This window comes from Gorilla gorilla, chromosome 9, assembly GCF_029281585.2.
Source record: "Gorilla gorilla gorilla isolate KB3781 chromosome 9, NHGRI_mGorGor1-v2.1_pri, whole genome shotgun sequence".
NCBI lineage: Eukaryota > Metazoa > Chordata > Mammalia > Primates > Hominidae > Gorilla > Gorilla gorilla.
In genome coordinates this window covers 15,520,257-15,724,679 of record NC_073233.2, presented here as the reverse complement: position 1 = coordinate 15,724,679, position 204,423 = coordinate 15,520,257, and the positions used below count along the sequence as shown (strand labels likewise).

General features: G+C 43.5%; 2 protein-coding genes across 9 annotated transcripts; both read left to right on the top strand.

The window, feature by feature from the left end:
* Window positions 1–28,609: 28,609 nt before the first annotated feature.
* On the top strand, window positions 28,610–63,949 carry TMEM41B (transmembrane protein 41B). The gene is made up of 8 exons (XM_063710645.1): window positions 28,610–28,979; window positions 43,638–43,755; window positions 47,943–48,071; window positions 56,073–56,166; window positions 56,800–56,904; window positions 58,014–58,152; window positions 61,022–61,244; window positions 63,567–63,949. Exons 1-7 carry the CDS (start codon window positions 28,859–28,861, stop codon window positions 61,189–61,191), a joined length of 876 nt encoding a protein of 291 aa, XP_063566715.1. The 5' UTR covers window positions 28,610–28,858; the 3' UTR covers window positions 61,192–61,244; window positions 63,567–63,949.
* An 11,530-nt stretch (window positions 63,950–75,479) lies between these two features.
* On the top strand, window positions 75,480–203,285 carry DENND5A (DENN domain containing 5A). 8 transcript variants are annotated; one of them, XM_004050666.5, is made up of 23 exons: window positions 75,485–75,911; window positions 134,550–134,621; window positions 135,400–135,509; window positions 137,868–138,525; window positions 148,502–148,689; window positions 161,094–161,411; window positions 163,111–163,326; window positions 163,820–164,054; window positions 171,399–171,549; window positions 172,227–172,320; window positions 176,231–176,362; window positions 181,288–181,440; window positions 189,677–189,761; window positions 191,355–191,439; window positions 191,910–192,038; window positions 194,972–195,093; window positions 196,310–196,455; window positions 197,012–197,130; window positions 197,831–198,012; window positions 198,624–198,706; window positions 199,264–199,387; window positions 200,000–200,134; window positions 202,252–202,331. In XM_004050666.5, the coding sequence occupies exons 1-23, from the start codon at window positions 75,803–75,805 to the stop codon at window positions 202,329–202,331; spliced, it is 3,726 nt and encodes a 1,241-aa protein (XP_004050714.2). In that variant the 5' UTR covers window positions 75,485–75,802. The 8 variants fall into 8 exon arrangements, with proteins under 8 accessions (XP_063566714.1, XP_004050714.2, XP_055211385.1 ...); XM_055355410.2 differs by lacking the exon at window positions 202,252–202,331 and adding an exon at window positions 200,534–200,651 and having other exon boundaries at window positions 200,000–200,168; XM_004050664.5 differs by having other exon boundaries at window positions 75,487–75,911; window positions 200,000–200,168; window positions 202,252–203,285.
* Window positions 203,286–204,423: the final 1,138 nt, after the last annotated feature.

Genomic DNA, 204,423 nt, shown 5'->3' with positions numbered 1-204,423 from the left:
TATTGAGTGCCTCCAGCTAAGGGGAAGGAAGGAGACAGAGGCTGCTCCCAAAAGAAGGTCTAACAAACTCTAAAGGAGGTGTGTGCGCCAGGCGTGGTGGCTCACACCTGTAATCATAGCATTTTGGGAGGTCGAGGCGGGCAGATTGCCTGAGCTCAGGAGTTCGAGACCAGCCTGGGCAACACGGTGAAACCCGGTCTCTACTAAAAAAAAAAAATACAAAAAATTAGCTGGGAGTGGTGGCACGTGCCTGTAGTCCCAGCTATTCGGGAGGTTGAGGCAGGAGAATGGCTTGAACTCGGGAGGCGGAGGTTGCAGTGAGCCGAGATCGTGCCACCGCACTCCAGCCTAGGCGACAGAGCGAGACTCTGTCTCCAAAAAATAATAATAATAATAAAAAGGAGATGTGTGCCCATATGCCCCGCAACTGCTGTAACTCTGCCACTCTTTGCACGCATGCAAATACTCATTATTGGACAGGGAAAATGAGTAATCCTAGTTGTCCTGGAGGACTTGGAGCCACTGTCTGTTGGACTTACTTCACCCATACCGGTATGTCTGTTGGGGGTGGAGTTCAAGATCAGGCAAGAGAAAAACACGTAAAGGAAGTAGTCTCCCAACTGACCTGAGTCATAGCACCCCTAGCCCCTACAAAGGACTAGATCTCAAAAGTACATGAAACCCTCCGTACCCATACTCACCTGGTAAGCCTACTTAATACCACTCTCACCGGGCTCCATGAGGTCTTGGCCCAAAACCCTACTAATTGTTGGATGTGCCTCCCCCTGCACTTCAGGCCTTACATTTCAATCCCTGTACCTGAATGATGGAACAACTTCAGCACAGAAATAAACACCACTTCCATTTTAGTAGGACCTCTTGTTTCCAATCTGGAAATAACCCATACCTCAAACCTCACCTGCATAAAATTTAGCAATACTATAGACACAACCAACTCCCAGTGCATCAGGTGGGTAACTCCTCCCACACGAATAGTCTGCCTACCCTCAGGAATATTTTTTGACTGTGGTATCTCAGCCTATCGTTGTTTGAATGGCTCTTCAGAATCTGTGTGCTTCCTCTCATTCTTAGTGCCCCCATGACCATCTACACTGAACAAAATTTATATAATCATGTTGTAACTAAGCCCTGCAACAAAAGAGTACCCATTCTTCCTTTTGTTATCGGAGCAGGAGTGCTAGGCGAACTAGGTACTGGCATTGGCGGTATCACAACCTCTACTCAGTTCTACTACAAACTATTTAAAGAACCAAATGGTGACATGGAACGGGTTGCCAACTCCCTGGTCATCTTGCAAGATCAACTTAACTCCCTAGCAGCAGTAATCCTTCAAAATCGAAGAGCTTTAGACTTGCTAACTGCCAAAAGAGGGAGAACCTGTTTATTTTTAGGGGAAGAATGCTGTTATTATGTTAATCAATCCAGAATCGTCACTGAGAAAGTTAAAGAAAGTTGAGATCAAATACAACGTAGAGCAGAGGAGCTTCAAAACACCGGATGCTGGGGTCCCCTCAGCCAATGGATGCCCTGGATTCTCCCCTTCATAGGACCTCTAGCACCTATAATATTGTACTCCTCTTTGGACCCTGTATCTTTAACCTCCTTGTTAAGTTTGTCTTTTCCAGAATCAAAGCTGTAAAGCTACCAATGATTCTTCAAATGGAGCCCCAGATGCAGTCCATGACTAAGATCTACCGTGGACCCCTGGACCGGCGTGCTAGCCCATGCTCCAATGTTAATGACATTGAAGGCACCCCTCCCAAGGAAATCTCAACTTCACAACCCCTACTACGCCCCAATTCAGCAGGAAGCAGTTACAGCGGTTGTCAGCCAACCTCCCCAACAGCACTTGGGTTTTCCTGTTGAGAGGGGGAACTAAAAGACAGGACTAGCTGGATTTCCTAGGCTGACTAAGAATACTTAAGCCTAGCTGGGAAGGTGACCACATCCACCTTTAAACACAGGGCTTGCAACTTAGCTCACACCCGACCAATCAGGTAGTAAAGACAGTTCACTAAAATGCTAATTAGGCAAAAAAAAACGGGAGGTAAAGAAATACCCAATCATCTATTACCTGAGAGCACAGAGGGAGGGACAATGATTGGGATATAAACCCAGGCATTGGAGCCGGCAACAGCTAACCTCTTTGGGTTCCCTCCCTTTGCATGGGAGCTCTGTTTTCACTCTATTAAATCTTGCAACCGAAAAAAAAAAAAAAAAAGAGGTGTGTGTTCTCTCACTGGAACACATAACCTAATAAAAATTAAATTTAAAAACCTCAGCTGGAATGCATTAAGAAACAAAGAGAACTGGGAAAGAATAAATGCAGTTGAGACGGGATGTTAAATTAGATTTTCCTATTTTCTTAGTTTTGGAGCTTAGAACAATAGGTGGCAAGTACCCCTATATAAAGAGATATGTCAGATCATTTATGCAGGACTTGCTCAAGGGGTAGCCTCCAAATTGGTTCTGAAACCTGTAGCCCATTACCCACTTTTGGCCTGAGAAAAGAAAATCAAGGGGAGGAAGTTTGAAAAGTGAAGATTTCTTTGAAGAGAACTGTCAAGAGTGCTGTGGTTTTCTTGCTCTCAAGTCAAGGGCAAGCAAGGAGTGAGGAGTGAGTGGGAAAGATTAGCGTCTCATGGTGACATGTGCTGAGTGGAAGAAACGCTCTGTGGCTACTGGCAACTAGAGCAGAATGTGGTGAGAAGATTTCTTGGGACAGTGTGACATGAGTGCCTTGAGTTGTGAGGTAGAGAGACTCATCTGTTATCTCACCCGAGAGCTAGGTGAGAGGCTTATTGGAAGACAGAAAAGACAATAGGGTAAAGGGCTAGGGAAGTGGGGGTTGCAGTGAGTTTGAAAGGTAGTAGTAAGAAAGACTAAAATCATTCCTTCCTTTGGACAAAAGATAAGAAGCCTGAATTCTTTTTTTAGCTCTACTACAAATGAGTTGTGCTAGTATGGAAAAACTACTTGAACCCTCTAGGTTTGTTTTCTCTTCTATAAAAGGAAGAATTGAGGCTGGACACAGTGGCTCATGCCTGTAATTTCAGCACTTTGGGAGGCCAGGGGAGGATTACTTGAGGTCAGGAGTTAGAGACCAGCCTGAGCAACATAGTGAGAATCCATCTCTACAAAAAAAAAAAATTATTTTAATTAGCCAGATATGGTAGTATGTCCCTGTAGTCTCAGCTACTCAGGAGGCTGAAGTGGGAGGATCACTTGTGCCCAGGAGTTGGAAGTTATGGTGAGCTTTTTGTTGTTGTTGTTCCCATCCACGCTGGAGTGTAGTGGCACGATCTCAGCTCACTGCAACCTCTGCCTCCCGGGTTCAAGCGATTCTCGTGCCTCAGGCTCATGCCACCACACCCAGCTAATCTTTATATTTTTAGAAGAGACTGGGTTTTGCCATGTTGGCCAGGCTGGTCTCGAACACCTGACCTCAGGCGATCCGCCTGACTGGGCCTCCCAAAGTGCTGGGATTACAAGCATGAGCCACCATGCCCAGCGACAATGAGCTTTGAGTGTGCCACTGTACTCCAGCCTGGACATCAGAGCAAGACCCTGTCTCTCAAAAAAAAAAAAAAAAAAACAGGGCCGGGCACAGTGGCTCACTCTTGTAATTCCAGCAATTTGGGAGGCCGAGGCGGGCGGATCACCTGAGGTCAGGAGTTCGAGACCAGCCTGACCAACATAGAGAAACATCGTCTCTACTAAAAATACAAAATTAGCCGGACGTGGTGGCACATGCCTGTAATCCCAGCAACTCGGGAGGCTGAAGCAAGAGACTTGCTTGAACCTGGGAGGCGGAGGTTGCGGTGAGCTTAGATCGTGCTATTGCACTCCAGCCTGGGCAATAAGAGCGAAACTCTGTCTCAAAAAAAAAGAGATGGCCAGGTGCAGTGGCTCATGCCTGTAATCCCAGCACTTTGGGAGGCCGAGGGGGGAGATCATGAGGTCAGGAGATTGAGACCATCCTGGCCAACATGGTGAAACCCCATCTCTACTAAAATACAAAAAATTAGCTGAGTGTGGCTAATTAGTGTGGCTAATTAGCTGTGGGGCTACAGGCACCTGCCTGTAGTCCCAGCTACGCGGGAGGCTGAAGCAGGGGAATCACTTGAACCCGGAGGCAGAGGTTGCAGTGAGCCAAGATCACGCCACTGCACTCCAGCCTGGTGACAGAGGAAGACTCCTTCTTAAAAAAAAAAAAAAATAGAAAGGAAAAATTGGACTAGACTGTCTTTAAGGTAGGGACCTTTTATGACTCTCTAGTTCTACAGGTGTATTCTGATGAGCTCCATGGTGACTCATGGACTGGGATGAATTATTATGGTATACAGATGGTCTCTGACTTATGATGGTTCAACTTAGGATTTTTGACTTTAGGAGGTACCCATACAATCATTCTGTTTTCACTTTCAGTACAGTGTTCAATCAAGTACATGAGATACTTAAGACTTCATTATAAAGTAGGCTTTGTGTTAGATGACTTTGCCCAACTATAGGCTAATGTAAGTGTTCTGAGCACATTTAAGGTAGACTAGGCTAAGCTCCGAAGTTTGGTTTAGGTTAGCTGTACTAAATGCACTTTTTTTTTTTTTTTTTTTGAGACAGAGGAGTCTTACTCTGTTGCCCAGGCTGGAGTGCAGTGGCACGATCTCGGTTCACTGCAAGCTCTGCCTCCCAGGTTCATACCATTCTCCTGCCTCAGCCTCCTGAGTAGCTGGGACTACAGGCACCCGCCACCACTCCTGGCTTATTTTTTTGTATTTTTAGTAGAGTTGGGGTGTCACCGTGTTAGCCAGGATGGTCTCGATCTCCTGACCTCGTGATCCGCCTGCCTTGGCCTCCCAAAGTGCTGGGATTACAGGCGCGAGCCACCATGCCCAGCCTAAATGCACTTTTTTTCTTTTTTTGAGACGGAGTTTTGCTTTTGTCGCCCAGGCTGGAGTGCAGTGGCACAGTCTTGGCTCACTGCAACCTCTACCTCCCGGGTTCAAGCAATTCTCCTGCCTCAGCCTCCTGAGTAGCTGGGATTACTGGCGCCTGCCACCATGCCTGGCTAATTTTTCTATTTTTTTTTTTTTTTTTTTTAAGTAAAGACAGGGTTTCACCATGTTGGCCAGGCTGGTCTTGAACTCCTGACCTTAGGTGATCCACCTGCCTCGGCCTAAATGCACTTTTGACTTACTAGATTTTCAATTTACAATGGGTTTATCAGTACATAACCCCATCATAAGTTGAGGAGCATCTATAAATACATTCCATAATATTAGGCCCTAGAAATTCAGGTCTCAAGGGGACAGTATTCTCCCTTCCCTAACCGCTCTTCTCTTAACATTATTTAAAAGATGAATTAATTTTAAAATATCCAAAAATAGAGTTATCCATAATACCACTACCTGACACATTACTAATTATATTTCAGTGGGTGCTTTTCTAGACCTTGACCATCTCTCCTTGTAGTTGCTCCAGTTGCAATCAGTAGCACACACTTTTTGTGTTCTTACAGCACACTAGTTCAGTAAACTGTGCATAACCAATGGGAGTGAAGTTTAAGGTGCTTCCAATCATTGCACAATAAACGCAGGCAAGGAATAACTTGGCCTTTAATAAAACAGTCTTTAGGGGCACAGAACTACTCTGCTGTGGCCTCTCTTACTCCTTAAGCCCCTTCCTCCTCCCCACCCTCACTTCCTGATCCCTTCAGCAACAGCAGCAACTTAAGAGGCCCAGTAAATCTAAGCCGCAGCAGCCTCTGACCTACATGACACTCACTCTGAAGCGGCTTCTGGTTTAGAAATGCCAGGTAATCCATTTAGCAGACATTGCAGCACACAGAGAAAATAGATATCAAAGGGATGTGGATATGCGCTGCTGATTCTGCTATTGTTAAGGCAGGTTTCAAGAGATGTTGACAGACAATCAGCAAGGTGATGACACTCACCCACTTACTTCCAACTCATGTGTCTCAATTCTTATGACCTCAATCCTACCGACAGGAACACACCTGAATCCAGCCCCAGCAAAGTCAAGCTTTTCGGAAGTCTTTGTACATCCTCATCTAGACATAGACAGAAATGGTTTAGACTGGGCTTTGAGGGGCAATCCCTTAAAGCTTAGTCTAATATTATGGAAGTTTAAAGAGCAGGTGAGAGGTAGAGAGCAATGGGTTAGAGAAGCGGGTAGGTAGGGATTGGAACATGGAGTCCTTGAAGATTACAGGGGATAAAAAGCCTCAGATAATTTGCAGTAAGGATGTGACACACTCAGATCTATGTTTTAGAAAGATCACTTTGGTAACAGTGTGAGGAATGATTTGAATAGGGCAAGACTGGAGGCAGAGACCAGAGGTTATTATAATAGGGTTGGCTGGGCATGATGGCTCACGCCTGTAATCCTGGCACTTTGGGAGGTGGAGGCAGGTGGATCACCTGAGGTCAGGAGTTCGCAACCACCCTGACCAACATAGTCAAACCCCGTCTCTACTAAAAATACAAAAAATTACCCGGGCAGGGTGGCAGGCGCCTGTAATCCCAGCTACTTGGGAGGCTGAGGCAAGAGAATTGCTTGAACCCAGGAGGCGGAGGTTGCAGGGAGCCGAGATTGCACCATTGCACTCCAGCCTGGGTACAAGGGAAACTATTTCAAAAAAAAAAAAAAAAATGTTAGGGTTTCTTCTTGTTTTGTTTTTTTTTGAGACGGAGTCTCACTCTGTCACCCAGGCTGGAGTGCAGTGGCACGATCTTGGCTCACCAAAACCTCCATCTCCCGGGTTCAAGTGATTCTCCTGCCTCAGCCTCCCGAGTAGCTGGGATTACAGGCACCCGCCACCATGCCTGGCCAATTTTTGTATATTTAGTAGAGACGGGGTTTCACCATTTTGGCCAGGCTGGTCTTGAACTCCTGACCTCGTGATCTACCCACCTCAGCCTCCCAAAGTGCTGGGATTACAGGCATGAGCCACCGTGCCCAGCCTGTTTATTTTGTTGTTGTTTTGTTTTGAGACAGGGTCTTGCTCTTGCTCTGTTGCCCAAGCTGGAGTGCAGTGGAATTATTGGAATGATCATAGCTCACTGCAGCCTTGAACTCATAGGCTCAAGCCACCCTGCTGCCTCAGCCTCCCGAGTAGCTGAGACCACAGGCATGCACCACCACACCTGGCTAATTTATATTTATTTATTTATTTATTTTATTGATATGGAGTCTAACTCTGACACCCAGGCTGGAGCGAAGTGGTGCAATCTCAGCTCACTGCAACCTCCGCCTCCCAGGTTCAAGCAATCCTTCTCCTCAGCCTCCCAAGTAGCTGGGACTACAGGCATGCACCACCACGCCCGGCTAATTTTTGTATTTTTGGTGGAGACAGGGTGTCACCATGTTGGCCAGGCTGCTGACCTCAGGTGATCTGCCTGCCGCAGCCTCCCAGAATACTGGGATTACAGGAATGAGCCACCGAACTCAGCCCTATTTTGTATGTTTTGTAGAGACAGGGTCTTGTTATATTGATCAGGCTGGCCTTGAACTCGTGGCCTCAAGCAGTCCTTCCTCCTCGGCCTCCCAAAGTGCTGGCATTACAGGCATGAGCCACCATACCCAGCTGTAGTTCAGTTTAAGACATTAAAATTTCTAGGAAAGCATGGAATTTCACCATTAGAAGAGGAAAAAGGACAAAATGCACTAGAAGAGGAAATCTTACCCCTTGGAGAGCTCCATAGGTAAAATAACTTTTGTGGTGTTGCCTTTTTTTTTTTTTTTGGCGTTGATCGTTTTAAAGATACAAATGTTTATATCTATTTTTCTGATTACAAAAGCATTTATACTCATAAAAACTTCAAACAATTCAGAATTATTTAACTTAGGAAGTAAAAGTCCTGCACAATCCTACCTACAAGAAGCAGAATAACTTTCTCACAGTGGGAAATTCTGTTCTTACCAAACAAAGGACTTGAAATGCCTCATTCTCAAAAGGTAATGCAATGTTTAGGTTCCCTAATGAGTAAATGATGAAAGATTATTCAGAGGAGGAAAAAGGCACAGAATAACTGGATGAAAAAGATCAAGTGCTAAAAGAGCTGACAAATTCTCAATTATATTTTCTGCTGAGATGTTTATTTGCCAGAAGCTATCTAGGGTGCTTGACTAAGTGGGTGTCTAGTGGTTAGTTCTGCAGAATAAATAAGCTCTAGAAGTTTATTATTGGTGAACTGTTCATATGTTCCAGTTTTCTTTTGAAAAGAAGAGTGTTGATACAAAAATTAGCCGGGTGTGGCAGGGCACAGTGGCTCACGCCTATAATCCCAGCACTTTGGGAGGCCGAGGCGGGCGAATCATGAGGTCAGGAGTTCAGGACCAGTCTGGCCAACATAGTGAAAACCCGTCTCTACTAAAAATACAAAAAATTAGCTGGGCGTGGTGGTGGGTGCCTGTAATCCCAGCTACTCGGGAGGCTAAGGCAGGAGAATCGCTTGAACCGGGAGGTGGAAGTTGCAGTGAGCTGAGATTGAGCCACTGCACTCCAGCCTGGGTGACAGAGTGAGACTCCATCTCAAAAAAAAAATACTAATAATAGGGCCAGGCATGGTGTCTCATGCCTGTAATCCCAGCACTTTGGGAGGCTGAGGTGGGAGGATCACGTGAGGTCAGGAGTTTGAGACCAGCCTGGCCAACATGGTGAAACCCTGTCTCTACTAAAATTACAAAAATTAGCTGGGCATGGTGGTACACACCTATAGTCCCAGCTACTTGGGAGGCTGAGGCAGGAGAATTGCTTGCACCTGGGAGGCAAAGGTTGCAGTGAGCTGAGATCGCACTACTGCACTCCAGCTTGGGTGACAGAGGAAGACTCTATCTCAAAAAAAAAAAAATAATAATAATAATAAAGGAAGAGTGTTGTTGGGAGACTGGAAAGGGTTTTTTATTCCTGGCAGACCTCTGAACAGAATGGAGAATGACAGAAAATAATTCAGTATCTGTATGCCCATTTGTACATATCAGATTGGGATAATAATACCCGTCCGCCTTCCCAGGGTGGTGGTAAGTTAATTGAAAGAGTTCTTCTTGGTCATTTGCTTTGAAAACATAGAAAAAATTTCGGCCAGGCACAGTGGCTCATGCCTGTAATCCCAGGATTTTGGGAAGCCAAGGTGGGCGGATCACTTGAGTTCAGGAGTATGAGACCAGCTTGGCCAACATGGTGATGATTGGTCAGTGGTTTAAGTCTGTTGCCAAAAGTAAAGGGATGTACTCAAAAAAAAAACAGACGTTTCATTTTGGGATCATCCATCATAATGATGTTCAATCCGTTTTACTTCAGAAAGATTTTATTTTTTTGGCTGTTTATTTTTATTTACGGTTTTATTATTTTATTATTTTTTATTAGTTTTTTTGGTTTGATTTTTGTTTTCTGTTTTTTTTTTTTTTAGATGAAGTCTTACTCTGCTGCCCAGGCTGGAGTGCAATGGTGTGATTTTGGCTCACCGCAACCTCTGCCTCCCAGGTTCAAGCGATTCTCCTGCCTCAGCCTCCCAAGTAGCTGGGAGTAGTGCCTGTCACCGCGCCTGTCTAATTTTTGCACTTTTTAGTGGAGACCAGATTTCACTGTGTTAGCCAGGCTGGTCTTGAACTCCTAACCTCAAGTGATCTGCCTGCCTTGGCCTCCCAGATTGCTGGGATTACAGGTATAAGCCACTGCACCCGGCCAGTTTTTTATTAATTTTTAAAATGAGATTGGGTCTCATGAGATTCCACCCTGGCTGGAGTGCTGTGGCTCAATTACAGCTCACTGCAGCCTTAACCTCCCGGGCTCAAGCCTCAGTCTCCCAAGTAACTGGGACTACAGGCTCGTGCCATCACGCCCAGCTAATTAAAAAAAAAATTATTATTAATATATATTTTTTGAGATAGAGTTTCGTTCTTGTTGCCCAGGCTGGAGTGCAATGGCGTAATCTGGGCTCACTGCAACCTCCGCCTGCAGGATTCAAGCAATTCTCCTGTCTCAGCCTCCCAAGTAGCTGGGATTACAGGCATGCGCCACCACACCCGGCTAATTTTGTATTTTTATTAGAGATGGGGTTTCTCCATGTTGGTCAGGCTAGTCTTAAACTCCCAACCTCAGGTGATTTGCCCGCCCTGGCCTCCCAAAGTGCTGGGATTACAGATGTGAGCCACCAAGTCTGGCCCTAAAAATTATTATTATCTGTAGAGACAAGTTCTTACTATGTTAGCCAGGCTAGTCTCAAACTCCCGGGCTCAAGCCATCCTCACACCTTGGCCTCCCAAACTGTTGGGATTACAGGCATGAGCCACTGCACCTGGCCTGCTGTTTATTTTTTATTTATTTATTTATTTATTTTTCTGAGACAGAGTCTCGCTCTGTCAACCAGGCTACAGTGTAGTGGTGCATTCTTGGCTCAGTACAACCTCCGCCTCCCAGGTTCAAGCAATTCTCCTGCCTCAGCCTCCCGAGTAGATGGGATTACTGGCGTCTGCCACTATGCCCGGTTAATTTTTTGTGTTTTAGTGCTGGGATTACAGGCATGATCAACTGTGCCCGGCTGCTGTTTGTTTTTAATTTATTTAGCAGAAACCATAAATGAGCTACCTGTTTTAATATCTTTAATTATATTTGCTCTGTCTGCCAGAATTAATAAAATTAAATCCAAAAGAAGGACAAGAGTTGCCAGGCGCAGTGGCTCACGCCTGTAATCCCAGCATCTTGGGAGGCTAAGGCAGGCGGATCACGAGGTCAGGAGTTCGAGACCAGACTGGCCAACATTGTGAAATCCTATCTCTACTAAAAGTACAAAAATTAGCTGGGAGTGGTGGCATGCGCCTGTAATCCCAGCTACTTGGGTGGCTTGAACCCGGGAGGTGGAGTTTGCAGTGAGCCGAGACTGAGCCACTGCACTCCAGCCTGGACAACAGAGCGAGACTCCTTCTGACAAAAAAAAAAAAAAAAAAAGCCAAAAGCACTGTGTTATACTACATGTTGAAGCATAGAGACATACGTGGCCTAGCTGGGCTCTGTGGCTCATGTCTGTAATCCCAGCACGTTGGGAGGCCGAGGCAGGTGGATCACAAGATCAGGAGTTTGAGACCAGCCTGGCCAACATGGTGAAACCCTGTCTCTACTAAAAATACAAGAATTAGCCGGGCATGGTGGCACATGTCTGTAGTCCCAGCTACTAAGGAGGCTGAGGCAGAAGAATTGCTTGAACCCAGGAGGTATAGGTTGCATTGAGCCAAGATCATGCCACTGCACTCCAGCCTGGGTGACAGAGCGAGACTCCATCTCAAAAAAAAAAAAAAAGTGTGCCAGTCCTGCTAAGAAGTTTTACTCTCATGAAGGTAAATTCTAGGAAATTTGATTTTGTTTTGTTGCTTTAATAAAGTTATTAACTATCAAGGAGTCCACCTAAGTCACTCTTCTATGCTTAGTATATCACTTTATTGATAATTAAATATATTCTGATGTAAAATAGAAAATAACCACTTTGGGCTGGGCACAGTGGCTCACACCTGTAATCCCTGCACTTTTGGAGGCCGAGGCTGGCAGGTCACCTGAGGTCAGGAGTTTGAGATCAGCCCAACCAACATGGAGAAACCCCGTCTCTACTAAAAATACAAAATTAGCTGGACGTGGTGGCACATGCCTGTAATCCCAGCTACTTGGGAAGCTGAGGCAGGAGAATCCCTTGAACCTGGGAGGCAGAGGTTGAGGTGAGCCGAGATCGTGCCATTGCACTCCAGCCTGGGCAACAAGAGCGAAAATCCATCTCAAAAGAAAGAAAGAAAGAAAGAAAGAAAGAAAGAAAGAAAAGAACCACTTTGCCTTGTATATTTGTGCTTCTCAACAGAAATCCTATAGTAGACTTTCTTACATTTGAGGCAAACAGCTTTTACCAATCTTTCAAAGCAATAAAAATAGTTTTCATATGATTATGTCTTTGGAAGTCTGGTGCAAAATGTGATTTCACTGAGTGATTGTGGTGTGACAGCTGTAAATTGCTACATTCCAGGTTGGTGCTTCAACATTGTATTTTCAGTGTGACTGAGTTGCTCACTTCTGGCTTTGACTGCCTTTTCCACAGAGAAGCTAGCTCTCAGACGAAGCCCCCCAAAAGGAGCGAATCAACACCCTCACAAAGAGATGTTGACAGATCACTGTCTCTTAGAGGTTCTAACTGGGCAATGTCCCATCCAGACATGCTGGACATGAGTATGAGTGTCTGTGTCTGCCGGCCTGGTCAGTAGCCAAGAGGCAGAGAGATCCCCTTGGGGTAGGAGTTCTGCCCTGAGGCCACATGCTTTGGTAGGAAGGCATTGGGCCAGTTTAATAGGGCAGGGAGCCTTATTCAAGGAAGTCAGAAGTAGTGTAGCAGGCTGCAGTATCAAATTCCTCTTGACAGTATATGATTGGGTAATTGTGTAAGTGCTCAATAAATAAATGGTAGAGTGTTCCGGCATACTTCTGGGTACTTGGAGTGCATAAATGAATGGCTAACTCAAGGAGCTCACCGTAACTTGTTTGGGGAGATAGCCTACAGCTGCCAACCCTTCTTGCTAACCATGCCACCCCAACCTCAAAACTGCTTACAACTCATTCAGTGAATTTTCATATCGTTTTTATTAAGTACTTTGATGTATGCCAGGCACTGTTCTCTGCTTAGGATATACAGAAGTAAACAAGACAGATTGTTCTAGGATTAATGTTGCACACAGAAATGTTACAGTGGCTATTTTAGGGAAGTGGAATTAGATAAAGGTATGGATAGGGACTCTTAATTTTTCCTTTTTTTTTTTTTTTTTGAGACAGTCTTGCTCTGTCATTCAGGCTGAAGTACGGTGGCGCAATCTTGGCTCACTGCAACCTCCGCCTCCTGGGTTCAAGTGATTCTCCTGCCTCAGCCTCCCAAATAGCTAGGATTATAGGCACCTGCCACCATGCCCGGCTAATTTTTGTATTTTTAGGAGAGACGAGGTTTCACCATGTTGGCCAGGCTGGTCTCGAACTCCTGACCTCATGATCCTCCCGCCTTGGCCTCCCAAAGTGCTGGGATTGCAGGTGTGAGGCACTGTGCCCAGCCAACTTTTACTTTTTGAACTTTACTATTTGATCTTTTGTTAACAATTTTTTTTTTTTTTGGCAACAAACTCATCAAAGATCTTCTGAACAATAATGTGCCAGGGATTCTCCTAAGCTTTGAAAATACAGCAGTGAAGGAAGCAGAAAAAGTCCCCTGACCTCATGGAGCTTAGATTCCAACTAGGGAGGGACCATAAAACAAATAAATCCATGCAAATATGCCATGTAATATAATGATGATTGATGATATGTTCTATGAAAAAAATAAATAGAAAATAAAGCTGTTCTTTTTAAAAGGTAATAATATTCCGTTTTGTTCAGATAATTTAGACTATTTAGATACTAGAATTATTTACTGGCCTGGGCAGATAGCATCAAGTGAAATGGGGCAGAGGGCCAAGCCTCAAAGCCTGAACCACCTGGACTCCTGTCCAGCACTCTCTCCACCCAGTACAAATGAAAGGCCAGCTGAGGCCAAGTGCAGTGGTTCACACCTGTAATCCCAGCACTTTGGGAGGCCGAGATGGGAGGATCACTTGAGCTTAAGAGTTTGAGAGCAGCCTAGGCAACATGGCAAAATCCTGTCTCTACAAAAAAAAATACAAAAAAGTTTAGCTGGGTATGGTGTTGCACGCCTGTAGTCCCAGCCACTTGGGAGGCTGAGGTGGGAGGATCGTTAGAGCCCAGGAGGCGGAGATTGCAGTGAGCCGAGATCGTGCCACTGCACTCCAGCCTGAGTGAGTGAGACCTTGTCTCAAAATAAATAAATAAAAGTCCAGCTGAGCATCCTCCACTCTTTTGAAACTTGAGTGATGTCAATCCAGGGAGGTTGGCCTGGATGATTGCCCTTGACAGGAGCCTAGGCCTTTCCCCAAACAGTTTGGGGACAGAACTCACTGCTGCCCCAGTATTGGAAGGTACAGACCCTGGCTACCCTGCAACCATAGGCGGCTTCTTCTTTCCAGCTTCACCAGCTGGTTTCCAGGGACCTGATCCCATTGGCTTTTGGTCTGCCTTGTCTGACAGCTTCCTGAATAGTAAGACTTGAAGATTAGTTCAGAATGCCTGACTCCAGCCACCACATTCTAATCTATTTTTAGGACAACATCCTCCTTCTTTGGCTCTCTGAGAAACTGCTCTTCTTTTCCTGTTTCTAAACTATTTCCATTCCCACCTTAGCCTGAGGTCTCCTCATCTGACAAAGCAAAGTTTAGGGGTTCCATTTCCTGCCCACAGCCCAGGGAGAAGATGCTGTTTTCACTAAATTCCTCTAGTCAAGGAAGAGGTAAGAAGACTTCACATTATATTAAATTATTATTACATATATATATATATATATATATATTTTTTTTTTTTTTTGAGATGGAGTCTGCTCTGTCACCCAGGCTGGAGTTCAGTGGCACGATCTCGGCTCACTGCAACCTCCACCTCCCAGTTTCAAGCAATTCTCCTGTCTCAGCCTCCTGAGTTGCTGGGATTACAGGCGCACGTCACCACATCCGACTAATTTTTTTGTATTTTTAGTAGAGATGGGGTTTCACCATATCTGTCAGGCTAGTCTCAAACTCCTGACCTCCTGATCCACCCACCTTGGCCTCCCAAAGTGCTGGGATTACAGGCGTGAGCCACTGTGCCCACATGATTTTAAATTAAAGAAGCATAGCAAAAATTGTATGCCCACATTGCAAGCATTTAAAATCTTTTTTGCTTTGATTGCTTTATTCTAATTATTAAGGTAACACAAACCAATTGCAAAAAGTTCAGAAAATACAATATAGGCAGGGCGTGGCAGCTCACGCCTGTAATCCCAGCACTTTAGGAGGCCAAGGTGGGTGGATCACCTGAGGTCAGGGGTTCGAGACCAGCCTTTCCAACCTGGTGAGCCCCATCTTTACTAAAAAGCAAAAATTAGTTGGGCGCGATGACAGGCGCCTGTAATCCCAGCTACTTGGGAGGCTGAGGCAGGAGAATTGTATGAACCCAGGAGGCGGAGGTTACAGTGAACCGAGATCACGCCATTGCACTCCAGCCTGGGCGACAAGAGCAAAACTCCATCTCAAAAAAAAAAAAAAAAAAAAGATTGGTTTGGCTATGTGGGGTCCCCTGGATTTCATATGAATTTTAGGATCAGCTTGTCAAATTCTGCAAATAATCTAGCTGGGATTTTTTTTTTTTTTTTTTTTTTTTTTTTGAGACAGAGTCTCACCCTGTTGCCCAGGCTGGAGTGCAGTGGACCGATCTTGTCTCACCACAATCTCTGCTTCCTGGGTTCAAGTGATTCGCCCGCCTCAGCCTACAAAGTAGCTGGGATTATAGGCATGCACCATGATGCCTAGCTTTTTTTTTTTTTTTTTTTGAGACAGAGTCTTGCACTGTTGCCCAGGCTGGAGTGCAGTGGCACAATCTCAGCTCACTGCAAGCTCCGCCTCCTGGGTTCATGCCATTCTCCTACCTCAGCCTCCTGAGTAGCTGGGACTACAGGCGCCCGCCACCATGCCCAACTAATTTTGTTTTGTATTTTTAGTAAGATGGGGTTTCACTGTGTTAGCCAGGATGGTCTCGATCTCCTGACCTCATGATCCGCCTGCCTCTGCCTCCCAAAGTGCTGGGATTACAGGCGTAAGCCACAGTGCCTGGCCTTTTCTTTGTATTTTTAGTAGAAACGGGGTTTCAACATATTGGCCAGCCTGGTCTTAAACTCCCGACCTCAGATGATCCACCCACCTCGGCCTCCCAAATTGCTGAGATTACAGGCGTGAGTCACTGCACCTGGCCTGGGATTTGTTTTGTTTTTGTTTTTGTTTTGAGATGAAGTCTTCCTTTGTCACCCAGTCTGGAGTGCAGTGGCACGATCTTGGCTCACTGCAACCTCCGACTGCCAGGTTCAAGTGATTCTCTTGCCTCAGACTCCTGAGTAGCTGGGATTACAGGTGTGTGCCACCACATCTGGCTAATATTTGTATTTTTAGTAGAGTTGGGGATTAGCCATGTTGACCAGGCTGGTCTGGAACTCCTGACCTCAGGTGAGATCTGCCTGCCTCAGTCTCCCAACGTGCTGGGATTACAGGCATGAGCCACGGTGCCTAGCCATACATGTATGTCTTCTTCTGAGAAGTGTCTATTCAATTCCTTTGCCCATCTTTTTCCTTTTTTTTCTATTGCTACTGCACAAATTAACCCTTGTCCATTATTTAATGGGTTTCCTTGGGTTTTGCTTGTTGATTTAAGTTTCTTATAGATTCTGAATATTACACTTTTGTCAGAAGCATAGTTTGCAAATAGTTTCTCCCATTTTGTAGCTTCTCTGTTTACTCTGTTGATAATTGATTTTTCTGTGCAGCTCTTTAGTTTAATTAGGTCCTACTTGTCAATTTTTGTTTTTGTTGCAATTGCTTTTGGAGTCGACATCATGGAGTCTTTGCCTGGGCCCACAACCAGAATGGTATTTCCTAGGTTTTCTTCTGAGTTTTTAGTTTTGGGGTTTTACATTTCAGTCTTTAATCTATCTTGAGTTTATTTTTGTATATGGTGTAAGGAGGGGGTATACTTTCAACTTCTGTCTGTGTCTAGCTAGTTATATCAGTGCCATTTATGGAATAGGGAGTCCTTTCCCCATTGCTTGTTACTGTTGGCTTTGTTGAAGATCAGATGGTTGTACGTGTGTGGCTTTATTTTTGGGTTTTCTAATCTATTCCATTGGTCTATGGTACCAGTATCATGCTGTTTTGGTTACTGTAACCTTGTAGTTTGGTTTGAAGTTGTTTTGGCTTTGGATTGTTTTGGCTATTTGGGCTCTTTTTTGGTTACAAATGAATTTTAGAATGTCTTTTTTTTTTTTTTTTTTTTTTTGAGATGGAGTCTCACTGTGTTGCCCCAGGCTGGAGTGTGTAGTGGCATAATCTCGGCTCACTGCAACCTCCACCTCCTGGGTTCAAGCAGTTCTCCTGCCTTAGCCTCTCCAGTAGCTGGGATTATAGGCACCCACTACCACACCTGGCTAATTGTTTTGTATTTTTAGTAGATATGGGGTTTCACCATGTTGGCCAGGCTGGTTTCGAACTGTTGACCTCAAGCGATCTGCCCACTTCGGCCTCCCAAATTGCTGGGATTACAGGCATGAGCCACCGTGCCTGGCTGTATATTTCTAATTCTGTGAAAATTAGAATTTTTGAACTCTTGACCTTAAGTGATCGGCCGGCTTCAGCCTCCTTTGGGAGGCAGGTGGATCACTTAAGGTCAGGAGTTCAAGACCAGTCTGGCCAACCTGGCAAAACCTTGTCTCTACTACAAATACAAAAATTAGCCGGGCACGGTGGCAGGTGCCTGTAATCCTAGCTACTTGGGAGGCTGAGGCAGGAGAAACTCTTGAGCCTGAGAGGCAGAGGTTGCAGTGAGCTAAGGTTGGGCCACTGCACTCCAGCCTGGACGACAGAGTGAGATTATGTCCCTCGCCACCGAAAAAAAAAAAAAAAAAAGAAAGAAAAAGAAAAATGTAATTAGTAGTTTGATAGAGATAGCATTGAATCTGTATTGAATCTGTAAATTGCTTGGACAGTTTGGCCATTTTAACAATATTGATTCTTCCTATCCATGATCATGAGCATGGAAGATTTTTCAATTGTATTATTTCTAATTTCTTTCAGCAGTGTTTTGTAATTCTCATTGTAGAGATCTTTCACCTCCCTCCCTGGTTAGCTGTATTCCTAGGTATTTTATTCTTTTTTTTTTTCGAGATGGGAGTCTCGCTCTGTCACCAGGCTGGAGTGCAGTGTCAAGATCTTGGCTCACTGCAACCTCCACCTCCTGAGTTTAAGCAATTCTTCTGCCTCAGCCTCCAGAGTAGTGTGCACCACCATGCCCGGCTAATTTTTGTGTTTTCTTTTTTGAGACGGAGTCTCACTCTGTTGCCCAGGCTAGAGTGCAGTGATGCAATCTCGGCTCACTGCAACCTCCACCTCCTGGGTTCAAGCGATTCTCCTACCTCAGCCTCCCGAGTAGCTGGGACTACAGGCACCCACTACCACACCTGGCTAATTTTTTTGTATTTTCAGTAGAGACAGGGTTTCTCCACGTTGGCCAGGCTAGTCCTGAACTCCGTACCTCAGGTGATCCACCTGCCTCAGCCTCCCAAAGTGCTGGGATTACAGGCGTGAGCCACTGCACCCGGCCAATTTTTGTATTTTTAGTAGAGACGTGGTTTCACCATGTTGGCCAAGCTGGTCTCGAACTCCTGACCTCAGGTGATCTGCCCGCCTCAGGCTCCCAAAGGGCTGGGATTACAGGCATGAGCCACCATGCCCGGCCAATTTTTGTGTTTTTAGTAGAGACATGGTTTCACCATGTTGGCCAGGATGGTCTCGATCTCTTGACCTCGTGATCTGCCTGCCTCGGCCTCCTAAAATGCTGGGATTACAGGCGTGAGCCACCGTGCCCGGCCTAATTTTTGTGTTATTAGTAGAGACAGGGTTTCACCATGTTGGCCAGGCTGGTCTCAAACTCCTGAGCACAGATGATCCACCCGCCTTGGCCTCCCAAAGTGCTGGGATTACAGGCATGAGCCACCAGGCCTGGCCATGTCAGTGTTTTCAACATCAGACTTTGTTTTAATCTCTGCTGAGCAACAGACTCATATATTTAATGTTGTAGTGTTTATAGGCATTTGGAAAGCTTTCATGTATTTCAAAGGCCTTCATTGTACAAAAACATGTTGAGAAAGGCACTGTCCTGAATCACCAAAGGGCGCTTATAGTTTGGTGGCAGATAAGAAGTCATTAAAATATAATTAGATAATTACAAAAATAGTGGCAATCCAGGAGAGAATGTACCTATCAGGACAAGAGTTGTGGCAATCCAGGAGAGAATGTACCTATCAGGACAAGAGTTGACCTCAAGTCAACTCTTCAAAGATAAGCAGTAGTTGATCTTAGGGAAACACTAAGCAGAAAACATTAAAGGCAGGCTGGGTACGGTGGCTCACACCTGTAATCCCAGCACTTTGGGAGGCTGAGGTGGGCAGATCACGAGGTTAGAAGATCGAGACCATCCTGGCTAACACGGTGAAACCCCGTCTCTACTAAAAGTACAAAAAATTAGCTGGGCGTGGTGGCAGGCACCTGTAGTCCCAGCTACTCAGGAGGCTGAGGGAGGAGAATGGTGTGAACCTGGGAGGCAGAGCTTGCAGTGCGCTGAGATCGCACCACTGCACTCCAGCCTGGGTGACAGTGCAAGACTCCGTCTCAAAAAAAAAAAAAGACATTAAAGGCAAAGAGTTAACTCCTGCAAGGACACAGAAACACAAATGAGTATGACATGTTCAGGGTACTTACTACATGTGGTTCAAAATTGTTTCATCCATTCATTCATTTGTTCATTCATGTTGGATTCAAAGTCAGCTGGATCATTTGAGGTTATGTCAGATCATGAAGGGCTTCAAGATTATTATTATTATTATTATTATTATTATTTTCTTTTTTGAGACAGAGTCTTGCTGTTGCCTAGGCTGGAGTGCAGTGGCATGATCTCGGCTGACTGCAACCTTCTCCTCCTGGGCTCAAGCAATTCTCCCGCCTCAGCCTCCTGAGTAGCTGGGATTACAGGTATGTGCCATCACAACCAGCTAATTTTTGTATTTTTGTAGAGATGGCGTTTCACCATGTTGGCCAGTCTGGTCTTGAAGTCCTGACTTCAGGCAATCCACCCGCCTTGGCCTCCCAAAGTGCTGGGATTACAGGTGTGAGCCACTGCACCCGGCCCAAGATTATTTCTTGGAGACCGCTCTAGCAACAATATGGAAAACTGATTAGAGGTGAATAAGAAGAGAAATCATGATATCTAAATAAAGAAAGAGTAAGGAGGCTGGGCACTGTGGCTCACACCTGTAATTCCAACACTTTGGGAGGCTGAGGCGGGTGGATCACCTGAGGTCAGGAGTTTGAGATCAGCCTGGCCAACTGGTGAAACCCCGTCTCTACTAAAAATACAAAAAATTAGCCGGGCGTGGTGGCTGGCGCCTGTAATCCCAGCTACTTGGGAGGCTGAGGCAGGCAGGAGAATTGCTTGAACCTGGGAGGTAGAGGTTGCAGTGAGCCGAGATCATGCCACTGCACTCCAGCCTGGGGGACAGAGTGAGACACTGTAAATAAACAAACAAACAAACAAATAAATAAAGAGTAAGGAGTTGGAGACCTGCCTGGACCTGGCATTTGAATGGATGGGGGTGTGAATATGTCGACCTAAAAGGAAGAGGCTGAGGCACAAAATATAAAGAGTTTACTTGAGCCCAAGTGAGGACAGCTGCCCAGAAGACTCAGACGCAAGTAACCTTGGAGATGAGCTCCATCCAGGCTTTGTTACAAGTAGGGTTTTGTTTAAGGTAAAAGAGGGGGACAGGGAGCAGTCTGATGCAAAATTGTTTGTCAGGAATTCTCATTGGTTTACACACATAACATTGATTAGTGATTGACTATACATTGTTAAACTACAGTGTGTGGATTATTTGTGTCCAGTGCATCATTTTTAGGTTACTTTATAGCTACTTGTGGCAATTGCAGGCAGTTTCAGGAGAAGAATACATAGCTCACAAGGGAGGAGTAGGACATGATTGGGGTCTCATTTGAATGTCTTTCTGGGCCTGATAGTTTAAAGGACTTGCATTTCTCAGATAAAAGTTTTTCTTTTCTCAAAGGACAAGAAGGAATTCATCATTCATTTCACAAGTTGAATTTAACAAATGTTAAATGAGAATTCTTAGATTTGCCTGAGCAAAAGGGGAGCTCGTGGTGTCATCTGCAACGTCTGTGAATACAGGGAGTGGATAAAGTTTGAGAGGTAAGATATTCATTTCAGATTTGGATATTCTGAATTTGAGATGTTCGTGGTACACCCTGGTGTAAATGTGTATTAAGTTCTATGTATATCATTCTGGCATTTAAGATAAACATTTGTCATCTGTGTATAATAAGTGGTTGTTGAAGTCATGACCTAGATGTTGCCTAGAAAGAGTCATAGGTGAGGCCGGGCGTGGTGGCTCATGCCTGTAATCCCAGTGCTTTGGGAGGCTGAGGCAGGTGGATCATGAGGTCAGGAGTTCGAGACCAGCCTGGCCAACATAGTGAAACCCCATCGCTACTAAAAATACAGAAATTAGCCAGGCGTGGTGGCACGGGTCTGTAGTCCCAGCTACTTGGGAGGCTGAGACGGGAGAATTGCTTGAAACCAGGAAGCAGTGGTTGCAGTGAGCCAAGATGGTGCCAACATACTCCAGCCTGGGCCACAGAGTGAGACTCTGCCTCAAAAATAATAATAATAAAATAACCAAAAGCAGTGGACATGGTGACGGACGCCTGTAGTCCCAGCTACTCTGGGAGGCTGAGGTGGGAGAATTGCTTGAACCCGGAAGTTCAAGTGAGCTGAGATCGCCCCACTGCACTCCAGCCTAGGCGACAGAGTGAGACTCTGTCTCAAAAAAAAAAAAAAAAGAAAGAAAGAGTCATAGGCTCTTTTTTTTTCTTTTCTTTTTCTTTTTTCTTTTTCTTTTTTTTTTTTTTGAGACGGAGTTTAGCTCTTATTTCCCAAGCTGGAGTGCAATGGTGCGATCTGGGCTCACCGCAATCTCCGCCTCCCAGGTTCAAGCGATTCTCCTGCCTCAGCCTCCTGAGTAACTGGGATTACAGTCGTGCACCACCACACCCAGCTAATTTTTGTATTTTTAGTAGAGACAGGGCTTCACCATGTTGACCAGGCTGGTCTCGAACTCCTGACCTCAAGCAATCCACCCGCTTCGGCCTCCCAAAGTGCTGGGATTACAGGCGTGAGCCACTGAGCCTTGCCATGAGAGTCACTGACTCTTATCGCATGGCAGAGTGGATACCCTGGGGGAAATATTGGCCTTTAAGCAGTAGGGAAAAGAAGAGTTTCCTTCAAGTGTTTAGAGAACTATCATGGAAACCATGAAGGATGGAACAGTTAATGGATTAAGCAATGCAGAGGAGAAATAACTAGAAACTAACTGAAGGCAACAAAAATAAGTTCACTGGTTACCATAATAAGAGAAGTTTTAGCTGAGAAAAGGTGGCAGGAGTCAGGAAGTAAGAATAGAAGGTATCTGAGAGGCCAGGTGTGGTATTGGCTCATCCCTGTAATCCCAGCTACTTGGGAGGCTGAGGCGGAAAAATTGCTGAGTCCAGGAGCTCAAGACCATCACAACAAAATTTAACAACTTTTCCTTTAATCCAACTCCTCTTCCTGTGGTCTCTTACCGCCATTATTCCTAGTGAGACAGGAATAATACAGGGTGGTGGCAGAAGAATAGAAAATGTTGGCTGGGCTGGGCGCAGTGGCTCACGCCTGTAATCCCAGCACTTTGGGAGGCCAAGGCGGGCAGATCACTTGAGGTCAGGAGTTCGAGACCAACCTGGCCAACATGGTGAAACCTCATCTCTACTAAAAACACAAAAATTAGCCAGGTGTGGTGGCATTCACCTATTGTCCCAGCTACTTGGGAGGTTGAGGCAGGAGAATCGCTTGAGCCTGGGAGGTAGAGGGTGCAGTGAGCTGAGATCACACCACTGTACTCCAGCCTGGGCAACAAAGCAAGACTCTGTCAAGAAAAAAAAAAAAAACCCACAACAAAAACAATAAAACATAAGCACACACCCACCAACCCCCTGACGGTTCCAGGAACAAATTTGGTATAAAAATGGGTGGCACCACATTTCTGAAAAATCCAGGAATTTTTCCAGGAATCTTCATGAATATCCCACCCTTTGGTTAAAGAAACCCAGAAAGGTAGAAATCCCAAACTCTATTGGGCGACTACTCTTTGAGTACACCTGCGCTCCCCTTTCTTCAGTGTGTACTTTTCACCTTGCAATAAGTCTCCGTACTTTCACTATTTTCTGACTCATCCTTGAATTCCTTCCTGCAATGATATCTAAAGCCTACACACTGGCCGGGGTTGTGGTCCCACTGGTATCACATTCAACCTCCTAAACCAGAAACTCTCCAAACACCTAGTGCCTCCCCTCTCACTAACATCTTTGTCTAAGGATATTAAGTGACACTAAATCCTCTAGATTCTACTTCTTTAACATTTTTTAATATACCAGGAGGATAAATCCCAATATTACAATTATCTATGGATGGTGGTATTGTTACAGAAGGTAGCTAATCCATGAGAGGGCAGGAGAGGGCCTCTCCACTTCACCAGGAATGTCAGGCGACCATCAGTTGTTGGTCAGGTGGCCATTAAACTGCCTTTCTAAAACAATAATTGGTCGCAGCTGGCACCAGGGAAAGGCAGTCTCCCAACAGATAGAAAAAACCCTGAAGCTGATGATTGGCAACTTCTCGGTAACATCTCCGGCTCAAGTATGCACACTAACAAGCAAAATGGCAGAATTTAACTTGTGTATGACCTTCCTCTAGGAACACTGGACTGGTAAAGGAAAAACTGCCTCATGTGAGCATGTGTGCTATGGGGAAAAGAGAGATCAGATTGTTACTGTGTCTGCGTAGAAAGAAGTAGACATAAGAGACTCTATTTTGTTCTGTACTATGAAAAATTCTTCTGCCTTGAGATGCTGTTAATCTGTAACCCTACCCCCAACCCTGTGCTCCCTAAGACATGTGCTGTGTCAACTCAGGGTTAAGTGGATTAAGGGCTGTGCAGGGTGTGCTTTGTTAAACAAATGCTTGAAGGCAGCATGCTTGTTAAGAGTCATCACCACTCCCTAATCTCAAGTACCCAGAGACACAATACACTGCGGAAGGCTGCGGGGACCTCTGCCTAGGAAAGCCAGATATTGTCCAAGGTTTCTCCCCATGTGATAGTCTGAAATATGGCCTCATGGGAAGGGAAAGACCTGATCGTCCCCCAGCCCGACACCCGTAAAGGGTCTGTGCTGAGAAGGATTAGTAAAAGAGGAAGGAACGCCTCTTTGCAGTTGAGATAAGAGGAAGGCTTCTGTCTCCTGCTGGTCCCTGGGCAATGGAATGTCTCGGTGTAAAGCCGATTGTATATTCCATCTACTGAGATAGGGGAAAACCACCTTAGAGCTGGAGGCGGGACATGCTGGCAGCAATACTGCTCCTTAAGGCATTGAAGTGTTTATGTATATGCACATCAAAAGCACAGCACTTTTTTCTTTAGCTTGTTTATGATGCAGAGACATTTGTTCACGTGTTTACCTTCTGACCTTCTCTCCACTATTATCCTATTATCCTGCCACGCCCGATAATGATCAATAAATACTAAGGGAACTCAGAGGCTGGTGCCGGCGTGGATCCTCCACATGCTGAACATCAGTCCCCTGGGCCCCTTTTTCTTTCTCTATACTTGGTCTCTGTGTCTCTTTTCCAAGTCTCTCGTTCCACCTAATGAGAAATGCCCACAGGTGTGGAGGGGCAACGCACCCCTTCATGTGCAACTTCAGTAAAGACATTGTGCATGTAGCCCCTCCCAAGTGCTGGCAGGCCACTGCACACGTGGACAGCCCATCCCGAGGGAAGAATCAGGGGAGAAATAACCCTGGGCCAATGTATAAGACCCCAAGTAAAGGTCAAACCGTGCACTTGATCTCTTAAGTCACCTGTTGGTCCTCTTCCAAGTGTACTTTGCTTCTTTTCATTCCTTCTCTAAAGCTTTTTAATAAACTTTCACTCCTCTAAGACTTGCCTTGGTTTCTCACTCTGCCTTATGCCCTTCGGTCGAATTCTTCTGAGGAAGCAAGAATTGAGGTTGCTACAGACCCGTACGGATTTGCTGCTGCTAACATATTAGACATGATTTTAATGTTTTTGTTTTTTCGAGGCGGGGTCTGGCTCTGTCACCCAGGCTACAGTGCGATGGCATGATCTTGGCTCACTGCAACCTCCACCTCCTGGGCTCAAGCCATTCTCCCACCTCAGCCTCCTGAGTAGCTGGGATTACAGGCACCTGCCACCATGCCCGGCTTTTTTTGTATTGCTTGTAGAGACAGGGTTTCACCATGTTGCTTAGGCTGGTCTCAAACTCCTGAGCCCAATCAATCCGCCCTCCTCAGCCTCCAAAAGTGCTGGGATTACAGACATGACCCACCCTGCCTGGCCTTAATGTTTTTCTGTCTGATAATTTGCTTTTTCAATATTTGTCTGGAGGCTGGGCATGGTGGCTCACGGCTGTAATCCCAGCACTGGGAGGCCGAGGCGGGCAGATCACCTGAGGTCGGGAGTTTGAGACCAGCCTGATCAACATGGAGAAACCCTGTCTCTACTAAAAATACAAAATTAGCCGGGCGTGGTAGCACATGTCTGTAATCCCAGCTACTTGGGAGGCTGAGGCAGGAAAATCGCTTGAACTGGGAGGCGGAGGTTTCCGCGAGCCAAGATCATGCCATTGCACTCCAGCGTGGCAATAAGAGTGAAACTCCATCTCAAAAAAAAAAAAATTTTTGTCTGGAATGACTATGTATATATTCATGTAATTAAAGTAATAAAAGTTTAGAGATAGTCCTTCTCATACATAATCTTATATCTGATATCTTCTTTTTGTCTCCAGTACACTATGCTAGGTCAGGCCAGGATTATTGCAGTAATCTCCTAACTTCTCTTTCTGCTATTGATTTGGCATACTTCCATAAGGCGGTCAGAATAAGCTTTGAAAATTCAAATCTTTTTTTTGAGACGGAGTTTCACACTTGTTGCCCTGGCTGGAGTGCAATGGCACGATCTCAGCTCACTGGAACCTCTGCCTTCCTGGTTCAAGCGATTCTCCTGCCTCAGCCTCCCGGGTAGCTGGGATTACAGGCGCCCGCCGCCACGCCCAGCTATTTTTTTTTTTTTTTTTTTGAGACGGAGTCCTGCTCTGTCACCCAGGCTGGAGTGCAGTGTCGCGATCTCGGCTCAATGCAAGCTCTGCCTCCTGGGTTCACACCATTCTCCTGCCTCGGCCTCCTGAGTAGCTGGGACTACAGGCGCCTGCCACCACGCCCGGCTAATTCTTTGTATTTTTAGTAGAAACGGGGTTTCATCGTATTAGCCAGGATGGTCTTGATCTCCTGACCTCGTGATCCGCCCACCTTGGCCTCCCAAAGTGTTGGGATTACAGGCGTGAGCCACCACACCCGGCCACACCCAGCTAATTTTTTGTACTTTTAGTAGAGACGGGGTTTCAAACTGGTCTTGAACTCCTGACCTCAGGTGATCCAAGCATCTCAGCCTCCCAAAGTGCTGGGATTACAGGGATGAGCCAATGTGCCCGGCCAAAAATACAAATCTTACTAAGTCCCTCTCTGGTTAAATATCTTTGAGGATTAAGTTCAAACTTTTAGCAGTTTGTGATAAGGTCCTGGTCTCATATCTTTCGTAGCATTTCTTTCCATTCTCCCACCCTTTGCTTGAAGCTCTTTTTCTAATATAAGCAGTAGCTTCTAGCCTTTGCAAAAGCTATTTTCTCTGCTTTCAACTTTGTTAATTCCTATTCATCCTCTAAAAATCAGTTTTAATCCTGCTTCCTGGGAGACTTTACAGCCCCACCGTAATTTAGATATTCCTCTCTTCTGCTATTGCAATCTGCTCACCCCTCAGTCACTCTTATCACACTGCACTGAGGTTGTTCATCTTTTCCTAATTTTTTGGAATTTCTTGGAATTTCCTAAGTTTTGGAGTTGGCTTTCCCACTGCACACTCCGGTGTCTTAAGCACATTTAATTTTTTCTTCTGTGTGTTGATAATTCATATTCTTTGCCCATTTTTCTGTTGAGTTGTGCTTTCCTTACTGATTTGTAGTAATTCTTATGTGTCAAATACTTCTCAGTGTTTGTTTTTAGTTTTTGTTGTACTTCAATTTTTAATGTTTGCATAGTAAAATATATAAAATGTTTTCTTTTCTTTTTTTTTTTTTTGACTCGAACTCCCGACCTCAAGGTGATCCACCCACCTTGGTCTCCCAAAGTGCTGAAATTACAGGTGTAAGCCATGGCACCTGGCTCATAAATATAATTTCCTAAGATTGAAAATTTATTCGGCTGGGCACCATCTCAAAAAAAAAATTATTCAACAAATTCATTGAATGGCCACTTAGGTATTGGCACTCTGTCAGCTACCGGGGATACAATGGTGATCAAAAAGACAAAGCCCAGCTGTGAGCCATAGCATGGAGCCTGTAGTCCCAGCTACTCAGAGGGCTGATGCTTCAGGATCCCTTGAGTCCAGAAGTTCAAATCCAGCCTGGACAATATAGTGAGATTCCCATCACTTAAAAAAACAAAAAACAAAAAGACAAAGCCCCTGCCTTAAAGCTTATATTCTAAAGGTGGAGGCAGACAATAAACAAGTAAACAAATAGTTCACAGAATTGCTTTTAATGACTATGAAGGAAATAAAATGGGAGCCAGAAGTAGGCAAAGGATGTGTACATAAAACAGTTCAATTGAATGGGTTTCCCATAATTTACTTAACCATTTTTATTTAGTGTTGGATTATTATATTGCTTTTAGTTTTTCACTGTTATACTAATACAGAGGAATTATTTATGTTTATTTTCATGGAATAATTTCCCACAAATGTAATTACTGAATAGAAACAATCAGGATTTTTTTTTTTTTTTTGGGACGGAGTCTTGCTTTGTGGTCTATGCTGGAGTACAGCGGTGCAATTTCTCACCGCAACCTCAGCCTCCGGGGTTCAAGCGATTCTCCTGACTCAGGCTCTCGAGTAGCTGGGATTACAAGCCACCACGTCCAGCTAATTTTTGTATTTTTAGCAGAGACGGGGTCTCATCTCACCATTTTGGCCAGTCTGGCCTCACACTCCTGGTCTCAAATGATCCGCCCGCCTTGGCCTCCCGAAGTGTTGGGATTACAGGCTTGAGCCACCGCGACCGGCTTCCAAGTTGCTTTCAAGAGGTAACCACGGTGTGTAAGCTGTATGTGCTCTGAGGGGTAGAAGCAGAAAAAGTACCTGTGGAAAAGGCATGTTTCCGCTTAGCTTAGGGATAAGCTAAATGTAGAGCTGACTTGGGTTTAGTAGTAAGGGGCAGCAGCTAATGCAAAACCGTTAGCTTTGGGAACAGGACAACCTGGATTCTAAGCCCATTTTTGCCATCCTGTGATCTTCACAGGTTGTACGTAGCCCTCTCTGAGCCTTAGTTTCCTGAAATTCAGGTAAGTTTTGCTCAACCTTTGTATTTCCCACCATCTTTTAGATCAAGCACTCTCTGGCGCCTCCAAATTGAAGACAGCAGCTGCGGAACTGATGTAGTAGGCTGAATCAGCCTCAGCCGCAAAATGCCGACTAATCACAGGCACTTCCGGCGGCCTGGACAAAAGGTTTGAAGTCCCTGGGACCGCACTTCCGGGTAATTAAGGCTACGCTTTAGACGCCAGGGCCTGCGAGTCGCAGCCGGGTGACTCGGGTGCCGCGACTGCGCATGCTCCCGCCCCGGCGCCCGGCGGCCACCTCTTTCCCGCGGGCGAGGCGGGGCGGGGCGCTGAAGGGGGCGGTCCAGGACCCTGACTTGTCTCGCGGTTACTGGGCCGGCGCGAGCACGCGAGGCTCGGGGGCGGCACGGGGCGGGATTTAGCGTGTGGTGGGTGCTGCGGGTGTTTGCCAGTAGTTGCAGTACTCGCTGGGCTGAGGTCGTCTCGGGTGAGGAGGTCGCGCCGGAAGTGGCTCTGGCCGTGGCGCTTCGGCGTAGTAAGGAGCCTGCAACAGTTTTGTTGTTTAGGGGGCGCGGCACGGCACCGCTCCCTTCACCTTGCAGCAGCCATGGCGAAAGGCAGAGTCGCCGAACGATCGCAGTTGGGCGCTCACCACACGACCCCCGTGGGGGACGGGGCAGTGGGGACGCGGGGTCCCGCGGCGCCTGGCAGCAGAGACCACCAGAAGGGTGAGTGGGCCCGGGGAGCAGAGCTGGGGGTGGCCCGAGGCTTCTGTGTGTCGGGAGGGGAAAAGGACCCCCGCTATTCTCGGAGAGTTGCGGGGAAAGAGGGGGGCCTGCTGGCGCCGCGGCGGGAGCAGAGACCGTGGGGGAGTTGGGCTTGGGCGCTCGCGCAGCACAAGGCCGGACGCCTAGTAGGTGCGTTGTAAATGCTGTTTGAGTAGAATTCATTTAAAAGAAGGGATGACACTGGCTTGTTGACGCTCAGGTAGATTGTAAGGTTGATGATAACGACGCTAGGCAGAGCTGGAAGGAGCTGTACTGTAGCATTCGTTGCGTTGTTTTTACAGATGAAGAAACTGAGGCCCACGGTGGGTATATGACTTATAAAGTCATAAAGCCAGATCAATGAAGTAGTAGTTAGGAGCAAGGACTTAATACTTCCAGGTGGCAGTACACCTGGGTTTGAGTCCCTGCCCTACTGTTTACTTGTAACCTTGGACTTGGTAACTTTCAAAAAAAGCTCAGTGTCTGAACTGTGAAATGGGGATAATAATAATATCTACTTAACAGGTGGTGCGTGGGTTAAACGAAATAATTCACGTAAAAGATTTAGAGCAATGCTTGGATATGAAGTGGCTAAATAAATATTAGCAATTACTTAGTTACAGCTAAGGTCACTCATTCTAAAGTTTATTTCCCCACTACATCATCCTGACATTTCTCACGGCTTTATTTTTGGTTTTTGTTTTCTCTTTATTCCTACTGCCTCTATAATTGCAGAATCTCACGGCTTTAAATATTGTTTTAAGGAAAAAACTGTACGTAGAAACTAAATACTTTGATTCCGTGTTGGCCTGGAATTGTTCTTTAAATGATTTTAAAGCTCATAAACTTAAAGTGATCCTAAGAAGTTTGTCTGTAGCTCACATAGGTGTGTTCCACCACTAGTGATGGCTAGGAGAACTTCTAAGAGTATGTAGTAGAAAATGTTAATGTATTTTCAAATAATTTAAAATGTCTCCAACAGTCTAATTTGGCTCTGTCAGCCTTATGTTTTTGGGTATTTTTCCAGCTTATATACACTGAATCCAGGTAACTTCATGTAATTTCAAAAACTGAGAAATGAATCGTTGTTAATGTATAAATCAGCTCTGAATAAAAGAAAGATTGTTTTGAAGACTCTACTACTGAGGGTGACAATATTCCAAGGTCTGGGTTTCCTGAAAAAGTGTTCCAGATAGGGCATCCCTAAAAATTGACGTCTCATTTGAGGTAGCAGCCAGTTGTATTATTCATGATTTTTACCTAAAGCTATTCGAAAAATAAAACCTTGAAACTTCCAAAGTGCTCTTACTTTTTAATCGTATTTTATCATTACAACAAAACATTCAACACAATTATTCTTTTTTTTTTTTTGAGACGGAGTCTCGCTCTGTCACCCAGGCTGGAGTGCAGTGGCGCAATCTCGGCTCACTGCAAGCTCCGCCTCCTGGGTTCACGCCATTCTCCTGCCTCAGCCTCCCGAGTAGCTGGGGCTACAGGCGCCCACCACCACGCCGGGCTAATTTTTGTATTTTTAGTAGAGATGGGGTTTCACCTTGTTAGCCAGGATGGTCTCGATCTCCTGACCTGTTGATCCGCCCGCCTCGGCCTCCCAAAGTGCAGGGATTACAGGCGTGAGCCACCACGCCTGGCCTACAATTATTCTTATGATGCTGTCCCATGACATCTATAGATCACAAATCTATAGGAAGACAGGGAAGAGATGTGAAGGCGTGCCTTCACTTCATGGTGAAGTAAGGCCTGTTTTTAGTGACTTGAGACAAGGCCTCGCTGTGTCACCTATGCTGGAGTGCAGTGGCATGATCATAGCTTGCTGCAGCCTCAGCTACCTGGGCTCATGTGATCTTCCCACCTCAGCCCCCTCAAGTAGCTGACTACAGGTGTGTGCCACCATGTCCAGCTAATTATTTATTTTTTGTAGAGAAGGGGCCAGGGTGTCTTGAGGTCCTTGGCTCAAGCGTCTTCCTGCCTTGGCCTCCCCAAATGCTGGAATTACAGGCATGAGCCATTGTGCTTTGCCAGATAAGTAAGGTTTGGATAAGTAAAGAGAAGGGAAGGGTATTCCAGGCTAGGAGAAAGAGAGTAGTAGGGTTGAAGGTTAGTGTGAAACTTTTATGTGTGTAGGTAAGGAGATTAATTTGTCAGGAGCAGAGGGTTTCTGTTGGGTGGTGGTAGGTGATGAGGTTGGCCTGTTCAGGATGTGTCAGAATGTTCCTGTAAATTCCATGATACTTGGAAATGAATTTGTATTCTATTAAGTGACACATATATAACTTTTGACAAATAAGTAGTTGTCATCATCTGTATGTTTGAACTGTTTTACATGCTATCTGCAATGTTTGTCACATTTAGTGGATTCCTTGCCATTACTCTGGCCTCTAGTCTCAGAGCTAAGCCTAGGAGACTGTGGACCACTTTGACTACTTGAGTAAGGCAGAGGTAACACGGAAAGTCTAATTTTTGCATGATGAAGATGAGAGAGCAGACAGGAGGTGAAACTAGTTAAGAAGCTCTTGAGAATGCATCAAGCCCAGGCAGCAGTGGAAAGGCTGGAGGACACACCTAAACATGTGGAATCCCAGTGCCAGGCAGCCAGGGCCAAATCCATATCCACCCAACATTGGGTGCCCTGGAGGTTCCAATCCTGCCCACTCACCACCTATCAACCCACCCTTTCCCCCAGGCCTCTGTCCTCCTCCCCCAGGAGCTCCGCAAGGCAATTCAGCTTTCCCCCCAGGTTGGCCCCCTCATCCTGTGCCACAGCCAGGGTATCCAGGATGCCAATCCTCGGGTGCCTACCCTCCTCCATACCCACCGTCTGCTCCTGGAATGCCTCCTGTGAATCCCTTGGCTCCTGGCATGGTCGGACCAGCAGTGATAGTGGGCAAGAAGATACAGAAGAAAATGAAGAAAGCTCATAAAAAGATGCACAAGCATAGCAAGCATTCCTCCTCCTCTTCCAGCAGTGATTCTGACTGAATACAGGCCCTGGGTCCTTCCCTCAAGTCTCACCAGTTCTGCTCTCCTATCAAGCTTCAGATGCCATGTTGTACTGGGGGAAATTAGCCCTTGTGCTCCCCACACCCTACCCCCGCCTGAGCTTCACCCTGCTGTTGAGCCCTGAGTGGCTAGGGAAAATGGGAAGAGAATTGCCATGGCCTGGCCATCTTGTTGTTGCTTGGATAGATCATATAGCTAATGAGTTTAGCAGGGGAGCTGTTTTTTGAAGATGATGAACTAAATGTTGAAGACAAGTTTGAGATCTGTCAAATGTGATTTTTTACTTCTGCTTATAATACTCGTGATTGGGGAGGATTGTGGAAATTTAATTATGATGAAAAACCTTTATCTTTTTTTAATGTTGGCATACTTGGGGAATTTAGTGGAAAATACATTCCCCAGCAGGCCTTTTGTTGGTTGCACTAACTGCAAGGTTGCTGGGAAGTAGAGTCTGTTTGGTCGACGAGCTTTGACTGCCATTTTGGAACCTTACCTCTCCTCCTTAGCCCAGTATGCTATCTCAGGTCCTATTCTTGTTCTCCAGCTCTCGGTCCAACTAAAGTTATTTCTCCTGGTTAAAAAAAAAAAAAAAGGCTCTTAACCTAATCGGTTTGAAGGTGACTGGACTAGAGTACATAACTTTTTTGGTGGTGTTTGCCCCGACCTATGTATTTACTAGCAAGTTCTCCATTTTAACTTAAGAGAGCTGGACTATGTTTTTCAATATATAAGTCATGACCCTTGTGAGGGGTGTGAAATCAATTTGATGGATAATCAATAATAAGCATTTTTTAAAAAAATGGGATAGAAGAGAAAATATCAGTGCTTTGGGATTAAATGCTGGTTTTTTTTTTTAATCTTTCCTTGAGTTATATAGATTTTGTGTATAACGGGTCATGTACATTACTTAGGCTGACATGGTGGCTCATGCCTGTAATCCCAGCACTTTGGGAGGCCGAGGCGGGCGGAACATGAGGTCAGGAGTTCAAGACCAGCCTGACTAACATGAAGAAGCCCTGTCTCTACTAAAAATACAAAAATTAGCTGGGCATGGTGGCGCACACCTGTAATCCCAGCTACTTGGGAGGCTGAGGCAGGAGAATCACCTGAACCCAGGAGGTGGAGGTTGCAGTGAACCAAGATAGCGCCACTGCACTCCAGTCTGGGTGATAGAGTGAGACTCCATCTCAAAAAAAAAAAAAATAATAATACATTACTTGGAATACAATCAAAAAAGATTGAAAAACACTGTCTCAAAGTTGATTTTATTGCTTCTAGAAGACAATATTGTTTTTGTTTTTTGTTTTTTTTGTTCTTTTGTTTTTTTTTTTGAGATGGAGTCTTGCTCTGTCACTCAGGCTGGAGTGCAGTGGTGCGATCTCGGCTCACTTGCAACCTCCCCCTCCCCGGTTCATGCCGTTCTCCTGCCTCAGCCTCCCAAGTAGCTGGGACTACAGGCACCCGCCACCACGCCTGGCTAATTTTTTGTATTTTTAGTAGAGGTGGGGTTTCACCATGTTAGCCAGGATGGTCTCGATCTCCTGACCTTGTGATCTTCCTGCATCGGCCTCCCAAAGTGCTGGGATTACAGGTGTAAGCCACTGCACCCGGCTGACAATATTGTTCTGACTTGGATAATCCAGATCCCTGGTCTAGATCCTGCCTTGCTATTTGTTCAACAAATACTCCTCAAGTGTCTACTATGAGCAAAGTACTGGCTTACAGAAAGAAGGAAGCTCTGATTACTGTAAATGAAATCTAAGACTAGACTTGGCAGTTGAATATCAACCAAAGCATTAGTATGATTTGTTGATGTCAGTCTCAACCCAGGTATTATGTATCAGGATTTTTTTGGTCTACGACAGAAAACCCACTGGAGCCCTTGCTTAAAGGGAGCTTATTGGTTCATGTAAGTAAATCAAGTGATGAGTAGGATTTGGTGGCATCAGGCTGGAGCCAGTTGCTCAGCATCTTCAGGATCAGATTTTTCTTTCTTTCTTTTTTTTTTTTTTTTGAGATGGAGTTTCACTCTTTTTGCCCAGGCTGGAGTGCAATGGTGCGATCTTGGCTCACCACAACCTCCACCTCCCAGATTCAAGCGATTCTCCTGCCTCAGCCTCCCCAGTAGCCGGGATTACAGGCACACGTCACCACGCCCAGCTAATTTTGTATTTTTAGTAGAGACGGGTTATCTCCCTGTTGGCCAGGCTGGTCTTGAACTCCTGACCTCCAGTAATTCACCCGCCTCCGCCTCCCAAAGTGCTGGGATTATAGGTGTTAGCCACCATGCCTGGCCAGGATCAGATTTTTCATATCTTGATTTGCTTATGTCAGCTTAACCTTAAGTTTGGTTCCCCTTGAAGCTTCAGGTAAGCTAAATGCTTACATGTTAATTTTGAGAATCTTTGTCCTAGTATTACGGATGAAGTCTTGCTATTCACTGATTAGATTGCCTCAGATCAGATGCTTTTCCCTGAACCTATCATTATTGTCAGTAGGTCATCAGAGTAACCTGATTGGCTCAGCCTGATTCATATTCTACATGTAGAAGAAAGAGTAGGAATAGAGCTAAATCAGTTTTCCCAATGACATGGATTTCTGTGATGGATCACTCAGTGATTTTTCTGTATTTGTGCTAAACCATCATGATGTAGGAAGGAAGAAAGTGAATTTGTAGTGCTGATTTTTGGTTAAATGGCTATAAGGAAAGAATAAGGATTTCAGTCAAAGGTGCTAGTTCAGATGATACTTCTTGGAGTCCAGGCTGGCATGGAAGGAAGAGAATGAAGAGTCCAACAGAAGGGAGAAAATGGAAGAAGTAAGCTCATGGAAGAAAAAGGCAAGGAATGGAATATTTTATTTAGCAAGTTCTCCATCTTAATGATTTATTGATTTTAAATGTCCAAGGTTGGCCAGGTGCGGTGTCTTGCTCTGTTGCTCAGGCTGGAGTGCAGTGGCATGATCTCAGCTCACTGCAACCCCTATCTCCCAGGTTCAAGTGATTCTCATGCTTCAGCCTCCTGAGTAGCTGGGATTACAGGCGCATACCACCACGCCCAACTAATTTTTGTATTTTTAGTAGAGGGTTTTACCATGTTGGCCAGTGTGGTCTGTAACTCCTGACTTCAAGTGATGTGTCCACCTCGGCCTCCCAAAGTGCTGGGATTACATGTGTGAGCCACTGTGTCTGGCCTCTGTTGTGTTTTTAAAAAATGATTTTAAGGCTGGGCGCGGTGGCTCACGCCTGTAATCCCAGCACTTTGGGAGGCCGAGGTGGGCGGATCACGAGGTCAGGAGATCCAGACCACGGTGAAACCCCGTCTCTACTAAAAATACAAAAAATTAGCCGGGAGAGGTGGCAGGTGGTGCCTGTAGTCCCAGCTACTTGGGAGGCTGAGGCAGGAGAATGGCGTGAACCTGGGAGGCGGAGCTTGCAGTGAGCCGAGATTGCGCCACTGCACTCCAGCCTGGGTGACAGAGCAAGACTCGAAATAAAATTAAAAAAATGATTTTATTGGCTGGGCACAGTGGCTCATGCCTGTAATCCTAGCACTTTGGGAGGCTGAGGCAGGCAGATCACCTGAGGTCGGGAGTCTGAGACCAGCCTGACCGACATGGAGAAACCCCATCTTTACTAAAAATACAAAATTACCCGGACGTGGTGGCGCATACCTGTAATCCCAGCTACTTGGGAGGCTAAGGCAGGAGAATTGCTTGAACCTGGGCGACGGAGGTTGTGGTAAGCCAAGATCAAGCCATTGCACTCCAGCTTGGGCAACAAGAGAAACTCCACCTCAAAAAAAAAAAAAGATTTTATTTTATGATACTTCAGCTGTTTAAATTTATACTTGATGTTAATACCATTTTCAATTAATTTTTTTAGTAGTTTAAGACTGTTGAAATAAAGTTTATTTCTGACAATATTACAGTGGATTCTTGTGACCTTAAGAGACTTGTTGGCCTGTAAGCTTATGTCCTTAGGATAAATGGATTTTTTTTTCCTTCGTTCGTGGTGGGATCAAGTATATCTAGAAAACACTGAATATTGAAAACTAATGGACTAGATGACCAGTGTGAGTCATTCCTAAGATCTCGTAGACATAGGAATATTTTGCTTTGTAAAAGTAGTAAGAGAATTAAGGAGCTACTGGAGGGACATTAAGGTTAAATTATTTTTCAGGATGGATTTATGCATATTGGAAGTTAAAGGAAAGGTACTTGTAAGAGGGAAAAATTGAAGATGTTGAGTATATGGAGAAAGAATTCAGAGAGCAAGATATAGAAGGAAGTGTGTTGACATTTAATGATAAGATGAAGGGAAAGGAGCAAGGGAAGAAAATTTTGTGAACAAATCTTGAGGGAGAGATTGGGGTGCTCATTAAAGTAGGAGGCAGTATCATTGGTTGCAATTAAAGGAAGGTAAAATCAAAGGCTTAAAGTGACTTGAAATAGCTCTTTTGGGGAGTGCTATAAAAGAATTACTGTTTGCCAGTGATATCCCTAATTGAAGTTAGAAAAACATGTTGAATGTCTTGTAGGCCAAGAGTGTGATTCTGGCTTTCTTTTTTTTTTGAGACGGAGTCTCGCTCTGTCGCCCAGGCTAGAGTGCGGTGGTGCCATCTCAGCTCACTGCAAGCTCCCCCTCCCGGGTTCGTGCCGATCTCCTGCCTCAGCATCCTGAGTAGCTGGGACTACAGGCACCCGCCACTGTGCCCAGCTAATTTTTTTTGTATTTTTTTAGTAGAGACGGGGTTAAACCGTGTTAGCCAGGATGGTCTCGATCTCCTGACCTCATGATCCGACCACCTCGACCTCCCAAACTGCTGGGATTACAGGCGTGAGCCGCCATGCCCGGCCAATTCTGGCTTTCTATAACAGTACCTTTGGCCTGGGAGGAGGTTGGAAAAGCACATAATAGGGTAATTCAGACTGGGAATTAGTATGATGGAAGCTTTGGAGGTTACTAAATACAGAGTACTGGCTGGGCGTGGTGGCTCCCGCCTGTAATCCTAGCACTTTGGGAGGTTGAGGTGGGCGGATTACCTGAGGTCAGGGGTTCGAGACCAGCGTGGCCAACATGGTGAAACCCCGTCTCTACTAAAAATACAAAAATTAGCTGGGGGTGGTGGTCCATGCCTGTAATCCCAGTTGCTTGGGAGGCTGAGGCAGGAGAATGGCTTGAACCCAGGAGGTGGAGGTTGCAGTGAGCCAAGATCACACCACTGCACTCCAGCCTGGGTGATAGAGCAGGACTCCGTCTCAAAAAAAAAAAAAAAGAAAAGAAAAATGCTGGTGTAAGTAGCTGTAAATGCTAAAAGGCACATGTGTGTAATGTGGCCATAAGGCACATTATAAATATGTATACTATAAATTTAGATGTAGACCTATAAAAACAAGATTTGGTAGACTCCGTCTACCAAAAAGAAAAAAAATTAGTAATGGTTTTGAAGGTTTTAAAAGATGCTCATAATATTAAATTATTTTTGTTAGTTTTTCTTATACTCTGGACCTGATTCTAGCAGGAAAGTAAGTTAAAACTGGGCTGGGGCAAGTTAATTGGATTTAAAAGTAGCATACTTTTAGATGGATTTAAAAGTAGCATACCTTTAAGAAGTGTATAATGTGAAGTGTGCCTCCAAAACAGTTTAATATCTGTAATTCATCTATAATTAATATCTGTTGCCCAGGCTGGAGTGCAATGGTGCAACTTTGGCTCACCACAACCTCCACCTCCCAGGTTCCAGCAATTCTTGTGCCTTAGCCTCCCCAGTAGCTGGGACTACAGGGGCGTGCCACCACGCCTGACTAATTTTTTATATTTTTAGTAGAGACAGGGTTTCACCATGTTGGCTAGGCTGGTCTCGAACTCTTGACCTCAGGCGATCTGCCCACCGTGGCCTTCCAAAGTGCTGCGATTACAGGAGTGAGCCATGACACCTGGCCTATAATTATAAATTATCGTAATGGACATCCTGAAAAAAATATACACTACTTGTGTGTATAATGTGTCTTTGCTTTGATGTCAACCTATAGAAAACTCAATACTTATATATATATATTACCCTCATTCCTTACCTACTTTATTGAATAGCTTTTTATTGAATAAAAATATATAGAAAAATAACTATTTTAGCCTTGTGAAAACGGTTTGTGTTTAAATAGGTTTTCTAGCCCGGTTCTATGGCTCATACCAGTAATCCCAGCACTTTGGGAGGCTGAGGCAAGAGGACTGCTTGAAGCCAGGAGTTCAAGACCAGCCTGGGCAAAATAGTGAGACCTGGTCTCTAAATACAAAACCAAAAAATTGCTGGGCGTGGTGGCTCACGCCTGTAATTCCAGCACTTTGGTAGGCCAAGGGGGGCAGATCACGAGGTTAAGAGATCAAGACAATCCTGGCCAACATGGTGAAACCCCGTCTCTACTAAAAATACAAAAATTATCTGGGCATGGTGGCGTGCGCCTGTAGTCCCAGCTACTTGGGAGATTGAGGCAGGAAAATTGCTTGAACCCAGGAGGCGGAGGTTTTAGTGAGCCAGGATCACGCCACTGCACTCCAGGCTGGTGACAGAGTGAGACTCCATCTCAAAAAAAAAAAAAATTAATTAATTAATTAACCAGACATGGTCACAAACACCTGTGGTCCCAGCTAGTCAGGAGGCTGAGGCAGGAGGATTGAAGCTGAAGGCATTCAACTCCCAGGAGTTGAAGGCTGCAGTGAGCTATGATTTCATCACTGCACTCTAGCCTGGGCAACAGAGTGAGACACCGTCTCATAAAAGTAAATAAATAACAAATAAATAAATGGGGTTTATATTTATAAACCAAAACAATGTTTTTTATTCATTTGGATTTAGTACACCCTGATGTTTTTGCTACTTTTTGCTGATTATGCTTTCTTTTTTTAGAGAATATAACTTATGAGTGAATATAACTTATTAGGAGGCCTCAAGATACGTATTGAATTAGATAATAACCAGAGCATAAATGTAATGACAGTTAGGCATTTGTTATTACAAGATTCTGCGGAGACCTTTTCGTGTTTGACCTACCTGAGATGTTTAAAGTGTGTTTTTAATTCTCTGTGTTCCAAAAAAGCGTACATATCAATCAATACGTCTGTGGGTTAATGAACTAGAGTATTAAGAGACAGGCGTGCTTGGTTTATTGTTCCATCAGAAGGTACCTTTTGTACTATATTATGATCCTCTTCCTTCCTGCAATAAATTTCATAAGTAAGAGTTGAACAAATCTCCTTTTTGAGATTAAGATGAAATATAACAAAGTTAGAATAATAGGGACTGATTGGAGGCCGGGCGCGGTGGCTCACGCCTGTAATCCTAACGCTTTGGGAGGCCAAAATGGGCGGATCACCTGACGTCAGGAGTTCGAGACCAGCCTGGCCAACAATGTGAAACTCCGTTTCTACGAAAAATACAAAAATTAGTCGGTCCTCGTGGCGCGTGCCTGTAATCCCAGCTACTCCAGAGGCTGAGATGGGAGAATGGCTTGAACCTGGGAGGCAGAGGTTGCAGTGAGCTGAGATCCTGTCACTGCACTCCAGGCTGGGTGACAGAGGCTGGGCCACAGAGCAAGACTCCGTCTCAAAAAAAAAAAAAAAAAAAGAAAAAAGAAAAAGAATAATAGGGACTAGTTGGGAAGTTAGATTGTTTAGATTACTGAAAGTAGGAAAAGATAATTTAGTTTTTCACATAACTAAAACTTTATAGAAAACTAGCTAAAATTAATGAATAGGTAAGAATAATTTATATTTAGTATTATCAAAGCACTAACCTAAGCAATTCTTATTTCAACAGAAATTACAGGTAAATTATAAATAGATATTAAAATGCCTTGCAGACTGGGCACTTTCGCTCACGCCTATAATCCCTGCACTTTGGTAGGCCGAGGTGGGCAGATCACCTGAGGTCAGGAGTTCAAGACCAGCCTGGCTAACATGGTGAAACCCCCATCTCTACTAAAAATATAAAAATTAGCTGGGTGTGCTAGCACACGTCTGTAGTCCCGGCTACTTGGGAGGCTGAGGCAAGACAATCACTTGGACCAGCCTGGCCGATATGGTGAAACCCTGTCTCTACTAAAAATACAAAAAAAATTAGCCAGTGTGGTGGCACATGCCTGTAATCCCAGCTACTTGGGAGGCTGAGGCAGGAGAATTGCTTGAACCTGGGAGGTGGAGGTTGCAGTGAGCCAAGATCGTGCCACTGTAGTCCAGCCTGGGCAACAGAGCGAGACTCCTTCTCAGACAACAACAACAAAATGCTTTGGAAATACACTTCACATTATTTGGTTCCTTTTAGAGACAGGGTCTCACTGTGTTGCCCAGGCCGGAATCAAAGTTCTGTGCTTAAGTGATCCTCCTGACTGAGCTTCTTGAGTAGTTGGGACTATAGGTGTACACCACCACCACTCTGGCTCAGGAATTTTTTTAAAAAAATAGTATACCCTTCTTCTTTGGGCCTCTTACTAGTAAAAGTGGGCCAGATTTTAGCTTTTCAAACTTTAATGTGCATGAAGATCACGAGTATCATTAAAATGCAGATTTTTGCTTCAGTGGGAATCTGAATTTCCAGCAAGCTTCCTGATAATGCTGATTCATGTAGTCTACCAAACATTCTTTGAATAGCAAGGAGCTAGTTGGTTTCTATTTCTCTATGTGTTCAACATAGAATTTAGTAATATCTAGTCAGGGCTCAGTGTTACATGCCTGTAGTGCCAGCTACTTGAGGGGCTGAAGTGGGAGGATTGCTGGAGCCCAGGAGTTCAAGTCCAGCCTGGGCAACATAGGGAGACCCTGTCTCTTGTGGGGGTAAAAAAATCAGCAAAATCTTACTAATGCCAATTGTTGTAGTGAGACAAGGGATAAAAATGAAGCTCATCTTTTATTTAGTCAAGACTTTTTGGTTGAAAGAAATAGACATCAGTTTAAACTAGGAAAAAAGGAAGATTGTTAAAACAAGAGAAAAATAATGCTGGGCGCTGTGGCTCACGCCTGTAATCCCAGCACTTTGGGAGGCCGAGGCGGGTGGATCACAAGGTCAGGAGATAAGACCATCCTAGCTAACATGGTGAAACCCCATCTCTACTAAAAATACAAAAAAAAAATTAGCCGGGCATCTTGGCGGGTGTCTGTAGTTCTAGCTACTGGGGAGGCTGAGGCAGGAGAATGGTGTGAACCCGGGAGGTGGAGGTTGCAGTGAGCCGAGATTGTGCCACTGCACTCCAGCCTGGGTGACTAAGCAGGACTCCGTCTCAAAAAAAAAAAAAAAAAAAAAACGAGAATAATAATATAAGAGAGAATCTCAACTGGCATTTATGAGCAAGAAATAGAGCTAGGCATTGGGGAAGTGGAACGTTAGAAATCAGCAAGTAGCTTAGCTATATTTCCCAATTCTGCTTCTCTGGGTTTCTGTTCCAACCTTTCCTGTTTTCTGATACATGTCTTCGGCGTACCACTTTGGCTTACTGTGTTCTCCACCGTTTAACCTTTTAGCTCCAAGTCCCACTATCGCTTGACAACCAGTATCTCTTTTAGTTCAAATTATGAAGAGAAAATCTGGTCAGCCAGTAATGATTTGTTACTACTTGGGTGAGGTGTCCAACCCTGGGCCAGACAGTCTTCTGGGTTTGGGAGGGTAGAATGTTAGAATAGGGGCTACTGAGATTGGCCCCCTTATGGGACAGGGGAAGGATATTAATTCAAGGGAAGGGAGATGGGGCAGAGCAGCAATGACAGCTGTCTAATACACATTTGTAAACTTTTATGAAGAAGGATTTGCTAAAGAGAGTATAGGCAGTTCAGTACTTTTAGGATACTTCATAAACGCGTGTTTGAAAGCCACCTGTGCAATAGTTGAATCCATTCTAAGGGAACTAAAAATAATAAATCTGAATTATAGTATACATTTTTTTTAGGCTGGGGTGCAGTGGTGCAATCTTGGCTCACTGCAAGCTCCGCCTCCCAGGTTCATGCCATTCTCCTGCCTCAGCCTCCCAAGTAGCTGGGACTACAAGTGCCCACCACCACGCCCAGCTAATTTTTTGTATTTTTAGCAGAGATGGGGGTTCACCGTGTTAGCCAGGATGGTCTCGATCTCCTGACCTTGTGATCTGGCTGCCTCGGCCTCCCAAAGTGCTGGGATTACAGGCGCGGGCCATCATGCCGGGCCATACAGTATACATATTTTTAAATACTCTTGAGTATTATCAGTGTATACAAGGGATAATGGTAAAATAAAAATTGAGTCACACACTCCTACCTCTTCCCCAGTGAGTGCAATGTAAAGTTGTCCTGGCCTTCGCGCTATTGCCCAGTTCCTGGCAAAACAGTCCCGTACTTTCTTCTGCTTACTGCTTCTGGAATCTCATTCCATACTTTTATTGTTAATATAATTTTTTTTTTTTTTTTTTTTTTTTTGAGACAGAATCTTGCTCTGTCGCCCAGGCTGGAGTGCAGTGGTGCGATCTCAGCACACTGCAAGCTCCGCCTCCCGGGTTCACACAATTCTCCTGCCTCAGCCTCCCGAGTAGCTGGGACTACAGGCGCCTGCCACCATGCCCAGCTAATTTTTTGTATTTTTAGTAGAGACGGGGTTTCACCATGTTAGCCAGGATGGTCTCGATCTCCTGACCTCGTGATCTGCCCGCTTCGGCTTCCCAAAGTGCTGGGATTACAGGCGTGAGCCACTGTGCCTGGCCTCGTTCATATAATTATTTAAGCTAAGACTGAGATTACCTTTTGAGGGACTATAAATATTCTCCGATTGTTGGAGTTGCAGAGGTACCCGAAACATTTGAGATTCAAGTTTATATTCCGATGCATTTGGTAGAAAGTATAATATTTCACCAGTTGCATTTGTGAATATTTATGTTCTTAAAACAGGTGAAGTAATTGCCAAATTACCTCATTTTTCCAAAGGGGCCATTTTGTCTATGCTGTTGGCTCCCAGTATAGAAATATGAAATTGACAGTATGATAAAATTTAGAGCATTTAGAACAATGTTCTTTTTTTCCCCTTTGGCTTATCAGTAAGCCAATGCTACAGAGTCTGGTGTTCTGCTTTTTCATACTTCTAAAATGGATATATCCCCCCAAAGTAATATATCCAGTTATTAAACTTCAAGTACTGTACAGTGCTTAAATTTAATTATTGTTTTTATTTTTTTAGACAAAGTTTTGCTCTTGTTGCCCAGGCTGGAGTGCAATGGCTCTATCTCCACTCACCGCAACCTCTACCTCCCAAATTTAAGTGATTCTCCTGCCTCAGCCTCCCGAATAGCTGGGATTACAGGCATGCACCACCATGCCCAGCTAATTTTGTATTTTTAGTAGAGACGGAGTTTCTCCATGTTGGTGAGGTTGGTCTCGAACTCCCAACCTCAAGTGATCTACCTGCCTCGGCTTCCCAAAGTGCTGGGATTACAGGCGTGAGCCACTGTGCCCGGCCCAGTGCTTAAATTTAATGTCACATCGTTTTAGGCAAAAGCACGCACCATTTTCTGGAAGGAAAGCATGTACAGAAATGACTTGCTGGCATGTCTTCCTTTATATTTATCTTAATTATACCTTCTTTTTTCTTCCAGAAAAATCCTGGGCAGAAGCTGGATCAGCAAGAATGTCACTCCTTATATTGGTGTCCATTTTCTTATCTGCAGCTTTTGTTATGTTTTTGGTATATAAAAATTTTCCTCAGCTTAGTGAGTAAGTATACTGAGAGATAAACTGAAAATGTATAGATATTTATAAGATGAAAGTGGATTAAGGCCAAGTGCAGTAGCTGATGCCTGTAATCTCAACACTTTGGGAGGCCAAGGTGGGTGGATTGGTTGAGTCCAGGAGTGCGAGACCAGCCTGGGCAACACGGCAAAACCCATGTGGAAATACATACATCTATATGTGTGTGTGTATATATATATATTTATATACACACACACGTGTGTGTGTGTGTGTGTGTGTGTGTGTGTGTGTGTGTATATATGCTTTCTTTTTTCTTTTTTTTTTTTGAGACAGAGTCTTGCCCTGTCACCCAGGCTGGAATGCAGTTGCGTGATCTCAGCTCACTGTATAAGCCCTGCCTCCCAGGTTCAAGCAGTTCTCCCGCCTCAGCCTCTCGAGTAGCTGGGATTATCGGGGTGGGCCACCACACCCAGCTAATTTTTGTATTTTTAGTAGAGACAGGGTTTCACCATGTTGGCCAGGCTGGTCTTGAACTCCTGACCTCAGGTGATCCACCTGCCTCGGCCTCCCAAAGTGCTGGGATTATAGGCTTGAGCCACCGTGCCCAGCCTGGAAATATATTTTAGAAGGGCAAAATATCCCAGAGCTATTAAACCCTAGTAATACCACCCTGGTATAATCATAGATTATATGAAGGACTACTAAGATGTAGTTAGACTTTCAACCAGGGCCAGCCTGATGTGGTAATGGAGAACTGTGAAATGTGATTTCAAAGTGTCAGGAAGGTCATGTTTTCTCCAAATTGCCTTCCTTCACAATTCTTTTTTTTTTTTTTCTTCATTTGAGGTAGTTTCACTCTATCACCCAGGCTGGAGTAAGTGGTGTTGATTTTGGCTTACTGTGATCTCTGCCTCCTCTCCTGAGTTGAAGGATTTTTGTGCCTCAGTCCTCTGAGTAGTTGGGATTATAGGTGTGTGCCACCACGGCTGGCTAATTTTTGTATTTTTAGTAGAGATGGGGTTTTAAACATGTTGGCCAGGCTGGTCCCAAACTCCTGGCTTCAAGTGATCTGCCCACCTTGGCCTCCCAGAGTACTAGGATTACAGGCGTGAGCCACTGTGCCCAGCCCACAATGTTTTTTTTTTCTTTTTTGAGACTGAGTTTTGAGATGGTTGCCCAGGCTGGAGTGCAATGGTGCCATCTCAGCCCACTGCAACCTCCACCTCCTGGGTTCAAGCGATTCTCCTGCCTCAGTCTCGCGAGTAGCCGGAATTACAGGTGTGTGCCACCACACCCGGCTAATTTTTGTATTTTTAGTAGAGATGCGGTTTTGCCATGTTGGCCAAGCTGGTCTTGAACTCCTGGCCTCATGTGATCTGCCCACCTTGACCTCCCAAAATGCTGGGATTACAGGCATGAGCCACTGTGCCCAGCCTAGAGTCTTTTTAGTTTTATAAATTTCATAAGTAGGAACCTTTAGTTTACTGGGTATCTTACTGGACTTGAGAAAGAGGGGCTCACACCTCTTTTTTTTTTTTTTGCAGGCAGGGTCTTGCTCTGTTACCCAGGCTGAAGTGTAGTGGCACAATTATGGCTCACTGCAGCCTCAACCTCCTGGGCTGAAATGATCCCCTACCTCAGTTTCCCGAGTAGGTAGGAGTACAGGCATGCACCACTATGCTCTGCTAGTTCTTTAATTTTTTGTAGAGACAGGGTGGGTGCTGAGATTACAGGTGTGAGCCACTGTTCCCAGCCACAGGTCAGTTAAATTTTTTTTATCATGTAGACAAATGAGGACTCATGCCTTTAGTCCTAGCACTTTGGGAGGATCACTTGAATCCAGGAGTTTGAGAACAGCCTGGGTCACATAGCGAGACCCCATCTGTATAAAAAACTTTATTTATTTATTTTTTTGAGACAGAGTCTCACTCTGTCGCCCAGGCTGGAGTGCCGTGGTGCAATCTCGGCTTACTGCAGCCCACACCTCCCAGTTCAAGCGATTCTCCTGCCTCAGCCTCCCAAGTAGTTGGGACTGTAGATGTGTGCCACCATGCCCAGCTAATTTTTGTATTTTTAGTAGAGATGGGGTTTCACTGTGCTGCCCAGGCTGGTCTTGAACTCCTGACCTCGTGATCCACCCACCTCGGCCTGCCAAAGTGCTGGGATTATAGGCCTAGGCCACCGCGCCCAGCCTATACAAAATTTTGAAATTAGCAGAGCGGCCTGGCGCGGTGGCTCATGCCTGTAACCCCAGTACTTTGGGAGGCCAAGGTGGGCGGATCACGTGAGGTCAGGAGTTTGAGACCGGACTTGCTAACATGGAGAAACCCCATCTCTACTAAAAATAAAAATAGCTGGGCGTGGTGGCGGGCGCCCGTAGTCCCAGCTACTTGGGAGGCCGAGGCAGGAGAATGGCGTGAACCCGGGAGGCGGAGCTTGCAGTGGGCCGAGATCACGCCACTGCACTCCAACCTGGGAGACAGAGCAGGACTCTATCTAAAAAAAACAACAACTAGCAGAGCATAGCGGCACGTGCCTGCAGTCCCAGCTACTCAGTAGGCTGAGGTGGGAGGATCACTTGAACCTAGGAGATGGAGGTAATACTGAGCTATGATCGTGCCATTGCACTCCATCCAGCCTGGGTGACAGAGCATGGGAGCCTGCCTAAAGAACAAACAAAAAAAAAGAAATGATCATAATATGCATGAAACACAAAGGTGATTATTCGAGGCTTTCCTAAGCAAAAAATCATTCAGTTCCAAACAAAGTGCCAAATATAGAGTAAAAGTAATGGAAAACTTGCAGTTTTTTGTGGACTTTGATCTGTGGTATTCAAGAAAATGTTTGAACTGTGAATTTGTTACATTTTTACTTAATTTTCATTGTAAATTATTATTTAGTTTATCATCAGGATTACCCAAAATGATGTTAAATGTTTTTAATTTACTAACATCAGTGGTTCTTTTTTTCTTTTTTTTTTTTTTTTTTTTTTTGAGACGGAGTCTCTGTTGCCCAGGCTGGAGGCTCACTGCAGCCTCCGCCTCCCGGGTTTAAGTGATTGTCCTGCCCCAGCCTCCTGAGTAGCTGGGATTACAGGCGTGCACCACCATGCCCAGCTAATTTTTGTATTTTTAGTAGAGACGGGGTTTCAACATGTTTGCCAGGCTGGTCTCGAACTCCTCACGTCAGGTGATCCACCCGCCTCAGCTTCCCAAAGTGCTGGGATTACAGGCGTGAGCCACCACGTGCCTGGCCAGTGGTTCATTTCTTATATTCAAGTTAAAATTTGTTTCGATGTTGGAACAAATGCCTTTAACCCTTGGTTTGCGTCATCCAGAACCTTCATATATAAATTACCTGTCTCTGATTCTGCTGAGACATTAAAAAGAAAAAATTGCCTGTCTCATGAAATTATATTAAAGCATTAAAAAATAATTTATAGCCGGGCATGGTGGCTCACTCATGTAATCCCAGCACGTTGGGAGGCCAAGGCGGGTGGATCACCTGAGGTCAGGAATTTGAGACCAGCCTGGCCAACATGGTGAAACCCCGTCTCTACTAAAAATACAAAAATTAGCCAGGCATGGTGGGACGTGCCTGTAATCCCAGCTACTTGGGAGACTGAGGCAGGAAACTCACCTGAACCCAGGAGGTGGAGGTTGCACTGAGCCGAGATCGTGCCAATGCACTCCAGCCTGGGCAACAGAGTGAGACTCTGTGTCAAAAATAATAATAAAAATAAAATGAAATTAATAATAATTTATAGGCCAGGTGCGGTTGCTCACTCCTGTAATCCCAGCACTTTGGGAGGCCGAGGCAGGAGGATCATTTGAGCACAGGAGTTTGAGACCAGCCTGGCAACATGGTGAAACTCCCTCTCTACTAAAAATACAAAAGTTAGCTGGGCATGGTGGTGCACGCCTGTGATCCCAGCTTCTCAGAAGGCTGAGGCAGGAGAATCATTTGTACCTGGGAGGCAGAGATTGCTGTGAACTGAGATTCCACCACTGCACTGCAGCCTGGGCAACAGAGCAAGACTCTATGTCTCAAAACAAAAGAAAAATTATAAACTTTTAAACTTAAAAATTGCTAATTTAGACTTAATAGATCAAGGCATGAAATCATTTTGGATAAAACTTCATGTTGTGAACTTGACTTTGATATTATCTTGGCAAAATTCTGTTCTAAAATTTTTCACTTTATTTCTTTAGAGAAGAAAGAGTGAATATGAAGGTTCCCAGAGATATGGATGATGCCAAGGCTCTAGGAAAAGTTTTATCCAAATACAAGGACACCTTTTATGTTCAAGTACTTGTAGCTTATTTTGCTACATATATTTTGTATCCTTTTAACTGAAAAAATGTTTTCTAATTTTGTTCAAGAAAAAGTGTAAAAGGTCTGCTCTTCATTTATACATAACTATTTTCCTTTTAAAATTTGTTATTGCAGTGTAACAATATTAAATAATTGAAAATTTAAAATGGAAAAAAATTATCACTTTAATCCTATTTGCTGAACTAATTGTTTTTATGTCTGAATATTTATTAGAAGTTCTTTTGTATTCTGCTTTTTTCACTTATCAAACATTTTCGTTTATTGCATGTTATTAAGATGTTTATTTTATGGGTTTGATTTATAATTGTATTCGTTAACTGATGATACTAGTTTATATAATTATTTTGAATTACTAGTCACCATAGTATTTTTATAATTGTTCTGTTAGGTTTGGAGATATAATTTATTGTTAATTTTTATAGGTATGTATTATGAATCTCCTTTGTTCATGTTTTTTCTTGCATTGTTTCTTTTGTAAAAATTCTTAAGATACTTATTCAAAGGAATGAATGTTTTTTACAATTTTTGATATATATTTTATAGAAATATATTACATTTTAACTAGTCAGGAAAATAGCTTTATTTCAAACTGCTTAGCTATGGGTGCTTAATTTTGCATATTGTGGAGTTTAATTTTCATTTGATTTGTTAATACCTTTTATTCTTATCCAAACTGTTTTCCAGATCTTCTCAGTTAATGAAAGACGTAATTTACTTCTTGATGTTGTAAAAGTAATCATCCTTTTTAAACCAACTTTTTTTGTTGTTTGTTTTTGAGTTGGAGTTTCGCTCTTGTCACACAGGCTGGGCACAATCTCTGGTCACTGCAACCTCCACCTCCTAGGTTCAAGAGATTCTCCAGTCTCAGCCTCCCAAGCAGCTGGGATTACAGGCGCCTGCCGCCATACTTGGTTAGTTTTTGTATTTTCTTTTTTTTTTTTTTTTTTTTTTGAGACGGAGTCTCGCTCTGTCACCCAGGCTGGAGTGCAGTGGCGCGATCTCGGCTCACTGCAAGCTCCGCCTCCTGGGTTCACGCCATTCTCCTGCCTCAGCCTCCCGAGTAGCTGGGACTACAGGCGCCCGCCACAACGCCCGGCTAATTTTTAGTATTTTTAGTAGAGACGGGGTTTCACCGTGTTAGCCAGGATGGTCTCGATCTCCTGACCTCGTGATCCTCCCGCCTCGGCCTCCCAAAGTGCTGGGATTACAGGCGTGAGCCACCGCGCCCGGCCGGTTTTTGTATTTTCAGTAGAGACGGAGTTTCACCATGTTGGCCAGGGTCGTCTGGAACCCCTGACCTCAGGTGATCTGCCCATCTCAGCCTCCCAAAGTGCTGGGATTACAGGTGAGAGCCACTGCGCCTGGCTTTTTTTTTTTGAGACAGGTTCTCCCCCTGTCACCCAGGCTGGAGTGCAGTGGCATGATCATGGCTCACTGCAGCCTCAGCCTCCTGGGCTCAAGTGATCCTCCCACCTCAGCCTCCCGAGTAGCTGGAACCACAGGCACACCCAGTTACATTTGGGATTTTTTTGTAGATGCCAGGTTTTGCTGTGTTGTCTGGGCTGGTGTTGAACTCCTGAGCTCCTCAGCCTCCCAAAGTGCTGGGATTTCAGTCGCGAGCCGCCACGCCTGACAACACTGGGATATTATATAGCTATTTAAAAAGAATCAGAAGTAGCCAGGTATGGTGGCTCATGCCTGTAACACCAGCACTTTGGGAGCCCGAGGTGGGTGAATCACGTGAGGTCAGGAGTTCAGACCAGCCTGGCCAACATAGTGAAACGCCATCTCTACTAAAAATACAAAAATTAGCTGGGCGTGGTGATTGCACGCCTATAATCCCAACTACTCAGGAGGCTGAGGCAGGAGGATCACCTGAACCCAGGAGGTGGAGGTTGCAGTGAGCCAAGATCGTGCTACTGCACTCCAGCCTTGGCGACAGCAAGATTCCATCCCCAAAAAATAAAAATAACAAAAATAAAAAGAATCAGAAGTAATCATATGTTGTTGAGGTATTAACTCACAATATACAGATAAGTGAAAGAACAAAGGGCAAAATAGTAGACAAATATGCTGTGTTTTATCTAAGAAGGGGATAATATGAGTACACTCATATACATAAGTATCTTGTTATATTTTTCTTAAAAAACTAATTGGCCGGGTGTAGTGGCTCATTCCTGTAATCCCAGCACTTTGGGAGGCTTCAGCAGGAGGATTGTGTGAGGCCAGTGGTTCGAGACTGGCTTGGGCAATGTAGCTAGACCCAGTTTCTACGAGAAATACAAAAATTAGCTGGATGTCTTGGTACATGCCTGTAGTCCTAGCTACTTGGGAGGCTGAGGTGGGAAGATCACCTGAGCCCAGGGAAGTTGAGGCTACAGCGAAACATTTAGCCTCTGCACTCCAGCCTAGGTGACAGTGAGACTGTATCTCAAATAAATAAACCAGTAAAAATGTTTACCTGTAGGGAGAGAGATAAAATGGTAGGACTGAAACTTTTCTTAGCGTAGGTTTGACTTTAGAACCAAGTAAATGTTTTACATAATTACAAAATCAAAATGAAAAAAGAATAGCAGGAATCTTAAGAATCAAAAACAACCTCACACTCATTAGGATGGCTATTATGAAAATAACAAGTGTTGGCAAGGATGTGGAGAAATTGGAACTCTTGAGCACTGTTAGTGGGAATGCAAAATGATGCAGCTACTATGGAAAATAGTATGGCAGTTCCTCAAAAATTAAGAATAGTATTATCAGGGCCGGGTGTGGTGGCTCACACCTATAATCCCAGCACTTTGGGAGACCGAGGCAGGCTGATCACCTGAGGTTGGGAGTTCAAGACCAGCCTGACCAACATGAAGAAATCCTGTCTCTTCATGTATTTTTTTGTAGCGATGGGATTTCATCATGTTGCCCAGGCTGGTCTCGAACTGGAACTCCTGGGCTCAAGTGATCCTCCCACCTCAGCCTCCCAAGGTGCTGGGATTACAGGTGTGAGTCACCAGGCCTAGCCAAAAATCTTAAAACTGTTTTTAGTAATCATATTGTTAGTAATAATAATGTTGTAAAATATTTAAATATGTGGAAACGTTTTAGATTATTAATACTAATGCATAGTATATATTTTATACATTTACTTTATGTTTCATAGTATATAAAGCACAAATAGGCAACTATGTTGGTGTTATCAAGAACCAAGATTTTTCAGTGTAAGAGAAATCTAAACAAAGTTAAGCTCAAGTCACATTCCCATTTAAAAGGAAGCATAGTTTTGACTACTAGTATAAGATAAAGGATAGAACATAAACTACCCTAAGTATCCAATAGGCAAAATTCAATAAATGGTAAATTCTACAAATGATCTGGTTTCTTCAGTAAATTGAAAGAAAGAAAAAATAAAGACCCTATGCTTAAGTGATCCTTTGAGCAAATACTTTGTGTGGACTTTTAGATTCTGATCAGACTAGTCTTTAGGACAATAAGGAATTATAGTTAATTTCTTGAAGTCTGACAATGGTATCATATTTATGTTAAAAAGAAAAGGAGGCCAGGCACAGTGGCTAACACCTATAATTCCAGTACTTTGGGAGGCTGTGGCAGGTGGATCACGAGGTCTGGAGTTCAAGACCAACCTGACCAAGATGGTGAAACCCTGTCTCTACTAAAAATACAAAAATTAGCCAGTTGTGGTGGCAGGCGTCTGTGATTCCAACTACTCGGGAGGCTGAGGCAGAGAATTGCTTGAACCCGGGATGCGGAGATTGCAGTGAGCTGAGATCACGCCACTGCCCTCCAGCCTGGACGACAGAGCGAGACTCCTACCGCAAAAACGAAAGGAAAAAAAAAGGAATTGGCCGGGCGTGGAGGCCACACCTGTAATCCCAGCACTTTGGGAGGTCAAGGGGGGTGGATCACGAGATCAGGAGATGGAGACTATCCTGGCCAACATGGTGAAACCTGTCTGTACTAAAAATAAAAAAAATTAGCTGGGCGCGATGGCACACGCTTGTAATCCAAGCTACTCGGGAGGCTGAGGCAGGAGAATCGCTTGAACCTGGGAGGCAGGGGTTGCAGTGAGCCGGGATCATGCCACTGCACTCCAGCCTGGCGACAGAGCGAGACTCAGTCTCAAAAAAAAAAAAAAGAATTTATTTTTATTATTATTATTTTTTTTTTGAGATGGGAGTCTCACTCTGTTTCCCAGGTTGGAGTGTAGCGACGCTATCTCGGCCCACTGCAACCTCCGCTGCCTGAGTTCAAGCAATTCTCCTGCTTCAGCTTGCCAAGTAGCTGAGATTACAGGCAGCTGCCACTGTGCCCAGCTAATTTTTTGTATTCTTTGAACTCCTGACCTCATGATCCACCTGCCTCAGCCTCCCAACGTGCTGGGATTACAGGTATAAGCCACCACACCTGGTAGAAAAGGAATTATTTTAATGATATTAAAATATTCGGACATTGAAAAATGTGGGTTTTTTATTTTTATTTATTTTATTGATTTATTTATTTTTTGAGACAGAGTCTTGCTCTTGTTGCCCAGGCTGGAGTGCAGTGGCGCGATCTGGGCTCGCTGCAACCTCTGCCTCCTGTGCTCAAGTGATTCTCCTGTCTCAGCCTCCCGAGTAGCTGGGACAACAGGCACGTGCCACCATGCCTGGCTAATTTTTTTTTTTTTTTTTTGAGACGGAGTCTTGCTCCGTCGGCCAGGCTGGAGTGCAGTGGCGTGATCTTGGCTCACTGCAAGCGCTGCCTTCCGGGTTCACACCATTTTCCTGCCTCAGCCTCCCAAGTAGCTGGGACTACAGATGCCCGCCACCATGCCCGGCTAATTTTTTTGTATTTTTTTAGTGGAGATGGGGTTTCACCGTGTTAGCCAGGATGGTCTTGATCTCCTGACCTCATGATCCGCCCGCCTCGGCCTCCCAAAGTGCTGGGATTACAGGCATGAGCCACCGTGCCCGGCCTAATTTTTGTATTTTTAGGAGAGATGGCCTTTTACCATATTGGTCAGTCTGGTCTCAAACTCCTGACGTCAGGTGATTCACCCGCCTCGGCCTCCCAAAGTGCTGGGATTACAGGCGTAAGCCACTGCACCTGGCCTATTTTTATTTATTTTATTTATTTATTTATTTTTGAGATGGAGTCTCACTCTGTTACCCAGGCTGGAGTGCAATGGCACAATCTCGGCTTACCACAACCTCCGCCTCCCGGGTTCAAGCGATTCTCCTGCCTCAACCTCCCAAGTAGCTGGGACTACAGGCGCACACCACCACGCCCAGCTGATTTTTGTATTTTTAGTAGAGACGTGGTTTCACTATGCTGGGCAGGCTCATCTCGAACTCCTGACCTCATGATCCACCTGCCTTGGCCTCCCAAAGTGTTGGGATTTACAGGTATGAGCCACTGCACCCAGCCTTATTTTTATTTTTATTTTTTTTGAGACAGAGTCTCACTCTATTTCCCAGGCCAGAGGTCAGTGGCATGATCTCGGCTCACTACAACGTCTGCCCTGTGGGTTCAAGAGATTCTCGTTTCCCAGCCTCCTGAGTACCTGGCATTACAGGCATGAGCCACTGTGCCTGGCCAGTTTTTGTATTTTTATTAAAGACAGGTTTTCTTCATGTTGGCCAGGCTGTTCTTCAACTCCTAGTCTCAAGTGATCCACCCTCAGATGCCTAAAGTATTGGGATTACAGGCGGGAGCCACTGTGCCCAGCCTGAAATATGTTAATATAGGGCATCATAACACTAGTTTCTCTACTTTGTTTTTTTCCCCCAATTTCAGCTGTAATTTTAGGTTTCCTTTTCAGAGAAGTAGGAATTGCACCAAATTTTGGGAAAGGAAAAAATACAGTTGCGTTAAACAATAACAACAAAAACAACAAAACACTTCCTGGGAACTTGTCCTCATTTATTTCTGCTCCTCTCAATTTCCTCAAGGGAAAATTTCCATTTATCTCCTTTCATCCTTTGGAGTCTTGCTTTCTTTTCTTTCTTTCCTTTTTTATTATTATACTTTAAGTTCTGGGGTACATGTGCACAGCGTGCAGGTTTGTTACATATGTATATGTGTGCCACGTTGGTTTGCTGCACCCATCAACTCGTCATTTACATTGAGTATTTCTACATTTATATATGTGTGAAACTATTCATAATATGATGTTTTGTTTTGTTTTGTTTTTGAGATGGAGTCTCGCTCTGTTGCCAGGCTGGCGTGCAGTGGCGAGATCTCGGCTCACTGCAATCTCCTGCCTCCTGGGTTCAAGCGATTCCCCTGCCTCGGCTTCCCAAGTAGCTGGGACTACAGGCGCCCACCACCATGCCCGGCTAGTTTTTTCTATTTTAGTAGACACAGGGTTTCACCATGTTGGCCAGGATGGTCTCGATCTCCTGACTTTGTGATCCGCCTGCCTCGGACTCCCTAAGTGCTGGGATTACAGGCATGAGCCACCCCACCCGGCCCATATAGTACAATCTTAACCCAAAAAGTGTGTGTGTGTGTGTGTTTTGTTTTTGATGGAGACATGTAGGAGACAGGTGGAAAATTTGAGGCTGATGAACCAAAGAGAATTTTGAGTTTTTAGTACTATATGTGGTTGATACATGAAGCCATGGAAATTGCCAAATTTATCAAAGAAAAGGGATTGTGTGGCTAACAGAATGTTAGAGAAATTTCAGAGTTGAGGGCAAAGAGAAAAATATAGAGAAGAAATTACCTGTAATGTAGAAGAAAAAGTACAGTTCACTGAAGCCATGTTTCATGCAGGATGAAGTCTAATCCTATGCAGGGATCACTGAAAGGTGACTATTGAGAAAAAGTTGTTATTGGCTGTGAGGAAGTTTCAATAGCATAGTGGAATAGTAAAGCAGGTCACAGGGAACGAGGAGAGAATCTCCTCTGAGGAAGTGAAGATGAGCAGTAGCTGGATAGGATACCCTGGTTGAGGTTGTTTTTTAAGTTATAGACAACTGAGTAGTTTTGTAGAGGAGGCATCCTGTGAAAGAGAACAGAGTTGAAGGTGAAAAAACCCAGGAGGAAGGAGGAGGAGATTGAAATGAGAACATGAGTAAAATGGGAACTAGAGAAAAAGGAATAGTTAATGAGTGAAGATAGATGGAGAGATGTTGAGGGAATTCACTTTGACTTGTGAGTAAATCATATTAGAGGGGAAAAAGGTTCAGATCCAAACTGGGAACGACAGGAAAGTAAAAAAAAAAAAATTCTATTTTAAAAACAAGATTTGTGGCCCGGGTGTAGTCGCTCATATCTGAAACCTCAACACTTTGGGAGTCCAATGTGGGAGGATCGTTTGAGCCCAGGAGTTCAAGACTAGCCTGGGCAACTCAGCCAGACCTCATCTCTACAAATAATAAAAATTGGTGTGGTGACACACGTCCGTGATCCCAGCTACTTGCGAGGCTGAAGTGGGAGAATTGCTTGAGCTTGGGCGTTTGAGGCTGCAGTGAGCCATGAGTGCGCCACTGCATTCCAGCCTGGGTGACAAAGCAAGACCCCTTCTCAAATAAGATTTGTGACTTTTACTATATTTTGTAATTTCTATTCTTATTTTTCTTATTTTCTTTTATTCTCTTGTAGTTCCTATTCCTTTAAAATGAGTAGTGAATTTAGGTAAACCTTCATAGTTAAATTAGAAATAATTGTATGTACATGATTTCCCTGAAAACATTTGGGAGTAAAATAAAATGTATTAGAGAAGCACTAAAAGATTACGGAAGACCTTTTCTTTTTTCTTTTGTTCCTCCCCCAAAGTGCCCGGTTCCTCTCTATCTAGAACATATGGATTTTTGTCTTGGAAACCTTTTAGTAGCACACAGTTACTAGTATTTATGATACTGTTTAGTAAATGGTCAACTTAGAGGCTAGACCTTTGGATATAATCTCATTATATGATAATTTTTGTATTTATACTTTTTTCCTGAAATGTTACATTTGTCTTTTAAAATTCTACTTAATTATGTTCTAATCCTTAACTTAAAAGTTACCAGCTTGCAAACATTTGCTATTCCAGGCTCTATATTTCTCAGTATACTCTCAGGGTTTCTTTATCCCTTTCCACTAGCCTTATTTCTTGTTTGTTTGGTAAGTATGAAAAAATAAAATTGGGAGACTGAAAAAAGAAACAATAGAGTGATGAGGATGATGATGATACTTTAATCCTACTAGTCTATGTAAGCATAAACTCATTAATTGAAGAGGAGTTAATGTTAAAGTCCCTCCACAAGGAGGTGTTATAATTTGTTTTTCCCCCAGAACAGACCAATTATAGACTTAGTTGCATTTATAAGCTATGTTTTAGCTTTTCTTTCCTATTGGATTTTGTAACTGCGACAGTCCAAGGAGTGTTGGTGAGCACAATGAGTTAAGTCCCAGAGCCAGAGGTGGTGTTTTCAAGCTTAGGAACTGGGGGGTCGGGGTGGGGGTGGGGGTGGAAATTGGCTCCTGAAATTTTATTCTTAGGCTAAAGCCTAGCATTAATTATTTGGATATAGTCACTAGGTGTAATCACAAGTGCCAGTTTGTTTTAGCTGACCTCATTTGAGGTACATTTTGGTCTGAGAAAGTACTAGATCATCTCTGCACAAGAGATGTCATGCAGAGTACCCTCCCCACCTCTGAAAGAAGTAAATTAATTGAGCTTTTTACTCAGATGAATAAATCAGTGTGAGTAAGACGGAAAAATACAAAATGCTTATGGCTTCTTTTGTTTTCCAGTGTTCTGGACTTGGTGCCTCTTTCTGTTATATGCTTTCCTATTTAGTTGGGAGACCAGTTGTATACAAATACCTAACAGAGAAAGCAGTAAAATGGTCACAGCAGGTAAACATGTATTTTTAAATTATTTGATGTAACTCTTTGTTAATCGGAAGGTCTGTGTTTAGTCCCTACATGAATTAACTACATGTATTAACCCAACATAAATTAATTCCTAAGTTAACTCAAGTAATAAGAATTATCTTCTGACCAAATAAAAATGGGTGGTAGGCAAACGTGAATGTTATTAATTTCAAATACAAATGTTTCAGACCTGTGATGGTAATTTTTAATTCTTCATCTTAGTAAATTTAATCAGCAGAGAAGTCAGTGTGAATATAAAGGCATCCACATAATTAGATACCTATCTGTTTTATGTTAATGCAGTATTGTGTGCATCTGTTATGGAAACACTTGTATCAGCCAACTCCCAGTGCATTTTTTTCTTTTCTTTTTTTGAGACGGAGTCTTACTCTGTCACCCAGGCTGGAGTGCAGTGGCATGACCTCGGCTCACTGCAACCTCTACCTCCTCGGTTCAAGCATTTCTCCTGCCTCCCTCAGCCTCCCAAGTAGCTGGGATTATAGGTACATGCCACCACGCCTGGCTAATTTTTTGTATTTTTAGTAGAGACAGGGTTTTACCATGTTGGCCAGGCTGGTCTCGAACTCCAGACCTCAGATGACCCACCTGCCTCAGCCTCCCAAAGTGCTGGGATTACAGGCATGAGTCACCACTGGCGTTTTTTGATCATTTCTTTTCTTTTTTGAGTCAGAGTTTCGCTCTTGTTGCCCAAGCTGAAGTGCAATGGCGTGATCTTGGCTCACTGCAACCTCTGCCTCCCGGGTTCAAGCGATTCTCCTGCCTCAGCCTCCCAAGTAGCTAGGATTTCAGGCGCATGCCACCACGCCCGGCTAATTGTTTGTATTTTTAGTAGAAACGGGTTTCACCATGTTAGCCAGGCTGTTCTCGAACTCCTGACCTCAGGTGATCCGCCCGCCTCAGCCTCCCAAAGTGCTGGGATTACAGGCATGAACCACCGCGCCAGCCTGATCATTTCTATTGGGTATACTCTGAAGTATCAGGAATGAGAATTTGAAATAAGGTGTTTATATTAAGCAACTTATTTTGAAGTTGTCCTCATCTGATGCTAATTCTTTTCTTTCTTATGACAGGTTGAACGTCATAGAGAACATCTCATTAACTACATTATATTTTTGAGAATAACACCATTTCTGCCTAATTGGTTTATTAATATCACATCTCCTGTGATAAACGTGCCGTTGAAAGTTTTTTTTATTGGTACTTTTCTAGGTAAGCCCTCTGGTTCTTGCTGTGTATGAGCTCACTGTGTACATATCTAACAGTGTCCAGCTGGGCTAGATTACATGCATGCTCTCTGCAGATTATGCCAGCACCATCTAGAATTCTTGGGCACAAAGCCTGGCTGTATAAATAGATGCTCAGAAGTGTTTGTTGAATTGTGTTGATTTAGGTTATATTTTTGTGTCGCCTCTTTAAAGAAGAACACTTTCTACTGTATATCGTTTTAATGATACAGGGTTAAGCAGGACCTGTAACTTCCAGTCCCTCTAAGTGGAGAGGAAAAAAAATCAAATTGCCTTTTTTGAGCAATTTTCTCCTATGTCCCTTCCCCTTCCTCTTCCCCGAGTCTCGATCTGTCGCCCAGGCTGGAGTACAGTGGCATGATCTCGGCTCACTGCAATCTCCGCCTCCCGGGTTCAAGCGATTCTCCTGCCTCAGCCTCCCAAGGAGCTGGTACTACAGGCACACGCCACCACGTCTGGCTAATTTTTGTATTATTAGTAGAAATGGGGTTTTACCATGTTGGCCAGGCTGGTCTCGAATTCCTGACCTCATGGTCCGCCTACCTCAGCCTCCCAAAGTGCTGGGATTATAGGCGTGAGCCACCGCACCCAGCCCTTTTTTTTTTTTTTTTTTTGTAAATGTTGCTTTGGCAAAATAGCTCCTTTGTTTTCTAATCAAATATTAAAATGTTGAACTTGAATTTTCAGTAGAGAATTGATCCTATTTTTCCTTTTACTGAAACCAGCATTTATTGTGGATGTTATCAAAAGTATGGAAAAAGCAAGGATCAACAAACTTTCTTGCTTTTAAGGAAATAATACTTGATTTTGAAATTAATCAGTGGACATGAAAATTACTTACATATTTTGTGAATTCTCATGATTCTTTGTAGGAGTGTTTTGCTCTTCTTTCCAGTTCGAGTTGAATTGTTTAGAAGTCAAAAATATGAGCAGATTTCTTACATATTGAATACCTATTAAAGCTTAAGTTAATACTTGTGAGAATATGTCTTTTTGAAAAGAATAACCAAAATCAATTATTTATTGCTACTTTAAAAAAAAAAATTAGCCGGGCGCGGTGGTTCACGCCTATAATCCCAGCACTTTGGTAGGCCAAGGCGGGTGGATCACAAGGTCAAGAGTTCGAGACCAGCCTGGCCAATATGGTAAAACCCTGTCTCTACTAAAAATACAAAAATTAGCTGAATGTGGTGGCAGGTGCCTGTAGTCTCAGCTACTCAGGAGGCTGAGGCAGGAGAATCACTTGAACCCAGGAGGCAGAGGTTGCAGTGAACCGAGATCGTGCCACTGCACTCCAGCCTGGGTGACAGCAAGACACTGTCTCAAAAAAAAAAAAAAAAGAAAGAAGGAAAGAATGAAAAGAAAAGAAAAAAAAATGGACAAACTTACATCAGCATGGGGAACTTTTAATTTTGTTAAATGTCATATCCATGGAATCTAAAGAGAGAATTTTTGTTTCTATCTCCATTTTATAGGTGAAAGCCAGAGATTTAGTTAATTTCAGCTTTGGCCAAAGTAATTTATTTCCCTTTGTTTTGATTTTTAGTGAAATGTCATCATTCTCTATGTACTTTTGTATACACTGCTCTCTTTACTCACACTTTGAGTATCTTGACCTTGAAATTGCTAGAACAGAGCACGTTTCTTTCTTTTTTTTTTTCTTTTTGAGACAGATTCTCTCTCTGTCGCCCAGGCTGGAGTGCAGTGGCGTGATCTCAGCTCATTGCAACCTCCACCTCCTAGGTTCAAGTGATTCTTCTGCCTCAGCCTCCCAAGTAGCTGGGATTACAGGTGTGCGCCAACACACCTAGCTAATTTTTGTATTTTTAGTAGAGATGGAGTTTCACCATGTTGGCCAGGCTGGTCTCAAACTCCTGACCTCAGGTGATCTTGCCTGCCTTGGCTTCCCAAGGTGCTGGGATTACACGTATGAGCCACTGCGCCGGGCCTGTTTTTTTTTCTTTTAAGGTTTTTGATAGTCTGGGTGTGGTGGCTCACACTTGTAATCCCAGCACTTTGGGAGGCTGAGGCGTGTGAATTGCCTGAGCCTGGGAGTTACAGAGACCAGCCTGGGCAATATGGCAAAACCCCCTCTCTTGACAAAAAATTCAGAACTTTTGCCTGGGTGTGGTGGTACACGCCTGTAGTCCCAGCTGCTCAGAAAGCTGAGGTGGGACAATCACCTGAGCCTCGAGAGACTGAGGCTGCAATGAGTGATGATTGCACCACTGCACTCAAGCCTGTGCGATAGAGTCAAACTCTCGGGGGGAGAAAACAAAAGCATTTTTGATAAATGTAAAACTATTCTCTGGGCCCTTTTCTTGGGTTTTTAAAATTCATTATTCTGGCCAGGTGCAGGGGCTCATGCCTGTAATCCCAGCACTTTGGGAGGCTGAGGTGGGCGGATCATCTGAGGTCGGGAGTTTGAGACCATTCTGATCAACATGGAGAAACCCCATCTCTACTGAAAATACAAAATTAGCCGGGTGTGGTGGCACATGCCTGTAATCCCAGCTACTCAGGAGGCTGAGGCAGGAGAATTGTTTGAACCCGGGAGGCGGAGGTTGCAGTGAGCCAAGATTGCGCCATCGTGTTCCAGCGGGGGCAACAAGAGCGAAACTCCGTCTCAAAAAAAAAAAATCATTATCCTTAAGAGGTGATTAGGAAAGATTGAATTCTTTATATGGAAATAAACTTGAGCTTTAAATTCTTAAATTTTTTTCCAAAATGGAAATAGCTGTGTTGTTTTAAGAAACTTTATGCACACAGAACATTTTAATTTTTTAAAAACAATTGTGGTGGTTTTTACTGTATCTTTTTATATTTTATTTCAGGTGTCGCACCTCCTTCTTTTGTAGCCATTAAGGCAGGAACAACACTGTATCAACTTACAACAGCAGGAGAAGCTGTTTCCTGGAACTCAATATTTATTCTGATGATCTTGGCTGTTCTTTCTATTCTGCCAGCCATCTTCCAAAAAAAACTAAAGCAGAAATTTGAGTAAAAATAATCATCTGATTTTTAGTTTTGCTGTCATCACCATCTCAGGATTAACAGGTGCATCCATTTATGTTTTAAAATCACCTCTTCAGTAATTAAACAAGGAATTTGTAAAATAAAATTTGCTATCAGATAGTTAAAGTAATACATTTAAGTGACAAGGGGAGAAGAAAGTAAAAAATGGAAATTGGTATACTGTGAAAAGTGCTATCAATAGTTAAGGTAGACATCTTAGACATCTTATAAATTATTATACCAAGGGTAGCTGTAGATAATAGTAGTGTGGTAGGAAATTGTTGATCCAGCTAATTCGTTCAATTTAATTGAATATTTTTTATCTTTAATAACTAAAATAGATATTTTTAAATTCTAGATTTTTTAAAGTAGTGTTGCAGGTTTTGTTAATGTTAGGCTTTTTTCAGAGCATAAACTGGAAAACTTAAAAAGAGATTTACACTTTCTTCCTCTTTTCTTTTTTTTTTTTTTTTGTTTTGAGACGGAGTCTAGCTCTGCCGCCCAGGCTGGAGTGCAGTCGCGCAATCTCCGCTCACTGCAAGCTCCACCTCCTGGGTTCACGCCATTCTCCTGTCTCAGCCTCCCGAGTAGCTGGGACTACAGGCGCCTGCCACCATGCCCGGCTAATTTTTTTGTATTTTTAGTAGAGACAGGGTTTCACCGTGTTAGCCAGGATGGTCTCGATCTCCTGACCTCGTGATCTGCCCGCCTTGGCCTCCCAAAGTGCTGGGATTACAGGCGTGAGCCACCGCGCCTGGCCCATTTTCTTCCTCTTTTGAGGTAATGGATTTGTTTGGAGATGGCATGTTAGTAGACGACTGAATATGGAAAGGATATCAAGTTATCTATTTTGTTAATTTTATTTTTGTTTTTTATCATCTAGATTTTTACCATGGATTAGTCTGAAATTTAAAGTTCTGGCCAGTCTGTTTTCTTTTATCTTGTAGTTTTTACAGTATTTCCACTGTGCATATGCAAAATGGGTATTACATAACTGTATCATATTTGGTATTGATAATTTTTTTTTTTTTTTGAGACGGAGTCTTGCTGTTGCCCAGGCTGGAGTGGAGTGCGTGGTGTCATCTCGGCACACTGCAAACTCCGCCTCCTGGGTTCAAGCGATTCTCCTGGCCCAGCCTCCTGAGTAGCTGGGATTACAGGTGTGTGCCACCATGCCCAGCTAATTTTTGTGTTTTTAGTAGAGACGGGGTTTCACCATGTTGGCCGGGCTGGTCTTGAACTCCTGACCTCAGGCTATATGCCCACTTCCACCTCCCAAAGTGCTGGGATTATAGGCATGAGCCACTGTGCCCAGCCTGGTATTGATAATTTATATTCAGATAATTTGTTATGGCTCTTTAATATCCCACAAGGGGCTCTAAGAAGGAAACACTCAAGAGTATGTAGTTTTTAGACATTAAGTTAATTATTTTAAACAGTGACAGCAAAACACAAGTGATTAATATAGTTTATTTGTTCCAATGACTAAATTTTACCTCATTTATTAATCTGGTCATTAAGGAATATATTTAATAATATTATGTAATTATTCTTTTTATGCATGATACACCTAGAAAAATGCCTTTTGTTTCTATTGATGGCTTTGTTGTTTGGAGCTACTTTTGATTACTTATTGCAGTTTCCCAATTTAGTCTTTACTTTATCTAACTCACAAAGTAAAATTAACTGATCACATGGCAACTACTATATTTAAATAGTTCTGGAAAAATGAAAGTGCTTTTTGCTGCTTGGTAAATGGGTAATGCCCTTGATTCCTTGACTGTAGGACATAGTTGATCTAAAGTACTCTGTCAGTTTTACCTTCACCCATGACTGTCATTATGTTGAAAAGTACTTTAGCTGTGAGAAATCCTTGTATGTTTTTATTATGAGAGGTATAATCATCCTCAAAGCCTGTTTTTATTACATGATGTGGACTGATTATTTTTTCTATCACAGTATTAACAGATGGATTTTATTGTAAATACAAAGAAAATATATTGATTATTGTAGTATTCTTATGTCACCTGGCCTTTTGCGTGAGATTATTTATTATTTCTAGCAAGGCTTTCTTCCTTTCTTATTGCCCAGAGACTGACTGATACATCTTTTGTTATTTTTACACATAAATTAAACATAGCCTTTTTGGACAAATTCACTAAATATTAATGTATAAAATGTAATTGAGTAAATTTTTATCAGAATTTTAAAAATAAAAGAGCTTAGACTCAGTAGAACTCAGTAGAAGCTTCACTATTTACTCCAGCGTGTGTAAATTGTACTTACTCTATTCTCAGAGTATATTTACTGTCCTTACCATTGATTCTTTCCCTTTGCTATTTTTTTTTTTTTTGTTAATGGTAGCTGCGACTTTAGGTGGGGTATATTTTCTTCTCCTAAGAGAATAGACAGTTTTTCCAGATTCATCATCATTGACTGTCAAGAAAGGACCCTTCAGCAGGCTGTACCCTCAGTGCAGTTGATGGCCTGTCTTCACAGATTCACAGACTTGGCCTGATGCCACATGTAAATTCAAGCTTTGGCTTGTGGTAACAACCACAAGAAGACAAGCATCTGTGGTGCAGAGGCAAGCAGGCTAACTAGAAGTTGACAAGCTAAGAAAGTGAAACTTCTTTCTTAGTTAACGGTCTTTCTCTGGAGCTCTGTTATTTTGAGTATATTTCCATGACACTTAGTAAATGCAAGCTAAAATGTAATAATAATAAATTGTATTGGAGAAACCTAAATGTCACATTTGGGATTTATTTCATGGAAGTACTTACATTAAAAAACTCTGGCCGAGCAAGGTGGCTCACGCCTGTAATCCCAGCACTTTGGAAGGTCGAAGCAGGTGGATCACCTGCAGTCAGGAGTTCCAAGACCAGCCTGGCCATCACAGTGAAACCCCATCTCTACTAAACATATGAAAAATTAGCCAGGTGTGGTGGCACACGCCTATAGTCCTAGCTACTTGGGAGGCTGAGGCAGGAGAATCACTTGAACCCAGAAGGTGGAGGTTGCCATGAGATGAAATTGTGCCACTGCATTCCAGCCTGGGCGACAGAGCCAGACTCTGTCTTAAAAAACTAAAAACAAACTCTTTGTTGAATAAAAGTATATTCTTAAATTTCAATGTACATTTTCACCACTAAGAACAATGAAATGGCCGGGCACGGTAGCTCACACCTGTAATCCTAGCACTTCCAGAGGCCAAGGTGGGTGGATCACCTGAGGTCAGGAGTTCGAGACCAGCCTGGCCAACATGGCAAAACCCTGTGTCTACTAAAAATACAAAAATTAGCTGGGTGTGGTGTCATGCACATGTAATCCCAGCTACTCGGGAGGCCGAGGCAGGAGAATTGCTTAAACCCCGGAAGCAAAGGTTGTAGTGAGCGAAGATCCCCCCACTGCACTCCAGCCTGGGCGACAGAGCAAGATTCCCTCTCAAAAAAAAAAAAAAAAGGCCGGGCATGGTGGCTCACTCCTGTAATCCCAGCACTTTGGGAGGCCTAGGTGGGCGGATAACAATGTCAGGAGTTCGAGACCAGCCTGACCAACATGGTGAAACCCCCGTCTCTACTAAAAATACAAAAATTAGCTGGTCGTGGTGGCGAGCACCTGTAATCCCAGTTATTCAGGAGGCTGAGGCAGGGGAATCGCTTGAACCTAGGAGATGGAGGTTACAGTGAACCGAGATCATGCCACTGCACTCCAGCCTGGGTGACAGAGCGAGACTCCATCTCAAAAAAAAAAAAAAAATTAGCTGGGCGTGGTGGCGGGCGCCTGTAATCCCAGCTACCCAGTAGGCTGAGGCACAAGAGTTACTTGAACCTGGGAGGCGGAGGTTACAGTGAGCCGAGATCGTACCATTGCACTCCAGCCTGGGCGACAAGAACAAAACTCTGTCTAAATAAGTAAATAAATTAAATAAATAAATAAATAAATAAATGACTCTGTCTCAAAAATATAACACAGGCAAGCTCGCGTTCCTTCACCAGCTTAATAAGGTGACCTTTCCCTCTCTGAGGCTCGAACTCAGGACCTTCAGATTTTGAGACTGACGCGCTACCTACTGCACTAAGGCAGCTAAAAGATGCTTTGCTTCCTATAATATACAGTTCTATAGGTTTTGGAAAACATAATCGTGTAATCACCATGCAATCAAAATACAGAACAATTATTTTATTCCCCAAAGCTTTTAAGAGCTCAGCTCAGCTATTTAGATGGCTAAATATATCTTCCTTTTGGGATCTGGTCCAAGTGCCGTTCACTTCCCTTCATTATATCATCCAGCCTTTCCTAGGAAGCTCTTGGCTCTCAAACTGATGGGAATAAGGAGGCCACTGTGTTCACAGTGTAAGGGAGAAGGGTGGGTGCAGCACAGATAAAGTCATCCACCCATACTCTCAAAATACTCTCAACCTAGGGGGACCCAGGGAGAAGGGGGAAGAGGCTGAAGGGAGCACTGGAGTCACTCCTGGGCTTGTAGGAGAGCCAAAGGGACTCTTTTGCTTCCTTGGTCCAGCTACCCTACCCTGTCTCAGCCTTCACACACACACTCTTCTCTCTCTTTCTTTCTTTCTTTCTTTCTTTCTTTCTTTCTTTCTTTCTTTCTTTCTTTCTCTCTCCCTTTCTTTCTCTCTCTTTCCTTTCTTTCTCCTTCCTTCCTTCCTCTCTTTCTTTCCTTTCTTTCTTTTTTTTTTTTTTTTGACGGACTTTTTCTCTTGTCTCCCAGGCTGGAGTGCAGTGGCATGATCTTGGCTCACTGCAACCTCCGCATCCCGGGTTTGAGCAATTCTCCTGCCTCAGCCTCCCGAGTAGCTGGAACTACAGGCACATGCCACCACACCCGGCTAATTTTGGTATTTTTAGTAGAGACGGGGTTTCACCATGTTGCCCAGACTGGTCTCGAACTCCTAACCTCTGGCGATCCACCTGCCTCGGCCTCCCCAAGTGCTGGAATTACAGTCATGAGCCACCACGCATGGCCCACACACTCATATAAAGTACACACATACAATTATTTACACATGCAAACACATACATCTAATATATGTAAGCACATAATATACATACATGATTACCACTATGCACAAATGCTTACTCACATAGAAGTAAGCTCAAACAGGCTGGGTGTGGTGGCTCATGCCTGTAATCTCAGCAGTTTGGGAGGCTGAGTAGGTGGATTGCCTGAGCTAAGGAGTTCCAGACCAGCTTGGGCAACATAGCAAGACCCTATTCTCTAATAAAATACAAAAATTACCCGGGTGTGGTGGCACACGCCTGTAATCCTAGCTACTCTGGAGGCTGAGGTAAGAGAACCGCTTGAACCCAGGAGGCGGAGGTTGCAGTGAGCCGAGATAGCGCCACTGCAATTCAGCCTGGGCGACAAACAGAGACTACATCTCAAAAAAAAAAAAAAAAAGCTCAAACAGAAATACACAAGCTCACACATCTGGGAAAGTTGCATCTTCCATCACTTGGGGAAGTCATCAGTCATTTGCTCCTCCTGTTGCTTCAACTTCATACTTCCTCACCATGGGGTATCAGAGTTATCCTGAGGCTGACTATTCTTTGTGGCTTCTTTGTTGCTGTGGGTTATGATAGATGAAGGGTAATGTCTAATTTTCAGCTGATTTAGTAAGCTTGTGTTTGAGAGACATGAGGATCCTGATGCTGGTTCCGGGCAAGGTGTTGGAGGCTAGTGGGACACAGGGTATGGGGAAGTGAGGCATATGTGACTTCTTTTGTAAAGATGTGTCAGAGGTAGCTGAGTGCATCACTACTTCCCTAGATGTATTGGTGTTTCTAGTCTTAAGAAAGCCCATATTTGTGAAGCTTACGTTTTTCTACACTATACGTGGAATTTTTTCGATTGTACATGGTGAACTCCTCATTGAGTGTTGGACAGAAAGCGTTTGAGCACCCGGGAGTTCATCAGCTGATGTGTTCTTGAATGCTACACTGAGCTGGAAAGTAGATAGGTTATGCCTGGGTGGAGTTGAGCTGACCCATGCTAGCATAGGTATAGGCTATCTCTGGAAGGATTCACAAGGCATTGCTTACATTCACAGTAAAACGTATTTCTTAGTTGTTTTTGTTTTTTGTTTCCAGGTGGAGTCTTGCTCTGTCGCCCAGGCTGGAGTGCAATGGCTCAATCTCAGCTCACTGCAACCTCAGCCTCCTGGGTTCAAGCAATTCTCATGCCTCAGCCTCCCGAGTAGCTGGGACTACAGGCACACGCCACCATACCCTGCTAATTTTTGTATTTTTAGTAGAGACGGAGTTTCACCTTGTTGGTCAGGCTCGTCTGGAACTCCTGACCTCAGGTGATCCGCCCACCTCAGCCACCCAAAGTGCTGGAATTACAGGCATGAGCCACCGCACCTGGACTATTACATATTTTTTAATAGTGTGATGGTTAATTTTATGTGTCAACGTGACTGGGCTAATGGATGCCCAGGTAGCTAGTAAAACATTATTTCTGGGTGTGTCTGTAAAGCATTTCCAGAAGAGGTTAGCATCTGAATTGGTAGACTGAGATCACCCTCACCAATGTGGGTGGGCATCATCTAGTCCACTGAGGTCCTGAATTCATCAAAAAGGCAGAGGAAGGGAGAATTTGTTCTGTCTCTCTTTTTTTTTTTTTTTGGGAGACAAGAGTCTCACTCAGTCATCCAGGCTGGAGTGCAGTGGTGCGATCTGGGCTCACTGCAACCTCCACCTCCCAGGTTCAAGCAATTCTCATGCCTCAACCTCCCAAGTAGCTGGATTTACGGGTGCATGCCACCACTCCTGGCTAATTTTTGTATTTTTAGTAGAGATGGGGTTTCACCATGTTGGCCATGCTGGTCTGGAAATCCTGACTTCAAGTGATCCACCCCCGTCAGCCTCCCAAAGTGCTGGGATTACAGTCATGAGCCACCATGCCTGGCCTGCTCTCTCTTCTTGAGCTGGGACATTCTTCATCTCCTGCCCTTGGACATCTGATTCTTGGGCCTCCAGACTCAGATTGAATTACACCACTGGCTTTCCTGAGCCTCCAGCTTACAGATAGCAGATTGTGGAACTTCTTTCTCAGTCTTTGTAATCATATGAGCCAGTCTCTCAAAATAAATCTCTTTCTCTATATCTATATATATATCCTGTTGGTTCTGTTTCTCTGGAGAACCCTGATTAATGCAAATAGGTAATACATTCTTATGGTTCAAACCTCAAAAATATGAAACAATGTACAGTGAAACATTTCCATTCTATTCCTGATCCCAGCCATTCAGTTTCCTTCCCTAGAAGCAATCAATTTTTTTTTCAGATTTTTATTTTATTTTATTTTTTATTTTGAGACAGAGTCTTGCTGTCACCCAGGCTGGAGTGCAATGGTGCAATCTCGGCTCACTGCAACCTCCGCCTCCTGGGTTCAAGCGATTCTCCTGCCTCAGCTTCCTGAATAGCTGGAATTACAGGTGCCCGCCACCATGCCTGGCTACTTTTTGTATTTTTAGTAGAGACGTGGTTTCACCATGTCAGCCAGGCTGGTCTCAAGTGATCTGCCCTCCTTGGCCTCCCAAAATGCTGGGATTACAGGCGTGAGCCACCACACCTGAAGCAATCAATTTTAACAATGTTTTGTTTATGCTTCCAAAAATAGGCTATGCATATACAAAAAAAATTTTTATTTCCTCTTTTTTATACATTTGATAACATATTACACAGTTTTTCCTTATTTTTTTCTTGCTCTTGTTTTATAGCTGCATAGTATTTCAGTGTTGGCAGAAACTATAGTTTCTTTAATCTGTCTTCTATAGCTAGGTATTTGGATTGTTTTCAGTTTTTTTGTTCTGTTTTGTTTTGTTTTTCCCGCAAGACGGAGTCTTGCTCTGTCTCCCAGGCTGGAGTGCAGTGGCGTGATCACTGCAACCTCTGCCACCCAGGTTTAAGCGATTTTCCTGCCTCAGCCTCCTGAGAAGCTGGTATTACAGGCGCGAACCACCAGGCCCAGCTAATTTTTGTATTTTTAGTAGAGACAGGGTTTCACCATGTTGGCCAGGCTGGTCTCAAACTCCTGACCTGGTGATCTGCCCGCCTCGGCCTCCCAAAGTGCTGGGATTACAGGTATGAGCCACCACGCCCAGCTCTGTTTTCAGTTTTTGCTGTTACAAACAGTAATTATAACAGTTTTTGCTGTTACAAACAGCAAATTATGTATATTTGCAATTATATATACTTGATCCAAGATATATGTCAATACCTCATTCTGGTTTTCAAAACAGGGTTTGGCTCTGAGTGGATCTGTGTGGACCTTTCCTAAGGATTCATTCCCTCCACTCTTAGACTGATCTGTTGTGATCGTATCCTCCCTTCTCTCTAGTTTGGTGTTGCTTTTGCAAGGTATAGACTTGCAAGATATAGCCCTGCTGGCTGGGCGCGTGGCTCACGCCTGTAATCCCAGCACTTTGGGAGGCCGAGGCGGGCGGATCACGAGGTCAGGAGATCGAGACCATCCTGGCTAACACGGTGAAACCCCGTCTCTACTAAAAATACAAAAAATTAGCCGGGCGTGGTAGTGGGCGCCTGTAGTCCCAGCTACTCGGGAGGCTGAGGCAGGAGAATGGCGTGAATCCGGGAGGTGGAGCTTGCAGTGAGCCGAGATCGCGCCACTGCACTCCAGCCTGGGCGACAAAGCAAGACTCCGTCTCAAAAAAAAAAAAAAAAAGATATAGCCCTGCTGTTCGTGCATTCCTTCAGGGCAAGAAGCAAGACTGGAGGGAGTAATAAAAAGGCAAGTAATCTCCTGTCTCTTCAAATTGATGGTTTCAAAACACTTGTTGAGGCAGGGTTCAGTGGCTCACACCTGTAATCCCAGCACTTTAGGAGGCTGAGGTGGGAGGATCCCTTGAGCCTAGGGGTTCCAGACCAGCCTGGGGAACATGGTGAAAACCCATCTTAATTGAAAAAAAAAATTATAATTAAATGGCCAGGTGCGGTGGCTCACGTCTGTAATCCCAGCATTTTGGGAGGCCGAGGCAGGCGGATCAGGAAGTCAGGAGATCGAGACCATCCTGCCTAACGAAGTGAAACCCCGTCTCTACTAAAAATACAAAACAAAATTAGCCGGGCGTGGTGGCGGGCACCTGTAGTCCTAGCTACTCGGGAGGCTGTGGCAGGAGAATGGCGTGAACCCGGGAGGCTGAACTTGCAGTGAGCCAAGATTGTGCCACTGGACTCCAGCCTGGGCGACAGAGTGAGACTCCCTCTCAAAAAAAAAAAATTATAATTAAAAAAAGATGACAAGTCAGTTGGGTATATAAAGCTAGAGTCCGGGGGTAAATTCCAGTTAGAGTTAATATATGTAAAGTTCTTAAAACAGTGCTATATGTTTCTTTTTAAGCTGTCAGATTGTGTCCCTCCTTTGCTCAAAACTCTCCGGTGATTTCTCATTTTATTCAGACAATGGCAAAATCTTTACACTGTGCCTACAAGGCTCTCCATGATTTATCCTCTTACCCCAACATCTACTTTGGTGATGGTTAATACTAGCTGTTGTAACAAATAAACCCCACAGTACCAGTGGCTTCACACAACTGAAGTTTATTTTTTGTTCACAGAACAGTCCGGTGTGGGTATTCTTGGTCAGCTGGAGCCTTTCCTCCATGTGCTTTGCCATTACTTAGAGCCTCAGAATCTTCTAATTGTAGCTGGTAGAAGGCAAAAATAGAAAGAAGGGAGAAGTCTAATCTGCTTCTTAAGTGCCCTGACCTAGCAGTGACATACATAAAGTCCTACACACATTCCATTGTTGAGAACTAGTCACATGGCCACATCTGGATGCAAGTAGGGCTGGGCAGTGTCCCTGAGGAGGCGGGTCCACACACTATGGAAGGGAAAATTGATGTTTTTGGATTGCAAGCCAACTCCACCACACCTTCTACCATCTTCCACCAATCCTCCCCACCCTAACCCTCTCCAGCCACCCTGGCTTCCTTATTGCTCCATGAACACTCTAGGCACACTCTGCCGCACACCCTCTCCTGGAGTTACGTTCCCTCAGATGTCCACTTGCTCTCTCATGTTCCTCATGCTAAAATGGGTGTCCCAGATTGCCACTTATTAAAAGTATATTATGTCCCAGATTTTAAAAATTCCTTTTTCCATTAATTTATGAATCTTCAGTGCAATTCTGTGAGGGGTCAGAATGACTCTTCTCATTTCAGAGTGTTTAACTGATGTACCCCAGCTTACACAGCTAGTAAGAGTGAGAGTGGGGATTTAAACATTAAATCTTCATGCCTCTAATCCCAGCACTTTGGGAAGTCGAGGTGGGCAGATCACCTGAGGTCAGGAGTTCGAGACCAGCCTGGGCAACATGGCGAAACCCCGTCTCTACTAAAAATAAAAAAAAATTAGCCCGGCATGGTGGCGCAGGCCTGTAGTTCCAGCTACTCAGGAGGCTGAGGCAGGAAAATAGCTTGAACTCGGGAGGCAGAGGTTGCAGTGAGCTGAGGTTGTGCCACTGCTCTCCAGCCTGGGTGACAGAGCGAGGCTCTGTCTCAAACAAACAAAAAAACATTAAATCTTGGCCTGGCGCAGTGGCTCACGCCTGTAATCTCAGCACTTTGGGAGGCCAAGGCGGGCAGATCACGAGGTCAAGAGGTTGAGACCATCCTGGCTAACAGGGCGAAACCCCGTCTCTATTAAAAATACAACAAAATTAGCCACTACAGGTGGCGGGCACCTGTAGTCCCTGATACTCGGGAGGCTGAGACTGAGAATGGTGTGAACCTGGGAGGCGGACCTTGCAGTGAGCAGAGAGCACCACTGCACTCCAGCCTGGGCGACAGAGTGAGACTCCATCTCAAAAAACAAACAAACAAAAATATTAAAAAAAAAAAAAAAAGATTAGCCAGGCATGGTGCGCGCGCCTGTAGTCCCAGCTACTTGGGAGTCTGAGGCAGGAGAATCGTTTGAACCTGGGAGGTGGAGGTTGCAGTGAGCCGAGATGGCGCCACTGCACTCTAGCCTGGGTGACGAGCGAGACTCTGTCTCAGAAAAAAAAAAAAAAAAAGAAAAAATCTTAACAGCATCCCTTTCTATATTTTCTGACTCTCTAAGAAGCAATCACTCTGCCAAACTTATTTCCTACTGGGAAGGAGATCACTTTACAGTTGAGTATTCTGGGCTTCTGAGCAGTTACACTTCCCAGGGCAAATTAATACAGTTTTGCATTCGTTTTTAACTTGTGTTTTACGAGTTGAGTTAATATGAGAGGTCGTCTAGCACCAGATCACCCTGGACACCTTGGATAAAAAGTTTCTGGACTTTTCAGTTGAGGACGTTTATTCCTTTCTCAAATTTCTTTTTCCGCATCACCCCTAGAGTGATCATTCTCAGATTTGGGTCAGATGTCACTCCTTGGCTTGAATTCCTTTACTTTACCTCACTCATCCTCAACTCACATATCTTATAGGATAAATTATTTTTAAAAAATACTATTTATTTATTTATTTATTTATGACAGGGGTCACATTATGTTCTCCACTCTGGTCTCAAACTCCTGGGTTCAAGCAGTCCTCCTGCCTCAGCTGCCCAAAGTGTTGGGATTACCAGCGTGAGTGTGAGCCACTACGCCTGGCCAAGGATAAATTCTTTAGCCTGGTATTTGAATCCATGCCTCCTTCCTCTGTTCTCCTTCTTCCTCCCCTGCCCTGGTTTCATTCCCTTTAAACTCTCCATCTCCCATCTTAATGTTAATGAATTACTTGTTGATGCCTAAACATACCCTTTTATCTGTTGCTCCCTGTTGTTACACATACTGAGTTAAACATCTTTCCCTGCCCCTTTTTACCTGATAAACTTCCTGTTGATCCTCTGGAACTCAGGTCAGAGTACATACCTCCTTCTGGAAACCTTCCCTGACCATTCCCCAATCTGGAAAGATGTCCTCCTTCTGTGCTCTGTAACTTTCTTTTTTTCTTTTTTTTTTTTTTCAGGGTGTCTCTGTTGCCAGGCTGGAGTGCAGTGGCGCCATCTTGGCTCACTGCAACCTCCGCCTCCCGAGTTTAAGCAATTCTCCTGCCTTATCCTCCTGAGTAGCTGGGATTACAGGCACCACCATACCCAGCTAATTTTTATAATTTTAGTACAGATAGGGTTTCACCATGTTGGCCAGGATGGTCTTGATCTCCTGACCTCGTGATCTGCCTGCCTTGGCCACCTAAAGTGCTGGGATTACAGGTGTCAGCCACCACGCCTGGCATATTTATTTATTTATTTATTTATTTATTTATTTATTTATTTATTTATTTTGAGGTAGAGCCTCATTCTGTTGCCCAGGCTAGAGTGCAGTGGCACGATCTCGGCTTACTGCAACCTCTGCCTCTTGAGTTGAAGCGATTCTCCTGCCTCAGCCTCCTGAGGAGCTGGGACTAAAGTTGCCCGCCACCACGCCCGGCTAATTTTATATTTTTGGTAGAGATGGGATTTCACCATATTGGTCAGGCTGGTCTTGAACTTCTGACCTTAAGCGATCCTCCAGCCTTGGCCTCCCCAAGTTCTGGGATTACAGGCGTGAGCCACCACGCCCAGCCTCTGTGACTGTTTAACTCACTAATCCCCCTCTACTGTCTCTGTGTCCCCAGCATGCAGGATACGGGTGGATCATCACCATGAATGCGCGTTTTCAAGCAACCTTCTCCTCCCCACTTTTCTCCCCCTAGTTCAGGCAGGTTAGATACAGGGAGGAACAGGTGCTATGGCTCCGAGAGACGATGGCTATAACCTCTAGGTAAACCTCCCCAAGGGAAACAATATTTGAGAGAAGTACCCAGGAGAACCTAGGAGAAAGCCTAGGCTCAGCCTTTGGGGAAGCCAGCTGCCTTCTACAGCTCTTAGTGGCAGCCTCCCAGAACAAACCTTAGGAGTACTTCCTTCTGGAACAATAATAATAATCCAGGCTGGGGGCTCATTGGCTCACGCCTGTAATCCCAGCACTTTAGGAGGCAGAGGAGGGCGGATCACCTGAGGTCAGGAGTTCGAGACCAGCCTGACCAACACGGTGAAACCCTGTCTCTACCGAATACAAAAAATTAGCCGGGTGTGGTGGTGCGCGCCTGTAATCCTAGCTACTTGGGTGGCTGAGGCAGGAGAACCGCTTGAACCTGGGAGGCAGAGGTGCAGTGAGCCGAGATCACGCCATTGCACTCCAACCTGGGCAACAAGACAGAACTCCGTCTTAAAAAAAAAAAAATCTGTAATATTTACTGAGTGATTTCCATGTTCCAGGCAGTATTCTCATTGTTTTACCTGTACTTGCATTTATCTTATGTAATTGTCTCAAAAACCATGACGCCAGGCACTTAGAGATTAACTTGCTCAAGGTCAAAAGTAAATGATCGTCAGGATTGAAATCCGAGCATTTTTTTCTAGAGCCCATGCTAGTGACCACTATACCTGTGTTGCCTTTCTGGCCTCTGATCTCCAGTTTCCAACAAAGACACATCTGCCTAGCTTCTATGGGAAAGGAAATCGGAGGGTCCTAGGACAAGGACCAATAGGTAAGTTTCCCTTCCCCTCCTCCCTATCCTCTTACAGGAAAACAGGTTTAGGGGTGGATCTGAGAGTTTTCACAGAGTGAAGAGGAAGAGGAGCTCCCAAATGGCAGGCGCCTCTGGAGGCTTCCAGAGAAAAAAGGAGAGAGCGTGGGAAAACGGCAGGCTGGGAGGTGGGAGCGGCGAGGAACGGGGAGCTGACCACAAGCCCAGGATTCCAGACCAGGCTTTGTCTCTTAGACTCAGTGTAACCTTGGGTAAGTCCTTGCTTCTTTCTGAGACTCAGTTTCCCCGTCTGTAAAATAAGGGTAAATATAAAACCGGCTGATCCGCCCCTGCCAAAAGAGAGGACAGGGAGAAGGCCCTGTCTGGGGTCTAGGCTGACACGCTGCAGCTAGGATTAGGTGAGCTTCCGAGCTTAGTCGTGAGACCCCATCCTCATGGCAAGGCCGCGCTAAGATCTCTGGACCTCTGCTTGCTGGGTGGGTGGTTGGGGGCAGAGCATGGGCCAAATGCCCGGCTCTGCAGGCTGCGCCCACTCTTCTCGCACCTCCTCAGCCCTCCCTAAAGGATTCTCAATCCCGGGGGGTGGCAGCTGCGGGCGACCAAGCAGTCACCGGCTGCGCTGCGGCGACCTCCCGGGAAACTGCGGCCGGCGGGGTCCGAAGAGCATCACGTCATCCTTTCCCCCAGGAGCCCGCCCCCTCCCAGACGGCGCCTGCGCAGGCGCGGCAGGAGGAGGGTCAAGGTGGGGGCTGTCCACGCGCTTTCCGCCCTTCTCCAGGCTCGCTCGGGCCGCGGCGCTCTCGGCTAGCTGCAGCGGCGGCGGCGCGGAGGGGAAGGCGTCCAGGATGCGGTGCGGGGCGGCCCGGTGCCCCCCCGCCCCGTCACGGCAGCCGCGGCGGCCGAGGGGACCGGGCCAGGGCCGGGGGCGGCGGCCCGAGCCGCGGTAGCGGCGGCGGCGGGAGGGGCGGCCTGAGGGCGGACGGGCGGGCGCCCGGGTTGCGGGGGCTCAGTGCCGCTCCGCACTGCCCGGCCCGTCTCGGCCCCGGCGCCATGAGTGGCGGCGGCGGCGGAGGGGGCTCGGCGCCCAGTCGCTTCGCCGACTACTTTGTCATCTGCGGACTGGACACGGAGACCGGGCTGGAGCCGGACGAGTTGTCGGGTGAGTGCGCGCCGAGCGCGGGGCGCTTTCCCGCGCCCGCTGTCGTAGGGGACCCCAGAAGAAACCTTCCTTCAGCCCCGCTTTGTCCCGGGAGCCGGGCGAGTGTCGGCCCGGAGGACCAGGGCGGGCGCGGGCGAAGGGGGTTTTGGACTGGAGGGGGGAAACGGATGAGGGGCTCTGAGCCGTGAGGGGTCCAAACCTACGGCCCGCTGCGCAGTGGCCACGTCTTCGGCGACCAGAAAGAGGGAGGGTTGTGTGTTCTCAGTTTGGTGTAGGTTGAGTGACTTCGTTTAAAATAAAGGAAAGCTTGTCCTCTGGCACCCATTAGGGAGGGAAGGCGTCCCACGTCCTAGTGAAAGTAAGTTCCACCCAGACTTAAAAAAAAGGAAAACAAAAACTTGGTGAGTGTATCTGGCCACTTCCCTAGAAGCTTGTGATACCAGTTCCTCAAAACCGTTATACCCCGGCCCTGGGCTGGGCCCCCTGAGTCAGATTGCAGCTCTGCGCGTCTGGATGGGATATGAAGTAATAAAGTGAACTTGGGCGGCACCAAGAAGAGTGGGAACTCCCTTAGCCTTGGAAAGGGCTTGTATCCCGGGGCCATGCCTTTTTTGAAAAGTAATTTATGTCCTTTATGAGGACAGAGGCGTTTGTGAATAAAAGGGTAGCAGCATTGTAGTTGGAGAGGCTTGGTGTGTTGTGATGCGTTTCAAGTCATATTTGAAAGGGAAAGTGATGAGGGGAGTCAAAGATGGGGGCCCTGACCAGATTTGGCACTCACTGCAGAAGGGCGTGAAAATTATACAGTCCCCGTGAATTTTCCACTGCACTGTCATTGGAGTCTTTGAACTGTAACAGTTTTGAAAATAAGTTTTTGTCTGGAGTTTCCAGTTAGTGGGTTTCAAGTGGGTGGAGGTTTGTCGGGTTGTACTTTAAGGTTGTGTCATCCTGATGAGGGGGACTCCTTTTCACTTTTCTGTCACTGTAAAGTTTCTCTTTCGAAAATGATTATCCTGTTGACTAATCTTACTTTGCTTCAACGATGACAAGACAGTTTTGTTTTTGGGCACCAGAAAAAGTCCAGTGTTTCTTATGAAAAAAAAATTAGGCCGGGCGCGGTGGCTCACCACCCGGCGGCTCAGGGGTAATCCCAGCACTTTGGGAGGCCGAGGCGGGCGGGTCACCTGAGGTCAGGAGTTCGAGACCAATTTGGCCAACATGGTGAAACCCCCGTCTCTACTAAAAATACAAAAATTAGCCGGGCGTCGTGGCGCGTGCCTGTAATCCCAGCTACTCAGGAGGCTGAGGTAGGAGGATCGCTTTAACCCAGGAGGGGGAGGTTGCAGTGAGCTGAGATTGCGCCAGTCTGGGTGATTGCGCCACTACACTCCAGTCTGGGTGATAAAGCGAGACTCTGTCTGGAAAAAAGAAAAAGAAGAAAAAAGCATGATAAATTCATGCTTTAACAAGGTTAGAAAAAAATGAGCTATTTCCTCAATAGCAGGTGGAGAAAATATGAAGCAGTAATATAATTAATATTAGGCTTTTTGTCGGGGTAGTTGTATTGTTTCTAATTTACTTTAAAAAAATTTTAATTTTAGGCCGGGCGCGGTGGCTCACGCCTGTAATCCCAGGACTTTGGGAGGCTGAGGCGGGCGGATCACGAGGTCAGGAGATCGAGACCATCCGGGCTTACACGGTGAAACCCCGTCTCTACTAAAAATACAAAAAATTAGCCGGGCATGGTGGCGGGCGCCTGTAGTCCCAGCTACTCGGGAGGCTGAGGCAGGAGAATGGCGTGAACCCGGGAGGCGGAGCTCGCAGTGAGCCCAGATCGCACCACTGCACTCCAGCTTGGGCGACAGAGCGAGACTCCGTCCAAAAAAAAAAAAAATTATTTTGATGAGTACCTAATAATTGTTCAAGTTTATCTTTTAAGGTCTTCAAATTCTTATAGTACAGATGTTTTTCATCTTTTTCATATGTAGTAAGTTTGTAACTTTGATGTAATTTTTGGAATTCGGTTCAGGGTATTGGTGTTGGAAGGGACCTCAGAGGGGAAAATGAGGCCCAGGAAGGACAGTGGGGCCTGTATACACTAGTTAATTGCTTGGTCCAGTGCTCTTCTCATGACATTAAACTGCATCTCATTAGCCTGACTGGAGGTCTTTAGAAAACACTAACATGTTGAGAAATATTAAAAACAACATAATTCTTCTCAATAAAAGAAACTAAGGTGGTGGAATAAACTTTTTTTTATGCTGTGTTTTTGAGTGTCAAATTGTATGAACACTTGGTTTGAGAAGATAGAATGTTTTGCGAATGATAGAGCATAAGAATGAAGCTGGGAAGTTAACTGTTAGCGAGAGCATGAGTTTAGGGTAATATTCCTGCTCTCCTATTGACTATCTTTGTGATTGGGAGCAAGTTAGAGATAACCCTGTCAGGGTCCTCATCTATAAAAAAAGAATGTAAATAAAAATAATCTCATCAAGTAGACCTTCAAAAATGTTTAAAAACTGTCTTTCAACATTTCATTAAAAGAGAAATGTTACTGTCTTAATGAATATGTGTTAATTATCTGGCTTTTTGGCAAGCTAAAATTATATCCTTGTGAAAGTTTATTGGGATAATAAAGAAAGGGGGATGAGTTGTATAAAATGTGTAAAGAGGGGTATTTTCTGTTTTTTTTAAAATGTGGTTGCAGTAGTGGAATGCCGAGACCACATTTCCAATAGGTGGCCTTTGTTAGAGTATGCAGTGTTGGAAGGATTTTTTTTTCCCTCTTCATTTCATTTCTGGTGGGTTGGTAGGGGAATCTGAACTATCCAGAGGGAATCTTTTTTTTTTTTTTGAGACACAGTCTCACTGTGTTAACCCAGCTGGAATGCAGTGCTGCGATAGTGGCTCACTGAAACCTCCGTCTCCCAGGTTCAAGCAATTCTGCCTCAGCCTCCCGAGTAGCTGGGATTATGAGCCGCGCGTGCCACCACATCAGGCTAATTTTTGTATCTTTAGTAGAGATGGGGTTTCACCATGTTGGCCAGGCTGGTCTTGAATTCTTGACCTCAAGTGATCTGCCCACCTCGGCCTCCCAGAATGCTAGGATTACAGGCGTGAGCCACCACTCCCAGAGGGAATCTTTGAATAAAACAAAGCAGAATACAAATAGCAGGTTCTTCCTGAGAGTCTCCAGGGTGCATTTTCTCTCCTCAGCCTGCCTTGTAGCTCCCAAACTGATGATATCATACTCAGTGAAACTACAGGAAATTGTAATTTGTACCCAGGTTCTCCAAGAAGGTATTAAGGAGTCTCTAAGAAGGTGCACTCCACACAGTTAACTTACATAGCTCAGGTAGCATCTACATTCTTAAAAAGTGAACCCAGAATAAGCAAATCAAAGATGCTCAGTGTTCCTTCTTGTTTTGTGGAGAAAGGTTAAGATTCATTCCTCTCTGTCTGCAACAAATAAACATGGAGGCTGGGCGCAGTAGCTCACACCTGTAATCCCAGTACTTTGGGAGGCTGAGGTGGGTGAATTGCTTGAGCCCAGGAGTTTGAGACCAGCCTGGGCAGCACGGCAAGACTCTGTCTCTACAGAAAGTACAAAAAATTAGCTGGGTGTGGTGGCATGCACCTGTGGTCCCAGCTGCTCAGGAAGCTGAGGTGAGAAGGTCACTTGAGTCTAAGAGGCAGAGGTTGCAGTGAACTGAGATTGTGACACTGCACTCCAGCCTGAGCGACAGAGTGAGACCCTGTCTCAAATAAACAAATACAACTAAAAATAAAAAATAAAAAAACCCAAATAAGCATAGAGTTTGCTGTGTTTAATATAGACTGAGGTAATTGGATTTTGTAGGAATCTCTTCCTGTCACTTCTTTCCCTTTCTTGCAGACTCAGCATTTAGGCAAGTAATGTAGTTGTTTTTTGTGCAAGGAATTGAGGAATGTGTGAAAATTAATTTTGTTTTCTGGTTGAGGAAGCTCTTTGGGCTGGAAGGAGAAGAAGGTAATCTGTGAGCAAAGCACAAATTTAGCCACCTTGAGGATATGGTGTCTGCTTGTTGGCTTTTTGAACTTGTCAGTTAGGTAAGCAAATCTGGAAGAATTGCTTCTGATTTATGTTTTCCATTATTTTTGGCACATCCTAAGTGGGGAGGCAGATGATAGTGGAGTTCAGTTTCTTTTTCTACCTCTGATGGGCGAATGTCCTGGTGAATCTTCTTTTTCTTTGTTTCTGATGGTCACCACTAGGTGACCCCAGGAGAAGGTTTTACTGTGAATGGGGTTCATGAGTTTATTTTCCTTGTCTCTGCTTGAGAATTAAGGTTCCCAAATACTTGTGACGTATTTCTTACCTTGGAATCTGTAAGTTCCTCTGAACTGATCTGCACCTAGCATTGAGATATAAGTATCCTAGGTTCTTTCATCTTGTACTCCAATTTTCCCAGGCTCTGTGCAGAAGCTCTTGCCAGGAATTGAAGAGAAGTGGCTAGGGATAAGGATAGATGGGAAACTGGCCAGTGTGCTGTATGAACTTACTAGAAAATTGAGACTACACTGAAATAGTCTCTCTTTTTTTTTTTTTTTTTTTTTGAGATGGAGTCCTGCTCTTTTGCCCAGGCTGGAGTGCAATGGCGTGATCTCAGCTCACTGCAACCTCTGCCTGTCCGGTTCAAGTGATTCTGAGCCTCAGCCTCCCAAGTAGCTGGGACCACAGGTGTGCACTAGCACACCTGGCTAATTCTTGTATTTTTAGTAGAGACAGGATTTCGCCATGTTGGTCAGGCTGGTCTCGAACTCCTTACCTCAGGTGACCCACCCGCATTGGCCTCCCAAAGTATTGGGATTACAGGTGTGAGCCACTTCGCCCGGCCTGAAATAGTCTCTTAATGTCACCTTTAGAAGAGAGAGGGTCCTGGTACAGTGGCTCACATCTGTAATTCCAGCACTCTGGGAGGCTGAGGCAGGATGATGCTTGGGTCCAGGAGTTTGAGATCACCTTGGCCACTGTAGCAAGACCCTGTTTTTTTGTTGTTTGTTTGTTTGTTTGTTTTGAGATGGGAGTCTCACTCTGTCGCCCAGGCTGGAGTGCAGTGGCACGATCTCGGCTCACTGCAGACTCCGCCTCCCGGGTTCACGCCATTCTCCTGCCTCAGCCTCCGGAGTAGCTGGGACTACAGGCGCCCACCACCACGCCCGGCTAATTTTTTTGTACTTTTTTTTTTTAGTAGAGACGGGGTGTCACCGTGTTAGCCAGGATGGTCTTGATCTCCTGACCTTGTGATCCGCCTGCGTTGGCCTTCCAAAGTGCTGAGATTACAGGCTTGAGTCACCATGCCCGGCCTGTTGTTTATTTTTTTGAGATGGAGTTTTGCTGTTGTTGCCCAGGCTGGAGTGCAATGGCACGACCTCAGCTCACTGAAACCTCTGCCTCCTGGGCTCAAGCGATTCTCCTGCCTCAGCCTCTCAAGTAGCTGGGATTACAGGCATGTGCCACCATGCCCGGCTAATTTTGTATTTTTAGTAGAGATGGGGTTTCACCATGTTGGTCAGGCTGGTCTTGAACTCCTGACCTCAGTTGATCTGCCCGCCTCGGCCTCCCAAAGTCCTGGGATTACAGGTGTGAGCCACTGCGCCCAGCCTAATACCCTGTTTTTATAAAAAATAAAAATAATTAAGAAAGAGAAAAAGGTGACTGTCTAGGAAAGCTAGAGGACTAGTCAAATCATACTCCTCCTTGACTGTATTGAGCAGTGAAATTCGAACTTAAAAATTATCGAATGTTAAGCATGAAAGCACCCTTTGCAATTATATAACCTTCTGATTTTACAGATGAGGAAACTGAGGCCCTGAGAAAGTGGGAGAATATTTGTCTCCCTTGCCACATTTCATTCTTTTCTGCTACTTGAGTGATATTTTGCATGCTTTGCAGACCTTTGATGAGTGGTGGATGCCGGGGGAACAAGCAAAAAATTTGTCTGGCAGGGCAGGAACAGACGTTATGGTAGTTTTTTTCTAGTCCAGGTTTCTGTTTCATGTTAAGAAAGAATACTGTGTGTGCAATAGCAAGACTTGGAACCAACTCAAATGTCCATCAGTAAGAGACTGGATAAAGAAGATGGCACATACACATCATGGAATACTATGCAGCCATAAAAAAGGATGAGTTAATGTCCTTTGCAGGGACATGGATTAAGCTGGAAACCGTCATTCTCAGCAAACTATCACAAGAACAGAAAACAGAACACCACATGTTCTCACTCATAAGTGGGAGTTGAACAATGAGAACACATGGATGTAGGGAGGGGAACATCACACACTGGGGCCTGTCGGGGGGGTGGGGGACTAGGGGAGGGATAACATTAGGAGAAATACCTAATGTAGGTGACTGGTTGACAGGTGCAGCAAACCACCATGCCGTGCCATGTGTATACCTATGTAACAAAACTGTATGTTCTGCACATGTACCCCAGAACTTAAAGTATAATTTAAAAAGGAAAAAGAAAGAATACTGTGTGTACTGTGTGTAGACCGGGTACGGTGGCTCATGCTTGTAATCCCAGCACTTTGGGAGGTTGAGGTGGGTGGATCACTTGAGGTCAGGAGTTTGAGACCAGCCTGGCCAACATGGTGAAACCCTGTCTCTACTAAAGATATAAAAATTAGCCGGGCCTGGTGGCACACACCTATAATCCCAGCTACTCGGGAGGCTGAGGCGAGAGAATCGCTTGAATCTGGGAGGTGGAGGCTGCAGTGAGCCAAGATGGCGTCACTGCACTCTGGCCTGGGCAACAAAGTGAGACTTTGTCTCAAAAAAAAAAAAAAAAAAAAAAAAAGAAAGAATACTGTGTGTGTTGGCCGGGCGCGGTGGCTCACGCCTGTTATCCCAGCACTTTGGGAGGCCAGGGTGGGCGGATCACAAGGTCAGGAGATCGAGACCATCCTGGCTAACACGGTGAAACCCTGTCTCTACTAAAAATTCAAAAAAATTAGCTGGGTGCGATGGCGGGCACCTGTAGTCCCAGCTACTCAGGAGGCTGAGGCAGGAGAATGGCGTGAACCTGGGAGGCTGAGCTTGCAGTGAGCCGAGATTGAGCCACTGCACTCCAGCCTGGGCAACAGTGTGAGACTCCTTCTCAAAAAAAAAAAAAAAAGAATACTGTGTGTGATTATCATTAAGGATGTCTTTTTTTTTTTTTTTTTTTTTTTTAAGAGACAGAGTCTGTCTCTGTTGCCCAGGCTGGAGTGCAGTGGCACAATCATGACTCATTGCAGCCTCGACCTCCCAGGCCTGTAGCTTTATTGCTTTATCTTTTTTTATAATTTCACATTTAAAGAAGCATTGAGGGCTAGACGTGGTTGCTCACGCCTATAATCCCAGCACTTTGGGAGGCTGAGGCAGGTGGATCACTTGAGACCAGCCTGGCCAACACGATGAAACCCCGTCTCTACTAAAAATACAAAAATTAGCCGTGTGTGGTGGTGGGTGCCTATAATCCCAGCTACTCAGGAGGCTGACACAGGAGAATCGCTTGAAATGGGAGGCAGAGGTTGCAGTGAGCCGAGATGGCGCCACTGCACTCCAGCCCGAGTGACTGGGTCTCAGAAAAAAGAAAAAGAAGCATTGACATGAATAGAACAAAGAACTCCAGTATATCTCTTAACCAGATTCACCGATTGTTAACATTTTCCCCCATTTGCTGTATCGTTTATATGTGTGTCCATATATAAACAATTTTATTGAGATATAATTCATATACCATACAGTTCACTTATTTCAGTAATTTTTAATTTATTCACAGTTTTACAATCACACTACAATCCATTTTGAAATGTATTAATCACTCTCCCCTGAAAACCTGTACCCATTAGCAGTTACTCATCATTTTCTCCCAACCCTCTAACCCTGAACCCTAGGCAACCACTCATCTACTTTCTATCTCTATAGATTTGCCTGTTTTTGACATTTCATATAAATGGAGTAATATGTGTGGTCTCTTGTTACTGGCTTCTTTCACTTAGCATAATGTTTTCAAGGTTCACTCATGTTGTAGCATGTATCAGTTTGTCATTCCTGTTTATGCCAGAAAAATATGCCATGGTATGAATATACAACATTTTATTTGTTTATCCATTAGTGGAAGGACATTGGATTGTTTTCTTCTTTTTTTTTTTCTGAGACAGAGTTTTATTCTTGTTGCTCAGGCTGGAGTGCAATGGCGCAATCTCGGCTCACTGCAACCTCCGCCTCCCAGGTTCAAGTGATTCTCCTGCCTCAGCCCCCTGAGTAGCTGGGATTACAGGCATGTACCACCACACCTAGCTAATTTTTGTATTTTTAGTAGAGACGGGGTTTCACCATGTTGGCCAGGCTGGTCTTGAACTCCTGACTTCATGATCCACCCGCCTTGGCCTCCTAAAGTGCTGGGATTACAGGCACAAGCCACCGTGCCCGGCCTTCAGTTTTTGATTGTTTTGAATAATGCTATGAACATTTGTGTACACTTCTTTTTTTGTGTGTAGGCCTATGTTTTCATTTCTCTTTGCTGAATACTTAGGAATGAAATTACTGGGTCATATAGTAACTCTGTGTTTAACTTTTTTTTTTTTTTGAGATGGAGTTTCGCCGTGTTGCTCACGCTGGGGTGCAATGGCACAATCTCGGCTTACTGCAACCACTGCCTCCCGGGTTCAGGCCATTCTCCTTCCTCAGCCTCTTGAGTAGCTGGGATTACAGGTACCCGTTACCAAGCCTGGATTTTTTTTTTTTTTTTTTTTTTTTTAAGACGGAGTCTCACTCTGACGCCCAGGCTGGAGTGCAGTGGCACAATCTTGGCTCACTGCAACCTCTGCCTCCCGGGTTCAAGCAATTATCCTGCCTTGGCCTCCCAAGTAGCTGGGACTACAGGTGTGCACCACTATGCCCAGCTAATTTTTGTATTTTGTACTAGAGACAGAGTTTCACCATATTAGACAGGCTGGTCTCGAACTCCTGGCTTCATGATCCACCTGCCTCTGCCTTCCAAAGTGCTGGGATTACAGGCGAGAGCCACTGCGCCAGCCAATTTTTGTATTTTTAGTAGAAACGGGGTTTTACCATGTTGGCCAGGCTGGTCTCGAACTCCTGACCTCAGGTGATTCACCTGCCTCGACCTCCCAAAGTGCTGAGATTACAGGTAAGAGCCACCGCGCCCGGCCTGTGTTTAACCTTTTGAGAGACTGCCTGCCAGTCTGTTTTCCAAAACAGCTGCACTAGTGTACATTTCCAATAGCAGTGTATGAGAATTCCACTTTGTTCATATCCTTACCAATACTTATCTATTTGTTTATAGCCATCTTAGTGGCTGTAAGTGGTATCTCATGGTTTTAATTTGCATATCCTAGAAGACAAAGACTTTTATTTTTATTTTATTATTTTATTTTATTTTATTTATTATTTTTTGAGACGGATCTTGTTTTGTGGCCCAGGCTGGAGTGCAGTAGCACGATCTTGGCTCACTGCAACCTCTCCCTCCCGGGCTCAAGCGATTCTCATGCCTCAGCCTCCTGAGTAGCTGGGATTACATGCATCTGCCATCACGCCCAGCTAATTTTTGTATTTTTAGTAGAGACGGGGTTTCACCATGTTGCCCAGGCTGGTCTCGAACTCTTGACCTCATGATCCACCCTCGTTGGCCTCCTAAAGGGCTGGGATTACAGGCGTAAACCACCACGCCTTGCTGACTGAGACTTTTAAATAAGACTTCTTATTTAAAAGAGAAAAGGATATCCCTCCCCAGAGATGAAGTAGCTATAAAAAGTTTTATGAGCCAGTTTCAAACTGGGAGTCGATATGGACTACACTTAATTTTCATCTTCCTCTACTGGGCTGGTTGATTCTGGGCAGATTCTTGTGGTCATTTAAAAAGGCATCTTTGCTCTGAAGCCCAGATTACTAGCTGCAGCAAAACTCAAAATCTTATGGCTTATCTCAGACATCTGTGGATGCTTCCAGAAGTCAAGGCTACTGAAGTACGGAAGAGTTCTTAAGTTAGGTTATGTGTTTTCTTTTTTTAGGTAGAACAAGTAAGAAGTCAGGAGAGATGAGACCCACACACAGAAAACAATTACAGAGTAGCCCAAGGCAGTTAAAATACAAGCTAAATTTCTGTATATATACATATTTTGAGATGTGGTCTGGCTTAACAAAGCCAGACCCAGGCTAGGGTACAGTGGACAATCATACCTCACTTCCTCGGCGTATCTGAGCCTCGAATTTCTGAGCTCAAGGGATCCTCCTACCTTAGCCTCTTGAGTACTTGGGACTACAGGCATGTGCCACCACACCTGGCTTTTTTTTTTTTTTTTTTTTTTTTGAGACAGAGTTTCGCTCTCGTTGCCCAGGCTGGAATGCAATGGTGCGATCTTGGCTCACTGCAACCTCTGCCTCCCGGGTTCAAGCGATTCTCTTGCCTCGGCCTCCTGAGTAGCTGGGATTACAGGCATGCGCCACCATGCCTGGCTAATTTGTATTCTTAGTAGAGATGGGGTTTCTCCATGTTGGTCAGGCTGGTCTTGAACTCCAGACCTCAGATGATTCGCCCGTCTCGGCCTCCCAGAGTGCTGGGATTACAGGTGTGAGCCACTGTGCCCATTGTTGTTTTTTTGAGACAGGGTCTCACCCTGTTGCCCAGGCCAAAGTGCAGTGGTGTGATCATGGTTTACTACAACCTTGACCTCCTGGGCTCAAGTGATCCTCCCACCTCAGCCTCTAGGTAGCTGGAACTACAGGTGTGCATCACTATACCTGCTAATGGGCCCAGGCTGGTCTTGAACCTCTGGGCTCAAGTGATCTGCCCACCTTGGCCTCCCAAAATGTTGGGATTATTGGTATAAGCCACCGCACCTGGCTGCCCAACTAATTATTTTTTTGGAAGATGGGTTCTCACCATCTTGCCCAGGCTGGTCTTAAACATCTTGAACAGTGGTACTCCCGACTCAGCCTCCCAAAGTGCTGGGATTATAGATATGAACCACCGCGCCTGGCTGAGACTGTATATTCTAAAGAGAATGCTATTTGACTCCATCAGGCAGGGAGGATCATACTGAAATTAGTGGATTTTAGTTTAATGATATTGGGGCCCTGCAATTTTCTTCGTAGAAGGAAATCCTGAGTCACAGTGTTTGGTGCTTAAACCAAATTCTCTTAGAGTCTGCTCAGCCCTTCCTTCCTTCCTAGGTTAAAAATAAAGTTTTCTTTGCCTAAAGCCTCCTTTGGTAACACCCCTTTCCAGTCCTACATCCTTTTATAAGCTTGTTTTTTGGCTTTGTTGGAAGGTGTACTTGGGCTTCGCTCAGCTTGTAAATTCCTGTTGTGGCCAGGTATGGTAGCTCATGCCTGTAATCCCAGCACTTTGAGGGGCCGAGTGGGGGAGGATGGCTTTAGGCCAGGAGTTTGAGACAATCCTGGGCAACATGGCGAGACTCGGGTCTCTACAGAAAATAGAAAAATTAGCCTGGTGTAGTGGTGTATGTCTGTGGTTCCAGTTCCTTGGGATGCTGAGGTTGGCAGATCAGCTGAGTCCAGGGAGGTCCAGGCTGTGGTGAGCCATGATTGTGCCACTGCACTCCAGCCTGGGCAATAGGGTGAGACCCTGACTCAAAAAAAAAAAAAAAAAAAAAAAGTCCTGTTGTTGTCCCTGGATTTGAATTACTGTCAGATAGTCTTAGAGGTCTCTTAGGAACCTGGGTACACATGAAGGAACCTATCTATACTTGATATGTTGATATGTTTTAGGTTCCTGCTGGAGATGGCCTAAGGTCCAGTGAGAAAGAGGCTTGCCTTTCAGAAGCTGGTGACTTCCTTGTGGAATTCAGTTTTTTGGTTTTTTTTTTGGGACGGAGTCTTACTCTGCCACCCAGGCTGGAATATAATGGTGTGATCTCAGCTACTGCAGCCTCCGCCTCCAAGGTTCAAGCAATTCTTCTGCCTCAGCCTCCTGAGTAGCTGGGACTACATGCAAGCGCCACCACACCTGGCTAATTTTTGTATTTTTGGTAAAGACGCTTTCGTCATGTTGGCCAGGCTGGTCTTGAACTCCTGACCTCAGGTGATCCACCCACCTCTGCCTCCTAAAGTGCTGGGATTACAGGCATGAGCCACTGCACCCGGCCGAATTCAGTAATTAAACACAGGCTATTACGGCCAGATTTTTATATTTAGTTCTTTTTTTTTTTTTTTTTTTTTTGAGACGGAGTCTCGCTCTGTCGCCCAGGCTGGAGTGCAGTGGTGTGACTGCGGCACTGCAACCTCTGCCTCCTGGGTTCAAGCGATTCTCCTGCCTTGGCCTCCCGAGTAGCTGGGACTACAGGCGCGTGCTACCATGCCCAGCTAATTTTTGTGTTTTTAGTAGACATGGGGTTTCACCATGTTAGCCAGAATGGTCTCCGTCTCTGGACCTCGTGATCCGCCCGCCTCGGCCTCCCAAAGTGCTGAGATTACAGGCGTGAGCCACTGCACCTGGCCAGATTTAGTTCTTTTTTTTTTTTTTTTTTCGTGAGACGGAGTCTCGCTCTGTCGCCCAGGCTGGAGTACGGTGGTGCCATCTCGGCTCACTGCAAGCTCCGCCTCCCGGGTTCACGCCGTTCTTCTGCCTCAGCCACCCGAGTAGCTGAGACTGCAGGGGCCCGCCACCACGCCCGTCTAATTTTTTGTATTTGTAGTAGAGACGGGGTTTCATTGTGTTAGCCAGGATGGTCTCGATCTCCTGACCTCGGGATCCGCCCGCCTCGGCCTCCCAAAGTGCTGGGATTACAGGTGTGAGCCACCGCACCCAGCTGGATTTAGTTCTTAAAAGTTACTAAGTGAAGCAGATATTAGTCAAATGCCATATTCCAAATCTTCTGTGGTTGCTGATTTTCATTTGGCGTACGTAGAACCCTGGGCTGAGTCTTATGAGTGGTAGAATCCTGGCATGGCAGAAAATGAGAGTATGTGCCAGATGTCAAGTTGTTTTCAGTATGCCTTCAGGGGATCAGATATAACTCAGGAAGTAAGATGGCAATAGGTATAGTTTAGACCGTTGTGTTTCTCAAATATTGTACTGTCTTTGATATTTGCTTGTTGTCATACATGGAATCTCTTGTAGAGCTTCCTGTTAAAGAGAACCAGGTTAGTAATTTTTTATTTTTTATTGTTCATTATGTGATGGGTAAGTCAGGTTAAAATTTTGCTTGGCCATCTGTGGTCTACTTTATGTACTGAACTAGCTGGGTTAGCCTAAAATGCTTTCCTGGAATGCTGAGAGGTCTGAGCAGTGAAAAGTCTGTCGAGGTTTCTCACATTGAGTTTCATTCCTCTGTGAATGTGGGATTCCTTGATATCTTTCTTTCTTTTTTTTTTTTTTGTTTGAGATGGAGTGTCACTCTCTTGCCCAGGCTGGAGTGCAGTGGCTTGATCTCAGCGCACTGTAACCTCTGCCTCCTGGGTTCAAGCGATTCTCCTGCCTCAGCCTCCCAAGTAGCTGGAATTACAGGTGCCTGCCACCATGCCCAGCTAATTTTTGTATTTTTAGTAGAGAGGGGTTTTCACCATGTTGGTCAGGGCTGGCCTCGAACTCCTGACCTTAGGTGACCCACCCACCTCAGCCTGCCAAAGTGCTGGGATTACAGGCGTGAGCCACCGCACCCGGCCGGAAGTCCTTGATTTCTAAACTATTCCAGTTGGCCAAACAATGTATGTGCATTGGTTTATATTGGTCACAGAATCAAAAAATGTCAGAGCTAGAAATCAGAGATAGTTCAGCTATCACTTTTGACAGATGGTAATGATTAATATTTATAAATGACTTTGTAGTTTTACACTGTACTTTTAAATGATTTTTAATTTTTTTAGCCCCGCTTGAAATAAAATTGTTTTGTCCATTGTTACCCACCAAGTTAGAAAGATCTGTTAGAATCCAGGTCTTCTGTTTGCTGTCTTACTATTACTGAGGTTTGTTTGTTTTTTTAAAATTATAGATGTGGGAAAACTGAAGCAGTGGCATAATCGTTGAAATGCAGAGCTGTAGTGCGACCTCTTTGTGGTTCAGTCTCCAGCCCACATTGCAGTAGAGCAGCTGTGTCAGGAGAGGAGACAGGTTGCTTGTTTTCAGAATTGTGGTTAACAACAACCATTGTTCTTTCCTCTTTCCCCACTCTTTATCAGTTCTGGAAATGTTTTTCTTAGACTAGGTAGTTACTAGGGGTTTGCTTCTAAGAAACTTTTTTTTTTTTTGGTGACAGTTTCAGGATGTTTTATGCTTTTTGCCTGGGTCTGTCTTCTTTGAAGGAAAAAAAAGATTTGCATCTGCTAACCTCAGAAATCCCTCAGTGTAGCCTATAATATGCATGTTTTGTAGTTGTAGTTTGGGGGCTGGCTGTGACTTCTGATTAGCCATATTCTTGATAATAAAATGATATGGAAAACACCTGAGAAATTTTAAGGATTTTATTTATTTTTATTTATTTTTAAATTTTATTTTTAAAGGCGTGAACACAGAAGAGGAAATGGTTTAGAAAGAATAATTAGGCCAGGTGCAATGGCTTGATCCTGTAATCTCACCACTTTGGGAAGCTGAGGTAGGAGGATCCCTGGAACTCAGGAGTTTGAGGCTAGCCCGGGCAACATAGTGCAACACTGTCTCTACAAAAAAATTTAGAAATGAGGCCGGGCACGGTGGCTCATGCCTGTAATCCCAGCACTTTGGGAAGCCGAGGTGGGTGGATCACCTGAGGTCAGGAGTTCGAGAACAGCCTGGCTAACATGGTGAAACCCCATTTCTACTAAAAATACACAAAAATTAGCCAGGCATGGTGGTGGGCGCCTGTAATCCCAGCTACTTGGGAGGCTGAGGCAGGAGAATTGCTCGAACCTGGAGGCAGAGGTTGCAGTGAGCTGAGATTGCACCATTGCACTCCAGTTTGGGCAACAAGAGCGAAACTCTGTCTCAAAAAAATAAAATAAAATAAAAAAATATAAAAATGAGCCCAGTGTGATGGCATGTGCCTCAGCTCCAGAGGATGAGTTGGGAGGATCGTTTGAGCCTGGGAGGTCCAGGCTGCAATGAGCTGTGATTGAGCCACTGCATTCCAGCCTGGGCAGCATAGCTAGACCCTGTCTCAAAAAGAAACAAAAAAAGAAATAATCACAGGCCACAATTATAAGACAGTAAATGAATAAACCTGATTTATAACAAATTACACGCTTTTTCGTTACGACACGTTAGAATTACTTTCCAGGAATGTCAGAGGACTTGGTTCTTTTTCTTTCTTTTTTTTTTTTTTTTCTGAGTCAGAGTCTCGCTCTGTCTCCCAGGCTGGAGTGCAGTAGCACTATCTCAGCTCACTGCAAGCTCCACCTCCCGGGTTCACGCCATTCTCCTGCCTCAGCCTCCTGAGTAGCTGGGACTACAGGCGCCCACCACCACGCCCGGCTAATTTTTTTGTATTTTTAGTAGAGACGGGGTTTCACCACGTTAGCCAGGATGGTCTCGATCTCCTGACCTCGTGATCCGCCCACCTAAGTGCTGGGATTACAGGTGTGAGCCACCGCGCCCAGCCAGGACTTGGTTATTTTTTCAGGTGTATCATCTCTGATGCCTTTTTCATTCTTTCTTTTTGTAGTTTTAGAACAATGGCCCTCTAACAATGTTTTAGCCTAGTTATGAAGATAGCTACTAATTTTGGGATATATTGTTATATTGTTGAAGAAAACTAAATATTTTATTTTGGGTAAGTTAGATGTGTAAACCAAAAGTAAAATCCTAAGCCCCTCATCCAATTGAATGCCCACCCAAGGGGACCCTAGAGAAACCTGAACAACTAAATTCCAGGTCATGACTCAAAGGGAGGTTGGCCATCCCTCATTATACCCCTCTCTTTTGCCCAGGCTGGAATGCAGTGGCTCAATCACAGCTCAGTTCAGCCTAGACCTCCCAGGTTCAAGCCATCCTCCTACTCAGCCTCTGGAGTAGCTGCGACCACAGACACATGCCACCACACCTGTCTCATTTTTAAATTTTTTGTAGAGATAGTGAGTGTGTCACTGTGTTGCCCAGGCTGGTCTTGAACTCCTGGGCTCAAGGGATCCTCCTACCTCAGCTTCTCTCTCTCTTTTGGAGAGGGGTATAATGAGGTATGTCCAACGTCCCTTTAAGTCATGACCACCATTAATATTAAAATGGAGATCATAAGACTGACAAAAGAGACTCTGACAATAAGATACGAAATTCCAGCTGGGTGCTGTGGCTCATGCCTGAAATCCCAGCATTTTGGGAGACTGAGGAAGGTGGATCACTTGAACCCCGGAGTTCCAGAGCAGCCTGGGCAACATGGTGAAACCCTGTCTTTACAAAAAAGACAAAAATTAGCCAAGCGAGGTGTCACCCACCTGTAGAACCAGGTACTAGAGAGGCCTGATGTAGAGGATTGCTTGAGCCTGGGAGGCAGAGGTTGCAGTGAGATCAAGCCACTGCACTCTAGCCTGGGCAACAGAGCAAGATCCTGTCTCAAAAACAAAACAAAACAACCCAAAGATACGAAATTCCAACCTGACTCTATCTAGCATCATATGACACATAGCAGACCCTGAAGGAAATAAAAATATTTTACCCCAAAATGTATTTCTTTGAGATGTTTTAAAATGGCCCTGCAAAGCTGTCTTTTGTGGGGGAAATTTGCGTCTGTAGAGAATCTCCGTTAGTACAGACAGGGCTTTCCCAGATCTAGGAGATTATCTAAGAGTTGGATACCTTTTAAGGTCTGAAAAGAGATATTTACCATCTATACTCTTGGTTACCTGGAGGCTTCATCCAAAATTTGTAAACCAAAACCAACCTGTAACATGAGCATCTCAGGCACATTTTCTCGGAACGTGTTGAGACTGTTCCCTGGGCCATGGTCGTTCATATTGATTCAAAATAAATCTCTTTAAATATTTTAGAGCTTGTTTTTTTTTTTTCTTCACTAGGTGTCTCTCTCCTTGTTTTTCTTAGAGTTTTTATTTGATAAAAACATTTTTTATTTTTTTCTTGATTTTAAAAGCCATAGGTCAGTATGAAAATGGAAACATTATAGAGTTGTATTATAAACTCCTTTGTCTCAGAGTTGTTGTAGAACTAAATTGGAGTCCGCTTGCCCAGTGCAGTAGAACCAGTTATCTACACTGATATTTGCAGTCATTGAAAGAAAGGCTTTTACTGCAGGGTGCCAAGCAAGGAGGACCAGGCAGCTGAATGTTCAAATCCTGGCCTCCCCAGTGGCTTGCAGGCAAGGGTTTTTTTTTTTTTTTTTTTTTTTAGACGGAATCTCTCTCTGTCGCCCAGGCTGGAGTGCAGTGGCACGATCTCGGCTCACTGCAAGCTCTGCCTCCCGGGTTCACGCCATTCTCCTGCTTCAGCCTCCCAAGTAGCTGGGACTACAGGCGCCTGCCACCACGCCCAGCTAAGTTTTTCTATTTTTTAGTAGAGACGGGGTTTCACCGTGTTAGCCAGGATGGTCTCGATCTCCTGACCTCGTGATCTGCCCACCTTGGCCTCCCAGAGTGCTGGGATTGCAGGTGTGAGCCACCGCGCCTGGCCAAGGCAAGGGTTTTTAAAGGTATGGGTAAATTTCAGGAAAGCAGGAGCTGCAGGCAAAATTGTGAATCATTACTTGGAGGTTACACATTGATTTAAGCCTAAAAGGAAGCGCTATCTTGAAGTGGGTTGTAGGTAGATGCAAAGATTTTCCTACCTGCGAGTTGTAGGTAGATGCAAAGATTTTCTGATTTGCAGTTGGTTAAGGAAGAAAAGCTTTGTATAAAAATTTGGGGTCAGTAGAAAAATGATAACTAGTTAGGGGGAGTGACTTTCTTCAAGCCCCTCAGGAACAAACCTTAGAACCTTAGAAAGTTATGATGGTTAACTTCCTTTTTTTTTGTTTTTTTTTTTGAGACGGAGTTTCGCTCTGTGGCCTAGGCTGGAGTACAGTGGTGCAATCTCTGCTTACTGTAACCTTCACCCCCTGGGTTCAAGTGATTCTCCTGCCTCAGCCTCCTGAGTAGCTGGGACTACAGGAGCGTGCCACCACGCCCGGCTGATTTTTTGTATTTTTAGTAGAGATGGGATTTCACCATGTTAGCCAGGATGATCTCAATCTCCTGACCTCATGATCCTCCCACCTGGGCCTCCCAAAGTGCTGGGATTACAGGCATGAGCCACCCCACCTGGCCCTACATCCTTTTATCTAAGGTCTATGTGTCCGGTGTGGAACCTCAGTGGGTGTCTGAATTTCTGAAAGACAACTCAGGGACACATTTTAAGATGTTCTCCTTAGTTTGTGTGGGGAAAGCAAACATCTCTGTAACTGACTTCCTTGGCTATTGTTTTAGGCTACTGTCTTGTTTAACAGGTTGCTCAGTCACTTCTAGGGCTAGCTAGGGCGCTGGAATTTTCCTTGAAGGAACTCATATTTTCCTTTATTTCCATGCTTGGGGTCTGCAGGCCCTAAAAAAGGGGTCCCTGCTCCATCTCAGAGTCAGGTAGGCAAATTTCTTAACTTTGGTAGAACAACGTACTTTATGTAGTAGGTGCTTAATGAATATTTGTTGTATTAATTATGAAGAGATAGGTTGGGCATGGTGGCTCATGCCTATAATCCCAGCACTTTGTGAGGCTGAGGCAGGCGGATCACCTGAGGTCAGGAGTTTGAGACCTGCCTGGCCAACATGGTAAAACCCCGTCTCTACTAAGAATACAAAAATTAGCTGAGCGTGGTGGTGCACGCCTGTAGTCCCAGCTACTTGGGAGGCTGAGGCAGGAGAATCACTTCAATTTGGGAGGTGGAGGTTGCAGTGAGCCAAGATCGTGACACTGCACTCCAGCCTAGGGGACAGAGTGAGACTCCCTCTCAACAATAAATAAATAAAATTAAATTAAAAATAGAGGCTGCCTATTCGGATTTTTTTCCCCTGAGATGGAGTCTTGCTCTGTTGTCCAGGGTGGCGTGCAGTGTTGCGATCTCAGCTCACTGCAACCTCTGCCTTCCGGATTCAAGCAATTCTCCTGCCTCAGCCTTTCGAGTAGCTGGGATTACTGGTATGCACCACCATGCCCAGCTAATTTTTGTATTTTTAGTAGAGATGGGGTTTCACCATGTTGGCCAGGCTGGTCTTGAACTCCTGACCTCGTGATCCACTTGCCTTGGCATCCCAAAGTGCTGGGATTACAGGTGTGAGCCATGGTGACTAGCCTGCCTATTCAGATTTTAAAATAATTCTGTGTAACCATTTTTTTTTTCTTTTTTTGAGATGGAGTCTTGCTCTGTCGCCCAGTCGGGAGGCAGAGGTTGCAGTGAGTTGAGATTGTGCCACTGCACTTCAGCTTGGGCAACAGATTCTATCTCAAAAAAAAAAAAAAAAAAAAAGGTATTGGGAGAAGCATTTTGTATTGTACTCATTATTTTATGATTTACATATTAAATTTTATAATAGTGCAGATTAACCTGTATTTTTATTTATTATTATTATTATTATTTTTTGAGACAAGAGTTTTGCTCTTGTTGCCCCGGCTGGAGTGCAATGGCTTGATCTCAGCTCACTGCAACCTCCGCCTCCTGGGTTCAAGTGATTCTCCTGCCTCAGCCTCCTAAGTAGCTGGGATTACAGGCATGCGCTACCACTCCTGGCTAATTTTGTATTTTTAGTAGAGACAGGGTTTGATCATGTTGGTCTCGGATTCCTGACCTAAAGTGATTTGCCCGCCTCACCCTCACAAAGTGCTGGGATTACAGGGGTGAGCCACCGCGCCTGGCTATTCTGTATATTTAAAAATGAATTTAGTTTTAATTTATTCAACCAGTTTTGTTGGCTCAGGATCACAATCTCTTGTTGGGAAAAATGTCCTTTGGAAATTTTCTTAGTTAGTGCTGCCATAACAGAATACCACAGAGTGGGTAATTTAAAAAGAACAGAAATTTATTTCCTGCCAGGCACGGTAGCTCACGTCTGTAATCCCAACACTTTGGGAGGCCCAGGCAGGCGGATCGCCTGAGGTAACCAGTTCAAGGCCAGCCTTGCTAACAGGGTGAAACCCTGATCTCCACTAAAAATACAAAGATTAGATGGGTGTGGGGGTGCACGCCTGTAATCTCAGCTACTCAGGAGGCAGAGGCAGGAGAATTTCTTGAACCTGGGAGGTGGAAATTGCTGTGAGCCGATATCACACCATTGCACTCCAGCCTGGGCAATAGAGCGAGACTCTGTCTCAAAAAAAAAAAAAAAAAAAAAAAAAGCCGAGTAGCGCAGTAGCTCACGGCTGTAATCTCAGCACTTTGGGAGGCCGAGGTGGGCGGATCACCTGAGGTAGGGAGTTCGAGACCAGCCTGACCAATGTGGAGAAACCCCGTCTCTGCTAAAAATACAAAATTGGCTGGACATGGTGACAGATGCCTGTAATCCTAGCTACTTGGGAGGCTGAGGCAGGAGAATTGCATGAACCTGGGAGGCGGAGGTTGCGGTGAGCTGAGATCGCAGCATTGCCCTCCAGCCTGGGCAACAAGAGTGAAACTCCGTCTCAAAAAAAAAAAAAAGAAATTTGTTTCTCACAATTCTGGGAGCTGGGATGTCCAAGATCAAGGCGCTGGCATTTGCTGTAGTGAGGGCCTTTTTGCTGTGTTTTCATATGGGAGAAGGAAGAAGGACAAGCTATCCCAATGCAAAGTGAAGCCTCTTTTTATTATTATTATTATTTTGAGTTGGAGTCTTGCTCTGTCACCCAAGCAGGAGTGCAATGGCGCGATCTCAGCCCACTGCAACCTCCGCCTCCCGGGTTCAAGCGATTCTTCTGCCTCAGCTTCCTGAGTAGCTGAGATTATAGGCCCGTGCTACCATGCCTGGCTAATTTTTGTATTTTTAGTAGAGATGGGGTTTCACCATGTTGGCCAGTCTGGTCTCGGACTGCTGACCTCAGGTAATCCTCCCGCCTTGACCTCCCAAAGTGCTGGGATTACAGGTATGAGTCACTGCATTTTTTGTTTTTGTTTTTTTGTTTTTTTTTGGGTGACAGTCTTGCTCTGTCGCCCGGCTCAGGTGCAGTGGCACTATCTCAACTCACTGCAGCTTCCACCTCCTGGGTTCAAGCGATTCTCCTGCCTCAGCCTCCTGAGTAGCTGGGACTATAGGCGCGTGCCACCATGCCCAGCTAATTTTTTTGTATTTTTAGTAGAAACGGGGTTTCAGCATGTTGGCCAAGATGGTCTTGGTCTCCTGACCTCGTGATTCACCTGCCTTGGCTTCCCAAAGTGCTGGGATTACAGGCGTGAGCCACCGCACCCGGCCCGAAGCCTCTTTTAAAAGGGCCTTGGAGCCAAGCACGGTGGCTCACGCCTGTAATCCCAGCACTTTCGGAGGCCAAGGAGGGTGGATGGCTTGAGCCCAGGAGTTCGAGAGCAGCCCCGGCAACATGGCGAAACCCTGTCTCTATGAATAAAGATACAAAAATTAGCTTTCTGGGTTGCGTGTGCCTGTAGTCCTAGATCCTCAGGAGACTGAGGTGGGAGGATTGAGCCCAGGAAGTGGGGTTGCAGTGAGCCGAGATAGTGACACTGCACTCTAGCCTGAGTGACAGAGCGAGACCCTATCTCCGAAAATAAATAAATAAAAATAAATAAATAAATAAAATAGGCTGAGTGCGGTGGCTAATGCCTATAATCCCAGCACTTTGGGAGGCGAAGCGGGCGGATCACCCGAGGTCAGGAGTTCAAGACCAGCCTGACTGACAGGGAGAAACCCCGTCTCTACTAAAAATACAAAATTAGCTGGGCGTGGTGGCACATGCCTGTAATCCCAGCTACTTGGGAGACTGAGGCAGGAGAATCACTTGAACCTGGGAGGCGGAGGTTGTGGTGAGCTGAGATCACACCATTGCACTACAGCTTGGGCAACAAGAGCGAAACTCCGTCTCAAAAAAAAATAAATAAAATAAATAAAATAAATAAATAAAAAAAGGCCTTAATCCCATTAACAAGGGAGCAGCTCTCATGGCCTAATCACCGTTAAAGGCCTCACCTCTTCATACTATCACATTGGCAACACCTGAATTTTGGAAAGGACACATTTAAACCACAGCAGAAATACAATAGAAATTTAGGAGTATCATCTGCTAAACCAACATCCAGTTTTGCTGAACTCTGAGGTTCTGTATGTCCAAATACACTTGACTCTTGAACCAAGTTGGGGGTTAGGGGCACTAATTCTCTGTGTAGCAGAAAATCCACAAATAACTTTTGACTCCCTAAAAACTTTACTAACAGCCTACTGCTGACTGGAAACCTTACCAATAACACAAATAGTTAATTAACACATATTTTGTATGTTAAATGTATTATATACTGTAGTCTCACAATAAAGTAAGCTAGAGAAAACATAATCATAAGGGAAATAAAATATTATTTTTTGTGTGTGTGTGAGGTGGAGTCTCGTTCTGTCGCCCAGGCTGGAGTGCAGTGGTGCGATCTTGGCTCACTGCAACCTCGGCCTCCCGGGTTCAAGTGATTCTCCTGCCTCAGCCTCCCAGGTAGCTGGGACTACAGGCGCCCACCACCACACCCGGCTAATTTTTGTATTTTTGGTAGAGACAGGGTTTCACCATATTGGCCAGGCTGGTGTCGAACTCCTGACCTTGTAATCCGCCTACCTTGGCCTCCCAACGTGCTGGGATTGCAGGTGTGAGCCACCGTGCCTGGCCGGGAAATAAAATATATTTATCCTTCAGGAAGTGGAAGTGGATCATTTAAAAGGTCTCTATGCTCATCATCTTCACACTGAGTAGGCTGAAGAGGAAGAGGAGGAGTTGGTCTTACTGTCTTGGAGTGGCAGAGGTGGAAGAAAATCTATGTGTAAGTGGACCCACACAGTTGAAACCCATGTTGTTCAAGGGTCAACCGTAGTGTGTAATCCCTTTCTTTGTTAAATATTTAATCTAATATCCCCCACCCCATTTTCTCACAACATCTGTGTGAAGTACATTCTTTCCGCTGCGTATTAAAAGTAGTACATTTTGAATTTTATCTACTAGAAGAATGTTTAGTGTTTTGTGGAGGATTGTCAGTCTGCCCATCTAGCTCTGTTGACTGCTTAGCTCAGTTAGTTATGAGTGTGGTGCATTTAATGAGGCCAAAGTCATTGAGTTAGTCTCCAGAAGAGCAGTTATTCCAGTTAGCCTTATTCGCCTCAGTTTTTTTTTTTTTTTTTTTTTTTTTTTTTTGAGACAGAGTCTCGCTGTGTTGCCCAGGCTGGAGTGCAGTGGTGCAATCTCAGCTCACTGCAACTTCTGCCTCCTGGGCTCAAGTGATCTTCCTGCCTCAACCTCCCGAGTAGCTGGGATTACAGGTGAGTGCCACCACGCCTGGCTAATTTTTGTATTTTTAGTAGAGACAGAGTTTCACTATGTTGGCCAGGCTGGTCTCGAACTCCTGACCTTGTTATCCACCCGCCTCGGCCTCTGAAAGTGCTGGGATTACAGGTGTGAGCCACCACGCCCGGCCTCGACCCCCTTTTATGCTAGCCTCAGCTGACCATCCTGCTCACTAGTACATTGTGGGTCATAGGGGGCCAAAAACATGAGGCTGGTAACATTCCATCCCTATTATTCATAGATGATATTTAAGTTAATGGTTGTTTTTTTATTGAATACATTTCAATGCCAGGTATTAGATGGCATTATCCCCATGTTGGAGATTAGGAAACTAAAGTGCAGAGAGTTTGAATAACATGCCCGAGACCATAAAGCAAGAATTGGAAGCCTGTTCTCCCTGTCTCTAAAGTCTTCTACTTTTGTGTTATTGAAAGACCAACTTAGTGATGGGGCACTTGTTTGCAAAGTTGTGTAAGTGAGACAGTCACTGTCCTTAAGGGGCTCATAGTCTTCTGAGGGGTTAGGCGTGTAAGCCAAATAATGACAATGCACTGTGATAAATGATATAACGAAGGTATGTTTATAATTGAGAGTGAGTGTCTTGCAATCAGTGATTGTCTGGAAGATCTCAAAGTTAGTTTTCTCTGTTTTTTATTCCCTCCTTCAGCTCTTATTTACTGAGTTCCCGTTATTTACTAGTCAATATTTTAGGTTCTTAAGACACATCAATGAGTGAAACTGCCTTTGTGAAGCTTTGGTTTTAGTGGAGGGAGACATTGAAAAATAAACATAATGAATCAGTAATTTACATAGTATGTTAGGAAGTGAAAAGTGCTGTGGAAACAGTAAACAGGGTTAATGGGATCAGGAATGTTAGGGCAGGGTGGAGACAGATGTTGTACTTTTTTTTTTTTTGAGACGGAGTTTCGCTCATGTTGCCCAGGCTGGAGTGCAATGGTGCAATCTCTGCTCACCACAACCTCCACCTCCCAGATTCAAGCGATTCTCCTGCCTCAGCCTCCCGAATAGCTAGGATTACAGGCATGCGCCACCACGCCCGGCTAATTTTGTAATTTTAGTAGAGATGGGATTTCTCCACATTTATCAGGCTGGTATTGAACTTCCGACCTCAGGTGATCCGCCCGCCTTGGCCTCCCAAAGTGCTGGGATTACAGGCGTGAGCCACCGCGCCCAGCTGATGTTGTACTTTTAATAGGATGGTCAGGGTATACCTCACTGAGAGGATGACAATTTCAGGAAAAATTCTAAGGAGTCAAAGGAGTGAGCCATATGTATATGTGGAGAAACGTATTTCAGGCAGAGAGAAGAGCCTGTGCAAGGGCCTTAAGCTAGGAGTATACTTGCTGTATTAGAATTGTTTACAATGTTACTGAGGTTGGAGGTAGTAAGTGAGGGGACAAGTGGTGGGAAGATGAGATTAGAGAGGAAGGGAGAGGGAGTGTGGGGGAAAGATGTAGGGCTTTATAGGCCAGTGGTTCTCGTTGTCTGGTCTCTGGACCAGTAGTATCAGCATCACCTGAGAACTTCTTAGAAATGTACATTTTAACCCCACCCTTTACCCGCTGAATCATAAACTCTGGGGATAGGGCCTAGAAACCTGTATTTTAACAAGCCACTGTCCTCATGCATACTAAGGTTTGAGAACCACAGTTTTGGCTACTGTAAGAGTTTTAATGTTACGCACCTACATGACTGCAAATTCTTAGGACTGATGTAGGTTTAAGTTCAGTACCCGAATAACTGTAGAGCTTTGGCTTTAGAGTCTTTCAGTTCTGGTTTCAAATTATGGCTTCCTCACTTTCTAGTTGTGGGGACTTGGATCAGCTTGTGAGGATTACATGAGGGGAAAAATACACAAACATCACACACACACATGCACATACACAGACAGAGTTACTAGGGAAGATGAGTCTCTGTCAAGACAACTATTCACATGAAAGAACTTCCAAATTTTGGACTGCTTAAGTTTAGAAGTTGAATTATTAGCTGGTTGTTAACATATCTCATACCACATCTATCAGCCACATTTTTTGTTTCTACTTGAGGTTTTGTGATCTTGTCATGGGTAGTTGCCTGTCAGGAATAAAATCAACACCTATAACCCCTATCAGGGTCTATGTTGAGTGCTAGAGAAGAGAAGGGCAGGCACACTGAAACAAGGCAGGAAAGGATCTGTTCTTCAGTTCTTTTTTTTTTTTTTTTTTTTTGAGACAGGGTCTCACTCTTGCCCAGGCTGGAGTACGGTGGCACCATCTCAGCTCACTGCAAACTCTGCCTCCAGGGCTCAAGTGATCCTCCCACCTCATCGTCCTGAGTAGCTGCGACTACAGGCAGGTGCCACCAATCCTGGATAATTTTTGTCTTTTTTCTAGAGATGGGTTTTCGCCATGTTGCCCAGGCTGGTCTCTAACTCCTGGACTCGAGTAATTTGCCTGCTTTGGCCTCCCAAAGTGTTGGGATTACAGGCGAGTGCCCCTGCGCCCAGTCAGGATCAGTTTTTGTTTGTTTGTTTGTTTTTGAGACGGAGTTTTCACTGTTGTCGCCCAGGCTGGAGTGCAATGGCGCAACCTTGGCTCACTGCAACCTCCACCTCCCGGGTTCAAGCGATTCTCCAGCCTCAGCCTCACGAGTAGCTGGGATTACAGGTGCTCACCACAACGCCCGGTTAATTTTTGTATTTTTAGTAGAGATGGGGTTTCACCATGTTGGCCAGGCTGGTCTCAAACTCCTGACCAGCCTTGGCCTCCCAAAATGCTGGGATTACAGACGTGAGCCACCACACCCGGCCTAGGATCAGTTCTTTAAAAGGAACAGATGATGGTGTGTTGTTGGGGTTCAAGAGAGGGAAAGAGTACTATTATCTAGCTTTGCAGTTTATGTCTTGGAAAATTTACTATAGACGGCTCAGCTCTGGGTGTGACCCTGAACGAAAACATAATCTCTATGATTTATTCATTGATTAATATAATAATCACTTAATATGTGGAAAAATACCCGAGGGACTATACATAAATTATAGAATCTGAGGGTTGAAAGAGAGGGACACAACTAGAAAGTGAGGGAACCATGATTTGAACTCTTGGGATAGGAAAGAAACATGAAGGTCATCCATATAAGGAATGGCATTTTTCTCTCTTTAAAAATAAAACGTTGGCCAGGCATGGTAGCACATGCCTGTAATCCCAGCACTTTGGGAGGCAGAGGCAGGAGGATGGCTTGAGCCCAGGATTTTGAGACCAGCCTGGGCAACATAGCAAGACCTCGTCTCTACAAAAAATAAAAAGCTGACTGTAGTGGTGCATGCCTGTAGTCTCAGCTACTTGGGAGGCTGAGGCAGGAGGATTGCTTGAGTCTGAGGGGTTGAGGCTGCCGTGAGTCATGATGACACCGCTGTACTCCAGCCTGGGCAACTAAACAAGACCCTGTCTCAAAAAAAAAAAAAAAAAAAAAAAGTTTAGCCAGGTGTGGTGGTGTGCACTTGTAGTCCCAGCTACTTGGGAGGCTGAGGCAGGAAGATTGCTTGAGCCTGTGAATTTGAGTCCAGCGTGGGCAACGTTGTGAGGCTCCTGTCTCTTAAATAAATAAATAAATAAATAAATAAAATGTTGAGTTTTAAAATACAGTTTCTAATACAAAACTTAGAAATTGTAGAAGGATGTAGGCCGGGTGCAGTGGCTCACACCTGTAATCCCAGCATTTTGGAAGGCCGAGGTGGGCAGATCACCTGAGATCAGGAGTGCAAGACCAGCCTGGCCAACATGGTGAAACCTGGTCTGTACTAAAAATACAAAAATTAGCTGGGTGTGGTGGCGTGCACCTGTAATCCTAGCTACTCAGGAGGCTGAGGCAGGAGGATCGTCTGAACCCAGGAGGCGGAAATTGCAATGAGCCGAGATCAAGCCACTGCACTCCATCCTGGGCAACAAGAGTGAAAATTAGGTGTCAAAAAAAAAAAAAAATTATAGAAGGATGTGGAAATAATTCACTCATTATCCCTTTATCTGGAATTAAGCTTTATAAGCATGTTGATGCCTTTATATGGTTCCTTTTAGTTAAAAAATATTTTTGGGCCGGGCACAGTGGCTCACACCTGTAATCTCAGCACTTTGGGAGGCCGAGGCGGGCGGATCACAAGGTCAGGAGATCGAGACCATCCTGGCTAACATGGTGAAACCCCATCTACTAAAAATATAAAAAATTAGCCGGGCTTGGTGGCGGGCGCCTGTGGTCCCAGCTACTCGGGAAGCTGATGCAGGAGAATGGCGTGAACCCGGGAAGCAGAGGTTGCAGTGAGCCGAGATGGCGCCACTGCAGCCTGGGTGACAGAGCGAGACTCCATCTCAAAAAAAAAAAGTAATTTAAAGACAGTAAAGTGCACAAATTCTAAGTATATAAGTATATAGCTTAATATATATATATATACACACACACACATGCATTTAATCATCACCCAGATCAGTTCTTTCCAAATTTTACTATGTGTAGGTGTATGTGTATATATTTTAACAGAGTGATAATGTGTAATGTAAAATTTTGTTTTGACTTTTTTCACTTGATGTTCTATCATGAATATTTCTTGATACTGTATCATGAGTATGCTCCTGAAATTCCATCAATCTTAGTTAAGAGTTAATTATAAGGAGCAAGAGACCCACTCGAAAAACCCACTCAAGTTGAATTCATATCAAATTAACATGTGGTATATGAGATAACAGACAACATCTTAAAAGATGATCCCACATCAAAACAAAGATCTTTCTGGTGGACCCGTGGAGTATTTAAAATTTTTCTTTTTTCAAATATCCATGTACACTTATTTTTACACACTTGTAGGGGTTTTTCTGGAGCATTAATTGCTAAAACTGGACTTTGATGAATCCAAGAAATGTACTTTTTTTTTGAAATGGAGCCTCGCTCTGTCGCCCAGGCTGAAATGCAGTGGTGTAATCTCAGCTCACTGCAACCTCTGCTTCCTGGGTTCAAGTGATTCTCCTGCCTAAGCCTCCCTAGTAGCTGGGGCTACAGGTGCTTGCCACCACGCCCGGCTAATTTTTGTATTTTGAGTAGAGACGGGGTTTCAAGTTGGTCAGGCTGGTCTCTAACTCCTGATCTCAGGTGATCTGTCTGCCTCGGCCTCCCAAAGTGCTGGGATTACAGGCATGTGCCACACTGCACCTGGCCCAAGAAATGTGCATTTTAAATTTTAATAGATATTGCTAAATTCCTTAAAAATTGTGCCAATTTAGACCTCTACTAGTAACGTTTAACATTCTAGTTTCTTTATACCTGTAATAAAATGTTACCGCTTTTCTGAAACATTTCCAATCTGCTAGGAAGAACATATCTTTTTTTCTGGAGACGGAGTTTCACTCTTATTGCCCAGGCTGGAGTGCAGTGGTACAATCTTGCCTCACTGCAACCTCTGCCTCCTGGGTTCAAGAGCTGTTCTCCTGCCTCAGCCTCCCAAGTAGCTGGGATTACAGGCGTGTGCCACCACACCCCTAGCTAATTTTTTGTATTTTTAGTAGAGACGGAGTTTTACCATGTTGGTCAGGCTGGTCTTGTACTCCTGACCTCAGGTGATCTGCCCATCTCTTCCTCCCAAAGTGTTGGGATTACAGGCGTGAGCCACCATGCCGGCCCGAACATATCTTGTTTTAATCTGAATTTAATTATTAGGCTGAACATCTTTTCATATAGTTCATATACATTTGTTTATTCTATGAATTGTCTGTTCAGGCCTTTTGTCCATATTTCTATTGTGGTGTTTATCTTTTTTTCTGATTGATTTGTGGAAACTCTTTTTCTGTTACGAATATTTTGTTGTATGTGTTCTAAATATATTTTTGTGCATTAAAAACAGGTTGTCAGGAAATATATCAAAACTTCAAACATAGGCACAATGAAATAATATATACATACACATAATATATATTTATAAAATTGGGATCATCAGAGAAATACAATTTTGTATCCTTTGCCTGCCTGCCTGTCTTCCTTCCTTCCTTCCTTTTTGCTCTCACTCTCTCTTTCTTTTTCATCTTTTTCTTTTTCTTTCTTTCGAGGCAGAGGTCTTGCTTTGTTGCCCAGGCTGGTCTCAAACTCCTGGGCTCAAGCACAAGCAGTCTTCTTGCCTTAGCCTCCCGAGTAGCTGAGATTACAGGGGTGTGCCCAATGCCTAGCTTGTGTCTTCCATTTTTAATTTACTATTTAAAAATGCTAAATATTTCTTTTTTTTTTCTTTCTTTTTTTGAGGTGGTGTTTTGCTCTTGTTGCCCAGGCTGGAGTGCAGTGGTGCAATTTTGGCTCACCACAACCTCTGCCTCTTGGGTTTGAGCAATTCTCCTGCCTCAGCTTCCTGAGTAGCTGGGATTACAGGTGCCCGTCACCATGCCCAGCTAATTGTTGCATTTTTAGTAGAGACAGGGTTTCGCCATATTGGCCAGGCTGATCTCGAACTCCTGACCTCAGGTGATACGCCTGCCTCGGCCTCCCAAAGTGCTGGGATTATAGGCATGAGCCACTGCGCCCAGCGAACTTTATTTTATTTTTTTGAGACAGGGTCTCCCTCTGTTGCCCAGGCTGGAGTGCAGTGGTGCAAACATGGCTCACTGCAGCCTCGACCTCCTGGGCTCATGTAATCCTCTTGCCTCAGCCTCCTGAGTAGCTGGGACTACCGGGCTAATTTTTAAATTTTTTGTAGAGATGGATTCTCACCTTGTTGCTTAGGCTGGTCTTGACCTCCTGGTCTCAAGCAGTCCTCCTTTCTTGTCCTCCCAAAGTGCTGAAATTACAGGTATGAGCCACTGCACCTAGCCCGTTTAAAAATGTGTAATTCAGTGGTGTTTAGTATATTTATGGTTTTGTGTAGCCATCAGCATCATGTAGTTTCAGAACATTTTCATCTCCTCAAAAGAAAATGCTGCACTCATTAAACTTCTCATTTCCTTGTCTCCCAAGCCTGTGGCAACTAGTAGTCTGCTTTCTGTCTCTGGATTTACCTATTCTGGATGTTTCATGTAAGTGGAATCATGCAACATGTGGCCTTTTGTGTTTGGCTTTTGTGTCTGGCTCCTTTCAGGTAGCGTGATTTTTTTTTTTTTTTTTGAGATGGAGTCTTGCTCTGTCGCTCAGGCTGGAGTGCAGTGGCGCGATCTCAGCTCACTGCAGCCTCCATCTCCTGGGTTCAAGCAATTCTCCTATCTTAGCCTCCTGAGTAGCTGGGATTACAGGTGCCCGCCATCGTGCCCAGCTAATTTTTGTATTTTTAGTAAAGACAGGGTTTTACCACATTGGCCAGCTGGTCCCGAACTTCTGACCTCCGGTGATCTGCCCATCTTGGCCTCCCAAAGTGCTGGGATTACAGGCGTGAGCCACCCCACCCAGCCTAGCAGGATGTTTTTAAGGTTCATCCATGTTGTAGCATGTGTCAGTACCTTATTCCTTTTTATGGCTGAATAATATTGTATTATTGGGATATTCATATGGTATGAATAATACGTACCATATTTTGTTCCTTCATCTGTTGATGGACACTGGAGTTGTTTCCACTTTTTGCCTGTTGTGAATAGTGCTGCTATGAACATTCATGTACAAGTTTCTGTCTGAACACCTGTTTATGTATATATCCAAGAATGGAATTGATGGGTCATATAGTAACTCTGAACTTTATGGTAACTTTAAGAAACTGCCAAAATGTCTTCACAGCAGTGCACCATTTTACATTCTCACTAGCAATGTTTCAGGTTTGTGGATGCCAGCTTGGTCAGGGAGACCCTAACCCAGCGGCGCTAGAGGAATAAAAGACACACACACAGAAATATGGAGGGATGGAGTGGGAAATCGGGAGTCTCACAGCTTTCAGAGCTGAGAGCCTTGAACAGAGATTTACCCACGCCTTTATTAACAGCAAGCCAGTGATAAGCATCGTTTCTGTAGATTATAGATTAACTAGCAGTATTCCTTATGGGAAATAAAGGGATGGGCCGAAATAAAGGGATGGGTTTGGCTAGTTATCTACAGCAGGAGCATGTCCTTAAGGCACAGATCGCTCATGCTATTGTTTGTGGTTTAAGAATGCCTTTAAGCGGTTTTCTGCCCTGGGTGGGCCAGGTGTTCCTTGCCCTCATTCTGGTAAACCCATAACCTTTAGCGTGGGCGTCATGGCCATCACGATCATGTCACAGTGCTGCAGAGATTTTGTTTATGGCCAGTTTTGGGGCCAGTTTATGGCCAGATTTTGGGGGGCCTGTTCCCAACAGGGTTTCCACTTTCTCCATATCCTCATTAATACTTGTTTTTCATTTTTTGCTGTCATCGTGTTTTAATCTGTATTTCGTTGACTACTACTAAAGTAGATTGAAAAAAAATTACTCATTCTTTGTATTGGTATTGTGAATTGTCTGTATACTGGTTATAATTTCTCTTTTTGCTCATTTTTTTGCGGGGGAGATCGGTGTGAAAGATTGAGGTTTGGGCACTTTTGAATCTCTCTTTCTTAGGAAAGCTGGTGAGTTTGCTACAGAATTGGGGTGAGTAAAGGAATGTGGTTTGGAGGGTATATTAGTTGCCTTTTTTTTTTTTTGAGACGGAGTTTTGCTCTGTTGCCCAGGCTGGGGGTGCAGTGGCATGATCATGGCTCAGTGCAGCCTCCACCTCCTGGATTCAAGCCATTCTCCTGCCTCAGCCTCCCGAGTAGCTGGGACTACAGGCATGTGCTACCATGCCCGGCTAATTTTTGTATTTTTAGTAGAGATGGGGTTTCACCATGTTGGCCAGGCTGGTCTCGAACTCCTGACCTCAAGTGATCCACCCACCTCGGCCTCCCAAAGTGCTGGGATTACAGGCCTGAGCCACTGCGCCCAGCCTATATTAGTTTACTGTGGCTGTGGCAACAAATTACCACAAACTGGGTGGCTTAAAACAACAATAATTTATTTTCTCACAGTTTTGGAGGACAGAAATTCAAAATCAAGGTGTCAGCAGGGCACACCCCTCAGAGGCTCTTGGGGAGAATAATTCCTTGAGCTTCTGGTGACTGTTGGCATTATGCTTTGGTTTCTGACTACACCACCCTAATCGCTGCTTCTGTCTTCTCATTGCCTTCACCTTCATGTGTATCTTTTCCTCTGTGTCTATTATTTTGGGGATACCTATCATGGTATTTTGGGTACACTCAACTACTCCAGGATGATCTCATCTCAATATTTTTGACTACATCTATAAGATCCTTTTTCCAAGTAAGATAACATTCATAGCTTCTGGAGATTAGGATGTGGACATACCTTTTTTGGGGCTACCATTCAACCCACTCCAGGGGGTCTAAAGGGTGGGTCTTGAATTTCTTTTTCCTTTTTTTTTTTTTTTTTTGAGACAGAGTCTCGCTCTGTCGCCCAGGCTAGAGTGCAATGGCGCGATCTCAACTCACTCCAACCTCTGCCTCCTGGGTTCAAACAATTCTCCTGCCTCAGCCTCCTGAGTAGCTGGGATTACAGGCACCCACCACCATGCCCAGTTAATTTTTGTATTTTTAGTAGAGACGAGGTTTCACGATGCTGGCCAGGCTGGTCTCGAACTCCTGACCTCGTGATCCGCCTGCCTCGGCTTCCCAAAGTGTTGGGATTATAGACGTGAGCCCCTGCGACTGGCTGTCTTGAATTTCTTAGGATGTGAGCAAGAAGTAGTCTACTTCAGTCACTATTTGCCTTCCCACTCACCACAGGTAACCAGTATTTTGACTTCTAACAGCATAGTTTTTCATGTCTTTGTACTTTATATAAATGTAATTATATATGGTGAACTCTTGTGTTTGGATTCTTTTGTACAATATATTTGAGAGATTCATTCATATTGTGTATAGTTTTAGGTTGGTCGTTCTCACTGCTGTAGAGTTTGCCATTGTGTGACTTTACCACACCTTATCTGTTAATTCTGCAGTTGATAGGCACATGGGTAGTTTGTAGTTTTTGAGTATTACAATAGTGACATGTTATGAACATTCTTGTATGTGCCTTTTCGTGAACATGGCTTTTGGTCTGTTGGGTATATGCTCAGGAGTGGAATTGCTGGGTCATAGGTATACGTATGTTCAGCTTTAGTAGGTGCTGCTAGACAGTTTTCCATAGTGATTGTACCAGTTTACATTCCCACTTGCAGTGCACGAGAGTGTAGGTTACTCCCTATCCTTACCAACTCTTGGCATTTTCTTTTCATTTTAGCTATTCTGGTGGTTATGTAATAGTGTTGTATTATTTAAATTTGAATTTTCTGGATGACTAATGAAGTTGAGCACCTCTCAAAAGTTTATTAGGCATTTATATGTCTTTTTTGAAGTATCTATTCAGGGCTTTTGCTGTTTTTCTTTGAGTGATCTTTTTTTCTTTATTGATTTAATGCAGTTCTTTATATGTTCTAGATATGAGTCTTTTTTGTTCATTTCATATATATATGGTGCAGATATATTCTTGTAATCTGTGCGTTTTCATTCTTTTAATGGTGACTTTCAAGGAACAAAAGTTTTAAATTGTAGTGTACAATTTATACGTTTTTCTCTCTTAATGTTTAGTGCATTTTATATCTTTGTTATTGCAGGATCATGAAGATGTTCTGTGTTTTCTTCTAAAGGCTTTATTTTTTTACCTTTCATATTTAGATCTACAGTCCTAGGGCTAATTAATTTTCTTAAACACTCTGCTGTTAACACTACTCTGTACTGCCTGAAAAAAAGCTTCCCCATTTTTTTTTCTTGGCCGTTTTTCAGCATTCTGCAAGTGAAAGAGAAACATTACCATTGCTGTCACAGCTGGGCCTGAAGTACAACAAGGCTTTGATATGACCAATACAGTGCTTTTAATGCAGATTTGATAAAACAAATGCTAGTCTTTGTGCTTTGATATAGTACCAGTTGGTAAAATTTTAGTGGTTAGGAAACTCTGTTAAAAAAAAAAAGAGAATTTATTACTATAAAAGTTCTTAAAAGTAAAGGAAACTTTCTCTTATGTTACTGAGGGTAAACTAACAGGAAGCTCCCAAAGTCTTTTTTTTTTTTTTTGAGACGGAGTTTCGCTCTTGTTGCCCAGGCTGGAATGCAATGGCGCAATCTCGGCTCACTGCAACCTCTGCCTCCCGGGTTCAAGTGATTCTCTTGCCTCAGTCTCCTGAGTAGCTAGGATTACAGGCATGCGCCACCACTCCCTGCAACTTTTGTATTTTTAGTAGAGATGGAGTTTCTCTATGTTGGTCAGGCTGGTCTCGAACTCCCGACCTCAGGTGATCCGCCTGCCTCTGCCTCCCAAAGTGCTGGGATTACAGGCGTGAGCCACCATGCCCAGCCTGGCTCCCAGAGTCTTAAATCTGCTTATGTGCTATGGGGAAGAAGAGGCTGCTGGGTGGTCCCTTATAAGTTGTGGTTTGAAATCTGAATTTGCGGACTTGTCAGTGTTCTTAGTATAGCCACGTTTGCTGCTGTGGGCTCTGCCGTGGTATACATTCTGTGAAACAGATATGTGTTGCCACTTTAGTGCAGTAGAGGTTTGCATATTAGGAAACATTTGGTAACTTCTAGCACATTTATGTGTCCTGTTTTCATGGCTAAAGATTTTGAGATGACTCTTGCATGTATGACAGACCTTTTGGAAAGAAAGGAGCTAATATTTGTTGAGTACCTCTTATGCTCAATACAAATATGTCCCATATGCTTTACATATGTTAACTCATTCATTCCTCTCAATAGGCTGATGAGGTAGGTAGTTTTTTGGGGTTTTTTTTGTTTTTTTGTTTTTGACAGAGGGTCTTGCTCTGTCACCCAGGCTAGAGTGCACGCTAACTGCTCACTGCAGTCTAGACCTCCAGGCTTAAGTGATCTTCCCATCTCCGCGTCCCTAGCAGCTGGGACTACAAATGTGTGCCACCATGCCTAATTTTTCTATTTCTTTGTAGAGACCGGTCTCCCTATGTTGTCTGGGCTAGTCTTGAACTCCTAGGCTCAGGTGACCTACCCGCCTTGACCTCCCAAAATTCTGGGATTACAGATGTCAGCCACTGTGCCTGGCTTAGGTATTGTTCTCCTCATGTTATAGATGAGGAAATAGAGATTTATGGAAAAGATACCCTTAGTGTTTCTACAGTAAGGGCAGAAAGATGTGATACCTTTCCTCACCCATCATAAGGTTCAATGGCTGACACTTCTGCAACAAAAGACAAATTAACAAGAAGAAAGCATAAGAGGCTGGGTGTGGCTCACACCTGTAATCCCAGCTCTTTGGGAGGCTGAACTGGGAGGATTGCTTAAGCCCAGGAGTTTGAGACCAGCCTGGGAAAAACGGTGAGAACCTGTCTCCAAAAAATTTTTAAAAATTAGCCTGGCGTGGTGGAGCATGCCTATAGTCCCAGCTACTTGGGAGGCTAAGGTGGGTGGATCGCTTGAGCTCAGAAGGTTGAGATTGCAGTGAGCTCTGTTTGCACCACTGCACTTTGGCCTGGGTGAAAAAGTGAGACTTGTCTCAAAAAAAAAAAAAAAAAGAAAGCATAAGAAATTTATTTAATTAAAGTTTTACATGAAATGGGGCCAGGCGCGGTGGCTCATGCCTGTAATCCCAGCACTTTGGGAGGCTGACACGGGTGGATCACGAGGTCAGGAGATCGAGACCATCCTGGCTAACACGGTGAAACCCCGTCTCTACTAAAAATACAAAAAAATTAGCTGGACGTGGTGGCAGGCGCCTGTAGTCCCACCCAGCTACTCGGGAGGCTGAGGCAGGAGAATGGCGTGAACCCGGGAGGTGGAGCTTGCAAGGAGCTGAGATCACGCCACTGCACTCTAGCCTGGGTGACAGAGCAAGACTCTGTCTCAAAAAAAAAAAAAAAAAAAGAAACGGGAGCTTTCAGAAATGAAGACCCAAAGACCTAGGGAAAACTGTTTTTATGCTTAGGCTCAATGAAGAATGAAGAAAGGGAGAGGCCTGTAGAAATGTTAGTAGACAAAGGGTGTTATCTAATGGTAATAGACTGGGTGGGGCAGGGGACCCAGCAAGGCCTGTCTGTTCAGATTCTTCTTGGACTCTGTGCAGCATTCCTTCTTCCTGGGTATAGGGCAGGACCCCGCTGGAGCTGAGGGTCTTCAAGGAAGAAGGGAGAGAGTGACATTTTTAGGTATTATGGCTTACTTTAGGGGAGAGGTATATGGCTTTTGAGTAGGAGGTAATACTTTTTAGGTATTATGGCTTGCTTTTCTATTATCTGTGACCCGCCTTGGGGAAAGGGGGATTCTGGTTTCTATGACTTGCTTTGGGGGAGTAAGAGGAGTGAGACAGGAGGGCAAGGAGAGACTTTGCTTCTGAGGCTGTTTCTGAGGTCTTCCAGTCTCCTTTAGTTCATAATACTGAGCATGTCAAGGTGTCTTACTTAGGGGTATCATTTTTTGAGCCTCAATACCATGTATTACACCTCTGACACCAAATGTGTGGTTTTTTCCCCACATTTGTAACTTGGCCAAGATCTCTGTGATAAATGCATGTTTGGGCCAGGCGCAGTGGCTCATGCCTGTAATCTAACACTATGCTAACCAATTCTGTAACTCTCTGGTTACCAGCTGGGTGTCCTGCAATTCAATTCAATTGTTGTTATTATTTTTTTCCAATTCAGTTCAATTCTGACACTAACTGCCTAGGCTTAGTGCACACTCCACAGGTTAAGTGCTTAGTCTCACAAGACTGTCCCCACTTCAGATGCCAATAAAGTCCCGGATTGCCGCCCGTCTATACTTTGACCAACCTGCTGTAAGTCAGGGGTTCCTATGACCCCTTCCTAAGTTTGCATAATTTGCCAGAATGGCTCATAGAACTCTGGAAAGTACTTTACTTACTATTACCCATTTATTATAAAGGATATAACTCAGGAACAGCCAAGTGGAAGAGATGGATAGGGCAAATTTGCGGCAAGATGTGTGTGTGGAGCCTTCATGCTCACTCTGAGTGCACCATTCTGCAATACTTAAGTGTGTTCATCAACCCAGAAGGTCCCTGAACCCTGTTGTTTATGTTTTCTTTTTTTTGAGACGGTGTCTCACTCTGTTGCCCAGGCTGGAGTGCAGTGGTGCGATCTCGGCTCACTGCAACCTCTGCTTCCCGGGTTCAAGTGATTCTTCTGCCGCATGCCACCACGCCCGGCTAATTTTTGTATTTTTAATAGAAATGGGGTTTCACTATGTTGTTCAGGCTGGTCTCGAACTCCTGACCTCAGGTGATCTACTTGCGTTGGCCTCCCAAAGTGCCAGGATTGCAAGCATGAGCCACCGCATCTGGCCTTATGGGTTTTCAAAGTGGAGTTTTCATTACTGTGTTGGCACGATTTTGAAATAATTGCTCACTGATGATTAACTCACTTCAGCGTCTCTCTCCTCTCTGCAGGTGGTGGTGGGGAGCTGAAAGTTTCAATCCTGTAATCATCCTTGGTCTTTCTGGTGACCAGCCACCATCCTTAAGCTATTAGCTTAAGCTATTTAGTAGGTATTAAGCCACTAAATTAGTGGCCCTGGTCACTAGTCATGTCATTAGCATACAAACGCTCTGCTTATCTGGGAGATTCCAAAGGTTTTAGGAGCTGCATGCCAGTAACCAGGGACTAAGACCAAATGTACGTTTTTGTTTTTTTTTTTTTGAGATGGAGTCTTGCTATCCCCCAGGCTGGAGTGCAATGGTATGATCTCCACTCACTGCAACCTCCGCCTCCTGGGTTCAAGTGATTCTCCTGCTTCAGGCTCCCAAGTAGCTGGGATTACAGGCATGCACCACCATGCCCGGCTAATTTTTTGTATTTTTAGTAGAGACAGGGTTTCACCATGTTGGCCAGGTTGGTCTCGAACCCCTGACCTCGTGATTCGCCACCCCCCCACCCCCCCCGCCACCACGGCCTCCCAAAGTGCTGGGATTTACAAGCGTGAGCCACAGTGCCCGGCCACATTTTTTTTTAATTTAAATTTTTTATTTTTGTAGAGATGGTATCTTGCTATGTTGCCCAGGCTGGTCTTGAACTCCTGGCGTCAGGTGATCCTCCCATCTTCGCCTCCCATAGTGTTAGATTACAGGCATGAGCCACTGCACCTGGCCCAAATATGCATTTTTCACAGAGACCTTGGACAAGTTACCTAGACGAAATTAAACAAAACGTGGAACTAATATTTGAGTTCTAAATTTTCCTGTCTTTAAAGTCCTGTGCCTTCCACTATAGTGTATGTAACACAGAATATACTGCAGTACCTTCCCAGCTTCATCTGGATGAGATGCCCTTTCAGATTTGAGGGGACTCCTTTGCCTAGAGAAGGAGGTACACGTTTACTAAAATGTGCTCATGCGTTCCAGGAGTTACTGGTTTTTAATTATAAATTTGTATGTTTCCATAGCACTTAACATAGAGTTGTATAGATAGTCGGAACTCAATAGAAAAGTGATGGATTGGTTGTTTGAGTGATAGTAATGTAATAATGTAGCAAAACGGCTCAATGTGGGGTAGATAAGGTCTTTATAAGTCCCATGGTGATTGAGTGGAGAAAATATCACTCTGTGCTTGCTTATTTATTTATTTATTTATTATTATTTTTTTGAGATGGAGTTTCACTCTTGTTGCCCAGGCTGGAGTGCAATGGCGTGATCTCACCTTACTGTAACCTCCGCCTCCCGGGTTCAAGCGATTCTCCTGCCTCAGCCTCTGGAGTATCTGGGATTACAGGCATGCACTACCATGCCCGGCTAATTTTGTATTTTTAGTAGAGACAGGGTTTCTCCATGTTGGTCAGGCTGGTCTCGAACTCCTGACCTCGGGTGATCCACCCGCCTTGGCCTCCCAAAGTGCTGGGATTACAGGTGTGAGTCACCACTCTCGTCCTTGTGCTTATTTTCATAGCTTGGATTTATTGACAGGGTGTGAGTATGATGTGAGGTTTTGGGTGAATTGTTTTGAGTCTTGCACATTCAGTAATATTTGTAGGACATGGTGATGGATTATGGGGAAATTTTCACCTTAAGGAAGTATGTTAATTTTCACAACTCTTGTTTAGCTTACTTTAGATTGGTCAGTTTGGTTTTTGCCACTGTGGTAAGAAGAGCTCTGTTATAATTAGCATCTCTGCTTCCCCTTACAGTTTTATGAATTTAAAAAAAAGGAAAACTTTATTGTGTTAAATACTTCTTCAAGAAGAGTATTTTATGTTGGGTGATACTCTAAATGTGAAATCCCAAATAACCACATTTGAAAAACAAAAACAAAAACAAAAAACCTTGAAGATTGAAATAGCCCTGGAAACTTTTTTTTCCCGTTGTCAAGGTAAATTATATATAGATTGGAAAGGATAGAACCAAATCGATTAAGAGGAGACTGAAATTGAGATCATTACTCATTTATACAGGATCATTTAATTGCTCTGAATGAAAGTCTCCTGACCCAGACAAATTATACCGTAGGGTTCTAGATAATTTTGGGATGAGATCACTCAGTAGATGTCAATAACCTTTGAGGAATCATAGAATTACCACAAGAAGACATAATCTCAGAACTGGGAAGAAGGTAACAGCATGACATGTTCCAGTCAAAATCTAGAATAGCTTATTAAGGATATAATCTGAGGGTTTAGAAAAAGACCTGATTGATGATAATGGTGATGATGATGATGATGATGATGATGATTTTTGAGACAGGGTCTCACTCTGTTGTCCAGGCTGGAGTGCAGTGGCATGAGCACAGCTCATTGCAGCCTTGACCTCCCTGGCTCAATCATTCCTCCCACCTCAGCCTTCCAGGTAGCTGGGGCCTAGGCACATGCCAACATACTCAGCTAATTTATTTGTTGTAGAGATAGGGTCTTGCTATGTTGTCCAGGCTGGTCTTGACCTCCTGGGCTCAAGCAATCCACTCACCTTAGCCTCCGAAAGTGCTGGGATTACAGGCATGAACCACGGCACCTGGCCAAAACTATTATTGTTATTATTATTAATTATATATATTTTTTGAGACAGAGTCTTGCTCTGTTGTCCAGGCTGGAGTAGAGTGGCGTGATCTTGGTTCACTGTAACTTCCACCTCCCAGGTTCAAGTGATTCCCCTGCCTCAGCCACCCGAGTAGCCAGATTATAGGTATGTGCTACCATGCCCAGCTGATTTTTTTTTGTATTTTTAATAGAGACAGGGTTTTACCACGTTGGCTAGGCTGTTCTCGAAATCCTGACCACAAGTGATCGGCCGGCTTCAGCCTCCCAAGCATTGGGATTACAGGCGTGAGCCACCGTGCCCGCCCCAAAACTATTATTATTAAGAGCCAACATCTGCCCACTAAGAATATGTTAGGTTAGACTAACCATGTGTTCATTCAGGTGAGTACATGGATAGAACGGGAAATACTGTGAGCTACCATTTTTGGATTCAAGAATGTTTCACAGGAATGACTAGGATATACTTGGGAATAAGAGAAATTTAAGCTATATGATGAAATAAATGATGCAGAAGTAGAGGTTATAGGAAGAAGATGTGACCTAATATCAACACTTTTTTAAAAATGTAAGACTTTTAGTTGGCTGTGAGTTTGATTTATGGCAAAAGCGTGATTTAGTTGCCAAAAATTGTGATTTTTAGTTGCAATTCTAGAGATACATTGTCAAAAAAGAGGGAGTGGATAGTCCTGTTTTAAATTGTGTTATTAAGTAGTTAGATTACACATGGAGTTAGATGTCAGTTCTAGGGACTAGGATTGTGAGGGAACTGAAAACCATGTTATATGAACTACATTCAAAGGAGCAGATTTGTTTTATAACCAGTAAATGGCTCTGACCCTAGCTCTCACAGAAAATTTCCGGAAGAACTTGGGGATGGGAAAATGAAAACATTGGGATACTGTGGATTTTTTTTTTTTTTTTTTTTGGATGGAGTCTTGCTCTGTTGCCCAGGCTGGAGTGCAGTGGCGCGATCTTGGCTCACTGCCACCTCTGCCTCCCAGGTTCAAGTGATTCTCTTGCCTCAGCCTCCTGAGTGGCTGGGATTACAGGCGCGCGCCACCACGCCCGGCTGTTTTTGTATTTTTAGTAAAGACGGGTTTTCACCATGTCAGTCAGGCTGGTCTCGAACTCCTGACCTCGTGATCTGCCCGCCTCAGCCTCCCAAAGTGCTGGGATTATAGGTGTGAGCCACCGCACTGGGCACCATGGATTTTTCATAGCACTCACTTGAATAAAAGTAGATTGGCTAATCAGGCAAAGAAGGGTATAAAGGTTATTCTAAGCAGAGAATAACATCTAACAGAATGAAAGCACGAAAAGGCATGCCCTGTTTGGGGAACTCAAGTGAATCAATGTATTAGAGGGAGAAAGCAGCTGTTGGGAGGTGCCTTATATGCAGGTGGAGAAACTGGAGCCCAGGAAGATAAAGTGATTTGCGTAAGGCTTGAGATATGTTGAATCATGCTAGACCCCCAAGCTTTCTCACTTCCCTTCAAGAGTTCTCTCCTTCTTCCCTTCCTTTAGGCATGTTGTTTTAGGCTTATGTTTTATTTTACTTTATTTTTTGAGATGGAGTCTTGTTCTGTCGCCCAGGCTGGAGTGAATGGCGTGATCTCGGCTCACTGCAACCTCTGCCTCCCAGGTTCAAGCGATTCTCCTGACTCAGCCTCCCTAGTAGTTGGGATTACAGGCATGCGCCACCACACCTGGCTAATTTTTGTTTTTTTTTAGTAGAGACAGGGTTTTGCCATGTTGGCCAGGCTGGTATTGAACTCCTGACCTCAGGTGATCCGCCCACTGCGGCCTCCCAAAGTGCTGGGATAATAGGCATGAGCCACCACACCTGGCCGTTTTAGGTTTATTTTTAAATGGTCAGGGCATGCCCTCTGTTTATGAAAGGATTCTAAATAACAATCACAGAGGACTATCTTTTATATTCTTTAGCAAGCTAAATAATTTATTGGAAAAGCTGTAACCTACAGGCAATAGGTTGAAGAATATTAACATTCCCAGGCACCACTGTCAGATGTTATGCTTTTTTTCTCTCTTGCTTGCTCTGTTGCCCAGACTGGAGTGCAGTGGTGTGATCATAGCTCACCGCAGCCTCAGTCTCCCCTGCTCGAGCAATCCTCCCACCTCAGCCTCCCAGGTAGCTGGGACCTCAGGTGTGGTGCCATCACACCCTGCTAATTTAATTTTTTTAATTAATTAATTTTTTTGAGATGGAGTCTCGCTCTGTTGCCCAGGCTGGAGTGCAATGGTGAGATCTTGGCTCACTGCAACCTCCACCTCCCAGGTTCAAGTGTTTCTCTTGCCTCAGCCTCCCAAGTAGCTGGGATTACAGGCACCCGCCATCATGCCTGGCTAATTTTTGTGTTTTTAGTAGAGATAGGGTTTTCACCATGTTGGCCAGGCTGGTCTTAAACTCCTGACCTCCGCCTGCCTTGGCCTATTCTGCCCACTTCAGCCTCCCAAACTGCTGGGATTACATGCGTGAGACCCTGCACCCAGCCTTCATTTTTTTTTTTTCTTTTGGTAAAGATGGTGTCTCGCTATGTTGCTTCGGCTGGTCTTGAACTCCTCAGCTCAAGCGATCTTCTTGTCTCAGCTCCCAAAGTGCTGGGATTACAGGCATGAGCCACCGCGCCCAGCTGGCTATTACAGTTTTAACTTTCAGAGACAAGCAGCTTGTATTCTAGATCATTCTACAATCAAGAACTCTTTCTACTTTACCATGCTAATTGCTTCAAAAAGGATTCTTTCTTTGACTAGTTCAAATGATAGATGCAGGGATGATCAGTTACAGCTATAGTGATTTAGCAGTTAATAGCTATGTCTGGTAGAAGGTAGGCTATATCAAGAGCTTGTGGCAACTTTGCTTCTAACTGAAGTAGTTGCAGCTTATTGCTCCACTGCAGGCAGGGTTGAATTTCAGCATGGAAAGCACGTTCTTGAGGCCTCTTTGCTTTTCCTCAGTCAAGGCTGTATCCAGGGTTGATATCTAGCCTATATGCCGTATGTGTATGGCTAGTGTTTGTTCTGATTGGTTGGTGCTCACACTGCCCAGATTGTTAAATATTTTGAAAATCGTATCTGGTTCTATTCATCTGCATTCTCTGATCTTATGTCTGGCTCTATTCATCCCTATTCTCTGATCTTATGTCAGACCTGAAGTTCCTCTAATTTTTCTGTGGTATATTTATAGGGAAAAATTGCCTTTTTTTCTTCTAATGCTCTTAAGCAACTTCATATAAAAAAGTTCCTGGAAACATTAAATTTTTCTTTTACTATTACAGGCCATTATACAGTATTTTAAGTCTACTTAGTGATCTAAAAGGTTTCAAACATTTATGAATAAACTAAAGAAATTTGAACACTGACTAGATTTTTGGCATTAGGATTTTTTTGGTCAAATTTTTCTAGGTATAATAATAGTATTGAGGTTATGTTAAAAAAGAGATACTGTTTTTTAGAGAGACATGCTGAAATATTATAAATAAAATGATATGTTTGGATTTGCTTTAAAATAATCTGGCACGAGGATATACAAGTAAAGCAAGATTAGCCATGCATTGATAATTGTTAAAGCTAGGTGATAGATACATGGCAGTTCATTGTACTTTTTATGATAAAATGTTAGAAAAAGCTCATGTCCTCTTAAAAGACCCTTGCATTTGTAAAATTATAATTGGATATTAAAAATTCTTGCCAAGCGCAGTGGCTCACGCCTGTAATCCCAGCACTTTGGGAGGCCAAGGTGGGCGGATCATGAGGTCAGGAGATCAAGACCGTCCTGGCTAACACTGTGAAACCCCATCTCTACTAAAAATATAAAAAATTAGCCGGGCATGGTGGCATGCACCTGTAGTTCCAGCTATTTGGGAGGCTGAGTCAGGAGAATTGCTTGAACCTGGGAGGCAGAGGTTGCAGTGAGCCAAGATCGCACCACTGTACTCCGGCCTGGGCGACAGAGCAAGACTCCATCTTAAAAAAAAGAAAACAACAACAACAACAACAACAACAAAATTCTCAATTAGTTGAAGACATTATTGGCAATTATAACTTCTGATTTCCTTGTAATAATTAGAAATATACATGGGGTTGGCTGGGCGCGGTGGCTCACGCCTGTAATCCCAGCAGTTCGGGAGGCCGAGGCAGACCGATTGCCTGAGGTCAGGAGTTCGAGACCAGCCTGGCTAACATGGTGAAACCCCATCTCTACTAAAAATACAAAAATTAGCCAGGCCAGGTGCAGTTGCTCACGCCTGTAGTGCCAGCACTGAATGGGTTGGGACCTATTCGGTGTTTTTTTTTGTTGCTGTTGTTTGTTTGTTTGAGATGGAGTCTCGCTCTGTCATCCAGGCTGGAGTGAGGTGGCGCTGTCTCGGCTCACTACAACCTCTGCCTCCCAGGTTCAAGAGATTCTTCTGCCTCAGCCTCCTGAGTAGGTGAGACTACAGGCACTCGCCACCATGCCCGGCTAATTTTTGTATTTTTAGTAGAGACAGGGTTTCACCATGTTGGCCAGGCTGGTCTTGAACTCCTGACTTCAGGTGATCCACCTGCCTTGGCCTCCCAAAGTGCTAGGATTACAGGCGTGAGCCACCGTGTCCAGCCGATTGAATGTTTTAAACTCTGATTCTGATACCAAAGTTTTTTGTTTTTTGGGTTTGTATTCTTTTTTTAGACAGTGTCTTGCTCTCTCATCCAGGTTGGAGCTCAATGGCGCCATCTCGGCTCACGGCAACCTCTGCTTCCTGGGCTCAAGCAGTCCTCCCACCTCAGCCTCCCAAGTAGCTGAGTCTACAGGCACCCGCCACCATGCCTGGCTAATTTATGTGTGTGTGTACACACACACACACACACACACACACGCTAATTTACGTGTGTGTGTACACACACACACATTTTTTTTTTTTTTTTTTTTTGAGACAGAGTCTCGCTCTTTCGCCCAGGCTGGAGTGCAGTGGTGCGATCTCAGCTCACTGCAACCTCTGCCTCCCAGGTTCAAGCAATTCTCGTACCTCGGTCTCCCCAGTAGCTGGGATTACAGGTACCCACCACCATGCCTGGCTAATTTTTTTATTTTTAGAAGAGACTGGGTTTTGCCATGTTAGCCAGGCTGGTCTGGAACTCCTGACCTCAGGTAATCTAACCCCCTCAGCCTCCCAAAGTGCTGGGATTATAGGCGTGAGCCACCTGTGCCCGGCCGGTATTTTCATTCATATTTTTTTCCATGTTGAATTATTATTATTATTATTATTATTTTTGAGACAGAGTTTCGCTCTTGTTGCCCATACTGGAGTGCAATGGCATGATCTTGGCTCACTGCAACTTCCACCTCCTGGGTTCAAGTGATTCTCCTGCCTCAGCTTCCCAAGTAGCTGGGATTACAGGCATGTGCCACCACGCCCGGCTAATTTTGTATTTTTAGTAGAGACAGGGTTTCTCCATGTTGGTCAGACTGGTCTTGAACTCCTGACCTCAGGTGATCTGCCCGCGTCGGCCTCCCAAAGTGTTGGGATTACAGGCGTGAGCCACTGTGCCTGGCCCGAATTATTTTTAAATATCATACATTTCAAGCAAACTATCATTTTTTGCAATTTATAAGAAAGTTATGCCACAGGCATTTAAGCACATCTATTTTTTTTGCTTTTAGTGTTCTTTGTCCTGCTTTAATTTTTTAGTATGATTTTTCTTATATACCACCTTGTTTTTTGACATAGGTGGGACATAAATCACAAATTGAAAAAACAAAACAAAACCAATCTCTCTTCAGAATGTTTTGAGGAGTAAGGTATTAAGCTTCATTTGAATCAAATTCCCTGGGCTTCTAGAGTGCTTTAACTGCGCCCCTTTCCTTTCTTTCTAAATGATGATATCCAATCAGAAAAAATGTGTTAATCTACTGCATTACTCCACATTCTTTGTCTCTGAGATTTGCAACATCTGAAAAATTTCTTTTTGTTATAGAAGTCTGTTGTGGTTTGTCCCTTGTGCAAGACCTGTAATGGACACCTTAAAGCAGTGGCTTAAAGTATTTTTTGGCTCACAGATCCCTTGGAAAATATGATGCAAGCTGTGGATTCTTGCCTGAGCCCCATCAATCTGGATTATTTGAGGTGTTGGCCTGCCAGGCTGATTGCACTAAAATCTTGGGATGTCCCCTCACCTTATCTTGGAGTTATCCTCTGTCACTCTTTTGTGATGGCTCCGGTTTCCTCCATCCCATATGTAAGTCGTTTTTTTTTTTGTTAATTCTCGTTTTGGCAGAGCATATACTTCCTGAGAAAGGATTCATAGAAAATACATTTTTTTTTGAGATTACATGTTTGAAATTTCTTTCTTTTACTCTCTTATTATTTGGCTGAGTATATAATTCTAACTGGAAATAATTTTCCCACAGAATTTTGAGGACATTGCCTCATTGTCTGCTAGATTCCAGTGTTGCTATTGAGAAATCCAGTGCTATTCAGATATCTTTCCTTGGTAAATTTGTTTCTTCCTGGAAACATCTAGAATTTTCTCATTGTCCCTGGCATTCTGAAATTACATCATGACGTGTCTTGGTGTGGGTCTGTTTTCATCCATTGTGCTAGATCCTTGAAGAGCACTTTCAGTTTGGAAGTTCATGCCTTTCATTTCTGGGAAACTTTTTTATTTTGTTGATAATTTCCTCCCCTTTATTTTTTCTCTTCGCTATTTATGGTATACTTTTATTTGGGTTTTAGACCTCTTGGATGGACTCTAATTTTATTATTTCTTAAATAAATAAATAAATTTATTTCATTTATTTGTTTATTTATTTTTTTGAGATGGAGTTTCATTCTTGTTGCCCAGGCTGGAGTGCAGTGGCGTGATTTTGGCTTCCTGCAACCTCCGCCTCCTGGGTTCAAGCGATTCTGCTGCCTCAGCCTCCCAAGTAGCTGGGATTACAGGCATGTGCCACTACGCTTGGCTAATTTTTATTTTTTTAGTAGAGGTGGGGTTTCACCATGTTGGCTAGGTTGGTCTTGCACTCCTGACCTCAGGTGATCCACCTGTCTCAGCCTCCTGAAGTGCTGGGATTACAGGCGTGAGCCACCACGCCGGCCCAATACATTTATTTTTGAGACAAAGTTTCACTCTGTCACCCAGCTGGAGTGCAGTGACACGATCACAGCTCACTCTAACCTTCATCTCCCGGGCTCTAGCGATCTTCCCACCTCAGCCTACTACAGGCACACTCCACCACACCCAGCTAATTTTTGTATTTTTAGTAGACAGGATTTCGCCATGTTGCACAGACTGGTCTCAAACTCCTGGGCTTAAGTGATCCACTCCCCTTGGCCTCCCAAAGAGCTGGGAGCCACTGCAACCCGCCTAAGCATGAGCTGAACCTAAGCATGAGCCACTGTACCCAGCCTAATTTTATTACTATTTTTTCTCTAATTTTGTTTATTTTGTCCTACTTCTGAGGATATTTCCTCAAATCTATTTTCTAACTCTTCTGTTGAGTTTTAAATTTTTCTGACACCATTTTAATTTCCACAAGCTTGTTTTTATTTTTGTTTATTTTTTTGAGACAGGGTCTTGTTCTGCCACCCAGCCTGGAGTGCAATGGTGCTATCTCAGCTCACTGCAGCCTCTGCCTCCTGAGCTCATGCAGTCCTCCTGCCTCAGCCTCCCGAGTAGCTGAGACTACTGGTGGGCACCACCATGCCTGGCTAATCTTTTAATTATTATTTTGTGGAGATGGGGTCTTGCCGTGTTGCCCAGGTTGGTCTTGAACTCCTGGACTCAAACAATCTCTACCCACCTTGGTGCTGAGATTACAGGCATGAGCCACTGCCCAGCCTTGTTTTATTTTCTGAATATTCTTTTGAAACAACAGTCTATTCTTGTTTTATGTATACAGTGTCATCTTTTATCTCTGCATATCTTTTATCTGTGATAATAATTTTGTGTGTGGGAAAAGATACTTTGTTGGAAATGACACATGCTTTGACAGTAGGAGACTGTATTTTACTAGCATGCCAAATTTCTTTTGTTGTTTGTCCTTTTATTTTTTAAATCACTTTATGAAGATATAATTTACATAGCCTAGTTTACCTGCTTACAGTATACAATTTCTGTTTTTTAATGTATTTGCAGAGTTGTGCAATTGTTACCATAATCTAATTTTTATAACATTTTAATCACTTTAAAAAGAAACTTTGTACTAATTAGCAGTCACTCTGTATCCCCTCATCCCAGGTAAACACTAATCTACTTTCTGTCTCCATATGTAGGCCTTTTCTGGGCAATTAATTAATTAATTAATTAATTAGAGACGGAATTTTTGCTCTTATTGCCCAGGCTGGCGTGCAATGGTGAGATCTTGGCTCACTGCACCCTCTGCCTCCTGGGTTCTAGCTATTCTCCTGCCTCAGCTTCTTGAGTAGCTGGAACTACAGGTGTGCCCCACCACGCCTGGCTAATTTTTGCATTTTTAGTAGAGATGGGGTTTCACCATGTTGGCCAGGCTGGTCTCAAACTCCTGACCTCAGGTGATCACCCGCCTCAGCCTCTCAAAGTGCTGGGATTACAGGCATGAGCCATCGCGCCTGGCCAGGACATTTTATATAAATGGAATGATACAGTATGTGATCTTAAGCCACTTGGCATGTTTTCAAGATTCATCTGTGTTGTAGCATGTAACAGTACACCATTCTTTTTTATGGGTGAATAATGTTCCATTGTATTATTATACATTTCATTCATCTGTTCATCAGCTGATGCCTGCTGATTCTTTCGTATTTATTTTTTTGAGATGGGATCTTGCTCTGTTGCCCAGACTATAGTGCAGTAGTGTGATCATAGCTCACTGCAGCCTCGAACTCCTGGGCTTAAGTGATCCTCCCACCACAGCCTCCTGAATAGCTGGTACTACAGATGCATACCACCATGCCTGGCTTATTGTTATTATTATTTTGAGATAGGCTCTTGTTCTGTCACCCAGGCTGGAGTGCAGTAGCACCATCACAGCTCACTGCAGCTCAATCTCCCAGGCTCAAGCAATCCCTCCACCTCAGCCTCCAGACTAGTAATTATTAAATTTTTTGTAGAGACAGGATCTTGTTACATTGTCCAGGTTGGTTCCGAGCTCCTGGCCCCAAGGAGGATAATCCCATCCTCCTGATTATCTGGGATTACAGGCACGAGCCACAGTCCCCTGCCCTGCTGGTTCTTAAATAGGCTTTCGGTTAGTCCTCCTGTTTTTAGCTCCATCTTTATCCCTACTTTGAAAGGTGCCTAATGCTACAAGTTCCTGAGCTTTTTGGAGATTACGTTGTATCTCAGCCTTTCTCAAGCCTACTGTTGGTAACCATTCATCCATCAGCTTTTCAGCTTCTAAAATGTTGTTACTATTACCTTCACTCTGATTTTGTGGGTTTATGCCACTCCCCATCCCCCATTGTTTTAGCAAGGTTTTGGAAAGAGAGAGGTAGCTGAGGAAGAGCTAATGCATACCTTCAGCCCTCAGTCTTTCACTGAAAGTTTAAAAGGTGGGATTCCCATGCTGTATGAGGCTCTAGGCCCAATAGTCATGGAATGACCAAGCTGGAAAAACCTTTAGAGATGAGCAGCTAGTCATATACTTCATCTTTCAGGTGAAGAAAATGAGACTCACAAGACTCAGTAAATTGTTTAATGTCATACAATTAGTAAGTAGCCAAGTTAGGTCCTTAATCCTGTCTCCTGCCTTCTTGACTAGTTGCTCAGACTTAATTTAGGCTGATTACATTAAAATTTGGTATTGAGGAGAGCATGGGGACCCTTGTTCACATTTGGCCTCTGCCACTTTTTAGTTACAGAAATGGGTTTGCTTAAGCCCAATTTTCTGGAGGGGCTAGCTTTTAGAGAAAGGTGCATGTGTACCTACATGTGTAGCCTCTGGGAGCTCACTATATTTGGAAGAGTGTGCGTATACATCTAACTAACTTATTAATTATATAAAAGAACGGCCAGGCGCGGTGGCTCATGCTTGTAATCCCAGCACTTTGGGAGGCTGAGGCAGGCGGATCTTCTGAGGTCAGGGGTTCGAGATCAGCCTGGCCAACACGGCGAAACCCTATCTTTACTAAAAACACAAAAACAATTAGCTGGGCATGGTGGTGTGTGCCTGTAATCCCAGCTACTAGGGAGGCTGAGACAGGAGAATTGCCTGAACCTGGGAGGTGGAGGTTGCAGTGAGCTGAGTTCGTGCCACTGTACTATAGCCTGGGCGACAGAGCGAGACTCCATCTCAAAAAAAAAAAAAAAAAAAAAAAAAAAAAAGAGCACAGGATTGGGTTTCTTAGACTGGTCTAAAAGACCATGAATCGGACAGCTGGTTGCATCACCCACTAAACAGGAAATATGTGAGTTCCAGGTGTTACCTGACAGATGTGTGCTCTGCAGGGCATTCGGCTGGGCTAAAAGGAAGGCAATGTGAACAAAAGTGCTTTCAGTTTGTCCTAGATGCAGTTTGGAGCAGTCGTGACTGGATAGGCTCTCAAACCTAGTCTCTCTCAAACTGGTCACATAAGAAGTTCAGCCATTTTAGAAATACTAGGTACATGAGTTGGATCACGTGTGGTGCCTGGAAGATGTTAAGCAGGAGGCAAAACGTCAATAAAAATAATGGCTGTGTATACAAACCTAAAACTATCTGACAAAGTAAATGTATTGAGAAAGAGAGTGAACAAATCTGCCTTGAGAAAATAGGAGTAACAGGGTTTCTCTTAAATTTACATTGAAAAGCCTGGTAAGCAGTTTTCCTGGGTTAGTGCCTTGGAAGAGGACTTAGAAGTGGCCTGCGGGGCTGGTGCAGTGACTCATGCCTGTAATCCCAGCACTTTGGGAGGCCAAGGTGGACAATGGACCACTTAAGGTCAGGAGTTCGAGACCAGTCTGGCTAATGTGGTAAAACCCCATCCCTACTAAAAATAGAAAGATTAGCTGAGGGTGATGGCAGGTGCCTGTAATCCCAGCTAGTTGGGAGGCCAAGGCAGGAGAATCAGTTGAACCTGGGAGGCAGAGGTTGCAGTGAGCCAAGATAGTGCCACTACACTCCAGCCTGGGTGACAGAGCGAGACTCCGTCTCAAAAAAACAAAACAAAACAAAACAAAAAAGTCTTGTGGGTGGGGGTTGGGGGGCAGTGGACAGTTCACTGCTTGTATTCTGGGTACTTACTTGTGAATGTCTGACTCCTGAGCACCACAGTCAGCTGGTGATGTGGGCCAAGTTACAGCCTGTCTCTTCAAGGAACAGTTACCTTCTTTACTTTACGGTGTAGGAGTTGTAAAATTAATTTCATGTGAAGAAGAGATAAGGAAGAGTGATAGCTTCCAAAGCTCTGCAGTCCTTATTGTGTATGTGTGCCTGTATTTAAGGTGTCTCTATTTAAAAAGTGCTGATAGTAATGAAAGCCATCTATTAATAAAAGTAATGATAAGGTTAATTCTCATTTAATTAGAAATGTGTAATCTCTTCCCTTCCTACATTGTGCCCTACCATCAGACAGGTGATGCCCTCTGATTTGTATAGGGGTTCAGAAATTATGTGGAAGATAGGGAGAATTGAAATGCTGGAGCAGCCAGAGAGTTGAAGACAAAACAACCTGGCTCTCAACATGCACAAAAAATAGAAGTGTGAGTTGGTAGCAGTACTATGCTATTGGGCAGTCTATTTCACAAGTGTTTATAACAGGAAAGATACAGTGCCATCTTTTAGTGTGGAGAATAAACTGATTATAGCATGGATGACACTCAGTTGATGACCGTGGTCACCAATAGTATCAATTTTAGTATATCCCAGAATGCCAATATGCAAAGGATAGCATATTAACTTAGACGTATGCATTCGCAGAGGAAAGAATTTCATCACTCTTGCTGCAGATGATCTACAGATAATATGAAATAGACCTTATAGGATTGCTGTTGATATGGTAAGTTGAGGCAGTCTATGTGATACTGAAACAGGAGAGGTTCCCTTGTCCCCTCCCTGGCTCGCTGCTTCTTCTTCTTCTTTTTTTTTGGGAGATGGAGTCTCGCTTAGCCACCCAGGCTGGAGTGCAGTGGTGCAATCTCGGCTCACTGCAACCACCGTCTCCAGGGTTCAAGCGATCGTGCCATCTCAGCCTCCCAGGTAGCTGTGATTACAAGCACCTGCCACCATGCCTGGCTAATTTTTGTGTTTTAGTAGAGATGGGGTTTCACCATGTTGGCCCAGCTGGTCTTGAACTCCTGACCTCAGTTGATGCACCCGCCTCGGCCTCCCAAAATGCTGGGATTACAGGTGTGAGCCACCGTACCCTGCCCACAGTATAGTTTTGAATGCTTGAAATATATTGCCTGCAGCCTCTGTTTTAAAAACCCTGAGAGGTTGTTAGAACCATTAAAAAAAAGGTGTTTTTTTTTTAAGTTAAACTTTAAATTTGAGGTAATTATAGATTTATTTGCAATTGTAAGAAATAATACAGAGAGATCCCCTGTGCACTCTACCTAGCTTCCCTTATTGGTGACATCTTGCAGAACTGTATAGATATTATCAGAAACTCACGCCTGTAATCCCAGCACTTTGGGAGGCTGAGGCGGGTGGATTGCCTGCGGTCAGGAGTTCAAGACCAGCCTGGCCAACATGGTGAAACCCCGTCACTATTAAAAATACAAAAAAATTAGCTGGATGTGGTGGCGGGCACCTGTAATCCCAGCTACTCGGGAAGCCGAGGAAGGAGAATCGCTTGAACCTGGGAGGTGGATGTTGCAGTGAGTCAAGATTGTACCATTGCACTCCAGCCTGGGCAACAAGAGTGAAACTCTGTCTCAAAAAAAAAAAAAAAAAAAAAAAAAAAAATCAGAACCAGGAACTTGACATTGATATAGTCAAGGTATCAAAGAGTTCCATCACCATAAGAATTCTCGGGGTTGCCCTTTTATAGCCACACCCATCTACCTTCCTCTCCCCACAACCACCCAACTCTCCCCCTTCCCCACCATTCTTTGTTTCCCTAATTTTATTGTTTCAAGAATATTATATAAATGGAATCATACAATACGTAACCTGTTGTGATTGGCTTTTCTCATTCCTATACAGGTCTACTGGTGATGAATTCTCTCTGTTTTGCCTGAAAATGTTTTTAATTTGCCCTCATTTTTGAAGGATATTTTTTCTGTTCATAAAATTCTGGGTTTGACAGATTTTTATTTATTTGTGTTTTTTTTTTCAGTACTTGTTCCATGTTTTCTAGCCTTCATTGTTTCTGATGAGAAGGCAGTAGTAATTTCAGTTTCTTCCCCTTGAATATAATGTGTATCCTTTCTTTCTAGCTCTTTTCAAGGTTCTCTCTTATCATTGGTTTCCAGAAGTTTGTCTGTGGTGTACTTGTGTATTATTTTATTGGCATTTATACTGCTTGGAGTCAATTGAGCTTTTTGAATCTGTAAATTTTTGTCTTTTACCAAATTTGGGAAAATTTTGATTATTACTTCTTCAAATATTGTTTTCTGCCTCATTCTTTCTATTTTCCTTCTGGAACTCCAATTATATTATGTTAGACTTGTTGCCCCACACATCTCTGAGGTCCTCTCTCCTGCTGCCCTTTTCTTTTTTAATTTATACATTTTATTGTGTAGAGATGGGGTCTTGCTTTGTTACCTAGGCTGGTCTTGAACTCCTGGCCTCAAGCAGTCCTCTCAACCTTGGCCTCCCAAAGTGCTGAGGTTATAAGTGTGAGCTACCACGCCCAGCCAGCTCTTTCTTTTTCTAATCCTTTTTTCTCTCTGTATTTCTGATTGGATAATTTTTGTTGTTCATTTTTCAAGGTCAGTAACTCTTCTGTCATTTCCAATCTGCTTTTAAGCCAGCCCACTGCATTGTAATGTCTGTTCTCTGTTGAGATCTGTTTTTTTTTTTTTTTTTTTTTGAGACGGAGTCTTGCTCTGTTGTCCAGGGTGGAGTGCAGTGGCACGATCTTGGCTTACTGAAATCTCCGCCTCAACCTCAAGAGATTCTTCTGCCTCAGCCTCCCCAGTAACTGGGACTACAGGCGCACGCCACCACACTGGCCTGATTTTTATATTTTTAGTAGAGACGGGGTTTCACCATATTGGCCAGGCTTGTCTCGAACTCCTGACCTCGTGATCTTCCCACCTCGGCCTCCCAAAGTCCTGGGATTACAGGAGTGAGCCACCATGTCTGGCCTGAGATCTATTTTTTCATTCATTATGATCATAGCTGCTTTAAAATTCCTGTTTGCTAATTCCAGTATTTGAGTAAACTCAGGGTTGGTTTCTGTTGATTGACTCTTCTCTTGAGAATGGGTCATATTTTCCTGTTTCTTTATATGCTGAGCAATTCTGGATTGTAAAGAACTAGATTCTGTTACCTCCCTCCAGAGAGCATTCTTTTTTTATTTTATTATTATTATTGTTATTATTTTTAAGTTAACTGTTTCCCTGTAGTGGGTGGCAACTTAAATTTCAGTTCAGTTCTTTTACCCTTAACTTGGCTGCTTGGGGTCTTCTCCATGCATGCGTGTTTCAGGGATCAGCCAGGTTTGTAGGCAGAGTTTGTACACAGATTTTTGGGTCTTCCCTTCTGTGGTTCTCTCTGGAATCTCCCTCTTTCACTTCCCAGCTGCTGTGGTTTGCCTTAAAATTTGCCCTCTGGTTTCTTAAGCTAGTAAGATTATGAGTTTTTGAGTTTTACCCACCTCTTATGACAGACAGGTACTTGCCTGACTGGAAGCCATAAAAAAGGGAAACTCACCCAGTATCATTACCTTCTTTGAAGTGCTGACCTTCTTCCCTACTTGAGAATCTTCTTGCTTTTTAATTCTCCAGACAAGCTCATACTTGTCTGCAGGAAAGTTGGTCTGAAGGGAGCTACTCTGCCATGACTGGAAGCAGAATCTGTATGAACTAGACATAAAATATTCTGTTGATAAAATCAATTTTTTCCCATTGTAGTTTCACAGATCTTTATATTATCCTCCCTATCACCTTCAAGAGGCCAGATATAAAAATGTCTTTAAACTGGGTGTGGTGGAGCATGCCTGTAAGGGAGGCTGAAGTCAGAGGATTGCATGAGCCCAGGAATTTGAGAGCAACCTGGGCAACCTAGCTAGACCCTGACTCTACAAAAAAATTTAAACAATTAGCTGGGTGTGGTGGTCCTAGCTACTCTGGAGGCTGAGGTGGGAGGATAGCCTGAGCTCAGGAGGTTGAGGCTGCAGTGAGCCGTGATTGTGCCACTGCACCCCAGCCTGGGCAACAGAGTGAGACCTTATCTCAAAACAACAACAATAAATGTCGGTTTATTTCTGGCTTGGTCAAAGCAGAACAGATAAAAAACCTATTAGAAGTTCTTGTAAGGCATGTATGCTTTAAAAAAAAGTCTGTTATGATTGATTTGAACTGTACTTCCTTGGAAGCAGATTCACAAAGATAGACTTACACATAGTTGACTAATTTTGAAATTGTTCTTGGAAATGGGCTTTAGATCTTATATCCAGATCTGCTGATGTTTGTATAATCTATATGTGTTGAACAAATAATTAGTTGTTGTTTCTAGGACAATAGGACAGTCGTGTTGGTGATGTCATATTCCTAATATTGTTTGAATTTCCAAGGGTCTAAATAATTGAGAATTTAAGGTACCTGTGATACACAGGTTTCAGGAGGTGGGCCTATGTAGGTGTTTCTGAGGATTAAGTTTTCCTACTGTTTCTTCTCTTTTTTTTTTGAGATGGAGTCTTGCTGTGTCACCCAAGCTGGAGTATAATGGTGTGATCTCAGCTCACTGCAACCTCCATCCCCCGTATTCAAGTGATTCTCCTGCCTCAGCCTCCCAGTTATCTGGGATTACAGGTGTCCGCCACTACGCCCGGCTAATTTTTGTATTTTTTAGTAGAGATGGGGTTTCACCATGTTGGCCAGGCTGGTTTGTAACTCCTGACCTCAAGTGATCCACCCACCTTAGCCTCCCAAAGTGCTGGGATTACAGGTATGAGCCACCGTGCCCAGCCCCTTACTGTTTATTCTTAAAACTCAGCCCTAAGTAAATGATGAGTGAATCATTTCAGTAAAAAAAAATCTTAGGTTTGTGAATCCCCTTCTCTTACCTTTTCTGGCACTCTTTGTAGAGCGGCTGAAATGAGAATATGATTTGTTTTCAGGGCCCTCATACTTCTTTATACATCTCCTTTCCCCTTATGGAGAAAATACTTTGCTCTTGCTGCTGGTCCAATCTAATTCACAGAAGGACATTTGTCTAACTTTGGCACCCCGTATAGTCCTTTATTTAGAACCGGACTCTTTAACAAGACTTCTTTCCTTAGCTAATTTAAAGAAGGGGCAAATGTGGAGAGGTGGTGGTGGGGACAGAGGCTCTAACAATCACTTCTCCAGTGATTCATAGCCTTTCTCTCCCTTTTGACCACACTTCAGATCAGCTGGTCATGCTCACCTTTGGCTCCATTCTTCATCTCACTTTTAAAAAGTTCTCCCCTTAATCACTCAGCTTTCCTATCTTCTCACACATGCATGTCATGTCTTAGGGAGCTCCTTACAGCCATTTTAGATGAGATCAGGCGCATTTAGGGTGGTTATGGCCATAGACGCCTAGAGCCATTTTAGGAAGGCGTCTTTCCTTTACAGAGGACGGTGATAGTTGTCCTGATTCCTCTCTCTGTTGTGATATTTCTTGGTTTTTACTGAGAGGATTTTCTGGCTAGTTAGGAAGAAATGAACAAACTGATAACTGAAAGTGAAGAAGCTTAGGAGGAAGAAACAGTTATCTTCTTTCAGACGTGAATGCAGTTTAAAAATACATCCCAAGAATTTCAGACTGTAGACGAGATCATTATGTCAGCTGCTTGCTGCTTAATTACTTTGTACAGTAAGTGCAGGCTTACCATGGGTGGGCTCTGCAGGTGTTACAGAAAGCTCTGAGCCTAGCTCTACATAAGCTGTAGGCCTTGTTGCTGCAGCTATTACCAGCTGCCTGCTGATTTTTGCCAGTCTTCTTTAGTGAAGATTACCAAATGTATTTTGAGGGGCGAAATTTGCTCAAAAAGAAAGTTTCAGAAGAATTTGTTTGGAAGAAGGATCAGGAAATAAGAGGAATGAAATGTGGCACTTGCTTTTAATAACAGAAAGAAGGTTGGGTCCTATCAGAATTTGAAAATTGTGAATAAGTGAGCTGCTGCTTCTGATGATGGACAAAACCTCAGAGAAAATAGAGGAGAGATTGTAGTTATAAAAGCAGTAACTTTCTGACTGGAATTATTATTAGTTTCTGGAACAGGTGCCTTAGAGTTATTATAAACTTTTCTCTTTTAGAAACTTTTGAGGTGCCTTTGGGATTGATTTAGGGTAAAGGATTTTCTGACTTAGGTGCATCTCATCCTGTGATGGTGAAGAATGCATTTTCCTTAATAATCACAAGTCCCTTTAGGTTCCAGACCAACTTAGAAAAACTACATTTGTAACAGAATTTACTCTATCAACTAGCACACGCAAACAGGACCCTGTGCAAGTGTACTCTGAATGGTTAGCCCACGTAGGTGAAAGATCTGGAGCCTCCCAGATAATAGCCTTCCTGTGAAATGGTTATTTGTATATGTATGTTCTTTTTCCTGTATATTTGACATTGAGATCATTGAGGGTATGTGCTTTGTTTGGTTCATCTCTATTCCTCACAATATCTAAGTCCCTTGATTACTCAGTAAACAGGTATAGATTTCACTTGAATTGTCCTTGATTATGTTCCCCCGACACCTGAAATTTATTTGTTTGAACTGTTTATGTGCATTTAATTTGTCCCACACTCCCTAATTCCTTAGGAAAAGCAATATTTGGGATAGTATACTTATAGATAAAGCACTAGTGACTTTATAGTAATTTGGTATCAGTTGAGCTCTTCGTTCTACTATACCGTATTATAATGTTTTTCAAACTGAATTATGATAATTAGTAGGTCTGCAGTCAGCATTTTTTGTTTTAATGATATAGAGTAGGAAATATGAGAGGACATTATATATATAGTAAAGGTAAGTATTGTTTTGTGAAATTTTTGCTTTAGGTAAATTTATGTATACACAGACATGTATGTGTTTATTGCTTCATAATGTAAAATGTAATTTGTACTGGAATAATGGTCAAAAAAGTTTGAATAACACTGCTTTATTGTAATACTCTGTTATTTCATTTATCATATAGCATTATGCCAGTACATACAGGCTTCTAAAGCCAGGGATGGTGCCAGCCCTTTCATTTCAAGTACGACTGAAGGTAAAAACAAAACAAAATTGAGAACACCCAAAGCTTTCTAATGGTTCTTACATATATCTCTCCAGTGGCATTTTGTAACCTTTGACCTTCTAACTTTCTTGTGCCTTTTTTGACCACTAGATTTTTCAGATTTGTATCCTTCTAGGTGGTGGGTTCTTTGGTTCTTTCTCTCTTCACTTTAATGTTGTTATTTCAATATACTTTAGTGTTTTTAGGAGGGGGAATGGGAAAACAAAGGACAATTCCAGAAATTTCAAGTAATTCTGAATTGACAGAATATCTCATTAGATTTACCCTGAAATCTGCTTCGTTAATGTTCTTATATCTTTTCATTTCTTTGTATTTTTCCCAGAGATCATTGAAATGCATAGTTTATTCTGAATTTTAGGTAAAATATGCTTCTGTGATGTTTTTAGTTGACTTTAAGCAAATTAAATGTGGCTTTCAGGGGAAAAAAAAGATAGATACAATCCTTGTCATTCCTTGTGCTTTCTCACTCTCTCCCAAGAAAATTAACCACTGGGTTTGTAGTAGTAATTTCATTTTGAAGAAGAACTGACAGCTAGTGATGTCTGACATTAACCATGCTATACTTTTTCAGCTTCTTTACTGACCTAATAACTTTAATGCCTTTCCTATTTTTATTCTTAGATGGTTGGCATACTAACCCCCTTGCCTTCATTTCTGTACCTTGCTGGACTACCAAGCTCAGACATTTATAACCCTGTGACTTAAAGGGATTTTGTAGAAGTGATTTACTTCATTCTTTTTCTTACAGGAGAAAATTTTGAGCAGACACCATTGAGAAGAACATTCAAATCTAAGGTCCTTGCACGATATCCTGAGAACGTAGAATGGAATCCCTTTGACCAAGATGCAGTAGGAATGGTTGGTATTTGTTAGCCACAAGTATGAGATAATTTACAGAGTAATTTATAATAGGATTGTGAGTTCAGGCTGTGGTAGCAGTGGTGCCACCAAATACCAATAACTTTTGAAGAAAGGATTATAATTCATATTGTTTATTATTCTGCATTTTGGTCAAAATACCAAATATTCAGAATATATTAAATATGCTAAAAGTTATAATGTGTTTCTGTTGTGTCAGAGAAATACATAGTATTGTGTCAGTGAACTTATTTTGTGGTCCTGATCTGTTGATTATTTATTGCATTGAGATTATATGATGAGTTAATTTTAAACTTCACTAGTTTAAAATTGTTTTCTTTCATTCTGCACTGTATATATCTGAGTAATATGACAGAAGTGGGTATTTTGGTTTCATCATAATTTTATTTTCATTTTTTTGTTTCATCATAATTTTAGATAGGACAGCATTTAAAAATCTCATGTGGAAGAATATACCACTAGAGTAAGCTAACCTTTATTGAATATTCACCTTGTGCTAGGCACTCTAATAAGCATTTTATATGAATTAACTTATTTAATCCTCACAGTACTCTTTACATGGGTAGTATTAAATAAACACATACACACGTACATATTTTACAGATGAAGAAATTAAGATCCAAAGAGGTTAGGTAATGTATTCAAGCTCACATGGCCAATAAGTAGTTGAGTTGGAGTTTGAGCACTGTAGTCTGGTTCCAGACCTCTGCTCTTAACCTTATCTTTGTACTGCCTCTATTGCATTTGATTTTGAGACAGGGTCTCATTCTGTCGCCCAGGCTGTTGGAGAGCAGTGGTGTGATCTTGCCTCACTGCAGCCTCATCCTCCTGAGCTCAAGTGATCCTCCCACCTCAGCCACCCGAGTAGCTGGGACTACTGGTGCATGACACTATGCCTGGCTATTTTTTTGTATATTTTTTTTTATAGAAACAGGGTTTTGCTGTATTGTCCAGGCTGTTCTCAAATTCCTGGGCTTAAACAGTCCGCCTACCTTGACCTCCCAAAGTGCTGCGACTATAGGCGTGAGCCACTGCACCTGGCCTTCTATTACATTTTTAATAGCATTCTGTAGTTTTTAGAGGATGGTCTTGTTTGATGCATACAAAAACCCTGTGAGGTAGGGAGAGGAAACTGTATTATTATTTCACAGATGAAGAAACTGTCTTTGAGAGCCTCAAGTTTTTTGACTCCTAGTCTAGCGTTTATTTCATTTTAACATGCTATGTTCTAGAAATACCTAGCCTTTGGGAAATCAAGTTTAAGGCTAATAGATATAATATAATATAGGTCCTTGTATTTGTTAACCCAGGATATCATATTTTATTTGTATAGCCAGGTTCATGTAAAACTGGAAAATGGGAAGTGATTGATTCAGGTCAGTTTGTTTAACTCTCCAAGTTTCTTTATATAACCTATCTGAATTAGAGTGAAAACAGTACATCTATATCCTGATTATGTCATCTCCTTGGTTTATATGAAATGAGCATACTTTTTGATGTGAAAAGAAGTTTTACTAATGACAGAATTTTGTGAGGTGATAGTCCAATACTATTTACAAGTTTGTTTTATTTTTAGGTATAAAGTTGCATGTATCTGGTTTTTAGATATATTTCTAGCATCATCTCCTAATATACATATCTTACTCTCTGTCATGCTGTCATGCTTAACCACCTACCATTTCCTAAATTTTCCAAGTTTTCTTTTATCTCCATGTCTTTGTGCATTTTCTTCTTGTCCCCAAAATACCCTCCTATCCCTTGTGTACTTGATGAACTCTAACATTACCTTTTTTTGGTGACAGTCTTGCTCTGTCGCTCAGGCTGGAGTGCAGTGCATGATCTTGGCTCACTGCAACCTCCGTCTCCTGAGTCAAGTGATTCTTATGCCTCTGCCTCCCCAGTGGCTGGGATTATAGGCGTGCACCAGCACACCTGGTTAATTTTTGTGTTTTTAGTAGAGACAGGGTTTCGCCATGTTGCCCAGGCTGGTCTTGAACTGCTGGCCTCAAGCGATCCACCTGCCTTAGCCTCCCAAAATGCTGGGATTACAGGTGTGAGCCACTGCACCTGGCCCATTTTTGTAGCTTTTTCTGATATTCCCAGGCTGGGTTGTCTGTTCTGTGTTCCTGTAGTACTTTGCATATACTTTTGTATATCCCTGATGACTGCATTATGATTTTTATTTACTTGCATGTCTTGCATTAGAAAGAGAGAGCTTTAAGCCAGATACACGCTCAGCTTAGTAGGTGCTCTATAAATAAATAAATAGTGATGGTGTTCTGAAAGAGGATCGCCAGTGAGTGTTCTCACTGCTTGTTGCCTTGTTGTCTTTTGCAGCTATGTATGCCCAAAGGGCTGGCATTCAAGACCCAGGCTGATCCCAGGGAGCCCCAATTCCATGCCTTTATTATCACAAGGGAGGATGGCTCTCGGACATTTGGGTTTGCCCTCACATTTTATGAAGAGGTGACTAGCAAGCAGATCTGCAGTGCAATGCAGACCCTCTACCACATGCACAATGCTGAGTATGATGTCCTACATGCTCCCCATGCTGATGACAGAGACCAGAGCAGCATGGAGGATGGTGAAGACACTCCTGTGACCAAACTGCAGCGCTTCAACTCCTATGACATTAGCCGGGACACTCTCTACGTCTCTAAGTGCATCTGCCTCATCACACCCATGTCTTTCATGAAGGCATGTCGGAGCGTGCTGGAGCAACTCCACCAGGCAGTCACTTCACCTCAGCCCCCTCCACTGCCCCTTGAGAGCTACATATACAACGTACTCTACGAGGTGCCACTCCCACCTCCTGGCCGGTCCTTGAAGTTTTCTGGGGTCTATGGGCCAATAATCTGCCAGAGACCAAGTACCAATGAGCTTCCCCTATTTGACTTTCCTGTCAAAGAGGTTTTTGAACTGCTCGGGGTGGAGAATGTGTTTCAGCTTTTTACTTGTGCCCTTCTGGAGTTTCAAATACTGCTCTACTCACAGCGTAAGTCAGTGCTTACTAGAGCCTTCTGCCTGCCTCAGGCTTCCTTGCTTTCCATGTTCAGATACAGTGAGGCTGACTGTAAAGGTTAAGAGCTATTACAGTTTGAGCAAAACCCAGATCTTTTGCAGGTAGGTGGTGGATGGAAAATTGATAGACGTGAGAGGGCCAGTATTTCTGATTAACTATCTTCATGGCCTTTTGCTGGGCATTCCAGTCTTGGAGGGGAACATTGCTTCCTATGTCCCTTCTGATTGAAGTGAAAAGAGGGGTGGGTAGGAGGTGATGGTCACAGGAAGCTGACTTTCCATCAGTTCTGTTCTGTCATTCTGCAGAGTTATTTCTGCCTCTTCCTCAGCCTAGTAAAATTGAGGATTCACAAAGGACAATCCTTTATATATTGAGAAAATGTGGATGTGTTGCATCTTTTTGTTGTTTGCTTAACTGAATTGTTTTTATAAATGGGAGGTTGAGTGTAAGCAGCATATTTGGACAAAATAGTAAAGTAGATTAGAAAGAAACAGATGCTTACTTAATGAGCCAGGCTAGTAACATGAAATTCATTCATTCAGTACATGTTTACTGAGAGTGCACTATGTGTCAGGCGTTGTTTCAAGGGTAGTGGTGGACAAGACAGAAAAATTGTTGCTATAGTGGAACTTAAATTTTAGTGGGAGAAGAGAGGTGATTAAATAAATATATAAAATATGTAGTTTGTAAGGTGCTTAATAAGGGTTATAAAGAAAAATAAAACAGGGAAAGGGATAGTATTTGGGGAAGAGAAGTTCCAGTTTATAATAGGGTGGTTAGGTAGGCATCCCTGAGTGACCTGTTAATATCTGTAGGAAAAGTATTACAGGCAAAGGGCACAGGAAGTATAAACGGTCTAAGACAAGAATGTGCTTCGTGTATTCAAGAACCAGAAGCTGGATGGATGGAATGGAGTGAATGAGCAGAAGTATAGTAGGAGATGGTGTTAGAGACTTAACTGGAGGCCAGATGGTATAGAATCTTGTAGGCCATTGTAAGGACTTTGGCTTTTACTCTTAAATGGCTCTTAGATAGCCATCAGAGTTTTCAATTTTTTTTACTTTTTATTTTAAAATAATTTCTAGCTTACGGAAGATTTGCGAGGAGTGTTCAAAGGACTCTTGTATAACCTATCCCAAATTCACCAATTGTTAACATTTTGCCACATTTGCTTTATTACGATCTCTCTCTGTGTGTGAACATAACTGAACCATTGAGAGTTATTGTGACTCCTAAATTCTCATGTGTTTATTTCCTAAGAATAAAAACATTCTCTTAAATAACTATCATTGATCAAATTCGGAAAACCTAACATTGAGACAATACTATGTTAAAGTTTCTCTGGTACCCGATAATGTCTGTTATGATAATTTAAAAAAATTCCTTATTCAGGATCTAGTGCCATATCATGCATTGCTTTTAGTTGTGAGTTTCTCAGCTTTTGTCTTTCATGACATAGACATTTTTGAAGAGTACAAGCAAGTTATTTTATAGACTGTCCCTTAATTTGGTTTTGTCTGATGTTTTCATGATTAGATTCAGATTATAAATTTTTGCCTAAAATACCATAGAAGTGATGTTGTGCTTCTCTCAGTGCATTATATTAGGAGGCACATACTGTCAGTTTTCATGATTACAGGAGGCAGGCATATGATGTCATTTTGTCTCATTTTTGGTGATACTAATCTGCTCACTTGGTTAAGATGGTGTCTGTGGTTTCTTAACTGGAAAGTTATAATTTTTCCCTTGGTAATTAACATGTAAGTCGTGGGGAGATACTTTGAAACTAATTATTCTGTTCTTCTTTAAAGTTTTGCCTAACCATTTTTTTTTTTAGTTTTTATTTTTTGAATTATATTTGCAGTTTATGGATGCCTAATAGTTTAGCATCTATTGATGATTCTATTCTGAATCAGTTATTTCAAGGATAGTAGCAAAAAGGTGATTTTCTTTTTCTTTTCTTTTTCCTTTTGAGACAGGATCTCACTCTGCTGCCCAGGTTGGAGTTAAGTGGTGCCTTCATGGCTCACTGCAGCCTCGTCCTCCCGTGCTCAAGTGATCCTCCCACCTCAGCTTCCCGTGTAGCTGGAACTACAGGCATGCACCACCATGCCTGGCTAATTTTTTATTTTTTGTAGACATGGGGTCTTGCTACATTGCCCAGGCTGGTCTCAAACTCCTGGGCTGAACCTCCTGCCTGGTTTCCCAAAGTGCTGGGATTACAGGTGCCACTGTGCCCAGCCTTAATTTTTTTTTTTTTTTTTTAAAGAAATAGAGTCTTACTCTATCACCCAGGCTAGAGTGTAGTGGCACAATAATGGCTCACTGCAGTCTTGATATCCTGGACTCAAGTGATCTTCCCATCTCAGCTGCCCGAGTAGCTGGGACTACAGGTGCCCACCACCATGCCTGGCTAATTAAAAAAAAATTTTTTTTTTTTGTAGAGCTAGGGTCTTGCTTTATTGCCCAGGCTGGCAGAATAGTGGTTTTCAAACTTTATCTGTATTTATTAATTGGCATTATACCATAATGAAGAGTGTTTCTTTCTCCTTTGTTTATTATTGTATGGATTCATAGATTTTTATTTTACTCAGGTTATAATTCACTATAATTATTTATTTTGATGCTCAAATTTCCCAGATTTGGTCCATGGGCAAAGGAATGGACCTCCACAATGGCAGGGCTTTTGCTTTTTGCTCATTGATGGATTCCAAGCACTAAAACTGTGGCTGGTATATAAGGGTGCTCAATAAATGTTGTTAAATAAATGAATAACTTAGGCTTTTAACAGGATCACTCTGGCCATTATATTAAGAGTATATCCCCAAAGGGAGAATGGAAGAAAGCAAAGAGTTCCGTTAAGAGGTAATTTGTAATAATCCAGGTGAGAGGTGATGTCAGTTAGAACTAAGGAGATAACAGTGAAGTGGTGTGGAATGGTTGGGTTCTGGATATAGTTTGAAGGTGAAGTAATGGAAACTATGTTGAACTGAAGAGCGCATACCTCATATAAAGTGGATAGCCGCTAATCAGCTCCAGTTAATTCCTTGTGGGTATACTGGCCTGATGTTACTAAATATTCCAATAATTCATGAGGACCCAGATTTTTTACATGAAATCTCTGATTTTTAAATATTGGCAATAATGTTCTTTTTAAACACTGCAGGCCAAACAAAAGGCATCTGCTGGCTGAATATAGTTCCTGAGGCTTCACTTTGCAACTTCTAGTTTAAGATACGAAGTTACAGCCTCCTGTCTCTGGGTGAAATATAGACTTGGACAAATCATATTGCTTTCCTAGCTATTTCTTGGCTGGAGCTTCATAAAAATACTTTGAAATGGAGAATTAGTTGAATAGGGAGGAACTTCTCTGGTTTAGAACAGAACAGAGAGGAGGAAACCAAACTATATAGAGTGTTAGAAGATACAGTAGGCTTTTAGGCATTGGGGGTGTTTAGAGGCAAGGAAAGGATGATTGAAACAAATATGATGAACACAATGGAAAAATAACATTCTTCTATCTGAGTTTCTTTTGTATTTCCTAGAATATGGGTTACTGTATCCATAATAAGAATTTTAGGAGGTTTGAATGTAATTGAGATGGTTAGTATGTAGAATTGAATTTAACTTAGGACCTAAAGTCAGGCTCAGCATGGACAAGAGAAAGCTTTTTTCAGAAATTCCTGGATATTGCTGAGCCTGGCTGAGGCCACAGTGGAGTGGATTACTTTTCATTGGATGTAAATTATGCTTTTTGTTGTTAATAGAGTGCTTTAAACAATTTAGGTTGGTTTTCTTGAAGTAGTTATATTAATGATCCAAAGACATCTTCCTTGTATGGATAAAAATCACTCTGGCGAAAAACAAGCTATCACCACTGCAGTTGATTTTGCCTGCTGCATGTCCTGCCCTCTGAATAGAAAAGAGGTGTTACATAGGGAAAAGGAATGCAGGCTGAATTGTAAGATTCTGAAAGTGTAACCCTTTGGAACGCTGAATTGGCAGTTTTAAGCAGTGTTTTCTTTTTGGTATAGGTCATTTTATTTACTTTTAGATAATATTTATTCTTTAGTCCAAATAGAATTAGTGTTTTTTTAATAGCATAATTTTTAATTGGTTGTTAAAAAATTATTATTACTTTTTTTGAGACAGGGTCTCATTCTGTCACCTATGCTAGAGTGCAGTGGCACAATCATGACTCACTGCAGCCTTGACCTCCCCAGACTCAGATGATCCTCCCACCTCAGCCTCCTGGGTAGCTGGGACTACAGGCATGTACTGCCGAGTCTGGCTAGTTTTTGTATTTTTTGTAGAGATGAGGTTTTGCCATGTTGCCCAGGCTGATCTTGAACTCTGGGCTTAAGCAATCCACCTTCCTTGGCCTCCCAAAGTGCTGGGATTACAGGCATGAGCCACTGCACCTGGCCTTATTTAAAAATTATATGCAGAACAGAAGCTCTTTATCTGAAGTGGCCTGGTAGAGTAGTTGATTGGAAACCAAAAAAGTCAGTTAAGTCACAGAATCCTAAAAATGATATAAAATTAATTTTATAGTTAAACTATTTATTATTTATTATTATTTTTGAGACGGAGTTTGCTCTTGTCGCCTAAGCTGGAATGCAGTGGCATGATCTCGGCTCATTGCAACCTCCGCCTCCTGGGATCAAGTGATTCTCCTGCCTCAGCCTCCCGAGTAGCTAGGACACCACGCCTGGCTAATTTTTGTATTTTTAGTAGAGATGAGGTTTCACCATGTTGGCCGGGCTGGTCTCGAACTCCTGATCTCAGGTGATCCACCAGCCTCAGCCTCCCAAAGTGCTGGGATTACAGGCGTGAGCCACCGCACCTGGCCTAAATAATTTAACTTAAAACATATAACTGTATAGTCACTAATCTTTGACGAAGGGTCCAGGCATTTCTCATGATTATGAATTCACAAATCAGATATCTGCACTTCTTGCGTAAACCACACCCATAATACATTGACTAGATTTCCTAGTTACTTTACTTTTCTTTTTTCTTTTTTTTTTGAGGTGGAGTCTTGCTCTGTTGCCACGCTGGAGTGCAGTGGCGCAATCTCGGCTCACTGCAACCTCTGTCTCCTGAGTTCAAGCAATTCTTCTGCCTCAGCCTCCTGAGTAGCTGGGACTACAGGTGTGCACCACCACACCCACCTAATTTTTGTATTTTTGGTAGAGATGCAGTTTCACCATGTTGGCCAGGATGGTCTCGATTTCTTGACCTCGTGATCCACCCGCCTCGGCCTCAAAGTGCTGGTATTACAGGTGTGAGCCACTGCGCCCAGCTCTGGTTACTTTTTTTTTTTTTTTTTAAAGTGGAGTGATAAAGAACCTTGCAAAAGAACATGAGCAGAGACTACTTCTAGATTTTTGTAGTGTTCCCTAGTTTTTTATTCTTAATTGCTTCATGGTATGCCTAATTCAATTACAGTGTTTTTTAGTGACTTTGTATTACTGAGTCTTTTAAAAGCATTTAATTTTGTTTCCAGAGAAACAGACATTCTTTCTTTTTGCCCTCAGATTTTACCATTTATTTACACAATATTTGGTTACGTTATATAATCCAGTAGTAAGTTCAGCTAGCACAGGTTTGGGAACAAATGAGTGGGAGCAATGTATGCTTTACTCAGAGTGGGGAAAATCAATCGGTAAAGTGAGTTGGCTAAGTGGAGGTTGGTAAGAAATCTCCAATGATATTTTACTATCTAAAGTAGTCTTTTACTGTAAAAATAATGATTGCTTAAGGCATATAATTAAAACAATTCCAAAGGGAATCAAATATTTTCCTCTCTTTTCTTCATATAGTAGCTGGATATCAAATTTTTTGTGTATCCTTAATGAAAATAATAGTTTTTAAAAACAAATAAATAATATGTGCACAAATAATGCAGAGAAAGTTGAAAGTTCTCCCCAACTCCCTTTTTTTTAAGACGGGGTCTTGCTCTGTCGCCCAGGCTGGAGTGCAGTGGTGCGATCTCAGCCCCCTATAGCCTCCACGTCCCGGGTTCAAGCAGTTCTTGTGCCTCAGCCTCCCGAGTAGCTGGGACTACAGGTATGTGCCACCACACCTGGCTAATTTTTGTATTTTTAGCAGAGATGGGATTTGCCATGTTGGCCAGCCTGGTCTCAAACTCCTGACCTCAAGTGAACTGGCCACCTTGGCCTCCCAAAGTGTTGGGATTACAGGCGTGAGCCACTGCACTCAGCTCCTTTTTCTTTGATCTAGTATCCTATCCCTGAGAAGTAATCTCTTAAGTTTTAAAAATTCCCTCTTTTCCAGTATTTTTAATAATACGCTATTATATATATATTTTTTGAGATGAAGTTTCACTCTGTTGCCCAGGTTGGAGTGCAGTGGCGCGATCTTGGCTCGCTGCAACCTCTGCCTCCCGGGTTCAAACGATTCTTCTGCCTCAGCCTCCCTAGTAGCTGGGATTACAGGCACGTGCCACCACCCCCAGCTAATTTTTGTGTTTTTAGTAGAGACGGGGTTTTGCTATGCTCGCCAGGTTGGTCTTAAACTCCTGACTTCAAGCGATCCGCCTACCTTGGCCTGCCAAGGTGCTGGGATTACAGGCATGAGCCACCACACCTGGCCTAATGTACTATTTTTTATGTTAGGTGTTGAATATATATGTATTAATTTTAATATTCTTTAAATTATACATATACACTATGAAATCTGTATGGTATATTAAAATAAAACTTGAGGCCAGGTGCGGTGGCTCACGCCTGTAATCCCAGCACTTTGAGAGGCCGAGGAGGACAGATCACTTGAGATCAGAAGCTTAAGACCAACCTGACCAACATGATAAAACCTCATCTCTACTAAAAATACAAAAATTAGCTGGGTGTGGTGGTACACACTTGTAATCCCAGCTACTCCAGAGGCTGAGGCACGAGAATCACTTGAACCCAGGAGGCAGAGGTTGCAGCGAGCAGAGATCACACCACTGCACTCCAGCCTGGGCGACAGAGCAAGACCCTGTCTCCAATAAAATAATAAATAAATAAAATAAAATTTGAAAAAAGGCATTTCAGGAGTGTAAAATGAAGGGTAGAAATTTACAGCATTAGAAGAGTGTACAGCGAAGTGTGTAACTTCTACCTCTGCACCCTGGTTCTCCTTCAGGGAGGTTACCACTGTTTTCTGCTTACTTGTAGGTATAGCCATGTATATACTATATATATACTTTTCAAAAAGAACACAAATGGGAGCATACTAATCATTGTTTTGCAACCTCCCAGGATAGTTTATAATTGTTCATAAATACGTAGGAGCTGCCCTGTAGTTTGTTTAGAGGGGGCTTATTTATAGAGTGATTCCAAGTCTGATGTCTTTATCTGCACATACAAGTCATAAAAATGGGCCGGGCACGGTGGCTCACACCTTTAATCCCAGCAGTTTGGGAGGCCGAGATGGGTGGATCATTTGAGGTGAGGAGTTCGAGACCACCCTTGCCAACATCATGAAACTCCTTCTCTACTAAAAATACAAAAATTAGCCAGGCGTGGTGGCTCGTGCCTATAATCCCAGCTACTGGGGAGGCTGAGGCAAGAGAATCGCTTGAACCTGGGAAGCATAGGTTGCAGTGAGCCAAGATTGCGCCACTGCACTCCAACCTGGGTGACAGAGCGAGACTTTGTCTCAAAAAACAAAAAAAGTGCTGGGATTGCAGGTTTGAGCCATTACACCCGGTTTAAAAGACATCCTTTTTTTTTGTTTTTTGAGACAATCTCACTCAAAAGATATTCTTACTGCCCAGTAGCTTCCAAGGGTTTTAGGAGCTGTGTGTTTAAGGAACCGGGGAAAAGACCAAATAGATACATATTTATCACACTAGTAAAGTTATCTACAGGTTATGCTCTTCTTTGATTAGCTAGGAGCAAGGTGATAGGCAACTTTCAAAGCTTTATTAGTGAGCAAATGTAGGATGTTTTGCTAAACTTCTACCTTAATACTTTTCAGTTTCTGTTCCCTTTGTACTGAGATTTCCTCATTTCCTAGAAAGTTTTTTGTTACTTACAACTACTTTATGAACCAAGCTGTGATTTAAATGGTGGAGTGGGTTTTTAGTGCATAACATCGTTTTAATTCCTATGACAGCTCATTTGAAACCAGCCATTCCAGAAGGATTTTACTCATATGATTTAAAAATGTATATTTCTGCTTTGTCCTTAAATGCCTGAAACCATCATATCATTTGTGAATAGTAATTTGTAAAATTTAAGTTTTAGGCCAAGCACAGTGGCTCATGCCTGTAATCCCAGCACTTTGGGAGGCCGAGGCAGGCGGATCACCTGAGGTTGGGAGTTCGTGACCAGCCTGACATGGAGAAACCTTGTCTCTACTAAAAAATACAAAATTAGCTCGGGTGGTGGCGCATGCCTGTAATCCCAGCTACTCAGGAGGCTGAGGCAGGAGAATCGCTTAAACCCGGGAGGCGGAGGTTGTGGAGCCAAGATCGTGCCATTGCACTCCAGCCTGGGCAACAACAGCAAAACTCTGTCAAAAAAAAAAAAAAAGTTTTAACTAGTCAATTTTATTGGCTGTACCAATATATTTATTAGTCATTAAAAAAAAAAAAAAAGGCTGGCTGGGCGCTGTGGCTCACACCTGTAATCCCAGCACTTTGGGAGGCCGAGGCGGGTGGACCACAAGGTCAGGAGTTCGAGACCAGCCTGGCCGAGATGGTGAAACCCCGTCTCTACCAAAAATACAAAATTAGCCAGGCGCAGTGGTGGGCACCTGTAATCCCAGCTACTTGGGAGGCTGAGGCAGGAGAATCACTTGAACCCGGGAGGTGGAGGTTGCAGTGAGCTGAGATGGCACCACTGCACTCTAGCCTGGGCAACAGAGCAAGACCCCGTCACAAAAAAAAAAAGGCCTAGAAATTACATTCTGAAGATAAGCCAAATATGATCACGAGCCCATGAGCCTTCCCTTTAGGCTATGATCTCTGACCTATAACAAGAGTTTTGAGTCGCTAAAGTCAATCCTCTGAGTCTTTCAAGTTCTAGGGAAGCCTTTTTTTTTTTTTTTAAGAAGGAGTCTAGCTCTGTCACTGGCTGGCGTGTCAGCTGTGCAGTCTCGGCTCACTGCAACCTCTGCCTCCCAGGTTCAAGCAATTCTCACGTCTCAGCCTCCCAAGTAGCTGGGATTACAGGTGCATGCCACCACGCCCGGCTAATTTTTGTATTTTTAGTAGAGACGGGGTTTCACCATGTTGGTTGGCCAGTCTGGTCTCGAACTCCTGACCTCAAGTGATTCACCTGCCTCGGCCTCCCAAAGTGCTGGCATTACAGGCATGAGCCACCATGCCCAGCCTCTAGGGAAGCTTTTTATTGAAACGTTAAAATAACATTTTTATGCTGTTCTCATTCAGGAAAGGTTGCCAGGTGTAGGGCAGACTTGGCTAGTGTGGAAAACCAGCTTCTGCATGCTTGGTGGTTCTTTGTGCTTGACTTCGCAGGCAAAGCTCACATAAGCTCCTTATAGGATGTTCTGCAGATGTATCTTAGTGAGAACTGAGCATGTTTTTGCTTCCATGCTGAATGGAGACCCAGAACCACTGTCTTTCTTTTTGTTCAGTTCTCCTACCCACTTTCTTAAGAGGATCTACTTAACATTCTGTGGTAGTATTTGGAGCAAGATGTCATTAATTATTTTTGTTGTATTTCCATATTAGATTTTATTATGAGCAGGGACCTGTGTGTGTAGGTTTATTTCAATTTGTGGTCCACAAGGGTCTCTTGGTTGTCTCTCGGACACCCTCAAGGGAATCACATTGAGCATACCCTAGCTGAAGTTTATCGTGATCGTTTCTAAATAAGAAATTGTACTGAAAGTTTTAACTTACTGTTTGGAAAGCAAGTGCCTTGTTTTTGACTGATTTGTGTGTGTGCTTTTTTTGTTGTTGTTGACCCAGATTACCAGAGACTGATGACTGTGGCGGAGACGATTACAGCTCTCATGTTTCCTTTCCAGTGGCAGCATGTCTATGTCCCTATTCTCCCAGCTTCTCTCCTGCATTTCTTAGATGCTCCTGTTCCATACCTGATGGGTTTGCATTCCAATGGCCTGGATGACCGGTCAAAGCTGGAGCTGCCTCAAGAGGTGAGATCTTGAGTGTTGGTGCCTCTGGCCCCAATCCAGGATTGGGGAGAGAAGGGCTTTGGGATGAACCCAGCATGCATGATGTTACCAAGTTTATTTTCTTTTATTTTGGTGATTATGAATAACTTTTCAGGAAAAAAGTAAACACAATGAATATTTAGTTCAATTTATGTCATCCCTGAGACACTTATTATCTTTACCAACTGACATATGTACATTGTAATTTCTGTATTTATGCTATTGTTTTTGTTTTGTTTTGCTTTTTAAGAGACAAGGTGTTGCTGTGTTACCCAGGCTGGGTGCAGTAGCATGATCGTAGCTTACTGTAGCCTTGAACTCCTGGGCTCAAGTGAGCCTCCTGACTCAGCCTCCTGAGTAGTTGGGACTAAAGGAGTGTGCCACGATGCCCAGCTAATTGTTTTTTTATGTCTTGTAGATGCAGGGTCTCACCATGTTGCCCAGGCTGGTCTCGAACTCCTGGGCTCAAGTAATCCTCCTGCCTTGTCTTCCCAAAGTGTTGGGATTATAGGCATGAGCCACTGTGCCTGGCTAAGAAAACAATTGATTTAAAATAATGTATTTCCTATTCCATTCTAAAGTAGATTTAAAGCATGATTAGAAATAAGATTTTTTATTTTTAATTTTTTTAGAATTACCAGCAGAACTGGTATGTTACTTTGTGGCTGTTGTGAAACTACCTGCAGGGAAGTGCTTTCCTACTTTGAATTTCTTAGTCATTAGAAAGGCCTGGGAAGAAGACTTTGGAGTATACATACACTGGTGTCACCATGACTCTTTGTTTCCTCCTTCCACCACCATTTTTTTGGGGGTAGAGTGTTTTTTTTTTGTTTTTTTGTTTTTTTGTTTTGAGATGAAGTCTCGCACTGTCACCCAGGCTGGAGTGCAGTGGCACAATCTTGGCTGACTGCAACCTCTGCCTTCCAGGTTCAAGTGATTCTCCTGCTTCAGTCTCCCAAGTAGCTGGGATTACAGGCGCCCACCACCACACCTGGCTAATTTTTTGTATTTTTAGTAGAGACGGGGTTTCACTATGTTGGCCAGGCTGGTCTCGGACGCCTGACCTCATGATCCACCCGCCTCGGCCTCCCAAAGTGCTGGAATTATAGGCGTGAACCACCGCGCCCGGCCGGGGGTAGAGATTTTTGTATATAAGTGAGGAATATAAGTGAGGGGCCCCAAGAAGAGAGCATTCTCATGGAACTGGATCTGGGCAGCACTGTGTCATTGGTCATGACTGGGCAGCATCTTTTTTGAATACCCTGATAATTAGACCATGTCTGTGATATTTAAATTATAGTCAAATGCATCTCTGCTCTTTTCTCTCTTCTTCAGTTTTAGAATCAAAATGTCTTCCTTGTCTTCCTTGTAGCTTCTTCCATTTCTGCCCTTTTTTCTTCTTTGACTTTATAGAGCATTGTGCTCTTTGGGGTGGAACAAGATTAATTAAGGAAAAAAAATCTAAATGATGGATAAAATCATTGAGTTGAGATAATATTGGGGTTTTTTGTGTACTTACTTACTGTACCATACATAAACCTGAAGAGTGGACTGGAGAAAGAAGAGCTTTTTGTTGTTTGCTTTAAACAAATGTCTATTTAATATTGATACAACTTAGTCAACCTAATTATGATTCTGTAAAGTCACAAAAAGAACAATAACAAAAAATTGTTGAAGGTGGAAGGCCAAAGAGGCAAGCTATGTGCATACTTTAATAAATAGGCCACTAAGCAAGAAGCCAGATTTCTCAGTTTTATTTTCCTCTTTGGCATCAGCTTTCTTTATACTTGGGGCAAATTCTGATCCCTCTAGGATTTTTCAATGTTGTTCCCTATGTGCTTCATGTGTACGGCTATACAAAGGGACCTCTGAGGGATCAACAGATTTATTAATGGGACTGTTTAAGAAACCGTGGGTTGTTTAAGAAACCCAAAAGTTGGCCGGGTGTGGTGGCTCACGCCTATAATCCCATCACTTTGGGAGGCCAAGGCGGGCAGATCACCTGAGGTCAGGAGTTCGAGACCAGTCTGGTCAACATGGTGAAACTCCATCTCTACTAAAAATACAAAAAAATTAGCTGGGCATGGTGGTGCACGCCTGTAGTCCCAGCTACGTGGGAGGCTGAGGCAGGAGAATTGTTGAAGCCCGGAGCCAGAGGTTGCTGTGAGCTGAGATCGCGCCACTGCACTCCAACCTGGGTGGATCGTGCCACTGCACTCCAGCCTGGGTGACAGTGTGAGACTCCACCTCAAAAAAAAAAACAGAAAAGAAACCCAAAAGTTCCCTCTGTTCTGGGCTATTGGAGCCTCCATGTTGCTGTATTCCCCATCCCTGCTATAAACTTTGCATCTGAGCTTCTGGCCTCCCTTGTAGTCTGCTTGGGAAGGAGTGGTGACAGTGGAACAGTAGAATTAACTGTGTATGCTTCATAAGTGGTTCTTGGGTTTCAGAGTCCTAGTTCATCCACACCTTCTGAAGGTCACACATTTGTGGAAGCAGTTATATAGCTGGATATTTTCTACCTTGATTTTTAGCAGATAAGCCCTGGGGTATCTGAGCCTATGTAGTTCCCGTGGAAAACCTTAGACTGGGGGAAGAGAGCTGGCTTTGAAAGACGACTTTGGGGTGTCTCAGAAATGACATGTTCATAGTAAGAAATGCTAACAGTGCACAAAAGCATAAACAATAAAATTAAAATTACCTCAAATTTTACCACCCAGAGATAACTACTTTTGATATTTTGATGCACATCTTTAAAGTATGTGGCATCTTTTAACTACAGTCTTAGAAGGAAGCTTTGGGGCAGTGTATTAGTCCATTTTTACACTGCTGAGAAAGACATACCTGAGACCGGGCAGTTTACAAAAGAAAGAGGTTTAATGGACTTAGAGTTCCATGTGGCTGGGAAAGCCTCACAATCATGGTGGAAGGCAAGGAGGAGCAAGTCACGTCTTACGTGGATGGCAGCAGGCAAAGAGAGAGCTTGTGCAGGGAAACTCCCCCTTATAAAACCATCAGATCTTGTGAGACTTATTCACTATCATGAGAACAGCATGGGAAAGACCTGCCCCCATGATTCAACTACCCCCTACTGGGTACCTCACACAACACATGGGAATTTAAGATGAGATTTGGGTGGGGACACAGCCAAACCATATCACTCTGCCCTGGCCCCTTCCAAATCTTATGCCCTCACATTTTATAACCAATCATGCCTCCCAACAGTCCCCCAAAGTCATATTTCAGCATTAACTCAAAAGTCCATAGTGCAAAGTCTCATCTGAGACAAGGCAAGTCCTTTCCTTATAAGCCTGTAAAATCAAAAGCAAGTTAGTTACTTCCTAGATACAATGAGGGTACAGGCATTAGATAAATATTGCCATTCCAAATGAGAGAAATTGGCCAAAAACAAAGAGCTGCAGGCCCCATGCAAGTCTGAAATCCAGCGGGGCAGTCAAATCTTAAAGTTCCAAAATGATCTCCTTTGACTCCGTGTCTCACGTCCAGGTCACACTGATGCAAGAGGTGGATTCCCTGGCCGGGCACAGTGGCTCACGCCTGTAATCCCAGCACTTTGGGAGGCCGAGGCAGGTGGATCACCTGAGGTCGGGAGTTCAAGACCAGCCTGACCAACATGGAGATACGCCATCTCTACTTAAAACACAAAATTGGCTGGGCATGGTGGCACAAGCCTGTTATCCCACCTTCTCAAGAGGCTGAGGCAGGAGAATTGCTTGTATCTGGGAGGTGGAGGTTGCAGTGAGCTGAGATTGTGCCATTGCACTCTAGCCTGGGCAACAATAGCGAAACTCCGTCTCAAAAAAAAAAAACAAAACAAAAAAACCAAAAAAAAAAAACAAACAACAGCAACAAAAAAAGAGGTGGGTTCCCATAGTCTTGGGCTGCTCCACCCCTGTGGCTTTGCAGGATACAGCCTCCCTCCTGGCTGCTTTTATGGGCTGGCATTGAGTGTCTGTGGCTTTTCCAGGCACACAGTGCAAGCTGTCAGTGGATCTACCATTCTGGGGTCTGAAGGATGGTGGCTTTCTTCTCACAGCTCCACTAGGCAGTGTCTCAGTAGGGACTCTGTGTGGGGGCTCTGACCCTACATTTCCCTTCCACACTACTCTAGCAGAAGTTCTCCATGAGGGCCCTGTCCCTGCAGCAAACTTCTCTCTGGGCATCCAGGTATTTCCGTACCTCTGCAAAAATCTAGGCAGAGGTTCCCAAACCCCAATTCTTGACTTCCATGTACTTGCAGGCTCAATACCACGTGGAAGCTGCCAAGGCTTGGGACTTGCACCCTCTGAAGCCACAGCCTGAGCTCCGTGATAGCCCCTTTCAGCCACAGCTGGAGCAGCTGGGATGCAGGGCACCAAGTCCCTAGGCTGCACACAGCATGGGGACCCTGTGTCTGGCCCACAAAACCACTTTTTCCTCCTAGGCCCCCAGGCCTGTAAAGGGAGGGGCTGCTGTGAAGACCTCTGATATGCTCTGGAGACATTTACCCCCATTGTCTTGGGGATTAACATTTGGCTTCTTGTTACTTATGTAAATTTCTGTAGCCAGCTTGACTTTTCTCCTCAGAAAATGGGATTTTCTTTTCTATCGCATTGTCAGCCTGCAAATTTTCCAAACTTTTATGCTCTGTTTCCCTTTTAAAACTGAATGTCTTTAACAGCACCCAAGAGACCTCTTGAATGCTTTGCTGCTTAGAAATTTCTTCTGCCAGATACCCTAGATCATCTCTCAAGTTCAAAGTCACACAAATCTCTAGGGTAGGGGCAAAATGCCGCCAGTCTGTTCAGTAAAACACAAGAGTCACCTTTGCTCCAGTTCCCAGCAAGTTCCTTATCTCCATCTGAAACCACCTCAGCCTGGATTTCATTGTCCATATCATTATTAGCATTTTGGTCACAGCCATTCAACAAGTCTCTAGGGAGTTCCAAACTTTCCCACATTTTCCTGTCTTCTCCTGATCCCTCCAAACCGTTCCAACCTCTGCCTGACACCCAGTTTCAAAGTTGCTTCCACATTTTTGGGTATCTTTTAAGCAGCGCCCCACTCTACTGGTACCAATTAACTGTGTTAGTCTTTTCTTGTGTTGCTGATAAAGACATACCTCAGAGTGGGAAGAAAAAGAGGTTTAATGGACTTAACAGTTCCTCGTGGCTGGGGAAGCCTCACAATCATGGTGGAAGGCAAGGAGGAGCAAATCATGTTTACATGGATGGCAGCAGGCAAAGAGAGCTTCTGCAGGGAAACTCCCCCTTATAAAACCATCAGATCTCTTGAGACTTATTCACTGTCACAAGAACAGTATGGGAAAGACCTGCCCCCATGATTCAACTATCCCCCACTGGGTCCCTCCCACAACACGTGAGAATTTAAGATGAGATTTGGGTGGGGACACAGCCAAACCATACCCAGCAGGGCTGGGGAAATTTACCTGGGACTGTATAAGGGGGCATCATCAGGGTAGTGAGGTGGGACAAGCTTGGTTTATGAAAAGGACTTTCTCCAGAGGGACAGAGAGTGTACATTTCCTAGCCCACCAAATCAGAATTCATCAGTTACTGCCGTCTTTGGGCATCAGAAGTCTGTAAAAAGCTTTTTGTTCCTTTTTGCACCAACACATGAGCTCAGCTGGCCCTGAGCAAGTGAAAGTGCTGAGCTGCCTTTGTGAGGCATCCTTTGTCTTATGCTTCTCTTTGGAGCTTCGTTGTCTGAGTTCAGGAAGGAGGCATTTCATCCACAGCTATATTACAGAATTAAGCAAAGGATATTAGAGTAAAGAAAGGGGTACCATTTTTTTTCTATCTTGGACCCCTTTTTCCTACTTTTCCCCCATTTTCTCAGGACACTCCTTCAATAGCTTTTTCCCAGTCATCTGTGTGTTGAACTCCTTTTCAATGAATAACATGAGGATAGACTGGAGAAACAGGGTGGCTGTTTTTTGGTATTAGGAATTGAGCATTGGGAAAGATCATTGTGACCTTGAGCGGAAGATATTTGGGAGACTTCTTGGGATTTGGGGGATCCATGTGATCACTACCTCAGAGCAGCTAAGTCTACCCATCATCCCTCTCAACAAGGCAGGAGGTTAACAGAGGAAAACTGATCACTTGGCATTCGGTACCTCTTCCAGGCTGCTCTCCCCAAAGCTGTTAGGTAAGAAGTAACCCCTCGTCAGCTGAGGAAGGAGGATATATGAGGAGTTCCTAGTATTTTGTAAGTGCTTCTGTGTGCTAGAGCCCCTCTGTATGGTGGGAGGAAACAGCATGAGGCTATTGTATGAGTCTAGTAATTGACTATTGTATGAGTGTAGTAATTTGCTTTTTTACCACTCCCTCCTTTAGCTCAATTCTTTCTTCTTTTTTTTTTTTGTTTGAGATGGAGTCTTGCTCTGTTGCCTAGGCTGGAGTGCAGTGGTGCCATCTCAGCTCACTGCAACCTCTGCTTCACGGGTTCAAGCAATTTTCCTGCCTCAGTCTCCCGAGTAGCTGGGATTACAGGCACACACCGCAATGCCTGGCTAGTTTTTTTTGTATTTTTGGTAGAGACGGGGTTTCACCATGTTGGCCAGACTGGTCTTGAACTCCTGACTTCAAGTGATCCGCCCGCCTCAGCCTCCCAAAGTGCTGGGATTACAGGCGTGAGCCACCGCACCCGGCTCTTTTAAAACTCGGTCTCTAGGGTATATTAACTTCAACCAATTTTTGCAAAGAATGGCTAGTGGTGCCTACTCAGAGGGTCCTATCTTATCTTAATCTAATTCATCTCTGAAATGTGCATGGGCATATTTCTTCTCTACCCACCTCTGACCAAAGGTTTCTACAAATGTGGACACAGCATTTGGAGTTTTAAAGATTCTTTACAGACTCTATATTTGGTTCACAGTAGTGGGAGAAAAGTCAACCAAGCATTGTTTAGTAGATGTAGATATTTCTAGCTGTTTCTGTGTTTCCTATTGGAGAAACTGCTTTTTTCTTCTGAGGAGAGGGTAACTGAGGAGGTAAATGATTGCATTGTGTGCCTTTCGTGGGTCACAGTGGCTTGTTTTGTTAGGTGTATGGACAGGGCTTATGAGGCAGGTGATCTTCATGACTAGATGATTTAATTCTGTCTTTATCTCTTCTAATGGCGCAGCCTGATGACATAATTTTAAAATCTTAAAGGAATAAACAAAATGTAGCGTGTTTTTAGGTGTTAAGTTGAACATTTATTGGCCTTTTGACTAGGTGGGGTTCAAAGTTGTTATCCAGTGGAGGAGCTCTAGAAAGTGAAATTTAAAGTGATTCTTACAGTCTTTGAATTTTTGACATGGGAAAGCTCTCTTAGTTATAGATTGGTAGACAGAGTAATTTATGCACTCAGCAAATGTTTATTGAATGATACACACATGGACTTGTTAAACGTGCAGTTTTAATAGATTGAGAGTTTATGGAATAGTTATATTAAGCTGGACTTACGCCTACCCTTCAGTGTCTTCTTTTTTATTTTTTATTATCACAGACACAGAGACAATACAGACACACAGAGACAACACACAGAAATACAATAGACACACATGCACAGACACGTAAACATCTAGAAAACGCACACACACAGACAACACAGACACAGATACACACACACAAATATACAGACAACTCACACAGAGGCACAAAGACACAGAGATAACATACACAGCCACACACACAGATGCAGACCACACATACAGGGACAACACACACGTAGACACAGACATGTACAGAGACACACAGATACACAAATATACAAGCACACACAGACACATATACATCTTAAGTTCTGGGATACATGTGCAGAACGTGCAGGGTTGTAACATAGGTATACATGTGCCATGGTGGTTTGCTGCATCCATCAACCTGTTGTCTACATTAGGTATTTCTCCTAATGCTATCCCTCCCCTAGCCCCTGCAGTGTTTTCTTTTAGAATACTACTTGTTGGCATATGGAGAAACAGATCAATGAAACAACATTTAGATATACAATAGGGATACACACTCAAGGAAGAGCTATTTAATAATGGAGCTGGAAAAATTGCTTATCTCTAGGGGAAAAAAGTAAACCATAACAAAATCAACTTCAGATGGATTAAGAAGTTAAATGTCAAAAGCACAAGTTTAAATCTTGTGGAAAAAAATGTTAATAAATACCTTTCTGACTTCTGGCTAGGGAAGGAGTTTTGTAAGCAAGTTATAAAAAGCACTGTCCATCAAAGAAAATAAAAGATTGATAATTGGGGTTTTTTTTTAATTGGTCCAGAGTCTCACACTGTCGCCCAGGCTGGAGTGCAGTGGCACAATCTCGACTCACTGCAGACTCCGCCTGCTGGGTTCATATGATTCTCCTGCCTCAGCCTCCCAAGTAGCTGGGATTACAGGTGTGTGCCACAATGCCCGGCTAATTTTTGTATTTTCAGTAGAGATGAGGTTTCGCCATGTTGGTCAGGCTGGTCTCGAACTCCTGACCTCAGGTGATCCACCCACCTGGCCTCCCAAAGTGCTGGGATTACAGGCGTGAGGCACTGTGCCCAGCCTGATAACTTGGATTTTCTAAATGGAGAAAAAGACACTTTAAAGATAAAAACTGAAGAAATACATAACATATATAACCTACAAAGAGTTAATATCAACAGAATATAAAGAACTGCAAGTGGGTAAGAAGGTGATAAGCAATCCAATAGAAACATGGCATAAGATATGAACAGGCATTGCGTAAAAAATGCACATTTCTTAATTTCTCTTAATTTCTTAATCAGGGAAGTGAAATCAAATACACGATACAGTACCATGTTATGCTCATTTTGTTGGCAAATTTCAAGAAGTGTGATAATACCAAGTTTTGGGAGGGATTTGGATCAGTAGGATCACTTTAGTTTGCTGGTTAAAAATGTAAATTGTTGCAACCACTTTGGAATACAGCTAGGCATCATTTTCTAAAGTGGGATATTTGCATACCTTACAACACTGTGGTTCTACTCCTAGGATATACCCATATATAAAATCTTGCAGGAGTCCAAGAAAACATATAATAACAATCAGTGTAAATACAATAAACAAAAAACAACTGAAATGTCTTTTTTTTTTTTCTTTTGAGACGGAGTCTCGCTCTGTCGCCCAGGCTGGAGTGCAGTGGCGCGATCTTGGCTCACTGCAAGCTCCGCCTCCGAGGTTCACGCCATTCTCCTGCCTTAGCCTTCCAAGTAGCTGGGACTATAGGCGCCCGCCACCACGCCCGGCTAATTTTTTTTGCATTTTTAGTAGAGACGGGGTTTCACCATGTTGGCCAGGATGGTCTCTATCTCCTGACCTTGTGATGCGCCCACCTCGGCCTCCCAAAGTGCTGGGATTACAGGCGTGAGCCACTGTGCCCGGCCCAAATGTCTTTTTTTTTTGAGATGGAGTTTCACTGTTGTTGCCCAAGCTGTAGTGCAATGGCGTGATCTCGGCTCCCTGCAACCTCTGCCTCCCAGGTTCAAGCGATTCTCCTGCCTCAGCTTCCCCAGTAGCTGGGATTACAGGGATGAGCCACGGCGCCCGGCCTCAAATGTCTTTTAATAGGAAAACTGATCAATATATTATGTTATATTCATATTGGTGGAATATTATAGAAGAGTGAAAATGAATGAAGTATGGCTACACACAACAAAATGGTTGAATCTCAACCTAATGTTGATTGAAGTTACTACCAAAAGACTGCTTATGGAATGATAATCCTTGTATAAAATTTAAAAACCTGGCTGGGTGTGGTGGCTCACACCTGATCCCACCCAGTATTTTGGGAGGCTGAGGTGGGAGGATTGCTTGAGGCCAGGAGTTCAAGACCAGCCTGGGCAACACAGCGACACTCTGTCTCAACAACAACAATTAGCCAGGTGTGATGGTGTGTGCCTATAGTCCAAGCTACTTGGCAGCCCAGGAAGTCAAGGCTGCAGTGAGCTATGACTGTGCCACTGCACTCCAGACTGGGCAATAGAGCAAAACTCTGTCTCAAAAAAAAAAAAAAAAGTTAAAAACCTGTATGAAATTTAAAAATATGTAAAAATTTAAAGGCATACGTACATATATGTAATAAATGTTGATTAACATTTATTATGTACTATGTGCCTGGCACTGTGCTAAATCCTTGACATTTATTGTCATATAATCCTCAAAACAAGTCTATGACATTGGTAATATTATTATCTCTGTTACATGAATGGAACAGAAGCACCCTTAAGCATTTAATAATGTACTGCAATGAAGGCAATGTTGTCTTGGCTAGAACAGATTCATGAGTATAAGATAAATATACAAATATGAAAGGCTTTTGTAATTTATACCTGCAAGAACATTCCAACAGGGACAAGAACTACAAAGTATTTAAATATATATGTACACACACATTTTTATTGCCACATAATTATACATATTTACCGGGTATGGTATATTTCAGTACATGTATGTAATGATCAAATGGGGGTGTGTGTAATGATCAAATGGTAATTAGCATATCCATCATCTCAAACCTTTTTTATTTATTTATATTGGTAACATTCAAAATCCTCTTTTCTAGCTACTTGAAAAAATACAACAAATTTTTGTTGAGTGTAGTCACCCTACAGTGCTGTAGAAGACTGCAATCCTCCTATCTAGCCATAATTTTGTATTGAATAATCAGTCTCTTTCTATTCCTCCTCCTTGCCACCCTTCGCAGTCTCTGGTAACCACTCTTCTATTCTCTACTTCAGTGAGATCAACATATTTAGCTCCCACATACAAGTGAGAACATGTGGTATTTATCTTTCTGTGCCTAGCTTATTTCACTTAACATAATATGCTCCAGGCTCATCCATATTGCCATGAATGACAGGATTTCATTCATTTTTATGGTGGAATAGTATACCATTGTTAAACTACAAAGTATTTAAATTAAATGTACAAGACTGCTAAAGAGAAGAGTAGATGGTTAAGAGCTTAAGCATATGACTGAAGTCAGGGTAGCTGAGTTCAAGTCCCAGCTGTACTAGTTAATAGCTTTGTGACTTTTGGCATGTTACTTAACCTCTATGTGTCAGTTTTTGTCTGTAAAATAGGGATAGCTAGATACTGCCACATTACTGTGGGGTTTTTTTGTTAGTTTGTTTTTTGAGAGGGAGTCTCACTCTGTTGCCCAGGCTGGAGTGCAGTGGCACAATCTCAGCTTACTGCAACCTCTGCCTCCTGGGTTCAAGCAATTGTTCTGCCTCAGCCTCCCGAGTAGCTGGGATTACAGGTGCCCATCACCACACCTGGCTGCTTTTTGTACTTTTAGCAGAGATGGGGTTTCACCATGTTGGCCAGTCTGGTCTCAAACCTCTGACCTCAGGTGATCTGCCTCAGCCTCCCAAAGTGCTGGGATTACAGGCATGAACCACTGCTCCTGGCCCCTAAATTGTTTGTTAATCCAGATTATCTACCCCATCAGCAGTGTGTGAGCACTATCTCTTTACATTCTCTCAGAAGCAATTTTAAATCCAGAAGGAAGCACAGAAAGAACAAAGATCAGCCACTAAACCTTACAAATTAAGACTGAGGCTCAGAAAGAGAGAATGGTATATCCAGGGTCATAGAGGGAGATCATAACAGAGTCAAATCTGGAACCTAGACTTTTTGAACTCACTCCTAGGGTTCTTTTCACTGAGTATAGAATTCACAAATTCACCAGGCATTTATTTTTTATTTTTTGAGACAGAGTCTCACTCTTTTGCCCAGGCTGGAGTGCAGTGGTGTGATCATGGCTCACTGCAGCCTCAGCTTCTTGGGCTCAGGTGATCCCTCCTACCTCAGCCTCTCAAGTAGCTGGGACTGTAGGTGCATGCCACCATCCCTGGCTAATTTTTGCATTTTTTTGTGGAGACTGGGTTTCTCCATGTTGCCCAGACCAGTCTGGGCAACAGTCTGGGTTCAAGTGATCCGCCCATCTCAACCTCCCAGAGTGTTGGCATTGCAGATGTGAGCCACTGCGCCTGGCCTTTACCAAACATTTAATGAGTGTTTACCATGTGTGAGACTTTTGTGTTTGATGCTAAACATCTATGACATTATAAAATCTTCACCACTCTAACATAAATTGTTTATCTCTTTATCTCCATTTTACAGCTAAGGAAATAGAATCAGAAAGGTTAAGTAACTTTCCTAAGGTCACACAACGAGAATGTGGCAGGGTAATATTGGAACTCAAGTCTGTCTTATTTCTGAGCCCTATCTTCCTTATACCATATCTCAAATATAGCCATTTCAGGTGTTTTGTTTTTGCCCTCTTGTTCACTAACCTTTCTAAAACTTCTTCCTGTAATGCTCTGGAGTTATTCATACTCCTCATCCTGTTTTGACTTCCAGGCTAACCTCTGCTTTGTGGACATTGACAACCACTTCATTGAGTTGCCAGAGGACTTGCCACAGTTTCCCAACAAATTGGAGTTTGTCCAGGAAGTCTCTGAGATTCTCATGGCATTTGGAATTCCCCCTGAAGGGAATCTTCATTGCAGTGAGAGTGCCTCCAAGCTGAAGAGGCTGCGGGCCTCTGAGCTTGTCTCAGACAAGAGGAATGGGAACATTGCTGGCTCCCCTTTGCATTCCTACGAGCTTCTTAAGGAGAATGAAACTATTGCCCGGCTGCAAGCCTTGGTCAAGAGAACTGGGGTGAGCCTGGAAAAGGTAAGATGTGTATATGAGTCTGTGACACGTGTGATCTGTGCTAGGGTGCTGTCCTGGTGAAGTAAGGTATGGGATGAGAAAGCACCCAGTTCTGGACAACTCATATTTGTGAGCAGTGAAAGAATGTTCTGTATGGAGGACTCTGAATTCCATCTGGCAGATGTTATCCTGGTAAATGCTACTTCAATCTAAATCTGAGTAGCTTCCCCTTTGAACATCAGGGAGAGTCTGCCATCATTCTGTGTGAACACTGCAGCACAGTGATTGGAGAGACCATGATAGTAATCTTAGTGTTCAGACCTCTTTTATTTTTTGAGAGAGGTTCTTACTCTGTCACTCAGGCTGGAGTGTGGTGGCACGGTCACGGCTCACTGCAGCCTCAGTCTCCTGGGCTCAGGTGATCCTTCTGCCTCAGCCTCTCAAGTAGCTGGGACCACAGGTGCATGCCACCACACCCAATTAATTTTTTTTTTTTTTGTAGAGGCAGGGTCTCACTATGTTGCTCAGCTAGTCTCAAACTTCTGGGCTCAAGCAGTCCTCCAGCCTTGCCTCCCAAAGTGGTGGGATTATAAGTGTGAGCCACCGTGCCAGGCCCAGATCTCTTTTAGATCCATTGCCCTGTGAGTTTCACAGCAACCTAAGGCAGATAGAACAGGTTTTATAGCCAAAGAAACCAAGGCTTAGAGAGCCTAAGTGTTTTGCCCAAGATTAAATGCCTAATATGTAGCTGAGCTGAGCCTAGAATCTAGTCCTCTTGAATTCTCACTGTTAAATTACTTTCGTAAGTTACTTATAAACCAATGGGCCAATGTAATAATCTTGTTGGGCTGTTTTTTAGTGAAATATTTCATTTTTTCTGCTTTAGTGGAGCAGATTTTTTTTTTGCTTAGTAGACTAGATATTTTTCAAAAATCATGGGCAGTTAAAGAGGAACAGAAATATTTGGTGAGATTAAAAAGGTGTTTTGGGCTGGATGCGGTGGCTCACGCCTGTAATCCCAGCACTTTGGGAGGCTGAGGTGGGAGGATCACCTGAGGTTGGGAGTTCGAGACCAGTCTGACCAACATGGAGACACCCCGTCTCTACTGAAAATACAAAATTAGCCGGGTGTGGTGGCGCATGCCTGTAATCCCAGCTACTGGGGAGGGTGAGGTAGGACAATCACTTGAACCTGGGAGGCGGAGGTTGCGGTGAGCCGAGATGGCGCCATTGCACTCCAGCCTGGGCAACAAGAGCGAAACTCTGTCTCAAAAAAAAAAAAAAAAAAGAAAGGTTTTTTTGCAGAAAGAAGGAAAGTGATATGAGGGAAAAAATAAAAAATCAAGAGAGCCAGAATTTAACCTTGTTGGTTTGTTAAATTGACCTCCCACATTCCTTCCTTTCTCCCTGACCTTTGAGATAATTAGCACTTTTTCTTTCATGGCAGAATCTCTCTCTGCCCATAAAGATCTTATCTCCACTTTCATTGAGTTGTTGGATATCTTTAAATGAAACTCTTTAACTTTTCTCTACTCCATGTCTGAGTCCCTTTCCTTTTATTTATTTATTTTTTCCAGTTTTTCCTCTTTTGTTCTCATCATTTCCTGCTAAGTAAAATTAGCACTGTAAAAAAAAATCAGATAAAAAAATCAGGAATTGCATTCCTTGGGTTAAAAGGAAAAAGTGTAGGTGTTCTCAACTGCTTTTTCTTTTTTTGTAGTTGGAAGTGCGTGAAGACCCCAGCAGCAATAAGGATCTCAAAGTTCAGTGTGATGAAGAAGAACTCAGGATTTACCAGCTAAACATTCAGATCCGGGAAGTTTTTGCAAATCGTTTCACTCAGATGTTTGCAGATTATGAGGTGTTTGTCATCCAACCCAGCCAGGATAAGGAATCCTGGTTTACCAACAGGGAGCAAATGCAAAACTTTGATAAAGTGAGTGTAATCCTGCTTGGGAGGTGGTGAAGAATGAGAACTTGCCAGTTATGTCTTGAAGAAGTAATGGAAAATTACTCGAAGAAGTAATGGAAGATTATCATACGCTGGAAACAAGTTTATGGTCCATTTGATGTTGATAAAATAGGTCTTGTTGCTTATGAATAGATGTGCTGATTATTATTATCAGATGATTTACCTTCAGCCAAAGGGGTCTCTTAAGGCAAAGATAGACATGTAGAGTGAACATCAGGATTCTGGGAAGATTGGTTGACTCAGTAGGTTACCCAAGTGAGTTTGTTCCAGTATCAAAGTTTCAAGATACCTGGACTTACATGAGTGGGTTTTTTTTTTTTTTAAATGTAGAGATTTTGCAGCTTGGTTTTCTTAAAGACCTAGGCAGCTTCAGAGAATAATTAACCTACTGGATCCCTTGGGCACATTGACATTACCCTTTTCCCTGTCAATTACTGCTTCTTTTTGGTCCCACCAGGCATCTTTTCTGTCAGATCAGCCTGAGCCCTACCTGCCCTTCCTCTCAAGATTCCTGGAGACCCAGATGTTTGCATCTTTCATTGACAACAAAATAATGTGTCATGATGATGATGATAAAGACCCTGTACTCCGGGTATTTGATTCCCGAGTTGACAAGATCAGGCTGTTGAATGTTCGGACACCTACTCTCCGTACATCCATGTACCAGAAGTGTACCACTGTGGATGAAGCAGGTAAGGCCTCCTTGGAACTGTACATTCTAGCCTCTTGGATTATGTCATTAACATGTCCCTTTTCCTAAATATGCCATCCTCTTTATCTGTTTCTGCCTTTGTGTATGTGGTTCCCATTGCCTGCAGTCTTCTTCCTTGTTTTCTTTTTTTTTTTTTTGCCTGGTTATCTTCTCATCCTTTAACACTGTTAGTTAGGAATGGATCTCATTGTATGTAGTAGAGACCCTAATCAGCAGTGGGTTAAACAAATAGGGGGTTCTTTTTCTTATATTAGCAAGAAGTACACAATTGGTGGTTGCTGGGGTTGGCTCAGCTGCTCAACAATGTAATCAAGAACTGAGATTCTGTCTTTTTATTCAGTGAATCCTTGTTGTTGGCTTTTATGGTCATACTGTTGCCTCATTTTTTTTTTTTTTTTAAATGATGTCAATGAAAGCCTCATGGTTACAGAAGCTCTTTCTTTTCTGCCCTTTTTTCTGCATGTGTGACAGGGTCTCTCTCTGTCACCCAGGCTAAAATGCAGTGGTGTGAACATAGCTCACTGCAGCTTTGAACTCTTGGGCTCAAGTGATTCTCTTGCCTCAGCCTCCCAAGCAACTAGGACTACAGGCATGTGCTCCCATGCCTGGCTATTTAAAAAAAATTTTTTTTTTGTAGAGACAAGGTTTTGCTATGCTCCGTCTGGTCTTGAATTTTTGCGTTCAAGTGATCCTCCTGTCTTGGCCTCCCAAAGTGTTGGCATTACGCGCATGAACCACCACACCCAGCTCCAGCCCCAGAAGCTTTTCATATTCACATTCGAGGCAAGAAGAGGGGAAGGTTGATGCTGGCTATATTCACCATTCCACCTTTTTCTTTCTTTCTTTCTTTTTTTTTTTTTTTTTTTGAGACAGGGTCTCACTCAGTTGCCTAGGCTAGAGGGTAGTGGTGCGATTATGGCCCACCACAGCCTTGACTTCCTAGGCTCAAGCAATTCTCTCACCTCAGCCTCCTGTGTAGCTAGGACTGCAGGCACATACCACCATACCCGGCTAATTTTTTATATTTTGTAGAGACAGAGTCTCGCCATGTTGCCCAGGCTGGCCTCGAACTCTTGGGCTCAAGCAGTCCTCCCACCTCTGCATTCCAAAGTGCTAGGATTATAGGCGTTAGCCACTGTGCCCAGCCTATTTTTCCCACTTTTATCAGAAAGGAAAAGCTTTCCCAGAAATTTGTAACAACTTTCATTGTCTCATAGGCCAAAATCATATTATATGATCAACCTCAAGTGCATGGGAAGCTGTGAAAGTGAACATTGAACTGGGTATAATGTTACCCGGAGCAGTATGAAGGTCTATAAGCAAGAAAGAAGGGGTGAATGAATTATGAGTAAGCAGTTGATGGTATTTGCCACACAAACCTAGCAGATACGTTTCCTTCTCTATGAAGCCTTCTCTGATGCCCCCAGACTGAGTCAGTTGATTCTTCCTCTCTGTTCCTGTGGTGCTTTGTGCATGCTTTTACTCAATAATCTCTACTTTTTCTAGCTATCATTATTAGGGAACAGCTTAAGGACAGAGATTGTATTTACTCATTTTCTTACCCCCATTCTTCTGGCATTGTACCCAGCACGTAAGGATGTTATAATCTACACAAATGATTGAACATGTCCTTTTGTTTAGAGGACTCATCTACATCAGTTTAGCTAGAGAATGGTTTCAGCTTGAAGTACTAGATTAAGTAGTGTGTTCACTTCCTGCAGGATGTTCAGTGTCCTTGTTAAGGCATTTTTGTATATTTTGGTCACTCATTTGCTGCATTTTATAACTACCTACCAGATGCCAAATGTATGGCAAGTCTTCAAGAAATATTTGCCAGATGAATGAATATGCCAGGCTTGTTTCTAGGCTTTGAAGATATAACTGCTGACAGTTTAGACAAAGTCTTGCATTTTCTAGTTCAAAGTCTTACATTTTCTAGTTCAGGAACCTATGTTCTAACTGAGTTAAAGTAGTCTAATTTCATGGACAACTTGTCCTCAAGCCTTTGCCAAAAGGACTGTCATCTTAATGAGGGTCCTGGAACAGGAATAAAAGGTAAAGAGAGAAGACTAGAAAATGTAAGGGAGACGTGATTTTGATTTGTGTGTGCCTAATTGTCTTTTTGAGAACAAAATCTTTTATTTTGATGAGGCCCAATTTATCAGTTGGATTATACTTTTATTGTATCTAAGACATTTTTGCCCTACCAAGGTCACATAGAGATTTTACCCTATATTTCCCTGTAGAAGTTTTATAGTTTTAGGTTTTACGTTCAGGTCTCTGATCCATTTCAAGTTAATTTTGTAAGTAGTATAAGTTATGCGTCCATTTTTTTTTCATATAGATATTCATCTGTTGAAAAGACCATCCTTTCTCTAATGAATTGCCTTTTTGCTTTTGTCAAAATGTTATTAGTCTGTATATGTGTTCATCTACTTCTGGATTCTCTGTTCTGTTTCATTGATCTGTTGGTCTACATTTATACCAATACCACACTGTCTTGATTACTGTAGCTTACATTAAATGATTACTGTAGCTTATATTAAATCTTGAAATCAAGTAGTGTTAATCTTGTAACTTTGTTCTTCTTTTCAAAGTTGTTTTGGCTATTCTGGGTTCTTTGTATTTCCATACATATTTAGAGTCAGCTTGCCAACTTCTGCAAAGAAACCTTTTAAGATTTTGATTGATATTTGACATCCTAATAGTACCGAGTCTTCTGATCCATTAACATGGCATATCTTTCCATTTATTTAGGTCATCTTTAATTTTTCTCAACAGCATTATGTACTTTTCAGGGTACAGGTTTTATATGTCTTATCAGATTTTTCCCTAAGTAGTTCATATTTTTTGGTGTTATTTTAAATTGTTTTGTGTTATATAAATTTGGTGCTATTGTATTGCTTTCTTAATTTTAATTTCTGATTGTTCATTGCTAGTATATAGAACTATAATAGCATTTTGTATGTTTATATTGTGTCCTGCAACCATACTAAACTAACTTTTAATAGCTTTTTTGTACATCCATCAGATTTTCTACATAGACAGTCACATTACCTGTGAATAATGATAGTTTTACTTTTCCTTTCCACCACCCTGGATGCCTTTTATTTCTTTTCCTTTTCTTTTTCTTCTTCTTCTTATTTATTTATTTTTTTTCTGTATTACACTGGCTTGAACCTCTAGTACGAAGTCAAATAGAAGTGGTGAGAGTGGGCATCTTATTCCTTTGCTTTTCATAGGTAACCTTTAGCAGTTAAGGATCTTACTAGTTTGTTCAGAGTTTTTATCTGAGGCGGATGTTGAATTTTGTCAAATGCTTTTTCGGTATCTATCGAGGTAATTATATGGTTTTTAGCTTTAGTTTGTTAATATGGTGAATTATATTGATTTTTTTTGTTGTTGTTTTAATGTTGATGGGGTCTCGCTCTGTTGCTCAGGCTAGAGTGCAGTGGTGTGGCCATGGTTTTCTGTAACTTTGAACTAGTGGGCTGAAGGGATCCTCTCGTCTTAGCTTCTCGAGTAGCTAGGACAATAGATGTGTGCCGCCATGCCTGGCTAATTTTTAATTTTTTTTCTAAAAAAAAAAAAAAGAACCTTCTTTATTCAGAGTAATATTCTTTACTGTGAAATCTATTTTGTCTGATATTAATAACTACTCCAGCTTTCTTTTGACTAGTGCTAACAGGGCATATCTTTGTCATTATTTTACTTTTAATCTATTTGTGTCTTTATATTTAAAGGGTATTTATTGTAGGCAGCATGTAATTGGGTTTTGCATTTTTATCCAATTTGACAGTTTCCGGTTTTTAACTGAGGTCTTCAGACCATGTACATTTAATATGATTATTGATATTGCTGGGTTTAAGCCTGTCATTTTGCTGTTTGTTTTCTATTTGTCCCATCTGTTCTTTGTTCCCTTTTCTTCTTTTTCTGCCCTCTTGTGTACTAATTTAATATTTTCAATTTTTTTTCTTTTTTTTTTTTTTTTTTTTTTTTGAGACGGAGTCTTGCTCTATCGCCCAGGCTGGAGTGCAGTGGCGGGATCTAGGCTCACTGCAACTTCTGCCTTCCGGGTTCACGCCATTCTCCTCCCTCAGCCTCCCGAGTAGCTGGGACTATAGGCGCTCGCCACTGTGCTGCCCAGCTAATTTTTTGTATTTTTAGTAGAGACGGGGTTTCACCGTGGTCTTGATCTCCTGAGCTCGTGATCCGCCCGCCTCAGCCTCCCAAAGTGCTGGGATTACAGGCGTGAGCCACCGCACCCGGCCTTTCAATTTTTTTTATGATTTCATTTTATCTACTTTGTTGGTTTACTAGCTATAACTTGTGTTATTTTAGCAGTTGCTTTAGGATTTATAGTACACATTTAACTTACCACAGTCTACTTTTAGGTGATACAATATCACTTTCCACATAGTATAAGAACTGTACAGAACTGCCAGGCACAGTCATGTGCACCCATAGTCCCAGCTGTTTGGGAGGCTGAAGGGGGAGGGTTGCCTGAGCCCAGGAGTTTGAGTCCAACTTGGATCACATGATGAGACCCTGTCTCTAAACAACAACAAAAAAGAACTTCACAAAACTCTATTTCCATTTCTCTCTTCCTAGCTTACATGCTATTGTCATTTATTTTACTTTTACATATGTCATAAACCTAACACTACATGGTCATTTTTGTTTAAACAGTCAATTACCTTTTAAAGGGATTTGAATAATAAGTACAAAATCTAATACATTAACTGTGTAGTTAGCATTTCTGGTGCTCTTCTTTCTTTTCTGTAGATCCATACTTCCATCTGGTATTATTTTCCTACTGCCAGAAGGACTTCCTTTAACATTTCTTGTAGTGTAGATCGGCTGGTGATGAATTCTTTCAGCTTTTGTAATTCTTTTGTCTTTGAAAGGTATTTTCCCTGAGTATAGGTTAATAGTTTTTTCCTTTCAGTACTCTAAAGATGTTGCTCCAGGCCAGGCGCGGTGGCTCACTCCTGTAATCCCAGCACTTTGGGAGTCTGAGGTGGGCAGAACACTTGAGGTCGGGAGTTTGAGACCAGCCTGGCCAACATGGTGAAACCCCGTTGCTACTAAACATACAAAAAAAAAAAAAAATTAGCCAGGCATGATAGTACGTGCTTGTAGTCCAAGCTACTCAGGAGGCTGAGGCACAAGAATTGCTTGAACCCGGAAGGTGGAGGTTGTAGTGAGCCAAGATCACACCACTGCACTCTAGCCTGGGCGACAGAATGAGACCCTGTCTCAAAAAAAAAAAAAAAAAAAAAAAAAAAAGATGTCGCTCCTCTGTCTTCTCACTTTGTAATTAGTTTATTCTCATGCTGCTATGAAGAAATACCCAAGACTGGGTAATTTGTAAAGGAAAGAGGTTTAATTGACTCAGTTCCGCATGGCTGGGAATGCCTCAAGAAACTTACAAGCATGGTGGAAGTCACCTCTTCACAGCACAGCAGGAGAGAGAATGAGTACCAGGACGGCAAATGCCAGATGCTTATAAAACCATCATATCTATGAGAACTCACTCACTTTCACAAGAATAGCATGAGGGAAACCGCCCCTGTGATTCAGTTACCTCCCACTGGGTCCCTCCCACCACACGTGGGGATTATTACAGTTCAAGTTGAGATTTGGGTGCGGACATGGAGCCAAACCATATTACACTTCCATTGTTTTCTGATAAGAAATCTGCTGTCATCCTTAATTTTGATCTTCTCTATATACAAAATGTCTACTTTCTCTAGCAGATTTTAAGATTTTCTTTTTATCACTGATTTTGAGCAATTTGATTATGATGTGGCTTGGTGTAGTTTCTTTCATGATTCTTGTGCTTGCAGCTCATTGTGCTTTTTAGATCTGTGGATTTTTTGTTTATGTCAAATTTGTAAAAATTCTGGCCAGTATTTCTTCTAGTAATTTTTCTGTTCTCCCCATCCCTACCTCAGGGACTGCAGTTACACATACGTGTAATATCTGGGATTGCATAGTTATCCCAGAACCGCTGATACTCTTTTAATGGCAACAGTTTTTTCTCTCTCTCTGTGACTTCTTTGGGATCATTTCTGTTGCTATGGCTTCAAGCTCACTTATTTTTTCTCCTGCATTGTTGAGTGTGCTTTTAACCCAGCCCGTGTATTTTTCATCTCAGATATTACAGGTTTCATCTTCAGAAGTTTGAGTTCCATGTTTCTAGTTTTTTGTTGTTGATGTTGTTTGTTTGTTTGTTTTTAAGAGGTTCTGCTTTGTTGCCCAGGCTGGAGTGCGGTAGTGTAATTATAGCTCACCATAACCTTAAACTCCTGGGCTCAAGTGATCTTCTGGCCTTGGCCTCCTGAATAGCTAGGAATAAAGGTGTATGCCACCATGTCTGGCTCATTTTTTTTTTTTTTATTTTTTGAAGAGATGAGGTCTCACTATGTTGCCCAGGCTGGTCTTGAAGTCCTGGCCTTAAATGATACCCTCACTTTGGCCTCCCAGAGTGCTGGGATTACAGGCGTAAGCTACCAGGCCCTGGTAATCTTTGATTAGATGCCAGACACTGTGAATTTTACTATTTGAGTCCTGGACACTTCTATATTCCTATAAATATTCTCAGTCTTTGTTCTGGGATGTAGTTAAGTTACTTAGAAATAATTTGATTTCTTTGTGTTTTCCTCTGGCAGGACCAGAGGATCCTTTAGGCTGTGATTAATTATCCACTACTGAGGCAAGACCCTCTGAGTACTTTATTCAGTGCCCCATGAGTGATTAGGTTTTCTAGTCTGGCAGGTGGGGACAGGCATTATTCCCAGCCCTGTGTGAGCATTTTGTATTGTTTCTTCTAATCCTTTCCGGTGATTCTTTCTCCAGCCTTGAGTAGTTTCTTTACTTGCGTGAACTGACCCATTACCCTGCTGAATGCCCTGCAGATCCCCTGTATTCTCTCTCTTCTCTGGTACCATTCATATGACCTCTAGCCACCTTGGTCTCTTTAACTCAGGGAGTCCACCAGTCTCTGCCTAGAACTCCCCTCCCTGTGCCACAGCCTGGAAGCTTTCTCTAAGCAGTTAGCTGGGATAGTTCTAGGGGTTACCTCATTTGTTACCTGTTTCTCAGGGTCCTGCCCTTCATTGCCTGATGTCCAGTATTCTGAAGTTTATCATTTTATATTATTTATATTATTTTGCATGGTTTTTTCCTATTAGGCAGGAAAATCAGTCCCTTTTACTCTATCTTGGCTGGAAATGGAAGAGTAGCTAGATTCTTAAAGAATGTTTGACTTGATTTATTTGTGTGTGTATTTATGTGTGTGTGTGTGTGTATTCTCATCCAGAGAAAGCAATTGAGCTGCGTCTGGCAAAAATTGACCATACTGCAATTCACCCACATTTACTTGACATGAAGATTGGACAAGGGAAATATGAGCCGGGCTTCTTCCCTAAGCTGCAGTCTGATGTACTTTCCACTGGGCCAGCCAGCAACAAGTGAGTCAACCCCAGGGATTCACTAATCCAACTCCCTAGCTGTAATAGGGTCATCTAGTATCTGGGCTAGGGCTGTTACCCCTGGAAGACCTTGTAATTTTCTAAAGCAGATATGGAGAAGACCCAGACTATCTAGGTGGTTTGCTTGTTTGAACAAGAAAGTATGTGACAGAATATCTTTCAGTTCTGCCTCCACTATGCAGATTGGGATAGCTCCATATGTCTAGGACCTGCAAAAAGCTGCAGATGGGTTAAAATCATCTCATGCCTGGATCCCATTCAACAGCAAGCTAGCATTGTATTTAATAAATGGCAGTTGAAATAATCAGAACCTGAACTGAAAAGTAGGTAAGTTAGCAGAATTACTCATTAGTTACTTTTGAAGATGACTGTATCAAAGCCCAGAGAGAGTTAAGTGAATATAGTTTTAAATCTATATGTCAGGTGTTTGTAGATGTTTCAAGAGAGACATGTTCCGTGAGGAGGTATCTCTCTCATGTCCAGTCACTCATCTTTAATCTGCTGTTCCTCAAGGTCTCTGAGCTGTCTCTGGTGACTTCTAGGTCATTTCCTGTGTCCAGCATTGACTCGTAGTCATTCATGTTTTCTCCTGTTAGTTGACATTGCTTTTTAAGTGAGACATTATTAATTGCCTGCTTTGGTTCTGATTGTGTTAGGTGGACGAAAAGGAATGCCCCTGCGCAGTGGAGGCGGAAAGATCGGCAGAAGCAGCACACAGAACACCTGCGTTTAGATAATGACCAGAGGGAGGTAAGATACCTTAAGAATGTTAAGGATGACCTTGCTATCATGCTATGCACTCCTTCTCTTTCTCATTTCCTGTTCTCTGGTCTGATTCAAACGTCTCAGCAATGACGTCACCCCATAAAGAAGGGTTAATAATAGGTCTAGTTCCTGATATCTAATGCTGGGCCTGGGTTATCACAAATCAGAATGTGGGATGTTTTGCAAATTCCAGCTAGCTACTAACAGTGTTGTAATTTCTCATGCATGATGCTCCCTGGGGAGTTCAATAGGAACCTCAGAAGTTAAGAGTCTGAAACTTGGGAGAAATCCTTTAAAAATTGGTGTGAGTTTTGTGTGTGTGTGTGTGTGTGTGCGTGTGTATATAGGAAAAAAGTTAATTTTTTTTAATTCTTTTTTTGTTTGAGACAGAGTCTCACTTTTATCGCCCAGGCTGGAGTGCAGTGGAGCGATCTCGGCTCACTGCAGCCTCCATCTCCTGGGTTCAAGCAATTCCCCTGCCTCAGCCTCTTGAGTAGCTGGAATTACAGGCACCACCACCACGCGCAGATAATTTCTGTATTTTTAGTAGAGACGGGGTTTCACCACGTTGGCCAGGCTGGTCTCAAACACCTGACCTCAGGTAATCCGCCTGCCTCAGCCCCCCAAAGTGCTGGGATTATAGGTGTGAGCCACTGCGCCCAGCCCAGAAAGAAGTTAATTTTGTTAGAGTTTTTTTCCTACTGTTTCTTACCTTAAATTGAAACAGATAATCTTGACTTTTTTTCTTCTTCTTCTTCTTTAAAAGACTAAAGGAGAGGAACATTATTATCAGGTTCCTGGAAACCCAAGATTCTTGAATTTACCTCCTGAATCTTCATTGCTTGTAAGCTGAGTTTCTCAGCTCTACTGTAACTTGCTTCTTAAGTTTCTAGTTATAAACTTCGGGTTGTAGACCCTGCCTTACTTAGTTGCAAAGAAGTTGTGAAAATGAGTGTTAACTTCAGAAACCTATTTCAGTAACTTATCTTTGAGAAAAGACCCTGTAATTTTCATCTTGTACAGAGAGAACCCAAGAAGGCATACTGTTTTCATGTGTCTGGCAGCTCAGTGAATTGGAAAATAAATAACATATTCTCCGTTTGCTATGTTTTTAATGAATAAATTAAAATTGTAAGATATGGTTATGAATCTTCAACTGCTGATTTATAGGATACAGTTGCACTGGGATTTTTTTTTTTGTGATAGTAGCATAAGAAATTTTGGTTATTTGTATTATTTTAAAAGTCTGTCTTCCACCTAACCTCCTCATTACTATTTTCAGCAGTGTTTATTGACCACATTTTCTTGGTCAGAATCACTGAGTGTATTAGTCCGTTTTCATGTTGCTGATAAAGGACATACACAAGACTGGGCAATTTACAAAAGAAAGATTTAATGGACTCACAGTTCCACATGGCTGGGGAGGCTTCACAATCATGGTGGACAGCAAGGAGGAGCAAGTCACGTCTTAACGTGGATGGCAGTGGGCAAAGAGAGAGCTTGTGCAGGGAAATTCCCCCTTATAAAACCATCAGATCTCATGAGACTTATGCACTATCACGAGAACAGCTCAGGAAAGATCTACCCCCGTGACTCGATTACCTCCCACTGGGTCCCTCCCACAACATGTGGGAATTGTAGGAGCTACAATTCAAGATGAGATTTGGATGGGGTCACAGCCAAACCATATCACTGAGGTATCAAGGAATTCTTTGCTAAAGCAAAAAAAAAAAAAAAAAAAAAAAAAAAAATCACTGAGGTTAACACTTTGAAATACAAAGGTGACAAAAGAGGTTAGTCTTGTCCTCAGGGAATACCAGTTGATATAAGGGAGCAAAATCAGATAGAAAGATAACTTCAAGAGAATAAGCTTTTGAAATGACCATATGAGGAGCAAACCAATGTTTGATTACTGACTAGAGAAAGCAGAGGTTACTTCTACTTGGGGTCATCATCAAACAAGATGATTTGGAAGAGGAGCAAGCATCTCTTTAAGCCTTAGAGAATGATGGGATTGTTAGAAGAGCTTTTATTTTATTTTGAAATGGGGTCTTACTCTGTCACCCAGGTTGGAGTGCAATGGTGTAATCTTGGCTCACTGCAACCTCTGCCTCCAAGGCTCAGGTGATCCTCCCACCTCAGCCTCTCTAGTAGCTGGGACCACAGGCACACGCCACCATTCCTGGCTAATTGTTTGTTGTTGTTGTTTTGGTTTTTTTTTTTTGTATTTTTGGTAGAGACAGGGTTTCTTCATGTTGCCCAGGATGGTCTCAAACTTCTGAGCTCAAGTGATCCACTCGCCTCAGCCCCCCATAGTGCTGGGATTACAGGCCAGAGTCACTGCTCCTGGCTGTTTTTCTTTTTCTTTTTCTTTTTCTTTTTTTTTTTTTTTTCAATTTTTCATCTCCCTGGAGCTATAAGAAGAGCATTTCAAGTAGAGGACATGGCAGGATCTAAAGTTTGGTGTGTAAATGTGTAAAGGAGGCTGTGGGCAGAATATTTTGGAGGAGGGTGGTATGGAGATAGCTAACAAGTTAGGAGACAGGTAACAGCAGTCCAAGTAATAGTAATTGGACCCTAACCTTGGGGGGTTGGTAGTATAGGTAGATTAAGGGGCCATAAGATAGAATGGACAGAGTTATGCCACTGGAATAAATATGGGGGAAGGGAGAAGTTTAGGGTAAAAATGTTGGTTATGAACCTACTGAGAGGATATCAGATTGCATTTTACTGCATTGATGTGGGTTGTGTGTTAAACAACATATGAAGAAGAATCACCAGCACATTATACAAAATAATTGCAGTTGTTGTTTTGAGTGTGCAATCTTATTTTCCAGGCCTTAATTTTATACTTTATGATAGAAAGGGTAGATATCTTTGATATGGGCAGAGGAGTTAAATTCCTCTCAGCTTGGTGGGGGAAATTATTTTCTCAGTGTTACTCAGAGATTTGAGATTTGCTGTAGTCATGTGTTTTTTGACTCTTGTATCTTTTTTTAATTTAATTTTTTTAATTTTTATTTATTTATTTATTTATTGTGATGGAGTCTCGCTCTGTCGCCCAGGCTAGAGTGCAGTGGCGCGATCTCAGCTCACCACAACCTCCACCTTCCGGGTTCAAGCAATTCTCCTGCCTCAGCCTCCTGAGTAGCTGGGATTACAGGCATGCACCACCACACCTGGCTAATTTTTACATTTTTAGTAAAGATGGAGTTTCACTGTGTTGGCCAGGCTGGTCTTGAACTCCTGACCTTGTGATCCGCCCACCTCAGCCTCCCAAAGTGCTGGGATTACAGGCGTGAGCCACTGCGCCTTGCCTGACTCTTGTATCTTTAAATCAAAGGTAATTATACCATTCGGGGAGTGCTTTGCATCAGCTAAAACAGAAACCATCATCTCAGTTTTTCTCTTTAATACAAGAATTAAATTAAAAATTTTCTATTCCTATCTGAGCCTAGAAAGAGGCAGCTAAGAAAGTGCGAGAAAATAAGCTGGGCATGGTGGCTCATGCCTGTAATCTCAGTACTTTGGGAGACTGAGGCAGATGGATCACCAGGTCAGGAGATAAAGACCATCCTGGCTAACATGGTGAAACCCCGTCTCTACTAAAATACAAAAAATTAGCTGGGCGTGGTGGCACGTGCCTGTAGTCCCAGCCACTCAGGAGGCTGAGGCAGGAGGATTGCCTGAGCCTGGGAGGTGGAGGTTGCAGCGAGCTGAGATGGCGCCACTGCATTCCAGCCTGGTGACAGAGCAAGATTCGTCTCAAAAAAAAAAAAAAAAAGAAAAAAGAAAATGTGAGGAAATAATGCCCTCTTCAGGCACCCACCAGTACTGCTGACCTTTGGTTTATGTACATGGACACAAAGGGTCTTTATTTTTCTGTTTGATATAGAAGTACATCCAGGAAGCCAGGACTATGGGCAGCACTATCCGCCAGCCCAAACTGTCCAACCTCTCTCCATCAGTGATTGCCCAGACCAATTGGAAGTTTGTAGAGGGCCTGCTGAAGGAATGCCGCAATAAGGTAAGCTGTGGACGTCTCTGTATGTGTGCTATTTCTGTTAGCAGCCAAGGTAAGACCAAGGATTGGCTCTGACCACTCCCTCTGGATTTTAAAAATACTGTTGGCTGGGCGTGATGGCTCATGCCTGTAATCCCAACACTTTGGGAGACCATGGCAGGAGGATTGCTTGAGCCCAGGAGTTCAAGACCAACTTGGAGAACGTAGTGAGACCCTGTCTTTACAAAAGTATTAAGATGGGCATGGTGGCACACACCTGTAGTCCCAGATACTTGGGAGGTTGAAGTGGGAGGATTGCTTGAACCTGGGAAGTCAAGGCTACAGTGAGCTATGATGGCACCACTGCACTCCTGCCTGGGCAACAGAGCGAGACTCTGTCTTAAAAAAAAAAAAATCGTTAATATAATGAGACAGTACTAATTTTAAGATCCTGTTAATTTGAAATTAGGTATATTTGTTTTAAATAAAATATACCATTAATTGAGAGCATGCATGCTTTGCTTGATAAAAACTTAATGTATATTCTATAAAAATGAACAACAAGCTGGGCGCAGTGGCTCACACCTGTAATCCCAGCACTTTGGGAGGCTGAGGCAGGCAGATCACGAGGTCAGGAGTTCAAGACCAGCCTGGCCAACATGGTAAAACCCCGTCTCTACTAAAGACACAAAAAATTTAGCCGGGCATGGTGGCATGCACCTGTATTCCCAGCTACTTGGGAGACTGAGGCAGGAGAATCTCTTGAACCCGGGAGGCGGAGGTTGCAGTGAGCCGAGATCGCGCCATTGCACTCCAGCCTGGGCGACAGGGCAAGACTCCATCTCAAAACAAAAAAAAGAACAACAGAGAGATGTAGTTTTTAATTTAATAAAAAACTTTTTTAAAGACAGGATCTCACTATATTGCCCAGGCTCGTCTTGAACTCCTGGGCTTAAGTGATCCTCCTACCTCAGCTTCCTGAGTAGCTGGGGTTACAGGCATAGTTTTAAATTTTTGACATTTTACAGTACTTTAAATCAGACTAGTCTTCACTCTAACTTACTTCAACAGATTAGTCTTATGTATATGCAAATATTTTTTCCCCTTTATTTTTATCTGATAGCAATGATATCTTATATCTAGAAACAGAAATTTACTGGGTACCTACTATGTGCCAGGCTAAAATGTGTCATTCCGTTTAAGCTTAGATTGTTTGGGTGTTTTTCTCTGTTCTACAAAGACATTCATTCTTAATTTTTAATGTTTTAATTATGAATTTAAATGTCTTTTCTAATAAAAAGAATCTTTCAACCAAGTCAGCATACCATAATTTTAGGGCAGTTCAACTAACTCAGTCTCTACTACATCCTATTTATTTATCAATGGAAGAAAAATAGTCTCCTGCACTTTCAGTTCTAAGTGGTGCCCATTTGAAGTGACGTTCATTTATAGGAGGGAATAAAATATGCTGTCTCTTGCAGAATAAATTATTACTGTTTAAAGCTAGATTGGCAGGGCACAGCGGCTCATGCGTGTAATCCTGGCACTTTGGGAGACTGAGGTGGGTGAATCACTCGAGCCCAGAAGTTTGAGGCCAGGCTAAGCAACATGGCGAAACCTCATCTCTACTAAAAAAAAAAAAAAAAATTAGGCGTGGTGGTACACACCTTTAGTCCCAGCTACATTGGTGGCTGAGGTAGGAGGATCATTTGAGCCCTGGAGGTCAAGGCTGCAGAATGAGACCCTCACAAAAAAAAAAGCTGATTAATATATCAGTACTGATATTTTAAATTCAGGTTAAAAAAAACTCTGGCCAGGCATTGTGGCCAGTGTGTGTGTGTGTTTGTGTAAAACTTCTGTCAGTTCACTCTGAGTAATTAATATCTGTGATTTTTTTTCCATATAATTTTGTCTCTTCTGCCTTTCTACCATGAAGAACATTGGTGATGCTGCATTTCTGCATTTTTTTTTCTAAGCTGCTGGACTGTCATTCTTTTTTTTTTTTTTTTTTGAGATGGAGTCTCACTGTGTCACGCAGGCTGGAGTGCAGTGGCGCAATCTCGGCTCACTGCAACCTCTGCCTCCCAGGTTCAAGCAATTCTCGTGCCTTAGCCTCCCGAGTGGCTGGGATTACAGGAGTGCACCACCATGCTTGGCTAATTTTTGTATTTTTAGTAGAGACAGGGTTTCATCATATTGACCAGGCTGGTATTGAACTCCTGACCTCAAGTGATCTGTCTGCCTCGGCCTCCAAAGTGCTGGGATTACAGGTTTGAGGCACTGCACAACTGGCCTGGACTGTCAAAATTCTTAAGTCATGAGATGCATGACCTGGCTGTGACAACTTCCTATTCCTAGCCAATGATGACTGTGAAATACATATCAATTTTAGACATGTTAATATGTGGGAAAATATACGTCTAGAATTGAAGAAATATAGTAATCAATGTAACATCACAAAGTATTGGCTTGCACGTGAGGCAACAGGCTGTTGAAAGTATAAATTGGTATGATGATTTTGGAAAACAGCATAGTATTGTTTAGTAATTCTTCTCCTAGGTATATTCCCTAGAGAAACTTTTGGAGCATGTCCCAAGAGATATGTACAAGAAGTTTACGGCAGCATTCTTTTAATAGCCCCAAACTGAAAACAACCAATCAGTTGAGAAAGCCAATCAGTAAGAGAATTAATAAATATATTGTGGTATATTCATGTGGTGGAATGCTATACAACAATGGAAATGGATAACAGTTATACACATCAGTGTGGATGAATTTCACAAATATAAATGAGTGAAAAAGCAAATCACAAGCCAGGAGTATCAGCACACACCTGTAATCCCAGCTACTTGGGAGGCTGAGGTGGGGGGATTGCTTGAGCCTGGGAGTTCGGTTCCAGCCAGGGCAACATGCTAAGACCCAGTCTCTTAAAGAAAAAAAAAAAAAAAATCACAAAAGAAACATGCACACCTGTAGTCCCAGCTACTGTGGGGGCTGAGGTGGGATGATCAGTTGAATCTGGGAAGTTGAGGCTACTTGAACCATGATCGAGCCACTGCACTCCAGTCTAGGCAATAGAGAGAGACCCTGTCTTAAAAAAAAAAGATACATACAGACAAACGAAACCGTATATTTTAGGGTTAAAAATATAGGTAATAATTTTCTTGCTTTTCTTTAGTTTCGTTGGGTAAGTGGTCGCTTCTAGAGTGGGAAGGTGAATGGAAGAGGGCACTAGGGTGCTTCTAAAGATATAAACAGACAGTATTTATAAATAAAATACTGGCCAGGCGCAGTGGCTCATGCCTGTAATCCTAGCACTTTGGGAGGCTGAGGTGGGCAGATCACTTGAGGTCGGGAGTTTGAGACCAGCCTGACCAACATGGAGAAACCCCGTCTCTACTAAAAATACAAAATTAGCCAGGCGTGGTGGTGCATGCCTGTAATCCCAGCTACTCAGGAAGCTGAGGCTGGAGAATTTGCTTGAACCGGGGAGGCGGAGGTTGCAGTGAGCCGAGATCGTGCCATTGCACTCCAGCCTGGGCAACAAGAGTGAAACTCCATCTCAAAAAAAAAAAAAAAAAAAAAAAAGAAGGAACTGGCCTGGCGCTGGTCATAATGATGTAATAGCATATATATATTATATATTTCACAATAAAAAGGTTAAAAACAGTGACAGTTGAAAGAAATATGCCAAAATATTAAGAGTTGTTGCTTCTGAAAAGTAGGATTGGGGTGATTTGTTTTCCTTTTCTTAGATTTTTATATATCACAAATTTATAGCATAGTTAAATCTTACTTTTGAACTTGGACTCAAAGTTCAGGCAGATATGGGTTCAAAGGCCAGATCTATTGCTACTTTGCTGTTTCATTTTGGGCAATATATATATATATATATAATTTAATATAGTGCTATATTAAGTATAGATTTTGGGCAAGTTACTTAAGAGAATTATACTATACTTAGACTATAAATATACTATGTTGTTTTATACTATGTTTAAATTTAGTATATTGATTACTGTATTTCTCAATTTCCGTATTGGTAAATTGGGAACAATAATAACAGTTACCTCATAGATTGTTAGGAGGCTTAAATGAGATAATGAAATGCTAAGTACAATGCCTGACATAGTACTTAATAAAAACTGTGATTATCATTATGCAGTATGTGTTTTCTTGGTTATGATCTTACAATAAGCAGTTGAAAATTTTTATGTAAAATTAATTACCTCCTCAATTTTTGTCCCCTTGACAGTTATTTCAGATATGTTTCTAAGTTGTATGTATGCTCAAAGGTTTGTTTAGTAGGGTCATTTAAGCAGTGGGAATCAGGCAATGTCAGAGATAAGCGTGACTGAAGGGTTTATTTGTTTCTTTCATAAATGCAAAAACTGAATACAGAGTGATTAAATCACTGGCCAGGAGTCATAAAGATTGCTGTGTTCTTATCCTTTCCTTAACTACATTTTTTTTTTTTTTTGAGACGGAGTCTCGCTCTGTTGCCCAGGCTGGAGTGCAGTGGCACGATCTCAGCTTGCTGCAAGCTACACTTCCTTGGTTGACGCCATTCTCCTGAGTAGCTGGGACCACAGGCGCCCGCCACCACACCTGGCTAATTTTTTTGTATTTTTAGTAGAGACGGGGTTTCACCATGTTAGCCAGGATGGTCTCGATCTCCTGACCTCGTGATCTGCCCAACTAGGCCTCCCAGAGTGCTGGGATTACAGGTGTGAGCTACCACACCTGGCCTTTCTTAACTAAATTTTTAAAGCATGCACTCCCTTGTAACCTGACCTACATGGGTATAAATATATTCTGTGTCCTTGGGGCTAATTCATCCTGTCCTTCCCAGCCCAACAGATGTGCTGTGCAGGCTGTCAGAACCCTCTCTGGTTGTATGTAATCCTGCTCACTGTAGTTATTTAATCCTGTTGACTGCTTCCTTGTAGACCAAGAGGATGCTGGTGGAAAAGATGGGCCGAGAAGCTGTGGAGCTAGGGCATGGGGAGGTGAACATCACAGGGGTGGAAGAGAACACCCTGATTGCCAGCCTTTGTGATCTCCTGGAAAGGATCTGGAGTCATGGACTACAAGTGAAACAGGTAATGGATGTCTTGCCTCTCATTGCTGAGCAAATTGTCTTCCTGTTTTCAGTTACTAGCTTTCCCACACTCTTTTTGTCCAGCTGACTGGCTTTGAAGAATGGTGCACAGTGCCCTGGAGTGAGATTTGAAATAAACAAATAAATAAATGTGATCCAAACTATTTTCCTTAAAGATAAGCTTTATAAATCTGTGTGTTTGTCAGACTTTTAAAAAGAGGCATCTTTCTTCCTGGGGGTAGAGCTGAAGGCCAACCTGATAGGTCCTGTTTGGCAGCTGGCCCTAGTCTAGAGATAGACCAGAAAGAGAGAAGTTGGAGCTCAGGAAGTACCAATCATACACTAAAGGTTCTTCACTAATCATATATTCACAGTGGAAAAAAAGTCATTAACATTTCTTTTGTATGCAGATGGTTTAACTAAACATTTGAGAGAAGGCCTCAGGAAGTTGAGTAAGTTTGATTTTTCCACTTAATACCCAGAGAATTTCCTTATTTCAAAATACTCTGTTTTCAATTGGTAGTCAAGATAGATACCTTTTATTTTTATGTATTTTTAAATTTGAAAATAACTTGAAATTTTTTGAAAAGAAGTTTTATCATGGAAAAATTAGAAAATACATATTAGTATCCATTGGTGTTTCTCAAGGGCCTAATGTCAGGTACTGTTGTAGGCACTAGAAATACCTCAGTGAACAAAACAGACCAAGATATCTTGCCTTCCTGTGTCATTCTAATGGGTATAGCAACAATCTTCCACACATGTTCTTCAGAGCATTCTTCTGTGTACATATGCCCATGCGTATATAGCTGTATATTTAAAAACCCAGTGGAACCACAATGAGATACTATTTCACATCCACTGGAGTAGTTAAAATAAGTAACAAGTGTTAAGGTTGTGGAGAAATGGGAACTTTCATACATTGCTGATGGGAATGTAAAATGGTGCAGCCACTTTGGAAAACAGTCTGGCAGTTCCTCAAAATGTTAAACAGTTCTTATATGACCTAGCAAGCCCACTTCTAGATACATACTCAAGATAAGTGAAAACATACATCTACACAAAAACTTGTATACAAATGTTCATAGCAGGCCAGGCGCAGTGGCTCACACCTGTAATCCCAGCACTTTGGGAGGCCAAGACAGGTGGATCACTTGAGGTCAGGAGTTTGAGACCAGCCTGATCAACATGGTGAAACTCTGTCTCTACCAAAAATACAAAATTAGCCAGGTGGTGGTGCATGCCTGTAATCCCAGCTGCTTGGGAGGCTGAGGCAGGAGGATCGCTTGAACCCAGGAGGCAGAGGTTGCAGTGAGCCAAGATTGCACCATTGCACTCCAGCCTAGGCAACGAGAGTGAAACTCCATCTCAAAAAAAAAAAAAAAGAAAAAAAGTTCATAGCAGCATTAGTCATAATAGTGTCATCTTATGAGGCTATTATGACCCAGATATTTATCAGCTGATGAGTGGGTGACCTAAATTTGGTATAATACATTGGAATATTATTGAGCAATAAAGGGAATAAAGTACCTACATGTGGTACAACATGGATGAACTCTGAAAACATACTAAGTGAAAGAAGCCAGACACAAAAGGCCACAGATTGTATGATCTCATTTATACAAAATGTCTAAAATAGGCAAATCCATAGACAGAAAGTAGATTAAGGGTTGCCAGAGGGTAGAGGAAGGGAGCAATGGGAAGTGACTACTAATGCATATGGAGTGTCTTTTGGGGGTGATGAAAATGTTCTAGAATTAGATAGTGGTGATGATTGCACAACTCTATACTAAAAACCAGATTTTTTTGTTCAGAAAATTGCATACTTTAAAAGTGTGAATTTTATGGTAATATGAATTATATCTCAGTGAAGTGGTTTTTTAAAAAATCCAAATGAGTTAATACTGTATGTAATGCTTTGCAACTTGCTTTGTTTTTATCTCATATCTTTTCTATGTCCTTAACTAATTTTTAGATGATAGTATAGTAAGTGTTTAAGAGCTTGACTGTAAAACAGACAGATCTGGGTTTGAAGTATGATTTCCACTTAATAACTTAATGAAACTAAGCAAGTTACCTAGCTTCTCTAAGCCTGTTTCCTTATATGTATGATGGAATTTTATTTTATTTTATATTAATTTAATTTAATTTAATTTTTGAGACAGCGTCTTGCTTTGTTGCCCAGGCTGGAGTGCACTAGCATGATCTCTGCTCACTGCAGCCTTGACCTCCTGTGCTCAACTGAGTCTCCCACCTCAGCTTGGAGACTCTTGGAGACTGAGACTACAGGCGTGTGGTACCATGCCCAGCTAATTTTTTTTTTTTTTTTTGTAGAGATGAGGTCTCCCTATGTTGTTCTGGCTGGTCTCGAACTCCTGGGCTCAAGTGATCCTCCTGCCTCAGCCCCCCAAACTGCTGGGATCACAGGCATAAGCCACTGTTCCCTGCCTGATGGAATTTTAAAAGTACCCACATCCATTGGGTCCTTGTGTGGATTCGATAATTAATGTAAAGCACTAAGCTCAGAGCCTGGTTTCTGGCTCTCTGAATGTTTGTGGTTATTGTAATATCTCAGTTTTAATGACTACATCTGTTGTATAGATGTGCCATACTTTAATCAATCTCTTACTGTTAGTCATTTAGGTTAATTCTGATTTTTCAGTATTGTAAACAACACTGCATTTATAGAGTTTTTTAAATGTTAAAAATTGTGTATTGCATTCCTAAAATTTTGAGACTGGTGTAGTAGTAGCAACACTATGAACTGTGAGTCAGAAAGACTTGGGTTTGAATCCTGGCTCCACTGGATGACTTTAAATAAGCAACTTGCACTTTCTGAAATCCAAATCCATGAAAGATAGATAGTTAATAAAAACCTATCTTTCAGAATATTAATTGTTCTACCATGAAGACATATGCACGTGTATGTTCATTGTAGCACTATTCACAATGGCAAAGTTATGATCAACCTAAATGGCCATCAACGGTAGACCAGATAAAGAAAAGGTGATACATACACACCACACAACACTACACAGCCATAAAAAAGAACTAGATCACGGCCTTTGTAGCAACATGGATGCAGCTAGAGACCATAGTCCTAAGTGAACTCATATAGGAACAGAAAACCAAATACTGCTTGTTCTCACTTGTAAGTGGGAGCTAAACATTGAGTACCCATGGACACAAAGAAGGGAACAACAGGCACCAAGGCCTACTTGAGAGTGGAGAGTGGGAGGAGGGAGAGGACTGAAAAACTACCTGTGGGGTACGAGGCTTATTACATGAATAATGAAGTAATCTGTACACCAGACCCCTGTGATACGCAGTTTACCTATATAACAAACTTGCATGTGTGCCCCTGAACCTAAAATAAAAGTTAAAAGAATTAAATAAATACCTTTCAGCTGTGATCATTAGAGGCAATGAAAGGAAATACCTGGCGTATGATAAGTATCCAACATTTGACAGCTATCATTATGCTGGGTTCTGTATGGAAGGGTTTGTTTCTTTTTCTCTATAATAGGTGAGTAGAATACATATAATCCTTTTATCATTTTCCATAACATTTAGCAAGCCTGGCACTATAGTTGAGCTCTTTTAGCTTTGAGGTAAAACATATATGCTGAAAACTTTTAAATATTTACTGCAAAAATTTCTAGGGAGTTAGTGAAGCTTCTTCCTGTATTTTGAAAAATAGTACCGTATCATTATATGTTCTAAGTCTGTGTTCTACTGTATTCTGCAGTAATTCTCACCGTAGGAGGAATTTATTATTCTGCAGGAATTCTCACAGTAAGAAGATCTTCCTTCCTTCCTTCCTTCCTTCCTTCCATCCATCCCTCTGTCCCTCCTTCCCTCCTTCCCCTTTCCCTCCCCTCCCCTTCTCTCTTTCCTTCGAGAGTCTCGCTCTGTCACGCAGCCTGGAGTACAGTGGTATGATCTCAGCTCACTGCAACCTCCACATCCTGAGTTCAAGTGATTCTCCCACCTCAGCCTGCCAAGTAGCTGGGACTACAGCTCCGCACCACAATGCCTGGCTAATTTTTGTATCTTTTTTTTTTTTTGAGAGGGAGTCTCGCTCTGTTGCCCATGCTGGAGTGCAATGGCGCGATCTTGGCTCACTGCAACCTCCACCTCCCTGGTTCAAGCAGTTCCCCTGCCTCAGCCTCATGAGTAGCTGGGATTACAGGCTCAGGCCACCATGTCCAGCTAATTTTTTTGTATTTTTAGCAGAAGTGGGGTTTCACCATGTTGGCCAGACTGGAATTTCTTTTAGAGTTCATTTGAGCCCCCTCTTATTTTGGAGAGATAGGCTGGTTGTTTGGTGAGAAACCAGTGCAAAATAATGGGGGCTTTTTAGTTGAGGTTCCATTTTGTTCTGAGTCCTGGCTTTTGGAGCTCTGGAAGTGAAGCATTGACAATGTCACCAGAGGAGAGTGAGGATCTGTTCTTGCTGGCATGGCGTTAATGCTCTTAGGGATACATGTTCAGCTGGAGATTGACCCTGATGATCTATGTTGGGTTCCTAACACCATGTTCTCCCTAGACCTCCATTTTGCTGGCTTTATCCTGCTGAGACATTCTTCAGTTATCTTCCATTCCAGCAGTCACACCCTGGTTACCTGCTGTCCTTTATCATACACCCAGATTGTGACTAAATTTGCTCTCAGAGGGTGATTTTATTATGCCCCTGTGGGGGTACCTTCCTAAGCAACCACCCATTATTATCTGCTCAGAAAGTAGAGAGAACCCAAACAGCATTTTTGCTGCTGGCCTCTTAAATTTTGTTACTAGCCTTGACTGCTTGGATGTAAGGCTGCCTGCAGCAAGTCTTCATAAGAACCTCTGTTATCCTCACCACTCTCTTTGGCTTTCAGTGACATCTTCCAAGGAGATGGCCTTCCACCTATAGTATGTTTTTCTATCAGATAGAGGTTTGGTTTTTCATACTGGTTTTGTAACTGCTGCCATTTAGGGTTGACACATGAAAAGAAGTTGTTACTTATCTTTCTTGCTTATGACATTCTTGTAGAATCTGATGCAGTTTATTGTGTGTCCATGTCCATAAATGGATAGTCAGGCTGTATTGAACCTTGCAATCCCAATCAGACCCTTTGCAAAAGAGGAAAAAGAGTAGGCCATGTCTCTTGAACTAGAAAGACCAAAGAGCAGCCCAGTTGCTGCTCTTCCACTCCTGCCCTTGCTCTTTCTCCTCACCTCTATAATCATTGTGAGCCAGGGGCTTCCTTCTTCTGGTATAGTGGCCTGATTTTGCCCTTGTCTTTGGCTTTTTGGTGTTATTGCATGTCAGGCTCTCTGGTCACCAGCTGTACTTAATGTGTGCCACATTCAGACAGTTCTATTAATTTCTCTTAGGCTGCTTTCCTAGTCTGCCTAGATGCTGGGGAGCCTACTTTCTAATGGTTGTGGTAGATGGAAGGATGAATGGATTTCTAGAAGTTGAATTACTAAGTCAAAGACCATAAATATTTTAAGCTCTTGTATTATCTGTTAGATACATTAATAGACCTTTTTTTTTTTTTAAATGGAGTCTCACCCTGTTGCCCAGGCTGGAGTGCAGTAGTGCCATCTTGACTCACTGCAATCTCTGCCTCCTGGGTTCAAGCAATTCTCCTGCCTCAGCCTCCTGAGTAGCTGGGATTACAGGCGCCTGTCACCATGCGCGCCTAATTTTTGTATTTTAGTAGAGATGGGGTTTCCTCCTGTTGGCCAGGCTGGTCTCGAAATCCTGACTTCAGGTGGTCCACCCACCTCGGCCTCCCAAAGTGCTGGGGTTACAGATGTGAGCCACTGCGCCCAGTCAACCTTTTTTTTTTTTTTTTAAGTTTTTTAAATTAAAAATTTTTTTTCTTTTTGGCTCCCAACAGGAAACAATAGACCTTCTTAGAAGCAGTTAGTATAGGATTTGTAAGTCTCATTAATGTTGTTAGACATTATTTTTTTCAAATATTTGTTATTTGGATGAATAAAACCTGGTATTTTCTAATTTTAGTTTTTATATATTTTAAAAATTGTCTTTGAAGTTGTTGGGTTTTAAGTTTATGAATTTTGTAGGAAATACAAACATACAGCAAGCTTATTTTGACAGCTTGCTGATCTATAGCGAGGGTTTCCTACCATTCAGATGTTTGATTTTTTTTTTCCCCAGAGTAGATCAAGTTTGTGAATAGAAACAAAATAGACCCTCAGTATTCTCATGGGGTATATCTTAAGACCTTAAATCTTCACATTCATTCCATAGCACAAAATTTTCCTCAGAAAGTATAACTTAAAAAGTTAAATGATCTTTTCAGAAGCATCTCGTGTAGCATAGTTATTAAGAGCAATGGTTTTGACATTAGATAGACTTAAGCTTGAATCCCAACACTCTGCTTACTAACGGTGTGACCTCTTACAAGTTACTTAACCTTTCTGATCCTCAATTTCTTCTTCTCTACAGAAAATAGGGATAGAGATATCTACCTTGTTAGACTGTTGGGAGCATTAATTAAAATATTGTATTTTGAACATCTGACATAGTGCTTAGTTCATAGTAAGCCTCAAGACCTGGTAGCTTCTATCATTATTATAGAACCAAAGTCATTTATAAAATTATTGTAATCTTACTAAAACAAACATACCACCTTTATATTATTTTATTATCTACATGGGAACATTTACCATGAATCTGAAATAAAGTTATCACTTAACAAGGGTTATGATGTACTGAACGATGATTAGAAAGAGACAAAGCAGTTGCTGGGTGACCAGCTGGGCTCACTCATTACCCAGGTGAATTACTCCCTCACATCAGGCTTGCAAATACTATTCAGGTTTGTGCCTTGGCAAAATGACAAATTGCTATGTATCTCAAATGGTTTAAAGTGCGGTTCTTACCTTTCCAAACGCCAGGGTTCTATTATATTGACTGTAGTTTATTTCAGCCATGCAGTTAAGTACCAGCCTACCTTTCTGCACATTTCTTCAACTATACCTTCAATAGTAAATCCTTGTTATAGTGATGACTTACTCTCCCTGGCCTGCACTAACAACTTATAAGGTAGCCAAAGATACCACAGTTTCCCCCACTTAACAGAGAAGGAAACTGACATTCAGAGAAGTTCACCAAACTGCTTTGCCTAGTTCACCAAGTAGCAAAATCAGGACTAGAACAATATTTAAAGGAATAACTTTAAATATTTTAGGAAATTCAGGAGCTAAGATGGAAGCTTATAGGCTGGATATCCACTCCTCTGTGCAAAAGCCATCAAGCTGACATAAAACCAACAGACCATTTAGAGGATGATAGGTCATTTGCTTCTTTTTTTTTTTTTTTTTTTTTTGAGAGGGAGCCTCACTCTGTCACCCAGGCTGGAGTGCAGCGGCATGATCCTGGCTCACTGCAACCTCTGCCCCCCAGGTTCAACTCCCTCCACCTCCCAGGTTCAAGTGATCCTCTTGCCTCAGCCTCCCTTGTAGCTGGGACAGCAGGCGTGTGCCACCACTCCCGGCTAATTTTTGTATTTTTAGTAAGGGTTTTGCTATGTTGGCTAGGCTGGTCCCGAACTTCTGACCTCAAGTGATCCGCCCGCCTTGGCCTCCCAGTGTTGGGGTTGGGATTACAGGTGTGAGACACTGTGCCTGGCCTGCTTTATTCTTTCTTTTTTTTTTTTTTTTTTGAGATGGCGTCTCACCCTGTTGCCCAGGCTGGAGTGCAATGGCGCGATCTAGGCTCACTGCAACCTCTGCCTCCCGGGTTCAAGTGATTCTCCTGCCTCCTGAGTAGCTGGGATTATAGCCACGCACCACCACATCCTGCTAATTTGTGTATTTTTAGTAGAGACGGGGTTTCACCATGTTGGCCAGGCTGGAATCGAACTCCTGACCTCAAGTGATCTGCCTGCCTCGGCTTCCTGAAGTGTTGGGATTACAGGTGTGAGCCACCATGCCCAGCTGCTTTTTTCTTTCTTATCCACTGGTCCCTTACCAGGCTCTCTTTCCCATCTCCTTTCTATTCCCGGTAGGGGACCCTTTCCTTTTTCTGTTACCTTCCATTGTTTATATTTCTTCTGGATTTTAGTAAATTGATATATTTGCATACACTGTGTCCTGGATGTACATTGAAACAAGAAACAGTACATATATTTTTTTAGCAAAAGCTTCTATCTGTATGTTGAAAGCCTTGACCCCTGAAATCTAAACTGATAGGTGTTTCTCCCTTGCATTGGTTCCAGGGGAAATCAGCCTTATGGTCCCACCTGTTACATTATCAGGACAACCGGCAGAGAAAACTCACATCAGGAAGCCTCAGTACCTCAGGTAAGATAGTCTCTGCAATGGAGAGTCTGCCCTCTCTCCACTTTTCCATCACCCACTGGAGTGATCACTTTGAAGCAAACTATTCCAGGTCAAAGAAGCCTTTGCTCTGGAATGTTTTCTCTTTTAAATATGGAGCCACCAGACTCTCTGAACCACAGAGCATACCAAAACCATGGCATTTGCTTTCATTATGTATTTCTATACCCTTTTTATCGGCAAGATAGAAAATTTATTTGGGCAAGAGGCCAGTCTCAGAATGAATATGGGTTTTACTGTGGTACTGGTGTCCTGGGTTTGGAGCAGGCTGTTTTCAGAGTCTTTTGTTTTATTTCTCTGACATGGGCATTATGATTATCTATCCCGTTAGTCAAGAGAGCTGTTGGTCAGTGTCCTTCCTTGGACCTCCTCAAAGTCAAGTCCTGGTGTGAATGATCCCTTATACTTCCTTTCTGTTTCTAACCTAATAAAAATGTCAGAGTTTGTGGCAACTCCAGAGGTCATCTAGTCCAGGCCCTTTATTTTACAAGAGGAGGAAACGAGTCTGGAGAGGAATTGAATTTATTTAAGATCACAAAGTGAGCTCATGGAAGAGGCCAAACAAGAGCCAGTCATCTTATCTCCTGCTCTGATGTTTAGACCATCCTACAGTGTCCTTTCCAGGCTAGTCTCCCTGCTTCTTTTACTTCTTGGGTGCATCTCACCTTCACATCATCCTTTGTTCTCCACTCTGCCAGACATTTGTTTACCTTTCTTGGATGTTTTTATCTTAATGGTAAAGGCGAGTTAAATGGGGTAAAAAGATGGGCATGAACTCATTGCCCTTGAACTAGTTGACCTTAACTAACACTGAACGTGGGGAGATAATTGGCTGAAAACTAGAGACAAGAGTTCTCCAGGTAGGCTTATGAGGAATTTTTTTGGCCCGCTTTCTGGATGTGTAAAAGCAGGTTCTTATTAAGAATGCTATAGAAGTCATTGCTGAGGAATAAACTGTAGCCAAAAATTCTCAACAGCTTGATGATGAAAATACTAAATTTTAAACATTAGGCCAGACATGAGGATATAAAGGTATTATATCTTCTCTTCTCCTAGAGGTCCTATCATTCTGGAACAGAACCAGAACATTCTTGTTCTTTATATATTCTCTTGGGCTTTTGTAGGCTGCTGTGAAGCCAGAACAGGATGTGAGTAGTGGCTCCAAGTGGAAGCACTGCTTCTGTGGATCATGGTGAGAACATGATAGACTAGGAGCGAGGAGGTCTGTGTTCCAGTACTGACTTTGCTGCTTGGTGACATAGGCAAAGCAGCTAACCTCTCTGAATGTCATTTTCCTTCTCTGTTAAGTGGGGGAAATTGTGATATCTTTTTTGGCTACCTTATAAATTGTTAGAGAATTAAATGAGATAATATCTATAAAAATGTAAAATTTGATCTCTAGTAGGAATCTCATAAATATTTATGAAATGATCAATTAAAGTGTTACCAGTGTAACCGTCTGTTTCCCATAGCAATTTGTGATTTAAGGTAAGGGAAGGGCAGTCAGCTATTTGGATATTCAGATCTCTTTGGACATGACCAACTTGTTTATTCTAGGAATACTTCTTGATTCAGAACGTAGGAAGTCTGATGCCAGCTCACTCATGCCTCCCCTGAGGATCTCCCTGATTCAGGATATGAGGTCAGTATGGGCTCACATGTAATAAGCCACTAAAATCCTGTTTTCAGTTGCTGCTTAGGTGTCCACTTTAAGTAATAAGATCTCAGTGGCTGCTACAGCATCTCAGCTAACATGGAAGCCCTCCTAATCACAAAGCCTTGTGTTTCATAATACATTTGTAAAGCTGTACAAACAGTTGGGTTTCCTGGCATTTTTGGAGGTGAGGGAGCATAGGAGAGTATCTCAGGCCCTAAGGGCTCAGAGTTAGCCTGGCTTTTTAAGGGCTGTACTGTCTTTTTTCCTCCCAAAATATGGTGAGCCTATCTGGTAAAGCTACATGGAAGCCCAGTATTTGGAGAATATAGAGATAGGCTCTCCCAGGGTGAGATAAGGCTGTCTCAGCAGGTCTCCTTTGGCTTTACAGGTAAGTTATTGGCAGTGAGTTCATCTCCCATCCCACCCTCCACTTCCTTTTTACATTCTTCCTCCAGGCACATCCAGAACATCGGGGAAATCAAGACTGATGTGGGAAAGGCCAGAGCATGGGTGCGGCTGTCCATGGAAAAAAAGTTACTTTCCAGACACCTGAAGCAGCTCCTCTCAGACCATGAGCTCACCAAGTAAGGCTGCTCCGCCAGGAGTAGAAGCAGGCTCCCAGGAATGGAGGGAAGAGATTGGAAACTTGTGTGGGAAGGGGGAGTATTCAGTGTGACATTGCTGCTGCATTCAGCTAACCTCTTTGCTTATGAAGGTTTTGCAGTATTTCCTCTTCTCCCTTTTTATCAGTAGAAGAATACTTCTGCTATATTGGTTCTCCCTGTCTTCTCAACCTGCATGCCCAAAACTAGCTTTCTTAGAGAGGTAGTGGGAAGGATGAGGACTTCCTCTTCTTCCTGTATTCAGGTGACATGTATACCTCTTGGACATAAGGCATTTCCTTTGTCTCTTTCCTGTTCTGGGGAGCAAAGGATTGGAGAATTAAAAGGAAACTTCTGAGATGTCCTCTTCTCTGTCTTGTTCAACACATCATACCCCTCACCCCTCTCGGGATGTCTGTAGCCTTTTCTTGTCTGTACTTCTGCATGACCCTAGTCCCTGTGCGCACTCTACCTGGTAAACTTCTTCAGGGCTCAGTTTTCTTTCCCAGAGTTTTCCTGGACTCCCCAGAAACATGGTTCATCCCTCTCCCAGGCATGCATAACATTTGTTAGAATATTTGTTCATCCCCTTTTCACCATGATGTGTTATATTATCATTGTCTATTTGCTTGCTACTTACTGAAGTTTGCTTTCATTGAAGGCATAAACCTGTCCCTTTCCCAAGGCTGAGCATGTTGCTTAGCATCCACTAGGGATTCAGCCAGCCCACATAAAAGGTATGCTTAGCTGCACAGACAGGAGGTGGACAGTCTATGAAGAGTATATCTTGATAGAATGTCCCTCAGTCTCTGGGATTTCCAGCTAGCCCCCAAGACTGTTTGTAGCTTGGAGATGAGATAAGGTGGAGGCAGGGTTGTATATTCATGGGGGCTGTGTATTCATGGGACCCATTGAATTCTAAATTCCAAAGGAAGAAATGAGTTAGCTCCCATATAGGGAGCCTAAACTCTTTCTCCTTAACTTGTCTGCAGTGACTAATACCATGTAGTGCCCCCTTTACCTTGAAACTCACTTTATGTGGCTGCCATGACCTTATACCATCTTGTTCTCTTTCTCCGCTTACTCTTTGCACAGTGTTGGCTTTCACCATCTTCAATTCTTTGCATGCACACAGTTTCTTTGTTGCTTTCTCGCTTGCTCTCTTACTTGGTGATCTCACCTAATTCTCATGACTTCTCTCACCTCTAAGCAGGAGATGCGCACATCTGAAGTTCTAGCCCTGACATGTCTTTTAAACTCCACTCCTGCATTTATTTCCATTCTGATATTCTACCTTTAGCTCAGAGAGAACAAAAGCAAGCTTCACAGAGTCTTCACCATAACTACTTTACTCTCAGATTTTTTGTTAATGTCACCACTGTGCTCTCTGAAAAGCTTACCCCCACTTCTTCTCCGTACCTACACTGAAAATTTGGAGTCAGTTTTGACTCCTTGCTTTGCTTTATCTCCCACATACAGATTTCAGGTTCTTCACCTCTGTCCCACCTGTCTCCTTACCATTTTTACTGCACAGACTTAGTTTAATCCTCATTTCCCTTTCACTTCTCACCTGCACTAAATTTACATTTCCTGAAGTTGGTCATGGCTGTCTCTTTTTCTAGGGCAAATTGCAGAAACCCCTTACTTACTGGGCAGATTGCAAACTCCTTAGTTTAAAATTTTAGGACCTTCCTTCATTTGAATAGCCTTTTTTTTTTTTTTTTCATTTAACACCTTTGGTACAATAGCCTAACTTCTTAGTCTCATTGCTGACTGATCACTTCCCTGAACCCTCAACTCCAGCCAAACTGGTTTCCAAACCTGTCTGTACAACAGTTGTCTAAATTTCTGCTGCCCTTCAGGTCCCTCTTGTTCTAGAAGGCCTTCCAGGACCACTGAAGCATATGGCTCTTTAAATTCCCAGAAACAGCATTTTGTTTGATTATTCATTGTGAGCAGTCCTATACCATGGCCTTTACCTGATTTATTCACTTAGACTGCATTTGAGGATAGGCGCTTTCCTCTCCAGCATCTGGACATAACAGGCCTGGGTTGATAAATTATCTGTTGAAAGTGCCTTGTAAACCTGGCTAGGTAGAACCTCACAGTTCTGAATTCTGTACCTCTCTGGCCATGGTGATTGCAGCTTGGGCAACCAGGACAGTTGTCTTCTTTTGTTCTTTGTGTTGAAGGCCTGTACATTTGGCTCTGGGTGTCTCCTCTATTTGGGGGAAGATATCATTGCTTTGAAGCTGCAGAGGGCCTGGAATGTCAGGCAAAGGAGTTGACCTCTGATGAATAGGCAGTGAAAATGAAGGGAGAAAGTTTGAAAAAAGGGGAAGGATATGATCTGCATGGCTCTTCCTTGCCTGTGACCTGGATCAGAGGCGGGAGCAGAAGCCTGCCCTTTATCGCCTCTGAATCTGTCCTGGGCTTACACCCCCATTCAGAGCAGTGTTCTGACTTGTGGCTCTCAGATCTACTCAGGGTTCGAAACTAGGCCTGGTGATGAATGATGACCACAGACCTTCATCCACTGCCACTCACACACCATACACTAGCTGACAGCCTAGCTAGAAGCCTGAGAAGACCTGTGTCATCCTTGATGGAATTTCATTCCAGCCGTCAGTTTAGAAAAGGAGATTTCATGACTTCTGACACTTGATATTATAGTAACATCAACATACCTTGGACACAGGCAGTATTTGATTTTTGTTGTTCCTGCTGTAGCTTTAACTGTTGTCCCTCTGTCCCTTAGTTAGAGTAGCTAGCTTTGTTCCTTTATAGGGTGAACCTAAGGAACTTGAAGCTTGACATCTTATGCTTCCCTTAGCTGTCTCCTTCCAGAACTGAAAATTCTAGTTTCTTTCCCTTCCTTTTGGTCGGAGACTGATGTGTTGCCTCCTCTCCAACAGAAAGTTATATAAGCGCTATGCCTTCCTGCGCTGTGATGACGAGAAGGAGCAGTTCCTCTATCACCTCCTGTCTTTCAATGCCGTCGATTACTTTTGCTTCACCAATGTCTTCACAACTATCCGTGAGTAGCCCTGTGCTCCCAGCTGGCCTTCTCAAGGCAGTCTTTATGAACCTGCCTGAGACTCACTCATTGTCCCCTTTTTAAAGAAAGAAGATTATCCCTTGTACTTTCTATTTGTCTTTTGCCTCTGTGGGGAGAGAGGTGCACTTGCCCTCCTTGGAGGCTGTGTTTTCTCTGAAGTTTCTCATTCTTGTTCTGAACTGGAGAGTTCAGTCTTTTTTGCCATTGTGTTGTCGGTGTTGTCCTAGGCACTGCTCTGGGAGCCTAAGCTGATGAAGGTGGAGTGGAGTCAGTTGAGCTGATGCAGTTTACCTCCCTCCCTGCATACCCACAAAGAATCTCCCTTTTGTTTTCGCCTGAGAGGCTCACTTGGCATCACAGAATGTTTCAAACCAGGCTGAAGGGAAAAAGAGCTCTTTTCTGAGGTAGCAGAAAGAACTCCAGATACCAGTGGGAGATTTCAGTCTGGGCTCAGCTTTGGCTAACTCATTATGTGTCTGTGAGCAGAGTCTATCCTGCTGTGAGTCCCAGTCTCTCTATTTACAGAATAGGGAAGAGGGTTCAATATGGTCTAATTCCCTTTGAGCCTCTTCTTTCCCTGATGCCAGGATTCTCTACTGGGTGGAGGGTAGTCTCTGAGTTTGCCACATGGCTAGTTCTTTGGCCAGTTACTCAGCAGCATGGACTCTTGTTTCTGTCTGATGCTGCATCTTCCCTTTTAGAGACTAGGGCTATGGGCTTAATAGAAGTAGCCCTGGACTGGAATTTAGAAGACCCGAGGCAAACTGTTTCTTTCTCTGTGCCTTGGAAAAAGGATTGCAATACTTCCTCTCCAAAGATTATGATTGTTATTAGGGTTCATGAGATGATAGATTGAAGAGTGCTCTAAAAAGCAGTTCAGTACAATGTTAGGAGTTGGGGATATTGTTTAACGAACAGGTTCATTTAGTTCTGAGCCTACAGATAGGCTTGGATCTTTGATGTTTGGGTGGTAAGCCTGAGAGGAGTGAAATTGAGGAGGGGCCGTGGGGTAGCTGGCTAATATTCTACATCAGCCAGGGACTAGGTCCTGGGGCCCTGTTGTTCCAGGGCTCTGCTTGAGCTGAGATAGCAGGAGCCACAGTTGTGCCAGCCTTCCTGGAGCAGGTCAGAGTCCCATCTGGTATGGGAAAGATTCCTGATTCTCCTCAATACTTTTGTGGCTTCCCCTAAACAGTGATCCCGTACCACATTCTGATCGTACCAAGCAAGAAGCTGGGGGGCTCCATGTTCACTGCCAACCCATGGATCTGTATATCAGGAGAATTGGGTGAGACACAGATCCTGCAGATTCCCAGGAATGTGCTAGAGATGACCTTCGAGGTATGTGTTATTTGGGGCCACAGCTCTGTGGGGATCTGAGTTTGCAACAGCTGCTTTGGGGAGTTTTCTGCAGGGTTTTTCAGAGGGCTTGCTATGTACAGTGTAATGCGTCAGCATAGCTGACGTTCCTGAGATGATCTGAGGCTGGAGCCAAAGACTGACCCTGAGGAGGGGGACCCCACCCTGTCTAAACAATGTTTGGAAGGCACTTACTTGTCTGGACTTGCACATCTCTCCATGCATAGTGTGTTGAGAAGTCCCCAAGAGTTCTTTCAGCTACTCAGCCCACCTGTTCCCAGAGACCTCAGAACCCACTTCCAGAATCTCTTGCTCCCTGCCCCTGTTCTTCTAGGTAGAGTCTTAGCCTTCTTAGCCTTGGGCGCCGCCATGAGATAGTGCTGTACTGCAGTTCTGGCGGTATGTAGAGCCATGACCTCTAAGCCTGAAGATGCTGAGGGGTCAGGTTGCAGGCAGCCAGTCAGATCTGTGCCTCCGAGAACTACTGTTCTTTTCTCTGATTTTCCTGACCTACCTCATCTTCTCTATTCTCTAATAGTGCCAGAACTTGGGGAAGCTTACTACTGTCCAGATTGGCCATGATAACTCTGGGCTGTATGCCAAATGGCTGGTGGAGTATGTGATGGTCAGGAATGAGATCACAGGACATACCTACAAGTAAGTGTACCCTCAGGCTGTAAGGTAGAGGGGCAAGGTGTGTCTACAGGAGCTCTTTGATGCTTGGGTATGTGGAGTTCCCAAGGAGACCCTTTAGGTTGTGATAACCTGAGGCAACTTCCTGTTTGGCTCTGCCTCATACACTTGAAAGTAAGTAGAAGGAGGGTTTCTTCTGTTTTTTTTTTTTTTTGAGACGGAGTCTTGCTCTGTCACCTAGGTTGGAGTGCAGGGGTGTGATCTTGGCTCACTGCAGCCTCTGCCTCCTGGGCTGAGGCGATTCTCCTGCCTCAGCTCCCCGAGTAGCTGGGATTATAGGCATGCACCACCACGCCCAGCTAATTTTGTGTTTTTAGTAGAGACAGGTTTCGCCATATTGACCAGGCTGGTCTTGAACTCCTGACCGCAGGTGATCCGGCTGCCTCGGCCTCCCAAAGTGCTGGGATTACAGGCGTGAGCCATCAGGCCCAGCTGGAAGGAGGGTTTCTAGGTGAAGATGTGTGGAATTGCCGTGCCCAGATCCCAGGCCACCTATACCACTCAGGGTGCTTCTCTGATGATACATGGTGGAACCAGCAGAGCGTTGAAGGAGTCTCTATCCTGGTTTCAGAGCCTATCTCCAGGGATTGGCTTTGTTGATGGCTCTTGCTGTGAGCAGCAGGGAGGAGCTGGCTGCTCTGACAGTCCATTGTCTGACCTTCAGGTTCCCATGTGGCCGGTGGTTAGGGAAGGGCATGGATGATGGAAGCCTGGAGCGGATCCTAGTTGGGGAGCTGCTCACATCCCAGCCTGAGGTGGATGAGAGGCCATGCCGGACCCCGCCACTGCAGCAGTCCCCCAGTGTCATCCGGAGGCTTGTTACCATCTCACCCAACAACAAGCCCAGTAAGTGGGAGGAGGGGTTGGGCCCTCATGCCATACAGTCTAGGGAATGGGTGGATCTCTGTGAGCCCTGATAATGGGAACCCGGATCCCAGCCTGTGCAGCTGCCTCAGGAAACACTTCTGCTAACAAAGCCACCTCACGCATGTGGCACCCTCCTCTTATGAATCACTGAGAGCATTTGGCACTCTCCTTAGAGGGCTGGCAGGAGAGGAGAGAACTCATGCTGCCAAACCTGGGTGCTGTATATATTCATGCATGATCCATTAAAGGAGAGGGGTCTACTTTCTGGAATTCCCCAGCCTGATTCCTGGGCTTCGTAGCCAAGGCTTGGCTCTCTTTTGGTTGCCCACAATTCCAAGGTAAAATGGAAAATAAACTTTACCAGCATTTCTTAGAGATAGAACTCTAAGGTGTTAGCTTTTGTGTTTTTCCCCCAAGATTTGCGGAAGAGCTAAATCAGCAAAGCTGGGTGGGCAAGAGCCTCTGCTTCCTAGGGTCCAGCTGCCCTGCCTCTCCTATGGGCCCTCCCCATGTCCTCAGTCTCCTGCTCAGGCAGCTAAGCACTGTTAGCCTCAGAGATTGGTTAGGGATGTCTGCTTGATTTTTATTAGAGCTGAACACTGGGCAGATCCAGGAGTCCATCGGGGAGGCAGTCAATGGCATTGTGAAGCACTTCCATAAGCCTGAGAAAGAGGTGAGCCTTCCTGCCCTCCAATCCAGGGCCTTACATTGAATAAGAGAGAATAATTTTGTTTTTCCGATTATCTTGTTATGCTCTTCCAGGCCCATGTGCTGTGGACACCCTAGAGTCTTGTAGAGTGTGTGCCTCAGCTAGTTGGAGATGGAGCAGACTCCTTCCTCTGGGGGCCTTTGCCTCAGGTTACCCTGTTTTCCCTCCGTACTGATGACCCAATAGAGTCCCTGGGCCCCTAGTGAACAGTGCCTATTCCTGTCCTCTTCTAGATTTGCCTGGGTCTCCTTGAATAGTGGCCACACTGGCTTTGTCCTCCAGTGGAGAATCTCCTTGTGTGTGACCCAGATCCATCATCTCTTCTTTCATCCATTCATTCAGCAGCTCTTCACTGGGAGCTGCTCTGAGCCAGGCACTGTGCCAGGTGTTAGGGAAACAGACAGAGTCCTTGCCTGTCTTTTGCAGCCCTCCCAACTCTGGGCTGTGGGTTTAGGGATGCAATGGTGGGAGGGCAGCTCGGCTGAGACAAGCCTGGCACCCTCCCCTGTTTCCTTACGTAGCGAGGCAGTCTGACGCTGTTGCTCTGTGGAGAGTGTGGCCTTGTCTCGGCCTTGGAACAGGCTTTCCAGCATGGATTTAAATCGCCCCGGCTCTTCAAAAATGTCTTCATTTGGGATTTCCTGGGTGAGTTGAGCTGGAGTATGAGGGTGGGAGAAGCATGTAGAGATATAAGGGGACTCACCAGCATAGCATGGGTGCTGACCACTCTGAGAGGCAGAACCCAAATTAGGTGACTCTCAGATCTCATTTGTTTGCTCTGGTTTTTCTTGAAGGGAATGACAAGAGCTCTCCTCACCCTCCTTGGTAAATGCTTACCTCTTGAGAATTGGACAGAAAAGATTCTTCTAGACATCTGTTATTTAGTATGGACTTAGTCCTGAGTCCTCACACTTTCCCCTTATAGATCCCAAAGTCCAGTTGAACGTATTGGAGCCCCAAGCCCTATGTTGCACCCATATGGAGAATTTTCATGCAAGAAACCATCCTCAGAATTTTTTGTGTCTTCAGACTAGGGAAAAGAACATCTTTATATCAAGGGCCACATAAATAAATTTAAAAAATAAGGATAGGGAAGCTAAGGATCATTTTGAAACATGACCAGTGACATCAGAACACTTGTGCTATTCTCGTTAAGTTACCTGTGTGGACTTGGAGAGGCCCATGGCAAGTGGCCTGTAGGACCATCAGGTTGGTGTTGGGAGCCTTTTCACTGGCAAGCTTTTCTACTCTTCACAGAAAAAGCACAAACCTATTATGAGACATTAGAGCAGAATGAAGTAGTCCCTGAGGAAAACTGGCATACAAGAGCCCGGAACTTCTGCCGATTTGTCACTGCAATCAACAATACTCCCCGGAACATCGGCAAGGATGGCAAGTTTCAGATGCTGGTGTGCTTGGGAGCCAGGTACTGCAGACCCAGGGCCCAGAGTGCACAGCAGTTAGCCTTGGTGGTGGTGTTGGAGGCCTGGTGCAGTGCAGGGGTGAGGAATGGCTCATCAGGTGCCCTTAGGGAGATGAGGCCTTAGAAGGTTTCCTAGAAGCCCTGAATTTCCTTTGTGTATCGTGTATGGTCACACACTGCATAAAATGTGCTGCGTAACATTTGTCAGTGATGGACTGTTTATGGGATGATGGTCCTATAAGATTATAATACTCTGTTTTTACTGTACCTTTTATAGGTTGCGATGTGTTTATGTACCCAAATACTTACCATTGTGTTTTAGTTGCCTACGGTATTCAGCACAGTATTCCTTCATTTTTATTCTTCAGGCTGCTTTGGCAGGAAGCTCCAGAAGAAGAGTAGAAGAGCAGGCCTGGGGGCTGGTGACAGGGCTGTACCGATTTGTAGCTTAGGAGCAACAGGCTAGACATATAGTAGGCTCTACCATCTAGGTTTGTATGAGAACCCTATAAAGTTCGCATGGTGACGAAACTGTCTAATGACACATTTCTCAGACTGTATCCCTGTCATTAAGCAACATGTGACTTATGTGTGTGGTGATCTGTCGGGGTAGGGATGACAACGTGTATGTAACTCGGGGCAGAGGGGCCCCATTTTGAAAGGAAAGATCAAAATCACACCACTGGGGAAGTTTGAGGCAGAGTATATCTAGTTATTCCTTCATTAGACATTTAAATGGCCTTATGGAAGTTGGTAGGAAGAGAGCTGAATAAAACGTGGCCCCTTACCATTTATTTATTTATTTATTTATTTTGAGATGGAGTTTCGCTCTTGTTGCCCAGGCTGGAGTGCAATGGTGTGATCTCGGCTCACCACAACCTCCGCCTCCTGGGTTCAAGTGAGTCTCCTGCCTCAGCCTCCGGAGTAGCTGGGATTACAGGCCTGCGCCATCACGCCTGGCTAGTTTTGTATTGTTAGTAGAGACGGGGTTTTTCCATGTTGGTCAGGCTGGTCTTGAACTCCTGACCTCAGGTGATCTGCCTTCCTTGGCCTCCCAAAGTGCTGAAATTACAGGCGTGAGCCACCATGCCTGGCCAACATTTAGAAGCTTACTTGTCCTAATTAAATACAGAGCATGGAAGAAGGTTTTGAGGGTCCAAAAATGAAGTGTACATTCATACAATATGCTGAAAAGGTAGAGGAGAAAGATCAGAGAAGACTTCAGGGAGGAGTTGGTATTTAAGTGAGCCTTTAATGGAAGGAAATAACAGAACGTGGCAAGGGCAGTAATAGGAAACACAGTTGAAAGGAGGATAGGGCCCCTGAGCTGGGACAGAGAAAGATTCTTTTCATATTAGTACAAAGTTGTTTCATCAGGGGACTGAAGTAATATTAATCTGATATTATGGGTGGTATGCATTAGAGTGGACAAGATTATTAGGGGCTATTCCTGTAGGTCAGGTGAGAGAGCATGAAGCTCAAATAAACTTAAGGCAGTTTATTCAGGCTGCATAAAGGGAGAGAATTGGCATAGTGGTTAAAAACAGACTCCAGAACCGCATTCACTAGGTTCAGATCTCAAGTTATCCATTTACTAGCCATGTGATCTTGGACAAGCTACTTAACTTCCATCTACCCCACTTTCTTCATCTATAAAGTGGGGATAATAATAGTACCTACCTCATATCATAGGGTTATCATGAAGATTAAATCTCTTATGTCAGTGCCAGCACATGCTGAGTGTTATGTGAGGTTAGTGCTTATTATTATTCCTGGTGGTGGTAGCTGTGGGAGGAGAGAAGCTCTGGGAGACACCAGTGGTGGGGCTGACTAGGCAGGGCGAGGGAGGCAGGGGAGGAGGAGGCCTGGAGGCTCATGACAGGGCTGATTTGGGTCAGGTTTGTTTGGTGTCCTGGAGCTGAAAGACCTCTTTGCCAGTCCCTGTTTGGGAAAGGGGGGTGTGGGGAGCTGTCAGCTTCTCCAGCTTCAGACTTAGTTCATGGTTTCCCCCTTGGCCTTGCACTAACCCTCTCTCTTCCTTTTCCTTTACCCCTCTGACCTGCCTGGACTGCTCCCGCTCTGCCAGAGATCACCTCCTACACCACTGGATTGCCCTGCTGGCTGACTGCCCCATCACTGCACACATGTATGAGGATGTGGCACTGATCAAAGACCATACACTTGTCAATTCCTTGATTCGTGTGCTGCAGACATTGCAGGAGTTCAACATCACGCTGGAGACGTCCCTTGTCAAGGGCATCGACATCTGACCTCCCAGCACCAGCCAGCAGCAGGACTGAGAAAGACTCACCCTGCAGCTCTGACCTTTCTTCCCAAAGGGACTTAAGCGATTGTGCAGGAGTAGGAGACAAAATGTACACTCACTGTAAAAAGAAAACTAGAGGATTTTTGGAATAAATAATCTATTTTAGAGTTTATTTGCTGATTTGCTTTTTACACACTTTCATGTGAAAGAGTGATAGGGAGAGGGAGCGAGGCTGGTGCCGCTTATTTTGAAGCTGGTGCCCTCCCTCGCCGTGGCCACATGCTGGAAGCCTGAGGCCTCCCTGGACTGAGCCTGTGGCACTGCGTGCGGGACAGTTATGTTTCCTTGCCCCGTCGCATTAATGAGGCCCTTCCACATCATTTTTAAACTAATGTTTTTCTATATTAACATTATTATGGATATTTGGCTTTCATAGGCCACACACAGGTGTGCTGCGCGGGAAGCCCCATGCTCCAATCAAAGGGATTTTTAGTAGTGCCTCTAAGCAAGCACTGATGAGTCAGTCCCACGTATTTTCTTTTTTGTCAGTATTATTTGGGAAGGAGACATGCCGGGATGTGTCATCGTGCCAAATACCACATTTCCTGTTGGCACAGTTTCACAGAAGTAAACATAAGCATGTTTTAACAGGTTTTTCTTTTCTTTTTTCTTTTTTAAAATGTTTTATTTATTTAACCCGCCATTGTGTGTTTTTAAGTATTTTCTTTTTTTAAGGAAAGGAAAAGCTTGTCACAATCTAACTGGCTATGTTATTATTATTAAATTTATGTTTTGCAACTTAGAAACCAGCTACATACAGTATGGCCCACTTAATAAAACACCTGAAACAAAAACTGCATGGATCACTGATTTTTATGGAGGTTTGTGAGCAGTGAGTGGCTGCGGGTGCAGTTGGGTCCATCTGTGAGGATGGTCTTGTGGCATCACCTCTCTTTACCAGCAGGCTTGGGGTTGTGGCCTGCCCAGGATGCCCCTGAGGGCCTGGGGTCTCCTGGGTCCTTCTGCCCGCAGTGCTAGGAGCTTTCCTAGCTGCTATGTGGCTGATTCACAGGGATGCAGACAGGGTTCTTTCCCCACTCCACAGAGGAGGAGACTGAGACACAGGAGGGAAAAGACCCGGCCAGGGGTGCAGAGGTTGTCACTTGACTGAGACAGGATGGTCCCTTTCTTGAGAGGGTAAGGGAGACCAGGTGTGGGAAGCTGGGGGTCGGGGGAAGCTCTTGAAAGAAAGGTTTGCTTTCCTGGGGATGGCAGGTGGGAGACCTTTATGAGAGGTCCAGCTTCCTTCATTTTTATTCTTCAGGCTGCTTTGGCAGGAAGCTCCAGAAGTGTAATGTGATCAAGTCAGGCACCTCAGACCAATCAGTGCCCTCTTTTATGCTTCCCTGGTTTGCATGCACTTTCCCTTTGCCTGGAATGCCTCCCCTTCACCCACTTTGTGTTTGTTGTACAGGGTTTACTTTAGCAGTCACCTGCTGTGAAGTGTTCCCCAATCTCCCTAGGCAGTTAATCATTCCATCCTTGTGCTCCTTCATTTTCTTAGATGCTGGCATCTCCTCTCTGGATTGTCATTGCCTGCTTTCGTGTCAGGCTCAGCCCTTGCACCATGAGCTCCCAGAGGGAAAAGGGGGATCTGTTGTCTGTCTCCATCCCCTGGGCCTGGCAGGTGGTAAATGCTTCTGAAGAGATGAGGAAAGGGCCCAGAGAGCTGCAGCGCAGCGTCCTGCCTGCAGAGGGGGTGAGAGGCCACACTGCAGCCGTCTGCCTGGAGCCCACGGACAGAGCTTTAGTTCTTTCGGAGATGGCCGAGGAAAGGGGAAGGAAGGTAGGCAGTACCTCTGTAGCAGGAAGTGGGATTCTTGGCTGGGCAAGAAGGGCAGCATGGAACTCAGCTGTATGTGTTTATATTGTGGGCCTAGGCCTGAGCTTACCTTAAGCCAGGTGCTGGGACCAACTATTTCCTTGCTCTTT

Bases quoted from the DNA above. Each gene is read 5' to 3' on its own strand.
- TMEM41B (XM_063710645.1), top strand. From the start codon at position 28,859: ATGGCGAAAGGCAGAGTCGCCGAACGATCGCAGTTGGGCGCTCACCAC. The intron at 56,905-58,013 runs GTAAACATGTAT...TTCTTATGACAG, and splicing joins CAGTAAAATGGTCACAGCAG to GTTGAACGTCATAGAGAACA. The intron at 58,153-61,021 runs GTAAGCCCTCTG...ATTTTATTTCAG, and splicing joins TTTTATTGGTACTTTTCTAG to GTGTCGCACCTCCTTCTTTT.
- DENND5A (XM_004050664.5), top strand. From the start codon at position 75,803: ATGAGTGGCGGCGGCGGCGGAGGGGGCTCGGCGCCCAGTCGCTTCGCC. The intron at 172,321-176,230 runs GTAAGATACCTT...TGTTTGATATAG, and splicing joins TAGATAATGACCAGAGGGAG to AAGTACATCCAGGAAGCCAG. The intron at 195,094-196,309 runs GTGAGTAGCCCT...TCCCCTAAACAG, and splicing joins CAATGTCTTCACAACTATCC to TGATCCCGTACCACATTCTG.